The following is a 219,414-nucleotide window of genomic DNA, read 5'->3' on the forward strand; positions in this document are numbered from 1 at the left end:
GGGGGGGGGGGGGGGGGGGGGGGGGGGGCGGGGAGGAGGGACAAATTTCAATAAAGCCTGAAACAAAGGTCCAACCAAACCTAATACAAAGAGCTGAATGGCAAAGAAACAGAAAACAAAACAAAACAAAACAAAAAGCCACTTATTCAGTCTTTGGAAGATGAATTACACCCGAGTTCCAAATTCCTGGCACCCTTTGAGAGGAATCTGCTTGGGGACATTTCTTTGCGTGGGTAGCATCGTGAGCTGGGGATTTCAGGCTTTGGCCACGGGGCTAGAGTCACGAGCTGTGGAGCAGGGGACAGGCCGACTAGGTTTTACCTGCCGGTGCTGAAGCCGATGAGGTGGCCTTTCTGTCAGGTGGAGCATGACTACTACACACCAACAGGGATTTAAAAGAGTCCTCCCCAGCTCCACCCCTGTAGGCCAGGAGAAGATGACCGCCACCCCCACCCCTCCACGGCCAACAACATTCTCCAGCCCGAGTCCCTGATTCCCCTCCCATTTGTGAGGACTGTCCTTGGCCTGTGGCCTGAAACAGAAACACTTTGGAGCCTGCTCCTTCTGTGGAAATCTGCTCCAAGCCTTCAACACCTTTCAGCGTTTGTTGGATTTTATCTCCTTATTGAGATGGGAGCAGGGATTAGGAACCATGTTTTGTAGACGGGGAAAGTGAGGTGCTGGGACCACAAATGCCCTCCCCGGGGCGCAGAGTATCAGCGCCACGCTGGAGCGTGAAGATCTCCTCCGCCAACCCGGTGCGCCAAGGTTACCTCCGGAATGAATGGATGCGCCCGTGTGTTTCCCACCCTTGGTCCTGCTCCCTCCCCCTGCAGATCCACTGAGTCACCTTGGGGCCTGGAAGCTTCCACTGGGGAGTGGAAACTTTGGCTCTTCTCTGGCAACTCTCCTGGATGGGGTGGGGGCAGGGATGTGGGTGAGGTGGAAACCACCACCGGTGAGGGTTAGGTTTAGGAATTCCTTCTAACTCCTCTTACACAGTTTCCCCCTCAGCCTTCACTGCTGAGTGTAACTGGGACAGACCATCATATTTTATAAGCTGTGAAGGGAACGGCAGTGATCCAGAGAAACACAGCATCCGGATGGCCCGTGAAAAGCTCTACTGCATTGGACCAATCCCCAATGTCCTATTTCTTTTTTTCCCCAATCCTTTGGCCACAGTTCCTAGCATTCTTACTGTGGGCAGGGAGAGGGGAGAGAGGCAGCGGGAAGCCATCTGGCTGCTCTTTGGGTGAAGCTTCGTCAAGTCAGTTTGCTGTAGCTAGTAAGGGGTGGCAGGGAACTAACTGGAAACACCTTAGGTAACCTGTTTGGTCCATTAACACTTGAACCCATCTGGCCAGCTCCTCATATTCCTCCTTTCACTTTCCCATTAGAGGGAAGATGGGAGGAGACCCCAAGCTGAAATGCATTGGTTGAATCCCTAATTTCAAACCTTGTGTATTCCAGAAGTCTCTATAAACGTAACTCTGGTTCTGATAGTAGCCAAGAAGCTTACATTCAGGCGGGGTGGGGCGGGGCCCGGGGCACTTGTGGCAGCCAGGAGGCGGCGGGTACCAACAGTCCTGCCAGCTACCCAGGGGCTTCTTTCCCGGCAGCCCACATCCCTTTGGGTCAGTCCTTGGCTGCCAAAGAGTGATCTGGTCATCTTCCCCCTCCCCAACCCCGACGCAGCCCCAGTCACGGCTCTCTCACCAGCATGATAAATCTTTGATGAGGTACCTCCAGAAGGACTCCCCTCTCTGGGTTTCCATCACATTCCTAGTGGGGCACATCTTTCCATGGCCTTCTCTGCTCATTCACTAAGCTTCTTGTCCCAGAGACGGGCCCCAGACTCCCTTCGGTAACCTGTCTGGGAGAGACTATGAACACTTAGATGGCCACGGTCAAGATGTTCCTTGCTGCGGAAACTCAGCCGCCCTCCGGACCAGCAGATGCATCTGCGCTCTTTCTTCAAGTTGAGTTCTTACCCTACTAGAGCACTTTCTAGTATGTGAAGCAGCAGAAATGCCTTTGGCCTCCAGTTTGATCATTTCAGTTTATTCGAGAACTATCTGTCTGGAGCTGATAGCCCCGAGTCTGCCTTCACTCTCCCTGAGGGCCTGCAACATCTTTATCATGCACACACAAGTCCCCAATGCCTGCCACCGAAATCAAACCCTGATTTGTCAGGATTCCAGGACAGGGTATAGAAGGGGTTTCATTCTGAGACCTACACCATTAATCATCTGTTTGGAACTGAGAAAGAATTTCTCATGGAAACAATGGGTCAATGGGCGGTTCAGGTTTCTCTCCAAATAGCAAGAGCCCAGGAAATCCAAACCATGGCTCAGCTGTAGAGCGAACGGTACTGGGCTTGGTTCCGTGTTTGGACAATAGAATTCACACAATCAGGAGGGAGGAGAATACAGAAAAAAAAGAAAAGAAAAATGTCTTTCTGCTTTTGTGGGTACAGGACTGGTCCTGGGAAAGTTCCTAAAACAAACCAGGCACATTTTGCCTTTGGCTTCCTGCCACTTCCCCCTTGGACCCCTTCCTCAGCACCTAACAACCTGGCCTCAAGCATTCCAGGACTCCTGCTGTTTGAAATGCCTCAGCTTGGCACCCTGCCCAGGCCTGGCCTCATCCTCGGCAGGCCGAAGGCCCCAGCAGTAGACCTGCAGCCCCAAGCCCACAGGCCCCACTGCATAGATCTGCCATCTTGCTGAGTCATACAAGGGAACTGGCAAACTCGATTTACACTAGAGTGGGAGGGCTGAGCGAGCATAGCAGCCCCGTGAGCCCACACAAGAACCCCTGGAAGATGGTCCGATCAGGAAGCAGCATCCCCAGGAGAGTCACAGCAGCTGCGATGCTCTGCTCACTGGCCATGCTGCAGGCCCCGGGCTAAGTGGCTTGCCTCCTTCATTTGGCCGGCAAATATTTGAGCGCCTGAGGACGCGGGTGATAGCACAATTGAAACAAATGTCCTGTCCTTGTGGAGCTTACAGTCTCATCCATTATTTCATGTAGTTTTCATAATAACCTAGAAGCCTGATACTGTCATAGCCCCCATGTTATTCAGTTAAAAAAAACCCTGAGGTGCCTGGAGATTCAATTTGCACAAGAACATGCTGGTTTAGGCAATGCAACTAGGCCTCCAAGCCAGGCTCTGTGACGCCTGCATCTAGGTCTTCACCGCTGGGCCAGCCATCTGGAAGCCTGAGCTCCCAACTCCTGGGCCCCCACCACAGACAGGGCCAAGAACCTGGGTTCAAGGGCCCCAGGCCATTGCTTCTGTCAGCCTCTTCCTTTCCTTGTCTTCTGAACCCACAGACTTCCAAGAGGCTACACATTTCCCCCAAGCTGAGGGGAGGGGACAGGGGACAGGAAGGCTGGGAGCCATGGGTCATATGTGAACTGGGGGCTGTCTTTATGACGATGGCCTCCCTGGATCTAATTAGAGGTTTTCTCAAGCCTCCTTGAAGCCTCAAGAACAGGTCATTGTCAAAGGAGTGAGTCATTGTACAGAGAGTTCCATCTTGAAATAAAACATAAAAAATACCAGGTTCATTCAAAAACTGTTACCTGGGATCTAAAGGATTGGTGTATTTTATCACCAAAAAAAATTTTAGAAATATAAACTCTGTTTGTAATCCAGTGTGAGACATGCATGCTCACTCGTCAGTGAGTTAAAGAAGCAAATAAAGGTCCCTAGAGGGACCAGGGTTCCCGTGAGGTCTGAGAGTAGGTACATTAAGTCAAGGCCAGCACAGTCTTGACCACCCCTGACTTTTCTAAAATTGAATATCTGTTTAGTGCTTTAGGGTGACTCAGTGACTCAGTGTTCTTCAGAAACAAACAGAACAAAACCCTGGGACACACTTCCTCTGCTAACATTTGATCTCCAAGAAATGCCCTTCACATCTTTAAGCTCTGAATACCTTTCTTGTGCAATACAGAACTTTTGGTTCACCTAGCTCAGTTTTAGCTGCATATTCTCAGAAAACTGTTAGCCATCTCCTTCCATTTAGAACAGCTATGACATGTGTAGTTCTGGCCAGCAAAAGGATTCTAACCCAGAAAGAGGGCTTCCACTCCCATCCCTTCACCCCTGCCACGCTCCACCCCCCCGCCCCCATTTCCACATGGAGGTGAGGCCCTTCCTTGCCCATCCCCTAAGCCTTCTTCTCCAAGGCAAGGCCAAGAGGACCAACTTCATGCCCCTCAAAGGCTGCCTCTGTCAGCTTAGCTGGAAAATAAAGGGAAGAGAGAAGAGGGAAAGGGGAAGCAAATAGGGGAGGAGAGAGGAGGGTTAGGAACCTTCCTCTAGTACTTACTTGGGATGGTCACTCTGTCCAGAAATCTGGCAAGTGAAAGGCCAGGACATTTTTGTATTTGGGTTGATTCATCTTTTGCTAAATGCCACACAGTCCTGGGTGAGCAAATTTTTCTGTTCCATTCCATTCTGGTAATCAAGTATGCTATGGTATGGTGACAGCATCAGATGGAAGTTAAAGACTTACCGGGTACACCTTCCAGATCCTTCTTTGAGGCCTATGTACCCATCCCCCAGCTGCTAAGTTCTCATAGCCATGCCCTTTGATGGACTTGACCTCAGTTAGCATGCTGCTTCACCCAAGGTTATGGGGTGTGATATAGAATGAATGTTTGTGTTCCCTGAGATGTATGTGTGGAAACCTAATCCCCAATGTAATGGTATTTGGAGGTGTGGTCTTCGGGAGGTAATCTTGTCACGAGTGTGGAGCCTTCATGAATGAGATTAATGCCCTTCTCATAGAGGCCCCAGAGAACTTCCTTATCCCTTCTGCCATATGAAGACACAGCAAGAAGACAGCCAACTGTCTGAGAAACAGGAAGTAGGTTTTCACCAAACACTGACACTCCAAGCACCTTGATCTTGGACTTCCAAGCCTCCAGAACTGTGAGAAATAAATTTCTATTGGTTATAAACCACCCTATGATGTGGTATGGTCTCTCGTATTCTGTTACAGCAGCCCGAACAGACTAGCACAGGAGGTTGGTGGCCAATGCCTGGCTAATCAAAGGCTTGGTCCCAGACTCAATTAGGGACAACTTAGCAGGACCATTCCCAGCTCCAGAGCATCCTGTAGGGTTGACTGAGGCCTTCATGACAACTGTATCGGAGTTCATCTTCTCCCTTTGCCCCATCCTGCCTTTGTCCCACCCATCCTTACAGCTGCATGAATAGCTTTCCAGAACATTCTTGAGGTCTCATGTTAATATTTAGTTTCATAAAGGGATGGATCCAAGTATCTTTCATGGATGTATAGATAGATGAAGAGAGTCTTTTCTTCAACTCCTTCAACCTGCCCATTAACTGAGTAGAAGGGGTAGAGGTTTGCCATCAACTGGGATCTTTAGAGAAGTTCTGCTACCACAGAAGTGTCTCCCTCATGAATACAGGTCTGCTATGTGACCTGGCCTTGAGGGTTTGGAGCTGGTGGTACCAGAGATAAATTAGCAAATGAATTGCTGGCCCACACAGAAGTTTACATTCTGGAGGGAGAGGGAGACAAAACTAGGAAACAGACTTAGTACATAAAATATGGTGGCTGGGACTAAGAAACAAAAATAGCTGGTGACGTGACAGAAAAACAGAGGGTAGAAGCTAGGTAAAGTGGGACGGTTGGGACCTCGCTGAAACTGATAACTCTGATGTGACTTAATTAATTAAAACTAGAACACAACGTAATTGTTAGTAAAATATAATTCTTTTGATAAGTGATACTTTTCAAAGAATGAGTCTCATGGAATTAATAAAAGAGGGTCTTCCTTTATGAAAGATTTTATTTTTTTAATTTTTTAAAAGATTTTATTTATTTATTTGTCAGAGAGAGAGAGAGCACAAGCAGAGGGAGAAGCAGGCTCCCCGCTGAGCAGAGAGCCCGATGCAGGGCTCCATCCCAGGACCCTGGGACCATGACCTGAGCCGAAGGCAGACACTGAACCGACTGAGCCACCCAGGTGCCCTTATGAAAGATTTTTAAAAACTGATCTTCAATCCCCCCATTTAAGGAATACAAAAAAACAGGCAACTTGATCACATTACTAATTTCTGGCCAACCTGACCAAGACCTAAGTCTTCTCCTGCCTAGAACAGAGATCTTTCCATTACATCATGTCTCAAATCACAGATCGGGCCAGAAACCGGTGCTGACCGTGGTTAGAGATGTGGCTCTGGACTGAAGCCTCCTGGTTCAAAGCCTGGCTCTGCTACTTATTCGTTGTGTAGTTTTGAGCAGCCCCTTTTTTTTTTTTTTTGAGCAGCCTATTTTAATTCTATTTTCCTCCTCCAGAAAATGAGGATGTTAGTAATAGTACCTCCCTCAGGTTGTTAGACTCTTTAAATGGGATACTATGTATAAAAACTATGTACAGAAGAGCATAGGCTAACTGCTCCTCGGCACCAGCTATGGACCCAAGTTCCTACCAAGCCTGGTCTCAAAAGTCCAGAGACCCAGGGCGGTTTCAGGTGTGGTCCTCTACATCCTGCTCTGTCGGACGGAGAGCATTGTCAAGTTTTCAGGATCAAGTGACGCGGGGGGGCGGAGCTTCTTTCCCTACATCAGCTGAACTTGTAGTAACAGCCTGTTTCCTCTCAGTAATCCGCCTGCCAGCGCAGGAGGTGAACTCCTCAGATGTCTTTAAACAACATTTGACCTTTATCGGGAGATGAGAAGAAAAAAAGCCAAGATTTAAATTTAAATGGCCCCTTAGAGTGACCTCACAAGCATTAACTCCTCTGAAGCAGCCTGTGAGGTAGGCGGGATAAATATGCACCCGTGAGATCATTCATCTTTCACTGGGGGTGCAGCATTCAGCAGATTTCTTTGTTGCCTTAGCCTTTAACTTTTTTCATTTATTTACTTAGCTGACATTTATTGAGTACCTATTAAGTGCCAGGTTCAATGTGAGGGGCTATGGATGGAGTGAAAGCTAGCCGTCGTCCCTAAGACATTCACACGGGGTAGGAGCGAGATGCTGAAAGGACTGATTATAATAAATTATATTGTAGTCTTACTGCAGCAAGACCAGAATGGAGGCAAGCCGGGAAGGTCCGTGAGAGTTCAGGAACGGACTGTGCATCCCACTTGATTAGAGAGAGACCCACCAGGAAATTTCAGATAGAATTTTTAGTCTAGGGTTAGGCGTCTGAGCTGTTTGACTCCGCCATACATTTGGAGGCAGAGCTCAGAAAAATCACTGCAGCTGCCTTTCACATTTTCCTGTGTCTTTGTTTCCCGGGAACAACCACCTTGCATGGTGGGACACAGAAGAAGTCACCCCACGAATATTCAGCCTGTCCTCCACAGAATAAACCAAGGCATTGGTTCATTACATATTTAAACGCTAATGACTTGCAGGAGGAAAGGGTTAATGCTGGTTGGCACAGCTAGTCAGGGCTGGCCTGGCCCTTCATAGGGAGAGAAGTCCACAGCCAACTGGGGAAGGAGCACCCCAAGAGACGGTCCAGCACAGGAGTTCCCTCACGTGACCGAAGCCCTCTCTTCCAAGGGCTCTTATTAAATCACATTAGTGCTAACTGAAGGCAAGATAGTAACGCACAGGGGCCAGACCTGATTTCTCTGCCCTCAGTAGAATCCAAGTCCCTGAAGGCTTCCTTGGGACAGTTTGGCTAGGAGCTAGGGAACTGGCCAGCTGTTAGTAAGGGAAACAGAGATGGAGAGGAATCAGGTCTAAGTGGGTTAGGATGGGATATTTCCTTGCCAACCTATGCTAGAACTCAGTGAGGCAAACGGTGCAGAGTGCAGACCGAGGGGCCAGACTGATCTAGTGTCCTGGGTCCAACACTTAGTAGCTGTAGGACCTCGTGCACGTTATTTAATCCTTTCTGACTTTACTTTCCTCATCTATAAAATGGGGACGACAATGATAATCTACTTCATGGTGTCATTGGGAGGATTGAATGAGCTCATGCTTGGAAAGTGCATGAACGTAGAAGTCTTGGCACATAGAAAACCTGCTGTTACCGCTGTTGTTGCTAGACGGTGTAGGCCACAAGAATCCACACAATTCCAATAGGGGAAGTAAAGGAATATTTTTCCTGGGTCATGGGCTTGTGCCAAAGCATGCTGTATCATGGTCTCATCTACAAAGCATCTTTCCATCTGTTATCTCCGTTTTCTGATCCGTAAGATGGTAACCATCGTAGGCCCATATAAGGCTCTCAGGAGAATTAAATGAGATACTTCACATAAAGCGCTCAGTGAATGTGAGCTGCTACTATTTGATACCATGCCCCGGAACCTAGTAGATGCTCATTCAATATTTGTTGAGTGAATGGTCAATATTAGCCTCATGAGAGTCCTGTGGAGTTTATCATCTCCACGGTTTTTGTTTGTTTGTTTGTTTTAGGTAAGAAACTGAAGTTTAGTAAAGCTTAACAGCTTGCACAAGCTAGTTAGGGAAGGAGTCATGGCTCCAACTCTACTTTTTTTTTTTTTTAAGATTTTATTTATTTATTTGACACAGAGAGAGAGACAGTGAAAGAGGGAACACAAGCAGGGGGAGTGGGAGAGGGAGAATCAGACTCCCCGCTGAGCAGGGAGCCCGATGCCTGGACTTGATCCCAGGACCCCGGGATCATGACCTGAGCCGAAGGCAGATGCTTAACGACTGAGCCACCCAGGCACCCCTCCAACTCTACTTTCCGAGATGCCAAAGCTGACTCCTACACTGCAGCTTGGTGGCCATTTGCCTAAGTTATTAACATTGGTGGCTTTATACTCTAAACACCATAGCTCAACCCAGCCTGAGAGGTAACCCACGTGGCCATCATAGCTGACTAGAGCATTTCCTCCTGGGCTGAACTGGGCTGAGCCCCGTCTCTTTTCATGGGTTCTGACACAGAATTGTAGAAGGAAGTGTCATGACGCAGTGATTTTCAGACATTACAGACAGCCTTCTAAGGCCATCTTGGAAAACAAAAACAAGGCCCCAGATACCAGGTTGATGATTACAAATTCAAGTTTAAAATTTTGTCGTGTGTATTTTACCACAATTAAAAAATAAATTCAAGTTTGACTTTCAAAGAACGAAAACCACATGATTAATTTATTTTATTCCTAGGTTCATCTGTTCTTTAATCCAGAGACCACCCACAGGCCCCGAATCTCCTCAGAAGGCAGCAGGATACTATTGGTGCTTCACAGGTGCCTGCCTGCTCCACCAGCACCCTCACTCTGGCTAGGGTCCCTTCACGTGCCTTAAGAAACTCGGCATGGGCCCCGGGGTCTCATGAAAGACCCCTGCAGCTTTGGATGCATAAACGATCACAGGAGTTTCCTGCAGAAAGGAACCCCTCATGGCAACTTCCAGCTCTGAAATTGACAGGCAGGCTTTCAGATACTGAAAAAAAAAAAAAAAAAAAAAAAGGATTCCACAATGAATCTCTTTGGTAGCTCACCTAGAGAGAGACAGGATTTGAGGGTAAAAATTAAGACGCTATTATTGAATCTGCTTCTTTGAAGTTGCTGTAACAAGCTTAGAACTTACTGGAACAGCTACAGTGAGTTTGAAATGAACCCAACTCCACATGAAGGCTCAAGGACAGATAAATCATTGAAACCATGGCACTTGAAAGCTAGAGGAGAACTTAGAGAACTGTGTCCAACCCCTCCACTTTCCAGAGAAAGCTACCAATCAGCTGGAAGGTGAAAAGACTTACCCACGGTCACATGGCCAATTCGAGCTTCGGTCCCTCCAGTGTGCCTGAGGTCTGTGTCAGCTGTATACGTGAGGCCCTTGACAAGGGTCAAAGACAGATAAACTGACAACCCCCCCCCCCCCCGGCCACATACACAAAGCCCAAGTGCTATCTTCATAATGTGAATTTCTGTTGCAAATAAAGTCTCCACTGCCCTCCACCGAATGCGTTTGGTTGCTTTAAAATTCATAAAATGGCAGCAAAGCTCTGTGCCAAGAACTCGAGTTCGCTTACCTTAAAAAAACTGCAGTATCGCTCTGAAATGCTTTATTCTTAGAAGTTGCCCAAAAATAAGCGCCTGGGTGGCTCAGTCGTTAAGCGTCTGCCTTCGGCATGATCCCAGGGTTCTGGGATCGAGTCCCGCATCGGGCTCCCTGCTCGGCAGGAAGCCTGCTTCTCCCTCTCCCACTCCCCCTGCTTGTGTTCCCTCTATCACTGTCTCTGTCAAATAAATAGGTAAAAATCTTTAAAAAAAAAAAGAAGTTGCCCAAAAATAAAACCATGGAAACCTAGAAGCAGTAAATACACAATCGCACTCTTGGAAATAGACCATGTCCTACCTGACTTGCGGTAGAAGTGTCGTTCCTGTCAAGAAGGATCAGGACTTTTCTGAAGTGTCCTGTTCCCTGGTCCCTAAGAGGCCTCCTGAGGAAATCACAGCCACAGTAGGGCTGAGGAAAACTAACGAATAGAACATAATAAAAGAAAAGTCCCTTGGAGGGGCTCCTGGGTGGCTCAGGTCATGATCCCAGGGTCCTGGGATCAAGCCCCGCATTGGGCTCCCTGCTGGAGCCTGCTTCTCCCTCTCCCGCTCCCCCTGCTGCTCCCCCTGCTTGTGCTCTCTGTCAAATAAAATGTTTTTTTAAAAAATAGAGTCTGTTTATTATTTTTTTAATATTTTATTCATTTATTTGACAGAGAGAGACACAGCGAGAGCAGGAACACAAGCAGGGGGAGTGAGAGAGGGAGAAGCAGATGCGGGGCTTGATCCCAGGACCCTGGGATCATGACCCGAGCCGAAGGCAGACGCCTAATGACTAAGCCACCCAGGCTATTTAAAAAAAAGAAAGAAAGAAAGAAAAAGTCTCTTGGAGCTAAGTCTGGAAACATGGAAAGGGATAAAAGAGTAACTTTCTACATCAACTTGTTCTTCCATCCAGTGAAGGTCTGGGTGCTAGACACTGGGAATTTTGTGGAAGGCCCTACCCCTGTCTTGCTGGAAGAAGAAATGTGGTTCTGAACGTTGGACCTGAATATGCACTTTAACTTTCTCAGTCTTGGTTTTCCCATCTTTCATGCCCAGGGGTATTAATTGCCTTCTTATTACACCTAAATAACAATAAAATGAGACCCCAATTTTATCATCTCCACTCCAGCCTCATTACAGACAAGATATGTGAATTCTTCCAAAGGCTCAGATAAAATCTTAAACACCCCGTAACATCTTTATTAAAAAAGAAAATTAGGGGCACCTGGGTGGCTCAGTCGGTTAAGCGTCCAACCGTTGATTTCGGCTCAGGTCATGGTCTCAGGGTTTTGAGATTGAGCCCCTTGTGAGGCTCTGCACTCAGAGCGGGGAGTCGGCTTGAGATTTTCTCTCTCTCTCTCTCTCTCTCTCTCTCTCTGCCCCTCCCCCTGCTTACTCACTAACTATCTTTTAAAATTAAAAAAAAAAAAGGGCGCCTGGGTGGCTCAGTTGGTTAGGCAACTGCCTTCGGCTCAGGTCATGATCCTGGAGTCCCGGGATCGAGTCCCGCATCGGGCTCCCTGCTCGGCAGGGAGTCTGCTTCTCCCTCTGACCCTCCTCCCTCTCATGCTCTCTGTCTCTCATTCTCTCTCTCTCAAATAAATAAAATAAAATGAAATAAAAATTTAAAAATTAAAGATCAGCCACTTCTATTTAGATCGGTTGTTCTAATGCTGGCTGCACATTAAAATCACCCATTTGAGCTTTTAAAAATTTATTTCCTTTTTAAGAAAAACCTCTTCCCCTCTCATCCACTCAGTGAACAACCGTAAGCATGGCTACTGTGGATGGAGGGCTCACTCTGTGCCAGGCAGTGGGCTGACTACCTTCTTTACACACGTTACACGTTGGACTCCCAGTTTTCTAGAAGCAGCCTCTGGGGCTGAGATTGACAGCAGGATGGCCCAGCCCCTGTGACGAAAGCGTTGGTTGGGAAATCGTCCTCCTGGCAAACAGTTACCACTAGGGGACACTGGTTACCAAAGGAACAGCAGTCAGTGCCCCTTGTCTCTCCAGTCAGCATAAGCGGGGACGGCACTCAGTGACTGGCAATATTGTCATCTAAGTGGGACTCGATGACATCTGGTAGTTTCTAGAGACCTGTTTGTTTCTCATCACTGATTCCAGAATATCATGGACACAGCATGAACACAGATGCCTGAGAAATGTGGCCACAGCAGCGTCTTGAAGAACACAAGCTCTAGAGCCCGAGCTGCGTTTGAATTCTAGCCCTGCCACTTATTGGCTGTGTGACTTTGGGAAAGGTGTTCAACCACTCTGTGCCTCAACTGAAAAATGGGCATAATAGTATCTACCTCATAGGATTGTTATGAGGATGAAATGAGATAAAACATAAAATACTCAGAGCCCAACCTGCCACATCGATGTTCCACAAGTTATTAGTATTCACATCCCTGGTGCCTAGAACACCGTGTACTATGGTGACAATTCGTGAATGTGTATTATTTGGAGAGGACAGCAAGTACAGCTGAAGGATCTGAGTTCCTAGCTCATTCGGGAAAGTTTGAGACATACACAGGAATAGAGAGGACAGTGTGATAAACCTCATGGACCCAGTGCCAAGGTTCAACAAGTACAAATATTGTCCCACAGCCAATCTCTCTGTATCTCCATCCTGTTTCTCCCTCTCTCCGCAGCACGCATGCTGGTTTATTTCAAAGCAAAACGCAGATGTGAAGAAAGCAATTTTATGCTTTCTGCTCTTAAGGGTACTTTCCAAGAGGAAATACATGGTTATATAGTACTCCATCAGGACGTATGGCTTGTGACCACGATGTGTGCAGTGGGGAGGAACAGAGGATGACGGGCCAAGGGCAGCCAAGGGCTCCAGGCTGCAGCCCAGGGCTCTTTCCAGGATGCCTGGGAAAGCTGTGCATCTCCAACCGGCCTCCTCAGAACCCTCCCTCACCCCAGAGCCTACCTAGTTCTTCACAGTCTTTGAGCCACCCTGAGATATGCCGCCTCAAAAGTCAAATAAATAAGTGAGAAAAAACAACTTAATGGATAGAGTTCTCAATTTAAAGGTCTCCTCTCACGTATTTTCCTGAAACCCACCGTCTCTGCATCAACCTTTGTCTGCAACTGAGTGCTGATAGAACATAGGGTGAGTGAGTGAGCGAGCGAATAGTAAAAAACTTACAGGGAAACCCTAAAAATGGGTGACCAGTATGATCTGACAGTTTTCTGTGGACACACCTGCTGTGGTTGCGATCTTGTACTATGCAGTGTAATGCATGCCTGCTAATAAAATGGCCCCTGCTTCATGTGATGAAATGAGCAACATCAACTTGAGTCCCGTAAATAGTGCCTGCCCCCCGGGGGCTCCCGCACCACCTAGCTTTCGAACAGCTGCCTGGGCTGGAGAGGGAGGCAGGGTCAGAACTGGGTACCGGGAGAGCCTACCAGGAGGGGCGACGGGAGGGCCAAAGTACGCAGACTTCCCCGAGACACTAGCAGGCTTTCTCATTCCTTTCTGGGGTACACCCAGAAATGAAGCTGAGCAGAAAACCAATTCTCAAATTCCCAAGACCCATTTCATATTGAGCTTAATGCCCAAGACAAATACCAAAGCTGGAAATTACAAGCAAATCCAAGCGCAGGTTCTCTTGGCTTCCTTTTACGCTTGTATTCACACTTTCTGTTGGCTGATGCCACCATCCCAGAGTTAATGCATCCAAATACACCCCCACTGAAGCTGGAATTCCAGTTTGGAACAAAACCCTCTCCAGCTGCTACCATCCTCACTGCTCTTCCGTCCGGCTCAGCATGAGGAGCTCTGAGATCCCTCGGCAGGGGTACTCTCACTGAGCTCTGGAACACAATTAGATCTGAAAAGGGAGACCTGGCTCAGGGCCTAGAATATAAGGAGGGAAAAGAGGAGGTGGAAACTGACTTTGAAAGGCAATTAAGGGGGCTGTCCACCCAGGGTTCAGGTGGGAACCTACGGAGCTTACTCCTGAGATTCATTACCCCACCAGGCCTGTCAGGGCTGGATGTGCTGTGGATTCCTCCCCCCTCAAACCCTGGGCACCCTAGTTCTCAGGTGGCCTAGCATTCAAAGCCCCAAGCTCTCTGTGTAGTGAAATACAACTGACTCATGAGCTGGTCTTAAGAAGCACACCAAAGAAGTCTGATAAAATACACATTTATTAGAAATTTCTCAGCAGCATCATTTCCATTTGCTTTTCTAATCAAAGTACATTTCAAAAAAATTATAATAAGCTCCCAAAATATGAGCCACAAATACTTTGAGAACTCAGTAATAAAATAATCAGTAGTACATGTTTCATCCATCCATCCATCCATCCATTCATTCATGGTTTTAAAAATGTGCAATATTAGCACAGAGAAACAGAAATGCTACGTAGTATGGAAATTGTATATTCCTGCCATGGTTCCCATTGTGGACACTATACCCACTATTCAAGAGAAAAATCTAGGCTCTACAGTACATTCCAGTACAAATGTACGATTTAGCCAAAAGGACCTAAAAAAAAAGAAAAAAAGGGCTCAACAAGAACGGTTTCCCTTTCTATTCATGTTCAGCTGAGGAAATAAATAGTCATTATAATGATATTTTCACACACAGAAACGAAAACCCAGCTGAGGCTTTTCTTAACTGGTATTTGTTTTGCCACCATACTTGATGAAGACACAGATTTGGTTTTAGTGATTCAGCGGCCGAGCTCCAGTGTCCGGGGTAGGTAACCACCTGAGAGGCCAGGAAGGACGGAAATCACCCTAGGGTCCATCAGGCAAAAGAGTTCATGCGACTAGATAGCAAACTCTTTGCAGGACACTTGTACTTCATGACACATGACTTTCTCACCAACGTCGTAAATAAAAATGTCGACTTGGCGGCTAGTGAGGTAACACATACGAGATTGTTCTGGCTAGACAGCACATACATGCAGAAGGGTGCCACTGAATTGGTTTTCTACCTTCCACATTACCTGAGGCAGCTACAGTCAGATCCAGATGTCCATACAACACACAGCACCCTCTAGCAATAATATGCCTGCTACTCAGGTTACAGGTAATGTTGAACAAATGTTGAACATTAAGTGCCAAGGCATAGAAAAAAAAAAATGGACCCAAGAGTGGGGCCTGGATTTCTTTCCTGGATAACCCTATAGGGAATAGGAGTGGTAATCCTTCTTTAGACATGGCTAAAGGCCCCAAGTCAATTCCTTTCCTTGTTGGATCATTTTCTATAATGATTACCAACCAATTCAGCAGTATGTTTATCAGCAAATTTAATGATGTGATAATCTTTCCAAAATTTACAAATGTACAATATATTTATAGAATCACCTTCAGATAGCTTCAGTGCAAAGATATACATATAGTACATTGTGATAATTATTTGTAAAAATAGGAGACGGCGTAAGTAAAAAAAAAAAAAAAAGACACACAAGGCAGAGTTTCCATGGACATTTCGAACTATAGGCGAACCGGGAAAAAAATATATATATTTTTTTAATAAAGTACTGAATGTTAATTTTCTCTTCATCTGTTTGTAAAAAATATATGTGCAAAAATGTTGTTTCTAATTATTCCCTACCTAGCTGGCATAGCTATACCTCAGAGTCTTCTCGAACAAGGGTTGCGGTGTCTATGAAAGTGTCTTCTGTCGCAGTGTAGGTTTGCACTGGGCCTCTCGGAGAACTTTTAGTGGGAGGAGAAGGTGCTGGAGTTGGAGTCACAGCCTCGCTCTCCTTCTGTTCATTCTCCATCTAAGGCCACAATGAAACACGGATCAGCCATTTATTCCCCCAACATGACTAGAAACAGTTTTGTGCGAAGAAAACCAATCTTTGCCGGTTTCCTTAGGATCATCTGAGTGCATATCCCATTTAGCCAAGCAAGAGATTGCTAAGGAAGAATGCCAAATGCTTGTCCTAAGACAAATGGTCAACAATTACCTCCGCGTAGATTGGATTTTCAAAGTTGGTGGTTGGTTTCGGTTTTCGTTTGAAGATATTCCATATTGTTGCCTAAATGAAAAAGGGGAAACAGAAAACCTTCAGTAATGGAAATTTTTTGGCATGGATTTGATACCCCCTCCCCCTGCATAAGTTTTTTAAATGTCTTCTTCGTAAAGGACAAAGCAAATTTGGACCTGGGACCATGTGACCTGCCCCTGCAGTAAATTGTTCAGTTCTTCCTCAGATGGTCCCCAAACTGAAACAAACTGAAACTGAAAAGTCTTTGGGCTCTTTTCATCTAATAAATTTCAAAACATTTCCTTGATTTGACATGTAGAGTTGACAGAATCTGTGCCTCTACAATCTAGAAGCTCTGACAGAGGCAAGATTTCTTTGGGGGCTACCGAAAATGTAAAAAAAGCCAGCTTGGAACTCCCATTTCCTAAAATGGTGTCTTGATCCTTGGTCAAAACAAGCATATCCCTTGATCCTTGATCCCTTGATCCTTGGTCAAAACAAGCATATCCCTTGATCCTTGGTCAAAACAAGCATATCCCTTCTCCTTTCATCATTTCCTCCTGTAATCAAAATACCATAGTGATAACAAAAATAAGCATTTTTGAGAGTTTATTAGACATCAGGGGTTAGTCTACAAGTTTCCCAGTTTACCTTCCTGGCAGCTCTGTGAGGTAGGTGCTCTTATGTTACAGATGAGGAAACAAGAGTCACAGCAAGCTCATATAACTGAATTGTAGGTGGAAGAGTAGGCAATGGTTATAGGACTCTGAGGCCCATCAGACTGAAGAAGCCAAAGAGAAATCACTGTAGACGATGGTGAGTAGCCTGGGTCTTGCTGAAAAGCTGCCCGTGGTGCCCATGCTGGACACAGCTCTGGCTGCCCAATGGAAGGAGACAAGGGAAGAGAAAGCAAGGGAACAGACACCCTACTCCAGCAGGTAGCTAAGGTAGCCCATATGTTTTAGGGGTATCTCTTGGCTCTGCCAAAGTAGGGGTTAACATGTGAAGGAGTGGAGGGCACATGACCACAGAAGACCATTCACTGTAACTCACATGTAAGTGAGCACCTACTCCATACATGACCGCCACCAAGAGAAAGATGAACACATTCAGGTCAAGGGCCTGGCCTCGGGAAGCTTACACTTATGCAAGCAATTACTAACAAGAGGAACTGTGGTGATTTTCATTGCTCTCTCCTTGGGAAATATCAACAGGACTTCTGGAAAATGATAGAACTGAGTCACAGGAATTCATGTTCCTAGATTTGAGTCCTTTGAGCTCATTTACTGACGAAAGATTTGTGAGCCTCTTTGGTACATTAACGTTAACCTAGGGAGATCCTAACCAAGTGCCTCCATGGCTATAAGCTGCTTTCTCAGTGCCCAGGAGACAACTGACACAGGGAGATCACTGGATATTCCATGCAGAACAGATCTTAGAGGGTCTCAGCCTCAAATGATAAAAAGAAAAAAAAGTAAGAGGAAGAGCTGACACACTGCAAAGATGAAGATGAGAAAGAAAGGGACTACAATGGGTGAAGATCCACTCTCATTTGAAAGTCTTTCAGTGTTCATTTAGCTTCTGATGATAGATGAGCAGGTGAGAGGCTGCAGCACCCCCCCACATTCCCCTTCCTGCTCAGGCAGGGACAGAGCTCTGTCCAGTGAAGAGGATCACGAGACTGGAAAAGGACTGGGAAAAAAATTAACCAGAGAATATAAAATAAATCTGGCATTGCCTTGGGGTTGAGTCAGGCTCAGGGTACATTCAAGAAACACGACATTGTGACATTCAAGACTTGTGACATTCAAGTATTTTGGGGTCTGTGATAAATTTATCTCCAAAATCCAGTTTTAAATGTGGCCTAAAGAAAAAAAATTCAGTCCCTTGAAAAATATGAAGCTGAAAATTCCTTTCTAAGACAACATTTGTATGTGTCTGGTTATGTGTGTGTGAGAAGGAATTAGTACATAAAATATAAAAAGGTAGACAGAGATCTCTGTTACAAGCTCTTCATTAGCATCAATTTTTTTTGAGAGAGAGAGAGAGGGAGGGGTGAAGGGAGGAGGGGAGAGGATCTTAAGCAGGCTCCATGCCCAGCACAGAGCCTGACGCTGGAGTCCGACGCAGGGCTTGATCTCAAGAACCTGAGGTCATGGCCTGAGCCAAAAACAAGAGTGGGAGGCTTAACCGACTGAGCCACCCAGGCGCCCCTCATTAGCAGAATCAGATAGCTAGATCTTATTTAGCTTCATATGTATCTATTAAAACTAGTGATAGATTATACATTAACACAGAATTTTATATCAAATATATTTATTGACTTTCTGTAGACCACATAGTCTGAAAATTTCAAAGTGCCTGAAGGCATGATAGAGAAGTTCCATTAGTGGTCTTTTTTTCTTTTAATCTCCAGTGTTAAACCCTGTGCCTGGCACACTGAGGGCAAAAATATTGGTTGGTTGGATGGATAGATGGATGGCTAGATGGCTAGATGAAGAGTATAAATTAGTGCCATCTCGTGGTGAATATAGGTAACAGCAGTAGAGCTAGGAACACAGGACATTATTCAGGGAACAAAGATGTACACTACAGAAAAATTGCATTACTTTATAAAAAAGGAAACGGTCTTCTACATGTATCCTTGACACAGTGAGCCCTTTCTTCTAAGTCATTCTCTAAAATCAAGCACCTCTGGTTTTCTGTATGATCTCCCACGTCACAAGGAATATCATTCCTGTTCAATCAACATTAGAAATGTGAAAGTTTTTCAATTTATTATTTTTTAAAAATTATCTTTATTAACTGCCTACATATCTTGGGTCCATGAGCCTATTAGGGTCTCCCTAGTCTCCCCTGGTATTAGTAAACCCAGCAATTCCTAAGCCCTTTGCAAATCCCGTTATCATTTCCGTAGCCAGCCACCGTTACCTGAGTTCCATCAGCACTAGGGGAAGTTGGCTTTGTGTCCGGAGCTATTTCAGAAGGGTTTATGGGACTTCCATAGTTCTGGTTATCCACATTTCCAGATACAGTCACCTGTGTGCATATTAAAGGACATTCTCCAGTTTTGAAAGAATCTTGGCTGTGAAGTTGCTGATCAATTCTTTGGTTCTCTTTACTGCCTTGCTTTCCTACAAACATAGCCAGGCACTATTTTTCTTTTATGAGACTAATCCCATGGCCCAGTACTAAACACCATTCCTATCTCCCCAAAATCAGGAGCACCAATCACTAGGTCATCTATGTCATGCCTTAATCCTGGGAGGCAAAAACACGCATCACAGTTACACTCGCACTTACTAATGACAATTTTATTGTGTTCTCTGTGCTCCCTTATTCCCACTGTTGACCATATTTTTAGATAAACAACTCTGGTTGTATATTGGCAACCAAATCCTAAAGGAACAGCATGAATTATTCCCTAACTCAGAGAACTGAGAATCTTAATTTTATCCTAAAATTAATAATCTGAGAGGACTGCTTATAAGAGGTTGAATGTTTGAAGCAAGAGGCATAATGGAATTAATACCCCTCTAGACATTTTTCTGTAACATTCATGTGACTCCAAGGTTCCCTCTTAATTATTACTATGAATATATAATTAAATTACAAGGCAAAAAATTCACTCTTTTTTCCTATATTTTTACATTCACTCTTTCATTTCTTCTCAAATGTGGATATGTTTGTCAACATGGCCTCATTTTATTTCAAGTGAAAATGCCAAATAAGATGCCACATCTATTATATCGTGTGATTAGATTTTTGCTATCTGGATATCAAAGGATCAGACAAAACACTTTCAAGATGCAACTATTTCTGATCTTAGGAAAGCTATTCATAAAATAAACACTTCAATATTTAAAAGGTACTGCATCTTATGATTTCAAAAGAAGTTTAGGCATTAACAATGAAACCGTATCTCACAAAGGCTCTAGTTGTTTAGACAAAGGAAGGACAGACTAATAGTTGACAGGCAGTAGAAGTGGTGTGGGAGCTACTGATCCAGATCCCATGAAAAGTTCTTTTCCTTTATCTATACACCTATGTCATCTCCCTGCTCCTCTTAATAGGGCTGCACCGAAGTAAACAGAGATCTGCCTATCAATTCTAGAGACTTTTGTACTTTTCAGAAAAGTATGGGGAAGGCAAGCATAGGGAGGTCACCTCAAATAACACCCTTGTGATACCAGTAAGAACCCAGAGTGTATATCCAGTCCCAAAAATCTCTACATAATGACCTGACAATCATTCACTTGTTCATTTCACAAATATTTACAGAGAGCTGTGCGTGCCAGGCACTGATTGCCAAGCCCCTGAATGGACTCCTAATTCTTGCTTTGACCACTCAGAATGAAAAGGCTCTTGGTCAGCACCCCAAGAAGGGTTGCTAAACCCTGGCAACTATGCAACAAGTTGGTGTCATATCCTTGGGTCAGTCCTGTGACTGCATATAGCCAAGCTGAAGAATGGAACACGGTGATTCCTTCCACTCGAGGGTAAGTTGGGAGAACCCTAAGAGGGTATTATTCAATAGAACAAGATCCAACAGCAGCAGCACCTAAAAGAAAGGGCTGATTTCTCACCTGGGCTGGCTGAACCACTTTGACATCACTGTCCCTCGATGCATACATCGGGTTTTCAAATATTATGGGCTGCTTCCCCATCTCCATAGCAAAGTTTTCACTCTGATGGAGAAAAATATATATATATCTGGTTTATACACAAAGGAAGGTGCCCTCCTCATACCTGGAGAAATACCAGGTACTATGCCAAATTTACCCAAAAAGAACTTACCAAAAAAAAAAGGAAGGAGAGGCAACCCATTACACAAAGTTAACAAATGCACTCATTTAGCAGATCAAGAAAACAGAAACACTCTCCCTATATCCACGTTGTCGTTGGCTCCTTAACAAATAATTCACTTGGGGATTGGGTTTGCACAACAGAGAAAAGAGTGGGTGATGGAAGAAGAGCAAAGAGGAGAAGAGGGAGATGGGAAAGAGGAAAGAATGGATAATATTGTACTTTTATGCAGGGGCAAACGTGAAAGATTCGGGGGAAAGGCAGAACACTGAAAATGATTTTCCAGTACTGATTACAGAGACTGTACTAGTCCACTCATAAAGTAGCCATTTGGTCCTCACAAGAGGTATTACTGTACCCATTTTACAGATGGGGACAGTGAGGGTCAGAGTGATCAAGCTCGTGCCTACCATTACATCCTTAGAAGGCAGCAGAACTGTGATTTGAACCAACCACTGACTCTAAAATCACTGCTTATTCTGTCAATATTTTACATTGGTGGGGAAATATATGAGACTAGGAAACATATTTCCCTACCCCTTCCTTTCACATACAAAGAGTCACCAAATAAAAACATACTCTCTTTCTCCCCTCTCCCAAAAAACTTAAGACGTTTAAGATTCCCATTAAACTTAACCCCGTTTAGGATTCAACTGTGACTTAGAGCAGGGGTAGAGTTCAATTTTATTACTAATATTTTTAGAGACCTTTCTGCAACAAACTTAATGTTTCCTAATTTTGTAAAGATTATTTTGAGAGGCATACTGTTTCATTTTTTTTTTCTAGGTTAAAAAAAAAGTGTTTCTTTTATAAAACAGTAAAAATGGCAACCTTCAAACCATCATTTACAACCCCACTCACCATCACCATTGAGCGGTCAATAACAGACTCGGGCCCAAAACCAGATACTCCAATATCCATGTTAACATCCGCTCCCGATCTGAAGGTCACCCCATTTCCATTTTCAGAGGATTTAACTAGACTGCTTAAGCTGAAAAGTAATTGAAACAATGTGCAATTTTTTAAACAACCTTTTGCAATCGTACCCTCTCCTCCATATTGTGAACTCTTCCTTAAATGAAGGGCTGGATTCCCACTCTGAATTTACACCTCAAATATGGTAGGAAGTTGCCTCACCAAATGGAAGTGTTAAAGCACATTCCTGAATGCTGGAGCTCTAAGAGAGAGCCAACTTGGCACTTGCAGGGATAGAGTCTGGTCCATCCCACAGACTGTGCTCCAGTCGGACCTGAAGGCCCACCAGTGGGCACAACCATTTAAACTATAAAATGTGCTCTGCACCCAGGCTTCAAAGAAGCATTTGATTAAGAAGTGTGATTTGAAATGACAGCTTTAAGTTCACTACTTTCTGTTTCTGAAGAAAAGGAAAGCCACATGCTGTGCTTTTTTAACTTAAAAAACAACACCTAAATTATTCACATGGTCCCATCACCCAGGCTTCTAAAATCACTATTCCCCATAATGAAGCTGACCTTGGTAGCTTGGGCAGAGAAGGCAAAAGGGAGCCAGTTCTCCTGTAGTGGAAAAATCCTAACGCTGCCAAAGCTCCAACGATGATGATCAGGATGACTGTCAAGAGCACAGCTACTGCTGCCATCAAAGAGGAAAGAAGAAGGGGCCGTATGAGCAGACGGAAAGGGAAAGGAACCGGAAGACTTCAGGGTGGAAGCTGGGGGCAGAACCAATCATTCTTCGGAGACTGAGTTAAACAGAATATAAACAGCATTCAACGTAGGAGCTGTGCGGCCTTTCCGGGTTGCTTGTGGTCTTAAAACTTACTTGTTCCTGGAGGGACGCCTTTTGAAAGCCCTATTTCACAGTATTTTCCCATGTAGCCACTGGGACACCTGGAAGTAAAAGAAGAACTGCTCACAAGCTGTGGCCTCCCTAGGCTTCCATAGCTCTTTACAAGCACATCTTCAGGTAGAGAGAGGTTTGACTGAGCAAATTACGTGTAGAACAGTCAATGTGTCCTGCATGACTTTTGTTTACTCTGCCAAGGGGTGATGAGCAGAAAAATGGCAATCTGACTTTGAAGTTCACTTTCGGTGGTGTGGCCATGACACCTACAGGTCATCAAATAAACCTCGTGGTGTCTCCATGACTCTACGGAATTCTCCCTTCAAGAATAAAACTGGGGGGCGCCTGGGTGGCTCAGTCATTAAGCGTCTGCCTTCGGCTCAGGTCATGTGGGATCAAGCCCCGCATCAGGCTCCCTGCTCCGCGGGAAGCCGGCTTCTCCCTCTGCCATTCCCCCCCGCTTGTGTTCCCTGTCTTGCTCTCTGTCAAATAAATAAATATTAAAAAAAAAGAAGAAGAAGAAGAAACCTGGAAGCCATGATTGTGTTCTTTCCTCTGACATGTATTCATTAAGTACTTTCAGAGACCTCCATTTATCTTGCTCCATGTTAGAGCTTTCTCCATAATTCCCTTTATTCCCAATCTTTGGCCCAGTCTCTGCTCATCACAAGTGCTTGGGCTGAAGCAGTAGCACTGCTAAGAGCTGGTCTCCCACAATCATAGCATCATTAACACCACTAGGTGAGTAGAAAAATGGGGTTGTCACTTCTCTAACCCCTTGTTAGTTAGAGTTGGCCCACAATCCTGTGGTATCTCCTGGGGTGGGGGGGTGTTGGAAATGCAGAATCCCTGTGAAGGAGATGGGCATTTGATCCAGATGATTCTTACGCACAGTACAGTTGGAGAAGCTGGTTAAGATGTGAAAATTAGCGAACTGGCAAGGTTCCTGTACTTGTTTTTCTGGCTACTTTGTCTCAAATTCCCCCAGAAGAGATAGGCCTACAGCTTGGACCTCAACATTCAGACTTACTTGCATTTGGGGAGGTCATTCTCATCAAAATAGCAATTTCCTCCGTACATACACCTGCATGGGGGGGGCATGTTGATAGGACTTTCGATGGCTGCAGAAAGGGAAAGCCATGCATGTGTTAGTCAGCCACACTCAGCAGAGCACCCAAACCATGCAAATCTTGCTTCAGGCCCAGGGTCAGAGTGGGGACCGGATGGGGGAGGGGCAGCTAATTAGTCTCCCTATCAAAAGGTTACCTTCCACTCAAGTCAGATGAATTTCCTTCTCGATAATAAGGTTTGGGGAAGTAACATACATTTGGTGGAAGGAAAGAGGCCGTTTATAGCATTTTTCTCCCCAAACAGTGGAGAGATGCTACACTCCAGAACATACAATAACGTTTAAAAGAAACTTATGGTAAAGGAATCTCTTAGGACATTCTCATTCTCATTTGAAGTTTTCAGAATTCTCCTCTGCAAGCGCAGTTAAACACAAGAGTTCAATCTGGGCACACCTCTAAACTTCAGCTGAAGGCTCCAAAGCATCAGGGACCCATCGATCAACTGACAGGCACATAATGCAGATGCATAGATGCCTGATAGACAGCTGGTTAGAGATACCCTATTTTTTAAGTCCTCCAAAACTGCCCTTGCTCTGGGCCCCCCCCCCCCAGCTCAGCCCCCACGTACTCCCTAGATGTGCCTGATGGGGTTGTTAGTGTTCCCATGTCTCATACCTAGAAGATGCTCAGTGAGTATTTATCACATGTGTGCTTATTTAAGCAGTTCAGATGCCGTCCTGGCTCAGTCCCTCCATCTGAATCTCTACTCAGAGTTCCCTTTATCAGAGAGGCCTTCCCGGAACTCTAGCTAAAGGCAACCCAACTCCCACCCCACCCTCATCCCTCTTACCCTGCTTTAGTTTTCTCCTTTTGCTTTTACCACCGGACATTATATATTGGTGGGGGGAGCTCTATTTACTGTCCTATTAGAATATAAACTCAACAAGAGCAAAGGATCTGTTTTGTTCATTTCCGTTATCTGCAGCACAGTAGGTACTCAATTGTATCAAATTAACTAATTAATATACCAAACCAAGACCTCATATGGAATGACTACCATCACTAGTGCACTTGGTTTAAGTTCCTTTAAAGAAGAATCTTACTCTAATGCACTTGGAAAAAAATGTAAATGAGGAAAGTAGCAGACGAGGTGACAACTTGGACAACACTATTCCTGAGTGTGAAATTGTAATAAATGGCACAACCATCCGTCTACAGTACAGAACAGATGTCAAAAGCCTGAAATCGTTGTTTGGTTCAAAATATTGCTAAATATTGTAATCTTGCCAGTATTTCTCCAGTAGCCTTGGGAAGAGAATGGGGATAGGGGAAGGGAAGCAGGGGAAGCAGTTTTCTCTCCCTGAGTTCATTCTCTAAACCTGCCAACTTTTCAGCTTGGCTGGGAAGTGTCAAAAGTGGTGCCTTGTTTAACCACTTACCCCCCCTGGTGGCCAAAGGTGGTTAAGCATATCCCCATCAGCTAAAACTGAGGGATGGGAACCATAAAATGGGTCCTTAAAACATAAGAACAAGGATGTGAGCCACAAAATGGGTCACTAGTGAACTGCAGGATGATTTTTTAAATGTGCATATTAAGAACTGGACACTAGTTAGGGTCACTAGTGGACACCCATGGTTTATACCCTCCTTAAATTAAGAGTCACTGAAGAAAGGTCTTGCCAGGCATAGATCATCCACAGCATTTGGGATGAGAACTAAACCACTGCTTCCTTATTCTGGCCTCCATCTCCCAACAATGTAAGGTACTTTTAAAATGTGGCCCATTTTCACTTGTCAAAACTTTTAAATGAGCATGTGAGGAAAACAGTGAGCCTCCTCTTGCCCTCCCATCTGTACTGGATTAAGGCCCCCCACTTCAGGAACCTAGTTCCCCACTGGAGAAACTGCAGTTAAGGCCGAATGGGTTCTGGAGCAACAGACATCCAGTATGGGGTAGAGAAAGGATACGGTAGAGGCCTTCTAGAAAACCCACTCTTCCAGGTATCTTTACAAAACAACACAGCCATAGATTTGGGGGTACTGGATCTATATAGATCCTAGCAAATCATTCTCAGCAATCATTGGAACACCAGTTCTGTTTGGCTCCCTAAGTCCCACTCAGCTCTGTTCATATTGCCCGATCTCTCATCCCTCCTTCGAGCCACCCCCACTCTATCCTGCAAAGGACACAGCACATGGGGATTTTTCAGGCTCCTGTAGAAGGTGAAACGCTGGTAGGGAGTATGCCCAGGCCCCCGGGGCTGCCCAGGCGGTGGCCCTACCTGCGTTACAATCGGTGCTGCTCCCTGCGATGAAGGTGGAGCCTTGGGGGCAGGCACAGCTGTATCCCCCCGGTCTCAGGAGGCAGAGGTGACTGCAGACATCTTTACAGCGATTGGGCACTGGAAAGCACATGACAACAGCAGTTAGGGTCTGAGGAGGAAATGAGACCGCCAACCACAGATACTGAGTTGTGGCCCTACCAGGTGACAGCAGAGCCCAGGCAGCGTCCCAGCACCGCTAGGCCACATGCCACCTGGCGACTCACCTCATTTACACTACATCTCCCGTGCCGCCCCACCAAAGTGGCACAGTCCCTCCATTCTACTCCTGTACCACTCACATATCCTACTGGCGTTACTTAGCTCCTCCCCTGCCCTGGCAGGTGTGGAAGGGAGGTGTCTAGTCCACTGCGTGACCTCAAAAACTAATCAACGGAGGGCGCCTGGGTGGCTCAGTTGGTTAAGCGACTGCCTTCGGCTCAGGTCATGATCCTGGAGTCCCGGGATCGAGTCCCGTATCGGGCTCCCTGCTCAGCGGGGGGGTCTGCTTCTCCCTCTGCCCTCTTCCCTCTCGTGCTCTCTGTCTCTCATTCTCTCTCAAATAAATAAATAAAATCTTAAAAAAAAAAACTAATCAATGGAAAGCAATCTGAGATTGTTCAGAAGACCAGTAAGACCCTATCATGTCAAGATTTGTCATTACCATAGATCATAATGTGTCCAGATCATACATTAGATAGGATTTCCACCCCACCCTCATAGGAAGACTCTCTTCTGGACTTCGGTTTTCCTACTTGCAAGACAAGGAAATTTAAAGCTGTGAGTATCAGAATCACCTGGGAGCTATTCCCAACTATTGATGCCCCGTCACAGAAATTGGTCTAGGATCCAACACAAGTGTTACCGTTAAAAGGTTCTCAAGTAATTCTGGAGTCTTCTGACCTCTACCTTAACCTATATTATGATTTCTCCAAGGCATAGATGACCTCTAAATTCCTTCTCAGACTAACCTTCTGTGATCCTGATTCTCTATCATCCAATATGTAACCACAGACATGGCATGGTTATAAAATAATAAACCGTATTCCAAAGTCTCACTCAAAATCTGCCCGTTTCTTCAGCTCTCTAGAGCAGAACTCTTCAAAGTTGAATGTAATACAAATCACCTAGGGAATCTGATTCAGAAAGGTTGGGTGAGGCCTGAGAGTCTTGCATTTCTCACCAACTCTGATAAGATACAAGCGCTACTGGTCCACACCCACACTTGAGTAGGGCCAGGAGCAGGACTTCTAAAATGTGGTTCCTTAACCAGCAACATCACCATCAGCTGGGAACTTACTACAAATGCAAATTTTTAGGCCACCTCAGGCATATTAAATCAGAAACCCCTCAGGTGGGGCCCAACAAGCTCTCTAGATGATTCTGATACATGCTCAAATGTGAGCACTATTGGTCCAGAGTAAATGCAAATCTGGCACAGCTGGACTAGGTCTCTGGCCTACACAGTAATCAGCACTCTCTTAAGGGGGACCAGCTGACTCCAGATTTTCCTCTAACTCCTAGGTAGCCTTCTCTACAAACGCCAGAGACGGGGCTCACCACGTGTACTGTGCTCTCCCCTCCTGTCTTTAAAACTGCCCAGCACGAGGAACATGGAGGACATAAGAGCTATTGTATCAGTGGGGTTCCTTATATGTGAGATGAAAATAAAACCTCTTTACACAGTTTTGGAGATTAATTGAAGTAACCATCTATCAGAGTTAACACTTGAAGAGAGAACCTGACGTATAGAGCTTAATAAAAGTCGATTTCCTTTCCTCACTTCAAGAATTTTCCTTCCAGGGTGCCTGGGTGGCTCAGTCGGTTAAATGTCTGCCTTCAGCTTGGGTCATGATCCCAGAGTCCCGGGATCAAGCCTGGAGTGGGGCTCCCTGCTCAGCAGGGAGTCTGCTTCTCCCTCTGACTCTCCCCTGTCTCGTGCTCTCTCTCTCTCTCCACTGTCTCTCAAATAAATAAATCTTAAAAAAAAAAAAAAAAAAGAATTTCCCTTCCCTTTCACCTTATCCATTCAATGGTGAAGGTGAATTAGAACACAGCTAACCTGATGAAGCAGGACCCACAACAAAGAAAATGGGAAAGAGGGGTGGGGGTAGAAATGCATATGACTGACAATTTTAAACTGAGGCTCACATAGCTCAGGATAAGCTGACTAGCCTAGCCTTGGAATTGCAAGAGGGTGTGACACTGACCATATCCAGGAAACCCGTTGTAACCCACCTGACACCTAGCAGGGGTTTGATGCCTGCCAGATTCTGTGGCCTAGAAGTATATACCTGTAACTCCAATGAGGACTGAAATATTTTTACTTCATATCTGCTGGTGATGTACCTAATTACATTTGACCTCCAATTTTATCTTTCTTTGGTCAAAATGGTTAAAACACACACACACACACACACACACACACCTTTCATGTACCAAGAGATCAGACTATAATAATCCACTACCACTTTCCAACAATATAGCCATTAATTTGAAATAAGTTTTCCAGATAATAAGGAACATTTTATTCCAAGGCTGGTGTTACCTGACCGATCATATCTATGTTGATGGAAGATTCGAACTTGAGTGAGCCATGGGTTCACCATCAGCATTTTCTCTTTCTCGTCTCGCCCAAATTTATCTTGCTTCCATACTTCTCCCTTATCCTTAGATATCCAGTAAAACTGGCCTTCAAAGATGTCCAGACTATACGGGTTCATTGCTGCTTACCCACAGAGGAAAACCAAAACAAAACAAGGTTATGAATAGAAAATACCCTACCCCTCTTTTATATCAGATGTCACTATGCTTGAATTAATCCCTAATACAACATCAGGCAGACGTTCTGTACACGTGACCACAGAAGTGTGCTATGTTGGGAGATCAAGATGACAGACATTAAACTAGATTAATGTCTACTGGTTGATGGCAATTACAGAGAACCTCCTCACTTTCAAGTTGCTGATTTAATTTCAGTTTTGGACAATTTGGATGGCAGAGATTCTATTTTTTTTTCTTTGAACTTAAGACACCACTTATCACATAAAGCTAGTAGGTACTGGATTGTTGCAATTCTGCAGAAATCTGGATAAGAAAACAAAGTGTTTCTCTCCTTCTAGACGTTTCCAGTTGTACACAATAAACAACTGAGCATAATAAAAACAAATGGGCCTAGAAGCGGTTAGACATGGATTTCCACTGGTACACATGAAATGCCCCTCTATCAGGCCAACTTAACAGGAAACTCAGTTATTTCAGTATCTGTTGCTAAGAGCCCCTTTTAAAAATTATGTTAAAAGGGAAAAAAACCCTTAATTATTGCTAATGGATTCATTTGCGTTTAAATCAGCAGTTGGGGATTGGAGGGAGTGGTATCTAAGAAACGGTATCAACCTAAGACCAGGTTCCTCCTGGAGAAAATGGGCAGACACTAGAAGTGTATTTCTTGATTGTATAACATATTAAAATCTAACCCATTTCTAACCTGCATTTGCAACGATTCTCCTATCAGTCCCATCATGTTTTATAGTTTCAATATTGTTCTCCTTGAAGTCACTCCAGTAGACCCGGTCATCGTTCAAATAATCAATAGCAAGGCCTGTTGGCCAACCAAGGTCCTCTTGAACCAGGGTTTCCCGATGCTGTCCATCCATCCAGGCAGACTCGATTTTAGGTTCTCTGCCCCAGTCAGTCCAGTACATAAGCCTGTAACAGAAGGTTTTCTTTTTAACGTATCATCTAGTGAGGCTTCTCCACCGAAGCAGAGCATGAACTCCCAGCAGGGAAATCAATTGTTTGTCATGGAGGTCTGGGTGCTAAGTGAGCCTGTTTTTACACTTCACTTTAGAAGACAGGGTGAGAAAAGGAAGAGCCAGTGCATCTGTGGTCTATCCTTCCTGAAAACTTCCTCCATAGAAATTGCCCAGCCCTGTTCGGGTATATATATTCAGACACTTTAGCAGCACTGTCCTGTGTTTGAGATGTATCAGAGAATAAAATAAGGATTCCAATTTTAAAATGGATTATTTTGCATCCAATTAATAATTACAGAAGAATTGCACAGACCACGGATGGCAATACCTGGAAAGGACCTGGCAGGCAAGATAAATGAGTGGAGCACAGCAGTTACCAACATCAAGTGATGGTGAGAGCAAAGCCCTGTCTAGAAGTTCCAAGCAGCACTGCATCAAGAAAGGCATCCCTACTGGGACACCCGGGTGGCTCAGTCGGTTACAAGTCCCACTACAGACTTTGGCTCAGGTCATGGTCTCCGGGGTTGTGAGACTGAGTCCCACATCAGGCTCCACGCTGGGCATGAAACCTCTCCCTCTCCTTATCCCTCTCCCATACTCTCTCCAAAAAAAGAAAAGAAAGGCATACCTACCTAGTGTTATCAGTTGTTCTGATTTTTCAAGCCAAAAATATAGCTTAAATTTTTTTTTAATGTTAGTAACTAAGTTTTAAAAACCTTAAAGCTCTGTTTAGTTCAAGTCCAGTATGTCTGTAGGCCATATTGAGCCGACCAGCCACCACTTTGCAGCCTCTAGTCTAAACCACTCATCAGGTAGAGACCAACCCTTAATGTGTGGATTTTAGACAAACTGGGCTATGGAAAAAATGTGGCCAGAGGCCTTCGCCTTATGCAGTATCGGTATGAAGCTTGGATGGTCCTAAATGATCTTTAGGGCATACTATAATTCTTTAAATTAGTCACAGATGTCACTACAAATAGTCCAAGGACAATTTCAATACAATTAGGAAAAAACAATTAAGATATAAATTTTTGACAATCCACTGGAAAATATCTAGAACGTGAAAGACTCCTTCAAGTACTCACCCTAGTTTGGGATTCACAACCACTGCAGCTGGTTGATCCAGGCCAGTGGAAATCAGCCACTTTCTGTACCTCCCATCAAGTTTAGCCACTTGGATCCGTTTACTCTTGGCATCTGACCAGTAAATATGCCTGAATTTAAAGGGACACGGTTAAACATCTAAAAAACCTCCACTGGTCACTTCGGGGGAACGGGTTTGAAGATGAGAGCCTTCAGTTTGGCAGCTGGGGCCAACAAGACAACTACTTAGATGCCAGGGATCAGAGCAGAGTCTCCCTCTCTCAGGAATGCCCCGATCTCTTCCACCAAGGGTCTTTGGAAAGTTACGAGGGAAAGAGTAAGGAGTAGAGGGGGACTCCTGCCTGATCAGCCAGGATCAGTGAGGATGGTGGACCTCACAGCTGGCATTGCCACGAGACATGCGCTTCCAGGTAAGTCCTAAGGCACTGTTTAGCTGGCCCTTTAATTCCGAATGCCCTGCAAGTCTGCTTCTGCTCAGCCAAGAGCGCTGCTGGTATCAACAGCAATCCAGCATCAGCTCCAAGGATGAGTGGAAATAGCCTTTCCAAAGTAACAAATCCAGCAAGGCCATCCTGCCCTATTCCACTATCCGGCAGGTCTCTGTCCCTTATGAGCAGAAATTTCCATCAGATTCTTCTTGTTTGTGAAGGCTGAGAAAGAAGTAAAACTTCCAACATGAATCGCCTGGTGGGTTTTCAGAAGGAAGTGCTAGTCTAGAGTTTCAAGTCACTGACTCTCCAAGGCCTTGATTCCTGACAGAAATTGCTGACGTGAGTGTCCCGATAGCCTGTGGGCACAGCGGGGACCTAATTAACTTCTTCGGAGATGTTCAAGTCTTCCAGGAGTGCCAGACAAGTTTGTTAAAAGGTGAAAACTGATTTATGCTGCAAATGACTCTCCATTCTTCCAGAGGGCAACAAGCCCCCAAGCCTTCCCTCTCTAACATTTTTTCATTATTCATTCATTTTCAAGGACATGGGGAATTCGATGAATGTTTGAGCTCTGAGCCTAACGTAATCACTTTCCCATAAATGTCACTCCCAATGCAAGGCTCTTCCTTGAAGAAGGAGCTTATAAATTTTCCACATCGGTTTGCATCTCATACATCTCCCTGATAATAAACCTACTTAAGGTTCATATTTAGGGATCACACAAAATGTCTGGCTCTGGTCCCTGGGGTTCTAGAAAATCTAAAAGAGCAGAACAAAGCTGACACCACTATTAACTCACACCAAAGACTACACAGGAAAGTCAAATTTCCAATCTGTTCAGACAATACAGCCTGCTGAAAACACAAGATGTGGATTGCTGCTCCTCAAAGTAATCACCAGAGAGAAAAATGTTTCATCTCAACTGCCTTGCTGGTAGGATGGGGAGGCTGTTCCATTTCTTCACAAAATGAATAGTGCTGCCATACTGAAAGTTCTAATTTGGGAATCCAAAACTCTGTTGGCAAGAATGCTCTCCTAGATATAATATAAAATCTTGACCTCGGTGCTTTCCCAAACTTTTTCATGGCATACATAAGACTATAGGAAATGATAATGTTTATATGACATCTCGGGATAAGCAGAGGTGGTTGTGGGGGCTAGACAGGGCAAGCCCAGGCATCACCCAGCTGCACCAGTGCTGAGTGCTACCCTTATCTGGACCAGCTTAACTCATGCGCCATGGCAAGCAGTAGGGAGGTCTGGCCAGGAAAAAAGAATAGACAAGAGAGGAATGTAGCTAAACTTACCTTCCAACCCAGTCCACTGCTAATCCATCTGGTTGCATTATGTATTTCAGGTTCAGGTTAACTTTTGACACGAGATTATTAGTACTAGATTCAAAGTTGGGGATGTAGGCACGTTTGATAGCACCAAAATCAGAGCCATGCCCTAGCACAGTATAATATACGACACCTGCAAGGCAAGACACACAGTTGAGTTTCATGTGAAGAACATCAGGTAAGGGAGGAACTTGGGTCTAATCAGGTGAACTACTGTTCATTTATTGACATGTCTACTTCCTCATTGTTCCTATAAGACTAATAATTCAATTACACTGATCTGATCAAACCTCAAGACATCATACTTGAGCTACTAGCTACAAATACTTCAGCTGATAGCTTATTGATACTGACTTGGTTGTCTCTATTTCAAGGTAACTTACTAAAATATATTTCAGCCAAGAACCTATTTACTCTCATTAGGATCAAGTTCTAGTTTCCAAAATGAAGTGTATAGATAAACCAGGGGCAGGCTATTCAATAACTTGCAGTAAAGGAGCTATGTAGATGAGAAGTCCTATTTTGTGTATAGACTGAAGGACAGTGGACAGCAAGCATCTTAAAAAGCATAGGAAGACTGCAACTTTCAAGGCATATTCTTTCCTAGGTGTTTGCAATTCTTGAAAAGTTTATTGTGTCACCTAAGTGTGAAAACACAGCCATAATAAATCTTACATAGCATAGTGATTGATAGTTTGCAAAGCATTTTCATATCTGTTATCTCATCTTATCTTCAAAGAACTCTCAGAGGGAGCCAGGCAGACAAGATTACCATTCTTATTTTACAGATAAGAAATGGAGAACCAGAGAATTGTTACAATGATTTAAAGTTATAAAGCTTAAGAGATGAGCGAAGCAGGCATAGAAGAAGATGAGTTTTCAGATTCCTGCCCCATTACCATCTCCCACACACCGCCAGAGCCATGAGAGACTCAACAATAAACATTTTTCATATTTTCATTCATTGAGCTAAATTTCTAAAGCAACCATCACATACACTGTTGGGTCAGATGCTGGGTCAGATGTTGGGTCAGATGGTAGGCATGCGGAGTTGAATTAGATTCAATCCTGTCTCCGAAGAGTTCATGGTTAAGGTGCAGGGAGAAAATTATGTGGATAGCTATAACTCAGTGTTAACAAGTGCTTTAGTAAAAGCATGTATAAAACCCTACAGGCTCACGAGTGAGTAACTGTGGAACTGTGCCCAAGAAGGATGACAGAAAACGTCAGAGGAGGTGACATTTGAACTGGGCCTTCGATGTTTGAGTAGAAAGCTTGAAGGGTACAGAGAGAGGGAAGAACAATCCCTGCATGAGCAGAGACAAAGAGATATTAAACAAAGGAATATGAGGTGGTCCTAAAAGGATAATCCCCAGAGATGGGTGAAGGTTTGCCTAAAAGGAAGTTTTGCTGGGACACATGGCCAGGCTAAGGTGTCCAGAGCATGCTGGATAGGAGGAGCTCTATCCTCCACTCATGCAACAAAATTCACTCATTAAAAAACAGATTCCCCAAAGTTTAACACCTTTTAATTCCATTAATTCAATTAATATTAATGACAGATGCCAAAGTTCATACTCACTGAGACCTAAGCCTTCGGGATCCCAATCATAATCAAGAGCCTGAATACGTTCCTCGCCTTCAAGATAATCTGAGAACTTCTCAGATGAGAGATTGTATTTTCGAATTCGCACGTTTTCAGGCAGTAGCAACAAAGGAGGGCTACCTGTAAAAAAGACAAGGCCTGCTTTATCTGTTTGAATTCTATCTGAACTCTTTTTTAAATAAAGTAGATAGAAAATAGCAAGTATCCTCCCACCTTAAAAAAAACCTAAGTTTTTATAGGAATCTGACTACCTCTGCTAATCAATAGAACTAACTACTATCCAACTAGTGGAAAGCTAGTATTTCTGTTAGGGATGTTATCAGCTCTTTATTCTTTGTCCTCTGTGGGTAATGGTTGAGAACAAGACAAGACTGAGACCCCAAGATAGTGTCCTCTTTTCCACTGATTTTTTTCCTTATTCACTGACAATAAAACAGACAAGATTGCAGACAATCTCACAGAAGAAATACAGTATGTATAGTGCTAATAAAGTTTACCAGGATGTCTTCATTCCTTACTCTTTACTGACAGATTTTATGATTCTTTTAGCAGGTAATCAGCTCCATGACTCAATTTATCTTCTAGCTAATGACAAAAACAGCTTGTTCTTGTTCTTACCCAAAGCAGCTATTTCTATGGTGACTCATCCTGAGATGCACTGTCTAAAATTTTTAAAATTTAATTTACTTGCATAATGTCAATCGAATCTCATTTAAGTAACTTTCGAAAGTTCACGTTATATATTTCCTCTGTCTTGACATTGTGTTTTATATGACTATGAGCATTTATTTGTCATCTCCTTAGTTAAAAGACTTAAATAGTTTTTAATTTGCTGCCTAATTACCAGACCAACTGCTCAAATGCCTTTACCCTAGTTTTCACTGTCAAAAATTTTTGGGGGGTAAAAATATTTAAGTATGCTAGTCAGATGTATACTTTAAAAGCCCAATTTGGGGCGCCTGGGTGGCTCAGTTGGTTGAGCGACTGCCTTCGGCTCAGGTCATGATCCTGGAGTCCCAGGATCGAGTCCCACATCGGGCTCCCTGCTCGGCAGGGAGTCTGCTTCTCCCTCTGACCCTCCCCCCTCTCATGTGCTCTCTCTCTCATTCTGTCTCTCAAATAAATAAATAAAAAAATCTTAAAAAACAAAACCTTTAAAAGCCCAATTTGTATGAAGAAATTGAACAGCCATCTTACCCTTAATTTGCAAAGTAAAATGTTATTTCTTTATCAAGTTCTTTAAACTCTAGTACAAACTTCAAATCTGTAAGACTGGTAAAGACCTATACCCCTTGACAGGGATATGCCTATTTAGATCAGACCGCTGGAAATTTAGACTATATAATACTTCTGCCACATAGTTTTTCTCTTTTGTCATTTCTATCTAGTACTTATTACTGCTTTCTATCAGGTCCGACTCTCAGATACCGACATTAACCTAAAATGTAGAACTAATGACTGAAGTTATAAATGAGCCAGACTCTATCTGTGATCAGCAGCCCATGAGCAATAAAAAAGATTTATCAACACAATGTCCTTGATTTGCCCCGACTGAATGTGACTCTTTTTTGTGATCCATCTTGATTCATAGGGCCTCAGACCTTGATCTTGGAGTGGGAGCTGGAGGGCTTCATTTATTTCCTTCTGTTGACCACCACCCTATAGGCAAGCTTTTGCTGTCTGAATATTCTGGAAGGCGACATCTTGTCCACTTTTTCAAGTTTTATCAAGGTGGACAAGAGGCTAAGCCCAGAATAATAAATAATACTGACTCCTATTTTAATTCCTGCATATTTGTTGTGGGATTGTAGTTACTGTTTTAATCTGGCAGGAGAGGAGACAGAAGAGCCTGGATGGGTGTTGGAAGAGAAGTAGCTGGTGAATTAAAAATAAGACTCTGAGAGTCTAAGGTTTACTTTCTGGTATACTGTACTCATTAGCATTTATTTCTCTGAAAGTCAACTGATTAATCCCAACATGAACCCATCATACCATCAGCTGCACATCGTTTTCCATACTGGTCACTCACAGACCTGAAGCCTTCAGCACAGGAACACTCATAACTTCCTTTGGTATTCTGGCAGTTCTGGGGACAAACCCCAAATTCTTCACATTCATTGATGTCTGCAGATAAAATAAAAGCAAATATCCAATATCTGCTCCCAACCATTCCTTCGAGGCCCTGTTTCTGTTTAAATCCATAGTCATAAGCAATGAAGCCTGAGAAGGCTGCAGACGAAGATAGGCAGTGATGCCATCATTCGTGGAGCACTTCCTAAGCTTCAGACATTGTTTCACATGCTTTTCATGTTCATGCCTCATTTAATTCTCCAAAATGACTCTGCAATATGGACTATTACTAAACCCAAAGTCCCAAAGCTAGTAAGCAATGAAGACAGGATTCAACTGCAACAGAGTGACTCTGTGCAATAGCAGAACAAAATTTTCACTTTTGGAAAGCAGCTGTGTGTTGGTGTTGTTTGGTAGCACTTCCCTTGGCCTAACTAGCTTCAGGAAAGGGACTTATTCATTTGGTTACTTCATTGAGTTCTTAAGCTTCAGCTTCCAAAAGAACTGTCTCAATCATCTGAGTATGACACATCATGAGTTAGAAACAGCAAATTCAAATAAATGAAGGACACTGAAAATCATACTCAATCCTTACCATCTTGATAAGCTACCTTCCAACTCCATACCTTAGCTCTCACTTATGCCTGGCGTAAGTAAGTGTGTAATAAATACATGTTGTTTGACTTTAATGAAGAAAGTAAAACTTTCTTAAAGTTAAACTTAAAAATTTCATCTCCCACACTGATACAATAAACAGTCATCATTCCTGAAGAATTCATAAATCTTATCAATTCCGCAGACATTACTAAGGATGAACTACCTGCTTACCCATCTCCTAGGGACTGGCAAGAGAGCATGGAAAAAAGGTAATTGGCACCCCCAAGTGTTGTTTGTTTGTTTGTTTCATGACCCAAGAAATTAACAAGCAAAATCTTAACATTTGTTATCATTGGTTATATACATCTTGAAAGTAGAGCTTACTCTCTCATTCAGAACTGATCATCACCCTCTCACAATATAATTATTGGTGCACTTAAGTATTTTAATGAGCTAGAATCAAGAGTTTAGCCCCATTAAGGGAATTAAACAGTGGTTTAATAAAAGGGAATGAGTGGAGAACCTAAAAAGTATGAGGATCACCTAATGGGAATTGGAGGAAATATACTTTACCGTCACAGGAGTTTCTGTCCAAAATACTGGCTTTGAACCCAGGTCTACAGGAACAGATAAAGCCTCCTTCACTTAACTGGGTACAATTTTGTTCACATAGATTCTCCGCACATGATCTTTCTTTTCCTGTATCTGGAAAAACAATCTTAGCATTACAAATGAAAGGTATAAACCTATCTTTAGCCTATTAATAGGACACCTCAAGATAACCCCTTTCCGTAAGTGTAGAGGATTGAAGGCCTCTGTATTCAGATAGCTGGTAATGGGGTGAATGCCATTTATACAATTGTATATAATGTTAGATCCTTGAGTTAATCTTCCTGTTATACTCAGCACTGCCAGGCTTCCCAGGGCATCCATTTCCGGAGTCCAGAACTATAAGTCAGGGGCTCTTTACAAATGGAACCATCTGCTTCATATATATATATATGTATATATATATATATATATATATATATATATATATATATACATATATATATATGTAGCATATATATATATGAATTAAGATATATAATATATGTAATATATTATATGTAATATATGTAATATACATCCTATTATATGTGTAATAAAGAACACTGATACATTTTAGAGCAACATAACAAATAGGAGAAAATTATAAAGTTGTAAGAAGACCAGTTGAGATATATGTACACATATGTATCAAGTGTTGGCCAGAGCACAGTAAAATGCATATAGTTATTAGTCATACAACTGCTATAAGAACCATAAAGTGGCACACATGGAAAGGAATTTTGCAACAACATGTATGAGCCAATGACTTTAAAAATACTCATACTCTGTTATCCAGTTATTCCACGTTAATACATTTTTCCTCAAAAAATAATAAAAAACGTGCACTATGATTTATGTTTAAGGATTATAAGCTGTTGAAAATAAAATTTTGAAAACAACTTGAACAATTACGGTTTACTGTGTTTTATCAAATCTAAGAAAGACACCATTGATGCACCATTTTATGTAATGCTAAAATAGAAAAACTCTGGGACTTACACTATGGCATGTTATCAATTGAAGAATTATCCTTGTTTCAGAGATGTTTAAATGTGAAAATAAACATGCACCTTACAATCAGTAAGTTATGATTATCTACGTGATGGATTGCTAGGCAATCATTCAAATTCATGATTTCAAATGATACTTTGACATGGAAAATATAACAAAAATGGAGGAAAAGACAGGAATGCTAAATATAGAATATGTCTTTAGATTTTTTAATATTAAGAAATTATTTTTGCACATATGTGTAAAAAAAAGACAATGACGTACACCAAACTTAAGATTAGTTCTCTTTTAGTTATGGGATTCAAGTGATTTTTACTTTTGATTGTTAATATATTTTCTGGGTTTTATAGCTTCATAATGCAAAAAAAAAAAAAATTCAACAATAGTTCATTTTTATAGGGCTCATTTGAATGACCCTTGTTATTCCTGCTGTTCTGGAGACCAGATACTCCCAGGCAGACTTAACAGCTCAGACTCCATCCTCACACTTCATTGCTTATCAATGCCCTGAGTTCTTCTCTCTGCCAATATCTTTCAAAGCCATCTGGCTTTCATTTTTGTTGTTATTGCAAGTTTGCTTCTTTTATCCTGAGTCTCCATCTACCCTCAAACCTAGATCTTACAAGGAAGCTGACAAAAGATGAACATACCTAATGAGTGATAATGGAGGCCAAGGCGTGGGAAGGGTGGTGATTATCTCCATAAAGCATTTAAGTTTTATCTGCGTTTCAAATGAAATGTCTCTTGGTCACAGGCTTCTGAATATTTTAGCCAAAGAGACTGTAGTATCTCCTGGCTCAATTCTTCCAAAGGAAAACAGATTTATATCTATCTGTCTCCTATAGTAGTAAATGAGGGTCCCTTAAAAATATGATGACTAAGTATCTGTGGTTTGAATAGACTAAAAACATTGAGTTTCAAAAAAGAAAAATAATTACAAAATAAAGCACAGTAGCATTCAATGGAATGCTGCCCTTAGAGTTCATACTTCAAAGCTATATACATGAAAGCCTCAGTTTAGCTCTTAAGAACTACACATTGCTAAATAAGTTCATTCAGATTTTTTATTTCTTCTAGAGTCAGTTTCATTGTTTTCTATCTTTCTAAGAATTTGGCCATTTCACGTAAGTTGTCTAATTTGTTGACATAAAGTTTCTCATAGTATTCCCTTACTATCTTTTATATTTCTGTAAGGTTGGTAGTGATGTCTCCTCTATAATATTAATAAATGTGACCTGTTTTTATTAATTGGATAGCCTTAAGCCAATCACATAACCTCTTTGGGTCTCATGTGTATAATTAGACTCTGTAATCTCCTCTCAGCTCTAAAATCTGTAACATAACTAAAGGTCCCAGGAGGTAAACATTTCTGGACCAAGTGCTCCCCTGAGTGAGTTATACTCTTATGAAGCAAGAGTCCTTCAAACAAGAGCAGAAACATTGTAAGATTCTTCCACAAATATGAGGAACTTACAACTTCTTGGTAACAATCACCATCTTAATCCACAAAAAACAGATATATTCCAACCCAAACATCTAACACTCTAAAAATACTAATGTCTTTCCTTCCCTGATTTTAAAATATAAAAAGCAAACATATAGGGGCGCCTGAGTGGCTCAGTCATTAAGTGTCTAGGTCATGATCCCAGGGTCCTGGAATTGAGCCCCGCATCAGGCTCCCCGCTCAGCATGAAGTCTGCTTCCCCCTCCCCCACTGCCCCTACTTGTGTTCCTCTCTCACTGTCTCTTTCTCTGTCAAATAAATAAATAAAATCTTTAAAAATAAATAAATAAAAAGGAAACATATGCCCTGAACACCTCAGAGATCCTGTTTAAAATAAATAGGAGGAGAAGAGAAAGGGAAAAGAAAAGAAAGGCAAGTAGATCAGTAGCACCCAAGAACTGGTATTTTAAATAAGAATTCTATAATAATAATAAAAAAGGAATCCACAAACCAAATAAATAAATAAGAATTCTATGTCTCAGATTATTGACCCACAGCAGTAAGACTGATTCGCTATCATATATTCACTTAATACCTTAAAAGAAATGCTGCTTCTGTACCTAAATTACTATCTATGCTACTTATTTTCTTTAAATAAACCCTGCTTTTAATCAAATGTCATTTGAATTAAAAGAACTGTGGCCAATTGTAAGCTTTTTAAATGTCAACTAAAAGAGGAACTAAGGTTTGACCCAAGCCCAACTAGAAAATACTCCCAACTCCTGGAACAGTTCACTTACCAGTCTCAGCACCAGACTCAGAAAATCTAACACCCAGTTTTGCAAATCCTGTCATGTTCATGCTTTTTAAAATATGTAATTAAGTCACATTGTTATGTCAAAAATTCCAAGCCGCACTAGGAAAGTGTATGAAATAAAGGGCAAATCAATTCATTTATGACCAATTATTTACCCTCCTTTCTAACTCACACAGGAGAAAAGTTGCCAGGAAATCCTTGGGATGCCTCAGGAAAAAAGTGATTAAAGCCCAAGAAGTTGAAAATGTGTGGAGCTAACTAAAATGACTAAGTCATGGGCTCCTAGAATTTGAATAATTTTTTTTTCCTATGAAGAAACTGAGGCTTGGAGAGGTCAGTTGGAGAGGTCAGCTGTGCCCCAAAGGGGCACAGCTAGGGGATGAGGAAACTAGAGGCCAGCTCTCCTCATCTGGAGTCACAGGACTATTCAAATTCTGCCTCTGCCATTCTGTATGACCTTAAGCTCTCTGAGATTTATTATACAGATAGACATATAACAGCAACCCAATGGGGTTTGCTTGAGTGACAAATTAGATAATGTATGTTCAAGGATTTCATAAGAGCTCTAAAGGACTAAAAAGGTGTGAATTATTATTAACATGTCATTCCAATATTTCCATCACAATATTGAACAAGAACCACCCCTTGATTGTGTTCATCATCCCTTTCCTACACAAAGTCCTCCTTCTACTTTAAAAATGTTCCTTCCGAGGTCCCCTGTGACATCCCCATCTTTATCAACTCCCCTTAGAAGTTTTTCCCCCACGTACCAAAGGATACTGCATTTGGCTTAAGGTGAAAAAATATGCAGACTAATCAAACAAAATACATAGCTTTAAGGTGATGGGAAGCACCTAGTTAACTGGGAGGAGGTGCTCTGGAGTTAGGTAGATCAGAGTTCAAATCCTTACTCAGGTTCTTGATGGCAAAAAGACATGCAGTTTTTTCACACTAGTAAGCCCGTTTCCTCATTAAAAAATATTTGAGGGGCACCTGGGTGGCACAGTCAGTCGGCTAAGCGTCCAACTCTTGGTTTCAGTTCAGGTCATGATCTCGGGGTCATAAGGTGGAGCCCCACGTCCTAGAGCACCTAGCATAAGAGTTTGATTGGGTTTCTCTCTTCCTCTCCCTCTGCCCCTCCCCACCCCCATTCTCTCTCTTTCATATAAATAAATATTTTTTAAAAATTGAGACAGATGGGGCCCCTGGGTGGCTCAGTCGTTAAGCACCTGCCTTTGGCTCAGGTCATGATCCCAGGGTCCTGTGATTGAGCCCCACATCGGGCTCCCTGATCAGCGGGAAGCCTGCTTCTCCCTCTCCTGCTCCCCCTGCTTGTGTTCCCTCTCACTGTGTCTCTCTCTGTTAAATAAATAAATAAATAAAATCCTAAAAAAAAATAAAAAAATAAAAAAATTGAGAGAAAGAATAATACCCAGCTCATAGGATTGTTACAAGGATAAAATGAGATAATCCATGTAGTGTTTAGCACAGTATCTGATACAGAGTAAATGCTCAATAATGGGTAGCTATAGGCTTGACTGCAGTTCAGAGCACAAAATAAATTAAAGAGAAATATGTGGTTATCATCTACTTGATGTTACTGCATGCTTTCATTAGATAAACCTGAGTTACTACATGAACTACAGTAATACATATTTACTTACTGCAACCCGTTTCATCAAAATGGTCACCACAGTCATCGACATCATCGCATACAAGATACTGTGAAATGCAATGTCCATTGCTACACTTAAATTCATTTTCTGTACAAGGTCTAGAGGTCGAAGCTAAACCTGTAATTTAAGAACAAAAGTTAAAGTCAAAGTCAAAACTTTCTCTTCTGTGGAACAAGATGCTTCCCTCTGTGGTGGATAGTTATTGCTCACAAATAAGCCTGTGCTTCCCTACATTTCCCAGTCTCCCTTGCAGTTACGTTGGGACCATGTGACTAGTTCTGGCCAATGGGCTATGAGTAGGAAGTGATGTGTGTCACTTCTGGACTGAAGCAGTTAAAGCTCATGTGTCTCCCTGTTTTGGCAACCTTGGAAGCCATGTGTTTCAGGTGGCCTAGCTACAAGATGGAGGGGCTGGGCAACCTACACTGGCCTTTACTTGGGTGAGAAGTAAGTCTTCATTAGATACCACCACTGAGAGTTTGAAATTTGTTGGGTGCAGAGGTAGTATGAGTTACCCTGAATAGTATATATATATAAGGTACTTCCATAACAAAAACCTAAATTATGTGGCACTGCCTTCACAGTCAGGAGGCAAGCAATGAGGAAAGGGATATTGGAGGCAGGAAAGATGGAGACTCATATTATGCAAAGGCAAAGTATTCCCTATATTGGGCTCTGTGCATTTGGTAAAAGTGTCAACTTTGGAAAAACTGGAAGGCTGACCACCTGCTTATTGAACCTGTCAATCTAGGGAGAGAGGTGAGAAAACAGAATGTTAGTAGTGTGCATTGTTTGCCATTACCTGAGTTTGGCAAGGGAATAAAAATCAGAGAAAAGTTCAGGGAAGAGCCGATTGATTTATAAGCAGAAATGAAATAAAGTCCAGAAATTTGATGTGTGGGAGAAGCTGACTGCATTTAGATCCCAAACAGTAAGATTCTGAAATTTAGAAGGCTTTGAGACACAAATAACCAGTAAAACCTCTGAGTTGGATGAAATGACTGCCCATCTATTTTTCTAGATGGCCTGAATGTAACCAATGATCAGTTGAGACAAAGGTGCATGGGGAAAACAAAGCAAAGAAATAAAGCCGATTCAAAAACTGTATCTCAAGAAACACCCAAGCCCATTGGTACTCCAGAACTGCTATAGACTGGTGAATGTGATGAGTCTCTCATTCTTCCTTGCCCAATGGGAATCTTTATTTCTATTATGCTTCCTCGGATCCACCACTATCTATTAGGGGGAGAGGGGCATAAATAAAACTTGTTTATTAATGTTTCTTCAAACCAAGAGGAACCATATCTCAATTGACAGGACTGCAGCCTATCATCCAGAACTCCTGGATTTCAGTTACTGAATGGAACTATGAGTCATGTCCACTGGGGACAGGTTCAGGGTGTTCTATGCACGGGAAGGAAAGTGTAAACGGATTTTTAGTGACGTAAGAGTAAATTGTGGTAGAAACCACTGGTATTCACTAAACATCCATGCACTTCCCCAAAGTTAGATTGGGGCCTTGTGACCAGTTTCAACCAAAGGACCACAAGCACAAGCAAGATCTATCACTTCCATGCCCAGGAAATTAAGAACCTGTGTGCCTCTTTCATTTCTCTCTTCTCCTGCCTTGGCAACCTTGAAGACTATGTGTTGCAGGTGGCATACTTACAGGACAGAGGAGAACTGCATGACCTTCATCAGACTTTAAATCAACCTCTGTTACTGGGGCACCTGGGTGGTGCAGACAGTTGGGCATCCAACTATTGGTTTCAACTCAGGTCATGATCTCAGGGTTGTGGGATCTAGCCCTGTATTGGGCTCTGTGCTGAGCGCAGAGTCTGCTGGGGTTTCTCTGCCCTCTGCCCCTCTCTGCCTCCTGCTCTCTCTCAAATAAATAAATAAAACTTTTTTATAATTCAACCTCTGTTACTTTGTTGACATGTTGCAGTTTGTCTATTGTGATGGCAAGCAGTGATTCCTTTGACTAACATCCTATTTTTGGGGGAGAGTAAGTTTACTGCCCCTTTTATCCACTCTCAGATTTGACCACATGCTACAATTGTCTTGCTCCATAAAAAAATGGCAATAGTAGTAAGGGAAATGGAAAGAGAAGGGGAGAAGGGGAAACCTGCTCAAAATTTTTAAAAATGTCTTATTTCCTTAAGTCAATCAGAGAAAGACATGTATCACATGACCTCACTGATATGAGGAATTCTTTTTTTTTTTAAGTTTTTTTTTTTTTTAAGATTTTATTTATTTATTCATGAGAGACGCAGAGAGAGAGGCAGAGGCAGAGGGAGAAGCAGGCTCCCCAAGGAGCAGGGAGCCTGATGTGGGACTTGATCCCAGGACCCCGGGATCATGTCCTGAGCCAAAGGCAGATGCCTAACCATCTGAGCCACCCGGGCGCCCTGATATGAGGAATTCTTAATCTCAGGAAACAAACTGAGGGTTGCTGGAGTGGTGGCGGGTGGGAGGGATGGGGCGGCTGGGTGATAGACATTGGGGAGGGTATGTGCTATGGTGAGCGCTGTGAATTGTGCAAGACTGTTGAATCACAGGTCTGTACCTCTGAAACAAATAATCATTATATGTTAAAAAAAAAAGAAGAAGAAGAAGAAGAAGATAGCAGGAGAGGAAGAATGAAGGGGGGGAAATCGGAGGGGGAGACGAACCATGAGAGACTATGGACTCTGAGAAACAAACTGAGGGCTTTAGAGGGGAGGGGGTGGGGGGATGTGTTAGCCTGGTGATGGGTATTAAAGAGGGCACGTATTGAATGGACCACTGGATGTTATACGTAAACAATGAATCATGGAACACTACATCAAAAACTAATGATGTAATGTATGGTGATTAACATAATTTAAAAAATGTCTTATTTCTTGGTTTTCATCCTTTTGTGCCACGCCTCAAATGAACATAGGAACAATGTTATAACCGTAGGTTCACCTCTACCAAAAAACCAAAAAACCATAAAACAAGTACAAGCCTGAGCACTGCCATAGTGTCCTAGTCCTCTCTGACACACAGTCCCCCCGGTCTGAGAGCTGGCGATGAGCATTCTAAGGCCACATCAATACAAGGGATGGGAAATAGAAAAATGAGCCATTTATCTAAATTTTCCCAAAGAGTATCCTTTTAGGAAAAAAAGCAATTGGAATCAGGGGAAATCATTTTTCTCACTGACTTTTCTCCAGGTAAATTACCCCCCAAATTAATCAACTCTCCCCTTCAATGGAAAGAGTTTAGAACACTCTCACAAGGGGAAAGCACAGATTTTTTTTCACTATCTAAAACATTCAATGCCACCAGTTTGAAACTTCTTTCTTAAAATAATCCATTATTTTTTCTCTTCTGGGAAATGAATTTCCATTTTAAAGATGCATGTAAGACCAGCTCTGTTAACACTGGTGCTGCCTTTTTGAACGTGATCGTTTCAACTGAGCATTCAGAAGTTCACATGCCTACATTAACAATTAGTGACTCAATGCTGAAGAATGACCAAACCTCATTTTTGGAAACAAATAAACCATTAATTTGTGAAGCGTGAGTCAACTAGTAGTCTTTGTTCTCATTTTCTCGAAAAAAAGCTTATTGAATATTTAAACGAAGACTAAAAAATTAGAGGACTTGCTCCAATAAGATGGGAATAAGCAGGGAAGGGATGCATCTGAGTAATGTGTGTGTGTATATGGTCTGTAAACAATTGTCAACAGAGATCTGCAGTTGTAGGTCCAGCTCAAGCCTCTGCGGAACAAACTGAAATCCCAGAGGTACATTTTGCCAACTGCAGACAACTTGGGGCCCTTAAGTTTTTCCTTCTTCTTTTTCACTTTTGCTTACACTGCTCCTCTTTCTCATCACTCCCATCTCCACAGTCATCCACGTGGTTGCACAGCTCATGCTTATAAATACAGCGATTGTTGTCACATCGGAACCGGTACGGTGACTCACAGGAAACATCCACTGAAAGGAAAGATGGAGAAACAAAAGCACAAGTTGAGAGTAGAACGTAAGCGTCAATATCTAAAATGCTCCCGTGCCAGCACTAGGCTTGCCCCATTCATCCATTCTTCTGCTCATTCAATGAACCAATCCACAAATACATCTTGAGTTTCTAGCACAGCCCACGGCACCGTGCTAGGAGCCTGATACAATGCAGAACAAGAAAGTACATAGTCCTTGTCCTCACAGAACTTTCATTCTAACAGAGAAACAGACTTTGCCAACTAACCATTCCATTACAACTGTGAGAAGAGCCACAAACTAGACCTGCTATGATGGCATCTACTGGGGAGACCTGATATAGATCAGGGGGAGGAGGGATCAGAAGAGGCTGGGGAAGGTTCAGAGTCCGGAAGGAGCATAGCAGGTGTTTGGACCTGAATCAAAGTCTCTGTAGCCAGAGCAGGGAATGAGGGTGACTATGACAAGCCATGACGCTGGAGACGCTGGTAGGACCATACATGAACTCTTATCCTAATAGTAAGGAGTACACTCTTTGTCTCTCTGACTGCAGTTGTCATTGACTCTCCAGAGCATGAAATTTCATACCATGACAGATTTTCCTTCCTGAACGTCCTCACCTCTTATATTTAAAGTTGCTATTTCACAAGTGAACTCTGACTCATTTTGTTGTCCAGAGTCAGACTTCTAGCTGATGCTTATGCACCTGTGAGGAACCCAAAGGTAGAACCCAGGTCCCTTACTTGTTTGGTAAAGAAGGCATGGCCCTCAGAAATTGGGTAAACTCAACACATGTGTGTTCTTCTTCCACATGGAAGGCTTTGGCTGTTTGATTTTCCTTCTGCCTTTGTATCACACACAGGAGCAAAAGGAGAAACTTGTAATAAGGTCGGTCGGGGGTAGAAAAGTCAGATCCAAGAGCTGATTCTTAGAAGTACTGCTAACAGAACTGTTGCAGGAATTCTTTGCTGTGAAAGATGTGCAACATTATAAAATAGTGCTGGTCACTTTTTAATGTGGTTGTGTCTCTGCCTCTCCACTTCTTAATGGGGCTGTGGGCACTTTATCTCATAGAGGGAGCAACTTCCTAAGGACTTCTTTGAAAGTTACACATGCTTAAAGTATTTTTCAAGACCCATCAAGTTAAAAGCAAAACAAAACATGGTTCGTTCCTAAGAAGAAAAGAAGTGGCAAGAAAAATGTGGAGATGCCACTGTGAAAATATAACGTAGCCTAATTGAAGTGCTCTGAAGGGAAGGAGATACTGACACGGCATTTTTGTCAAATCTTTGGGCTAAGAGGGAACAGGGATGAATGTTTGTCTAACATTCCCATGTTCCAAATAGGGAACTGGGAAAGAAGACCAAGTAAAACCACAGTGATGCTGCTCATGCATCCAGTACTCAAACACTCTCCAACTGCCCTCTGGCATCACATGCTCCATGGAAAAAGCGTTGAGATTTTGCCAGAAGACCCCACTCCCATACCCGCCCTCGATCTCCCTCTTACGGCACAGGTGAAGCTCTTCATCAGAACCATCACCACAGTCATCATCACCATCACACTTCCAAGATGACCTGATACACACGTGATTTTTACATTCGAACATAGTAGCCGAGCAATATGCACCATTGGGGAAGCGAGTGGCTGTTGGTGGAGAGGAGACATATTCCAATTATTAGAAAAAGTTACTAGTTTTGAAAAGGTAGCCTGCCGTATTTGTCCTTTAGCTCTTTCCATGCTAGCCTGCTCTTCCTTATTCAAGACATACTGTCGCCTTCTACTGTCTGAAATTATGATGGAATACTTCATAACAACTGTTGTCCAATCCCAGTTTTCAAAGACATGAGTCATTCTGTGGATGGTACTGGACTCTCTCTTTATAGACAAGGGAAAATCCTCAGCTGCATCAGCACTGGCCTTACCCATCATCCATTTATATCATTTCTCTGAAACCAGGTTTTAAGATGTGGCAACCACATCATTAATAATACCCATCATGGATAATCAACAACTGTTCATATTTATTCAGTGATTCATAAAGACCAAAATGTGACTGATCATGTTGACCTTCACTTTTAAGTTTTTTGTATGCCATAATGCAATTTAGAAAAATGTTAATGCTGTAAATTCAGTATGTTCTAATACCCAATCCAAGTTCTTTATACCCATCTATTCATTGCTCGAATATTCTTGTTTGCCTGCGGTTTTTTTTTCCAGTTAATGATTTGTATCAGAGGTGATAATATGTAAGCATGTTTGTTAGCACAGATATTTAATATATTCTCTATTTAAAATATTGTTAGTGAAATGCACTTGAATGAATACTAGAAACTATTTGGGTATGGTGACTCAGACCCCAAGTGAGCTGATAATTACCAATGAACGCTGAATAGAAAATCCCTATAACCTATTCATGTTAAGAAGTGGTGGCTGACGGAGAGGTGGGGTCTACAAGGCCATATGCGTACATTTTAAGACAAACAGTGCCATGGGGGACCCAACACTTACGACAGGTGGCTTCATCAGAGGCATCCAGACAGTCAGCGATTCCATCACATGTCGACTGCTCAGGCACACAGTGTCCACTCTGACACTGAAAATATCCAGGTTGGCATGTCTTCATCTCTGAAGAGAAAAGACTGTCATTCCAGTAGGCCTTGTTCTCAGACAGGTACGTGGAATAAAGTACTTCATCACATTCCTATCCACACCGTGTGACTAGCGCATGGCAAACGCACAGCTGTGGTTAGCGAGTGAATAAATCCTCCAAAAATACACTTTCACATCCAACATATGGAGATGAAAGTACCTATCTCTCCCCTATCATAGAGTCTCCAGCATTTTCTCAGAAATCTGAATTCCCAGACCCAACCTTTAATGAGTAAAGAGCTATCAAAATCATTTGGGGTTTATGATTCCTAGTCTAATGCCCTGACCTTTACACCAGAGAGCTACAGAAATATATCCCTCAGGGCCACTTTCTGGGGAACAGTAGGAAAAATGAATGCTTTTGTTGTTGTTGCTTATAAGGACAATGCAGATTAAAGTCTGCTCCTATGAAATATTTAAGTTGAAATGAGATTTTCAAAAATCTCTTGCCATTTTCCCCTATTACTAATCAAGACTGCTGTAAGTTAAGAATAAAGCATAGAAAATACAGAGCAGAAGGTACTGTGTTATGCTAAGGCTTATATATTACATAAATTATACAAAAATTGTTTTACTCTAAAAAAAAATCATCCAAACTCTCACTTGAAGTCCCTTCTTCTGTCCAACATGCTGACTCTAGTACTCCACCCCATGGTAAGCCTCTAAAAGAACACTTGACAGTTACCACAGTCCCGCTCATCTGAGTTGTCGCCACAGTCATTGGTATGGTCACAGACCCATCGCGAAGGAATGCAGCTGTGATCATCACATCGAAACTCACTTTCCGAACACTCCCGGGGGACTGCAAAGGAAAGCCACCCAGCCATTAGTGGGAACCAGGAATCATACACAGAAGACAGATTTGTGAGTTGGCCTGAGTACCCTCAGCGTGCCCGGCACTCCTGTGTCCCAAGTCCTAGCCATCTGCTTGGGCGGGCAGACTGTCTGTCCCCCAAAACTAGACCTTCTATCTTAATTTTAAGAATGTAAAGAATGGCCTTTATTAAGAGTTTTCTCTAAAGGTGATTTAATCTTAAGATAATTGTTGCTCTCATGACAGTCTAGGTAACCTCCTGTAGGATTAAACATGAACTTTCTCAAATTTAAAATTTTATTGGATCACACTTTTGTCTTAAGTTTTAGCCAACTGATATCTGGAGGTGCAATCAGCATCCTGATTCTCTCAATGCCTATGTAAAATGGCAATCACTTCTTACTTCCAAAAAGTGACTAAAGTTAGAATGTATTCCGTATTACAGGGCACCTGGCTGGTTCAGTTGATAGAGCACGCGACTCTTAGGCTTGTGAGTTCAAGCCTCACATTGGGGAGCCGACTTAAAAAAAAAGAAGAATGGGGCGCCTGGGTGGCTCAGTCGTTAAGCGTCTGCCTTCGGCTCAGGTCATGATCCCAGGGTCCTGGGATCGAGTTCCACATCGGGCTCCCTGCTCAGCGGGAAGCCTGCTTCTCCCTTTCCCACTCCCCCTGCTTGTGTTCCTGTTCTCGCTGTCTCTCTCTGTCATATAAATAAATAAAATCTTAAAAAAATAATAATAATAAAATAGAAAATCTATTAAAAAAAAAAAGAAGAATGTATTCTGTGTTAGTCTATCTGAAATTGACATATACATGGATCAATGACATATGTTCAGGGCAGGGTCTCATTAAAGTTATTTTCAAAATACATCCAGTTACTCAGGACTATCTAGTTTGATGTGATCCAAACCTTTGGCTTCTTTTCCTTGAACTCCCTATCCAATTCCTTATAGTCAGCATCTTCACTGGGAGAGAGGAACTAAAACCTGACCTGTCATTTAACCATTAGCCCTCCTAAAAATAGTCAGCTATTCCAGGGGTGATCACAATCCTAAATACAAGATCTCTTCCCTCTGCTATTAAGACCATCTTGAGGCAAGCACTTAAGAAGCAAGGTCTTTGGGTTAGCATCTTTCTTTCCTGAACTTCTCTTGGTCCTGACTTTTTCTTCCTATTCTTTATCTTATTATATTTGACCTCTATTACAAGTCACCTAGAAAAAAAGTTAGATACAAAAAATTCAACAAACCAAACATATACTTGGGTAAAAAATCCTTCTCCCCAAACTTCATTATAAGCATCTTTTTTTTTTTTTTAAAGATTTTATTTATTTATTTGAGAGAGAGAATGAGATAGAGAGAGCATGAGAGGGGGGAGGGTCAGAGGGAGAAGCAGACTCCCCGCTGAGCAGGGAGCCCGATGCGGGACTCGATCCCGGGACTCCAGGATCATGACCTGAGCCGAAGGCAGTCGCTTAACCGACTGAGCCACCCAGGCGCCCCATTATAAGCATCTTAAAGGGAGATGCTTCTGTCTTTAGTCAAAGAAAAAGTAGAAACGTACCAGTCAGCAGAATGCAAGAGATCAGGTAATTGTCATCCTACCCATTGAGGATGAATGGCATAAACAACTGAATTATGGACAAAGAACAGACAGCACAACGCTGGTGGCACATAAAGATGGTAGAACCCTGAACACTCACCACAGTTTTCCTCATCTGAGTGATCTCCACAGTCATTGTGCCCATCACACCTCCAACGAAGAGGGATGCAGTGGTGATTATTACAGCGAAATTCCCCGGAAGGTTTGCACGTCCTTTCCTCTACAAAGCACAGTCATTGCAAAGACTTCAGAAGCTGGAGGTAGCACTGGCTTTCTTGTGAGACAATTTGAGAATTATGCTACCATATTCTCAAAGCTCCCAGAGAGAGGAAAGCTAGCAGCATTCACTGTCAATATTCCTCTTTTGGCTAACCTAAATCTATCCTACTTAAACTTTAAACTAGATTCATTTTTTGTAGAAACTGCTCAAAAAACGAATTGGCATCTGGCTTCTAATTTGCAACAAAGACCTGGAAAGATAAGTGATGCCAACAGCAAATAAAACATTTCCATCTCATTCCTTTAGTTGATTAAATTCAGTGTTATTAAATACAGCGTTAAAATAACCCATTCTCTTCCTTACTCTCTTCCAACTAAACCGAACACGTGCACTCACAGACATTCAGGTTTCAAGTTCAAGTATATGGCTAATCTTGACAGATTTCTATTAATTCATTTGGCCTTTTGTCCCTAAGTTCTTTCCATGTTGCCAAAGTGACTTACAGCTTTCTAATAGATGATATGGACAGAGAGAAATTCAGAATATGAAAATCTCCAAAGAAGAAATATTCTGATTTTGAATTATTCTTTTTAGAGATAGGTATCAAATCTTTTCTCTGCCCCCTTCCATCACTTTCAGTCAATCTCTAAAATTTCCAAGTATGAATAAGGATTCTACATTTAGGAGAAATTATGTAAGTTCCTAGTATCTTAATAACATCTTCCCCAATTACAACATCCTTTGGGGTGGGATTTCATTTAAGATGATATAAATTAAACTCCCCCAACAGCCCACTAAATGCTAAAAAAATGTAGCATGGTACTAGAAAAATCAATAGATGATGCTTTTTCAGAGGTAAACGGAGGAACAAGGACGTGGGAAAGGCACTCTCATCACCCAGACGGCACTTGACACTTCTGTGTTCTTGCCCCTCCCCCACACCCCTGCAGCCCCTCCTACCACAGCCTTGCTCATCACTGTTGTCCCTGCAGTCGTCGAAACCATTGCACACAGCCCACTGTGGGATGCAGCGGTAATTCGTTCTACAGCTGAATTCTGTATGGTTGTCACAGCGATAGCTCACTGAAGAGGGAGGAAAGAGCAAAGTCAGAACTGAATTCCTAGTCCAAAAGACACCTTCCCATTGTCATGTGAAGGACATGGTGCTAGGGAGTAACAATTACCATCTTATCAGCTGGACTGATTCTGGCAACATGTGCCTGTTTTAGGTGTGATCTATTTACCAAGAGCAGAAAGCCATCTTCAGTTTCCTCCCAAAGTCAGTATCATTCATTTGTGTTACAGGATTAACTACGGGGGAGTGGGGGAGGGGAAGAACTGGGCTTGAAGTAAAAAATACCTGGGTGTCAGCTCTACCACTAAATAGAAATGTGACCAACTACTTAAGGTGAGCCTCAGTTTCCTCATCTGGAAAATGGGAATTGGTAACATGCACATTCCCTACCGCACAGTATTTCCCTGAGGCTCAAATGAGAAAATGCTAGACATACACAAATATAAGTTCTTGTGATCCTATTTTGGAGGGTTAGATATCCAGGGTATGGAGAGGAAGAATCAGCCCCTTTCGCAAGAGGGTCTGGTTCAACCTGCAAACCACACAGCTAGGCTTTGCTTTGTAGTGCCAGAGTCAGCAGGGCGAGCCAAGAGGGAGTGTGCCATGGGGCTGAAGCAGGGCCTTCCCTGTGCTCTCTCAATCCCCGCAGGTTCTCCTGCTTTCCCGCTCTGCTCACACAGGTCCCTCCCGCAGGAACTCACTGCATTCGGGCATGGGCTCATCCGAGTAGTCTCCACAGTCATTGTCCACATCACACTTCCAGTCCTGAGGGATGCAGTGGCTATTGGCACACTTGAAATAGCCTGGCTGGCAGATCCTGCTGGCACAGTTGTAAATGTCTTCGTCTGAGTTATCCCCGCAGTCGTTCTCCGAGTCACACCGCCAGGCTTCAGGGATGCAACGTTTGTTGGCACACTGCCATTCATTGGACTCGCAGCGGTGATGCTCTGCAAGCAGGGGCATTGGTTGCAAGGTGTTAGGGATAGAAGCTCCTAATTTACACTGAGGGATCTTGGAGAGCCTGATCATAATTTCTTTTTAGAGAACTTCCGCCCCAGTGCCCTTATTATCTGCCAGTACCACGACACGGTCAGTTATCCTCTTGACGATCACTGTCTCCTAAATTCTTAAATATCTTTCTTTTGCATGCAGAATTAGGGAGTAAAGACTGAGTCACTGATGGCCTATGAAATTCACCTTCTCCTGTCCCTGTTCTCCTAATGGACTTTGCGTTTGCTGCTGTTGTTAATGTGTTGTTTTGTTTTCAGTTTGGAGGGTTTTTTGTTTTTTGGTTTTTGTTTTTAGTTTGGAGGGTTTTTTCCTTGGCTTTTTAAAAATGAAAACACAAATAAATATCACACAATATTAAAATGAGAGTGGGAAACCCTCCTTTTGCCCTCAGTGTTAGCTCTCGAGGAGGATTCTATGCATAGCACACGGTAACAAACCGCCGATACAGACAACACACCATCTACCTCAACCATTCGCCTTGTAGAGACCTTAGTCTACCTCAAGAACTTTATAAAAATATAGGATGGGCTTCTTGACTTTTCTCCTCGGACTCTGGACTGGTTTTGGGGTTATGACTTGCAGAACATCCCCACAGAATCATGGCTGTACACAATCTACTAAGAAGTGGGCCAAAGGTGGTCTCGAGCCATCAAACACACCGCAGAGAATCTGGTCCTCGTCAGAGCCATCGGGGCAATCTTGGTGAGCATTGCACAGGAAGTGGGGGCTGGTGCAATTGCCGTCCATGCACTGGAACTGGCCGAGCCGGCAGAAGCGCTGTGGGCAAAGGGCCGGTTCGTCAGAGCCATCCGAGCAGTCTCTCTGCCCGTCGCATTTCCACCAGATGGGAATACACCTGCACAGAGAAAAGACAGCACTTCTCTGAGCAAAGCACAGGGTGGTAGAGGCTACCTGGAGAGAAGGCGTCAAAACTGAACCCCACGTAGTAACACGCTTGAGTTCCTTTACCATGGTGTGTTTTCGGAGAAAACGTAACTAGATGAGATGGACCAGGTTTGTTAAGACCCAAATTCATGCTGGAAAAATGCTTTGACCTAATGATTAAATTCCTGCCACAGAAAACAGTGGACTGTGTGTTTAGGGCTACAGTTCTGGTAGCAGGAACTGGTTGGGACTATCTGCTGGGGTGACGTAACAGACAAGTGGGTATTGGTTGGGAAGGTAGAGGGCACTTACACTTATTGAAAGCCTAGGTCAAGATGGATACATGCTAGATTCTTAATCTAAGATATTTTATTTAATCATCAAAACAATCTGCCACTGGATCTTAAATGCTGTGGTTTGCACTGATGTCTCCTCCTGACTTCGCTCTCTGACTCAGTCCCCCTAGTCATCAATGGTCTGTGGCCATGGTTAGGGAAATCATCTGTGGCCATGTTTTGTAACAGATACAAATAATCAAAAGTGGATTTAAATGTGTAATCCTGGATCCTCTGGCATAGTAACTAAGAAGCTAGGCTAGTATATGAGTGGGGAAGACAGAGAAATTCTATCACTTTTTTTTCAAATTTTTATTTAAATTCTACTTAATGGGTGCCTGGGGGGCTCAGTCAGTTAACCATCTGCCTTCCCCTCAGGTCAGGATCCCGGGGTCCTGGGATCGAGTCCGGCATTTGGCTCCCTGCTCCACAGGGAGCCTGCTTCTCCCTCTGCCCCTCCCTCTCTCTCTCTCTCATGAATAAATAAATTTTTAAAAATCTTAAAAAAAAAAAAAATTCTACTTAGTTAACATATAATGTAATATAGGCTTCAGGAGTAGAATTTAGTGATTCATCATTTACATATAACACGCAGTGCTCAGCACAATTGACTTCCTTAATCCCCATCATCCATTTAGACCATCCCCCACCCACCACCCCTCCAGCAACCTTCAGTTTGTTGTCTACAGTTAAAAGTCTTTTTTTTTAATTCAATTAATTAACATACAGTGCATTATTAGTTTCAGAGGTAGAGTTCAGTGATTCACCAGTTGTATATAACACCCAGTGCTCATTTTATCACGTGCCCTCCTTAATGCCCATCACCCAGTTACCCCAGCCTCCTAACCCGCACCTCCCCCAAGAAACCCTCAAGTTGTTTCCTATGATTAAGTCTCTTATGGGGTTTGTCTCCCTCTCTGATTTCATCTTGTTTTATTTTTCCCCTCCCTTCCCCTATGATCCTCTGTTTCTTAAGTGGTTTGCTTTCCTTTCTTTTTTTCCCCTTCCCCTATGTTCACCTGTTTTGTTTCTTAAATTCCATATATGAGTGAGATCATATGGTATTTGTCTTTCTCTGACTTACTTTGCTTAGCATAATATAGTCTAGCTCCATCCACATCACTGCAAATGACAACATTTCATTCTTGCTGATGGCTGAGTAATACTCTATTGTATATATACCACATCTTCCTCATCCATTCATCAGTCAATAATTTGGCTATTGTTGATAAGGCTGCTATAAACATCAGGGTGCATGTGTCCCTTCAAATCAGTATTTTTGTATCTTTTGAGTAAATACCTAGTAGAGCAATTGCTGGGTCATAGGGTAGTTCTATTTTTAACTTTTTGAGAAACCTCCATACTGTTTTCCACAGTGGCTGCACCAGTTTGCATTCCCACCAACATTGTAAGAGGGCTCCCCTTTCTCTGCATCCTCACCAACACCTGTTATTTCCTGTGTTGTTTTTTAGCTATTCTGACAGGTGGGAGGTGGTATCTCATCATGGTTTTGGTATGAATTTCCCTGATGATGAGTGATGTTGGGCATCTTTTCATATGTCTATTGGCCATTTGGATGTCTTTGGAAAAAATGTCTATTCGTGTCTTCTGCCCATTTCTTAACTGGATTATTTGTTTTTTGGGTGTTGAGTTTTGTAAGTTAATAGATTTTCGATACTGACCCTTTGTCAGAGAAATTCTACCACTCTTGAGGGCTGTTTTTCAATGTACAAATATACAGTCTTGGCCCTGACACCTAGGACAATTTATTAGAAATAAAAAACACACAGTTTCTAGCTTCCTCTCTACAGAAAAATACCTGCATCATTTTGGTTAACAAATTGCTTCTATTCATGGAAGAAATTATTTGAGTTTGGAGACTGAGATTCTTGGTGCATTCCAAATGAACCATATTAATTACCCAAAATCTTAATTCATTAGGAAACTCCCATCCCCTGGATCCTCAAAGTTCAATGTGTGTCCATCCAAGGGGATGGAGAGGCAGTAGGGTGAGGGAAGAGAGAGCCTTACTTTTCATTGTTGGCACACAGGAATTGGGTGCTGGAGCACCTGGGCAGGCAGAGGTTGATGTTACCCAAACGGAGGGTTTGGAAGTCATCTGGACACTCACAGGTGAATCCATTTCCTCCTGCCTTGATGAGGCAGAGATGAGAACAGCCACCATTGTTGGTACCACAGGGATTGTTCACTAGTAAAAGAAGGAAAATACAGTTAGTTCACTTAGAATATCAAACACAGGTGAGCTGATTGCCCATCTCATCAAACTAGTCACCGCTCAGTAAGAAAAATCGTATCCAAGTTTCATGCTTTTTCCAAAAATTCATAAATAGGACAGATGGTAGAACTGTAAGCAATGCTGTGCTTTGAGAAAACTGATCTATGAGCTACCAGAAGTGAGGCATACCCACTGGTGTTTTGGGCTAGAAAAGATGTGTTTCTCAAAGTCTTTGGACAGCAGGTGGGAAACTTAGCTTATATTCATGTGCCCAGAACCAGCAGTTTTAATTTCTAGCAGATGCCGTATTCTCTCATTCTTAAGAATACAGGCAACAGAAGTATGGCCAAGAATGAGATGGACAGGTGAACTGTGTAGCATCTTTACTAATTTTCTGGGTCACCACTTGGAGGTGAAGATTAATTTGAACTTTTTATAGATAGATAGATAGATACACATATATATGTGTGCATATATATTTCTTTTTAATTAAGTTAACTCTACGCCCAACATGGGGCTCAAACTCAGGACCCTGAAATCAAGAGTCACATGTTCTACCAACTGAACCAGCCAGGTGCCCCTAATTTGAACTTTTGCTAAAATAATATCAAGAATATTAACTTCCAGGGGGGGAAAAAAGCCCTGAATATCTTTATTTTGCCAATTCTCATTTTTCCTTACTTCTAAGTTTATCATGTTTTAACAAAACACCACAACAAAGCAGGCCCACAAAATCCATTCTATTCCCAAAGTAAATTCCAGACCTTTGCTAGATTATCTATAAATCATGAAATGGCTTTAACTACATGAGGAGGAATATTAAGTTCACAAAAAAAAAAAAATTATAATGAGACACTGTGTTGCTCTTAACATTATTACCTTCCTGATGACAAGCATAACATATGTTTAACACACAAAATGTCATATGCAAATAGGAATTTAATAAAGTATGTTTGATAATTATTGTAATTTTCTTTTAAACATTTCTATTTAATCAATCATTTTAATGGATTGATCTTGGTATTAGGGAATGATTGTTAATCTCTTAAGTGTTATAATTTATTGTGGTTACATAGGAAATGTCCTTATTTTTCAAAGGTGTTGTTATCTTAAGTATTTAGGGGTGAAATGTCATGACATTTTTAACCCATTTAATTTTTTTTATTTTTTATTTAAATTCAATTTAACATAGAGTGTATTATTAGTTTCAGCGGTAGAATTTAGTAATTCATCAGTTGTATATAACACCCAGCGCTTATTACATCAAGTGCCCTCCTTAACGCCCACCACTTAGTTACCTTTTCCCCCCAGCCCCCTCCCCTCCAGCAACCCTCAGTTTGTTTCCTAGGGTTCAGTGTCTCTTATGGTTTGTCTCCCTGATTCCAGCTTATTTTATTTTTCCATCCCTTCCCCTTTGTTCATCTGTATCTTAAATTCCACATGAGTGAAATCATATGGTTTTTGTCTTTCTCTAACTTATTTTGCTTAGCATAATAGCCTCCAGTTCTATCCACATCTTTGCAAATGCAAAGTTTCATTCTTTTTGATGGCTAAGTAACATTCCATTGTATTTATATACCACATCTTCTTCAACCATTCATCTGTCAGTGGACATCTGGGCTCTTTCCATAGTTTGGCTACTGTGGACATTGCTGCTATAAACATTGGGGTGCAGGTGTCCCTTCGAATCACTACGTTTGTAACCTTTGGATAAATACCTAGTGGTGCAATTGCTGGGTTGTAGGGTAGTTCTATTTTTCACTTTTTGAGGAACCTCCATCCTGTTTTTCACAAGGCTACAACCAGTTTGCATTCTCACTAACAGTGCAAGAGGGTTCCCCTTTCTTCACATCCTAGCCAACACTTGTTTCTAGTGTTTCTGCTTTTAGCCATTCTGACTGGTTCAGCCCACTTTAAAATATTTCAGTCTTCCCACCAAATACTTTAGCTCAGTAAATATCGCAACATAACAAGTGTTAATTCTTTTTTTTTTTAAGATTTTATTTATTCGAGACACAGAGATACAGAGAGAGAGAGAGCATGAGCAGGGGGAGAGGCAGAGGGTGAGGGAGAAGCAGGCTCCCCGCTGAGCCAGGAGCCCGATGTGGGGCTCAACCCCAGGACCCTGGGATCATGACCTGAGCCGAAGGCAGACGCTTAACCATCTGAGCCACCCAGGCGCCCCAACAAGTGTTAATTCTTATCAAAAACAAAAACCCAGATTGATCTTTAAGAATAAACCAGGTGTTAAGAAAAAAGTTATAAGCAGGTTTTCCCATATGTTTTGTAGAAAACATTACCAAGTAACACCATTCTCTTTATAAATGATGTTTAAAGAAATAAGAATGGCATGCAGAGAACCTAAAGCAACTGGGCCAAACTTCCGAAATCACATACTCACCAATTGGCTGCCTGTATGGATGATACACATGGATGTCAAATGGTTTATGTGTTGTGTTCACCAGCACAACCCTATCTGATCCATCATATTTGTTTCCCTTTTCAACTGTCCTTGTATTCCAATCCGTCCAATAAATAGTGTCTTCAAAAATGGTAATAGCAAAGGGGTGAGGCAGCGTCCTGTCGTATACCGTGTGCCGATGGTGGCCCTCCAAATCAGAGTACCTGGGGTAGAAGGAAGAGTCACTCAGTCAAATCAAGCTAACTCCTTTCTTCCAATGGCTTTAAGGACAGATGCACTGACAAATCAATTAATAAAATTCTACCTTCTAGGGGTAACTAAAGTCCAGATCCTCCCCCAAACTCCTAGACTCTAATTAAAACAAAAACTAAACTTAAAAACATATTTTGACTGAACAAAAGATGTAAAAATTGAAAAAGCCATGCTTAAAAAATAGGAAAAGCCACAGAGAGTTCAATAATCTCTCATTCCTAACCATGGCTGCTTTCCTGCAGATAGAGCTGGTTCAGCTCTTATTATATTGTATTAATACATATATTATAATATACTAACTCAGATACAGTATAGGCCTGCAGGCTTTACTCTGCTTACCGTGGCAGCACATTTATTATTAATCATGCCCTAGGCACTATTGATCAATACTTTTCCAGACAAATAAAATTCCAGAAGAGGTTTTCTGATTTCAAGGTATCACAGCGCATCCACAGCCAGATTTCTAGTCCTTCCAATTCCAATGTCTCCCTCGTTACTATGAGTCTACATCAAAATACTGGTATTTTTATATTTTACAATTTTAGAGTAGACCCTAAAACTCAAACAGGAGGTGGAGTGAGTTAGCTGCTTAGAATTCTGATGTTAGCCATACAATATTAAAAATACTCTCCAAAATATGACAATTTATGGTAACTTACGGAAACCATAGGAAAACTTCAAGACCTTCTTGGCCAATGTTACAGGTTAATTACATCTCAGTTTTAGAAACAAAAAGTTTAAAAAGGGGATACGGAAATTAAGATGAGTTGAGCACTAAGCTGTCTACAATAGGAGAGAGATTACTACCTCCATTTTCTAGGCGAAAAAAATAAAAAGAAGTGAAAGTACCAGGACAAAAACCTGATGAATCCAGCTTCAACATTTCACACTCTTTCTACTATACCATAACCACAGAGCTCAGTGAATTGCCTATAGGCAGTTTTAGTTAGAAATGACTTCAGAGTGACTTCTAACACACATGCCAGTTAGAAGCTACGTAGGAATAACACACTAGCAACACAAGCCCTAGTGTTTGGAATAAACGGTTGCTTGGTTTACTTTATCCTTTTCTGTGTACATACTCAATGTAACCCAGGTGGGCATCTGCCCAGTAGAGTAGATCATTGGTGTAATCAATGGTGATGCCATTGGGCCACTCTATCTTGGTAGAGATAATCACAGACTTATTCGTTCCATCCATGCCTACTCTCCCAATGTATGCTTGGTAAGCCCAGTCTGCCCAGTAGACATGCCTATTGGAAGAAACACAAAGGGTCAGTCCCTGAAGCCAAAAGAAGTCAGCAGCCAAAAGACATAGCTCTTCTCCAATTAGAGAAATAGAATTTATATTCTACAGAGTCTCTCAGAAAGGGAAAAAAAAAAAACAGAAAATAATCTAAAAAGGAATGATGTATAGGAAATGCTCAAGAATGAACATGATTAACTGGGCATTTCAGTGGATTTGACATGTAGAGTCCAGGAAAGGTGGGTTTTTTGTTTTGTTTTGTTTTTTTTAACCATAATTTTCTCTGCATGCAACCAAAATAGGTGACTTGAAAAGTGAAATGGTGTGTCATGGCAAAGAAAACAGAACAGCTGATGAATATCATTTGAGTACACCATGCTTCTACCCATTATAACTAAACCATTTACCAGTTAGGAAAAGCAGAAGTCAAATCCCAGCAAGATATTGGCCTTGAGATAACTACGTGAACAGCCTTTTTGGTGACAGAGGCAGAATATGGGCATGAGAGAAGAGCCCAAGATTACAGGGAGACAATACCCATATTGCGGGTGAAGGGCAATTCCTCTGGGATGATCAAAGCAGAAGGTATTGTTGTCATCCACGCAGTGCTCGGCCAACTTGCGGCGGTATCGACCATCAAGGTCAGAGACAGAGAGGCAATTCAGGTAGGCATCCACCCAATACAGCTTTCTGAAATGGAGAGCCAGGAGTTACGAATACAGACGTTTTGCTTGTGAAACGGTATACAGTCAGCCACCGAATTTCCTATCCAAGCTATGGTGGAATCACAAAGATAGCTGTTAGAAGGCACTTTCCCCCACGAAAACAGGGGCATGCGGAAACAGGAAATTGACTTTCCTGCAAAGAAGCAACAGAAGATTCAAGAGTGAGCTACAATTCCCACTTTAAAGGGGTTGTCACATAGGGAATTCTGGGGCCACACCTCACACAAGGATTCTGACTTTACTTTCTTAATGCAGCATAAGCATGCCGCCCAGGCAATGTAAAGGCTTAGAGGAGTAAGGGTATGGAAGGGAGAGCAATTAGCAATTTAAATGGTAGAGCCAAGGAAACAGACTTGTCTAAGTGAATTATTGAGACTGCACGAAGGAACTCTGACTTATGTCCACAAGCTTAGATTCAATTCTCTATTAAGATAAAAACATGGTTACAATATATTTTTTAAAACCATTTTAACTTTTAAAAGCTCCTCAGTATTTTCTTACCTGGCGACCCAGTCTACAGCCAGACTTTCTGCAGCTGGTAGTTTGTGGTTTATGACTGTCTCCCTGTTTGTCTTATTCAGAAACATTCTCTCAATGACTTTATTCTCTGTATCAATCCAATACAATCTCTTTTCTACTCGGTCAAAATCCAGGGCCACAGCATTGCCCAGCCCTTGCAAAATGAGGGAGTAAAAATGGCCATCTGTAGTGAGATTTCTCAAATAGTAACGGTTGCTAAAGATGAGATAGGGCTCGATGTTACTGTTCTGCCGGCAGCTCTTTCCATCTGGTTCTCGGATGTAGCCTGGGGCACACTTACAGATGTAGGAGCCCATTACATTCTCACACTTCTGACTACAGACAAAGGGCGTCTCCTTGCATTCATCAATATCATCACAACTCCGTTTGTCAGACATAAGCTTATAACCAGGACGACAAGAACAGTAGAAACTGGTGAGGGTGTTGGTGCAGTTTTGGTCACAGCCACTGAGCCAAGGGTCATTGCACTCGTTAATGCCTGTAAGTAAAAGACAGGTATTAGAGAAGCTAAAATGTCCAAAACAGACCTACCAGAATGGTCTGAAGTCAAGCTTCCCACTGGACAGCCCACTTCTAATGAATCATGCTAAAAGAAGACAGACAATAGGGTCTTCTAAAGGCCACAGATATTCAAAAGTCCCTATTTTTCAACTTCCTCCCCAACTTAATCCTTCACCAGTGGTTTTAACGACTAATATAATGAACAAGCTTATGTTTGACTTCTAATCCTACACCCGCCCATCTCCTTGTAACCAATAATTTAAAAAGTAACGTGGCAGGGGAGCGGAGAAAGAAGAGCAAAAGAAAAGAGCCTGGCCAGTGGTGTGCTGGTAAAACAGATCTCAGGGGTGGGGGGATGCTGTGATTTGTAGCATCTTCCATTTCGGCAGTGCGACTCTCATACCAGGGCCAATTTCAGGTTGCCAGGGTAACCTCACTGGACATGTTGCTGGGAAGAGATGCATATATTTGGCTCTCACAAGATAGGATGAGCCGCCCAGCAGTCCACTGGGTGTCCTCCTGGCTGGTCCTGTGACACATGGCCAAGCTTACCCAGAAACTATCTACACAGGGAAGAGAACATGTTCCTATTAATTCCCTATTTTATAAATGCTCAACTGGTTTACCCACAGAGGTTGACTCTCCCCTTCAATCACCTGAAGATGAAAATGAACAAGCAAAGGAATCCTAGCAGAAGGAGAGCTCAGACAAGTCATTTCAAGGGTTCACACTGTTTGTCCTTTTTAACAGTGGTGTTAACTCCTAATGGTATGAATTTGCTCATCCTTTATTTTCAAATCACTGCCTAACTGATGAATTAGCCTAAAAATGTTTGTGTACTAACCTCATATACTAAGAAACACTTGCCTTTTGATAGACAAACAACAGTACTTTTCTGGGAATATTCTATTTAGAGGACAGACTAGAAAGTCCCAGTGAGTCACAAAGGGTTGAGAATCCACGTTCGGTTTCCCTGTTTTCCTTTTCCCAAATCTTCTGTTATACTCACCACATCCTTTCTCATCACTGTTATCTAAACAGTCATCTAGGTGGTTGCAGACTTCCACCATATCGATGCAGTTCCCATTGTCACACTTGAACTGATGAGGGGGACACGTGGTCTCTGGAGTGTGGCACAGGTGCTCCAGCTCATCAGACCCATCTCTACAATCGTTTTCCCCATCACACATGTACTGCTTATAAATGCACAGCCCGTTCTGACAGGTAAACTGGTTCTCGCTGCAGGTGGGGTAGGAGCAGTTCCTCTCATCACTGTAGTCCCCACAGTCATTGCGCCGGTCACACCTGTGTAATGAGACCCGGGACCACTCTTGGAGAGGCAGACAAGTCTCAACTATCACCCACTTAGGGCTTTCTACCTCCTCCACCTACCTGAATGTCAAGCCAACCATTTCAGTAACAAGATCACCCATGTCCTTAGTTCCCTCTCTCCCAGAATCGCTATCCACCCCACCAACCTCCAGCTCTAGAAGAATCTAATATTTAGCATTCCATATGATTTCCCCAGGTGCTGGTTGCTGCCATTAGAAATGTTGACCTAGAGATATTAAAAATCACTGCATTCATTTCTAAGCAGTTGACAAATTAATTAAACACAAATTTAGAGTTTTGGTGTTTATCAGATCTATTCATCAGACAATGAGATGACTTATGGGCACAGGCAATATCCTCAGCAGCCAGATGATAGAAGTGCCCATACCCAAGTGAACATATATTATACATGATAAGATCATTATGTGTCCTTGGGCGCCTGGGTGGCTCAGTCGGTTGAGCGACTGCCTTCGGCTCAGGTCATGATCCTGGAGTCCCTGGATCGAGTCCCGCATCGGGCTCCCTGCTCGGCAGGGAGTCTGCTTCTCCCTCTGACCCTCCCCCCTCTCCTGCTCTCTCTATCTCATTCTCTCTCTCTCAAAAGAAATAAAAAAAAAAAAAAAAGATCATTATGTGTCCTCTAAGAATGCATACCTTCCGATCGGAGTAATGTTTGCATTGTCCTGTTCCTTCCACCTTTAATCACAATACCCTGCCACCTACCATGAGATGTGAGTAGTCATGGTGCTGGGAAAGCAGGAAAACTAGTAGGACAGCATGGGCTGTTGACCAAGGAACAAGGCATTTCCTAGTCCTATTTGGGGACCTAACACTCCCAGGCATCACAAGGACAATATAGTTTCCCTGAAATTCTGTAAGCCTGACTGCTCTTTCTTCTCTACATTATTCCAAAATCCCCTGAAAATTATGATTACTGAATGGGTTCCTGCTGACAGTAACAAAACATAAGCATAAAGGAATCATAGAATTCACAATATAGGAATTAAGTATAAAGGAATCTTGGATAAGGATTGGCAAAGCTCATGTTTGACAATTAATAAAGGGATTTACCATGGAAGGCACAGGTGCTGGAGGCAGAGCATTAAAAGATGTCAAGGTACCAAAGCTGAATGTGGTCAATTTTACGACTGATCTATGGTCAGGTCACTAAGCAGCAATGCCATCCACAAACCTAGGATGCTGGCAAAGTGACTTATAACAAAATGTGTGCATGTAACTGTAAAGAAAGTTGCGATCAGAGCAAGCTGGTTCAGCCCCATTTGGTCTCCTGGGAGCTGTTTAACTCATTTCCAAATGATTTGAAACATCAATGCTTTCTTTCCTCTAGTTTAGATCCAACTCAAAAGGAAAAAAAAAAAAGTCAGTTAGAAAAGCAAATCAGAAAGTTTTTGGACATAATTAACATCAATATTCCAGCAAGCTGCTCACAACTCAGTCTTATCCAGGTTCTTCAGCAGCTTCAGTAATGAGCCAAGAGGAGAAAAGTCAGTAGGAAAAATGATCCCCTGTACCACCTACCAAATAGGGAAACATACATTCTGCCAAGCAAGCAAAAGTGCACATTAACAGGGCTCTAAGTAGCAGCTACTGGCACCCCAAGCAAACAGAATCTGTAGTTATTTTAGACCCTATAGCTCAGGTTTCCAGAGAAACAGTATTTTTTCTGTTCTGCCATAGCCCTTGGCTAAAGCAATTCAGAAAGCTCAGCCAAAACAAAACAAACAAACAAAAAACGGGGTGAGAGAAAGGGAGAAGGTAGGAGGAATGGAGGGAGGGAGGATGGAAGGGAAAAAGAAGGAACAAAGAAAGGAAAAGATGAAATCAGTAAAAGTCTGGTAGGATGGGCTAAGTCAGCTGCAAGTTCACAGTAATCATGGAATAATGAAGAAAGAGCTCAGAAAGTTCAGAAAGGAAGTAGAGAGAACCTAGAATCTGATAAAAATTAAGACCTGATACAGATCTCTTCCGTAGCTCCTAAGGCTAGGTTTCCAGAACGTATTTCAAACTGATGGTACTAAATATCTACTGAATTCAGCAGAACAAATAGCAGTAGAGCATACTAGAACCCTTGAGCAAGTAGGGAGAAAATACAGATAAGGATTTATGCGCTTTCCCTTACAAAAACTTACGATCTACAGGACACATCCCTATCAGTTAAATACAGACAAAGCAGAGTGAAATACGGTTTCACTACAAAAGGAGACAGCTGTGTCTCCAGACTGTCTCCAGAGTGTCAATACTACCACCAACAGCAGTGTCTGCTTGAGCTTCATCACTACCATTTTTTGGTCATAATGCCAAGCCCCTGTGCCTTCTGTAGTACTCACAGAACATGACGTAACCTTCTCTGCCTTCCTCAGGACTACCATCATGAACACACAGCTCTGCACCACACTGGATTCCAGCAGCACCACAGGGCCTGTGGAGGGGCTGCCTGCCCCTCAGCCAATGGTCCCAGAAGCTCTGCTGCTTCATATAGCTTCTCCATGTCTTTCCTTAGCAGGCGATAAGCTGACAGGTCTTGTTGCTGTCGGTACACATGTACGTCCTTTCACAGTCCTTGGCATGTGCACTATCTCTTCTTAGCTCCAGTTCTATGTGTCCAAGTGCCTAATACGTATTTCCACCGCAGGAAGTCCCACTACATCAAACTCACTGTCTGCCTGGAGCAAACTCCCTCCTGGGCTCCCCTACTTTTGTTAATGTTCTTGCTATGCCCCTAGTCCATCAGGATTGAAACCTCACATCATTTTTCTTCCCAACTTCCCTATATATCCAAATTTTTGCCAAGTGGGGATAGTGAGAAGTTAGGGCACCAAAAAAAGGGGATAAACCTTTGGAATGGCCCATTTGGAGAAAATGATAAGAAATCAAGCAACAGAATATTACAGGAGAGGTCCCCAAAACTGGCAGGCTGTGCACTAGATCTATTTGACCTGCAGTGTTCTTAGAATTTTAAATTTTGTTGCCAGCATTTAAAATCAGAATATTTAGGGGCACCTGGGTGGCTCAGTTGATTAAGCATCTGACTCTTGATTTCAGCTCAGGTCATGATCTCAGTTGTGAGATTTAGTCCCGCATCGGGCTCCATGCTGAGCATGGAGCCTGCTTAAGATTCTCTCCCTCTCCATCTGTCCCTCCACTCCTCCTCCCCTCCCCCGTCTCCCTCAAAAAAATAAAAAATAAATAATAAATAAAATCAGAGTATTTAATATGAAAATCCAGATTTCCATTTCTCTCAAAATAGAACAGCACTCCTGTGCAATGTTGAACGGCATGCACATCTCTTAGCTAGAACATGCTCTCTCAGTTCACCTCACCTGCTTCTCCCCATTGTCTCACTGGCTCTAAGCCTAAGCGCCAAGCTCCATTTATGATCATGCTTGTACTGTTATTTTTCTTATAGCAAAGAGAAAAAAATGAAGTATATCTTGTACCCATGCCTCTACTCCAAGTGGAAAACCAAGAGTGTCACCTGCTTCAAGAAATAATTTTCTTATATCAAGCACACCTCATTCATCTCGGTGGCCCTCTGTGCAAGGTTACATTATGCCTTGCATGAGCCATAAGCCCTTTTACCATCATGGGCCCTCTCCTCCACGAACATATTAAAAATTGTATTTAATGATCACATTGATATAAAGGCAGATATATTAATATTATATATTAAAATACTCTCTTTGATCTAAACTTTCTCATTTCCATAGGCCACTAAAAGTACAATGGATCCTAGGCATTGTGGCCACCATGCCTAATGGATAAGTTAGCCCTGCCCCTGTGGATATTTGAGGTTACTGGGAAATTTTTTAAGCCTCAATTCACCTGTATGAGTGTGGGACACACAATCCATTACTACAGGTGAAATCATTTCCAGAGCAAGATCTCCTGGTGCAATTCTGATGCTCATCATAGCCATCGGTACAATCCGCATCACCATCACAGACCCAGGATTGGGGAATGCACTTCCTGGATGGAGGCACATTATTTGCACAGAGAAACTCAGAACTTGAGCAGTTGTGACTGTCTGAAACCCAAAGCACACAAGAAACAGAAACCACATGAAAACTCAGGCTAGTAGTCAAATTCATTCTGAACCATTTCCCTTGCTTTACATTACTTAATAGTCTGAGGGATGAAAGGAAATTAGAGTACAACAGGTAGACAAATTGCATTATTATCATAATAACAGATTATAATAAAAAATACCTTCAAAATTCCATTTTAATTGCTCTGGACCTTGGAAGTAAGAAATAAACATAATAGAACACCTCACTTAGGGGCGCCTGGGTGGCTCAGTCCTTAAGCGGGAAGCCTGCTTCTCCCTCTCCTGCTCACCCTGCTTGTGTTCCCTCTCTCGCTGTCTCTCTGTCAAATAAATAAATAAAATCTTAAAAAAAAAAAAAACCCTCACATAGTTTTCCATAAAATTAATGTAAAATCATATTTTTCCCTTAGAGCTTCAGAAAACAACTCCCGTTTTGTTACTTGTATACCAAAAATGCCTTATACTTGGTAAAAATTTTTGGTTAACAAAGTGTAATCACAAAAACACAATGTGAGATAGGTATTTTTATGCCAATTCTACAGATAAAAACTGAAGCTCAAACTAGGTGGCTCCAAGTCACAGAACTTTCTAAAGACCTAGGGCTTCAAACGTAGGTCTTTTTTCTCCAAATTTAGGCTTTTTCAACTACATTACAGCTACCACTCAAGTACAATTAGGACATATAGGAGGGGAATATGGCAACAAGACTTGTCAGAAACCATGACAGTGTTAGGAAAGAGATGAGATGCTAACATATAATCATTAATGCCTGCAGAATAAAAGAACTGGCATTTTATCCAATCTCATTGTGGATGAATGGGAGACAAGAGAGGGGGTGTCTTGGTGAGGGGAGGTGGGAGAAGTACAGTCTGTGTTTGTGCAGCTGCCAACTACCCATTTCAATTTGGAGTACATGTGGAGCTACAGACAGCCACCAAAGTCAATGACATATGGGGCTACAGTGAAATGCAAACATCAGGGAGCCATTGTTTTTATTGCTGACCTTGGAAAGACACTCTTCTAAGACATCTTAGCTAAGAGTTCCATGCTCTGTTGGTAATGGAAAATGGTGTTCCATGGTCTGGTCCACAAACCACTCAAAAGGAAGAGCCCACCCTCTACCTATTCCTCAAAATAACAGCAATAAGGCAAGAGATGAAACTGGAGGCACAGTTAATTGCTACACTGTTTAAAGGGGCTATTAAGCTTGGCCAATTGAGTTCTCTTCATCTGCTCCAGAAGTGTAGGACATTATCTGTTAGCTATATGCAAGAGAAAGACAATAAACATCAAAATCATTTTTTATCAGATTTTAAAGTGTTTAAGTGGATGCTATCAAACAATTTTGGAGTGGAAAAATAAAGGTAACATTTTATCAGCATGCAATCAATTAAAGAGGAATCTGCCTGACAGTCATACTCTCCAAAGGCACAAAAATCATCTCCCGAGTTTCCTTGGAATGTCACTCTGCAGAGGAATGAATGGTTTCTCTTACCACAGTGGTGCCTTTCATCCTCATCACTCATGTCCCCGCAGTCATTATCCCCATCACAGATCCATTCCCTTCGAATGCACCTCCCACTGTCACACTTGAACTCGTTACTTAAGCATGTTGCTTCAAGGTACTCTGAGAAAAGGTAAAAAACAAGTCTCAGGGAAAAAAGTGGTTTGCAGTCCAAAAAATCTTAGGAGAAGCCTGTTATTGCATGGGCTGTCTAAAAAACCTGACTCAGAGCATTAGCTAGCTATGTACAGCTATGCTGGGTCCTCCAAGGAGGCTGGTCCCAGTGACCAGCGCTCCGAGACTGAAGTAGTTGATTGATGGTGCAAAGCCCTTATTATTTTTTGTTACTAGGATGTGATTTGGTATTTCTTTATAGGTATGATAGAGAAATAATAGTCTTTTCCCAAGAGGGTATAAATTACCATTTCATTTTTAAGTCTACTTTTCATCCCAAAACATTTTGTTTGATGCAAACTATCCCCCCAGTATGCCTGATCCCCATTTCCCTGCTCTCTTTTTGCTTTTTTCCATAGCACTTACCACATTTCAACATGCTATACAATTTACTATCTGTTTGGTTGCCTGTGTCCCCTCACTAGAATATAAGCCCCATATAGACAGGGATCTTTGACTTATTCACTGATATAGCCCCAAAGTGCCTAGAATATAAGTGCTCAATATATATTTGTTGAATTAAACTGATAAGACACCCTTATGCTTTAAATTAGTCATCACTGACTCAAATTCTTTCCTCATAACCCCACATGTCCTTATCAACTATTTGTCATAGGCCCATACACACAGGGTTCCCTCAAAATTAACCTCAGGCAAAAGTAAATTAAATTTTAACCATTAAAAATACAACACAGTAATATCAGGAAGGAGAAACATTTCTCCTTTCACAAGCTGCTAAGAAAGGAGTGTGTATCACCACAACCTTTTTTAAGAGACATAGCCCTTCTGACATAAAAACACCACTTCTAGAAATCTAGCCTAGAACAATCTTCCCACATATGCACAAAGAGGTTTCTAAAAGGAAGTTTGTTTAAATAAATAAATAAATAGGTGTTCATTCCAGCATAATTTTTCATAGTGAAAAAATGAAAACAACCTAAACATCCATCAGTTAGGAAAAGGAAAAGACACTTGGGCCGTCCATACGTCAGAGTAATATTCAGCAGTGCAAAGGAATATGTAGATCTGTGTTCGCTAACACGCGGACAAGTGTTGTTAAGCTGAAAGGGGCAAAATTGCAGAAAAATACGTATAGTAAGGTAGCTATTTGTGTTTTAAAATCTACATATTAGGATATACAGAAAAAGGTAAGGAAAACTCACACTCATCCCTCACATTGATCATCTCTGGGGAGTGAGATTAGAGAAGGCTGAGAAAATGGAAATTTTGCTTTTTTGTATACATTTTATGACTTCTTTAAAATAATACTCCTGCATATTATGAGAATGTACTCATAAATATGACAGGCAGTTGGTACCACTTACTGACTTTGGTTCCCATGGAGGAGTTTAGAAACTGTACTTACTCTTCACATATTTGAACCAATCATTCATATGTTGAAACCGAGCTCTAACACTATTCGACTCACTTAACAGTTATGTATTTCCATTACAGATCCTCAAAACTCTACATGTCCTTTGCTGTCTACAAAACTTTCAGTATTGGGGAAAAATAACTTGGCAAAGAGCTTCAAATACCACTCTCCTGAGAGAGACTAGGGATAGAAAATAGTCTAAATTCAGCTGTAAAACTATAAAAATGGTACTAAGAAAATACCCCCCAAATAAAAAGTTTTTTATATAATGATTGTTTTGCAGATGATTATATTACAGTGGAGGAAAAATAAAAGCCATCTAAATGCTTAAAATGGAGTCAGTTAACTCAAAGATAATACAACCACTCAATGGAATATTATACTGCCATTAAAAAGGAGTATGAAGACTGCATAACAAGGGTCAGCAAACTTTCTCTTAACCAGACGGCAAGTGTTTTGGGCTCATAGGATATACGTTCTCTGTCGCTCCTACCTCACACTGCCACGGTAGCACAAAAGTAGTCATAGACGGTATGCTGCTGCATTTTAACAAAACTTTATAAAGACAAGCAGCTGGCCATGGCCATAGTTTGCAGACTGATTTATTAACATAAAAAAGCAGTGACAGTTATGTTTAAAAAAAAAAAGTGCATGGATATAGATTAGAACTTGTAAAGGTTAACAGCAGCCTCCAAATACAAACAGGTACTAGTGCCTCCAGGAATACAACCAGAGGGTCCCTGCAACTTCTTGAGAAACTCAGATGGCCACGGGACCTTCCCTCATAAGCTGGTACACAGACCAGGCGGAGGATGTGTGCCCATAAAATGCCCCGTCCCCATATATACGATCATTCCAATCACTTTTGAATCCTCCAAAAGCCTTGTGGGCCAGAACTCAACCTAATTCAGAAATTCCAATTCACAGTCAATTAAAATTAACTGAGTTCTACAAGCCAGGCACAGTATTAGGTGCATCACCAACATAATCTCATTTCATGGGCATCGGTCGGCAGCCTCCATACGCTGATCCCTCCCCACACCAACAGGTTTTCAATGGCTGTCTGCTGAGTGGTTTCATCCTCTTAGCTGACAACAGGAGCAGGAGCACAAAGAGTGGGCAGGCGTGATCCCAGTCTGTATTTGGAAGTAGTGGAACAGTTTCTCTAGTTGCACTGTAACGCTTGTCATGTTTGCTTACTCTCTTACCGCAACTGGCAGGTTCATCAGAGCCATCAGGACAATCTCCTTCCTCATCACAGTACCAGTGTCTAGGGATACAACGTCCAGATGTGCAGGGAAACTCGTCACTGCTGCACGTGTGAGAAGCTGAGGATGGAGGTAAAACCCAGGAGTAAAACACAAGCTTGTTCCCATCAGTCTTAACCATCTGCCCATCTCTCTGAAGTAGGTAACCGGTGCCAGGGAAGGAAGACTGAGGCCTGGGAAAAGGGCTTTATATAAGCTTTCCATGGGGACGAAGGGGTGGGTGGGGGAGAGAAGGAAGACAATACTGTTCCAGTTTTCCAGAATTTTTCTTTCTAGATTCTAGAAGCCCAACAATAAGTTGTATTTGTTAGAAATATCAAAGAAATATCTTTTTGAGGGGCGCCTGGGTGGCTCAGTCGTTAAACGTCTGCCTTCGGCTCAGGTCATGATCCCAGGGTCCTGGGATCGAGCCCCGCATCAGGCTCCCTGCTCAGCAGGAAGCCTGCTTCTCCCTCTCCCACTTCTCTGCTTGTGTTCCCTCTCTCGCTGTCTCTCTGTCAAATAAATAAATAAAATCTTAAAAAAAAAAAAAAGAAATATCTTTTTGATACATGAAACCACAAGTTATGGATAAGAAGACTTGGCTCTATGTTGTCTGCTATAACCTAAAAATAATAAATAAATTCTATGGAAATATTAAAAACAACATACAGCCATATCTGAGCTCAGCCCACATGGTTCTAAAAAGATAGTTGTGCTCTTATTCATCCTTGTGATACGGGATTCTTCTTTGAGTAAATGACACTACCTATGTTTGAATACTGATTCTTGTCTCACGTAATCTTAGGTAGCTCTGGGTCAGATGTATTTTCTAAATTGTTATGTGGGTACAAACTAGAATCAAGTCTTATACTTCTTCTGGTCTATAAGGCCCCTTGCTTTGGCCCAAGATATCTGACGATTTTCCAGGGGTAAAACTGATAAGGAAGCAGAGGTCCCTGAAAGGTCAGTGCTGTCTCTAATCTCTATGTCCCTATCTGATGGCTGCATCCTGAATTCTGCTTCTTCCTGCTGCTGCTGTTACAAGTGATGCCTGTTCTTGGCCTATACCCTGCTCTGGTGATAATTACAAAATTCTTAAATTATGCACCTATTATACTAATAGCCTCAAAGTTATCGAGCTTAAGAAAGGCCTTTTGGGTGCTTTTAATTCGATCTATAAATATAAGAAAATGCCTGACTGAACCAAATTGCTAAATATGAAATAAAAGTTTCTGAAATTCAAGCATACTAAAAAAATAGAAGAGTTCTTTCAGTTCCTAATGGTAACTATAATCATATTAAGAGTAAATATAAGGGCTTGACAAGCAAATTCTGCCTGGGGTTCCTGAAGACAAAAGGCCCGCGACTTTGGGCAAAATGACTTTGCAGTTATAAAAGGCCAGGTATCAGAGCAGGTCTCTGGAAGAAATATTTGGAGTGGGGGATCCATCCAGAGAACAGAGAGAGGGGCTGCTTATGCTCCTCTAATCACATCCTAAAGTAACTGCCTACTGCATCTACTTATCCAGCCAACTTGAGGTGACAAGCAGCCCAAACACCTGGGCCATCTATCTGTGTATTAGCTCCAGACATGCATCCCTGGAGCCACAGAAAGAACAGCATGTTTCTCTTACCACAGAAAACAGGGCTTTCATCACTCATGTCTCCACAGTCGTTGTCTTCATCACACAAGTAAAAATGAGGAATGCAAATGTTTGTCGTCTGACATTTTACATATCCGGGCTGGCAGGTGCGATCAGCTTGGAAAAGACAGCAGATAAACATTTGGAACAGATCCACCACATATACAGCGCACTACAAATGTCCATGCTAACAAAGCTACTGGACTCAAAACATGTTTAAAGCTCTCACAGAGGCATCATCCACGACAGCTATTTTTCACCATCACTTCTAAAGTAAAAAGAGCTATTTCCAGCTGACGGGGAGGCGGAGGGGAGAGCATGCTTACTTTGTAGTTTAAGTCATCTATTTTAATTATTTAATAGCACCACCAAGAGTCCCAACTCTTGGTTAAATAAACTATGGTATATCCACATAATGGAGTAATATGTAGCTATAAAAAGGAATGAAGAAGATCTCTATACATTGATAAGGAATGACGGTATGATCTCTAGCATATATCGTTAACAGAAAGAAAGCAAGATTCAAAACCACAGGCTATCTTTTGTGTGAGAAAAACAATATGAATGTGAGTGTGTGTGTGTGTGTGTCAAGAGAGAGAGATGCTTATATTAAAAAACAATAATGAATCTCTCCTCCAGCCATCCAAGATGTTAAAAAGAAAGAAGGCTAAGGGGAAGAAGGTGGTCCCGGCCCCTTCTGTGAAAAAGCAGGAGGCCAAGAAGGTAGTCATTCCCCTGTCTAAGAAAAGGCCCAAGATTTTGGCATCGGACGGGACATCCAGCCCCAAAGAGACCTCACTAACTTTGTCAAATGGCCCGGCTACATCCGGCTACAGCGGCAAAGGGCTAGTCTCCATAAACGTCTGAAAGTGCCTCCCTCAACTACCCGCTTCATGCGGGCCTTGGACTGCAAAGCAGCTTCTCAACTGCTTAAGCTGCCCCATAAATACAGACCAGAGACAAAGCAAGGGAAGAAGCAGAGAATGTTGGCCCAGGCTGAGAGAAAGCTGCTGGCGAAGGGGATGTCCCCACTAGCCACTAGGAGGCCGCCTGTCCTAGGAGCTGGGGTTAATACTGTCACCACCTTGGTGGAAAACAAGAAGCCTCAGCTGGTAGTGACTGCACATGCTCTGGACCCAGCTGAGCTGGTTGTCTTCCTGCCCGCCCTGTATTGTAACATGAGGGCTCCCTACTGCATTATCAAGGGCAAGGCCAGGCTGGGACATCTGGGGCACAGGAAGACCTGCTCCACTGTCACCTTCACACAGGTCAACTCGGAAGACAAAGGAGCTCTGACTAAGCTAGTGGAAGCTATCAGGACCAATTACAATGACAGATATGAGGACATCCACGGTCACTGGGGAAGCAATGACCTGGGTCCAAAGTCGGTGGCTCCCACTGTCAAGTTGGAAAAGGCAAAGGCCAAGGGACTGGCCACCAAAGTGGGCTAAAGTGAACGCTGTTGAATTTTCTGCACATAAAAGTAATAAAAAGTTCTCTTTCAGCTAGTGTCAAAGAAATAATGAAAAAATAATGACAGTTGTCATACCTATGGATAGATTAAGAATAGTTCGGAGTGAGTGGGATGGAGAAGACAGGGAGAAAAGACTGCTGTGAATATACCTCATTATGTAATTTTGACTATGGAACCATGTACATTATTTTGTATAAATAAAAATGATGAAATAAAAATGGAAAAAGGAAAGCAATTCCTAATATTTGGAAATAGTAACAGAAGCAAATACTACATCAGGTTAATAGCATAACCATTCAGAGAAAAAAAAAAAATCAAGTGACTTTAAAACCAGTATTTTGACTACATAGCAGGACATAATCTAAGAACAAGAGGGACCTAAAAATCTTAAATTATGATTAGTAGATTTATTGGTAGTACTATTACTTGTGCAGTTATTCTTAAATAGGCATTTTGAAATTATGGTAAAATAAAGCAAATAAGTAAATATGTAAATGTCATCAGAAACCAATATTTTAAGCATAAGAGAGACAGGATTATATAATCTATGTAAAAAAATCATAATCTTAAATTAAAATGGGAAAAACCAATATAAACTTTTTCCTTAAAAATTGTATTTCCTAGCTCTATACGTTAAAAAGCCCTGGAAGCAATAAGAGCCAAATAGAAATGGGAAACTTGACACTGTGGTAATCTCTAAATCCACAAAAGGAATGAGCTCTCTTTCCAGGTCTGAGACAGGAAATGGACCGAATGGGCCGTGTCAAAATAACAGAGGAGCCAACTTAACAGAGCTCCCACTGGCCTAAGATAAGGAAGTTGAGCGCCAAAAACATTAAATGACTTTACTGCGCTAAAATTCATCAAATATGTAAAAATCCATCAGTCTAATACTAAAAGCAAACAAAACAAAAAATTAGTGTTCACTGGTCACCAACTCATTACTATGGAAACTAACAAAGGGAAAGAATCAAGCATTTATCCTACAGACTTATACTTCAGGTTAACAAAATAGTTGATAAGGAAAATTTCTTCTTTATGGAACTTTACCTAATGTATGTAGAATAAATAATAGAATTTTTAAATGCTTATTTTGTAACCCTTAAAGAAATAATGGATTTATAGAACAACCATCCATGTATGCTAAAACCACTGGGTAGTAGGTTGATGGGAAGTGCTTAAGGGAAGATTCAGGCTGACTTCTAAATCCACTAATTAATTTTATCATGACTTAAACTGGAACAACCAAGTATTACTTGCTTCATGAGGTGATGCAACAGGAAATACACAGTTCCACCTATGGAAAATTCTTACTCAAAGAATTGAACCTAATGTAATCATACCTCTAGGTACAAATTCCAGTTAATAGGATATAAGAGGGACAAAATAAACGGCTCAATTGAGCAATTAGTCAAACAAATCAATGGCATGAAGAAAATGGGCACTGCTGAGGCATAAAAGAGATTAAAGAGTTATAATAATCAAAATCCATGTGTAGACCTTGTCAGAATGCTAATTTGAACAGAGCAACTGCATAAAGACATTTTGGGAATAATAATAAAATTTGCATACGGATTGAGTATTCAAGTATTGTCAGTTTTGCCAGGCGTCATTATGGTATGGTAGTTAGTTTTCAAAATGTCTTCACAAATGACATGCATGTCTGAGAGTTGCCTTATAATATTCAAGGCGGGGAAAGGTCAGGGGAAATGGATGAAACAGACGGACCACTTGTTGATAAAATACTGAAGTTGGGTAATGGATAGATACATTTTACTATTCTTTCTACTTTGGTTTGTGTTTGAAATTTTCCATAAGAAAGAGTTCTTTTTTTAAAAGGCATATCCAAATAAATGTTGTATGTAACTCCACCTACAAAAGCAGCAGAGCATGTAGATATATCCAAACTGAAAATATATTTGAATTTACACACTGCTCTTTTCTTTTCCCTCGATGCTAAAGAGCAAATCCCAGAAATTTTGGAAAAATCAATAAAAACAATTTACTAGAAAAATGAAAGAAATAAATCATTTCAGTCAACAGCACACTGTATAGCTTTGTGCATAACAAACATTAACCACAACACATCTAGGCAATAGTTTGTCAGTAAAGTTTTAAAACAATCAAAAGTTTTATGAAGTGAATTTTTCGTCTGACAGATAATGTAAACCAAGTTTACATTGGTAAAGTTTTAAAACAATCAAAAGTTTTATGAAGTGAATTTTTCGTCTGACAGATAATGTAAACCAAGGATAAAATATTTGAGGTTAAAATATTCAATGGTCGTGTGGGTCCATACATTTAGGTGAATGATTCAAATACATTAGATTTGTTTTTAAAAACCATTTAGCAGAATATATTAAAATGAAATTCATGTTCTAGATGAATACTTAGGGTTTTTTTTTTTTTTCAGAAAGCCTTTGTTTCTACATAAGAATTATCTCCCATGAGGTAAAGGAGACTCCAAAAAACAGAACATAAAAAACAAAAAACAAACAAAAAAAGATTTCAGCACAGTAAGTACTTGGTTTAAGCACAATAAGTACTTGATGAACTTACAGCAATTTTTCTCATCTGAGGTATCATTATCATGGCAGTTGTTAATGCCATTGCAGACAAACTGAAGAGGAATGCACCTTCTGTTAGTGCAGGTGAACTCCACAGTGGCGTTACAGTCCCTGAACAGGCACCCTGCCTCATCGCTGTTATCACCACAGTCGTTGTAGTGGTCACAGCGGTAATGATACTGGACGCATCGCCCATTGGCGCAGGTGAAGGCTGTCGGGTGGCAGGTGTGAAACGCTAAGAGGAAGAAGACACATGGAAGAGACTTCGTGATTAAAGCATCCTCCTAGTTTCTAAAAAAGTACAATCAAATAAAATGGGTACTTTGAGTTTACCTTCTAAAGCAAAAATGGCTGCAAAACGGACTGCGTGCAAATGAGATAAACTTTAAATTAGATTAAACAAAATACGTTTACTTTTCTTAAGTAAATTAAGTATTTTAGGCAAATGTCAGAGTCGCTTCACTTCTTTACCATCTCAATTTAGAATTTTATCCCAATCCCAGAAAAGCATGCAAATACAATTTCTTTGGGGAAAATAAAGCTCTTAGCCCCTACACAGTCTATTGGAAAAATGTCGCTAACTGCTAGTGTTTTCCTCACCCCATCCAGATGGAAGCTGAATACTGAATGATTTCAATAAATTACGAATGATCCTTCTGCTATGAAAATTAATAAAACGGTAACAATCACCTATTAGAGCTCCTAGTTCCATGCTAAGTCATGCTGGACATGCACCAAGCCCCATGCTGTGCTTTTTTATATATTGTTTCCCTCACTCCTCACAAAAATCCTAGTAACAGCTCCACCTAACAGATGAGGTATCTGAGGCTCAGATAGGTTAGGTCACTTTCCCATGGCTGCACAGACTGAAACGGCATAGCTAGGATTTTAGTCCTGTACCTTTGCTCTTAACCACTACAGAGGTGCTTTCTAATAAAGCATCATACACTACTCCCTGGCATGTATATCAGCTTATACGTGATTTAACACTCTGCGTTCTCGGACTAAATGTTTTCAGTTCTAACAGGACACATAGGCACAAAATTCACACCGATTCACACACAGCAGGATTCTGTACCAAACACTTGGCGTGAAGACAGGTTTACCGCCTGACGAAAGCTCCAAGAGTCCAACTCACCACAGACACTTTCCAGCTCATCACTGCCATCACCACAGTCATTATCATTGTCACATTTCCATTGCTCCGAGATGCAGTGCCCATTGAGGCAGGTGAACTTGGAACTGTCACACCGTGTACCATTGTCCACGATGCAATGCTTTTTGTTGTTGGCCAGATACCAGTGGCCCTCATGTGGGCACTGGCACTCAGCACCATTTGGACCTGAAAAAAAAGTTGGCCCAAAAAGCAAAAGATCTGTGGAGCAACCATTCATAGTCTCTCTTCCAGAACAGCAGTGGCAGTATTTCTCTATTAAAGGTACTCTAAGACAAGCCATAGAAACTCTTCCCATCAGCCTCTCAACTATACTCTGTGTCATTTTTCCATGAAGACCAACCACCAACTCTAATAAATGTGGCTAATTCACCCTAAATTAACAACTAGCTCTTGCCTACACTGAAACAATAGAAATGATTCTCCCTTCTTAGCAGCATCTGTAAAGCAATGCAATACTATCAAAAGATACATCTTCCTGGGACTCTGTTGCTATCTATAAAGCACTCTATGAAATACATAGTATCACACTGAAAATAAGAGAAATATTTCAAGCTATAAATAGTACCTCCCAGGTGGAAGAACTAGATCCTTTCGTATGGGAGGTAAGCTCATTGATGGAATTTCTATTCAGGTCATGAAGTTTGGCAGCCAAAGACCCCATCTTTCTTTCTACTTCCACCAAGCTTGAGTTAAAATTGCCTTCATAAGAGGGCTCCATAGCAAATAGAAAAGAAACCTGTCAAAGTCTTCCTCTAAACCTACAAACTCCCAAATCTATTTTATGAATTACCCTAAAATCAAAGAGAATTTGGATTTTTTTTTCCTGTTAGAGCTGAATATCCCTCAGCCTTCCCTACCAATCATCATCATTATTACTCTACATGATTCAATCCTCATGGGCAATGACTTACCTGGTGCACAAATATGGCTGCAGCCTCCATTAAACTCGCTGCAAGGATTGCTACACTGTTGCTGATGGTTCTCCACGACAACGCGAATACCATTAGGCCGGAAGGGAAAACTCATGGTCATTGCCATCTGACCTGACCCATCATATTTGTTAGCTCGGTAAATTTTTTTCGTGTTCCAGTCAGTCCAATAAATATACTGGCCATAGAGAGTCAAGCTAAAAGGATGAAAGACTGTGTTGACAATGACCTCACGCTGTGTGCCCGTTAGAGTGCTGCGTTCAATCTTCTGCCTAAAGTGAAGTAAAAAAGAAAATGTTGGAATCCAGAAAGAGTTAAGTGCCTCAAATGGCAGCCCAATGCCTGGGCCTAACCGTTCCTTTATACAAACCCCCAACTTTCTTTTCAAAAGCAGCATATGGCTGATGATGGGAGGTCTTCATTTGCTTATGAAACAATGGCCTGCAAAAATCATTGATTTCCGAATATTAATAGAACCTATAAGTAATCCTACAAAGGGTACCAGACCAAAATTAGAAAATGGAGAGTGTTATGAAATAATACACACAATGCATGGAACTCAGTGTTTGGCACACAGTAGTCAATAAAATGTGAATTACTTTTTCCTTCCCACTCCCCTAATGACCTTCTTGATTTGTCATTTACCCAGTACCTCGAGGTATTTACCTATAATGACCCAAATTTAGACACTAAACACCATTGCTTGCTTCAAATGAGAAGATAAAGATGAGATTGTTAGGTGCTAGTGTCACAAGCAGAAGACGAAAATCTTAAGAAAATAAGCCAAGTAAGTTAAGATTCCTGACATGTAGACACCAGCAATAATAAATGAAATCATCTCGTCTTTTCAACTATTCCATTAGGATGACTGGAATGTGAGTAACTTCGGGGCTACTTGAAGAAGTTACGTGTAAAATTAGAGTTGACAAAAGTTTATAAGGAAAACACTATGAAATTGGCTGAGAAAAATCTATTTGAGAAGATGACCAATAGGCAAAGACTAAAGGAAAATGTTTTTAACTGAAGGCTAAAGCCCAGAGGAAACTTAGTATCAATGTGCATTTAAAAGTTATCCACATTTTATGTTAGTTACATGGGGCCTAGAGATTATAAATTGAGTGATTACATTTGTAATTATAATTGAAATTAACTCATCTAGTAATGTATCTTTAGATGCCTTCTAGTTCATAATTACTCAATCTCATGATAGATCAATTTTGACAGGTACATTTACCAAGCTAGAATATAGTTCATAAAACTACGATCCTACATTTTTGGCCCTATCTATTTGGCATATTTATATTTTCATCACGTTATGCAAATCCCTCCTCTGAAAGTGAAAGCAGGAACTCTCCTTATCAACACCCACAAAAAATAATGAAAGAACGTACAGACTGGCATCCGCCCAGTAGAGAAGGTCATTCTCATGGTCCAGAGTGAGCCCATTGGGCCAGACCAGGCTGCTGTTCACAATAGGTACCCGGAAATTTCCTCCCAGTGTGGCTCTCTCAATTTTGGCATTAGTACCCCAGTCAGTCCAGTACATGTACCTAGTCATCCAAAAGGAGTCATAATTAATGCACCACAAGGAACATCATAATACCTTTTTGTTAAAAAATGGCAGCCTTCTTTAACTGCAAATCTCATATTAATATGGCAAATGAAACCCACTCCATTCTCACCTACACCCACTTGCCCAAAAGGGCTTTACTGAGTGAGAGTATTAATTCCTAGTATACAGCCAACCTTTCTAACAACAATAGGAGTTACTTCCCCTTCAAAATTACTCATATTTTTTCACTCTTGAATATATGGCTACAGAGTTTCAAGCCCATGAAATGTTGGCTGTCTATGAACATAACCTAATTTCAGGCCGCAATCCTTCCAGAAATAAGCATATAGAAATATGATAAATAAGACCATGGCATACCCTCGGCAAGGATCTAATACAATTGCTCTTGGCTTTGAAACATGGGCTATCACAGTGCGCTGAGACCCATCCTCAGCCATGGAGTTAATTGTCTGGTTGCTGTAGTCACTGTAATATATTCTTCTGTTGATCCAGTCAAAGGCAATGCCATCAGGATTCCCTCTACCTGGATATATACCAACACACACACACAAAGGCATTAGAGTCTCAAAAGGCATTTTAGAACCACTGGGCCATCCACATGTGTCGATTATGTTGTGTCAACTTCCAAGATAAGCTGCTCCTGGAGTGCCCTTACCTGAAATAATGGCAGTGGGAGACCTGGTCCCTGAATTTAGATTGACATACGAAATCTGACCATTTCCAGATGCTAAAGATTGTGTGAAGTAGATTCTGTTAGTTATGCCATCATAGGCCAGGTCTACAGCAACTCTGTCCACACTTATTGCTTCAAAAGGTGGGCTATGATCCTCAGGGTCCAAGTGTAAGCTTCTCAAGGTATTCTCCAAGGCAAAGATGAGGAAATTTTCTGTTGGAATGGCACAACTCTTGCCATCACCTTCTAGGGTTCCAAAGGCACAGCCACATTTTGGGGTGTCCAATCCAGGCAGAGCAAAGCAGAAATGGGTGCACCCACCATTATTTTCCAAGCAAGGGTTGTTGTTGACCTCAGCTGGTGACCGGGGCTGAACACTCTGGTCGAAGACAGTCACATCTCTTAGCCAATTGAGATTGTCCCTTATCACTGTTGGTGGCTCACTGCTGTCTGGTTCCTTGCTAGCTTGGAAGATTTTTTTTAAATTCCTGTCTACCCATATGATAGAATTTCCAAAAACAGTGATGGCATAAGGAGTTGGGTAACGACTGCCATAACGAATGACTTCAGATTCTTCTCCCTCAATGCCAATCCTTGCAATTATATCTAAAGAATCATCAACCCAATAAACGTAGCCATTGCTATGGTCTACTGCCAAGCCCCGTGGTGTGACAATGCCTTCTGATACAAGCACAGTTCGATTGGTACAATCAAGAAAAGAACGTTCAATCTTTGGGCTTTGCCCATAGTCCGCCCAGAAGAGATACCTATTCTTGGGGTCTACAACAATATCCCTGGGCCTATCTGCAGTGGCTTTAAGGAGAATACGGCGGTAAGTGGTATTGATCCGCAGAACTTCTATCAGTGTTTCAGACACGAAAGCATTGGTGAAATAAAGATTTCCTGCAAGAAAATGAAAGAACATGCTCACAAATGCAAAACCAAGAAGGAAAAAGAGGGAACCTTTTCAAATTCAGAACAAAATATATAAGGCTGAGGTTTGGGTCAGTAAAGGCTATCTTTTACAAGATAATAAATGTCTCAGTTTAGACTTAGAAAAATATTTACTCTTAGGAACCAAAGAAATTGTTTTGGGGTGCCTGGGGGGCATCCAACTCCTGGTTTCAGCTCAGGTCATGGTCTCAGGGTTGGGAGATTCAGCCCTGTGATGAGTCCCACATCAGGCCCCGCATGAGGCTCCACACTCAGTGCAGAGTCTGCTTGAGAGTCTCTCCCTCTCCCTCTGCCCCTCGCCAACCCTCACACGCTCTCTTCCTCTCTCTCAAATAAATGAATAAATCTTTAAAAAAAATTGTTTCTTCAAATTTAAAGAAAAAGTGCCTATCCTCAGCTTCTAAAGCAGATTAGAATTCATAGCAAACGTCATAACCCACTTGCTACTGAAAAAATTTTTTTCAGAATGTCCTTCCTCTTTCACCTGAATGTTTAACATCTAAATCTCCAAACACTCTAATACACATTATCATGGCATAACTTCTATTCCCAACATGATGAAAGGAGCAAAGAGGGAAAGCCAGCAGCTTCTCAGCTTATTATCGATGTCATCAAGCACTCCTTATGCTTAGTATTAACAGTCTAGTCCGACTAGTGTAGCTGTTTTCATCACATGGACCTTCTAAAGCCACAAAACAAAAACCCATTCTTCTTTGGACATTACAGAATGATGTAAACGCTAGAATAAAAACACAATGGTGTGAAGACCGTAGAATGAGTAGAGAGTGATCCCATATTGATTCCACGTAGCCAAAAGCCTATTGTTGAATGGTCAATTCTGCTACCAAGGTACATCTATTTTGTTCCTAGATCTGAGTCAAAATTGCTCTGGAGAAATCAGGCCAATATGCAGTATGTTACTGATCTACCCTTCATATATTCAAATCCTTTCATCCAGGTTTGGCAAACCTTTTCCCTAAAAGGCCAGAGAGTAAATATTTTAGGCTTTGTAGAGCATATGGTTTCTTTCACAAGTGCTCAGGTCTGCCACTATAAACATGAAAAGCAGCCATGGACAAATGGGCACAGCTGTGTTCCAGTAAAACCGTATTTACAAAAACAGGCATGGTCCAAAGGTACAATTTCCAGTTATAAAAAAATAAGTACTGAGGATGCACAACATAATGACTATAGTTAACACTAATGTATGGTATATATGAAAGTGGTTAAGAGACTTAATCCTAAGAGTTCTCATTACAAGGAGAATTTTTTTTTCTTTTCTTCTTTCTTCCCTTTTTATTGTATCTATATGAGATGATGGATGTTAGCTGCGTCTACTGAGATAACCATTTCACAATATATGTAAATCAAACTATGATGCCGTATGCCTTAAACTTATACAGTGATGTGTGTCAATTATTTCTCAATAAAACTGTGGGTGAAGAAACAGCCAGTGAGCTGCATTTGGTCCGTAGGCCACAGACTGCTGACCCCTGCTTTAGCTATATTCTCAGAAGTAATATAGTAATTTGTAATAAGAAATGGGATTTAGGAATCCAATTAAAGCCTTATCTATGATATTTAATATTTACAATAAACTCTTATTATAGTACCTAGATTTTCATAAAAATTTAATTCTAAGTGATGTCTACTTACCAAACTTGATTAACACACAATGATACCTATTTTTATAGAATAGGATCATATTCTCAAAATTATAATACACTTAATACCTTTGTTTCTCAGTGTATCATTAAATAAAAACAAATGGTAATTTAAAATTAAGTACATGACACCTAAAACTAATATTACACTGTATTTTAACTGGAATTTAAATAAAAACTTTAAAAAATAATAAAAATAAAAATAAAAAAACACCAGGTGATTTTGCTATGCAAGAGTGGGAACATGTCAAGTCATATGTGAGGATAATTACCAATTCAATGTCTTAGCACATCAAAGGAGAGACAGGGGTCACGAAGAGGCAGGGTTCATGGGAGCTTCAACAATGGTTAATGAGGGAGTAAGTCAGTGATGAGGGGTTCTGTTACTACCTGGAGATTTTATTTGTATTCCTAGAGTTGTTTACAATATTAATATATGCATGCTGTGTATGTCATTATTAAAAAAAAAAGAAATAAAATTATATAATTAAGTACATGAATCAATACAACTAAGTTAATGTAATACTGGGTCAAGCATTTCAATATAATTACAATAAAGGAAGTGCCTAATGATCAAAGGATTTTTATATATTAACAAGATAAAGCGATTAATAATTTGTCAACTAAAATTGCTCAGCTTTAAAATAAATGATTGTCATTTCACAGTTCACTTATTTTAATAACCCTTCCTCTTTGAAAATTTAGACATTTCTAATTTAGATATTAGGTGCTAATCTAAGTGTGAAAAAAATCAACAATTTTTCTAGCCATTTTGCCTACAGTTTTGACTATGTTAATAATACAAGAAAATGAATTAATTGTTATGACTCTATCCACTGAAACACCTTATCATTAACTTAATAGGCATATAGCTCAGTCTAAAAGCATAATTCAATTTATCTTAAATAATACCAATAATTGTCTAGGAAAATAGATTTGTAGCACATACAGTGTTAGATTAAACTTTCAAGCATAAAATAGAATGCAAAAACACAAAAGGACTTCTCAATAAAATTACTATACAGCTTACCTACCTGCTACCCAATCCACTGCAATACCCCGAACTCCATTTTCTCCTATCCCATGTGTAACGATGTTTGTAAAACCAGACCCATTGGGTTTGATTCTACGGATTGCATTATGAGATGTCACAGAGCTGCTAAAATCACACCAATAAATAAAGCCAGAAGATACGTCAACATCCACATGCAGTGCATTTCGTCCTGAAACATTTTAAGAAAAGATCAGTAAACAATGCTCTGAGAGCTTTTACATTCCTGCCCTTCCTCTCAAACCATCATTCCTAAACCCCTGCTCTGACCATGTCTCCGTTACAAGATAAAACTGCTTTCCAGTTGCAATGAGCACACCCAGCACTCAGATCTTGGTTTCTAAAAGCCATTTCCCACTGGGGCACCTGGGTGGCTCAGTCGTTAAGCGTCTGCCTTCGGCTCAGGTCATGATCTCAGGGTCCTGGGATCGAGCCCCGCATCCAGCCCTGCATCGGGCTCCCTGCTCAGAGGGAAGCCTGCTTCTCCCTCTCCCACTACCTCTGCCTGTGTTCCCTCTCTCGCTGTATTTCTCTCTGTCAAATAAATAAATAAAATCTTAAAAAAAAAAAGCTTTAAAAGCCATTTCCCACAATAAGGAGAACTGTCTCCTGAGAAAAACAGTTGATTATGAATTTGGGAAGGGAAGGTACAAGGTGAGCCTAGAAGATCTTATACCCAGAAGCAAGGAAGCACTCAAATACTAATGGGATCACGTCAAAAGAATACAGGTAGTCGTTGAATCCAATAGGGCATCTACTTGGCCAAAATGAATCCAACAGAACATCAAGAGTAATTGTGGTAAATGTTTGTAACACACTGAATTAAAAAAGGAATAAAAACTTGAATCCATGATTACAATGCACACCTGAAACTAGTAACACTAAATGTATGTATGTATGTGCGCACACACACACACACACACACACAGATGGAGAGTTCAAATGTATTGAAATATTAACAATATTTGTATCTAGGTGAACAGCATAAGGATGTTTACTGTACCTTTCAACTTTTGATTTGAAATTTTTCAAAATGAAAAGTTGGAGAAAAAATCATTGATTTTATAGTATCTTTACAAGATGGTAACTTAGATAGGGGAAAACCAAGAGGAGTCCTGAGTACTTGTGAATATAATTATCAGTCAGGAGCATGTGTGGTGCCAGACTCTCCCTGACTCCTTTCACTCTATGTATTGTCATCTCTCCTGACCATCTCTTACCCCTCCCATTCCCTTCACCCTTTTTCTTCCCTTTCTATCTTTTATTTCTATCATTATCCTGTGACATACTCCTTGTAATGCTAGTTAACACCTGGTTCCTCCTGTGGTAACATACATCTAGAAATCTCTTGGTCATCTAAGAAGCAAGTGATCGTTTTCTATGTTACAGTATACAGACATAAAATACTCCAAAAAAGGCGCCTGGGTGGCTCAGATGGTTAGGCGTCTGCCTTCGGCTCAGGTCGTGATCCCAGGGTCCTGGGATCGAGTCCCGCATCGGGCTCCCGGCTCAGCGGGGAGCCTGCTTCTCCCTCTGACCCTCTCCCCTCTCATGCTGTTTCCCTCTCGCTCACTCTCTAAAAAATAAATAAAATCTTTAAAAAAAAAAAAATACTCCAAAAATAGTTACTAAGGAGATTCTAATACTCTCAACTCATTTATTTCAACTCATCAAATACATATTAATAAACCAGATGATGGACTACTTCATTACTATTCTAAATAATAGTCTAACCCTGATCCCAGATCTCCATTAACTGTGCTTCTAAACACCAACTCTGTATACTTCTTGCAATCTCATGCTACATTCCATCTTGCCCTAGGCCCGTCATTCTCAGTGTGGTCCATGGACCAGTGACATCACCATGCCCTGGGAACTTGTTAGGAATGCAAACTGAGGGTTGCAGGAGGGAGGAGGGTGGGGGGGATGGTGTAACTGGGTGATTGGCATTAAGGAGGGCACATGATCTAATGAGCACTGGGTGTTATATGCAACTAATGAATCACTGAACACTACATCAAAAACTAATGATGTACTATACGCTGGCTAGTTGAATTTAATTAAAAAAAAAAAAAAAAAGTAATGCAGATTCTCTAGCCCTACCCCAGACTTACTAAATGGGAAAATCTGGAGATAGGGCCAAGATCTGGGTTTTAACAAGCTCTGCAATTCTGATGCGCACTAACGTTTGAGAACAATTCAAGGCAGAGCCAGTTTATCTCAAGGGAAAGACAAGCTTCATTACATGCCGAATCCAAACATGGAGAAATGCTTTATGGCACCAAGAACTCAACATGGCACGAGACAGAGTGAAATCTTACTTCTACTGGAGCTGGCATACCTTGGCCCGCCACTGGCACCATGGCTTCTGAGTGATCTGAAAATTCCAAGCTAAAGCCTCTGATTATAGACAGCATTGAAACAACAAGAAAAGAGCTGTACGGAGAACAGGTCCGCTTATCAGGACTGAGTTTCAAGCCACTGGCACAGGAACATGAGAACAATCCTCCTGGTACAGGCAGGCAAATCTGCTGACAGGCATTCGCATTGTTGCTACAGCCGTTGGAGGAGGCACCTAAATGAAATCGAAATCAGTTTGTAACTTCTGACCTCACACACTTGACACTCCATCTCAAACACCTGGTATCGGGTTGCCAAATAATTCACCATAAAAATCAATAACAAAATACAGTACCTGGGTTAACAACATAAAATCATCATTGAAGCGACTACAGCTTATACAACTAACACATAAAAGGTACCACAACTATTATATAATAGAGAATGGAACATCAATTTTTTTTTTCTTCCACAGATCATACAGGAATTAGAAGAACTAGGCAGGTCAGTATGCAAATTCTAATTTTTTTCATCCTTTTGACCTATGTACTGGTATTTAAGATTACATTAGTTTACTTATATGATCAACAATGTGATGGCCATTTGATTTAGAATATATTAAATAAGAACATTTAAAGGTTTTTTTCCACGTGCAATAAAAACAAATGGCCAAGTGACAAACCTAGGTTATAGACAGCAAACAAACTGTTTAATAAACTTTGGTTAGACACTAAAAGCTGTAAAATATGTCAAAACATTAAAAAATAATCTCTAGATCATAATGCTAATTTAAGGGGCAAATCAAAAGTTATATTATCTATGAAAAAAATGTTGAAAACAGTAAGTATTCCTTTGAAGATTAAAAATTCTATCCTGTTAACACTTTCCCAGCAGGTACCCCACCAATGTTTACTGACCACCGATGTGCCAGGAACTCATCTAGTTACTGGATATAGAGCAAGAAACAAGACAGGCAAAATGCCTGTCTGTATGGAGGTTACATTCTAATAAGAAACAACAGACAACAAACTGATAGATAATATGTCAGGGACTGCTATGAAGAAAAGCAAAGTAAGGAATTTAAAATGATGGGGAAAGAACGGGAATAAGCTTACTCTGAAGTCAACCTGGCCTTTCAGATGCCAGACTAGTCTTTGACAATTACCCAACCTTATGACAGGGTTATCATTTTAAAAATGATATTTGAATATCATTCAAATGATATTTGAATTTGAATTTGGGTAATTTCAATTTGCATGCAGGTGTATGTACACGGGTCTGTGTGTGGGCATGTATTTATACATGTAAATGTGTAGATGTGTGAATATACATCGTACATTCAAGAATGCTTATGTTTCAGTGACAAATACTTACCATGTCTGTGGTAAACTCGAAGACCCCTCAAATTTGGAATATTCTCTCTCAAGACTACTTTGTTGTCCCCAGTGGCCTTGTCAACTCTTTCAATGACCTCATAGTGTTCATCAGTATAATAAAGGAAGGAACCATAGACAGCAATTCCCCAGGGGTGGGAAAGATGGTTTACCAGGATCATTCGATTTGTACCATCCACGTTTCCTCTTTCGATCTAAAAGATCAGAATTGTCATTATTGACTGATTCATGGTGAAATAAGAGAAACATTTAAAACATTCTCTCTCTCTCTTAATTTGAATTATCCAACATATACTGCATCATTAGTTTCGGATGTAGAGTTCAGTAATTCATCAGGGGGACATAACACCCAGTGCTTATCACATCACGGACCCTCCTTAATGCCCATCACCCAGTTACCCCATCCCCCCACCCACCTCCCCTCCAGCAAACTAACATTCTCTTAATAATAATCTGTTTTCTGATTTGATAGTCACAATTACATGGAGCAGTAGATCAGGCAAATGTCATTATGCCCATTTCACTGATAATGAAGTTGCAGCTCAAGTAAGTAACCAACTTTCTCAGATGGCATGGTGAAGAAAAGGGAACTAAACCTCTTTAGTCCCTGCATGTGATATTCTGGACAGGAACACATATTTAGTGTCTAACTGTAGACCATTACCCAGGAGTTGACTGACCCTGCATTAACATCTTCACCAACAATTTCTGCAATGGGACTAGGAAATATGTTTCATTCAATAACAAGACAGCAAGACTGAATGGGGCAAAGGGTGGTGCCGTTTTATTAGAATAGGTAACAAGTCTTAGTCAAAATGACTCTGATTGACTGGAAAAGAACTCACAAAAATGAAGTTCCTAATGGGAAATGACAAGTCTGCTTCTGGAAGAAAAATAAACTGTAGACATAGCTGGTTTGATTTCACTCCAGAAACCTGTCTCAAATGCCTCCTCTGTGCCCGGATCTGAGCTGAGTACTAGAGAGAGAGACAAATGAGGTTTGGCTCACTACCTCACTGGACAAGGAAACCCAGCAGTTACAAGAGCAGGTTTTGCCCTAGAAACTGACAGAAGTTCCAGAAAGCTAGAGCAGAGGGAAGATAAGCTTGGAGGAGAGCTTTAAGGAGTGACCAGGACCAGATTAGCTGGCCAACCTCAACTTAAGTGTCTGGAGCTACTCCCCTAGGCTGAGCAGTGATCGAACCTATTTGTTGTGCATTTTGAAGACAACATGTCTCCATCATGAAAGCAAGGTTTATCAATGACAGCCATCATCCGATCAATGCTCAGCATGGTGGAGGTGGCAGAGAAAGGCTGGACCTGAGAAAAGAGGAAGAAGACAAACTGCCAGGATTCTGTGATGATTAAATAAGGACATGCTTATTAGAGTGAGGGGAAACATGAGCATTTTAACCTGGGAGAAAAGATGGAGAGTCACACCACCAACAAGCCCACACATTCAGGAGGGCAGAGCAGATGCAAAATTAGTAAGGGAGAAAGGTGGTGGGCACTGTCTGGGACATGCTAAGTTGTGTACAGAAATCATACCATGTGGCAAGAGCTCCCTCATCATTGCACGCAGACATCAAAGTCCACAAAGTGGTTTCCCACATCATTCCTTCTTTTTAACCCTCTAAGTTTATCACCATTATAAGTACATATCAGGAGTGAAATTGGCACTGTCGAACTGAAAACAAACTGAACATCAAACCTACTGCACAGTATTATGGAGACCATCAATGTCGAAAACAGATCTGAAATCACTACTATTTAAAAAGCAGGGAAGAAAAGATACAGATGTAGTAAAAAGAAGGGGCACATGCACCCCAATGTTCATAGCAGCAATGACCACAATGGCCAAACTGGAGGGAGCCGAGATGTCCTTCAACAGATGAATGGATAAAGAAGATGTGGTCCATATATACAATGGAATATTACTCAGCCATCAGAAAGGATGAATACCCACCATTAGCATTGACATGGATGGAACTGGAAGGGGATTATACTAAGTGAAGTAAGTCAAACAGAGGAAGACAATTATCATATGGTTTCACTCATATGTGGAATGTAAGGAACAGAACAGAGGACCACAGGGGAAGGGAGGGAAAACTGAATGGGAAGAAATCAGAGGGGGAGACAAAACATGAGAGACTCTGGACTCTGGGAAACAAACTGAGGGTTACAGAAGGGAGTGGGTGGGGGAGTTGGGGTAACCAGATGATGGGTATTAAGGAGGGGATGTGTTGGGATGAGCACTGAGTGTTATATGCAACTAATGAATTGCTGAACACTACATCAAAAACTTATGATGTACATATGCTGGCTAACAACATAATAAAAAATAATAATAATAATAATTTACAGGGATTCATTTACCACCAAACATTGAAAGGTCAATTGACCAATGCAAAGACTGGATCACAGCATGCTCTTCAGAAAAAACAGATATATACTAATGATGAAAAGGTGATTTTAAATTAGAAAAAAAATTAAATAAAAATAATAAAAAGCAGGGAAGAGACTGGCACACATTCAATACAACATCCATAGCAATATTTTAATTGATCAATATTACTGAACACCTTCTCTGTGCCTTGTCCCAGCTCAATTGCATAAGCACAAGAGTGATGATCAAACATTATTTCTGTGAATGGATGTAATTATATAGTTTCTGCTTCTTATTGCAGAAAATAATGAACTCAACCTTGGAGTTTAAAATTACCACTAAAGGGAATTTTCCCATATGCATCAACTACATTAAGACCTTAGAGAATAGCATGCAGCTAGGAGGGGATGCCGTGCTCAAAAGCTTGGTATTTACATATTTTTTTTTTCTTAGTCTCTACAACTGGAGAGCCTGGAGAACTTTCAAAGAAAAGCATTGAAATCACTAAAACATGAAAGAAATGGCTCTTAAAGGACAAATAAGAAATGAGAAATGAAAATATTTTATCTTGAAGAAAAGCAAAGGATGAGGGAAAAGGAAATGAACATTATTCTATAAGGAACTATACTATGCACATACTAGGAAAAAAATGGACTTCAACCAGGGCAATATTTGCTGTAGGGAAAAAAGTTATTAGGAAGGAAGGGCAATAAAACACTGGTCCAAGTGGCCAAGTGAGATTGTTCAGGAACCATAGCCAGACAAGGAACAATCAGTATCAGCTACACAAGCTCAGCAATAAAGACCAACAGGGTGCGCATACCACTCCCGTGCTGGTGACAGCCCAGTAGAGTTTCTGCTCCTCAATATCAAGGGTGATAAACTCCAGGTGTTCAAGGTTTCCGGTGAAGAGAACTTTTGGAAATGTGCCATCCATGTTAGCACTTGCAATCTTGGCAGGAACACCATTGTCTGTTCCTTGGTCTGACCAGTACAGTTTCCTACAACAAGGAAAACACACCAGAATTTCAAAAAACAAGACAGTTTCATTAAATATTTAAATGAAAAAATGTGTATTTATTGTCCGCAAGATATACATAATTCAGTGGAGGAAGTCTGAACCATTAATATCTTGTCATGTACAAGGTGGAGGAGTACTTAGCCGGCATTCTATCAATGTCTGTATATTTCCTAGTTATTATTGGGGTAGAGGCCATTTAAAATGTTTACCTTGGTCAGACAGGTTGGAAGCTTATGACTAAGAAAGAGCCTACATCAACGGTCAATCCCTTTCCAAGAATCACGCCATGTGTAGTGCACTGGGAAAGACAAAGCTGATGTAAACGCTGTCCAGTACCTCCCTGCTCACCTCTCAGACCTCAGCTACTTTCTTTTCTGATTTCTGTGATGAAAAATGCAGTATTACACACAAACCTAATCCCCACACAGAACTGCCAAATCCAGAATATATAAAATTTCATTAAAATATATGAAGGGTTGCTTTCCATGTCCATTGTGGACATACCTTCTAGATTCGAATACAACTTTCCATTCCTTTCCATCTCATCTGCTGCCATGGCCTCAGGAGAAAATCCTCTTACACTCTTTGCCCATAAGTCTTCAAACCCCTTCATTCCGATCTTTATTTGCAAACCTCTTGCGCCGCCGATATGCCCATCCCATGAACCTCATCTTCAAATCTAAATGTCCCTACTTCTAAGTTCTCAAACTCTCATATCCTCTTCTTTGACCAAACTCTCCCATCTCTTCACTGCTCCTATTTTATCTCTTCTATTGAGCCTATTCTTCACCCTTGAAACTTGACTGAGCTTCCAAACCTTTGGTCCCTCTCTGCCTGGACCTTATACATAACCATTTTAGCAACATCCTTACTTATTCTCTTGATCTCCCATTGTGCTTACCTTGCTAATCATTGGCCCTGAGTTCCTGTCATAATTTTCTTTCTCCTCTCAAATTCCAGGCTACCAAAAGTTTGCTGGACAAAGTCACAAAACTTGTGAATTCTGAGTTCACTAAAAATTTAACCACCTAACCTTAACTGAGAACTCTCCTCCTTAGCTGAACACTTTCCTCTAACTGGTCTGAGAACTCTCCTCCTTAGCTGAACACTTTCCCCTAACTGGTCTCCCTGCCTCTGGTCTCTTCCACTCTGATCCTGACCTATCTTCCTGAACTGTGATTCTATCATAATTCCCTTCCTCCAAATTCCCAGCTGACTCCTTATTTCTCAAAAGAATGAAGTGCAACTCCTTAGCTTGATGATATTAAAGTCCTTCCAGGATTTGTCCCCAAATACCTTTAACTCCCATCTTGCCAACCATCCCTAACTCGAAACCTCTGGTTCCAGCCCTCCACATGATCATGCTAAACCCTGCAATGCTTCTGCGCCTTCACTGCTCGCTTGACCTCAAGAACCACTCCCCAGTTCCAACCCATTCTCTACCTATGGGAAGCCTTCAAATCCTTCAAGTCCTATTTCAAGTGTTATCCAGTCTAGTGTTGCTAACTTAAAGAACACAGAACAAAACACAAATTATATCCTTCACGTTAAATATAACTCAGAGCTATTTCTCTTTCTCACTGAGATCTGTACTTTTCAAAATGTTGGCCTATGAAATCAGAAAAGGTCCTAACTTCGAAATCTTCCATTTTATCAGGCCATAACATTACCAAGAACGGCGCTCCATAGAGGATACCTGTCATTTATGAACACTCACCCATTAACAGGATCAACAGTTATGCCAACTGGACTACCAACTCCAAGAGCTGTCCCATCATTGGTAATCAGTGTTTTTCTGTATCTGACATCTCCCTGGAGTTTCAAAACCTATAGCACAAAATCACTTATTAGAACTGAGCTTCATAAGGGGAAACAAAGAAAGCTGAGATGAAGGAGAACTTACATACAGAACAAATTCCAGAGCCTGATTAGAGATGAATAGGAGGGTTTGTGTGAGATTCAGATAATCCCTAATTGCATTTCAGGGCTATGAGGAAATCAGCTCAATAGAAAGTGAGTAAGAAAAGCAAAATCACCCCTCAAATTCCTATTTCAATTTGCCTCAAGTTTCAGGAGAGAAAATTTATATGGATAAAAGAAGGATTCAAATGGGTAAACACACAGACTCATTGACAGAGAGAAACTACAAAAAAATGTCTTCATTAAAAGACACAGGAGAAAACTCTGGAAGACAAACAGGAGCCCCATAGCTCTCCAGCATCCCAGTGACTTGGCCATGGCAGCCAGTGGCCCATCACTGAAAACACAGTTGACCAAACAGTCCAAATTTACTCAGAGTTGAAGTGAATTCTGTGCCAGGTTAACAGCCAGAGTTAAAATGCAAGAGTTCAAATCCCTGACCTTCTAGATCTGACCAAGGCAAGTAAATTCACCTCTTTGAACTTAGTTTCTTTATTAGTAAAATGTGGACAATACTGGGACATTCCGCACAGAGCTATGAGATAATACATGTAAAGTGCTTAACACAGCACCCAGTATAAGTGTGTTTCCTATTTTTTTAATGGTCCATTTATTGGACACTTATTATGTAGTAGGCATTATACTAAGCATTGTTGGATTGAATCCTCACAATAATTCTGTGAGATAGATACCCATATTATGGATGCCCATATTACACATGATGAAAGAGGCCTAGGGACCTTTAGTGGCTTTCTCAGTGTTATCTATTTTTAATTATTATCGCTGTAATTATGAAAACTAATGTTAACAGAATCCTAAAACATCACAGAAAAGTATGGGTTACTACACTAGAAGCAGTTTCTTATAGGAACGAGGCTATTCTAATATGCACTTGAGACAGTCTGACAGGAGAAGCAGCTAGTAAGAAATTAGAAGATGATTGCTGATTTGCATGAAAGTTTTTCTATAAAGTTGCTTTTTAATGCAAATAGATTATTTGTATATCAGTGTTTATGTTTCTATCTCTGCCTTCTTTCTGTCTCTATATGTATTTTTTTCCTCCCTCCTCTTCTACACACACACACACACACCCCTCTCTTTAATCCCTCACTCTTCTAAATTTTTCTCTCTCCTGTGGAGTATCTTTCTCTCTTTTTAATTTGCCTCTTTCTGTCAAAATTTCTCTCCTTTTCCTGGGCCTAAGGATCTCTTTAATTCAAAGGAAAGCTCTTTTTCCTTGCTTTTCAGCATATTATCAAGTTCTCTCTCACACAACCATTCTGTATGCTTCACTCTTCAGTGACAATATTGCATTTAGTGAATGCGCACACAGCTACCCCTAGTGGAAAACAACTTATTCAGTATTTCTCTTATTTTCAAATTTGAATTAAATGTGAGTTACTCTTATGCTGGAAGGGACATTGTTCATGTAAACAGTAAGCAAACACTATTTCTGTGCCCTTACTGCAATCTAATATTCCCCTGACAGAGTCACCATTGACATCAACAAAGGAGAAAAACAATAAAAAACACTAAAAGGGCAATTTACCTTTGGATCATTATTCTCATAGGTCTGCTGTGGCTATTCTAAATATACTGGTAGTTTGAGGGAAACAGGACTCTGTATTCACTAAGATACCTTAGTGTCAAGAAGTACTTTTAGTTACTGAGCTGTAATCCCATTTTACAGCTATGGAAGCAGAGGCCAGAGAAGTAATTTGTCCAAGGTCAAATACCCTGTGAGTGGAGGAAATACAGTACTGTCCCCAGTCTATCAAGTGCTTTTCTCTGCCTGCGATGACTTTTCCTTACTTACTCATTTGGCAGAAATTAAGTACGGGTCATCTTTCAGGATGCAGCTCACAGGTAACTGGTTCTCCTGCCATTCTACCTCCCCACACATTTACCTCTGCCCACGTTTACCTCTGCCCCTAGTCACAGAACACTTCATAGTCACTGCTCATATCACACTTAGCACTCTGGAACAAAGCTATTTGTTTGCATGTCTAACTCTCAGAACTACTTAAAAGCAGGGAAAAAAAAATACTTTACTCATCTTTGAAGATCCAGGACTAACAATGGGACGGATGTGTTTACTAGTATGTGTTCAGTAAGTAAGCCAGACTCAAAGCAGGTCTTTGGACTCCAAAGCAAATTATCTTTCCTCTGTGCCTCACTGCATTCGGGCACAATTACGAACTTTAGGTTTTATGTGATTAGAGTGGCCTTACCAATAAAACATTTGCATGCGCACACACACACATTCATTCACTCACTCGCACGGTATTTATCAGCTGGTGCCTTTTCATTTTACCTAATACTGATGGAGGAAACATGTTCCCTGCTTTTGGAAAACTATCAGTTTAAAAGGGAAGACCCCCATTTACAAAGCAAGAGACCAAAAAACAGAGTAGGAACATATTGTCATTCAGAATGAAGCACTGAGCAGATGTGAGTTTGGAATTAAGCGTTTTAGGCAGTCCATTGTGCCAATGTTTTGATGGGAGAGTGGTATTTTTAGTTGAGATAATGAAAAGACACCTTTTGTCGTGGTCAAAAGGGGTTACAGCGGGCTGGATTGCTGGAGTTGTCATTTTTAACAAGGCAAAGTCAGAACACTGCCTGGGCATCAGGGCAGTGAAGCTGTTTAAACCAGTTTCTTAAATTATATAAAATTCAGGTTCTTATTTAAACAACAAAGGGCTTGAACCCAATGAGCCTCCAAGATTCCCCTCATGTTAAGAGCTGACAATTCTACCTGACTTGAGATAGTTCAGAGGTTAGCATTTGTACATATTGCAAATGTCCCTCTGATTGTGAATGTGTACTACCGTCGCCTGCGCTCGGGAATGCTGTGAGAATTTAATGAGATCCTGTTTGTAGAAGACCTCTGTAAACTGTAAGCAAGCACTTCCCCTTTCCAATCCGCTCTAACTTAGCCACTTGACTGCTATGAGCCTTCCTCCCCTTCATTCAGCATCTGTCTTTCTGAATGCTCCACAGAGAACCAGCTGACTAGCTGGTGCCTCACCCTGAGCCGTGAGCTGTCACTCTACACAGCCTTGCTAACTGCCCCGCTTACAAGACCCTCCCTTTGTTTTAGAAATTTTCACTTTCAAAATTATTATGAATTAATAATCCCTTACAGGGACGCCTGGGAGGCTCAGTCGGTTAAGCATCTGCCTTCAGCTCAGGTCGTGATCTCAGGGTCCTGGGATGGAGTCCTGCGTCGGGCTCCTTGCTCGGCGGGGAGCCTGCTTCTCCCTCTGCCTGCCACTCCCCCCTGCTTGTGCTCTGACCAATAAATAAATAAAAATCTTTAATAATCCCTTACACGTTTTAACTTTGTCCCAGAATGGAGTAACCAATACTAGTTGAGTCAACTCTGATTTACTTCATGTGATTGCATACCGGTACCCCATCTAAAATTTCTTCTGGAAATTAAAGTAAAAAGAACACTTATCGCAACGAGGAAAGTATCAAAGGAATTAGAATCAAGTTTCTACTTTCTGTTTCACTGTTAGGAAAACTGTATGGAGCCATAGAAAGATTTCCATCTTGGAACAAAAGTAACCTATAAACTTGGTTTGGACTGAAATAGCGTCAGACTTGATGAGAAAAGACAGGGAAAATTTCCTACCTACTATATTCTTCCATACTTAATGCTGAGTTCCTTATGTAATTTTTCATTTATCTTTTTATATATTTTTATAGATTGCCTAAAATCCTTTTATATGAACCAGTTAGTATTGATGCTTAGGAGGAAAATAAAATAGGGCAGTAGAAAGTTCCAGTAATTTATTTCTAAGGTGGTTTTACTCCTTCACTTCTAAGACTGATAGTTCATACTGATAGTTCCTCCCTTTGGCTTCCTGATGAAAAATAATTTCAAAATCTAGGAGAGCATTTCCTGAGAACAGATTTTACATGCATCAAAAACCAGTGTTCGTGTAAACAGTATTATGGGATCATTACCTCAATTGATGGAGTTCCAGGATTGGTGTAATACAAGTTTCTTGAAAGCCAATCTAAGGCCAGGCTCATGGAAGACCCCAACCTAGATAGAGAAACCAATACTGCCCTGTTGGTGCCATCTGTCTTCACTCTGTGAATTTCACCCTGGAAAGAAAGGAGGAGAAGTGAGCTGTTCCAAGGCCACAGTTTCTCTACGGAAGCACTTTCTTCACTGCAGCTACCGCCGCCTGCTACGTTTCTTGAACACGCCTCGCATTTGGAGACAAGGCAAAGGTGCGGCGCCACTGGGTGGGCTCACCGTGTATAATGCTAACACCAGCAATACTTTGAAAATAATGATTTTTTAAGTGTGTCCGAGGCTCATCATTCGAGTTGCCTCTGAGATTGGCTACAGAGATTCTTTCTTAACTACCACAGGCCACAGTCATAAAAATAACCCAAGTCACAGGTGAAAATCAGGAGGCCAATATAGCCATAAAATCCTATTTTATTTACATAGAGGTGACAAGCATTAAACACAAAGATCTTCCCTCTCTTCCTCATTTGCAATCTTGCTGCCCCTTCCCCATCCTCACAGCTTTCTCCTCTAAAGGGTGGGCTCCCATACAAAGAGAACTGAAGGAGTACTCTTTTTATCCTGGAGGCAAAGATGCTGATGAGGACCCCAGCAGCCACATCAAATGCTTTCCTGGAATTTCCTCAGGGGATCTACTGCTTTTTGTCGAGTTATGATCATTTTTATATTCATCTAATATCTTCTACTAGCTTAAAACTCCTTAAGGGCAAGCTTTGTTACTGCTTCTTCTTGGTGTGTATTCTACAGCAGAAGGTCATTAGTTCAGTGCAGAGCAAATAGTAGGCACTTAATAAATACTTGCTGGATGAACAAATAAATAATACCCAATAGCTTACATGGGCTTATTATCTGGTCTTTGCTCCAGGCCAGCCTCCTATGTACATCCTTCACTGAATAAAAAAAACTTAGTGGTACTATATGGTAATTAAATGAATTTAAATAAAATAAAAATTTTTTTAAACTTAGTGGTAAATTAATTTATCCTGGACCATGTCTCTTTTATCCACCCAGCAAAAGTTTGCTTATAAGAAGGCATTGGTGCAGTTCGACTCTTCGAGAACAAGTTATACACTTTGAATGTTATTCAAAACTTACTGGATTCTCAACCCAATAGATGAACTGCTCTGAGTCATCAAACTCAACATCGTAACCGTTCATCACCCCTGCTATGGGGACCATAGCATCGTTGCTCTTCACCTCAGGATTAAGGGAGATTCCAAAAATTATACTGTATCTTACAGTTATTAAGAAAGGTTGATCATCTGTGAAAATAGCAGAATATCAATCAAAATTATATCCCACTATTCCCAGACATGTAGAGTAATGGAAGGCAGTGGACTGTTATCATCTCCTAGGATAAAATGCCCTTGCAGCTTTGCAGCAATAAATATCATACACATTACATATTTCATCAGGCAACCCAGGGCCTTGGATCGGGTTTCAGCGGGTTGCCCGGGCACCACCTTACTCTTCGTGAATCCCTTGCTTACATGAATAAAGCATCTGTGTTTGTTAAGCATCACAGTGTGCGCATAGACAAACCTCACTAATACCCAGTAACTCAAGAAAAGGAGAGTTGGATTTTGAAAAAAAAAATTTGAAGAAAACATATGGACTATTCTTGGTGAGTTTTAATATTACCAAGTGTAGCCTAGTGTTTATTAGAGACTTTAATTACTAAGTAAATCCAATGTACAATCTCTACAATTATTGTTTGATCAACAGCTGTCTTCTGCACTTGATTTTAACTCCCAAAAGGCAGTGACTATGTCTGATTTACTCACTATTATGTCCCCAAACCTGGCATGTAATAGTTGCCAAATAAGTATTTGCTAACTAAATGAATGACCACATAAATGAATAAATAGATGGATGCATAAGCTGGTACAGCCACTCTGGAAAACAGTATGGTGTTTCCTCAAAACGTTGAAAATAGAGCTACCCTACGTCCCAATTGCACTACTGGGTATTTACCCTAAAGATACAAATGTAGTGATCCAAAGGGGTACGTGCACCCTAATGTTTATAGCAGCAATGTCCACAGTAGCCAAACTCTGGAAAGAGCCTAGATGTCCATCAACAGATGAATGGATAAAGAAGATGTGGTGTGTATATATATATATATGTATGTATATATATATATATACAATGGAATATTATGCAGCCATCAAAAAAATGACACCTAAGTCAATCAGAGAAATAATTATCGTATGATCTCACTGATATGAGGAATTTGAGAAACAAAACAGAGAATCATAGGGGAAGGGAGGGAAAAAAGAAACAAGACGAAACCAGGTAGGGTTTATGTCTCTTATGGAAGAGACTCTTAATCTCTGGAAACAAACTGAGGGTTGCTGGAGTGGAGGGGGGTGGGAGGGTTGGGGTGGTTGGGTGATGGACACTGGGGAGGATATGTACTATGGTGACCGCTGTGAATTGTGTAAGACTGATGAATCACAGAACTGTACCCCTGAAACAAATAATACATTATATGTTAACTTAAAAAATTTTTTAAAATAAGATACATAAATGAATATGTAAATAGGATTTTCTAAAGTTCTCAAAAGTATCTGTATACTGCAACTTAAACTCGTAATATCTTATTCAAACTATCAGTTCACTTAATCTCCTTAACGGGAAACAAGAGGTCCTTTTTCGAAGACAATCTTTACCCTAGCTATAGTCCTTTTAGCAAAAAAATCTAAAGTGATGAAATTCAAGAATGGGGTTTTATTTATAATTATCTCAGAAAAGGAAAACTGAACTATGGGTTTTGTGGTATGAAGACATCTACATAAGATATATCACATAGTAAGCAAAATTAAAATGATTATCACTGCATAATTTTCATCTGCTAAAAATGATGTTTTCATTCTTCTAATAATCTGGAAAGCTTTAGATCTTCAAAGGGATTATTTTGTGTGGTTTTTTTTTAAGATTTTATTTATTTGACAGAGACACAGGGAGAGAGGGAACACGAGCAGGGGGAGTGGGGGAGAGAGCAGCAGACTCTCCGCTGAGCAGGGAGCCCGATGTGGGGCTCGATGCGGGGCTCGATCCCAGGACCCTGGGATCAGGACCCGAGCTGAAGGCAGACGCTTAACGGCTGAGCTACCCAGGCGCCCCTTCCAAGGGATTATTCTGGCTCTTTACTGATTTTAACACCTCATTAGCTTTTCCTTGTTCCTGGCATTTCTATTACTAAAAATAACTTAGCATTTATTAATGTAGTAAACATTTAAAGTAATATTGCAACTATTAATGCTGTATTTTTACAAAGCCCTACAATATACAGCTTTAGTCTTTCCCAATAAACCTGCAAAGTTGTTTTCAACTGAGGCCAATACAACTTGCAGGGGCTAATGTGAGAGTTTAACTCACCAGCCTGTCCTCTCTCACCTGCCCCACATTGCCTCTCTTCTGAATATAATAGCCATAAATAATCGCCCCTCTTTATTGGGAATGTGTGCCACATAGTATGCACCAAATATTATTTCATTACTTTATCTCCCTAAAGCCTCATAACCCTGTTAGGTCATTACCCCTCCCCAACCCCCAACTTTCAAATGAGGCACAGAGAAATTAAGCAATTTAACCAAGGTCACACAGCCAGATCCTCAGACTCCAAAACTTAGGTTCTTAATCACTACTCTGCAAAAAGTGCAGGCCGGGTACTAAATTATTGAGTATCAAATTACCACTTAACTTCATTTAACTGCAGTAATATACTGTGAAAGCTATATTATGAGTTCAGATGTACCTTGAAATTATACTGAGATATTTAATTATTTATTCATTATGTAAGTGCTCATTTGTTCAGTAAAAACAAGAAATGTTCCCCAATTTCACAAGGAAATTTTAAATTTTACTTACTCAGAACCTAATACTGCTCTTTTACATGTATAATTTTCCTTTTGTTTAATTGGAGGAACTTTCAACCAAAGCAACGTTTAGGGCCTAAAAAACTGCATTTCTCATCCATCAAACATGGGCCTTTTTGATTCTTCTAAGAAGCTCCTCCTCTCTAGCCCTACCCAGATCTACTCCTTTGGTCACTATTCCCTCACAGGGCTGTGTCTCAGGCCCTTGATCTGATGGTTCCTGCTGGATTTGAGAAGGCTGATCACTCAGGAATATTTATGGGCAATCCACCAGAGGGTGGGGTGTCATTCAGTGCTGCACTGGTGAAGGTGTGAGAGCCAAGGTGAAGGATGATGCCAGGGACGCGCTAGACAGGACTGACCATTGAGACAAGTGGCATAGGGGAGTGTATGAAAAGTGCTCTGTGGGACAGAAAAAAGGAGTGATTTTATGACACTATACAGCTATAAAGGAGCAAATGGGTGAAAAACACAGGACTGAAGAAGGAGCAAAAAGGGTTACTGGAGGGCTTGTCATTCACTCAGCATTTACTGAGTGCTACTGTCTGCCACAGGCAATGAGCATCTATCAGGTGGAGGCTTAATCCTCAAGGAACTTAGAGTCTACAGAACAAGGGCAAGTACGTGGACCCTTTAGATTTCCAATGATAATGGCCATCAAGGAATATGCACAGAAGTACCTGGGGTTGTATGGGAAGGACTTCAGGAGGAAGTGACATTCAAGCCATACTAGGACAGCATATCTCAGTCTTTTTTTTTCTTTTTTTAAGATTTCATTTATTTATTTGAGAGAGAGAGAGCAAGAGAGGGGGAGGGAGAAGTGGGCTCCCTGCTTAGTGGGGGAGCCAGGCACAGGGCTTGATCCTGGAACTCTGGGAGCATTTCCTGAGCCAAAGGCTGATGCTCAACTGACTGAGCCACCCAGGTACACCTGTCTCGGTCTTTTGAAATAAAAAAATCATTTCTTCATTTTTATTCTTTATGTCATGATCCCATTACAATTAGTTTTAGCACAGCAGAGAAGTAAAGAGAGAGCAGTCAGAAATGGGAAACTGATGATGTAATTGAAGAGCAACATTTATTACTCCCTAACAAGGTCCTCCTTAACTCAGACCTTGCACTAATTGATCAGCGCTGCAAACTTTCCAACAGTGTGTGCAAGCAGTGTTTTCTTCTTATGTTGCACATAATCACTGAAACAATTTCTTTGTGTCCCTCAGTTTGAGCCAGAAACCTATTTTGGGTCTCAGGTTGTTTATTGTAGAGGATGGTGGGGAGATGTTTTGGTTTGCTTTTTGTTTATTTATTTGTTTTTGGCATTGTGGAGAACATGTTTTTCTAAAGAATAAAAAGCTATTTCATGCAGAGAAAGTTCTCAGTTTTAAATTCTATAATATAAAATTAGGAAAAAATAGAAATAGCTCATAATTCCCTTACCCAACTGTAACACTATTGGTGCTCATGTGTGCGTCTTCCAGACCTTTTTATTATTTTTTTAAGAATTTATTTTATTTTATTTAGAGAGAAAGAGAGAGCACGTGGGGGAGGGAGGAGCAGAGGGAAAGAGAGAGAGAGAATCTCAAGCAGACTCCATGCTGAGTGCAGAGCCCAACACAGGGCTCGATCTCACAACCTTGAAACCTGGACTGGAGTCAAAATCAAGAGTCGGACGCCAAACCGACTGAGCCACCCAGGCGCCCCTTCCAGACCTTTTTAATGCATATTTTTCTATGGCCAATACTGAACAGTATCTGCTTTTTCACTTAACCTTATCACATAAGCACTTCCAAAGATATTCCAGATACTTAGTAAACAATATTTTTAAAGCTATTTAACCTGTAAATCAAGTAAAATATTTTCATCTATAAATGTTAACAAGTCTTCTAAGCTTCTTACTGAAAAAAAATTGTGGAATTCTTTTTTATAGTTAACATATATTGGCATTAAGTTACCCAATTGCTGCTCAGAGATCAATTGAGAAATACTAAAAAAATTCCACCTCAGTAAAGTCAAACTATGGAAAATCACTAGTGGAATTATTCTAGAAACAACAAAAGGTACTATTTAGATATCAATCACCATCAGATAGTAATATTGATTACACCAATCCCAATGCACAGTTCAACAATCTTTGTGTGGTGAAAGAATGCTTTGTATCCAAAATGTCTATAGCCCAATTTAATCTTCCGCTGAAAGACTCAGAGGACACACTAAATTAAACAATGTCAACAAGGATTAGGTGCATAATAAGTCTCTGAAGAAAAACAGCAAATGCCAATCCCTTTGTAAGCATTACCAATAATTAAAATCTTTCATCATGAAAATATCATTGCAAAATATTATATCTTGATGGAATTCAATTTTCAGTAAGCCTACATCTGCAGAATCTGTAAACACCATTAATTTCCTGGATTCAGCATAAATTTTCCACTTGAAAACTAACTTTCCCTCTAGAGTAGGATTCTATTTTCTCTTAGTTTAAGAATTTTTTATCATTAAATATTTAATTTAACTTCTCTGCAACCATTTTTGTCAGTACCAAAACACATTCACTCCACTGAGAAATGAAAAGAACTGGAATTTAGAGTAACTCTCTATAGATTTTTAAGCGAAAGGTGAGTGATTTTTTTAAAAAGACTTTATTATATCTAGTACATACGCCAGCAGAAATCTCTTTGGTGGACTGACTCTCTCTTTCCTTTTTGTTCTTACTCCCTAAAGTACTTTAGTATAATTCTCCACAAACATTTCCAAAACTATCTAGGGTGAGATGAAGATTAAATTGCTCAGTCACTTATGATCTATCACACAAAGAAAACTTTCATTTTTAAAATAACCAGATATTAATTACTGAAATTGGTGTCAGAAGACCTATGCTGGGACATGCATCATTGACTATTATAATAACAACAAGATAAGGAGCCTGAAAAATAAAGCCATACACAAGTGTCAAGAATTCTTAAGTGCAGAATTTGGAACTTCCTATTATCATAGCTTGCCTAACTGTGTCCAGGTAAGAGAAAATATAAGGTTAAGAATTGTTGAATCACATGCACACATCATACGAGCTTCACACACAGAAATTATATTACAGCTGAGGTGCTCATGTCAATTACCCCAGACAGCACGTACTCCAGGTACTCACTAAATCGAAGGGTGAACACAACCCACCTTCCATTAGCAAGTGGCTTAGAGCTGACATTCCTTTGCTAAACTATGGCAAGTTCCACTTTCAGGGCACACTTAAAGGGCATACTGTACCTTTCAAGCAAGTCACAGAATCATGAGAAAGACTCCATCCCGAAGGACAAGCACAGGAATAAAGGTGTGGCCTCTGGGAGGAAAGCAAGCATAGATGACTGCAGGAGGAAGAAGCGCATGAATTTTCACCTGTAATAGAAAAAGAAAAGAAAACATTGGTGAATGGAAGACCTCCCACATTAAAGTGCACAGAATGAACTGATAGAGTGATACACACACACACACACACAATTAATATCATTCAGCCATGAAAAAGAAGAAAATCTTGCTGTTTGCAACAACATGGATGGACCTTGAAAGCATACACTAAGTGAAATAAGTCAGAGAGAGAAAGACAAATACTACATGATCTCACTCGTATGCGAAATCTAAGAAAAACCAAACTCATAGAACAGATTGGCGGTTGCCAAATGCACAGAGTAGGCGGTGGGCAAAATGGGTGAAGGTGGTCAAAAGGTGAAAACTTCCAACTACAAGATAAGTAAGTCCTAGGATATAATGTACAGTATGATGACTACAGTTAACAATGCTGTATCATATATTTTAAAGTCGTTAAGACAGTAGATCTTAAAAATTCTCATCACACACATACACAAAAATTTTGTTAACTTCATATAATGGGGGATATTCACTGAACTTATTGTCATGATCATTTCATAATATGTACATATATCAAATCATGTTGTACACCTAAAAATATAATGTTATATGTCAAATTTCTCTCAATTTAAATAAATAAATTTTAAAATGTACACACAGTCATGCTGTTACTATCCTCCCAGAGACGCCCAGTAGAGACACAGTACATTAGGTTACCTCTGTCAGTTTGGCTTTTTTTTCCCCCTAAACTACATTACTCTTCCCTAGCATTATGCTTTCAACACAAAATTCGAAAGAGAAACAAGGGGGTAATGACTTCCCCAAGGTCACAGAACAATTCTGTCTATAACCAGACTATGAACAAATAGCCACTGAGTAACCCCGAGCTTAGTAATAGAAATATGATGCCAAACAATACGTGTCTCCTTGCCCGAGCTAAAAGAGATCTTTTTACATTAAATGAAACCAACGTGCACGTTCCCTTTGTGACCTTGACACTTACCCACTATTGTCCAAGTTTTGGTTAGATAGTAATCTTTTATTTTTCTATTGATGACATCTTTGTGTGTCTCTGCTTTTTAAAATAAATAAGGGATCCTGTGTGCATCCCAAACTGACAGGATGTTCTCCAGATCTTTAATGTTCTTATTACATATACTGCATTGGATTCATTCACTCAAAAAATGTTCACCATGTTCCAAACACCATTTTAAGCACTGAGAATACTGTAAACATGGGGCAGATATTCTAACAAAGGGAGACAGACTTAAACTCATAAATTATGTGATTTCAAGATATGTAGGTAAAGAGCAAAAGAATTACGAGAGGGGTAAGCTATTTTAGATAGGGTAGTCAAGGGCCACCAAGGAGCATTTGAGAGAATCCTAAATGACACTGAAGGAGCAACTCAAGCAGAAATCTGGAGAAGGGGTGTTCCAGGCAGTAGAAAGAACTGGTACCAAAGTTCAGAGTAGGAGGTAGCCTGGTATGCTTCTGGAGCAAAATGAAGTCCAGCGTGGCAAGAGTAAATGGAAGAGGAGACAAGGAAGAAAAAGGGCCAGATTCTGAGGCATAGTGAGAAAGCACTACAGGTTTTGTTTGTGTGAAGATTAAGCGACTTATCCCTCTTCCCACCAGAAAGAACACCACCAATGCCAAATGTTGAAATCCCCTAGCCATGCACACCAAACATCTAGGACGACTTGGGGTGGCTGTAGCACACCTACAGGGCGCCGTGCCATAATAAACGAGTCCTAAGAATAAGCTGCTCTAAGCCACAGAGTGGCAGCAATGAAAGGATCTAAGGGACTGTCTGGTCTATGCCCCACTTGTCAGCCAAAGAAATCGGGATTCCGAGACTGTCACAGAAACAGTAGCCAACTGCTGAATAAAATGACACAATTTAGATCTGCTGTTACACACAAGATTTTCGTCTACCGTGGTAAATAAAAGTAATGGAAAGGTTAGGACTGGGGTGGTTGGTAAAGAGGAAAGGAAAATGTACTGCCCAAACAAATAGGTCTGCAACACTGTATGCTCAGTGTTCCCAGAACAAGTGGTTTCCAAGCTATTCCCAGGCAGATGTCTCTGTATCACTCACCATCTGGTTGTTTCACAGGATGAACTGCAACAACCCCAAGAGGCTGCTGAACATTACGAATTATGACTGACTGGTTCCCACCATGCCACTTATTGGCTTGAACAACCTGATAAGTAGAGCGGTCAGTCCAGTACACGGAATCTTCAAAGAGAGTTAGGGCATAGGGATGTCGCAGAATCTGTGAAGCCAAAGAGAACAATGAGACTTTGCCCAGAAATAAAAAAGGTGAATAATATAGAAAAGGAAAAGGATAACTGCCCAAGAACATGGTTTCCTTTAGCATTTAATTATTTAATAAAGACATGTCTCTTTATTAAGAGACATCTGTCTCTTAATAAAGAGACAGATACAAAAATGCACTGCTGACCTATACATATCCCATTATACCACCCCAAATTCTTTCACCTATGTGTGTCATTTAGTCTTCCTTTTTACTCTGGTAATTACTCTGGGCATCCATTTTACGAACGAAAGCAACACTGAAGTGCAGAAAGTAAGATGACTTATCGGGATCCCCTACCCCCAAGCCTTAGCCCCCAGCCCATTATCGCCACTCTTTACCCAGTTCTATCTCTGCCACTCACAGATTCACGTAAATCTGGTAAGAGCCTAGATGCCTATTCCCTGAAGGTAGGGAGGCCCTGCCAGGGTCCCTTAAAGCCACAGAACCATCAACAATGACAACTGTAGTATTTTTTTATTATTTTTTAGACTTACTTATTTTAGAGGCAGAGAGAGCAGGGGGAGGGGCAGAGGGAAAGGGGGAGAGAGAAACCCAAGCAGACTCGTGCTGAGCACGGATCCTGACATGGGGCTTGATCTCAGGAGCTGACCTGAGCTGAAATCAAGAGTCAGACCTTAACCGACTGAGCCACCCAGGTGCCCCAACAATGACAATTTTAAATAGAAGTCAGTAACAGCTCTTTGGTGAAATACGTATTTTCTGTATCTTCCCATTTAACTTGTGAGAACAAATTCAGAATTTTCTGAATAAAAATTGATTAACATATAGAATTGTCTAATTAATATGTTGTACACCTGAAACCAATATAGCGTTATATATCAATTATACTCCAATAAAAGATACGAAATATGTAACAGGCTGTGATTTAATTGAGAAATCTAAATATAAATTATTAATTTTTGCTTAAAACTTTTTTAAAATTTGGGGTTTTTTTAATTTTATTGTTATGTTAATCACCATACATTACACCATTAGTTTTTGATGCAGTGTTCCATGATTCATTGCTTGCGTATAACACCCAGTGCTCCATTCAATACGTACTCTCTTTAATACCCATCACCAGGCTAACCCATCCCCCCTCCCTCCTCTCCTCTAGAACCCTCAGTTTGTTTCTCAGAGTCCATAGTCTCTCATGGTTCGTCTCCCCCTCCGATTTCCCCCCCCTTCATTTTTCCCTTCCTGCTATCTTCTTCTTTTTTTAACATGTAATATATTATTTGTTTCAGAGGTACAGGTCTGTGATTCATAGAAGAAACAGATTAGCATCTACAGATCAACTAAATCACACAAACTATTAATCCTTCCTGGACATGGCACAATCTGATCATGAACTGGAATAAAAATATTTTCTGTTAGAAAAGATGGATTGACCCTCACTCCTGTTGCCACTTTCCGGATTGACCTTGTAATGTCTAAGACACAATAATCAATTTCTTAGTTTTCTTGTTACTGTATGTGCTTTCGACTAAGCCACTCTTGTGGGTTCAGTTTAGTTTTCCTCAATACCAACTTACCAAATCACTGGCTATCACCTGCCTCCGATGCTGTCCATTATAATCACAATAGTCTATGTAATCAAGATAGGAATCTATAAAGTAGAGCAGTCTGTTGGGGTAGTCAATAGTTATGCCACTGGGCCAGAAAATCTTCTCCCGGACAATGACAATGCGCAGACTGCCATCCATGCTGGCTCGCTCAATACGAGGGTGATGGCCCCAGTCAGACCAGAACATCACATGGTCACTGTGAAAAGAAATTCATCACCAATTGGAAAGGATATAGTTCAATCTGAAAATAACTGCCATTTTAAGATGACATCATCTTTATGTTCTACTTAAAATAAATCATCTCCAGTTCAGAATGTCTGTACAGAGCTTATTATTTCCTCTGAGTGTCCCAAAGTAAAACTGTAATCATAATGCAGTCATAAGCCATCTGGGTGTTTCTAAAATGTTCATAAAACATACAGAACATTATGACAATGAAATGTCCCAATGCCTACTCATGTTTCTGTACAATCCACAAATAGTTCATCTAGAAAAATCCATCTGGCCTTGTTTATCTACCCTGTCATTTTTTAAGATAAAAGAGTCACTTGTTCATCATTAGAGATCCATCATAAATTTCACTGGTGTGTAATACTTTACAGTATCTAGGAAGTCTTCATTGCCATTAAGCATAATTTGCCTAACTCATGATCCTACAGAAAAAAATCTAAGTTAGAGAATTTTAAGTAAACTCAAGGAAAGAAGCCATCCAAGGTTTCAAAGCATCTGGGAGAATTTCTCCTTCCCTTCAGGACCAGCAGGCAAACATTTTCTTCCCTACATGACATAAAAGGGAACACTAATAAACAACATGAAACTAAAGCAGGAAAATCTTGCTTTTTTTGTTGTTGTATAACCATGAGATATCAAAGTTACAAACTGGCCCATCTATGGAATACTATTGTGTACATTCGTTAGATACCTAATTATATAATTCTATAACAATCAGTTCAATAATTATATTACCAAGCTAATGAATCAATGAGTTGCAAACTGGCCCATCTATGGAATACTATTGTGTACATTCATTAGAGACCTAATTATGTAATTCTGTAACAATCAGTTCAATAATTGTGTTACCAAGCTAATGAATCAATGAATCGTAACGAACCAACGTGTTCTTAAAGTGAACAACCAATTGCTCTCATGCACTATATGAAGAAGACTAAAAAGATAAAGGATGGATACCAATAACACCTGGTTGGTTACCATTTCTATAGAGATGTTTAAACAAAGTTTCATTTCAAATTTTGAGACATGCGTATCAGCCACATCAGGTTACTACTGTTTTTCCCTCATAACCATGTCACAGCAGTATCATTAAAAAAAAAAAGTCTTACCTAATTCTGGGATCTAATGCTAGTCCCCTTGGATTTGATACATTCTTACTAATCAGCACAGTCCTGTGGCTACCATCCAGTTTAGATACTTCAATTGTTTCCAGGGCATAGTCTGTCCAGTAAAGATTGCGACCTACCCAATCTACCACAATACTTTCAGTCATAGTCACACCACTGTTAAGTATCTAAAGACAAAAGTGAATAAAAAGTGAATTCTAAAGACAATAAATGCAAACACTGAAATTATATGAAAATCTAGAATAAAACAACTAAACCTGTCCTATGATTGCTTGTGAGGATGAGAAAATTTTGTCTTCCGCGTAGCTAACCACCAAATCAACAGTAGGGCTTTCCAGGAAAAATATACTACATTTCGTAGAACTGAATACTCTAGGATACCTCTACTGTTTAAAGTTTTTGCATTTAAACAAAAGCTCCATCCATTCGCTAAACTGGCAACCCTACGAAACTATAAAATGTTCACATGCCAAAATAATATCTTTACTGATTAAATGCCAACAATTACAAAATAAAGTCCTAAGGGGCAGAGGAAACATAACCACTAAGGGTCAAGAAACTGAAACTGTGGGAGATGGGACTGAGAAACCTAACTAGATTAAAGCTAAGGAAAAACAACCCCTAACTCCCCTGTATTTTCCTCTGCTCTCATCCACTAGGAAAAAGAAAATTGTGAAGTCTTGGCATCATGTGACCTGGAATTCAGAATCACAGATCTGCCTTCAGAGGCCACATTCTTATCTAAAACACCCATGTATTGGGAGTTACGAACTTCCAGGCCTCTTGGGTGCAATGTGGCCCAGAGGGGAATATGAGAGCTACCCAGGATGAGGTAGGACCTGTTCTCCCTGGTGAATAAGAGTATTAGACCCAAGACAGGGGGACTAGTCAGGCCAAGTATCAACAGAAATGTACTTACTACTCTTCTGTCTGTTCCATTTTGAAACGCACTCCAGATTTTACCCTGACTTCCATCAGACCAAAAGACACGACCACTGATTGAATCAAAATCAAGAGCTACAATGTGAGAACCATTCCGGACAACTGAATAGATATTGTGAACCTGGGAGGTGATATTGTCAGCAACAATCTGGTTCTGACTTGCCACAAGTAGCAACAGACTTTCAGATCCTGTCCAAGAAGAAAATACAAAAATGTCAATGAACATGGGAGAAACCACAATTAAAACATCTCTTAAATATTTGATGCAATACTTTTTTTAAAAAAAAGATTTTATTTATTTATTTGACAGAGGGAGACACAGCGAGAGAGGGAACACAAGCAGGGGGAGTGGGAGAGGGAGAAGCAGGCTTCCCGTTGAGCAGGGAGCCCGATGCGGGGCTCGATCCCAGGACCCTGGGACCATGACCTGAGCCGAAGGCAGACGCTTAATGACTGAGCCACCCAGCCGCCCCTTGATGCAATACTTTTGATAACAGAAGGAAGATTTAACTCCAAATTATAGTACTAGGGAAAACAAACAAAAGTCCCTATAAAAAGAATTTATTCATTTCATGTTCATCTTAATAGTTAGCTGATTTTGAGTATTTATTAATATAAGCTTTTTCCAAAATAGCTTTCTTCCTTTAATTATACTCCAGTGTTCATCTCACTATCAATCTGGAGCGAACTATACTTGCATTTTTCCAGTTACTATTTGTTATTTTTGTACTTACTTTTGAATATTGCTTATCTTCCTTCCTACAATGTAGGCTTCCTAATAATGGGAATTAATTCTTTTTGTTTTGCAGCTGTGGCAGAGACTTTTAATTACCTCTCAATATCCCCTCTCCACTTCCTTTTTAGTAATAAATGATGCCAAGTTTTAGCATGGCACACAGCCTTCACCCCCAACTTTATCCCCTGGACTGTCTACCATGCACACTCCTACTTGAGAAAGAAAGGAACTGTCTATTTTGTGTTACCCACCTTTATTTGGTCACTTTTGAAGCAGTCAAATCAGTATCTTAATACATAGTATAATCACCTTCACATTATAGAAACTGAATTAATATTGGTTGAATTGAGTCAATTAAGCATTGTATGAAGATGCTTAAATGTGATACAGAAATCATTTTTAAATAATACAAAAACCATTGCTATTATTTTAAATAGAAAATCATCTATTTATGCTTAAACCTCTATTTTCCAAAATAATAGGTTTCCAAAATTTTGTCAGGATCTTTATGAGTATTCACTTATTTAATCCTCATAACAAACTCAGGTTTAAGGAGGTTACATAACCCATCCAGGATTCAAGTCCATTTGACTCCAATGTTGTCAAATGCCTGCATGCAACATTTGATCTTAAACTCTGGAGTGTACTGTTATACTGGCTGGAGTTAGTTCACTTTCAAGTTCAGTCATTACCTGTAACTTTGCAAGTCCTTCTGTCAGTGTCTAACGTGTATTCGTCATCACACCAGCACCGGAAAGAACCTCTTGTATTGAAACAATGCTGGCTACAAAAGCCTGGGACATCACATTCGTCTATGTCTTCACAGGTCTTAGAATCATTGGCAAGCAGGTATCCTGATGGACACAGGCATTGAGCCCCAAAGGGCCCCTGAACACACTGGTGAGTACAACCACCATTGGAATCTAAGCAGCTATCCTGGTCTAGAATAAAGAAAGAGAATCACAAAGGGGAAAAGTCAGGAATCTTTGCTTTTTTGGTTCACTCTATTGTAATATTTGTCATACAATCTGATGCTACCTTAAATGTAATACCCAGGTAAGAACTAAGAGCAGCATTCACTTGGATGAGCTCCATAGGCTCATCAGTGTCTGCTCTAATTTGCTCAAGGACTTACTGTCCTTCACAATCACTGGACTGAAACCACTTTCTTCACTATAACCCTCTACTATAACTCCATTTAGTGCTGTGAGAGAAACTGAGGAGATATTGCTGGCATCAAGAAACACAACTGTCATTGATAAAGCATGCAAAGAGACTTAAATGACTTCCCACTTGCTTCCTGACATTCTTCTACCTATAGAGAAATGGAAGACAAGACTTTGACATTCAACAGCAAGGGCTAGAAGATCTATGCAAGTGAATAAATGGAAAGGGAAAGGCAACTGGAACACTAGAGGGCACAGATCCACCAGCATGCCACCATTCCTTCCTTTCAGGGCCAAAACAGCAATGCCTGAAGCCACCCAAAGTCACTTCATATGCCTGGGATGCAAATGCCCTCTAGTGCCATGTATACTCTAACTTGTTTTTCAGAGTCATGATATGAAACATGCTCCAGAGGGGGAAGTCAGTCAAAATGATTAGAATATTTTCAGCACAAACATAACCCATTTAAAATCATAAGAATCTAAAATATTTTGCAATCATACCTGGCCGGGGTTCATCTGAGAGTGAGCATTGATTAAAGAGGAAAGAAAGAAAGGACAGCGATTAGGATTACATGCCAATCAAAGGATTTTAATCACAGCAAACACAAATCCCCAGGCTTCATTTGTTTTGTGGCAAGTTCTGATTGAAATTAGAAAATACTGAAGTTAGAAAACCTTAGGACCACAGTCCCCCCCAAAAAATTGACAATCTAATGGCCTCATTTTGTCTCATTTTTCTAAAAAATAAGTAAAAACACAGAACCAAGTGCAAAGGATTTAATGAGAAATATCATCCAGTGGTGATTTATTTGAATTCCAGGATGCTTATCCCTACACAGACTTGAACTCATAGAGGAACCAAAATCCCTTCCTTAAAGCTACATGGTGACTGAGACAATGGTGATGCACACAGCAGGCCACTGTGTGCTCAGAATGAATTTAAGGCCATTAAACTGTGGTCAGGAAACTTACTGCAAAGTGGGGATTCATCTGTCCCATTGGGGCAGTCAAAGATGCCATCACACACTGCACTCAGATTGACACAGATGCTATGGCCAGGGCAATGCCACTGCCAACTGGGACAGTGAAAGGCCTGCGTGGGGCAGTCCTTCTCATCACTCAGATCCCTGCAGTCATTGTCCCCATCACAGAGCCAATCTCTGAGGATGCAGTTTCCATTTTCACACAGGAAATGAGATGGAGGGCAGGTCCTGGGGGCACAGCCATGGTGCTCATCAGATCCAAAGATGCAGTCTTGATGACCATCACACTCCCAGCTCTTCGGGATGCAGACACCATCTGCTTGGCACTGAAATTCATCTGGATGGCACATACCGGGAGGCCTCGTTGCTAAGAGAAATGCATGGGGGAGATGGGCTTGTGAATGCAATTCATAATCCTTCTTATGTAACTCCTAGATTCACAGGAAATGATTTTGGATCAAGGGTACGTTTAAGAGAATGACTATGACAAATTTAATATTAAAATCTAAAATAACATGTGGTAAAGAAAAATCTTTATATGTGTCTGACAAGTCCCTGGGTCAAAAGAAAATTCTGTTTCCTATGTTTTTAATGTTCATTCAATTACAGATTAAATAAAATTTATCTGCCTCTTTATTAAATAATCACCAGTGCATTTCAACAGAGCTTAAACAGCCATTAATTTGTTACTTTGAATTCATGTGTTTAATATCATATATTTGGGTGTTATTAATTTTCCCTCAATCAAACTATACCCAATGAAACCAGCATACATTACGTAAACAAAAGGTGACAGTAAATCCTTACTTCTTCGTAAACTTTCCACTATTCATTGAGCAATCCTGGATAGATAAGAGTTGCTTCCCTATCTCACAGGGGTAAACCCAAGCTTCCTCCCAGGGGCCTTGTAAGGCAACAGCAAGTCAGTGGCAATTGGCAGTTTAACCACAAACTATCACAGAAGAATTCCATACTTTCAACACGAACCAGGAAAATCAATGATTAAGAATTTCGGGGTGTTGTAAACATCTATAAAGTATTAAGCATTTTATTTGACTTTTCTTTTTATCCATAGATTTAAATACTTTTTTTCTGATTAGGGAGGAAAATTAATAAAAACCTACTTTTTATGATCCAAAACACCATTAATTCTAACAAATGATCACCTTACTAACAATCTTTTAAAGTCTAAAATCCATTTAACACAAAAAGTGAGCAAGAAGAGATCCCATCTACCATAGATGGGATCCCATCTACCAGCCCATGGAGATTATAGATCCATCAGATTTATATTCCATGAAGTGCTCCTTGAATCCTATGACTAGAAAGAATTTCTTTTCTGTGAAACTCAATTGAATTTTATCTGTACCATTTCTAAGGCCCTTATAACTGTGTACTTTGCTTCAGTTATCTCTTAGGTTATATAATTTTTCTTACTTTAAGGAACATCTTAGCAGATATTCAACAAATAATAGTTGAAGTGAATTCATTCAAGTCAATATCAAATACCACTTCACACTGTATCTATACCATGATTTGATCTCTCTATTGAGATTTAAAAGAAACCATTAAGACATCTTTATGTATAAGAAGCCTCAAAAACTTGAAACCCACTAATTTGGGATATCCTAGGAAAAATTAATAGTAAAAACAAAAATATCTAAGAATATTTAACCTACCTAAGGGACCATTGGAAAGTGCCCATTTATACAATCACTGGATTCACAAATTATAAGTCATTATTTGGAAATACCTAGTCAACTTTACTGTATGTTCAATACCGCATTCCCTTGATAATAGTTTGTAATTCAGGCTGTCTTCCCTCCAAGGTTTATCCAAATTAGAGAAAACCTGCAGTAATATCAATGCTGGTAAAACTGAAACATGCAGGGGCGCCTGGGTGGCTCAGTCAGTTAAGCGTTCAACTCTTGATTTCAGCTCAGGTCAAGATCTCAGGGTCCTGAGACCCAGCCCCTGTGCCGGGCTCCGCCCTCAGCATGGAGTCTGCCTGAGATTCTCTCTCTCCCTCTCCCTCTGCCTCTGCCACTCCCCTTGCTTGCACTCTCCCCCCCCCCCAAAATGAATAAAATCTTTTAAGGAAAATGAAACATGCAGATATATGGTACTTACAACAGTCTATCTCATCAGAGTGATCACTGCAGTCAAAAACACCATCACAATGATATATGTTACTAATACACCGACCCTCACTGGCACATTTGAATTGAGAAGCAGTGCAATTAATTACTAAGAATGAAAAAAAAAAAGCATTAGAAATTAGCTCAAGGAGAAAACCACTAAACACTGAGATTATTTTTAAACATCATGAATAAAAATAAAGCAATCTACTTACCACAACCAGCTTCATCAGATCCATCAACACAGTCCTTGTCCCCATCACAGACAAAAGATAGGTCAATACATCGATGATCAGGACAACGAAACTGACTAGGTAGGCATGTCTCTGTAAGTTCTAATGTCATTCAAAAACAAAACCAAGTAACAGTTTATTTCTTGTTCAGTGTGTACCAGAGCCAAACTGCAAAACGCTAAGGAGATACACAAGTCATCTCATTTGTACGTGTGTTCAAAATTCCTTCAAATCGGTCACACTGACAAAGTCAGCCCAGCAAGAACACGCAAAGCCAGGACAGTTTTTGGAAAGAGGAATAAAAAGATTGTATGTGAGAGTCAGAATCTGTGACTATACTTTGAAAAACAGACTATGCTTTCATAGTGAGCATCATGAACTTGGACTGGACTACACCTCAGGATTATTATTGAAGTCTGTGACTCTAAAGCTAAGCAATGGAACCCAACTAGGCATCATGGTCGGCATGAGTCACATGCCTAGCAGCAACAGTATACAGACAGATCACAACTGCATTTAATCCAAAGTCTAAGCAGAACAATTAATTCTAGAAACCAGGGTCCCACCCTGCTGAAGAGACATAGCCTTAGAGTCAGATGTGCTGGCCGCCCCATCCACAACATGAAGCTGTATTAAATATAGACTCACAGAATGTGAAAGCTAGAAGAGGTCTTAAAGTCCAAATGCTACGGAGGAAAGTGACTTGCCTAGTCATGCAACCAGGACTAGGCCTTCATCCAGGGAACTCCACCCTAAACCATTATTACAGACACAAAAACAAACAATAACCTAAAGGAAATCAGAACTAGCAAGATGAAAAGCAGGCAGATAGTACTAATGGAAATTTAATTTTCCAGGCCTCTGTATTTTATCCCCTCTTTGCTTCTATGAAACGAAAAGAAAAACCAGTAGCCAAATGTCCGGAACATTTATATGATTCAGAAAAAAACAAATTTGCCTTAAATATATGAAAAGTCAGTGGAGGAATTTTTTTCCCAGTTTGTGTCTGGATGTTAGACATCAGAGACAGTCCTCGTTTTGCATCCATAGGATTAACTCAGTGCTCAGGAGGAGTCTATGCTTCTTGTGTCTTTGCTCTTATAAGCCTATGGATATGGGAATTGACAGATGGAACAGATGTGACTACGATACGATGAAAATTCTCTGAGCCTTAGAGGAAAGTGTGAGAGGCCCACTGATTGTTCAAATCTATTCACTAGGCTGACCAACCACAAGACTTACGGCAGTTCTTTTCATCAGATCCATCTGCACAATCATTATCTGTGTCGCAGAGCCAGCTCCTTGGGATACACAGATGATTACCACAGGTGAAGAAGGAAGCAGGGCAGGAAGTGGGTGCTTGCGAGGGACAGTTCTGCTCATCACTGCCATCCACACAGTCATACTGCTTGTCACACCTCCAGTGTGCAGGGATGCACTCTCCGTGGCCACAGGTGAACGCTGAAGGTGCACAGGAATTATCTACAACGAAAACAAACTGGTCACGAAGACATTTGTTTTTACAGCCTGTTAAGTGAGTTCTTACCTTGTAAAGGCCCAGTTCTTATTTTTCAATGGGAGCAATGTATAAAATAAGAAGAGTATGCTGGCTAACTGAACTTAATAAAAAAAAAAAAGAAGAAATGTGCAAGTCATTCTCATCATCATCATCATCACTAGCGGACATTTCTTTAGCAATTATCATATACCAGGTAGTTTTCTAAATGCTTCATATATTTTTTTTCTCTCTTAATCCTCACAAGAATGCTGTGAAGTATATAGAATTATCTGCATTTTACAGATGAGGAAACTGAGGCTTTGAGAGATTTAGGAATCTGCCCCATATTCAATCTCTAGTTGGTATGATCTGAGGCCCATCCCTTACTTCTAAGCTAGTTCCTCTAGTCACAATTTCACACTTAGAGAAACCTTTAAAATGTGCCATTTGAAAAATGCAAATTGATAAAATATTTGGGTAAAAATGTGTACTTTTAGAAACAGAAAGATAATAGAGCAAAGAGAAAATTTTAGAAATTTCAGAAAAGTACAAGTGGGCACTTTTATTTTCAAATCTGACCCTCTTCTTTCTCTCCAAAAAGACAGGTTATTATTACTATTGATCTCACCTTGGTAGAGATTTCTTAGATTTCAATTGTTCTTTACCTATTTTTTTTTTAATTTTAATGGAATGCTTTTGTTTTCTGCAATAGCATTCATTAGGTCCCAGACTTTACAGACTGGATTACCATTGAAAGAAAAATATAAATGTTAAGACCACCATTTCACCCCTATTTTACTCCAAAGTGGGGGAAAGGGAATACAGCACATGGATTTTCAAATGCAATTATTCCAAGTACCTATTCTGAAATACTATTCTCTCAGATACTAAAGGTTATATAACCTATTTATTTTGATATGACTTTTTGAGGTCCTTGCCAATATGTCATGACTGTATTGGTGATCCAAACAGCCAATGTCAGAGAAAAAATACTGTTAGTGAATATAGTCCAGATCAATAGTAGAAATCATTGGTAACATTATCTATTAATGATATTTATTATCTAGCTTCCTAAAGCCTTGGGGTACATATTAAAAATCTGAAATTCTAAAAGATTTTTTCACAAAGAGATAACCCAACCTTTAAAAAAAAAAAAAAAAAAAGGCCCACCTCTCTCTGTTCTACTCATCACAAAAGTATCTTCTGTGTGTAAGTTACTTACTGAATTGGCCACACAGGAGCTCATCACTGTTATCATGACAGTCATCTACTCCATCACAGTGGTAGTTACTGGGCACACATCTGCCATTGCTACAGGGAAAGGAAAAGGAGCCACACTGTTCCATGGGTGGTTCACGGGACGGGTCTTCCTGGCATGTCAAGTGATTAGAAGTCAAACTCATTCCATACGGGCAACCACACACGCGCTGGAAATTCGGCACTGGGAAGCAGAAGTGGCTGCAATCGCCATTTGGATGTGTGGGTCGATTACAGTAGTTAGAACCTGAAAAAGCAATGCCTGAGGTGAGTTATGGTCATTTCCACTGGGTTGATCATAGGTTTAGTTTGTGAAGGAAAACAAATAGGAAAAGAACATTCAGACCGAACACTACAAAGTAGCTTCTTTCTGGAAATCAACATGCCAAATACAACATTCAGTTTAAGCACAGAAAAAGTCCTTAAAATGTGTTTTTCCCAACAATACTTTTAGGATTAACAGAATTGAACAGATTGTAAGTCTTACATTATTTAACTATCTGGGTGACAGGAATGTATAACAATCAGGAGCTATACTAAATCATTAAGTACTAAAGAGAAAAGAAGCCACCATGTTAAATAAATACAAACATATGAAAGAACGTGGCAATCTCACCAATCTGAGTGTTGGCATCGTATGACTTCACATGCATTATATTAGTGATACCACTTCGGATAACCCTCATGTCTCCACCATCCGTTTTCCTGACTCGAACGATAGCACCCAGTCTCCAGTCAGTAAAAAATACATGGTCTAAGAAGAAACACCAGTGATTAGCATTTTCATCACAACTCACTTATAAATCATTTTGGAAAATGCAATAGGCTTGAAACACTTCTTGCAAATGTGAGAAGATTTTCCCATAAATATCTGTAATATGTTTCTGTAATCATTTTCTGCAACTTGTTACTCTCTAGGAATGACTCTTCACAAGGCGAAAGCAATATATTTAATGATACCAGGGTTCCGGTTCAGGCAGGCGTGTATGGAGTATTGCGATGGCATTTAATAGCCATTAGGTTTAGACTTCCATAGGTAAAATAAAATTTTGGATTATTTGACAGAGCATTAGATGTGCCTCATATGACTGAGTTCTTAGCCCAGCTAAAGCACTAAACTTCTGAGTGCTTACAAGGCAAATTCTTAACTGTGTGAGGGTTCTTTTTTTTTTTTTTTTTAGTAAAATTAAGGAAATAGACTAAATCTCTAAGCTCCCTTTCAGATCAACCATTCTATATATCCCATGTCTTAACTGAAGACACTAATTTTTTTTTTTTACACTCAACTTTACTAGGAAGCTGTTGAGAAGGAAAAGTACAGATCTAGTGCAAAAAGGAACTTTTGCTGTAGCTCTGGAGATCAATAAAATTATCCACACATGTGTGTCTACCCCTACAGCTGTAGTCATATTCCATGAAGTACAAAATAGTAAGACAGAGGCATCATAAGATTCTGAACTTCAAAAATCTAGTCTTGTTCACTTTACACTAGCTACCGAAGCAGGGAAGTGAACGTATACGTTTTTAATAGAATCAGTGGATTTTTCTCTTTAACAATACTTTAACTAAAATTCCCAGCTAACCAAAAAATGCCTAAAATGCCACAAATTTTATCATTAGACCAGTTTTCCTTATCTGTGGCCTAATCAATGGCTAATCAGTCACTGACTTACTAAATCTTATCTAGACTGAGTCCCACCACTCATGAAGGTATCTTACTATACTTAAAGAATAGATAAGAAGTTGAATAAACCTTTCACTCCTATGTGGTGCACAGATAGTCAAGCAGATCTAGCCTTTCATTAAAAAGAATGATGATTTCTATGGTGTGCAATCAAAGAATTTTCTGTAAGAAATTCACAATGAGGGCACTGTTGAGAGAAACTTATTATTATTATTTAGGGAACACTGTGTTGTTTTCAGAAGTATGCACTAAAATTTTTTTCATACTGATAAAACCAAAAGGTATTGAAACTGCATTTTTGTTCAAGCCCAAAGCATTTCATCAAGAGCAGAGAAAATTTAACATTCTTACAATGTTCGGATGTAACAGCAAATGGCTGTCTGACATCATTAATGAAAAGAGAGTGAATAAATGGGAAGGCATAAAGAGGAAGGGATGAGTATTTATAATTGACTCATCTCATCAAAAATACTACTCTTTAAAGAGCATTTTTAAAATATTTCTAAATACCATGCCCTCCTGCACAGATAAACAGACAGCAGGATGGAACTTGCAATATATTTACTAGCTATTCATTCCACACTATATGTGTGGGAGAAAGTCTTTGATTTACAGTCAGTGTCTAGTCTTTTAAAGCACCTGGCTGATTAATGTTCAGAGTAAGAAGTTTCAACCAGGGACACAACTAGCATCTTGGGAGGGCCTTTGGTGGATCACAAAATGGCATTTCTCTAACTGGACTAATTATGGTTTGTCAAACAGAACCAGGGTAGATTTTAGTCTCTCCTCACCCTTTTGGCCTGGCACTTTTGTGCAGTGCACAAGCTATACAATCATTCACAGAAACCTTATTTTCAAGACTAGACAAACCACCTGTTTCACAAGTACCAAACTACATTCTTATTCCCAGCAACTCAACCCACACCACAACACCTCCACTCAAGAGGGAAACTGATACATCAGTGTGAGATCCCTAAGGCTGTAGTTTCCCAGAATTCCATGTCCCCAGCAATCCTTACTAGCAGCAGTAAATTGTTGGAAAGGTTGATGAAGAAACAAGTACATCTTGCTATTTTTCACAAGCCATACTCTAACATTTGTATATAACAATGATGTCAGTTACGTATGTCTAAAAAGCTTCAGAGCCATTCAGTGACTATGCAGTTGATAAATATTTGTAATAATTTTTCCACAAGGATTCTGAGGACATTCTTACAGAAAACAACAAAACACTACGAGTTACTACAAACGCTCTTGCTGTTTTATTCTTGAAAATGATGAAAGCAGTAGTTTATTATTTCCTTGCGGGATATTTACGTAATAGAGCACCTGGGAAGTTAAATTTTATAATACATGTAATCTACAAAATGCTATACCTATATAAGTTGTCAATTATTATCTAAAAGCATCTAAAAGAAAAAAATACACTTCTAAAAGTGAAATGTTCCATCAAAAAAAACAAATGTTTTGTCTATACAAAATAGCACCATTTTCATCTTTTGTACTCTAAAGTAACCAACTTTTCTATAAGTGTGAGATTGTCAAATGAGGATGAGTCTACTGTTAACAATTAGCAGAGTATAGAAACAACACACACACACTTCCACTGCTTCAAAGCATACCTTCAAAGACAGTAAGTCCAAATGGATGAGTCATCTGCTGTATATGGCCCAGGTTTCTTCTGTCTAAACCATCAAAGGTGCTGTGCTCGATTTTATCAAAAAAGGCATCTACCCAGTACAACCGTAAAGCACTAAAATGATAAAATACTTAGTTATCTGTTATGCAGAAACTAGTAATGCACCCTTTACACTGAGGGCATTCATAAATGGTATGTTCAGTTGAAACATTAAACAAAGTTCTTTAAAAATTAAATTATACTCATTAAAAATGTAATAGTTTTATGCCCCCCCAAAGATACAGTACTTTGATAAGTGAGTTTTAATTATTTATCTTAGAAAACTTAAAATGGGGGCGCCTGAGTGGCTCAGTTGGTTAAGCATCTGCCTTTGGCTCAGGTCATGATCTCAGGGTCCTGGGATCGAGCCCCACATGGGTCTCCCTGCTCAGTGGGGAGTCTGCTTCTCCCTCTCACACTGCCCCTCCCCCCTGCTCATGCTCTCTCTCTCTCTCTCTAATAAATAAATAAAATCTTTAAAGAAAAAGAAAACTTAAAATGTTGTTCTCTTCAAGTCAGGTATTTTATTTTTCTCCTGGTTAAGTCCACAAGTTAAGAAAGCCATGTTTAAAAGGCTAAATACATTTCTTTCATCTCTCCTATAAACTGTTTTGGCACTTCATGTCTGTAAACTTTTTTACCCTGTTACCTTTTCCTATATTCCTAGATACATCATTAATTTCCTGAGAATTCTTATACTTCAAAATTCTCCCAGAGTGTGTGTGTGTGTGTGTATGCAAATATGCATTTGTTGATTGACACCAAAGATTTACTATCCTCAAGATGCCCTCTATGAAAATTACACATGACCTGAACTTCATCAAATCCCTATCCTGCTTCTAATGGGATGTGGTTCTTGCCTCCTCTATACTTAGCTTCCAAAGGTCCTATCCTTCTGCCTCCTCTATCGATTTCCTCAGAATATTCACGAATGCATTAGTTTGCATCCCAGCAGAAGTTGGCAACTATGTTTGTGTTCTTTGTGTCCTTGTATCATTCTATAGCCTTCTCCCAGCACCAATCGATGTAAAAATATCTGAGTGCAAGTAGTACCTGTTTCCTTACTCCATCACATTGTTTCATAATTATTTCACAGTAAGTGGGGAATGCAGTAATTTGGGATGATTCCTACTTACCCCCAATCAATGGCCAACCCATTGGGCCATCCAAGAGTAGTGTTTACTATCGGCAAAAGGTTAGATCCATCACACCATGCTCTCATAATTTTAGCAGGACGGAACCAATCAGTGAAGAATATGTACCTAAAAAAAAAGAGGTAATAAATCAAACATGTTAACACTGGAACAGTATACATGACTTGGAGAGATTTAGCGCAAACTCAGATTTCCCAGAGACTTGGTACAACTAATTTCATTTTCTGTATATGCTATCAGGCTTATACAGAAAAAGTAAAATCTCCTTAATAAGCAGATTCAGATTGAGTATACAACTGATCTAACTCTTATTTTTTTGATCTCTTAATTAAAAGTTTGGTTTTATATATAACCAAAGTCACAAATACAAATGGCATTAAAATGGGCATCCAGAGGAGAGAACCACTGCGCTAGACCTAGGACCTAAAACTGTTGTCACCAAGTAGAGTCTTTAAAAAGACATAATTCGGGTTAGTTTTATGATTCTATTTTTTAAGGAATCCCTATAGCCAACATGGAGCTCGAACCTACAACCCCAACACTAAGTCACACGCTCCACCAACTCAGCCAGCCAGGCACCCCTGGGTTACATTTTAAATACTCCAAAGTTGTTCAAATGAAATGATATACTATGAGCAAGAAAACTGATTTTAATCTCTCTTTCCTCTCTGGATTAAACATCTAGGACACACTAGATAGCTCTTTAGTCATCTTCCATAAGGAATTGATCAATTTGCAGGAAAGCATTTCATCTCTGATGAAGAATGCACCCAAATCAACATAACTCTTGTACAATCTCTACCCAAGGCATGTTTTTTTATTCTGAGGAGTGACAAAAAGAAAAATCTAGGGGAGGGGCGCCTGGGTGGCTCAGTTGGTTGAGCGACTGCCTTCGGCTCAGGTCATGATCCTGGAGTCCCGGGATCGAGTCCCGCATGGGGCTCCCTGCTCGGCGGGGAGCCTGCTTCTCCCTCTGACCCTCCCCCCTCTCATGTGCTCTCTCTCTCTCATTCTCTCTGTCTCAAATAAATAAATAAAACCTTAAAAAAAAAAAAAAGAAAAGAAAAATCTAGGGGAAAAAAAAATTCTCTTTCACGTGAGCCTTAGAAACTAAAATTAGTCTTTTCCAAAACTAACTTTCTGAAATGTTACTTAATATTCTTTTAAATGAAGGAGTCAGTAGGAAAGGAATTTAACAGCTTTTCAAAACCAAATGCCAAAGACTTAGTTTAACATAAATTGATTAGAAAATCAACTCTCTACAGGGCAATAAAATTTCTTGTTAATAGTATCACCAGTCCAGTATCACCAGTTTTTAAATGTTTCTTACAATTATTTCACAGCAGAAAATTTAAATACAAAATAAGCATTTTAGAGGCCTCATACAGAGTTCTTTGACACAAAGGCTTTTGTAGTCAAGTAGGCCTGGAATTTGAATCCTAACTGTTGCTTAACAGGTAGTCTATCTACCTGGCTCACAAACCAGCTTTTGAATTAGACAAGATTATGTAAAGTGCTTACTATGTGCCCTCCATGAATTAGGCTTCAGTGAAGTCCCACTCATTTTCTTTCTTTTTTTTTTTTTATTCCACTCAAGTACAACTACCCAGCTCAGACTTGTTCCAAAGAAACATATTAGCTATTAACCATATTTAAATTAGAAAGGTAAGAACCTAAAAAGAATAGTATAAACTGTTCTTTCTTGTCTGACACTACCAATCATGGAATGGTTAAACATGAAACTTATTCTGTAGTCTGAAAGGCTTTTTATTCTGAAAACTACTGAATGATTAAGCAAGTTTTGCTAAGCTTTATATCAATACATTAAAGCAGGGAAAGAATTTGAGCCTTTCCTGATAATTCCACTGCACATTCAATCCTTCTCTACTGAATCTGTATCACATTGTTGGTCCTCTTCAATTGTGAAAAAAAACCCCACACTTCAGTGAAAAAAACCCACACTTCAGTGAAGACTGGGAAAGCCGAAACTAAGGAGAAAGTGTTTTCAAGGAGATGAAGTGATTACTTAAGCTTATGCTAAAGGGATAAAATTTAAGGTGATTTCAATTTATATAGTTCAATCTTACATTTGCTGAACTTGCCAAGTAACTGTGGCATCACTTTTCCATAACTTTAAAAGACATACAGTTGCAAGCTCTTCAGGAAACCATGAACACACTTACCCAGCAATAGGATGAACTACAATTGATCGTGGGTTGTTTAAATTCTGGATTATTGCACGTCTCAATTTATCAGCTAGCCTCATGACACTGATACTCCTGTAAGAAGCGTCTGTCCAATAGAGATTCTTTGAAATCCAGTCAAAAGTCAAACTTTCAACACTTTCCACCCTGTTGGCAGTGAGAATTTCTCTTCCTGTAAGTTGAAATATGGACAAGGTTTACACTACGCATACTTCATGACATACATTTTCCTACTACTGCATATTTAAATTGTGTCAGAGTTACAGCATATTTCAGTAACCCATATGGAATTCTTTAAAAAAAAAAAAAAAAACTAAACTGCCAAGCAACAACATGAGATAAACCTAGAATCTATCCATTCCCAAAAGTTTGGATCTCAAAGAACAGATATGATTCTGATAAACAGAACCAGAAGTGGTATGCCCTACATTTACTCCCTTGTTCAACCTTCCAGGAAAAAAAAAAAAAAAAGAAATTCTCATTGCAGAACATCTGAAGAGAAGATACCTGAGTTCACATATTCACAAACACCACCCACAGACAGCTTTGATAAGCTGACACCACCAGGTACGACTGGCGGGGAGATCTCTGAGGTGTGATGACCCAACCTTCTCATCAACAGCCTTTCAAAAACCTCAACATTGCCACATTTTAAAAAGACCAGTGAAGATACCAAAAGAAAATCAGAGCTGGGTACAGGAGAAAAGAAGACCTCGTTCCTCTTTGTGAAATTTTTATGTCTTTTCCTCTCTATTTCCTAGTTTTTGCTAAAGAAAATCTGAGTCACAGTAAAAGATAACACTTTTTTTGAAGTAGGAAAACCAATCTTAGTGCTTTTTCCATTCATCTACTTAGTGATTTATAAAAAGAAAGTCCTTTCTGTGCTAGACACCATACTAGAAACTTAGGAAACATAATATTGCTAATAGTATTAATAATAATAGCTTATATTGAATACTAATTATAAGCCAGGAACTGGTCCAAGAATTTTACATGGATTCATTAACCCTTACAATAGTTCAATCAATGTATTATTAGGGGGCACCTGGGTGGCTCAGTCAGTTAAGCATCTGCCTTCGGCTCAGGTCATGATCCCAAGGTTCTGGGATCAAGTCCTGCATCGGACTCCTTGCTCGGTGGGGAGCTTGCTTCTAACTCTGCCTGCAGTTCCCTCTGCTTATGCACTCTCGCTCTCTCTCAAGTAAATAAATAAAATCTTTTAAAAAAAAAAAAAAGGTATTGGGCGCCTGGGTGGCTCAGTTGGTTAAGCGACTGCCTTCGGCTCAGGTCATGATCCTGGAGTCCCGGGATCGAGTCCCGCATCGGGCTCCCTGCTCAGCGGGGGGTCTGCTTCTCCCTCTGACCCTCTTCCCTCTCGTGCTCTCTGTCTCTCATTCTCTCTCTCAAATAAATAAATAAAATCTTTAAAAAAAAAAAAAAAGGTATTATCAGTATCCCTATTTTGCAGATGAGGAAACTGAGTCCTAGAAAAGTGAAGCATCTTGCAAGAAGTGTGGACACTGCCTTCAAGGGATTTATAATGAAGTGAGAGACAGAAGAGGAGGCAATTAGGCCAAGGGGCAAAATCAAAGAGTAATGGGTCTTATGAGAGAGGTATGCACAGAATGATATGAAACACAGAGTCCAAATGAATCAAATGGTAAGGTGAAGGTGAGGAAAAGTTTCCCAAAGGAAGCGCTGAATTGGGTGCTACAGGAAAGCAAAGGCTTGGAAGTGAGAGGGAGACAGACTGAGAACTCCACGTTTCAGAGGTTAATGAGTTAACGATAGAGGCTAAAAGAAAGGGAGAAGTTTAGGTAACCACCAGATCCTGGGAGGAATGGGGGCATAAGAGGGGAAGGGAGAGTGGTCATGCTCTATGCTAAGGCAGGAGGTCTGTGAAAAATGGGGTACAGATGCCCACTTAGACTTACTGGTTTTGAGGTGGTGGTGGGATATATGGTGAGATATCCAAAAGGCAGCTGGCATTATGGGACTGAACCTTAGAGAGCTGAGAAGGAGATTAAGCCTTCCCTGATCTTTCCCTCATTCCCCAGATTAGGAGGAAAATCATTCAGTACATGCCCTATCATAAGTCTCCCCACAGTGATTTGTAAATCACTATCTAAATAGTTAATCAAAGACACGGAAGGCACAAAGTTATGCAGAAGATGAAGAAGAAGAGAACCAGTGTTGAACATTAGGGAACACAGTTGTTTAGGAAACAAGCAAAAAAGGAAAGACCTGTTAAAGAACACCAGAAAGAATGGCCAAGAAAGAGAAGGAAATGAGACTGGAGGTGACCGCGATGAGAAGGGTTTCAAGTGACATAGTTGGCGAACTGGGATGGAATGAGAAATAAGTGAGAAGTACAAACGTAGAAGTGAGAATAGGAACATGTAGTCCAACCATGAAATGAAGGAGAGAGCAAGCTGTAACTAGAGAGACACATGGACTGGCAGGTGGGTTGAATTTTTAGAATGAGAGATTTGAGCATATCTGAGTTCCCTGAGCGCTTCATTCAGCTGATCTTGACTTTAATCCGATTTCTGACAACTCATTTTCTACACATGTGCTCACCGACACTTCTTCCTCTCCCTGGAAAACAGCAATGTAATACCTCCCTCATCAAAGCATAGAAGTTTAACCACTGACTATAGAATATTTTAAAAGGTAACTTGCTCAATATGTAGACTTGACATTGACAAAAAGCATGATGAGCATTCCAGTTTAACAAAGCAGAAGGGAGCTGACCTGTGAGACGCCGGTAGGAGACTGAGCCTATGTGGGGCTCGGAGGCCCAAGACTGCCTTTTGGTGAGAACTATGACTGGAGTTCTCCAAGCTCTGGGGACCTAACTCTGGTCCCCAGAAAAGATGCATTCTGGTTCAAAGTAGAAGACTGACCACACATGTTTTCTCCTCTTCCTTCCAAACTCTTAAAGTGACAGTCCAGGGACAGCAGAAAAGAGATTTCCATGGTTTAGAAAACAAAGTGATTGGAGGGGTAGAGGGGGGAGAGAGCTGCAAACTCAGTGCCAGCAGAAGGAAGACCCCCCCCCGAACACACACACATACACACACACACACAGAAGCCTCAGTATATTGGCTCTCAGAGGTACCAGGAGAAACTCAAGGGTGAGGAACTAAGGGGCTTAGCTAAAAGTTGGTATCCAGAGCAATTAGACCACCAGGTCCCTCTCAGATCCTGAGCATCTATGCCACTCCCCTCCATCTACCTCTAATAGATCAGAGATCATCTTCTCTGAAGGAACTGATGCAGAGATGCTGTGGGCTCAAGGATACCACAATGCACATGGGAATACTGGGATGGAACAGAACTGAATACAGGGGGATTGTGTGACTCATTAACTGAAGGGTCCTTGGCCCACTGTCCTCTTGTACTTCTCCTAGAACACAGACAGCAAGCTACCCTGACCACGTCTTACTCCCCACACCAAGGAGAATGGAGACCTCTACTAATAACAAATGACTAACTCTAGAAACAATTTACTAGTATCAATGTTTGGGAGCTCCCCAACAGAAAAGCTGCTTAAGTTCACCAGACGATGAGGCTCATACATACAGAAAGAACTTCTGGTAGCTTTTTTAAAGACTTGCCCTTAAAATTAAATAAGAATCACAGAAATTTGAAAAAAGCTTCCATCATGAAAAGAAGGATTGAAATAAAAAAAAAAAAGAACCCAAAGAAAAAGGTAACAGAGGAAGACGAATTTTTTTAATTCCAGTATACTTGACAGACACTGTTGTATTTCACACGTACAATATAGTGATTCAATAATTTTGTGTATTACTTAGTGCTCATCTAGGTAAGTGTACTCTTAATCCCCTTCACTTATTTTATGCATCCCTCCACCCATCTCTGATAACCATCAATTTGTTCTCTATAGTTAAGAGTCTATTTTTTACTTAGTCTGTTTTTCTCCTTTGTTCATCTGTTTCTTAAATTCCACATATGAGTGAATCACATGGTATTTGTCTTTCTCTGACCGGCTTATTTCACCTAACAGTATACTCTCTAGCTCTATCCATGTTGTTGCAAATTGCACAAGGTCATTCTTTTTATAGCTCAGGATTATTCCATTGTGTGTGTGTGTATATATATATAAATATATGTAACATATATATATATCACATCTTCTTTATCCATTCATCTATTGATGGACACTTGGGCTGTTTCCATAATTTGGCTATTGTAAATAAGGCTGCAACAAATAGGGGTGCATGTATCTTTTCAAATTATTTTTCATTTTTTCATTTTCTTTAGGCAAATATTAGTAGTGGAATTACTGGATCATATGGTATTTCTCTTTTTAATTTTTTGAGGAAACTTCATACTATTTTCCACAGCAGCTGCACCAATTTACATTCCTACCAATAATGCATCAGAGTTCCCTTTTCTCCACATCTTCACCAACATTTGTTATTTCTTGTTTTTTTTTATATTAGCCATTCTGACTGGTATCAGGTGATATCTCATTATAGTTTTGATTTGCATTTACCTAATGATTATTGATGTTGCGCATCTTTTCATGTATCTATAGGTCATTTTGATGTCCCATTTGAGAAAATGTCTATTTGGTTCTTCTGTCCACTTTTTAATTAGATTTTTGTTGTTTTTTGTTTTTATTGAGCTAGACTGAGTTCTTTATGTATTTTGGATATTGACCCCCTTATCTAATATATAGTTTGCAACTATCTTCTCCCATTCTGTAGGTTGTCTTCTCATTTTGTTTTTTCGCTGTGCAGAAAAGCGTTTGATGCAGTCTCATTTGTTGGTTGTTATTGTTGTTGTTGTTTGTGCTTGACATCATGTGCAAAAAGTTATTGCCAAGACCAGTATTGATGAACTTCTTCCCTACATTTTCTTCTGGGAGTTTTATGGTATCAGGTATCAGTTTTTTAAGCCTTTGATCTATTTTGGTTAATTTTTTTGTGACTTATGTGAAATAGGGGTCCAATTTCATTGTATTACATGTATTTCTCCAGTTTTCCCAGCACCATTTGTTGAAGAGACTATCCTTTTCCCATTGGTTATTTTTTAATCTCCTCTCAAATATTAGTTGACTATATATGCTGGGGTCTATTTCTGGGCTATTTTCCACTACTTCTGGCCACTCTTCTACGATGTATCTATTTTTGTGCCCATATCATACCGTTTTTATTACTATGGCTTTGTAGTAATAGTTTTTTTTTTTAATTTGTAGTATAGTTTTAAATCTGGAAGTATGATACCTCCCGCCTTGTTCTGTTTCCTCAGGATTGGTCTGGCTATTAAGGGTCTTTTATGGTTCCATACAAATTTTAGGATTGTTTCTTCTATTTCCGTGAGGAATGCCTTTGGTAATTTGATGGGGATTGCACTGAATTTGTAAATGACTTTGGGTAGTATGACCATTTTAACAATATTAATTCTTCCAGTCCATGAACATGGGATATTTTTCCATTTGTTTGTGTCGTCTTCAATTTCCTTCATCTAAGTTTTGTGGTTTTCATTGTACAGATCTTCCACTGTTGGTTAAATTTATTTCTAAATATTTTATTGTTTTTGATGCTATTGTGAATGGAATGGTTTTCTTTATGTCTTTTTTGGATGATTCATCATTTAGTGTAAAAGAAATGCAACTGATTTCTGTAGTTGTGTCCTGCCACTTTATGGAAATTATTAATTCCAAAAGCTCTTGACTGATCCTTTGGGATTTTCTATATATATATGGGATCATATCATCAGCAAATAACTACTTTTTTATTTCTTCCTTTCTGATTTGGATGCTTTTTACTTCTTTGTCTTGCTTAATTGCTCTAGCTAGGACTTCCAGTACTATATTGAATAGGAGTGGTGACAGAGGGCATCCTTGCCTTGTTCTTGATCTTAGGGGAAATGCCTTCAATTGCTCTCCATTAAGTATAATGTTAGCTGTGTGTATGTTGTACATGGCCTTTATTATACTGAGGTATGTTTCTTTTATACCCACTCTGTTAAGAGTTTTTTTATCATGAAAGTATGTTTTATTTTGTCAAATGTTTTTTCTGCATCTATTGAGATGATTATGTGATTTTATCTTTCATTTTACTGATGTGATATGTTACATTTATTGATTTGCATATATTGAACCATCCTTACATCCAGGGATGAATCCCACTTGGTCATAGTCTATAATCCTTTTAATGTGTTCTTGAATTCTGTTTGCAATATCTTGTTGAGAATTCTTGCATCGATATTTATCAGAGGTATTGGTCTATGGTTTTCTTTTCTTACGGTATCCTAATCTGGTTTTGATATCAAAGTAATGCTGGCTTCATAGAATGACTTTGGAAGTATTCCCCCCGTCTGAAAAGAACCAGTATTAATTCCTCTTTCAATGTAAAATTCTCCAGTAGGTTATAAAATCAAAATACTGAGTTGTGCCATCATTCAGTAAAGTATCCAGTATAAAGTGTGACCATAATTTATCTTTCTGTGATGATTATGAAGATATTAACAGAATCCCAATCAACTGAAAACATAGTAAATCCATATTTCCATATAATTCATGGGGTTTTTTTTTTAATTATTATTATTTCAAGCCCCACATCCCTCAAGAGGTGTCATCTGGCTGTTTGAACATGAGGAACACCCTCTAGTCAATTAACCGATTACTGACTTTCATACACTTGACTCTCCTTTTACGTAATGTCAGCTTCTTCAATGTTAATATTTCTCATTGTTAAAAATACACTTTTAAAGGAAGTGTTTGTTTTAACTAAAGTCATGAGAAAAGCAATGGATTTCTTTTCCTGAACTGTAAGTATTTAGCAAGCAAAGTAAGTTCTAGCGAGCAAATTATTAGTATTATTACTAAAAAATGGACAAACCGTGCAAAAAACTTTCTTAATGTATTCTCACCTGTGCCATTGATATTTTGTTTATAAATCATGTCTTTTGATGTATCTGAAAAGAAGATAGTGTTCTCCTGGGCATCAAAATCAATCCCAACAAAGAAAGAAGGATTTCCTGTCACTGGAACTATGACATCTTCCTGGGCAGACAGGTTGAATGGGATGCCACGAACAGCCACTTCAGATGAGAACATCAGGAACTGCTTAACAGCTGTAGGAAGAAGAACACAATACAACTGGCCACAGCCTGGTTCTTGTCCTCCCTTAATTCCAGAGAAATTATTTAAACATCCATAAAGCACATTTTACAATTCTGAAATAAACATAAAAAACAAATCTGTGGAAAACATTGTTGGAAATAATGGGAAGAGAGGGAAAAAAGCAGCTATGAAGGTGATACAACTATTACAATCTTACTTCTTCTTGGGAAATTTATCCTTCAGATTTATTTGTATAAAACACGGTCCCCTATGATGAATTCTAAAGCAGTATTAACTGAACTGCATAGTAATTCCATCAAAATTCTTGATTGGGATTAACTTTTGTATAGAGATCTATACCAAGAATCCTACTGCAGTTTTTAAGGTATTAAGACTAGTTAAAGAAAAGAATTAAAAGGGGAGCCTGGGTGGCTCAGTCAGTTAAGCAGCTGCCTTCAGCTCAGGTCATGATCCCAGGGTCCTGGGATCGAGCCCCACATCGGGCTCCCTGCTCAGCGGGGAACCTGCTTCTCCCTCTCCCCCTGCCTGCTGCTCTGCCTACTTGTGCTCTCTCTCTCTCTCTCTCTCTCTCTGTCAAATAAATAAATAAATAAAATCTTTTTAAAAAATTAACAGCAACCAGGTAAGTTATTTAGAAATAAATAAAGGAGGGAAAAATAGAGGAAATAGGGAAAAAGGAGCGATTTTAAAATCAAAGAAGGAGACAGAACAGTATGTCAGAAAAATCAAAAAGAGAAATGAAGAAGGTATATCCAAGACAAAGATAAAAATTGCAGGAGTTTAGGGCGCCTGGGTGGCTCAGTCGTTAAGCGTCTGCCTTCGGCTCAGGTCGTGATCCCAGAGTCCTGGGATCGAGCCCCACATCGGGCTCCCTGCTCCGTGGGGAAGCCTGCTTCTCCTTCTCCTACTCCCCCTGCTTATGTTCCCTCTCTCACTGTGTCTCTCTCTGTCAAATAAATAAATAAAATCTTTAAAAAAAAATTGCAGGAGTTTAAGAGCAAAATTATTACACAGTGTAGTGTCAATATAATAGTCAGACACACATGGCTTTTTGAATGAGGGTGTTTTTTATCTGAATCTAGGATCACCTACAAAGTGAACAAATTTGTCTCAGTTAGAATTACAAAATTTACATACCAAGCCCAAAGCAGTACCATCTGGGAAGACAGAATTTGTCAAAGGCATTAAAAAGGAGAGTTTTCAAGGGAAGAGAAGAAAATCAAATATTGCAGGATGTGCATTTCATCACCAGCAGAGGTGCGGCAACAGCCTACTTCTAAGTAGTTGTGTAGAAAACCAAAGAGGAAGAAAAGAAGTGTTTGAGGGAGCTGAATCCCAGAGCACAGAGGCAGATATAAAGAGAAACTCTGAACTGAGAAGTGAAGACCTAGATGAGGAAATGAGCCGCCCCAATACTTAGTCTGCTTTGGGGACACAGCAATAAAGCCAAGTGGGATTGAGGCGCAACCACCCCCCTTGAGGGGCAGAAGCAGTGGTCTAGGAGAGGGCAATGAAGGGGACAGGAGGTACTCCTGCATAAAGTGAAGGCTAACATCTAAAGTGGGAAAGGTATACATAGCAGAGAAAACTCAAAATTGTATGGCATTTCAAAAGCATAATTTTAAAAGGAGACAACGATTTCAGGGAGGAGAAAAGGGGAAAGGGAGCCCACGGAAACCCTAGATGTGCAATTAAAGGCAAGGCCCGAAGAACAGAAATTTACATCTTCGAACCCTGTGTGTAAGGGGAGCAGTGCCTACTGAGGAAGGTGCTCTGTCAGCTACCAAATGCTTATTCACCAGGGAGTATGACAGGAAGCTGACCCAGTCCAAAGGCAGCAGCATGTACCGCTATGCTGCCAACCAGAAAGACAGCCCAGAAGTGATTTCTTACCAACGCAGTGGCGGTTATCCACATCCAGGCTGAAGCCGAGGGTGCACCTGCAGCGGTACCCCAAACCATCATTATCTGTTCTGTGGCTGAGGACACAGACATGTCCACAGCCCCCATTGTTATCTCTGCATGGATTGCTAACTAGAGGAAAAAATACACAGGGTTAAATCTCAGTTAGAGATGGATGATTACCCGAGACATGTGAAACCACTTTGAGCCAGGTACGTGCAACAAAATAATGGGCTCGGAACACAAACACCACTGCTGTTTGCTGCTGTATACGCCCCCATGTAAGCTCTCCCACCTATCCTCAAACTGGTAGTGGCAACACACAGATTTCCCACAGCTGCATAACTCTGGGAGTTCTCCCCAAGGTAATTACGTCTGCTAGCCTCAGTGATTAAAAAGTAACTGCCTCGGGGCACCTGGGTGGCTCAGTTGGTTAGGCGACTGCCTTTGGCCCAGGTCATGATCCTGGAGTCCCGGGATCGAGTCCCGCATCGGGCTCCCGGCTCAGCGGGGAGCCTGCTTCTCCCTCTGACCCTCCCCCCTCTCATGTACTCTTTCTCTCTCTCTCATTCTCGCTCTCTCAAATAAATAAATAAATAAATAAATCTTTAAAAAAGAAAAAAAAGAAGAAAGAATAAAAAGAAAAGTAACTGCCTCCCGGGTGCCTGGGTGGCTCAGTTGGTTAAGCGACTGCCTTCGGCTCAGGTCATGATCCTGGAGTCCCTGGATCGAGTCCCGCATCGGGCTCCCTGCTCGGCGGGGAGTCTGCTTCTCCCTCTGACCCTCCCCACTCTCATGTGCTCTCTCTCATTCTCTCTCTCTCAGATAAATAAATAAAATCTTTTAAAAAAAAAAAGTAACTGCCTCCCCCCACAAAAAAGCTTGAGTGTTATTTTGACCATTCGTAAGATATAATACATTAACTGTAACTCACTGGATGCATGCTTTTTAAGCAAGCCAACTTAAAATCAATGACTCTAAGAGCTAAGTATTAGGGGCGCCTGGGTGGCTCAGTTGGTTAAGCGACTGCCTTCGGCTCAGGTCATGATCCTGGAGTCCCGGGATCGAGTCCTGCATCGGGCTCCCTGCTCGGCAGGGAGTCTGCTTCTCCCTCTGACCTTCCTCCCTCTCATGCTCTCTGTCTCTCATTCTCTCTCTCGCAAATAAATAAAATCTTAAAAAAAAAAAAAATTTAAAAAAAAAGAGCTAAGTATTATTATCCCAATTTTATAAAAGAGGAAGCCGAAGCTCCAGAAGGTAACACAACTTGCCCAAGATTATTCAGCAACTAAACTAGAAGTCAAATCCAGATCTGATTCCAAAACCCTACAAGCCTGCAATACAAACCAGTTTATACTTCTAAAACCCATTCTCAAAGCTGTGATTCAAAAAGCTTATTGTATACAAGCCTGTCATAGCCAAAAAGGTCACATCTGCTTTGAAAATTGTCTTCTTAGCCTTTGACTTAGTCTTTAAAATTGTCTCTTTACAAAAAATAATAATAAAATAAAATAAAATAAAACTGTCTCTTTACCTTCTCAGGTGGATTGGTTTGGGGAAACAACAAACAAATTGGATGATAAAATTGGGTAAATTTTTGGTCAAAAGCAAATAGGAATTTAGTAGCTCATGAACTGACCATTCCAAATAGAGACTTCCAAAATGTTTTCAGATATAATACGTATTTTCAGCTAAAGTTTGTTATCCCAGGATGACTACATTGAGATGAATATCCTTCAATGTATCAGTTCTAGCAGTTGGTTTTTTGTTTAAAAAAAAAAAAATCAACCTAATTACTTTATGGTCTTTCTCCATCCTAAAATCAGACCCACCACTCGATGTGCAAGTTTTAAAGTAAAATCTGTCTTTCCCTAAATTACTGTTCACTGATACTAAACTTTCTATCCACACAGTTTATCGTATTTCTTTTTTTTCTGATGCACAAGCAAATACAGAAAAGAGCCATATACAGTCACAATAGTTCTGTCAACTTAAAACCTTGAAACACAAACAAGACTTACTATAAAATAACAGAAGACTAAATGGTTTCTGAATCAAAATATTTCTTTTCTTTGATAAGTGACCAGCCTATGAGACACCAAACACCAGTGGCCTATGACAGACCCAACACAAACCAAGTAACAGGTGTCACACATACTCAATGGAGAAGAAAAAAAATCAGCTCTGACACTACCTCAAATGAACACTTAGGCATGTTAGTTTCTTCTGCTAGGCCTCAGTTTCCTCAACTTTAATATTAATGGATTGAACACAAGATTTCTCCCAGTAAAATGAGGATATGTATTTTGGTTTGGTTTGGTTCATTTGCTGTCTATCCCCAGAAGTTACTGCAGGTGCCAATAAAAATCTGTAAAATACATCTCTAAGTTTCCTGTTGATTTGGCATTTTAACTCTGAAATACATCAGTTTTTTCAGAAGCCCCCATGATATACAGAGCCAATTTCAGAGAGTTTTAACTCTCTAGATAACCCATCATATATTTGAAAATGTCACCCAAATCTCATGAGATCACTCATCATTAATTTCCAGACCACTGAGAAAACCTTTCTACCAAGACCAGTATTAAGCAGGGTTTCCATTGTTCTGGGGCATACCGTAGGGCTGCCTGAGGGAATGGTAAACAGTCACTCCAAAGGGCTTCAGAGAAGTCTGGTGGTACTCTTGTGGACTGCTCTCTGTGAACTTGTTTGCCTTCATTACAGCCATCTTTGTCCAATCAGTAAAGAATACGTGATCTTCAAACAAGCTTATTCCAAAGGGATGAGGAATGAGTGAGCCTCCTTGGACTACTGTCTTCCTGTTACAAAAGATGTGTATCACAATTTTTTTGTTTACCTTCATTTCGATTAAAGGTGGAATTAGTTCAAGTAAATGCCTAAAAAGCTAAGTAATTTCTTGTTACAAACATAGGCTATATAGAAAAATACATTTTAAGATGTGGGTATATTTTGACCTACATTTGATAGAATTCCGGATTTTCATGTGGTCTCTTGGGAAAGACCCTCGAAAATAAAATTCCAGTCCTAGTCCTAGTTTGTTCTAGATTTTTTGAAAAATTACTCGTTTTTTACATGCTTCTGATTCTATTAAGGTTGTGCCACAAAAAAAGGGGGGGCCCTACGATGTGAAATATCATTTTGTAATCCACAGGTGAAAGAGTGTAAAAGGGAATGTAAATGTGGTAGCAGACACCTTCAATGGACTTCACACTGTACCATTAACCATTTCTTAGCATCAGGGAGCAGCATAGTGAGCAGAACAGTTCAACCCAGAGCAAACATGCAGACCTATTCCTGATGTCACTTTGGGAAATCAAAAAGTAGTGCTACCACTTCCCCGCCTCTGCTTGATAAACTGTCTGCTCATCATACTTGCAGAGGCGGCATAGGGTGGCCAGAGCTGCTTCAGTAGAAGAAAAAGAAGTTAAAGGTGCCAAGCAAGGGAAAGAAAATCAACAGTGTCTGTCATAACTACTTCTGCATAGAAGATAATTCACTTAGGTCACATAAAGACAGTGAGGTAGAGGATGGTTCGTGAGGGAAAACTCATTTTTTTTTCCTCTTTGCAAAATAGAAAGACCTTAAAGAAAAATCTTTTAACACTGCTGAAAACTAAAAAGCACAACAGGACTCTAAGAAAAGAACTGAAGATACTAAGGCTTGGAAACACACCAAAAACATGGGTTGCGGGGTGGGGGGGTTGAAACCAAAGGTGGCAAGTTAGCGTGCACTTTAAAACACTCAATAATGACATGGTACATTAAGATTAGAGAATGGTTTTTCCTTTGCAGTTAGCAAATTCCAGAACCCTGAATGCCACCTGCTGGCAAAGCAACGGGCAGTGACTTTATGATTTCAGCTGTACTCATGAGCTTTAATAGCTCTTTGATGTTTCTTCACAGCCAGCAAAGCCCTCAAATATTTCTGAAACTCCATTGATTGTTATGTTTTTATATTTTACTTTAACCTTAGCATAAAAATATCTAGACTATCTAATAATGTCAAAACACCTGTGAAAGAGAAAAAAAATAGGCAATTTCTCAATTGTTTTTATATGACTTATTGGGTTGGTTGATACTTTTTCATTAAATTGATTCACATTCTCATTATGGGAACCAGTTTTAATGATGAAAAGTCATAGTATCAATACCCAATCACTTTATTTAACCAAGTAGAGTTTGTTCTAAGAATATGAAATCCAGTGGCAGACTGTGATACCATCCTTACAAAATAGAGATAAAGAGAAAACAAAACTATAATATTCCTTCCATTGAGAAAACAATACAATAAAATCAAGTAATTTGGAAAAATTAAATTGGCCAGCTTATTTTCTGAATCCACAAAGAGTAGTTTTGACAAATTTAAAAACCGTGTTTTAACCAGTTTTTGAAAATACCAAAAGCAGAGAAACTAGTTAACAATTTAATTTATAGTTAACTCTCATCAGACTAAGAAGATGAAATAAAAAGTATGCCGTATTATGTTCAAATATTCTAAGTATCTTTGAAGTATATCAGGTAAAAATACAAGCCAGAATTTCTCTTTGAAATTTGAAATACATAAGGGCAGAGTAAAGTCCAATTAATTCCCACCAGCTAATGTTAAATAAATAATAAAACTTATTTATTCACTGGGAGAAAATTAGTAAGCTAAAAGATAAAGTGATCTTCGGAGACAAACCATAAGGGACCCAGAGAAATAAATGGACTCAGGAGTGAATGAAAATAATGTGCTTCATCTGGGAGTTGGGGAGAAGTTGGGGAGGAGAAATCAAAGAACAACTGCTCTAAGTAACATTTAATGAATGCTATCATGGAACACGAGGAAAGTTAACAACAAACCACCCCCCCCCCGCAAAAATGTCACTTCACACAAATGTCAACACAAAAGTCATTCAAGATGTAATTCTGGTCCCTCTGTATCCCTCTCCATAAATTTTATGTACTTTCCCCCAAACTTATGAAGCTATAAAAAAATACTTCTTACCTTTGAATTCCATCGTAAGTTACAGTCTCAATGTAATCAAAACGGCAGTCGACCCAGTAAACACGCTTTGATACTATATCCAGAGTTATCCCAGCAGGCCATCCCAGCTTTGTTTTTACCAAGTCTTTACGGTTGGTGCCATCCATGAAAGCCCTTTCCACCTTAGGTTCCCCAGAAAGGCTCTCCCAATCGGAGAAAAATAAGTAACTACAAAAGACAAATAAAAGATGAAAGTCCGTTATTTTACAAGTTTATCTGGAAAATACTGTTTTTGGTTGCATGTTTGGATCAATGGAAATTTCCTCTAGCTGATTAGAGAACATGGGAGTATAGAACGATAACAAAAAAAAAAAAATCAGAAACTATGGGGGCCAATCAGGAGAGTCAACAACTCCAAATAGCAACTATGAAAATGCACTAATACGGCAGCCTCAAAATTCATATCCATCTTCTTAACTTTCTGCCCTGACTCCTGGCTCTGCCTTTTACTTCTCTTTTTTACACCCAGGAAAACTTACATTTTAAAATAAGCTATCAAATCATTTCCCTCCCTAATTCCCCATTGTAAGACATAGTCTAGAGAACATATCCATTATTTTCAAGGAAAGATAGCAAGATATCATCAAGTAGGAATGAATAATCACCATTCACCAACGTTTCAGTAGCCTGAAGCTCATGCAAGCATTCTAAGAACCAACTCTGAAAATCTAGGAGAAATTGAAGTCTCCTATAACTGCACTCAAACATGGACATTAGGAAAATTTGAATTTACACCTGGAGACGAGTGAGCATTTGTTTTGATGTGGTGATTCACACTGAACAACTTGTAATGAGGTATTAGCATTGTCATCTCAATCCCAGTTTGTAACAAGTAAGTGCTAAAGGGATAGCCCCAATCTTCTTTCCCCTCTTTAAAATAATTTGCAGCTAAATCATGTTAGAATGATCATCTGGTAATGGTGAATCACAAGTTAACATTTAGGTTTAACAATATTATTAGGTTGAGTCAGAACACAGAGTCCCATCTCTCTGCCAGGCAAATGTGGCAAACACTAAAAATAAAATTCATACCCCAAAAAATCATATATTCTTAGTACACCAATGGTACACTCATTTAAAGCTTATATGAATGGAGATATAAAATAAACATGGGTTCTAGAGTACAGACCCTATAAGAAATCAGAACTAACTAATCCAGGGGATCTTTTACCTATAGGGAGAGATAAAGCTTCAAAAATACTAAAATCAGTATGTTTTCACATCACTTACCCAACAGTTGGGTCCACGGCAATTCCTCTAGGATGCCCCAAGTTTCCAGTTATAAGGATAATCCGATGGCTTCCATCCAAATTTACCATATCTATGCGGTTGACCTTGACCTCTACCAAATAAAGTTTATTATTAATCCAGTCCACAGCTAGATTCTCTGGATCATCAAGAGAAACAACTTCTTGGATGTTTAAGCCATCAATGTCAACTGAAAAAACCTGAAAGAACACCCAAAATTACACTTCTTAAAACTGTGGGCACTGTTTTTCGTATATTCATTCAGTATATCTATGTTGTACCAATCAGTCATTCAGACTTAAAAAAAAAAAAAAATCACTGATACTTGTTAAAATATTTTATATACTGGGCTACTGGGGAGAAAAAAAGTTTCTTTAAAAGTATATGTAAGGCAAACATAAGAAGTTGGATTTTTTTTTTAATCCCGCATTTCTAATTCTTGGTAGCTATTGAAAGTTTAAGGAATGTGGAGGTGGTGGTGATGGTTTGTTTTGATTTTTAGCTGTAATCGAGTCAGAATTGTTAATAATCCAAATTTGCAATTTTTAGAAATTTTATGCAAGTTACCACTTATTTGAATTAAAATTTTATTAATAGTACAAGGAAATGTAAGAGGAAGAAATAAAATGTCATAACTCTTAGAGGTCTCTAAAATTTATGTTTTAAAAATCTCTGTTGCCATCACTCAAAGTTGCAATTAAATCTATCACACTTTCCAAGTAAGACAGCATAATGAAATTTTGGCTGTTAAACAAAATGCTGTCAATATTTGTTACCCAATCTTCAATTACAGTTCCATTTAGAAGATGCAGGTAAAATCTGATTTTTATCATCCAAGGAAGCAGAGTCCTTTTTACATTTTAAATGATCAAGTTTCAAAAATTACTACCAAATATCTATCCAGTTTTGAAAGAATGTCTACTATTTCTTTTAATTAGGCTTTTGGACTCCATTTCGAATAAAATTAAAAGTTGCTCAAGGCTAATCCATATAATAGACTGCTTTGTTTAATAGGTCACATGTAATAGTATAGCATGGAAAAGGTGCTGATTAACATAAAATATCTCAAGGCCCTTTTTTGTTAGAAAACAAAAGAACTTTCCCTTCCACTCCCCCAAAAATGAAAAGCTATCAACACTCTGTGTTTGGAGTTCTATCAGCTCCCAAGCTATACTCCTGAAATTTCTATTTACCTTATCTTGCACAGTGTCAGTCCAAAAGACTCTGTGTAGGTGATAGTGAAAATCCACACCCACAGCCACTCCGTGATTCTGAGACTGTACCAACATCGCAAAGGTCCTTCCATGAATATCACCAATCAGCAAATCCCGACCATTGGAGAAGATAATGGAGGCTTGCTCAGCTAAATGTGAAGAAGGAAGGCATTATCACTCCTTCAAGTGAACAAACCTACGCATCTCACCCTTTCAGGCAAACTTAACAACTGATATGCTTCCTGCCTTTTCAAATACTTCTTCTATGTTACCTTATTTGATTTTAAAATAAATTTCTGAGGCAGGCATATAGGTGTCATTCTATCCAGTTTACAGATAAGCAAACTGAGGCGCAAAAATGCTTGATGAAGTGTCCAAAATCACGGTAAGTCTGGAGCAGAGTCTACCAAGAACTCGAGTGTTCGGACTGCTAGTTCCATGCACTTTCAGTGACACAGAGGGGACTACTTCAGGTATTTTCAAGAATCCTCTATGATACTGGCATCTAACCCAGCAACTTCAGATTGTGTAAAGCACAGAACATATTTTATGGATTACTAGGAAATCACTCTGTGAAAAACATGCCAATGATGGATCCAAATCTCCTTTACCTACATACACACAAGCATGCAAAATGACAAATGAATATCAAGGTTTTCACTGCAGTCTTGTTTGCAATAGCAAAGGATAAAAAAAAAAGATATAAAAGCCCATCAGTAGGGGATGAGTTAATAATGCACATCAAAAAAATGGAATATTACGCCACTAGAAAAAAAAAAAAAGAATGAGGAAGAAGTCTCTGTGTTGATACACTGCATGTATAGTTTACTACCATAATCCATAAAAATAGAATTAGATACCTGTATTTGTACATTCTTATTTATGTATTTGACAGTCTCTAGAATTAAAATAAACAATGATCAATTATGGGAGAAGGGAAGTGGAGACTGGTCAGAGAGGAACAGAGATTTGGAGAAAGACATTTTTATAATTTAGAATTTCTGAACATATGAATTTATTATCCTTTCAAAGTAAATACATTTTAATTGTTAAAAATCAGCTGTACCAAAAAGTTAGTAAACAGCAAATCAGATATTTATACACAAAAATAACCTGGAAACGGGCCATTTATCATTTCTAGGAGTAGATGTATTTCAGAAGGCCACCAAAGGAACTTCAAGATCATGTGTGAAAAAAACAATTGGAAAAAAGGAACAAAGATCTTCTTATCCAGAAATGCATGGTGACAAAATGGTGGGGGGGGGGAGGGGGGAGTAGGTATCATTTTTTAACAGATTTTCCCCATGACTTTTCAGTACTACAGTACTTAGATTAATTCCAACAAAACACCTAGAATGAGTGCATTCCCCAAAATTCCAATCCAAATTTCAGAGGTCCACTTTCAATCACTCCTAAATTTTTCATAAATAATGCCAAAATTATTTCTATAGATACTTGTCACCCATGTTTGTGGTAAATTAATTAAAATTTAAATGTCCAAGTAATCCAAAATAGGCAAAAAGTGTATTCCACAATCAAATGTGGTAGCTGACACAAAAGCTCTGACACAAAGTGTACAAGCAACCAATTAAAAAAACAAAAAACAGTGACTAATGGTCATGATTAATCCGTAAATTGGTCCTAATACTCAAAATACAAAATTAATGTGGACCCATTCTTCTGGCAGCAAGGCCCACTCCTAATTTGAGATGATAAAACCCTGCTATCCACATAAATGCTGGTACTTCTTTTGTCATCTGCTATGGAAGGAGGATATTCGTCGTAAGTTTCCTGTTCAGAGATATGGCAAGTGTCCTTAATTTACTTACAGGAAGTATTAGCTTTGCAATGCCGTTGATGCTCCAAGACATACCCTTCTGCACAGTGGCACTGGTGATGGCCAACTCGGTCTTCACACATCTGGTCACAAACTCCCCATATCTGGCAATCATTAAAATCTGCCACATGGGAAATAAGCATTTGTAATCTTGTTTACCAGCATTTTTTGAGCACACCCTGACAAAAATCTTGGACCAGCTATACAAGAATATGGTGAGGCCCATATCTAAATAAGCACCCTCTGGAGGTAGCACAGATTCTAGGCATACAATAAAAAATAGGAATTCAGAACAGGCATCTTCATACTACAGAAAATCCAAAAGCATTTAAACAGTTTTTTTTTTTTAATCTACACAAAGGATACTTTTACAGAAGATGCACAGCACTGCTTAGATTCACTGCCCCGTGGTATTGCATTTAATTTACTAATGTTGGTTTACCACCTGAATTTTGGTGTAAATTCTTCCCTTCAAAACTGTGCTTTCCAGTATAGTAGGCACTAGCCCGCTATGGCTTCTTAAATTTATTTAGATTAATTAAAATGAAATAAAATTAGTAATTCAGCTTCTTAGTCCTGCCACATTCCAAGTGATTAATAGCTACATGGGCTCAGTGGTTACCATACTGGAAATGTAGATATAGCACATTTCCACCACTGCAGAAAGTTCTACTGGACAGTGCTATAGCAGAATAAAGTAAGACCTGCCTTATAACCATCCCCTCAAAAAGACACAAAATACTGAATAAAGTATTTGGAAAGATCCATTTACCCAGCTGCCTTTCCTCTGATGTCAAAAATTATAACCAAAATTAAATTTAAATTAGTCTTAAGACATGAACAGTATCTTCTCCTTATTCATTAACTTAGTATTCATTCACTTAATAAGTGTTCATCACATGACAGAGCTTTTTATTGTCACCATAGTCCTAGTTCTACTGTGTAAAAAGAGATTCAATGAAATTGACATATAAACAATACAACAAAGGAGGAAGGGAGTGAGTTGAACAACACAAGATATAAAGGGTCTTTCTCAAAGACTGTACAGTTTAAGGGGCACAAAAATTGTCCTATCTTGGTAGATTGGTGCCAAATATTTCATTGACCCTCCAAGTTCACATCCACACTTCACCCTCCTTCACCCTGTGCGCTGCTTCCCTGGGAGGAAAACCATCACAGCCCATACCAACAGGTTCTCAGTAAATTATAATTTCTGAAAGCACTGGACCCTCAGGTCTAGAATTCTCCACATTACTTGGATCTGATTACACTTGCAGCAAATATCAGAGTTGGGACTCGGGTTCTACCATAACATTGCACAACTCCCCAGTTACAAAGCTCGAGAATTTCCTGGGATCAAGCTAATGTTTCCAATTTTCCCTCAAGACCAAATATAACAACATGGGCCTGCAGATCTTTCTTTCCAAGAACTGTGACTAACCAAAGGAAAAAATTAATCCAATTTGGACATGACAAGGTGAAAGGCATGTGGGTATGAATAAAAGGCCCTTCATGATTTATCTCTTCTGTGTCCTTGCCTCAGCCCTGAGACAGCACCACCTGAGGCTTCGCCTCAGTAGAAATGAAAAGTACAGGATATTCGCCCTCAAATTCCCAGAATGTCATGACCTCATTTTGAATGCCAAGACTGATGAAAATACGTTTAAGGGTCTGGAGTCATCCCGGGAGCAGGAGTTCTGATGTCAAACAGTAGAAAACCAAAGGTGAAGAAGTCATAACTAGGAATTCGTGGGTGTGAATGCCCTTCCTATCACCTGGGCTACAAACACTTTAACGTTTGAATGAGTGTATAAAATCACTGTCACTTTTAATGACTGAATAAGATTATAGTCTCCATGACGGAGGAAAATGAAAGCTAATTAATATCCATCATTAACCAAAGTGAAAACCAGAAAAATGAAAGTAGACTTGAGGCTTTTCATGAGAATAGGAAAGTAGTGGAAACTGTATAAATCCCTAAAACACTACTTTATAATACCACCTCCCACCACATTACCTTTATCTATTTTTCTTGCCTTTTCATTCTTTGTTGCCTCGTACCAACAGATCCTGCTTTGAAAATAGTTCAAAAACTCCTTTTTAGCTTAGACCTCCTTGGACACCCTCTGATCCCTCTGGCTGCCTGAAATCCCACCATGCTGAATGACCTCCCTGCCCTAACTCTGCACCACGATGTCATTCTGTCGCCAAACAGCATGTCCCGTCAATCAGAAACAATAACCCTGGGTAAACTGCTTCAACACGCCTCAGAGGCTCCAGAGCCAGGTCAAGACTACCAGAGGCAGATGAATGGTGGAAGGACACAAGATTTCGTGTCGGGATTACTCAATTTTATTCTTGATTACCACCGAGGCATTCACTGGGGAGCCATGTCTAAGATGATAAATGTTGCATAGGTTTCCAACACCTGAAGCCATGCAGAGTATTACAGCCGTACAAAGAGTATTTGTTGAATTGAAATGCTTGAAAGAACAAACAAAAACAATTTCCCTAAAAGCTCAGCTGAAACAAGTGTAACCGGTTTTATAATGTAACGTATTAAAATTAACGAGTTCTCTTTACAAAGAACAAAGTATCTTCTGTGAAATAAATTTTAACAGATCTTCAAAACTCAGGGGCAAAGAACACATCCTTGAAAAACAGGGAAGATCACAGAAAAGATCTCTATAGGTGGCAGAGGGCCTAACACAAAAGCCCTCCACCGCAGACTTTTGAGCTCATCTCCAAATGAAGTTATCTGTACTAACATCCCAGGCACATACTTCAGGGATTAAAAATGTTCATCATGGAATTTAAAACTAGTGACACAGTTATCAGCCCACACCACTTCTAGTGTGAATTGGGTGTGTTCTATAAATCCTGAAATTATCTTGTGCCACAGCATAATACTGGAATTTTCTATATTACATTTATTAATAGGCTCAATGTAAAAAACCTTATAATGACAGCTTTTCATTTATTTCAGACTGCAAAACAAAGTGGCCCAGACCTCTGACATACAAGTAGCCTTAGACACTTGGAAATATAACCCAAAGCTCATCACAGACTTAGATATTGGGGGAAAAAAGTGTTGGAAAATGTGCTAACTAGATGCTAGAGTGCCCCAAAAAAGGCGGGGGGGAGCCTAAGAACAGGTTGTCAGGCATCACAAGACTAAACTAGGGATTCTGAAAGAGCAATCACTTTTACTGAAAAGACTTCACGGCCTATCAAGTTCCAAATGCAAGGCAGCCCAGCCCCATCTCCTCTTTGGGGGTTGAGCGAGGAAAAAAAGAGAAGCTGATGAAATACTGAGAATGTGGCTTCTGGTATTTCTATTGGAATTCCTTTTCTACTAAGAGAAAGGAGAAATGCCTAGAGAACTAAAAGACTGGAAATCGAATTGGCAGCTGGGTGGCAATAAGGGGGGGCGGGGGGGGGGAATGGTGGAGGAGCCTGACATTTGCCAAAGACAAAGGAGCAGGCTCACACCCACGATGAGCACCACTCTGAAGAAAAGGGCACGCTGCCTTCGCAGCAATGCCAGGCAGCACTGCCAGGGGTTCCAAAGTCAGAAAACCACCTAACAATTGAGAATGGTCATGTGAAAAGTATTTTAAAATCACTTGAATGCATCCCCAATGTGACGATGGTGATGATAATGATAACGTTGGCAATAATAAAACACGAAAAGTGTCCTGATTTCATTTAATGCCTGTTGCAGATCACACTCTTTTATTTAGAGAAGCTTTCAAATGATTAGAAATTTGGGGGCTTAAGTAATTCAGAATTGTCTCTGAGGTTTCAGAATCTCTTGGGGTGACTTGCATAAAGCACAGGCCGTGTCTCATATTCATGTCTTGTCGTGTGACACGTCTTCTATCCAACAAGCAACTATACTGTTACTTAAGAGGAGCAATCAGATAGTGGGCAAACTTTGGGGCATGGTCCCGATACCAGAAACCTAAAATTACCTCCTAAAATTACCAAGGACAACCTCACTTGGATTGCTTTACTAGATCTAAAAATCTTGTTTTTCTTGACATATGACACATAAATGAGCCCCATTATTATGGTTCTCAATAACACTGAGGAATAGATTTTCTCAAAAGTTCCAAATTTGTAAACCAAATTTGTGGCATTAAATTTAAGATCAACCATGTTTGATAATCAAGTTAGTTGGAAGCCGCAAGCTGAGACTAAAGACTGAATAACATTTATCCAAATTCAATACTGTTGACCAAATTATATTAATATTTTGGAAATTACTTCAGAAGAAGCACTTTTGTAAAAAGTATTATGTATGCCATGTCTGTTTTTTTTCAGAAAGCCCTGAAGAATCCCATATTTCTAAGGAATATCAAAAGAACACAAATATCCTGGGAAAAATCTGAATCATCTATATTTTGGAGATCTAGATGATTACCAAACTTAATTTTTTTTAAAGGATTTATTTATCTATCTATCTATCTATCTTAGAGAGAGAGCATGGGGGGGCGGGGGAGAGAGAGGGAGAGAAAATCTCAATCAGACTCCGCACTGAGCGCAGAGCCCTGATGCTCAGGCTTGATCCCATGACCCCAAGACCTGAGTTGAGACCAAGAGTCCACCACTTAACCAACTATACCACCCAGGTACCCCTACCAAATTTAATTTTAATGAATCATTACAGTTGCCTTCCAGATGCCTTTTTGCCAACACCAGTAAAAACAAAGTTGTTGTTTTGTTTTGTTTTTTAAAACCCCTTTGGACACTTTCTGCTAATAGGTTTATTGTTTATGTATCAAAAATCAGAAAGAAGGAGGGGCACCTGGGTGGCTCAGTCAGTCAAAGTCTGACTCTTGATTTCAGCTCAGTCATGATCTCAGGGTCGTGAGATCAAGCCCCACGTCCAGCTCGCACTGGGCGTGGAGCCTGCTTAAGATTCTCTCTCTCCCTCTTCCTCTGCCCCTCCCCCCACCTCTTAAAAAAATCAGAAAGAAGGAAAAAGAAAGAGCATTAAAAATTCATCTTTCAAATCCTAAAAAACTGAAAATTGATACTTGGCCATAGTAGTCTCCCATCATAAGATCCCATCCTAATCACAGAAGGATGCAAAGCCAGCTCACATCAGAATCAAAAATTTCCTAATGGGAGAAATCATTCTTATAATTCAGGTAAGAGAGATGTGAGAAATATTTGGTGAACCAGCATCTAGTTCAATGCCAGCCAAATGAAGGAAAATGATAGTGTTTGTCCTTGAACAAAGCTTCAAGAAGCTTCAAGTAGAGGTGAAAATAAATGGAATTAACAACCAGCCTGACATGGGCACTGACTGGCCACTGTGGTCAGCGGGGCAGTGAGCTGATGATCCTCTGCTGTTCGGTGACCACTCTTTAGTTGCTGGATCCTGAAGAGGTTTGAGATCCTTGAGAAGAGGCCAGGGGGGGTCAGAGTAGGGTAGTTGATGGGTTCAGACAGCGGTTATTTACCAACCACATGGATGTATTCCAGTATTGAACGACCAGTATGGCCACACCAACCCTGCTTCCGAATACTTGAGAAGAAAACACAAAAGACTTCGTCCTTCATCTGGGTGGAGATAGGTATCCATGGAGCTAGTCAACTCACTCAAAAGAACTACTCTTTTGCCTTGTGCACCTCACAAAAGTTACTCTGAGTTACACTTCATATTGCCCAGGTTTTCTATGGCGACTGTGTTACTCTTTGTTATAAAGACTGCCACTCCCATCCACAAGCACAAACACCTTGATGTCGGAGATCACAGAAGCCATAGTGCTGCAGCACTGTGACAAAACACTAGACACTCCCACTTGTCACTTACCGACACAGTTGCGGGTATTATTTTGGTCAATGATAAAACCTGGGGGACAGTAACACATCCCTCCATTTGGTGACATGTGGCATTGGTACTCACAGCTCAGTAGAGAACACAAATTCACATCTAAACAGAGAAAAACACTTTGTTAAGTGAATGGTGACCTCTGGACAAGACTGATGTACCTATAACAGAAGAGCGTCTTTTATCAAACCTAAAAGCTAAGTAACCATGTAGTAGAGGCACAGAAATTATTAGCCTTCAAGCCTTATTGCTTTATTATGCAAGAAAAGCTCAACTCGTATTTTTAATAACTCCCTTTTAAAATTATAACTGTGGGGCGCCTGGGGCTCAGTCGTTAAGCGTCTGCCTTCGGCTCAGGTCATGATCCCAGGGTCCTGGGATCGAGCTCCACATCGGGCTCCCTGCTCAGTGGGAAGCCTGCTTCTCCCTCTCCCACTCCCCCTGCTTGTGTTCCTGTTCTCGCTGTCTCTCTCTGTCATAGAAATAAATAAAATCTTTAAAATTAAATTAAATTAAATTAAATTAAAAATAAAAAAATAAAATTATAACTGTGCAAGTATAAGTCATCTTAAGTGCTGTTTACAGAAAAATCAGGTCATAAGTCTATCTTTTTGTCTACATAATAGAGAAAGTCAAGAATTCTCAAGTGACTGGAATGAGAATAACATTAGGGGTGCCTGGGTGGCTCAGTCAGTTGAGCATCTGCCTTCGGCTCGGGTCATGGTCCCAGGGTCCTGGGATCGAGTCCCGCATCGGGCTCCCTGCTCTGCCGGAAGCCGGCTTCTCCCTCTCCCTCTGCCTGCCACTCTGCCTATCTGTGCTCTCTCTCTATCTCTCTGTCAAATAAATAAATAAAATCTTTAAAAAAAAAAAAAATGTTAACCGTGGCAACTTTTAAACAACTACTAGATAATTTATAGAGCACACTACTGATGAAGTCAAGGTCATAAATTGTATTCCCTTACAGGACAGTCAATTGTCCACATAGTTGAGAGAGTAATGGTGGAGGGATATTCTACAGTCACAGAAAAAGAAAAAAGAAAAACTAATTCAAGGTACATGTCCCAGAAACCAGAAGCTTCTTTTTTGAGTATAGCCAGGTTTTTTCTTAAGTATAAGCCAGGAAATAAAATCTCCAGAACATCTTTAAATGAAAATTGCCATTAAAACCATTCTGCCTGGGGGAAGGAAAAAAACACCACAGATATTTTGTAGCTCCTCCCATCAAGAAATGGGAGTCTGTTTCATCAATCCATTGAATCTGGACTTGGCCAAATGATTTGCTTTGGCCAATCACACATTTAGCAAACGTGACCTAAGAAGAGATTTAGAAGAGCTTGCACACTAGGGTTCACCTTTTCTACTATCATGTGGAAAAATAGTAGCCTGAGCTTTTACTGCAACAGCCTCAACACATGAGTGAGCTGGTCTAGGCCGCAAGAACTTCCTAGCCAACCCACAGCACTATGAGAAATAATAAATATTTGTTTGTGTAAGCCAGTACGCCTTGGGATAGTTGTGCAAACACTGATATTCTCTGTATTTGGGAATCTATTATAGAAAAACAGAAACATCTTTATTTGAAAGCTACCCAGATAAATTTCCATACGCACCACAATATCGCCCTTTGGTGCTATTGTTTTCGTCTTCTCCTCCTGGACAATCTAAAGTCCCATCACAAACATTTACAATTGGGATGCATTTTCCAGACTCTGGACAAGCCCATTCTCCTGGGTAGCATTCACGAACATGGTGACTACTGCTTTCTGCAGGGGAGGAGTAAAAGAATTATAGGCCACGTGAAAGGTGGAGCCAGGTAGAGCCTTTTAAAATCAATGGATAAGAGGAAATACAGATCAGGTGGACAAGAGAAGTCTACAAATGACCTAAACTGGTAATTTTTTTAAATTTAATTTAATTTTATTATTTTATGTTAGTCACCAACAGTACATCATTAGTTTTAGATGAAGTGTTCCATGATTCATTGTTTGCGTATAACACCCAGTGCTCCATGCAATACGTGCCCTCCTTAATACTCATCACCAGGCTAGCCCACCCCCCTACCCCCCTCCCCTCTAAAACCCTCAGATTGTTTCTCAGAGTCCATGGTTCATCTCCCCCTCTGATTTCCCCCCCTTCATTTTTCCCTTCCTTCTTCTAATGTCCTCCATGCTATTCCTTATGTTCCACAAATAAGTGAAACCATATAACTGACTTTCTCTGCTTGACTTATTTCACTTAGCATAATCTCCTCCAGTCCCATCCAAGTTGATGTAAAAGTTGGGTATTCATCCTTTCTGATGGCTGAGTAATATTCCATTGTATATATGGACCACGTCGTCTTTATCCATTCATCTGTTGAAGGGCATCTCGGCTCCTTCCACAGTCTGGCTATTGCGGACATCGCTGCTCTGAACATTGGGGTGCATAGGGCCCTTCTTTTCACTACATCTGTGTCTTTGGGGTAAATACCCAGTAGTGCAATTGCTGGGTCATAGGGTAGCTCTATTTTTAAATTTTTGAGGAACCTCCACACTGTTTTCCAAAGTGGCTGTACCAACTTGCATTCCCACCAACAACTGGTAATGTCTAACACTACTACTGGTCTTTTCTTGGGATTCTAAGAAGTGACAAATTAAGTTCCATTCTTTCTAAGGTAGGCAGTCCTCAGCCTGGTTTTAAGAGTAAGAAGAGACATAGGCCTGAATTATCAAACAAACTAGATTAATAACCCCTAGAAGAAAATTCTGTTATTTAAATCATGAATTACAGAACTAGATAATACCAAGAGTCCTGAGTTTTTATTCTGTTTTTGTTTTTGTCTTTTTTTGGGTGGGGGGGGAGCTATTTGATTTTTTTTTCCTTTAGTGCAATGTCAACAATGTAAGAAAACCTATGACTGAACTGTAGGGAGAATACTTCTTGGAATACCAAAACCAATGGCTCTTCCCCAAGCATCACTCTTACTATACTTGCTTAACAGTGTGGGTGTTAGGAACTTCTCAACTGTTGGGACTACTACTGGTGAGGGAGGTGCTATCACTGGAATTTCCTTCTCAGAGACTCCTGAAACAATTCCCTGGGTAGAAGCCCTTCCTGCAACTACAAATCCCTACTTCTTTCTCACATGTTCCCCAGGTGGCCTCCCTTCTACCACTGGATGTCAGTGACCCATGTGGTTGAAAATCTGAATGTGAAAACAAAAAACTGAACTCTTACCAAGGTGCAAAGTCATTTTTAAAGGTTATAAGGTCAAGGCAAATCACATTTCCCCCTACTTTCCTTCCTTCCCCACCCTACTTCTTCTATACAAATAAACCTAGTTAAAATAAGCAGTCTCCAAAGGAAAAAGTCAGCATGTGTTACAGAAGGGGGACAGACTGCCCCACCTATTTTACTTTAATGATAAGAGGGAAGAGATTATAATTTATACTGTCTTTGAGTTCAGTGTCTTTTTTAAGAAAAGCTAGTGAAGTCACCTCCTCTTCCCCACCAAGTTACTTAACACGCAGCCAATCCCGAGACTTGCTCGTCACACAGATAATTTCTAACAAGGGAAGTAGGAATACAAGTTCTGGAAAACACTTTAAGAAAATGCTTTCCAGGGACGCCTGGGTGGCTCAGTCGGTTAAGCGTCTGCCTCCGGCTCAGGTCATGCTCCCAGGGTCCTGGGATCGAGCCCCGCATCGGGCTCCCTGCTCGGCGGGGAGCCTGCTTCTCCCTCTCCCACTCCCCCTGCTTGTGCGCTCTCTCTCTCTCTCTGACAAATGAATAAATAAATACATTTTTAAAAAAGAAAAGAAAATGCTTTTCATTCAGAATCTCTTCTCCTCCTTACCGCATCCATTTTCATCGCTGTTATCCTTACAGTCATTCTCTCCGTCACAAACCGAGTTTTGACTAATGCAGTAGCCGCTGTGGCAAGTGAACTGGTTGCCTCTGCAGGTCTCATAGGCTGGAAGGAAACAACAGCTGCACTCCAAAGACACAAATCACTTGGGAAAAATTAAAGAGTTCACCTCACCGCCTAAACTTCTGTCAAGTATCTTGACAGAAAAAAAAAAATATAGGAAAGAAAATGGGGAAGAGAAGGAAAAAAGGGGAGAAAAGGAAGAAAACATAGCAGCAGCTTTGGGTCGAGGAAATGAAGTCAGATGCCAGTCTATGTTTCTCAAGATTACAAACAAGGCAGTTTGCTGTAGGTTGATGCAGAGCAAAGAATGCAGACCGATAAAGGTGCTCCAGGCATGGCAGTGTCCAACATGCCCTTACTTTATCACAAGCACTGAAACTGCCATCCAGGACCAAATGAGTCACCCGTTCCATGTTGTCACATTCTCTTTAATCCAGTCACTGAAATAAGCCCAGGGGCCAGCAGGGAAATCAGGCATGGCTCATAAAAAGTTAGGGTGATACCCAAAATACTTAACAAGACATAGGTGCCAACCAATCAAAACGGGGTGTGGTAACAAATCGTAACATTCGAGTAAATAAATGACCACAAAAAGGTGCCAACTAATTTTGTGAAATTAGTTAAAACTCTCTCACAGAGACGTCAAACTACATATTCCAATAAAATGAGTCCAGGGTTGGCAACAATGAGAGACGGGTTACATTGCAGGCAACGACTTGGGGGGGGGGGGGGGGGGAAGGAGGGTCAGAGTTAAAAAGCGGAGGCAACGAAAGCCATTGGCACCACACTGACTTTCCTATCCCCCCAATTTCAATGTAAGAAATTTCCAAGTAAAGAGGAGAGCTGGGACCACTACTATTAGGGAACTTCCCCTCCCTTCAAAGTCCTTCTCTCAGTCTCCTATCAAGGTTATCAGACCCATTCCTGAAGGATGGGTAATTTGAGAGCCGAGTGACACAATTCACCCTGTCCCCTTGTAGCCTAAGAGAAAACAAATACACACTGTCCATCAGCAATCCTTCAGCTCTACACAGATCCTTGGATGATAAAAGAGGCGAGGTCTAGCTTCACTACTGAAGCTCATGCCGTGGGCCCTAAATGATCTTCTGGCTCCATCTGCCATGAGACATAGTGACCCTTTTGTTTGAAAAGAGTGGTACATTTGTCAGAAAATAACTACAACACCACTCGTAGCAACTTGACCCAGCATAAGGAAATCACCGTACTGCAAGAATGTTCATCGCTGCCATCTTCACAATCAGGGTAATGGTCGCAGACGTAAGCATGAGGGAGGCACAGCCCATTGTCACACTGGAACTCGTGGTGTGAACATACCTTAGCTGCGACACAAGGGTAGCAAGGGAAAGCAGAAAGAGAAGTTCAGTTCCACTGTAGCCATTTAATTTCACAGGAAGATTCTGTCTCAAGTTTGAAAAGAGATTTTTATTATGAAGCAGCATACTGGTAAATGTTTAACAACCAATTCTCTGGGAACAAAAAGGCCCTGACTTGAAGTGTTTGCCAATTTCCATGGTGCAAATACTCCCACCGTGGCTGACTTCAAGCTACCAACATGAATTCACTGAACACAAATTCAGGAAGAGATTGCGTAATCGGCCAGTATACCTGAGCCTCAGCACACCACCGCACATCTTGTACACATTACTTACTGCAATTGTTTTCATCAGAGAAGTCTCTGCAGTCAACTTTCCCATCACATTTCTGACTGCCGTTATAGCAGGCTCCATTGGCGCAAGTGAGCTGTTCACACACTGGGTATTCTAAAATAATGGACATAGCACACAAATCTTAAGTCAAGACATTCCTTCTGCAGACACTGCTTAAGTGACTGCTACATGCTAGACACTAAACGCCGAGCATATACTGACCACGTCTCTTTTGCAAATAACAGACTGGGTGGTATGCTAATGTGGGGAGCATAGCGTTCTAGGAGAATGCACAGTAGGGGGAGTTTGGAGCCCAGGGAAGTCTCACTGAAGAAGTGACCTATGAGCTCAGAGCTGAAGAATGAGAAGGAATTTAACTTATTTCAAAATGGAACCTTCTTTTACATAATGCAGATAACATCCCAGGAAGCCAGTGTACCACCACACGTGCTGTGAGAAATGAAGCACTGTTTCTTTTGCTAGAGGGCTGTAGAAAGAAAACAGGCTTGTAAGTCAGGAGCACTGGGACCTGGGGCACCACTCAGTAGCTATTTACTCTTACTCAAACCGCTTATCCTCTGTTACTTCTTTAACCGTACATTTGGGTAATTCACTTCACAGGGCAGAGGGATCTCAAAAGACCATGTCTACTAAAGCACTCTGAAAAGCACAATGTTCTCTACGAGCATAAATAACTATTACCACATTATACACATATGCTACCAACCAGATGCTTAACTCTGGTTTTCTAGGTCGCAGTGGAAAAATCAGGATGCCCCTTTCAAGTCCCTCCCCTCTGCGTCCCCAGACTTGAAATGCATATCTTTCATGATCCCAAAAGAAGGCTTCATTCTGTTGGTTGTTTATCTGTTTCCCCCACCACACAATGACACCCTCTAAGATCTAGGATCCTGCCTTACCCACTTTAGAGTCCCCAACCCTTAGTGCAGGGACTGGATCATTACTCAGGGTACTCAGGAAATGCTAGATATTGCTATTGACTTATCACAGATGAACTTTTTAGTTAAGAAGCTTTCAAAAATATTTTGAACTTCTGCCTTTTATGGTGTTTAACATCCTCCTCCTCTCAAATTGATACTTTCTTGGCCCGATTTCTTTTTCACTGAAGATTGTTCTCATAATGATTCTCATATTATCTTCAAATTCCTCTTTAACTGGGGCGCCTGGGTGGCTCAGTTGGTTAAGCGACTGCCTTCGGTTCAGGTCATGATCCTGGAGTCCCGGGATCGAGTTCCGCATCGGGCTCCCTGCTCAGCAGGGAGTCTGCTTCTCCCTCTGGCCTTCCTCCCTCTCATGCTCTCTGTCTCTCATTCTCTCTCTCTCAAATAAATAAAATAAAATCTTTAAAAAAAAAAATTCCTCTTTAACTAAGGAAAAGGTATGTCTTTTTTTTTTTTTTTTAAGATTTTATTTATTTGACAGAGAAACACAGTAAGAGAGGGAATACAAGCAGGGGGAGTGGGAGAGGGAGAAGCAGGCTTCCCACGGAGCAGGGAGCCCGATGTGGGACTCGATCCCAGGACCCCGGGATCATGACCTGGGCCGAAGGCAGACGCTTAACGACTGAGCCACCCAGGCGCCCAGGAAAATGTATGTCTTAACATAAGGTCTCAAAAACTAGACAGTAGAGTCCCACTCTGAGGCTCAATTTTGCATTGAAGAACCTACTTTTTGAGGTTTCACAGACATGGATGGGTAATTCCTTGGATAGTCCCAAAGACTCCTTCACACAGGAGCAGTGCATAAAATTCTGTGCTGAAAATATATTAAACTTGTACTATGTTAACTCACACTGTAATAAAAGATGGACTCTCAAATGATACTTTTCCATTTTTTGTAGTGAAAGAAGAAGCCCAATTATTCTCATCTCCAGAAGTCCAAAACTGGACTATAAGTGTCTTTAAATACATAAATTGCCAGTTATATTTAATCAATCATATACTGAATCTGAATTGTCCTCCTTGATTATCTAAACAGAACTATGGCATGGAACTTTCTTGCTCCAAATAAAGTCATTAGCAGAGAAAAAAAGTCTTAAAAATCTTTAAGCACTCGTATGTATATTTGGGGGAGCAAACATGTACATTTGGAATGTGGAGAAAGTAAGGAAAGGAGAGGGAAGAGGTGGTGTTATCAAGTGTGTTCTTGCTTTTTGTGCCAGATAAACTTTAGAGGTCTAGGGCTAATAATAGTTACTTGTCAATCTTTCCATTAAGACAAAACTGATTCAGATTTTAAATTTTTTCTGAATTTTATTTTTTAAAAGTCCAAGAACCAGCTAGTGCTGAGGGTGGTTGCTGTCTTTTCATCAATGAGATGGTATGCATTACAAATGTGCTTCAAAGGGTCACACAACTCTGTTTATGAATTCTCACTTCAAGAGATCCAAGAGGCCAGTTGAGTCTGGCCAGCAGTTCCCCTCCCCCATGAGCCAGATAGCTCCTAGAGTCAGTATGTTGTCTAGCCTTTAAAGTGCAGCAGCAAGCAGGAAAGAGATCTTAGAAAACCCTGTCTTTGCAGTAGATAAGGTATCTGTGTGGAGGAAAATTTATTTGAGTGTAGATGGTGACTACCTCACTTGGAGTGATTACGGTAGATATGAAGGATCTGGGACAAATATACAAAGCGGATCACTTGTTCTCCCCATTCTGCTTTTCGAAAGCCAGTGCCATAAAACTGAGAAGAGAAGAACTACAACAGTTTCCACTGACAGGACTAAAAGTTTACTGACACGCCTCATTCCCCCCCGCAACAAACAACAAGGCCAGCTTCTTGTCGTCAGGGAGAGTATTGTTATGGTCAGAGGTCAGCAGTTAAGACACCCGGAATGAGGAATGAACAGCTTTCTTGTCTCCATCCATGCTGATAATGAATCTCTTCTCAATCAGCCAAGGACCTGCCTCAACTCCCACAAGCCTTCTGGTCTCTTCTCTGCGTAGTTAACTGAGGTATATGCCCACAGGAAATGCTGCATGGAGCTACCTGACTCCACTGAATACTGAAAATATTTGGAAATCTCCAAAGGGTTCACAGAGGAAATGGTTCACCCACACAGAGGAAATGGTTCCAAATCATTCACACTGAGCAAAATAAGAAATGACAGATTCTATTTCCCTTAAAGATTTCGATTACCAAAAAGGTTAATGAGTTTTGATCTACCCCAGGAAACAAGAAGTCACAATACTCTGGGACTGGGAGATACCTAAAATCTTTTTTGGTTTATTTGCTGAGCGGGTCAGAGTCTAACCTTGTAAACTTTTTCCCATGGAGCAAATCCATCATGTAGGTGAAATGTCCTGTAAGATTTTAAGTAAAGAGAAAGTATAACGGAAGAGATAATACACACACACGCACGCACACCAGAGGAACTTGCCCTTCCTTCTAAGTTTTGTCTTAATGGCAAGATTGACAATTAACTATTAACTGGCCCCAGACCTCTAAGTTTATCTGACACAAAATACAAGAACACACTTGATCACACACACCACCTCTTCCCTCTCCTTTCCTTACTTTCTCCACATTCCAAAAGTACATGTTTGCTCCCCCACAATTGGGAACTTCCCCCAAATATACATATGAGTGCTTAAAGACTTTTAAAATTTTTTCTCTGCTAATGACTTTATTTGGAGCAAGAAAGTTCCATGCCATAGTTCTGTTTAGATAATCAAGGAGGACGAAGTGACTTGAAGACCTCGTGGACCTCCCAGAATGGAAATCATTCACAGCAGAGCAAGATATAAATATTAACACTACTCTTTATTATCTTGACAGGAAGGCTATCTCTTTATTATCTTGACAGGAAGGCTATAAATACATTCTATTCTCAGAATTTGGCAAAATGGCCAAAAAGCACATAGAAAAGAAGACAAATTGATTACAAAGAAAGGGGAGGCATCTAGAAGGTAGATTATGAAACTTAAGCTAAGACTTAAAGGAAAACAAAAAATAACTGATAAAAGTCCTGCTCAAGATACCTGAGACCTTTCAAGGTCCTAGCATCATCCTTTTAAGTTATTCTGGGTCTAAGGAGCGCTAATCCTGTCAAAGAATGATTTGTCAGAAAAAAGTTTGCCAGTTTGGCGACCAGCACTTAGCTGCATGTACTACCCACAAAAATAAGCAATGACAATAATAGTCATCAATAATATATATTGAAAACTATGTGCCAGAAACTTGCCTAAGTACTGTGTGTATGAACTCATTTCATCCTTATAACAACCCTATGAGGTAGGCACTATTACTCTCATTTTATAGATTTTACATATGTGTCTTTCTGAGGTTAAGTAATTTTAAAGAAGGTCTTACGACCAGTAAATTGGAGAGGCAGAATTCAAATTCAGGCAATCTGGTTCCACAGTGCATGTCCCCAACACTAGAGTAGATATAACTATAGGGCTATAGGGCTTACAGGGCTTCAGAGTAAGTAGTGGGAAGAGGCAAAAGATTACAGAAACAAAATGAAATTGAATGAAAGGAAACAGAAACTCTTAAAAATACAGTTTAAAAAGGAAGAGAAATAACCCAAGAGAAAAAACAAAGTTTCCTTTCTTCCATTTAGTTTCCCATTCCACTTTCAGGAGTCTGAAGAGGTGAGGCCAACTCTGGATTTATGGTATATTCCACTAAGGACTTCAATCCAGTATGATCTAGGAATGAGAAACCCTATGCTGGGAAACAGAGCTTTCCGGGAGTACCAGAACAAACAAGGGAGTCAGTACCAAAAAAAAAAACAGACCACAAAATAGCAGAGGACCCACTCTACCCGCTTCCCAGTCAAATTCAAGTCCCTGAAGTAAGTGCCATCACAGACTAGCACCTAGGAACTACAGTAATATACAAGAAGAGAAAAGCATTTTTCAAGAGAAAAGCCTCTTTTCAAAAATAATTTCAAATGGCTTTCAATAAAAGGCATATACATAATAAGATTTATAAAATGGAAATAGCAATTGAGCACCTGAGGAAGAAAAAGCAAACAGAGTCATCCCAAGAGCTAGTAGAATTGCACTAACAGCAAGTGTAGGCTAAGCAGCCTTCAGGAAACTGAAGCCAAAGAAGAAAACACATTAAGTTACCTAGTTTTCCTTACCCTGCTCTCTTTGAACTGCTGGACCTTAAGTCCCAAATCCCTATCTGGTCTCTATCCACGGTGACCTGATCTACACCTAAATTAGAAATGTGCCTGAGAGGCCCCCTGCAAAGATTTTGGATCTACAGCACCTCTTTCTTCCCATGCACAGAACTACCACCAAAATCTGAAAAGGAAGTAAAGACTGATGTAGTTCTAAATTCTTAAAAAAATAGTAAAAATCTCACTTCAGCCCTAATGTAGGAGTAACTGAGCAACAAGACAGAAAATTGTGCACCAAATGCTCCAAGGAATAGTGCAAAGAAGTAAGGTGTCTTCTCATGGGTAAGCGAACGTTTATAATGTGCACCAGATTTAGTGGTACTGGTTCTACAAAGGAGCTATGGAGCTATGGGTTTTCATTTGGGGTACATAGCACCTATCTCTTCCTTATAGTTATTCCCCATGACACATCTGGGCAGAACAAACAGGCAAATTTTAATGCCTGCCCCATAGAATTAGGAGAGTGGCCACTTTCAAACCATAACCAGAAACGGTGTGGCTCAGTTGAGGACTCACTGGCAAACCACTGCTGGATGAATGTCATTATGCTCAAAGCCAGTTATCCTACAGAGTGCTACCTTCCTTTTCAGTAGGATTTCATTCTATCCAACATACATTTATTGAAGTCCACCTTCCTCGATACTTTACTAAGAACTGGATAAAGAGATAAACAAGATTACAAGTGAAATAGAAATTCCCACAGCTTTTTAAAAAAATGTTTTATTCGACAAATAATTAGTGCACACCTATAGGAGTATGAGGTCCTAGAGAAGTGACAAACTTCATAAAATCCCTGCTCTCATGGAACTGACATCTTCCTTGGGAGAGTGGAAGGACAGACATCAAAATAAATGTCCCGCAGAGAAAAATGTTATGGAAACACAGCAGGGTGGAATGATAAGAGTGACAGGGGGAGTCACTCTCTGGGTTGAACAGGAGCCATTAGGTTTAGTAAAACGAAGGTCACTGGCGGCACTGACAGGAATGCTTTCAGGAGACTGGTGGGCAAGGGCTGTTTTCAGTGAGTTCAAGAAAGAAAAAGGAGAGGAAGTGGAGGCAGGGATATTAAAGACAACTCTATGTAACTTCATTATACAAGGGGGCAAAGAAGTTGGGAAACAGCTGAGAGGGGCCTAGGGTCTTTGAATAAATATAATGTGCTTGTACGATGGCGATCTAAACAAGAAATTTTTATTTCCTGAAGGTTTCAGGGCTCCGACTTCTATCTCAACTGTAAGAACACTAAAAAGGTACATGTGGGACGTGATATGATAGCTAAGATGGGGCCAGTCTCTCTGCTTCTGCTTTCTCACCTGGAGTACAGAGAGAACACTGGGAGCAAGGCTTACTGGGCAGCATAAATGTGCAACTGAGTTTGAGGAAAAGCATGTTCTTCACAAGCCATCATAGTCCACAGAATGACTCTTTATTCCTCTGTTTCCCTGGCTGGAGTTTCAGCAATTAGATATATAAAGGCAAATGTTTGAATTCTAAAGAACAGAAAGTCAATAGAAATAAAACTTCATGGACAAAGCAGCCCCAGTTGCAGGCAGACCAAATACTGCTGATTACCAGCAAGAAAGCCTTCATTGTAACAGGGATTTTATTTACCCTTTCTTTGGCATTCCTAAGTATCAAAAGAGAAGTACTGCAAACCAATGATAATTAGCTATAGTTTTACTCACACCAAAATCACTCTAATATGGCACTTAACAAAAGCAAAATAATCGCTTCATTTAACTGGAAAAATCTGTACGATTTTTGAGCAACCGAAAGCCACTGCAATATATTAACTGAATGACCCATAATTGCTGCATTGTTCTGATGTTTATCTTGGACCCTGCATGAGTGGTTTTTCCTTGATGCTAATCCCATTAGAAGTAAAATGGACTGCAGTTTTGAATTTCCTGCTCCTTGGGGGGAAAAAATTAATAGACAAGCTATTTAATAGTAGGTGCATTTTATAGATGGCCGGACTGAAAAATAAAATAACTTGGGGAAAATGAACTTTTACCTGTTACACAGCTTTTTGTAATATATACGTACACACACACACACGCATATACATATTCAGAAATAGTTCTCAAACAGGAGAATAATCAAAAATACCTTATGCATATAGGAACACAGCAGACAAAAAGACCAAACATAATAAGAAGCTTTCATACAACACAAAATATATCTCAAGGATAATCTTTTTAGTGGCATCTTACTATGCTTGCCCTCCCTACCATCTCACCCATTCTCTTCCTTCCCTTCCCCCTGCCTCCCTGAGAGAACTCTTCCACACTTTTCTTTGTTCTATAAAAGGAATGCCTGCAATAGACACAAGGTGCTCTATGTTGGAGCGCAATGTCTTGATCTTAGAAGCTTGAAAGGGTAGGGACCATAACCTAGGGATCTGATCTGACAGGCAGGACTATGATAGGGTCAAGCTTCCTGATCCTTTCAAATATTTGGGGGAAAGAATTAAGTCCTTCTTTGGAGCTTTTCCAACATCATTACTACATTTAAGTGGTTTCTAGGTGTCTAATACATTTAGACCCCTTCCTATAGACAAGCTTCTTTTTTTTTTTTTAATTTCTGAGAAATAGAAAATGAAAGTCACACTCACAGGCTGATCCTGCATTTGCCCACAAGTAGGGTTCCCATGCATCATGACTACAGAAACAATCAAGTGTTGCTTAATCCACCATATTGTAACATTCCAATTTAAAACAACTAATGAACAGCTACTATGTATCTGAAGGGACATTTAAAATAGCTAAGTATCTCTATGACTAAATGGATCTTAGCAACAATCATCAATGACTGAGTTAGACATTACGTGCCTCCTAATGGAAATACATACTTTTATATTCAAAGTATTGTTGCCCCTCCATACAGAGAGAGAGAGAGAGAGAGAAATGCTTGCATCTTTCAAGCCTCTAGACTAATGTTATTCTCAACTAGAGCAGAGGAGGAAGATTTGGCTCCCAGAGGACACTTAAGTCTTGTCTAGAGACATTTCTGGTTGTCATAAATGGGAGTGCTGCTGGTTTCTAGTGGACAGAGGCCAGGGATATGGTTAGACATTATACAATGCATAAGACAGCTCCCTGCAATAATTATCTGGCCCCTAAAGTCATCTGTACCAAGGTTGAGAAACCTTGCTCTAGATCTAGCTACCAATTTCCAAAAAATATAAGAGACAGACAAACATGTTAAAGGACAGTAGGGGATGCGATGAGCAAAACTCAGACTGTGGGAAACTCAGGACAAGTAGTTTGGTTTTTTTCAACAAATACATTGCAAGGGGTAAAAAACAGAAATGGAAGGCAAACTTACAAATTGAAAGACAGCAACTAACTCCAATGTATAAATTTTATTTGGACTTTGATTTAAATGATACTGTAAAAAATAATAAGCCACTGGGGAAATTTTAAGAACTGATTATTTTAAAGAACAGTTGTTAACATTTAGGTATGGTCATGATATTGTTATGTTATGCTAGGTTTTAGTCCTTATTTTTTGGAGATAAATACTGAATCATTTAAAGATAAAATTACGTGATTTGTGAGAACTGCTTCAAAATAATGGGGAGAAGAATAAAGAGCTCTAGGTTAAGACAAAATTAGCCAAGAGTTGGTAATTCATATAACTTGAGTGATGAGTACAAAGGAGCTGAGCATACAATTCACCTTGCTTTCGATTTTGTTTAAAATCTTCCATAGTAAAAAGCCTTAAACAATAATTTTTAAATGATAAAATAGCTAAGTAACCTTCAGGTATAAATACTCTGTAAACTCCCATTACCAAAGAAAAGTATTCCAAGAGCATGGCCATAGGGTTAGACCTAGGTTAAAAGCTTGGCTCCTCCACACTCCATTCCTGACAATCTTTATAGCCCTTTTAAAGAGGAGATGGTCATCACACCGACCTTGTGGTATTAACGTAAAAATTGCACAAAATAGTGACTGGTGCCCAGTTTATGGCAGTTCCCTTTCCCATTTTCCACAAGTGTTCCAAACAAAGAGGGAAAACAAAAGGAGGCCAATCTGTCTCTCTATATTAGCACTTTCTAAAGACTTTGATCCAGGCCCTTCATCTCTTTCTTGTACAAATCTGGCTGTCGGCAGGGGATCACAGCACAAAGAAGTATGAAGATTCTTTTCTTAATTTCCTGATTTGTTATTTTTTTTAATACTCCTCCATAAATAACACATAGTAACAAATAAACAAGGCATAGAGAAACAGGAAAGCATACGTCATTATCAAACCCATTTACATGTGTCAGACTCATCTCAGGGCTACGAGCCCTGAAGAATCCATGACTTGTGTGATTCCAGGAGCAATTAACTGTATCATCTAAATCTGGCTCTCTTTCCTCAACAAATCCTGTTTCACCTATTCCTTGTACTTAAAAAAAAAAAACAAAAATAAACTTGATTAAAAATCCCTGCTCAGATATTTTATAAAACTCACTCACTTCCTTTCCTTCATTCCTTTCTGTACCAACTGCTGGTATGCTCGAATGCTGCCAGCTTTTTTCCGGAAGATCTACTGGCTAAGTCTTGGGGCAGTTGAACGGGTGACTTCAGACTTGGCTGCAGGGTGTTCACATGGAATAAATCCAAGCAGTCTGTTTCAGCTGCCTTTTATTTTCCCCAAAGTAGCATTTCCTTCATTCCCATTGCATTTCCAATAAAGCACTCATTTTCATCCACTTGTAAATTAGGGATAAAGACACAGACGGTTGGCGGGTGGCACAGCCTCTGGTTCTCCCTTAAACTTGCACAAGCTAGAACTTTCTCCTTCTGTAAATAAAGTCCTTCATGAAAAGCAATCACCAGACTTGGAACCAGAAGATGGATTTAGCCACAGCACTGCCACACATTGTACAACCTTGAACAAGCCATTCTACTCTTTGCAGTCTCAGTTTCTTTATTTATGAGAGTATACTAACACCTGCCCTATTGTCCTCATTGAGGAACCTAATTCAGAATAACAACCAAAATTTATATAACACTTAGCAGTTTACAAAACACTGTAAAATATATGATCCATCACTAGTATGAATCAAAAATATTTTCTTCACTTGCCACAATGAAGAACCTATTGTTTGCTTTACAAAGTACTGAGAGTCCCTGACTCAGACTTGCTATTTTGTGACATCAGACAGACACTACCATCTCTATAAATGCCAGTACTAAGTCTCAATTTTCTAACTGAAAAGAGACCCAAATGAGAGGTAACATAATCTCTTTCCAAGAGAACATTTAAGTTGGAAATTACACCACAACACAACTGTACCAGCAATTCTGGAGATACAAAGACAAATAGCACAGCGTCTTCCCAAAGAAAAACAGTCCCAAGGAAAGAAAGCACTGAAGGAGAAGAGGCGTTTCTTAAAATGCACCATGTGTTGGGGCGCCTGGGTGGCTCAGTCGGTTAAGTCTGCCTTCGACTCAGGTCATAATCCCTGCTCAGCAGGGAGTCTGCATCTCCCTGTCCCTCTGCCTCTCTCCACCCCCGCTAGTTCTCGCTCACTCGCTCACTCTCTCTCTCTCTCAAATAAATAAATAAAATCTTTTAAAAAAATAAAATAAAATGCACTCTGTGATAATGATACGGATGCAACATGAATCTGGACCTGTTTGGACCCAGATCTTTCCTTTTCACATATGCTAGTATTTCTTCCATAAAGAGTACAGTTTGAACAATGTAGTGAAATAGGAATGATTTGCTCATAACCAGTTTATGTTAGCTCCCACCCAAGGGCATAGCACCTTATTGGGAAATGTACCAAAATATACAGAAGATGGTCTTCTCATCAAGAAACATAAAATAAACCATTTGGACCAAAGGAAGAAATTTAGCAACAGTCCAGAAAACTAAATTAAATCAAAATGATCAAACAGTAGAGGAGGTGTCCCACAAGAATGGACTAAAACTTAAATCTCAGTTGGAGACATAATAACTAAGAAGTTTATGATCAAGTTTTCTAAGGTACACAAAATCTATCCACTGATTATTGGAATACCAGAATATTAAAACAAACCCCTGAAGTTTGGAGCATAAATTTAAGAGCAAAAGAAAGAAACTTTACTCAGCTCATAGTACACTTATGAAATGCAGCCTATCAAAAGAAATTCAGGAAAAAAATACATAAAAACTCAAGGAAGTTCTGGATAAACTCATAAATGAATATGCTTACAAGGGCTTTTAAGCGGAACTGGATACATCTGAAGCTGAAGTCACAGTTAGGTGGACCACAGGACGGACACAGTAGAATATTTCCTATATTCTTGTAATCTAACAATTCCACATAAACCTCAAGAGAGACAGATTACTCCTTACTTATTTGTAAGATGTACACGATGCACCATGATTGCACTCTCTTATTTTGATTATGATAATATCTCAACATTACACATAGAATACTGTGATTTCTATGTTTATCATGTGGTGATTACTTACAAACTGATATAATAGGCTGCCATTGGGGAAAGCCATTTTCAAAATGTAACTCTTTTCCAAACTGGAAAATACTGAGTCCATAAGAGCAGAAAAATTAATGACATTTGACCCAGAAATATACCATCTTAATCTAATAAAACCCGTAATTGACCAAACCAGATTTTATATTCAATGTATTCAATGACCCTTCAGGATTCTACGTTAATGTTAAAAAATACAGAAATCTGATGTGCTAAGGCAGGACACACTTGGAATGTCTTGCTAAAAATAGTCTCATATCAGAATATCACCTCTAATCCACAAAAGAATCTGCCCAAGAGATTTCAATAACAAGAGGCATATTGTAAGCATTTCTGTCCATCAACAAATCTAACAAATTGATTAAAATGCCAAAGGGACAAAGGTGAAAGCAAAAACAGTGCAAAGACTGCAAGGGACTCACGGCAGTCTTTCTCGTCCGTTCCATCTGAGCAGTCTCTGACGTGGTCGCACCTGTATTCGTTTGGGATACATTCACCATTGGAGCATGTAATTTGATGGCTTGAGCATGTTCTCCCAGCTGTGAAGGGGAAAAGATATTACTTTATAATTACTGCCAAAGACAGACCAATCCATTGACATTTACCAAAGATGAATGAGGCAATTTGAAAGCAAAGGCAAGAGAGTATATTGAACATAAAGTTCATAGGCTCAGAAAGCAGTTACCCAGCTACACCAAGGTAGACAGCTCACAATGCAAAAGCAAAGGTATTATCATCAGGATATTATCAAAATGCTCACAGAATCGGGGCACCTGGGTGGCTCAGTCAGTCGAGCATCCCCTAACTCTTGATTTCAGCTCATATCATGATCTCAGACTCCTGAGACTGAGCCCCAAAGCAGGGGCTCCACACTCAGCAGAGAGTCGCTTCTCTCCCTCTCCCTCTGCCTCTCCCCCCCCACCCCCCACTCCCACTCACCCACGCATGCATGTGCTCTCTCTCTAAAATAAATAAATAAAATCCTTTAAAAATGCTCACGGGATCACATCAACACTCAAGCATGTTAGTGTAGACAATTATCAACATGTGTGGAGAATACAATATAGACTGAAACCTACATGGTAAAAGGGATGAATGAAATAAGAATTTTGCAGATATAGGCAGTAGCCAGGGATCGGTAAGGTTCCGCCTCATTGAAATACTTGTTTAAACAAGAAGGATATATGCCAAAGGGTTGTAACAGTGGATATTTCTGAGTGATCAAAATATGGGTGATTTTTTTCTTTAGAGTTTTCTCTATTATATGACTCTCTACATTGAATGTTTATCAGTTTTATAAACAATTTAAACTAGCTTGTTTTTATCCTCTGTTGATTACAGTAGGTAAAAGCAAGGCATCGGTAGTTTATCAAATTTGCCTCTAGATAAAACAGATCAAATCTAAGGAATTGATGCTGCAAGCATCATGTGAATGCTATTCTGTAAGCCTGGAGCAGAAATTATCATGGGATTTTTCAACTGTCCACATAAAAAGAAAACATTTGGGGAATGGGGAAAATGTGATAGACTGAAAATAATCATAATCATCAAATGGAAGAAAAAAATTTTCCCCTGAATTTTTACAGAGTTTCCTATACTTCTATATAGTAAAGATACTTAGGTTCAGCAAAATTTGGTTTTCTGATGAAATTATGTATCTGTTAAGCGGTGTGCCATCATCTAAACATAAGAAAAACCTTTCTAAAAGACAAGTGGATAATTAATCACAGCTTTATAGAGTTGACACTTGAAGATTCAAACATATAAAGGTTACCATGTGATAAGACATTAAAAACTATCCATAATTACCACCCTTTTCCATGCTTAATTGATTATACCTTTCACGTCATCTTGTTCCTTCTTTCTGTTTAATAAAATGATCTCATTATGACTGTGTTATGTAATTCTTGAACAGCAAACAAGATTTTTCCAATCGGTCAATTTCTGACACTCTGACAGTATAATTTCATATTTTCTCCCAGTACCTTATATTAATAAAATTAGAATGAAACAACTTTTCTAGAAGTTACTTAAATGTCTGAGTTCTGCCCAAAGCTGACCCAATTTTATCTAAATTAAGGCTAAAAAGATTAATACTTCCTCATTAAATTCCCCTATAATTTACTTAAGTATATATTGCCAATTTCCACATAAAATTAAAGAACTTTTTTATTTCCAAAAAAGGCAAGTCATGAGTATTTTCAAACAAAATATGAAGAAAAACTAAATCAAGTGCCAATATTATTTTAAGTATCTTGGCTTTCTTCTTAAACTGAAGCCCAAAGCAATTCTCTATTTTGAGCTTAAGATTTCAAAGGGGTTTATGAGGGAGCAATTAAAAGCTCATTCAAACATAGAGAAATGATAAATTAAAATTATATGGATCCATCAACCAGTCTGATGCCAGAATTCACTTATTCACTCATTACATAAACATCTACTGAGGGCCTATTACATGCCACAAAGTACACCAACAATGGGAATACAATGATGAATGAGGCACACTCCCTACCCTCAAGGAGCTCATAGTTTTCTATGAAACATTTCAAGAATTAATTAGAAAACAATATAGGCACGCAAGGAACTAATTATAGAAGGACCAGGGAGGAACGCCTAATTCACTCTGAGGTAAGAGTGTGAACAGGGACAGCTTCCTTTAGGAGGTAACATCTCACTGGGTCTTACAGGAGAAGCGGCTAGGTAAGCTAGGTCAAAAAAAGGACTCTAGCAACAAGCATTCAGGCAGCATGCACAGAGGTCAAAGAGGGGCACAGCATATGCCCAAGGGAATTACAAGCACTGATGTGACCCCACATGGCAATTTCAAGGCATGAATGGCCAAGTAGTAGACATGGAAAAATAAGCACCAGCCATATCTTCGAAGCCACTGTAAACCATGTTAAGGAGTTGGAGCTTTCTTCTTGGGGTGATATACACCAAAGAGTTTCAGGGTTTTAGTCAAATCTTTCTAGTATCAATGTCAGGGAGAACCTAAGGAGGCATAGGACTAGAGGCAGGGAGGCCACTCCAGAGGCTGCTGCAGTCACCCAGATAAGAGATTGCTGGCAGTAACGACATAAATGGGAAAGAGGTGAACTTTAGAGATGTTAGGCCAGAGTTGCTGACTAAATATGGACAGAAGAATCAAGAATAATTCCAAATTTCTAGCTCTAGTGCCTAAGAGATTGTGATTTCCTTTCCTTGCTAATTGATTACATCTTTAATGTCACTGATAGCCATCTTTATATTTCCTCTAATAAAATGCCTTCATTATAGAATATGTTTCTTAACATTCTAGATTAACAAGGAAAATGGCCTTGATCTGCCTATTTCTAATAGTTTGAGATTGATGTTATATTTTCTGCTAGTGTCTTATATATAAGTGAGTTAATTTTATTTCTAAAGATAATTCACATGGACCAGCAAATATAGAAGAAAAAACCTGGTCAGGGGAGAAGATTATTAACTCCACTTGGGACACCTTGAATTTGAAGCATCCTGGAGATCTCCAACAGGCAGCTGAATATACAAGACTGAAGTGTGGGCAAGAAATCTGGGTCATAAGCATAGATTTGGGTATCATCAGCCTATCCAGGGTTATTGAAGTCATAAGATTGGTTGAAATTATCCTGGAAAAGTGTAGAGTAAGAGGAGTTGCTAAGTGCAGGGCTCTGAGCTCACGGGCTAGGGAGAAGAGGAAAACAAAATGGAACGATCAAAGCAGTTCAGAAAAGAACCAGGAGAGTGAGGAGTCATGGCAGCCAAGGTAGTAGTGTCAAGAAGGAGAGAGTGATTGTCAGAGTCAAGTGCAACAGAAAAGTCCATCCAAGGATGAAAAGGGTAAAGTGTCCACTCTACTTGACAATCAGGAGTTCTCTGGTGACCTTAGTGAACATAGTGGTGGCAGTCTGTAGCTAAAGGATGTCTAATAAAGAATTTTATATCATTAAAAATCCAAGAATTAGGGGCACCTGGGTGGCTCAGTTGGTTAAGCGTCTGCCTTCAGCCCAGGTTGTGATCCCAGGGTCCTGGAATCAAGCCCCACGATAGGCTCCCTGCTGGGCAGGGAGTCTGCTTCTCCTTCTCCCTCTACCCCTTCCCACACTCATTCTCATTCTCTCTCTCTCAAATAAATACAAAATCTTTTTTAGAAAATGCAAGATTTACCTTATGAAATCCATTGTCACTGAAAATGGTATGTAACATTGCTTATAAATTACTGTGATAAAGTTTTCTCCAGTCTCTTTTCCCAAGCAGTTCTCCTTAGGAGTTTGTATCCCCTCTGCAAAGTATTATTATTAGCAAGGGGTCATCCACTACACTGTATCACAATCTACCGCTCAGCTTTCTTCCTACTTTGTGTGGGAAGCAAGAGAAAATGGAACCAAAAATGGCCTATCTAGCCAGAAGATAAATAACCCATCATTCATTAATTCATTCAGTACCCATTTATCAAGAACCTACTATCTGCTAGACAAAATAACAAGTCTTAGGGATTAAGCCAAATAAAGCCTAGACACTGCTCTCCAGAGATTCACAATCTAGCCCCATCCTGTTCCCACTGAGTACTCACTATCCGCAGGTCATCCCTTCTTTCCCCTAGGACCTTTAAGGGGCTAGAGAGAAAATAGTATTGGCCAGATTTCCTACAAACAAAGGTTTTTTCCTGTGCCCTACTATGCCTGACAGTTTTAATTCCACCGTTCAGTACTTCTGAGATACCATCCCCCATCTCCCTCTTTCAGATCTGGTCTCCCCTTTTGCCATTCCACCTCACATCCTGACACATAACTGGACCTCATCTGGACATGCCATGCTCCTGGTTGGCCTTGATGAGCTCCCATCCACACCTCCCTCGGGATTTCATTTGTCACCACCACCACCTTCCACAGCCCTACATAGTTTGCTAGTTTCCCCCTAATCACTTTGTCCCAAATATCACCATCCCTTTGCTGGAAGACCAAAGACCATGACCAACACTGACAAGCCCTAACAGGCTGTTTAAGTATACAGTCTTCATTTTAAGTTTAAACTAAAGTCGAACTCATGGATATTTTGAGAATTCTCTTTCTCAAAAGACCCTTGGCCTGACTGAAAAGAGTTCACACTCAATGCTGGACTCACAAGTCCTGGGCTAAATTCCAAGCTTTTATAAATGTATCCAGGACCTACTGAAGGCCACGGAATCTCCACTGCTAGTCATATAGTGACTAAACAAGTTCTCACATGAAGTAGTCATCAAAAACATCTGTTTCTTCTTTGATCTTTGTGGGCAATGACTGTAAAAATGCCAACAGGATCTTGGCTGACATCTTAAAACTCAACACAAAGTGGTGATAGATGTCCATGATTTGTGGGATGTGCATTTAATGAAACAGAATTGCGGGAGGCTCAAAGTTAATTGCCACGCAATGATCGGAGCTAGCCTCTTTTCACAGGACAACTGGGGTCAGGAGCCTGAGGTGGTTCCTTATAGTCTGATATCTTCTCTCCAATTTCCATCTCAGTCCAACCTAGACTTCTAAAAGGTCTTTGGTTTTTTATTTGGGGGTTTTTTGTTGGGGGGGGTATCATTTAAAAAAAAAAACCACAGGGAAAGGATATCATGTTCTCTCTTCTAGATCTTCAGATTAGGATTATAGGGATGTGAAATCCAGGACTTCTACAGCCTTCATGCAATCACAAAAAGCCAGCAGGCTGAAGACGGCAGAGCAGAAAAGTGGGAGAAAACTGGCTGATGTTATTGAACTGGGAATTAATCAACCCTGGAACAACACTACATTTAGGCTTCTTATTGTGTAAGATAATAAATTCCCCTTTTGCTTAACTTTTTGGAGTTGTGTTCTTCATTCTTTGCAGCCAAATACATCCTCATTGATACAGGAATAATTTTAAATTATATAAATATCCTTAACAGAGAAAGCAAAAGAATGATACACATGGCATATTTCTCATATGCTGCCATCTTACATTTCCCCAAGATGACTCTCTCGTCCAAATTATTTAAGCCCATTTCAAACTCTTTTTCCAGTTTGAGCCCAAAGAAATTAGAATTTAAGAGTTTCTTCCAGTTTACTGTCCTGAACCCCCTCAATGTCCAGGAATGCAGCAGCTGCCAAGGTCCTCCTGATTGCTGCCATCTTCCTTGTTGCAGCTCATCCCATGCAGGCTGTACCCACAGTCACTGAGGCAGCAACCAACACTGCCTCCAACAGACCTAGCTATGAGGTCCATTTCCACTTAATCAAAAAGAAGATAGTTTAATACTGAGGCTGAAGAGATAGAAGGTTTCGATGCAGAGTGCACTGCAGGTGCAAAAGGAGCCATCCCGCTGCCAACCACACAAATGAAGACCCCACCTATAGATATAAATAAATGTATCCTAGACATAGGATCCCCTGTCATTTAAGTTCCAACTCAGCATTTATAAATCATCCCATTGTTATTGCATCTGTAACAGGTTAGATTTTAGGTTTCCAGGAGGCCAAAACAAAATCCCTCTATAAACACTTACGACAATGCTGATGTTCATCTGAGCCATCCTCACAGTCCTGGTCACCGTCACACTCCCAGAAGTTAGGGATGCATAGACTTTCACCCTGACATAGGAATTGGTCCGACTTGCAAGAAGGCGGAGCTACAACAAACCAGAAAAGGACTCATTATGTCAAACATCCACCCTACTATACCAACAAACAATGCTTATTTCAAAAGAATCTATGTCAACTCCTGCTTAATATATTTGATGGCAAACAGTAATTCTATACAACAGTCTGTGGACTCTAATCAGCATTCAATGCCAAATAATCTCAGCAATGGCCTCACGACAAACTGATGATCCAAAGCAACACAAAAATACAAATAAAACAAACAGCCAAAACACATCCATAGAAAGCCATGACAAAAAAATATTGAATTTTAAATTTAGATAAAAATTAACCATGAGTTATTGTTAAATTATTTGAAATGTTTTGTAATAACCAATTGCAAAGCATCATGATGAATTGAAATTAAAAAACATGAGACTTGGAAAAGAAGACCCAGAATCGAATAATTATTTTTTCTACAATTTTCTTGCCTTATGATCTTTGGCAGGTTCTCTGAGCTTCCATGTATGCACCATAAAATGGGGACTGTAGTTATCTCATAGTTTGCTAAAAAAATCAGTTAAATAATGTATGTGCAAGTACAGTATAATGTTAGTTGCTATCTCTATTGTCATTGTTCTGGAACACTGTTATTACATTTTATATTAACAATTTCTAAAGAGATGTTGGTGTAACTATTCATTTATCCCTCTATCCCAGAACACCCATTTCTTGCTTTTCTGCTCCTAGTGTTTAACCTAAAATGAACTTGGGAAGGCCAGAGGAAGTGAATGGATAGCACATAACCGTGTCTCTACAAATAGAGCTATTTCCTTGCTCAAAACGTGATTCACAGACTGGCAGCATTAGCATCACGTGGGAGCGTGTAGAAATGCAGAATCTCAGGTCCCACTCCAGACATGGATGCAAAACCTGCACTTTCAAGCTCCCCAGGTGCTCCATTTATGCGTGCATGGAAGTTTGAGAAGTACTGTATAGACCCATTCCCCATCCTTCTCTCATTTTCAAATGCATCGTGATCCAAACGACACATCAAAGTTTGTTCCGTTGTGCCACCAGATGGCCAACAATTCAAAACAAATTAATTTTTCACCGGATTTCTTGGGTTTTGGATGATAACCCTTGTCTTTCACAAATCAGAATGAATGAAACTGCAGGAGGGCAACTGATCACATACAGCCAGCTAAGAAAGCAATAGATGTTAAGGGTTGGGATTTGTGCAGGAAGGAGGCCTTTAATGGATGATTTAACTTCACTATGCCTCTGTTTCCTAATCTGAAACCTGCCTCAGAATACTGAGAGAACTAAATGAAGAAATACATGTAAAAGTGATTTTATAATTAGTTAAACTTTGGGTTTACAATACTATTGTGCTTTTAACTATAATTTTTTGAGGTTCTGAAAAGTCCGATGGATTTCATTCTTTTTTTAATTTTATTTTATTTACATTCAGTTAATTAACATATAATGTGTTATTAATTTCAGAGGTAGAGTTCAGTAATTCATCTGTTGTATGTAACACCCAGTATCATTACATCACGTGCTCTCCTTAATGCCCATCACCCAGTTATTCCATCCCCTCACCCCCCTCCCCTCTAGCAACCCTCAGTCTGTTTCCTATGGGTATGAGAACTGTAATGTTTTTTAAATATGAAACCACCCTAGCCTCTTCTGTGATCTTTTTGTGTAATTCGCCTAACTTACACTACATCCTTTATACAAAAACAGACTCCTCCTTGAATTACAAATCACAGTTGGTGCACAAAATTTCCAGAGTGAATAATCTGAAATAGGCTTATAGGCTTCAGAAAACTACTCACAAATTTGTTTCAATATCAAAGTCATGGGCTAAGGGTTAAGACAGAAACTGATGTGAACCGAACCCCTTCCTCAAAAGGGACTAACAGAATGATTAATGCCATCAGTTCTCTTCAACCACAGAGATCTCAGAAGTGAGCCCAGTCCCGAATCTATCACTAAAGGCACAACTCCTTGTCTTTGGTACAGCTGGATTCACCCAGAAGCACTTCTGTTACTTGAAATAGAGCTTAGCCCAGCCCCTCCTCACTTACGGCAGCCAATTTCATCCGAATCATCCAAGCAGTCTCTGGTCCCATCACATCTCCAGGATGCAGAGATACAATGCCCATCCTCACAGCGGAAATGCTCACTTCCACATTCTGCAACTCAACAAGCAAAAGAAAACCGGTTGAAAAACTTACCCAAACAGATATTTAACCAAAGAAATACAAATGTTTTATAAAAATGAAAAATTATGCAATGAATTAGCCATCAAAGGAATGTGGATTATTTAAAAAATTAGGAAAACATTTTTATAATGAATATTGTATTATCCATTTCAGTGTCTGCAGGAAGAGGTCATTTCTGTACAAGGTTGACTAGAGTGTACCTTACTGTAACCAATCTAGAAAGAAATTTGACAGCATGTATCTTGCTTTTTAAGAGTGCTTTTCCTTAGTTCTTTTATTTTTAAAGATTTTATTTATTTGTCAGAGAGAGAGAGAGTGCACAAGCAGGGGGAGCGGCAGGCAGAGGGAGAAGTAGGCTCCCCGCTGAGCAAAGAGCCCGATGCAGGACTCGATCCCAGGACCCTGAGATCATGACCTGAGCCAAAGGCAGATGCTTAATCGACTGAGCCACCCAGGCATCCCTTAGTTCTTTTATTTTTAGGTATTTTTCCCCCTAAGGAACTAATCAGAGAATTAGACAAAGATTTATGTATGGAGATTTTAATCACAACATCACAATAAATTGCAAACTTTCTAGATGTTCAATAATAAGGATAAAATTTTCTTATATCTTTATTTTGACATATTAAGAACTCATTAAGATGGTTATGTAGAACTTCTAAGTGATTTAGATAAATTTATAATATGAGGATGTATAATTCTACCTATAACAGAGTTACGTATGGAGAAAAAAAGTGTAGAAAAAGACCAGAATGTTAATGGTGGTTATCTCTGATAACATCATGAGTAATTTTCATTTGCTTGACTGTGCTTTTTCATTTTTTTCAGTTCCCTGCCCTTTATTTTTTTAAGTGCCCTCTTATTACTAAGTCATATATAGCAATTTATAGTTCTTCATTCTTAGATTCAGACCAATATTTTGGCTTTTTGTTTAACTACTCCGTAAGATACCAGATCTGTCAGCTCATCTCTGCAAACAAACAAACAAAAAAATTTTAAGCCAAAAAAACAAACAAAAAAATCTCTGCACCCAACCGGAGTGCACAAATTTAGCCCCCAAAGTTACTACATTCCCAAGTAGCAGTGATATCTCCTAGTGATACCAGAAAGAGAACATAACTTAAATACGTTTATTTCATTCAATCAATATATCCAGCAATTTTCCTAGGTCTCCCCAGGGGACTAATTTGGCAGTTGGAAATCCTCCAAGTTTCCCCAAATATTTGACCAGTGACTTCCCCATGTATTATGTGCCAAGTAGGAAATTTTTTTAAAGAGAGCAGCCAACCATCAGCCCAACTTGGAGAAGACTCAAAATTATTCTTTCACAAGCCCAACGTGGTAGAGGAGTAATCTGGGGGGTTGGAAGAATACACTTATTTTCCCCATGTATTTAAGCAATCATGCTAAATTACCTATTTCAGTTATTGGCTAATTAACCCAAAATTAGGTAAATATACAGATCGATTATCTACTCCTAAAATAAATAAACAATGTGCTATCCTGACTTGTGTAAATGCAGGCATATCAACACCATGACATAAACATAGTTAAGTGATCTATTCCTAGGGGATATAGGCTACTTTGTTCATGGAATGTTCAAATCTGATTGTCTGGTAGTGACATCCTGATTTATAATGTATGCTGCAAATGGTCAGAAACTTCCCTTGGCTAAATGGTGGTACCGAGTGGTACAGGAATACGTACACCCAAATACCTTCTATAGACTAATGCACGATGGTGGTTGGTGGTGCAGGTCTGGGGTTGGTGGTGCAGGTCTCTTATCAACTACCTTTAAAACACAACAACCTCCCTTGCAAAAATGCCCCTAAGGAATGTACAAATTCACTCTGGAATCCCAGAACTTCTCATTGGATTTTGTTCTACAAAGCAATATTTCCATGGGAGATTAGGGGCTTTGGAGGTTTAGCTATTAACACAACATATATTAAATCACTTTTATCAATTAGGTCTATTGTTAGTAATCCACATAATACATTTGTAAGTTCAGTACCTTTGTCTCCCTTAGTATCGAATAATTTCTGGTTGAAAAATTATAACAATCTACAGGTCAGTCTACTTACAAAGAGTTTCATATTGCTATGAAAAAAAGAAAAGCATAAACTTAGAAACTGAGTAGAGAGAAGAAAATAAATTCTCAAAACAACTTATTGCCAGTTATAACATGTTCAATTCTTAAGCAACTTTTATTACAAGTCAAATTTTCTTTTTTATTTTTGCTAAAATATGAAGTTAAACACATCATAAAAAGAACACAAAATAGATATCCAAAAGTCATTTTTTTAATTATTTCAAAGCAAATTACATAAAACACATAAAAAATGAAACTGATAGGGGAAATTTTTCAATTAACTCTTCCTAGTTAGTGTTTTTTCACATTTGATCTCCCAAATATTCAATTATCTATAGTAATATATCAAACTCGATTTATTCAATGTATCAACATATCCATGATAATTCATCTGTCAAATTCACCTTTTCAATATTCCCTTCCATGCCTGTTATAACTCCCAAATGACTATTGTTTGGAAATACCTCTCCAGAAAAAACAAACTGATTGCTGGGTGGCCTCCCAGCAATCAAGCAAAATGCTCCACTGGTGTCAGAAGCCTGTCATTCATTTTATTATAAAGGGAGTATGTGCTATTTAAAAGCAAACTACTAGTAAAAAGCTCTGGGTCACATCTAATAACAATTGCAGGTGCCCCTGATTTCAATTGAGCTGTATGCACTGTATTTGTTTTGTTTTGTTTTAAATAAGTAGCCTTTACTCTCAACCCCACCAAAGGTATCTACACCTTATTGTTTAATAATTTGAAGTCCAAAAAAGCAGGGAGAGGGATTTCATACACTGGAGCTAAACAGTTTGTGGAGAAAAAAAAAAAATCTAAATAGAGCAAAATTAAAATTTTTTTCAACAAATGGTCTCTAAACATATCCATATCCAATCAATCCAGTTTTAACCTAGAGATAATTTTGCAAACAATAACTTTCAGAACTTAAAATACTTTCCCTCTAATAAGAGCCAAGGAAGAAAACATCATAATCCATACTGAAATAAAAATCTTTTGTTAAGGGGTGCCTGGGCGGCTCAGTTAAGTGTCCAACTCTTGATTTCAGCTCGGGTCATGATCTCAGGGTTGTGAGATCGAGCCCTGCATCAGGCTCCATGCTGGGAGTGGAGCCTGCTTAAGATTCTCTCTCTCCCTCTGCCCCTCCTCCCTCTCTCTCCCTCTCTCTCTGTCTCTCTCCCCCACCACCCTAAAAAAAAAAAAAAAACTTTTGTTAAGAACCAGGCAGCCATTGACAAGAAACCATTAAGACCAAATGAACACCCTACTTCCTCCACATTAGCCCTGGCCTTTTCCAAGAATCAAAACAGATGGTGCAAAGATGAAAAATACTCATGTGGCACATAAATGGCATGCACCATTCCAAGCATTTTGCCAACTTCAAGTCATTTAACTTCCATAACAACCCTATGAGATAGATGTCTTATTATGAACATTTCACAAAGAACTTGAGACACAGAGGAGTTTAGTAACTTGCCCAAGATCAAACAGCAAACGTGCAAAGCAAAGATTTGGACCTAACAGTTCTAGTTCTGGACCTGTGCTATGACCACTGCTCAGGTTTCCCTTACACCAAAGAAACAAAAAAGAGAAAGCAAAAAGGAAAAGAAAAAAATTATTTCACGAAGCTCAAGAATGAATGTAAAAATCTGACTTTTTTCCGAAGTTGCTATCCACATTAACTGAATTGGTGAACTGGGCTCTTATGGAATCCATACCACCCCATATGCTCATATAATTCACATAAAAATTCTTGGGCTTGGGGCGCCTGGGTGGCTCAGTTGTTAAGCATCTGCCTTCAGCTCAGGTCATGGTCCCAGCGTCCTGGGATCGAGCCCCATATCGGGCTCCCTGCTCAGCAGGAAGCCTGCTTCTCCTTCTCCCTCTGCCCCTGCTTGTGCTCCTTCTCTCGCTGTCTCTCTCTCTCTCTCTCTGTCAAATAAATAAATAAAATCTTTAAAAAAAAAAAATTCTTGGGCTTAGGAAAATTTGTTACAATCCAAAGCAACCCAGGGACATCAAAAAAAGAGGTTCAATCTCTTCAAGAAAAATTATATTAGACATAGGAATAAACTTGTTTTCCAACCTTTTAAAGCCCCAAACTGGAGAAAAACAAGAGTAATCTTTTCTTCATAAAGAGCCATATCCCAAGCTTCCTGGTCTAAGTGTTGGACTAAGAATGTGTTAAGATATCAGAGAAACAGTTAATGCCTACAGGAAGGAAGAAGTCATTTGTTTTTCCAGTACAGGGAACAGTACTGAATTAAGTACACTACTTCTGTATTCTTTACAGCCTCTAGCACAGTGCTAGGCACATGTGGGATAGTCAATGCATATTCATCAGGTAATGAAAATTCCTCTTCCTAAAATTCAGCCTCTTGGTATCATTATATATATAAAACCATTACATACATAAAACCATCAAGGCAAACTATAACACTTTATTAAGACTTTGTTTGCTATCTCAAATCCACAGAAAGGAAAATGAAATCTGGAATAATTTGAAATTACTTGAAAGAGGAATGCCCAGAAGTTTAAAAAAGAAGAAAAATACTGAGTCACATTAAAAGGTTTGGTTCTTTTACCCTTTTCTAGTGAGAGTTTCTTTTCTCTCTCATAAATTCTTTTCTCAAAAGAGAAAGGCAAGTCGTAGTCAATGGAACATTGTCCAAAGTTAACAGAGTAAGGTAATTTCGATGGCAAATCCTATTTTCCTGTTAGATCCTCTTAACATGTGCTGGTCCTCCCAGACACTTGGTCTACCTGAGGGGGTGCATGTGCTCTTTTTAAAGATATGTCATATTAAATTACCTAACATTTTAATAGTCCTGCCTTCACTGAGCTCAAAGAAGCAAATGTAACATGAGGCAATTCCTTAATTCATCCATAATTCTTACTTCACTTTTTCTGTACTTGATTTTTATTCCCTTGACACACTTTTGATGTTTATAAGTTGGGTGACGATTCCCTACAATTCTCACACCTTATCCACACCAACAAGGCCTGTTACCTTCAAAGACTGAGAGTCACTTGCTTATTTCCAAAACTTTACACTGCAGTCATGACAGCCAAGCGTGACAAATTGTGTGGAACCCTGCTCTGCCTAATACCAACTGGTGGAATAGTCAAGGGCTCGATTGATGGAACTGAAACAAGATATACGCAGCAAACCAACCTACTATTCTCTTTCTGTGCAACATTCTAGCTGCCTGGTTTTCCTAACAGGTTGTCAAATAGGAGGCCAGAATTCTTTTTTTATTTTTCTTTAACCCAGTTTACAAACCACTGAGCTGACTGTTTTTTCCAAATTACTGTTTCAGAGCCCTGATGTCTGATTAAAGCAAACCCACATTAAGAAGACGTTTCAGGAATTTAAGGACTTTGAAGCAAAACTCACAAAGCCACTTGATGAGTGATCATGTACACACATCATTTAAGTGCAGTAAAAAAAAAAAAAAAAAAGAACCAAAAGAATATGATGTCAGATTCACTGACTCACTAATGCCACAAAAAAAATTTATACCTACTATGTGCAAAACATGGTTCTAGGTCTTGTGGAAGAAACAAAGAAAGTTAAGATACGGTCCTTTTTTAATAGAGCTTACTAATTTATTGGGAATAAAAGTTATTTATATAATATAAATTAGCCATGTATTTTAAGTGTTTTCCATAGATTACCTCACTTATCATCACAACAACTCTGTGAAATAGTATTAATAGCCCCATTTCATAGGTGAGGAGACTGAGGCTTGACCAAATCTCACAACTACCTAGTAAGCAGAGAAACAGGGATTCAGACCTAGGTAGTCTGGCCCCAAAGCTTTGCCATATGACTGTAGATGATTTGGTTCCAAATATGCAGCACAGACAGTAAAAATCAACTCATCTCAAGGAGAAAAATACTAACACCACAAACTGGAGTAATTAGAGAAGGCTTCATGATGGAGAGTAAGACTGCACTGGGCCATTGTGGATGAGCAGGATAAGCAAGGAGGAGGGACCAAACAATTTGAGGAAAGCCCAACACAGGTGAGGGCTTCATGGGCAGGCCTCCGCAGGACAAGTGCAAGGTGCCTCTTGTGAGTGGAGTACAAGGTTGGGGAGATGGAGAATAAAGTACCATAAATGTCAAGCAAAAAAGTGAGGTGATCAAATGAGTTGACTGTAGGAAAGCTTAGAGCTCACCAGTGCCAGTACCTGTGTTAAAACTAAAGGTGGCTCTGGGTAGATGTAAGCCTGGACGAGGATACAGACTTTGGTCATGAGAAGGGTTTGGGGCTCCACTTCATTCCCCAGAAACTGAGCCACAGCATGAATGAGCTCAGTGAGTAAGCTGGTCAGGGGTTCACCAAGAGGCTGCTAGCAGATGGGGCACCAGGTGGCTCAGTTGGTTAAGCCTCCGACTCTTGACTTTGGACCTGATCTCAGGGTCATCAGATCGAACCCCGCGTCAAAAGCCCCCATCTCCCGTCACGCTCAGCGGGGAGTTGGCTTGAGATTCTCTCCCTCTCCTTCTACCCCTCCTCCTGCTCATATGCTCTCTCTCTCTCTCAAATCAATAAATCTTAGAGAGAAAAAAAAGAAGCTGCTAGCAAAGATGGGTCTCATCTTGCAGCCCCTCCAGCTGCCCAGGCCTGGTCCACTTGCATGACAAATGACCAGCAGGTTCTACAGGTGTGCCAAAGGTAGCCTAGCGTCCTTTCCCCACCAAGCTGAAAGTTTCTGAGCATGCAACCTACAGAATTTAGAAATATTTGCTTCGTAATTTTTTAAAAGTTCCTTTTCAATGACCGAAAGCCAGCAGAATAATGCAATGCACCATCAGAGTAGCCTCTCAATCTGAGAAGTGGGAAATTGTTTCCACCTGTTCTAACTGAGCAATTCCCCATTTTCATGTAAACATGAGCTACCTGCCTTCCTCCCCTTCCCCCTAGTCTCTCACGTTCCACTTCGTTTTCACTGAGCCTCTTCTGTCCTGACAACCAGACTATCCATCAGCACTGCAGAGCATTACAAATAAAATCACACTTCTCAGGGGTTCTGGAGAGGACACAGTTGGCATTTAGAGTGGGACAAGTATTTAACTGTCCTGGGCAAAGCAGGATGTATAGCATCTCTGGCCCCCTTATGTAAAATGCCAGCAGTGCCCTTCCCTGGGGTTACTGTGACAATAAAGAACAGCCCCACACATGTCCAAACATCCCTTGAGAGTGGCGGTACCACTCCCAGTTGAGAACAACTTAGAACCTGTAAGCAGCTTGGAGATTCAGAGCTCAAAACATCTTAACCCACATGAAAGAGATCTTCTAAGAAAACTCCTATAATAAATTCTTTCCTTCTAAAGATAATAAAATTTCTTAAACAGCAATCCCACTCCCTCCCAGCCAGCAATAAGACAGCCTGGGATTGGGCAATAGCATGCTGCAGCTCCTAGTACCAGCAACTTGAAATGAACTCCCCTGGGAGTGTGATAAAGAATCTAAGTTCCAGGGAGGCCTGCTTCACCCTGGAATGTTCCACGGTGGGCCCACAGGCTTATCCATTCAGGGGTGGGGGGAGTCCCACAGAAAAAAAATAAGCCGAAAATCTGAAAGCCTCAAGCAGTTCTTCATTAATGTAAAAGGATCGCTGTCATGAAAAACAAAAGTCATAGACCCACGTGCTTTATGGGGCAAACTTTCCCCACCGGTATAATTTTCGTAACAAAAAATAATTTCTTCAAATGTCCTCTCCCAATCCCTGCCACATGCACTTAAAATTTTTTAAATAAAATATAAACTGGCAATCACATGAGTGCCTAAAACATTCAAAAGAATCTCCAAGCTTTTACCAAGAACACTCAGCAATGAAAACTTGTTGTCAGCCAGTACTAAAACCCAGACCCTGTGTTGGTGTTAGACTTTTCTGTACTTCCCCACATCATTCATGTAGTACTTTCTCTATCAGCTAAGTCACTGAGGTTCCTGTGGATGGACTCCTCCTCCACCTGGAAGAAAACTAAGCCCAAGACCTTCAGCCCCACTCCCTCCCAAGGGACTGACTGGTTATCTACCTCTTTATTGGCCAAAGAGCAACACTTACAGGATGCTATAAAGAACACTATCCAAACAGAAGAAAATTTAAAATAGTCGTCTGCTCGGGTAAGTAAGGAACTAATGAATCAAACTATACATAAGAAAAGAGTAAAACACACTTCAGCACTTAATAATTTAACAGGTCTTGTACAAAACCTATAAATCACCCTGATTTAAGTGCTGACTTCCAACCCCAACTGCCCAAAGTATTCCTATATGGCTTCATGACTAGCAAATGTAAATTACTGGAAAATGGCTGAATGGAATCAAACACTAAAAAAGAAAATAAGCACTTGTGAGAAATAAGGGACTACACACATCTGCAGGCAGGCAGCTTTCCTGCCTAAGGCTTATAAACGGTGTGACAGACACGCTCTCAACCCAAACACCACGTTTATAGACAGCATCACACCAGGAAACCAGGGTTTTTCTGACTCATTAGGCCCAAGTGTTGAACCATAAACCAAATTGATAGAGATGTGTTAAAGCTGCAAGCAAGCATCAATGCTAATTTCATCTTTTTTTTTTAAGATTTTATTTATTTATTTGAGAGAGAGTGAGAGAGAGCATGAGAGGGGAGAGGGTCAGAGGGAGAAGCAGACTCCCCACTGAGTGGGGAGCCCGATGTGGGACTCGATCCTGGGACTCCAGGATCACGACCCGAGCCGAAGGCAGCCGCCTAACCAACTGAGCCACCCAGGCGCCCCTAATTTCATCATTTTAACAAGCAGATGAGATCACCAGGTTATCAAATGGACAATGGCTTGTTACTGGAAATTATGACAATAGCAGCAGAAGGAGAAACTGATTCCCAGTTGGTGGATTTAGTGATTCTCCAAGTCACAGACTGAATTGGTTCTAACTGCTACATAGATCTTCTTGACTGAATCATACAAACATTTTGCTGTATTCCTTCTCCCTTATTCCATGTTATTTAGGAACACTGAGGAGGGGTGTTAAGGTTAACAATCAGCATCCAGACAGTGAATTTAATGAGACCTAGCATCCTGCACCCTAATCTCAATTTGGTACAAAATGGAACTCATTATTATTTAGCTATGGCCCAAATCCAGACTGGACTAGTACATAATTGCTAAGTGGGTTTATAGGTCACAAATTTCATGCTAGGAACTAAATAACCTCTCATTCTAAATGTGTACATTTTCAGAAAGTACAGATCACTTTATATAAAGTTTACGCTGAAGCAACCAATGCTTCCAGGTCAATAAGCAAGTGTGTTGACAACTCTGATCAGGAACGTTGATGCTTACTGTAGGGCTCATTACATTGTTATTTACACAAGCACTGACTTTTATCATAGTTCACATGTTAGGAGACCACCTGGGGTACACACAGGTATAACTCAACCTTGATGACTTAGCTATGGGCATGTCTGGTTTCTGCCAAGAAGAATTTTCTTAAACTCTTAAATACTGTGCAGCAAGAATGTGAAAATAATTCTACCAATAAGTTTAAAAGCCTGTTCTTAGGCAATAAGTACTGATAATTAATCATCTGGTAAACTGAAGACAACATTTTTAATAAAAATGTATCTTTTTTTTAAAAAATTGGTTTTGTTGATGTTTTATACAGTATTTTTGTATTTCTGCCCTTTTAGTGACAAGTTACAGCTTAGAAAGAAATTTATAAGCAGAAGTTCAAAATTCTCCCACCATGACCTGATATATGAAAACTAAAGAACAGAAGAAGTAGATGAGATTAAGTGACCGAAAGAAGAGTGATGGCAACGTGGCAGGATTAGATTAAGATTCTACCATGAACAGAGCCCTTATTCTAAACTCTGAGTTCCTAATGGAAGGAAAAAATGCCTTTAATCCTAGTGCCCAGTACCGTACCTGCTAGTACCCAGTTGATGCTCAATGAATTAACAGTATGTGATGCATTAGAATATATGGGTAAAGCCAAGATGATTTCCAAAAAATGATAAAAGCTTGAAATCTTGATGATTTGTGGCCTTTGATAATGGATCCTGCTGTTTGGAGTCACTGTTTCTTCTGGGCTAGTTAACAATTCAACAATCCTCTCCCATACTGACCTGGCATGAGAGACCAGAAAGACTCGAAGTTAACCCCAAATCCTTGGGAGCCTATGCATATGTTTGGGTCATTCTCTGCTTATTCAGTAAAGGATGGGACCCTGCGTTATACAAAACATACATTTATATCCAGCACTACTCTGGAGTGGAAAAAGTACTCTGCAACCCCCCCCCCCAAAAAAGGCTGTAAGAACATCTGATTCCACAAATCAAAATTTGTAATTTTTCTTATAAGATTTGCTAACACAACAGAGTCATGATTTTAGTCTCCCTACACAGAACCAAAGGTAGGGCTGACTTTGTTAACTTGGGAATCTATAAAATAGGATCTATTATATTTGCAAAGACTTTCACATTTGAATTAACTAAATTTCCTGTCTCCTCTGCTATATTGATCTTAAAGACTGAGCAAAAAGAATTTCAGGATATGCCTCACCAGCAGATTATCTGTTATACCAGCAGTCCTCTGGCCCTGGTTTGTTATGCCTGGGCTCAAGGAGCATTTATAGATCTCCAAATCACTTCCAGGCTCTATAAATGTCATCACTTTGTGTTATTATGTGATTACAATGACTTGAAACAACTCAATAGCTTATTGACACAGAACCAACATTATTATATTGTCTCCAACTGATACTTGTGTGTAATAAAATTGTGTCCGGGTTTCTGACTACATATAGTGAATTTATAATCTCCTAATATTAAGAGCAGCTTAAGTAAAATTATAAGTCCATCTGCAGTGATTGTCAGAAGCAGGAAAAACAATGAGGAGTGTATTTCCTAAAATTTACCTAATCTGTATGATAAATATCATAAGTAATGACAGTAAAAAACCTACTGTCATTATAAATTTTTAACTATGCATTAAAATAAAATCTTAGAATTTTAATCCTGGAAAAAAGTAATGGTTCCAGTAATAAACTATACTAGAAAGTACGTAAAATAAAACCTTTACTGATATATAAATAATTAAAACCATCATTTATTGGATTTTTGTCTATATTACACTTTTTTAAAAGGCAATCACAAAAAAATAAAACCGGTATTAGGGATTTGGTCAAAAAACAGTTTTTAGTTGACTGTCTCAATTCTAGAAAATGGGTATCTATGGTTACAGTCCTGAGACAATGAATGAGCTGATATTCATAATAACTCCTTAGATATTGCAATAATTAAAGAATATTTCATTAAATTTAATAAGAAATTCAGATTTTACCAAAAAGAGCTAAAATAAGGTATTAATGGAGAAAACACTAGGTTAAGACACACATGGGTTTCAACCCTTGCAATAGTACTGACTGTCCCCACATCATTTTAAGTTCCGTGAGGGCAGGAACTATTTGTCTTACTATTGACTCTTCACTCAATAAATATTTGTTGCTTAACTGGCTTAGCTTGGTGGACTTGGATTTAAACTCTCTGATACACAGTTTCCTTACCTGCAAAATTTCTGACCTGCAAATCAGGTTCTGGTGAGGACTAAAGAGGTCCTGTAAACCACCAGCATAATGCTAGAGGTGCAGCCGTCCTTCCATGAAGTCTGGTTCCCTCCTGGGTACTCCCACCCGTCATCCAACTCGAACAGTCTAAGCAATAGAATACTCAGGGATCAATACCTCCACCGGATAAGAGATCTTTGTTCTGATCGAGAGAAACCTTCCAAACCCTGACCCACCTTGCTTGTAGGAAGCTCAGCATTGAAAGCAAGGGTGGATGGTGGCTGCCTTGCCTCCTGCCCAAGAACAAATTATCCACTGGCCCAGTCTGGAGTCAAGGGCAAGACTGAAAATCAAGATTTATTCTAGGAAACAAAGGTCAAGGTAGACCCCAAACCAAGCCTGCCACTGTTTTTCTTTATGCATCTTTGTTTTCCTACAATGAGCATTTTTTAAATTATTTCTTCTATTTTAAAATCACTCGGAGGTTGGGCGCCTGGGTGGCTCAGTCATTAAGCGTCTGCCTTCAGCTCAGGTCATGGTCCCAGGGTCGTGGGATCGAACCCTGCATCGGGCTCCCTGCTCGGCAGGAAGCCTGCTTCTCCCTCTCCCACTCTCCCTGCTTGTGTTTCCTCTCTCGCTGTGTCTCTGTCAAATAAATAAAATCTTTAAAAAATAATAAAAAAAGGGGCACCTGGGTGGCTCAGTCGTTACAGCGTCTGCCTTCGGCTCAGGTCATGGTCCCAGGGTCCTGGGATCGAGCCCCGCATCGGGCTCCCTGCTCTGCGGGAAGCCTGCTTCTCCCTCTCCCACTCCCCCTGCTTGTGTTCCCTCTTTCGCTGTGTCTCTCTGTGTCAAATAAATAAATAAAATCTTAAAAAAAAAAAAATAAAAAAAAAAATAAAAATAAAAAAAATAAAATCACTCGGAGGGCACGTTGTGCATGGAGCACTGGGTGTTATACGTAAACAATGAATCATGGAACACTACATCAAAAACTAATGATGTACTATATGGTGACTAACATAACATAATAAAAAAAAAATCACTCTGTTTCAGGTGATCCTCTGGAGTTTGTATGTGGAATACTATTAAGTGCATAATTTACACACACAGACACATACACTTGATGATAAATATAAAGGCTTTCCCAGGGGGCGCCTGGGTGGCTCAGTCGTTAATCATCTGCCTTCAGCTCAGGTCGTGGTTCCAGGGTCCTGGGATTGAGCCCGCATCGGGCTCCCTGCTCAGCAGGGAGCCTGCTTCTCCCTCTCCACCTGTTTGTGTTCCCTCTCTCACTGTGTCTCTCTGTCAAATAAATATATAAAATCTTTATTTATAAATAAATGAATGAATGAATGAATGAATGAATAAAATAAAGGCTTTCCCAGAGTGGACCTTGAATCATTGTACTACACATTGACCTACCTTTTTAGAGTCATACAAGCTTTCCTATTGACCTCATTTATGCCTCTATATATGGACATAAAGAAATTGAAGACGTAAAGAAATTCAGGATTTTAATCAACTGAAACTAAGCTAAAAAGCTTTCCATTTAAAAGTTCAGAAATTCAAATGGGTGCCTGGGTGGCTCAGTTGGTTAAGCGACTGCCTTCGGCTCAGGTCATGATCCTGGAGTCCCGGGATTGAGTCCCGCGTCGGGCTCCCTGCTCAGCAGGGAGTCTGCTTCTCCCTCTGACCCTCCTCCCTCTCATGCTCTCTGTCTCTCATTGTCTCTCTCGCAAATAAATAAAATCTTAAAAAAAAAAAAAAAAAAAAAAAAATTTAAAAAAAAAAAAAAAAGTTCAGAAATTCTCCAGGTCCTAGGTTCAAAAGAAGGATCTTTCAAATTCTTCCTAAAAGTATTAAAATATTCAATATCCTAGTTCTCTAAACTTTCTCCTGTATAATAGAAAATGCTACAAAATGCAAACATACTCTTTGACTAAAATAATTTGTGATCATTCCTTTACACTACATTCAAAGGAAAACTTAAGATGATAAAGTTGTTACCTTCCAGTTGAATGAGAAAGGCTTTAGATAAAGCTGGATATCTGACCCTTCCAAAAAAAAGAATAAAATATCCCCGTGTCATGACCCCATCCTTAGGCTTCCCTGAGACCTTACCACCTTCTGAAGTATTCTCCACCTCACAGAGCAGAGGCTCCAAACTCAACTCAATCCAACAAACGTGTATTGAAGCTCTGGTAGACCATTAATCTGTGTGCTCTTAAGGAGGCAGCATAACTGTCCGGACACCACCATAAAGACAACAAGCCCACAACAATTTGGCTCTCTTCGAGCGAACCAACACAACCATCCCATCTCCTGCCAGAAACTAAGTGAAGCCAGTTCTTCCCTGAGCAGCGTTATGTTCACTGTTTACTAAGAGCACTCAACACTTCACTAAGTTCGGTGGGTAAAGTTACAAAGGGGGAAAAGCAACTTAAACTTGAAAGGCTCTTCTGATAGTCCAGGAATGAGGCAATTAGGGCCTTATCGAGTTCAATGGTCCTGCCTCTGCTTCATTTCCCGCACTCTTGTCTAAAAATCCTTTCCTTCTCTGTCCCTTGGATCCTCATGATGTGGCTAGAGTTTTCATGGTTCTCGACCCTGACCGCCCAGATCTGCTCCCAGTGACTTATTAACAGCAAAGTTTAAGTGATTTTTAAAGCCCTTCCGTGGGTATTTGCACTCTCGGCAGAAAGTAGGAAGCCCTGAAGGAATGAATTTTCTAACTGTGGCATTTTAAGTATTCTCTAATGGTGCAAATACCTGCCTCTCCAGCTTGGTGGTGCAGATTTTTGGAGGATAAAATATCTTATCAGGGCTCCTAACATGGTACCACACAGGTGGTGACATGTGTACACGGCCATCTTTACTGGTGCCAAAAATCTCAGTAGTGAGACAGCATTTTTCCATAAACACACAGGCCAGTTAACATACAGTCAAAGGGCTTCCCAGGAGAATTTGGGGACATCTCTGCATCAGTGAATTTGTCTTAGATTACTCCGGGCTGAAGAAAAGGTCCTAAAGAAATATTACAAAAGCAATGATTCCAAAGGCCTAGAGAGACTCAAATAACAAATGAGCATGATTTATTGAAATACTGTTGTTTGGGGCGCCTGGGTGGCTCAGTCGGTTAAGCGACTGCCTTCGGCTCAGGTCATGATCCTGGAGTCCCGAGATCAAGTCCCGCATCGGGCTCCCTGCTCAGCGGGAAGCCTGCTTCTCCCTCTCCCACTCCCCCTGCTTGTGTTCCCTCTCTCTCTGTGTTCCCTCTCTCTCTCTGTGTCTCTCTATGTCAAATAAATAAATAAAATCTTAAAAAAAAATAAAATAAAATAGGCTTATCCTTCGTCCACATGATGGTCCTTCAAATATTTGGAGAGAGGGCGCCTGGGTGGCTCAGTTGGTTGGGCGACTGCCTTCGGCTCAGGTCATGATCCTGGAGTCCCGGGATCGAGTCCCACATCGGGCTCCCTGCTCAGCAGGGAGTCTGCTTCTCCCTCTGACCCTGCCCCTTCTCATGCTCTCTCTCTCTCTCATTCTCTCTCAAATAAATAAATAAAATCTTTAAAAAAAAAAAAAAAAAAAAAAAAATATTTGGAGAGAGCTAGCCATTGTTCCCTTGATTCTTCTCCTCTCCAAAAGAAACAGCCCCAGTTTTTCCATCATTCCTCCTATAACGTAGCTCCCGGTTCTCTCATCATCCTTGTTTCTCTCCTCCAAATTCAGTTCAAATTGTCTGTCCCTCCCAAAATGTGATCTGCAAAGCTGAACAAATGCCAGTGTCCCCTGACCATCTACGGCTAGGACCAAAGTAGCCTATCCCAGGATTCATTCCCCCTTCCTCTTCAGGAACAGAGTATCAATTTTATTCAGGTGAACAGGCCTTTAGCTGAAAGGCTACATTTCCCAGACCTCAGCGAAGTGTGGTCATGGGACTGAGTCTTAATCAATGAGGTAAAAATGCAAGCAGTAGTATTGTCCAGGACTTCTAGGAAGTCTCTTTTAAAGACCGAAAACACACCCTTCCTTCTGCTCCTCCATCTCCACTACCTAGCATGGCGCTAGGAGGGTTGTGGCCACAGCAGCTGTTTTGGACAATGAGGTGACCTTAGGGATGGGTGCCACCACCACGGGATGGTGCAGCAGGAAGATGGGTACCACAGGAGTACCAAACCAGCCTTCTACGGCTAGTTAGGTAAGACAGAAACAAATGTTTATCTTGTTCAAGCCAAACAAAATCTTCTCTACAACAACAGTCCTATCACCTCCCCTAGGTGATGGAGTTGCTTTATTACGCTCATGGTGGTTCTTTTAACTTTCCACTAAAACAAAGATTTCTCGAGTTCCTGCTTCCATATGGCTTTGTGCCAGACACAGGATACCAGAGGAGGCAGGCACAACTCAGCATTAGTGGTCCTATTCTAGAAGAAGCGATAAAATACATACATAAATAATTATAATTCATGGTACGATGATAAGTGCTCTAAGAGAGGTTCAGATAACATTCAGTGGAGATAGAGAAAGGCCCTGTGGAGGAAGGAGCATAGAAGCTACAATACGTGGGTCCAAGGGGAGGGAATGCCTGGCAGATGAAACAAGCTGGAACAGCCACAGAGGCCGGAAAGGGTAAGGCATGTCCAAGAAAGAGACGCATTCTTCATTCTGTATCACTGACACATGCCTTCAAATTACAAAGATCTTGAGTGCTTGAGGTCTTTTATGTGAAGTAAAAAACAAATTTGCAAGATCATAGCACCCTGTAAAGCCATTTAGTGCCTCCATGGAATCAATTCAATTCACAAGACATCTATAGAGCACCAACTGTTTTGCCGTCAAGTAAGAGTTTCTCATAAAGAGTCTTCTCCTAATCCGTAAATGTGATCAAACATTTTCCACATTTTAAAAAACACTTGGAGGTGATACTTTGCCAGTATTCTACTAAACTAGATGAAATGTTTCCAAGAGATGTATTCTGAGATTTAATAAACTATAAGCACACATGGTGGTGCCTGGGTGGCTCAGTTGTTAAGCGTCTGCCTTCGGCTCAGGTCGTGGTCCCAGTGTCCTGGGATCGAGCCCGCATCGAGCCCCGCATCGGGCTCCCTGCTCTGCAGGAAGCCTGCTTCTCCCTCTCCCACTCCCCCTGCTTGTGTTCTCTCTCTCGCTGTGTATCTCTCTCTGTCAAATAAATTTTAAAAAAATCTTTAAAAAAAAAATAAACTATAAGCACACAATACAAATGTTATTTCTCCTTTTCCTCTTATAATTGATTGATTTATTGTATTAAACTGAGTATGTATTCAATAAAAGTTACAGAATCAAGAGAGTAAAGCATGTGGAAATAATAGAGTATTAGAGTTAAGCATGCAAGATCCAGAGCCTCAGTTTGCTCATTTGTAAAATGGGGCTAGAACCTCCCTGGACTGACCTGAGGATTTAACCCTAGACCTATGATGACTACAACACAGGGATATAGTAAGTTTCAGTAAATGCCCTTAGTAGTAGTAGTATTCGTTCCTTCACTCCCTGTCAACCAAGATGGACCCTCAATAGAGAGACTACTGGCACTTGGGGCTAGACAGCTCCTTGTAGCATGGAACTGTCCTTTATATAACAGCTGGTTTAGCATCCCTGTCCTCTATCCTCTAAATGCTAGCAGTGACACTCAGGCATTATGACAACCAAGCCTACACATTCCCAGATGCTCCCTAAGGGAGCTGTACCAACCAGGAATCAATGAGCTAAACCAACGACATACAAATGTGTCATGCCCAGATGGCCAATAAGCTAGAACTGCTTAAGACATGGGGATTCAAGAAAATACTATCAAGTAGTTATGAATGTATATAATATGCATGTACATTGAAAAGACATGTCTACATGGATCATATGACCTCACAGATAGGAGGAATTCTTAATCTCAGGAAACAAACTGAGGGTTGCTGGAGTGGTGGGGGGTGGGAGGGATGGGGTGGCTGGGTGACAGACATTGGGGAGGGTATGGGCTATGGTGAGCGCTGTGAATTGTGCAAGACTGTTGAATCACAGATCTGTACCTCTGAAACAAATAATGCAATATATGTCAAGAAAAAAAAAAAGAAGATAGTAGGAAGGGAAAAATGAAGGGGGGGAAATCGGAGGGGGAGACGAACCGTGGGAGACTATGGACTCTGAAAAACAAACTGAGGGTTCTAGAGGGGAGGGGGGTGGGAGGATGGGTTAGCCTGGTGGTGGGTATTGAGGAGGGCACGTTCTGCATGGAGCACTGGGTGTTATACACAAACAATGAATCATGGAACACTACATCAAAAACTAATGATGTGATGTATGGTGATTAACATAATAATAAAGAACTATCTTAAAAAAAAGACATGTCTAATATTCCCATAGATAAAGCATCTCAACTTATAAAACAAATAATAGGAATTATCAAAAAGAGCCACAAATAAAAGCTTTCTCTATATTCCATGGTGGCTCTCTACCCTTCTCATCACCTCCTGGTCCACAAGTTTAGTTCCACCCTCATCATCTGTCCTCTAACTTAGCTGGTTGATCTGCTTTCCCTCACTGCAGCGAGCATTATCTCTACAGAACAAAAGTCAGATCATTGCACTTCCCACCTAACATTTCTTCAAAGGTACCAAACTTCTTGACATAGGAAGTCCTCCACAGTCTTACAAGACTCCACTCTTCCAATTCCATCTCCTGCTGACCCAGCCTCCTCAAGACTCAGTTCAAAGAGCAATCTTTGTGATCTTCCTTGGCTCCTGGCCCCCTCAGGCCTACTTGACTTCATCACTCCTTTCCTGTGCTCCCAAACCTCTATTATAGCACCTGTGGCTGCCATGTAGCGCAATTGTTTATTTACATGTTTTCTCCATCTGTGTCTCCACTTATAGGCACAATAGGACCTCAGTTAAATGTCTGTGGAATAAATATATTAACGACAATATTCACCAGTTATCAATCAAATCTAGATAGACTAATAGCTTTCTCACTCCCTTGAACTTCTCACTGACCTTGCTCTAGTTTCATGCAATAAAAAGAAAACTATTATAAAAGAAAAAACACATCATTAATTGTGATTCTTACACATTCTGCCTAAAACCCCTCACAAAGACAAGTGTTCACCTTAAAATATACTCTTCCCCCTTGAAATTCTTCTCTTTGCCCAGAGGACACACCTGACTCTACTTAGCCTCCTGGTTCCATCATTCTATCCTCAAAATTATAAGACCTTATCAGTAAACTCTGCATGGGACCAGGTTTGCAGGAAGCATATACAGAACACATGAAATGGAAATATTGGATCCATTCAGAAGTTTGAAATTTTCTGTAACATGACACTTTCAATCTGTGCTTTGAAGACCTGAGAAGTGAAGAACCAAATATTTTGGGGGTAGAAAGTCAGATTATAAGGCCTATCTTCTAATGCTTCCTTGCCTGATAGTTTCACCTCCTTTAAAAAAAAAAAAAAAAAAAAAAAGCAAGTTGTATGGATAGAGTATTTGACAAGTGGTTCCTTTATTTCAAAAGACCACAGCATGGTGGCTGTTCCGCTGCACTGACCTAACCAAGAGCTGGTCAACTATGAATGATTTCACACCAGGCTCCCTCTGGGGCCAAATGTTTACTGAATGCTCACCAAGTGCCAAGACCTTACATGTTCACAATGTCCTTTAAATACTCTCAGGAGCCTGCAGGAGAGAAATTATTAACACCTATTGTAGAGTCCAAGGAAACTGAAGCTCAGAGCCATCAAGTGGCCCAGGGTTACACATCTGGAAAGTGACCAAGCTAAATCTCCAAAATCCAACACCAGGCAGTGTCCCAGCACCAGAAAGGATTTGGCCACAGGTAACCATGTCCAGGGTAGGCCCTTGAGATTACGGATCCTAGGGTAGGCGGAGAACGGGCAGTGGGGGCATGGTCAGAGAGCTTCTATAGTGGTAAGAAGAGCCCAAAGTTTTACTTAACAGCCAGAGATTTAAGTTTGTATCACTGGCTTCAGTTCATTCCCACAATTTAGGCTACCTTCTTTACCTTCAAGGAAACTGTAAGAATTTTCTCTTTATAAAATGTGGGTTATTTTAGCATAGAATTTTTGCAAATATGTCCTAGTTCCTCAGAACTTATTCAAGATGCTAAATATTCCTTTTTGAAGCGATCCTAAGCAACCCTAAATCATCTGTCCTACAGTGCAAATCCCCAGAATATTCAACGCCTTTCAGAAAATGTAATGGCCTATTTAAAGGCACGGGGGGGGGGGGGGGGGATCATTTTTTAATGTTCCAGCTCATTTGTTTCACTGGAGACCAGACAACAAAATCATGAAAGCGGGGAAGAAAATTTTCAATTATAAAGATTCTAACATTTAGTTGTATATTGCTATATTTTAAAACTGCAATCAAGTTTTACAGATCATACAATCGATAAATCCCAATATTTATATAAATTCCCTTTAAATAGAGCACCTAAGATATCCATTAACGGTTACTTCTAGCTAAAAGCCAAATTGTTTCATCTTGTTATACCTATCATTCAGTTTTAACTTAGAAAAAGGAATGAAAATAAAACATTGAAGAACTTAAAAGCAAGAGCTTATCCTAAAGTGAGTTCGATCATTTGCTATCACATTCTCCCTTAATGTTATTATGTACACATTTACTTATTAAATTTCCCTAAATGATTATTTCAAAATCTGCTAAGATGAAGGAGCAAAGGTGTCATTCAGTCTGACTTTTCTTTAAAGCCATATATTAAAAGTTACCCTGGTATGTGCCTCTCAAAATATAGCTACCTTGAGAGTTCTCATTTGTAAAAGTAAGGTTGGCAGGGAGAAAATGAGATGAGAAGTAGAACATCTCTAATTTGTCATCAATAAAATAAATCAGGAAATAGCCTTTAATCTCAAGAGTACAATTTACTGATTTAGTAATTTATTTACAAAACTGATGGAAATTGTTAACAAGGAGTTAATTGATTTGAGTCACCTGATTACCACAGTTAATTAACCACACTGACTTAATCTTCTTTGAAAACATCAACTAATCATTTCCCAGGTGTCAAGGGTAAATCGTTAAATAAAAAATAAACTTCTTTCCCCCTCTTCAAGGGAGATTTCTTGAGCATATTTTCTTTGCAGATTCCAATCTAGCAACAAGCCAAGTTTGGGTTTTTTGGTTGTTGTTGTTTTTTTTTTTTTTTAATATAGCTATACTGAGAGAGCTGCCATCTTTCCAGAGTTTTTTCCTTTTATGAAAGGATAATAAAGAAAAAGCAGCCTCGCAACCTTACCATCAGTGTCATTTTGAATTACTTCAAAAAATGAGCTAAGAACACTTTTTGAATAAAAATGAACAAATCAAAGCCAATTGAAACTTTCTTATAAGAAAATGAGTTTTCAAAAAATTAACTTCAAAACGTATTTGGAGGGTGTGATCACAAAGAAACAGTGTGAGGGAATGGGGGGGGCACGGTATTACTGAGCTGTTCTCATCTTAATTGTGGTGGTGCTTACACAAATATATTCATGTATCAAAATTGATAGAACTGTATACTACACAAAGTCCATTTTAGTCTATGTTAATTTTTTAAATAAAATAAAACAAAGCACTTCATAATGCCAATATACAAGCCCACTTCTGTGAAAATTGTGAAACCTTATTCCCTTTTTTACAGATAGAAAAGTTAAGGCCAACCACTCACCCCACACACCTCAATATAAAAGGGGGCCGGGAGGAGTCTAAGAAAACCAACATTGTCAGAGAAGATCAGAAAGAATACATCCCATGTTTCTTGTGGCTATCCAGTTCTCAATTAGTAGATCCACTGCTTCTCTCAGGGCTGGGGGGGGGGGGGGGGGGAATTGTTTTTGATCTGCCAATGCACTCTTAGTGCAAGAGGGCTCTGGAGGGAACCAAGTCCCAGGTCACCATGACAAATCACGCTTAGTCTTGCTAAAGGGAAACAGAGCAAAACACCCTTCCCCTTCCCTCACTTTTTCATTCCTTCCATCATAGTGAAGTGTTTGAAAAATAAATCTGGATTACAGTAGGATTTTGTTGCACATATTCACAATCAGCAACAACTATTAAAGAGCTCTTTGATTTCCCTTACAGGGAAATAAAAGCATTCAATACAAGATGCACCCTGCTTAGCTCAAGTCCCACATTTTCTCTTGTCTGCACTGCTGGGTTTAATTATTTACAGCGAGAATCATCTAACTTTCACTGTCTTCCAGTTAGTACGTTCAATTTTTAAACCATGCATTTTGTTTTTCTCCAGAATCTCTGCTTCCAATGATTACTTTGCAAATTCTTTCAACACCTCACTGCACCAAATATTAGGGAAGAGGTAAATTTTTATGGCAGAAGTGAACTGAAAAAAGAAATTCAGAGTTTTGGTACATAAAAATTAACCATTTAGCAATTTGACTTGAGAAAATATGTGTATGTACCTCACTCATTTGCAAATTCTTTTTATCAATTACATACTGAGAACAAAACCAGAATTTCCTATCAATACTCATCATTATGGCCTAGAAAAAGTTTAACTACCATGTACATTAAACCCAAAAGCCTCCTCTCCATCTTACCCGGCACTGATGAATCCCTAAGGAATGACTGATAAGAGTCTTACAGGTTTGTTGCTTTTAGGGTCAACCTCTTCTTTTTTCCTAACAATCCTATTTCAACTAGAGCTAACTTGAGGAAGGAGAGCCATACTAGAAGGTGAGAATTTCTATCTTTGAAATCCATTTGACAGTTTCACAGCAGAAATTCCCCATAAAGTCATCCTAAGAAAAGGCACAAGCAATAATACATTTTTTTCTAGAAAAGCTGATTTAGGCAACCCAATTAAGAGATGAAGTTGACTCCTGAATTTCAAGACTCTCTCTCACCTTCTGGCAGCTTCTTCCTTTCTTTCTCCCCCATCAAAACATACAAGCTCTGGGTCTCGTTCTCACTGAACCTTGCTCTAGCAAACTTTTACTGTGCATTGCTATCTCAACTTAAGTCCTTTACCCTACAGGAATACACATTAGTTTCAGGGGGGAAACAATGTCTTATTCCAAAGCACTGGTTGTAATGGTGACCGAGCAAACATCTTTGGCCAGGGTGAGAGATGCTTGGGGGCCAAGAGACCTTTCAGCACCTCCAGAGCCCGTAGGCAAATGCCTTCCACATCTCTACAAGAGCTGCCTCCTCAGATATATAGAGACTCCATTCTCACTTGGTTGTTCATTACTTTGTTCTAGGATGTTGAATAAGAGACCTTAGTAAGAATTTTTTCCATTGATATTAAAAAACAGCAACCTTTAAATCTGTACTTCACTGCCATCCCTAAAAGGAAGTTAGAATAGAACTCTCTAATTGGGTGTCATCTTTTGAGTTAAAAGATAAGTAATTAAAGAGAAGAGAATATTGCCAGATAAGCGAATGGTAGCAGAGGAGGAAGCCAGCAGGCAAGAATCAATGGGTACCTACAGAGTATAGAGGGAAAAGTAGGTTAAAATAGAAATGCACTCTTCTGAACAGTAAGCTCTTTTGGACAGACCTATGTCACAGGAATCTCTCCATTCCTTTTTTTTTTTTTTTTTTAAGAAAGAAAGTGAGCAGGAGGTGGGGACAGAGGAAGAGAGAAAGAGAGAATCCTAAGCAGGCTCCATGCCTAGCACAGACCCTGAGATCATGACCTGAGCCAAAATCAGATACTTAAGTGACTGAGCCACCCAGGCACCCCTCTATATCCTCCGATATAACTAGTTACATCATGCCTGAAGCAAAAGGCTTGATCAACACGTATTGAATGAATGACTGCAAAGTAACAGAGAAATGTCCACTTTTGGGTTGCAAAGGTACCAGCTTCCGAAATGAGGTCATCTTAGCATAACATGAATCATTAAAAGAGGCTTTGTTTGCTTGTGTACAGAGGCACTATCTTCCACTTGCTCCTACTTATCCACAGTCACAATATGTAAGAATAAGGGCTTTGGGTTCGAATCTTGGTTCCACCACTTAGTAATTGGATGGCTTTAGGCAAATTATCATACCTGTCTTTGCCTTGGCCCTTTGTCCATAAATTCAGATTGTTAATGAAGAGGTGGGTAAATTAATACCTATAAAACCCTTAGGATAGTGTCAGACATGTAAGCACTCCAAAATATTTATCCATAATTGTTTTAGCTCATTTCTACAACATCACTACCCATTTATGCATGTAACTGAGCCATTCCTCTGCCTCTAACTTATTTGGTCATGGTGGCATATGGAGTCCTCAAAAGAATGGGATCTGGAATGAGAAATGTGCCCACAGGACAAGCAGCCATGGGCATTTTTCAGCAGTCTGGGCCTTCTTTGGTTGAGCCCATTTTTCCTTCATTCATCAGGAACAAGACCCATGAATGTCCTGGCTTGACATGTGATGTTCTTTCCACCATAGTCCATGCCGCCTCCCTGAGTTGGGAAACCACTCCCCTCTTCAAAGAGGCCCTTTTGTCTGATCAAGGCTGTTTTCACTGTGCTGTGGTCTCAGACAGCTTTCTTTTGTGTTGTTTAAACACAGAATGACAGTCCACTAACATAATGTCTAAAAACTTTGCCTTATGTTTGTGTAAAAGCTACTGTATCAAATCTGTCCTAAAACTAGCAGAATGACCCATTCTGTATGTACAGGGGATTCTCACAGGGTAACCAAGTGTCTCAGTTAAAGTTAGAAAAGTTAGAGAGACTGATGCAGAATCAGCTACTCTCAAATGCATTGGGAATCATCAGTAGTTGGGGGTCAGCGAGACGGAGGAAAGGGGAGAGTCAAATGGAGAGAAACAGCGTTGCTAAGCCACTTGTTTTGATAGAGATAGCAATTTTTTTCTCTACTGGGTCTTCGATGGGGCCCCCAGGAGCCTGGGGGAATTAAGAGCTGGCAATACCAGGGACATGGCCGGGAGCTAACAATGCCCCTTCTTAACTTGAGAGTCCATGATGACATTTATCCATTTGTTCAACTTATATTTATTTATTTAGCCCGATTCTGGATACTAGGAATAAAGCCATAAACAAAAGAGATTTAAAAAAAAAAAATCCCTGCCCTCATGAAATTGAGGTATTAGAGAAGGAAAGACAGAAGGAAATAAATAAGTCACATACATTATGTCAGATGATGCTAAGCACAATGAAGAGAGTTAATCAGGAAAGAATTGGAGAAGACCACAATGAGAAGGTGACCTAGGAGCAAAGACCTGTAGGAGGCAAGGAGCAAGTCATGCACAATCTGAGGCAAGAATGTTCAGAAAAAGAGAAAACTAGTACAGAAGCTGTAAGGTACTATGTTGGAGGGGGGAGAAGGCAAAAATTATCACCATGCCTAGAGCACTGTGAGTGGGGGAGAGGAGAAGGATGTGAGGTCAGGGAAGTGATGTGAAGGCCAAATGGTTAGGGAATTGTGGGCCACTATAAGGATTTGGACTCTGACTCTGAGATGGGAAGAGATGGTAGACCCACAGCTAGGTCATCAAAAGTCCCCTTCAAGGACTTTCTACATTCACTCAGCTCCTTTGGGGTCCACCTCAGTTATAGAAGGGCACCTTGCCCAAGGTCATGCCCTTACTGGGGCAGGCCACATCTAGTAACCACAGAAGACCATTTCAGCCAGACTCAGAACACTCATAGCCAACTCTTGCTCCAGAGATTCCCCACTAGGTTGACTGAGGCCTTCTCACAGTTTAACTTCTTCCTCTGCCATTCCTGCTTCCTCCTTTCTCTTCAAAGGTAATGATCTTAATGAACATCAGTGTCTGTTTCTGGACAACCAAACTTGTGTGTAACAGAAGCCATTGGGGCTTTTGAACAGAGGAGTAACATGATCTGACTGATGTTCTAAACAGGTGTTGAGAGTAGACAGAAGATGGACAGAAGGGAAGCAGAGGGAAGCAGGATGACCAGTAAGGAAGTTATTGCAATAATCTAAGAGTTGACTATGACTTGGATCAGTGTGGTAGCAAAAAACATGGTGAAAGGTGACTGGATTCCAGACACATTTTGAAGATTGAAACAATGGGATTTTCTGATGGATTGGATGTGAGGTATAAAAGAAAAAGAGGAGTCAAAGCAGAGTCCAAGGTTTGGAATCTGAGCAAGGATGGACCAGCCATTTACTAAGATTGAAAAGTCTATGTAGAAAGCAGGTTTAGGGCATTAGTGAAGATCTGGAGTTCAGTTTTGGACGTAGTCTAAGATGACCATTAGACAGCCAGGTGGATATGTCAAATAAGCAGTTGGAATTGTGGGTCTGGAGTTTAGGGTATTGGTCTGGATTAGATTCATAAATTTAGAAGTTGTCAACATACAGATGGTAAAGCCATGAGACAGGATGAGTCTCCAAAGAAGTAGTGTACATAGAAATGAAAAGCAGTCAGGGAGATGAACAGGAACAAGCATGAGATACCAAAAAGATAGCAAGCAGAGGCCAGCAAGGGAAGATGGAAACCAGGAGAATGTGGTTTCTTAAAAGCCAAATAATGTGTTTCGTGGAGGAAGGCAGGATACACTGGGTCCGATGCTGTTACCAGTTAAATAAAACAAGAACTGAGAATGGATTATTGGATTTAACAGCATGGAGATCATTATTGACCATGGCAAAAGACATAACTATCAAAAGTGGGAGCAAAAACTTGAATGGTGTGGATTTGAGAAATATTGGAGAGAAACTGCAGTGGATACGGACAAATCTGGAAAGGAATTTTGCCGTAAAGAGGAACAGAGAAAATAGGGTGATAGAAAGGAATGTGGGGAAAAGAGAGGAGACAATTAGTGAGAGGTGAGACAGAATTCAATCTAAAACATGAATGAACTGCTTGAACTTCAGAGCATGGAAACTTCATCCACAGTAACAGGAGGGAAGATAGAATATATGGACAGAATGCATGCAGGTGATGATGGCTGAGTTATGGGAGCTTGTGGAGTTCTCTTCTGATGGCTTCTATTTTCACATTTATAAGAAGCAATGTCATCTGAGCAGGTGGTGTTGGAAGTTTGAAGAAAGAGGAGACGTAAGGAAGTAGGAAAGCAAATGGCCTAGCCAGGAAGCAAGTCTGAGGTTGAGATTAGTTTCGATTTATGGTGAGACCAGTCAACATAGTTGTGTTTTTCTCCTGCCACATTCAGCTACAGCAATGCAGATGTGGCCTATAAGATTAACCAGGACTGGGCTTTTGCAGAACACAGGAGAGCAAGACAAAGGGGCCAGACTGCTGGCAGTATAGGCAAGGAAGTGATGTTAATGATGAGTCATAAAAAATATAAGCTGAGGAAATAAATAAATGCAGGATTTAAGGGACAGTGTAAAGGTGGTAGGATCACGGACTCTAAGTCCCAGTGGGGTCAACAAAGAATTGGGCTTAGGATGTGAAAGAAATGAGCTGCAAGTTTTTCCAATACTCACATTCCAACCATGGAATAGATGCCTGCTTTAGATGCCAGCGGGCTCTGTCAGGATACTCTGGGATAAATTGGAGGAGAGAGATTACAGTGGTTATAGAGAAATCTGTCTGATTTGGGTAAGAAAGGATTAGAAGACCTCCAATAGCTCTTCAGTTCAAAGAATCTAAGGTTCTTCAGGTCAAAGAATCTAAGGTTCTTAGAATGGGAGGAAGGACTTCAAGGGTGTCCAGGGAAAGAGCAAAGAACACAATTAAGACACAAACAGTGGCTCTAGGGAGAGACTGCCATGTCGGCCAGGAAAGGAGATGGCCAGGAATGGGGGCAGTACTAGATGTGAAAGACTAGTTTTCCTTTTTACTACCTTGTAACATCCCCATCCAAAAGAAAGTACGGATTTAACAGAGTGTACTTTAACTACCACTGGAAGAAATTTACAGTGGCAGTTAGTATACCTTTAGTTACAAAACTAAAAAAATGAGAGGCTACCTAGATCAGTTGTTCCCAAATTGTCTGGCCCTTCAGAATCAACTGGAAACTCTTGAAAAACAGATGCCCCTACTCCTGATTGAGTAAGTACGGGTTCTGGTCGAAGAATCTACTTTTTAAAGCTCCCTAGGTATTCTGATGATATACCAAGTTGGGTGAGCTGGTTGACTTCTATCTAGGGTCTCTAGAAATTAAGTTGTAATGAAATAATGCTTTTGAGAACATAACCAAATTTCTCACAGGTGAACTGCCCCTAGATATGATCAAGGAAACATGTAGCCCCATTTGCTCTGGCAGCTATAATGTAACAATAGGGGAAGCCAGACTAAAAACAAAGCTGAAACCTAGAAGAGAGTAGAGTCAAGAAAAACACAAAGAAAGAGAACTGAAGCCCTGACTGCACCTCACCTGAACCCCACTCTGCCTCAGAATTTTCTATTTAACATGAGCCAATAAATACCCCTTATTGTTTAAGCTGGTTTGAGGTAGGTTTTCGGTTTCTGGTTTCTCACAACAAAAAGTATCCTCCACACCCTTCCCCACATCAAAATTAAACCAGTGTGGAAGCACATGCTGACATTTTCTCCTCTCCTTTAATGAGATTATAATGTGGGTAAGATTGACATATTTCAGATTTTTAAAAAAAAACTTCCATTCTTAAATTCAACTTTATTTGAGGATTTTCCTATTAAATAATTGATTTTGATTTTTCAGCCTTTACTCAGCAAAGCTCTCCTTGTTAATGAGATAAAAACCAAAAATTGGGCCCAAAGTGACAAGCAAATCTCTGACACAACAGGACATGATGTTTTTATATGGGAATTCAAGAAAGTCTAGCATAACCTAATTGTAGCTACTGTCTTCTTCCCCTTCCCCTTTTGCACATTTCCTTAACACCTGTTGGACCTTCAAAAGTAGGTTATGTTGTTACTTAATGTCAATCAGTAGATCAGTGAGTAAAGGCTTATTGTCAAAGTTACTAAGAAAGAATCTTCATGTGTTATTGACTGAGAGTACATAAACTTAAAGGAGACCTCTGGTATTGCTTACAAACTTGGATCTCAAGATCTGGACAATAAACAAGCCATTGTATCCATGGTAACAGTGGCTTAACTTTTCAATGCACAGAATGGTAATTACATTTCCTCCTTTCATTCATTTCTCCCTGTTCCCAATAACCTTGGGGGTCAGGCATGACCTGAGGGCTAATGACTAAAAGCATAGAGCTTTCAACATGAAACTTCACATTGTCTAACCTGTCACTTTTCTTGGAGAGACTTATTATTTCCTTGCATTGTGTTTTGGCACTGTCCTAAGTCAGAAGTACCCATCTTACTTTTGGAATGACAATGTTTCTAGTTTCTCAGCACATGCTATTAGAATAAGACTTATAGGCCAGCAAAATAACCATTGGCAGAGTGCGCATATATTTGGCATTTCTGAATTAATCCAGGGAGGTGTGAAAGAACCTGCTCTACCACTTACAGAAGCAGTCCTCAGGTTAAATGCTAAAGACCCTTGGATTTGCACCAAGATGTAGTCTGTCTCCATAGAAGCATTTTAATATGTCTCCAAACCTTCCTCTCTTCTTTCTTTCCACCCCATTCTCATAGCCAAGGCCTCCTGCCTGGAAAAGGGACAAAGTCTTAAGAATATAAACAAGAGGGCGCCTGGGTGGCTCAGTTGGTTAAGCAACTGCCTTCGGCTCAGGTCATGATTCTGGAGTCCCGGGATCAAGTCCCACATCGGGCTCCCTGCTCAGCAGGGGGTCTGCTTCTCCCTCTGACCCTTCCCCTCTCATGCTCTCTGTCTCCCATTCTCTCAGATAAATAAATAAAATCTTTAAAAAAAAAAAAAAAAGAATATAAACAAGAGAGCAGAGTTAGTTGGGAAAGGAAAAAGGGCCTAGGATTTGCTAAAAAATGAAATCATACAATGTACTCAAGAGCTCCTGTACTCTGTTCTTTTAGCTCATTTTCCAGAACCTTCTTGTCCATCACAAGTCTGGTCTAAATAAGAATCCTTTAGGCTACAAGTAAACCTTCTAGAGAAGTCCTTCTTTCTCCTGTTCTCCTAAACTTAAAGTTGCAACATGATCACATGAACACAGAGCATCATGTCTTTTGCCTTAATATTTTCAATATTTTTCCCCCCTTCAATTCATTGAGTTATCCCAGGACTGCATGCTCTTGAGAAATTTCTATAGCCCTGTAAGTCTGTCATCATGTATAAAATAAAAATAACATCAGTTGGTTTTACCTGATAAGGTGTCCTAGACCCATGTTGCTTTTGCAACCCAGCCTCTGTTCACTGGTAGCCCTCCCCAATTTCCCTCTGCAGTCCAACCTTAGTCCATGACTTCAGGGACCAAGCATATGACCCAAGCCTAAGCCATGGACACACTTCATGCCATGGATACAATGATTGGTTCTCCAGTGAAGTCTGTGACCTAAGCAGAGCCCCAGATGCAACTGAGACTTTTGCTAGGAAAAATTAAGACAAAAACTCTTGCTCTTTCCCAATGGACATGACATGAAAGGATGTAGCTCCAGGAGCCACTGACAGCCATCTTAGAACATTAAAGAACACATCTGAGAACAGAGTCATCTCAGAGTCAGGAGATAGAGAAACCAGATCAGCCTGACATAGTCTGAGCCCCCATTTTATACTAGGTTGAGCCAAAAGAAACTGCCAATATTTGGCTGTCTAGAGAAACAGCAATCCCATATGGTCCAACCTAATAGCAGTATCTTTTCAATTATGTATCTCAATAAACTTCCTTTTTGGCTCCAGGCAGTTTAGTTTAGATTTCTGTCATTTACAAACATAAGTGTCTAGACTAATATGTAAAGTTGTAGCCACGAATACGTTATACCAGCATGCACAGACGCATCAAAGAACCACTAGTGTTTAGAAAAAAAAAGATACTATATAGTATCCTCTCAAGTTTGAAAAGAAGTTAAATTCTTGAAGAGGTTAATAAAGATGGATAGAAGTATGTATGTAAGACCTCACAATCCATAAAACATTTCACACTCATCTCATTTAACTGGCATAACTACCCTATAAGGTAGATATGTGCCCATTTTATAGATAAGAAAACTGACCTGAAGAGTTGAGTACATTGTCCTGAATTTCCCACATAGTAAATGGCAGTAAACCCAGATCCTCTTAATTCTAAAATCTCACACTCTTCCCACTTCATTTCACCATGCTGAGATTGTGAAAAAATTGCTTAGGAAACATCTGCATGGACCCCAACAGAACACATGGAGCATCAAAGAAATGCCTCTGATTTTCAAAACAACAACCAATCTGATCATGTTAAAGAAACAGCCCAAAACTCAGGCTGAAACATGTCAAATCTTTCTAACATTGGTGAGATCCTGGCCAGCGTTCCAGTTTCTAAGTTTTTTAATTAAATATTTTCATTTAATAAAATAAAACCTGTCAGTGTTTCTTAGAGTGCCTGCTTAGAGAACATGGACAATGATTAACAATGACCTAACAATTACCTTGAATTAAGACTAAAAACCTATTCATGTAGCAGTCTGTACTATGAAACCCGGAGACCTTAGGAATGTGATTTGATGGCCCAAGATTTTGAAAAATAGATCCGGAGGTACAGTCTTTGAAAGCTGGGGCACTGACGAAAGTTCTGGACCAAGCTGAAAGCATGGCTGTAATTAACCTATCCTCTTAGACTTGAGATTCCTCTTAGACCTGAGACATGTGACCCATCCAATTTTTTTTTAAGAGGATTGACCAAGGTGATCTTTTCATCATACTTGTTCTCATATGACAGGTCAGGATCAACAGAAAAGCAATCTAGAGGCCTCCTCAACCAACTAGGCTGAGGACATTCCAAGTAACATGTATCTAAAAATGATCAATTAGAAAGACACAAAGAGGAGCTGGGGTTTACTCTAACATAGTTTCGGAGTTTCGATCTTAGCTCTGACCTCGGCCACATGCCCTCAGGCAAAGGGCTTCACCACCTCCCTTTCACTCCTTTCAGGCCCCTCTCCTTGCCTCCAGGGTTTAGTTGCTTATCTATAAAATAATGCAAGTAGACCAGCTGATAGCTAAGATTTCCTCCATCTGTAAAAGTCTACGTTTCTATTAGAACAGGACAGGCACAAGATTGAATAAGGGAGTTTGAGCAAAAGCCCTATAAAAACTGGCTAGGAAGAATTTCAAGCGGAGAAAAAGAAGCCAACTGTTAGGAAATAAAAGCAGCAGCGGTATCAGAGATGCGATAGAACCAAAATGTTGCTTGCTTGTTACCAGCCCCAGAATCCTTTTAAATATATGACTTTACCTGAAGATCTAATTGTCATAAAGCTGATACTAACTATAAAAGGCATTACCAAGCTTCTACTGGAGGAAAGAATATTAACTGTTTAAGATCAATACCACTTTCTCAAAAAAAACTTCCAGTCATATCCTGAGATCTGGGAATTCTTCAAAGAAATGTTAGGGGAAAATGCCTAAGACTTCCTTATGTGCACTTAGAAATTAGAAATATGAATAGTAAGCCAAAAAAATGTTACCTTTAGTATTGGTCAACATAGTAATACCTGCTAGTTATGATCATTGTCTATAGGATACGTTAAGCACTTTTATCTCTTTATGTTAATAAAATGCCATGGAACAGATTCCTCCTGTTATCACATCAATTTGGCAGATAAGCAATCTGAGCCATGAAAGTTTCATGACTTCCCTGAGGTCACACAGACAGAAAGTGGTAAAGCCATTGCTGAAACCCAGACAGCTTGACTCCAGAGTTCAGGCTCTCCCAATTTTTCTTAAAAGCATAATACAAAATATGAAGAAAATACAAATAATTTTAGCTATAGATACGCTATAATTTTTTTAAAGACTAACCATAAAATACTCAGAGTTCTTTTCCAATGTCTAATGATGCAAACCTGCAAGAAGATCTTACCTAAAATGTGTGCTAAAACAAGGACATTTACAATGTCATCACACTTTACCTGAAAGGTCAATACAACAGAAATCTATAAATCTCCTTAACCTTCCAGGCTGAGGATATTCAGAGGGCAAGTAGGAAGACTGGAAGTAAGGATACCTGGGGTCAGGTGATAGAAACCTGAAAGGAATCTCTAAAAAAATATCCAGAGTTATGGCACAGCAGGTAGATTTTACCTTCTGTGGGAAAGACTTGTAAAATGCCACTCAGCTTCTTTAGTAACTTCACACATGGGTAGCAACCTAGGGAGCATGACACTGGGAGTAACGATACCTGGGGTCAGTTGACAGAAACCTGAAAGGAATCTCTGAAAAAATATCCAGAGTTATGGCACAGCAGGTAGATTTTTACCTTCTGTGGCAAAGACTTGTAAAATGCCACTCAGCTTCTTTAGTAACCTCACACATGGGTAGTAACCTAGGGAGCATGACATTTTTAGTACAAAAGAAAAGAGACAGGGAAATAGAGGAGAAAGTCACATACTATAGCAGTTAAATTATAGCCTCCGGACTCGGAATCTCTTGGACTGGCCTCACAACTGCCATTTTCCAGCAGTATGATCTGGGGCAAATTACTTCATTGCCCAGTGCCTCCATTTCCCATCAGTAGGGACAGTAAGAATACTTACATCAAAGGGGTATTATAAAGACTAAATATCAGTAAGTATAAAGCACTAAGAACAGGGTCTGCCACATATATAAGTGTATGATATGCAACTCTTACCGTACATAATATTACTATATATTCTTATAGAAGATGGATGGATGTAAACTACCAAGAGTTAAGTACAGTTTATTTGGTGACTAAACCATCAATCCAGGGGAGAGAATATCTGTTTTGATTGTATGGGGACAATCCAGATGTATCCCAGATGAATCCGGACTAGATTTCCTTTTGCCTGGCACTGCCAGGAACATATATTAAATCCTATGGCTGCATTTAGGACATAAGATGTGTATCACCCTAAGCGCTGTGGCAAACCCTTCACAATAATAATAAATCCTCTTTCTGTGTTACCAACTGAGAAAAAGTGTTCAAAGCAAGAATTATTAGCGGTCTCCCCCGCCTCCCCTCCCTCTCCAAAGATTTTTACAAGACCAGTGGGGTTTGTTGGCGTTTCCAAACTTCTTCTCAGGAAGTCTGAAATGGGTACTGCTAGGAGTTGCTGTATAATTACTTAGTTGATTCCCTCTAAGGAGCTTACGCTAAGAATTGAGGAAAGAAAGCAGATTAACCATTTGAATACATGCTACGGCCCATCCACAAGCTTTTCCGTCTCTCCGCCATAAATGGGGGTTTCTACAGTCCCCACCCGTCAACCCCAATATGTGATCCAGGGAAATCAATGTATTGCTTTGGCTAATCCTACAACAATAGGGGTTTCATTTTCATTGTAGGGCAATTAAGTTGTCCGACGGGAAGGAAGGAGCAGGAGGGGAAAAGGGTGGGGGGAGAACTCTCCCATCCCCACAGACAGATTAGTCCCTGTGGAGGCAGCAGCGTCCGTTCTGTCTGTCTGGTGGTCGGTCACACGCAGCTCTGGGCTGCTACCTAGCAACGCAAAGCCTGGAGAGAGCTCGCCGGTTCCCCTGCCTCCTCCTCGCCCTTCCCATTCATCCCTGGTCAGTCTCCCCACCCCACCCCACCCCCCACCCCACTCCGCGCGCTACTCTCTGTCTTCAAGTTCCCTCTCTCCCTTCCTTCTCTCCCTTTTCATTCCTACTTGTCTTCTCTCTCCTCTTCCCCCTTACTGTTTTTATCCCCTCCACTTCTTCCTTTCTTTCTGTTTCTGTAAAAATGTAAACTCTAGCAACTTGAGAGAATTTTTAAGTGCTTCATCGCAGAAACTTTCTCCATTCGAGCCCTCAAAACTCTGGCCGCGCAGACGGGGCCTCATTCATCAACACAAAAGCCCCCACCTCCCTGTTGAAAAGGAAAACCCTTCAAAGAAAATGCCCCGGTATATCTGCTGCTCTCTCGTCCAATCCCGCTTCCCGGCCTTATCTCGGCTCGTAAATGATCTGTATCGAGATGCGGTCTCTAGAGGGTCAACGCGGGACCAAGTTTCGCTGAAGAGGAGAAGGGGGGGTACTCTAGCCCGCGAAGGGATCTCCCCCGCTAAGCGCTGCAGGTGGAAAACTGCGCACGGAGAAGCGCGGCGAATCTCTCAGCCCCCCAGAGAACGAATCAGTGTGGGGAGCAGACTGCGCACTGGCTGGAAGAACCTCTGTCTCCGGGTTCCAACCGCAGAGTGCTTTCGAGAGGCTCGGGAGAAAGTCCCGTGGGAACAAAGGCGGGGTCCCCGTGGGGTGCGCTGTCACCGAAACCGGCGGAGCTACTTTCTCAAGTTTGCTGCTGCTCAGTTGCCGGGCGGGCGAAGGAGGGGTGCTCCCGCTCGCCCCTCGCTGAGCAACCTGAGCGCCCCGGCGGGAGCCGCCCCAGTGCCGCCGCCCTGCCCTGCCCCCCCACCCCGACCGTGGTCCCCTCAGTGCGCTCACGGACTCGACCCCTGCCACTGCCGGGTAAGTCCGGAGCTCTGCGCGGAATTCCGGCCAGCGGGCGCTTACCTTGGCCACTGGCCGGCGCCAGGCAGGCGGCAAAAGCCAGCAGCACCGTGCACGCCACGGCCGCCGCCCCGCGCTCCATCCCCGCGGCCGTCCGAGGCCCCGGCCTCGCCGTTCCTTCCCCGGGAGGTGGGCGCGCGTAGCACACAGCACCCGCCGCGCCTCTGCTCGCGAGCGCTCCGGTAGGCCTGCACCTCGGCAGGGTCCTAGAGACGGAAAGCCGGCCCGAGAGCCCGAGGCATCCCGTTTTCTACCCGCGCCAGTCCCCACCCTCCAGACGGTGCATAAAGCCCTGGAGACCCGACCGCCCCGGAACTAGCATGCGGGAATCCAGCGGGGCAGGCCCCCTGCCGCCCGGCCCGCCCCCTGCACTTTGCAGCGCTGGGAGGAGTAGGGACTCGAACACACGTGCGCTCACACATGCACACTCCACACGCGCGCGCACACTCACACACGTCCTCATACAGTCTCACACACACAGTCGCACACACTCCTCACTGTCACACAAACTGACAGTCTCACACGCTCACGCGCGCGCCGGCACACACATTCCTAGGTCACACACGCGTGCGCGTAGTTCACAGTCACACAAACACCGACACGTGCACGCACACTTCGCAGTTACACATTCTACGTTTACACACTCCTCGCAGTCTCACACTGCCTGACACATGCACGGGAGTGATCCGCTCTAGCCTCTCCGCAGGCTTTGCCTCCCCACAGAAGTTTGCGAGGCAGTCCGCGGGAAAATCTGCCACTGATACAGTCTTTTAAAAGGAAGAAAAATAAGAGAAGGAAGGGAAGGGGAAAGGAAATGAAAGGAGTAAGAGCGTGCTGGAGAGATCTGTGACCATTCTCTAGTCTGAAATCCCTAGGCTTCTCGGACACCCTGGTTTCTCCCACAGAGTTGAGACGCTGAGATGGGATGCTCTGTGTTTTTACAAAAGCAGGGGGGTAGATCCATGTGGGGGTGGGGGGTTGGATCCTTGCTTAGCTTTTCTTAAGCAGAACATACACACGTGTCACCGCCAGATCGCGTTTCTTACAAATCTCTTCAATTTGAAGCAAAGTTGAAAAGAATGAACGTCTTCTATTTCGTACTGGTGCCCCTTTATAGGAGGGAGACACGTAAGGGGTTCAGAAAGCCCTGCAGCTCCCTCCTATAAGGCAACGTTAGACAGACTGCCAGGGGCTCCGGCCTCAAAGAGCCGTTCTAATGAACCTACACTCATCCTCAGAGCATCGTCCTCGGGCGGTACGCGACACTAAAGCCAACAGGAGGAAAAGAAAGAAAGAAGTGATGCACCTAGCAACTTATTTCCTGGCCCTGGGATCCCTGTGAGCAGGGGCCGTTCCCGGGCCGAGGTCACCCCCAAATCTCCGGTCCTGGGCTCTGGATTAACTCGGCAGCAGGACCCCAGGGGCCCTTTCCCCCAGCCAGAGGGGCCACGACAGTGGAGGCGGCAGCCCTGGGCGCACTTAGACCTGGGCAGGGTCCTGCCGCCTCGCCCTTCCCAGGGGCGAGAACCTGCCAGTGACTGCCACCCCTTGTCCCGGAGCACCGACTGTCTGGGGCTCTGCTGACCGACCCCTGGCAGTACGGATCGCGTACCTTCCGTGGGCTTTGGTGGTTGGTGAAGCTTTGCGGGGAAGAGGATGGGGGAAGATAGGTATTATTTTAGAAAGACAAAAAAAGAAACAGAAATAGACACAGAGAAAACTTAGACTTAAAAAGACCAGGGCTGTGAGAAAGGGCGACAGTCACTTCGTGGCTTTCTTTTCGAGATTTCTGGATTTGGAAATCCAGAGTTCTCTGCTCTGACCGAAGTCACTGGAACGTTATTTGCCTCCCCTGCACTGCACTGGCGCTGTCCGGCGCCGAGGAGGAGGTAGGATTGGGGACCGGAGGGGCAGGGGGGTCTGGGAAGTGAAGAGGATGAGGCGGGTGGGAGGAGGGAAGCGGCGAGGGATCGAGAAGCTGCACTTCAGTCTCCGCGGGTGATTTATGCCGGTTCCGGGCGGCCGGGGCGATGGTACGAGACCGCGCCGGGGTCAGGCGGCTCTGACGCCCGCCCAGGCCGCGCTGCATAGTCAATGAGCGTCCCCGCACCGCGGGTTACAAAGAGCTGCGGCGGGCGCTGCGGAGGCTTGCGCGGGAGGGGCTGGGGGGCTCCCAGTGCGCGCGTGGGCGCGTGGGGGTGCAAGAGGGTGAGCGCCGGCGCGCGGGCGGGCGTGGGTGTGCGTGTGTGTGTGTGCGCGCGCGCGTCCTTTCACTGTAGCGGCCAGGGTTCCAAACATTCCTTTCTGCACTGAAGGGTTTTCCTCATTGTTGTTGTCTTTGTGCTCCAGTGTTGCCAACTTACTGGAATTCCTGACGTGGTTGCACAGCAGGGCTCAGGCTGACCGTAGGAGCCAGCTGCGTTTGTGTATGAGGCCGACCCCGCCGTTAATCCCAGAATAACGCGGGAGAAGGGGGAAAGAATGGAGGGAGAACGCGAGGGAGGGGAGCAGATAAAGGGTGGGGATGGGAATGAGGGACCACTAACGGAGTACGGTCCCTCATTCCCAGCACTGAGGATGTAAACTCACACATCCACACTCTTTTCCACTAGAAAATCTCATTTTCTCAATGCAACCCCAAATTCATGTCGTTCGAAAACAAAGCATCTTTAGCAGCCCGTACCATGCACCTGTTTATCTGCAGTTTCTATACCTGAGAAAACTCGCTGCTAGTTTTAGAGGATTAAATCTAAGGACCAGCATCTGGGAAAACCCAAGTTAACACAGTTGTGACTTAAGCCAGCCTTTTTTCTGTACAGTGTAAAAGTGTAATTTCTTTTTGATATTTCTCTCTACATATATGCATATAAGACTTCACTGTTAACCAGAGACAGAGAGGAAAGTGCTGAAAAGTGAACTTTATCCTAGTAAATGTATGTTAACTGACTTCCTTGATACATTTTTGACTTGTGTATATTTGTTTTACTTATGCGTCAACAACAAACTACTAAAAATATTTTCAGAGCATAATGTTCCTATGTTGAACCAACTTCTGATTCCTGCAGTGGGCATGAAGTTGTAAAATCTCCTTGAGTAAAATTCTTTTTTTTTTTTTAAGATTTTATTTATTTATTTGACAGAGAGAGAGCACAAGTAGGCAGAGCGGCAGGCAGAGGGAGAGGGAGAAGCAGGATCTCCGCTGAGCAGGGAGCCCGATGCGAGACTCGATCCTAGGACCCTGGGATCGTGACCTGAGCCGAAGGCAGACGCTTAAGCGACTGAGCCACCCCGGTGTCCCTCCTTGAGTAAAATTCAACTTCCGTTTGCTATTAATCCAACCCAGATTTGCTTCCTAAGAGCCATAGAGCCAACTGCCCACTGAACAGCTCCAATCCGATGTCCTTAATACCTCAAACTCAACATGGGGGAGCCTGAACTATAAACCTTCCATGTTCCTTATCTCAGAAAGGGGCACCACCATCCAGCCCAGGGGCCAAGGTCTGAATTGTCATTTTGACCCATCCCTCTTCCCCACTCTTATATGTAGTCAATCTGTTAATATGCAACATTCTGTTAACTTAAATCCACTTTCTTCTGTCTCAAACCCACCCATTTCTCTCAAACTCACTGCCAGTAGCCACCTAGACTCTCCCACCTGAATTATGGCAAGAGCCTTCACAAGTTCCTTGTTGTCAGTTTTGCCCCCTACTGTCTGTCCATCTCTTTTCCATTCTGCAATCAGATGATCCAAAGTGATATTTGCATTAGACTAGTGCTTTCAAACAGAGGTCATTACTAATTAGAGGGTAAGAAATCAATTTAGTAGTTCAGACAAGAATTAAATAAAACAGAATAGAAAGTTTCATGTGGAAAGGATATGTATTGTTTCACAAAACTCCTGGTTCTCGTGTGTGTGTGTGTGTGTGTGTGTGTGTGTGTGTGTGTCACCTTACATAGATCTCAGTCAAAAAAGCTTGAAGTATCTCTCCACAAATTACTTCTTAATTAAAAAGAGAAAACAGTAAGACACATGGAGAAACCTGGCAGATATCTTAATAGGTTTTATTACTATTCAGGTATAGTAAGGTCAATAGATCAGGAGATGACTGCCATTGGAAAGATAATTTATTAAACTTACAGGTCCCAAGAGAGGGAATACAGGTCACACCACTGGGGGGCCACAGAGGGAAGCACCAGAGTGAGCACTGCCGGAGGCAGAGGGGGAAATGTGCGCAAGCACCTTTACTGTGGTTTCTGAGGGAAGGAACGGGAAGACAGGGTAAACAGGCTTAGGATTGGCCAGTTTGTATTTGAAAAGCACTCCCTTGGGCCAACTCCCAGAGGAGGGAGGCAACAAAGGGAGGCAGGAAGGAGGTCAAGGCAAGGTGACTGGGTCATATTATCAGGTTGTCCAGAACAAGGTGTATCCAGTATATGCCTGCAGGGCAGATGTTAAAGCATTTTAACATTACAGAAGCTAGAGACATGGTAAATATGGAGGATGCCTCATGATATTACTGACAAAAATGCGCAACCTAGTCATGAGAAAGCATCAGACAAACCCAAACGGAGGGACATCCTATAAAATAACCAACTTGTATTCTTCAAAAATGGCAAGGTCATGAAATATAAAGAAAGACTGAGGAACTTTTTAGAGATATGACAATTAAATGCAACACACAGCCTTGGGTTGGACTTGGACTGGGGAAAAATAGCTCTGAAGGACGTTATTGGGAAAAGCAGAGGCATTTCAATATGGACTATAGATTGGATAATGGTATCCTGTTATGTTAAATTGTCTGACACTGGTTAGGAAAGAGAATGTCCTTGTTCTTAGGAAGTATATCCTATAGTATTGAGGGGTACAGAAACATGATTTTGCAACTTACTCTGAAATAATTCAGAAAAAAATGTGTATGTATGCATATGTGTGTTTGGAAGAGAGAGAGAGTGCAAATGGTCCACAGATATGTGGTAGTTTCCTGCACTATTCTTACAACTTTTGTGTGAATTTGAAATGATATTAAAATCAAGTGACTTTGGGCGCCTGGGTGGCTCAGTCGTTGGGCGGCTGCCCTCGGCTCAGGTCATGATCCCAGAGTCCTGGGATCGAGTCCCACATCGGGCTCCCTGCTCGGCGGGAAGCCTGCTTCTCCCTCTCCCACTCCCCCTGCTTGTGTTCCTGTCTCGCTGTCTCTGTCTCTGTCAAATAAATAAATAAAATCTTTAAAAAAAAAAAATCAGGTGACTTTTTTTTAAGCTTGAGAAACTGAAAAATCGTAAGTTCCACATCAACAGTTCCTCTCGTCTCCCTGTGTTTACTCCTATTATTCCCTATGTCTAGAACATTCTTTCCCTTCATCCCTTCGTCTGGTTAATGCCTATTCAACTTTCCAATCTCATCTAAAATATCTCTTCTTCCAGGAAGCCTTCCAAAACCCCCCATATTGACTTAGGAGTCCCTTCTATATGTCCTCATAGCTCTCTTTATTTCCCTCAGCCCAGCTCTCATCACACTTGTATTCCCATGACTGCCTCAAAGCTTCCCCCTCTGCAACCAGAATAATATGTTGCAGTCATGCAGACTGTATCGATCACTTGGTTATAACATTTCAGTAGTTTTCACATTATTCTGGAATAAAATTCAAAATTTTTAGCATAATCTACAAGCCTTTGCATGATCTGGCCCCTGACAATCTCTTGACTCTCATATGACAGTCTAGACACACTGGCCTCCTCTTGGTTCCTCAAACATATTATCTGCTTTCCCAGCCTCAAGGGTGAGATTAAGAGGCCTAGGAGAGAGATAGGAGAGGTTCGTGGAGCTGCCTAAATTCCTGACTCCACTCCAGTTCTAGCTCCCAACCTACCTTTTGCTTGAGCAACTTGAGTGCATCTCCGCCACATGCAAAACAGAGCCAGACTGAAACCATCAAAAAGCGCCAAAAAGACATCTTAAGGTAGCTCACCTACCAGTATGCTTCTGATGTAAGAACTACAATCCAAAAGGAAAGAACGCTGTATTGATGACCCTCCCCCCACCTTTTTTTCTTTTCTTTTCTTTTCTTTTTTTTTTTTTTTAACAACTTTTGACTTGCCAGCCTTAGGACCAGGTCCTGAGCCATAAGTCTGCCTGTGGGTAGCCAGGGCCAGGAAAGACACAGCAAGATCTAAAGGGACAACAAGTGCAGGAGCCATGGTATCCAAACACAAACATGGAGACACCAGATAGAATACGACAGGAGAATCCTCCTGATTTGCAAATGTAGTCACATGAAAAGTCTTGGCAGAGCTTGAAAGAAACAACACGGAATCTATCTAGTCTCACCCTGCAGGCATATACGGATCTATCAACAACACGGATCTATCAATCAGTCTCACTGATTGAAAAAAAAAAAAAAAAAAAAAGG

The 219,414-nt window shown here is 40.6% G+C and overlaps 1 protein-coding gene and 1 pseudogene across 1 annotated transcript; one reads left to right on the forward strand and one right to left on the reverse strand.

Moving 5' to 3' along the window:
• Positions 1 to 15,558: 15,558 nt before the first annotated feature.
• Positions 15,559 to 213,086, reverse strand: LRP2 (LDL receptor related protein 2). Its single transcript, XM_021702805.1, has 79 exons — positions 213,008 to 213,086; positions 177,713 to 177,820; positions 175,547 to 175,669; positions 169,455 to 169,571; positions 157,408 to 157,518; positions 156,964 to 157,077; positions 155,663 to 155,779; positions 153,438 to 153,590; positions 151,807 to 151,926; positions 145,975 to 146,103; positions 144,125 to 144,294; positions 142,914 to 143,131; positions 141,645 to 141,851; positions 139,254 to 139,456; positions 136,629 to 136,769; positions 134,522 to 134,725; positions 127,595 to 127,787; positions 125,394 to 125,519; positions 124,202 to 124,332; positions 121,512 to 121,649; positions 120,861 to 121,142; positions 119,383 to 119,622; positions 118,123 to 118,242; positions 117,900 to 118,016; positions 115,759 to 116,136; positions 114,310 to 114,558; positions 112,859 to 113,070; positions 111,922 to 112,106; positions 110,549 to 110,777; positions 108,791 to 108,968; positions 106,591 to 106,719; positions 100,544 to 100,710; positions 99,373 to 99,516; positions 95,195 to 95,304; positions 93,280 to 93,457; positions 90,051 to 90,264; positions 88,678 to 88,911; positions 86,320 to 86,508; positions 82,650 to 83,570; positions 82,352 to 82,517; positions 81,813 to 81,971; positions 80,404 to 80,693; positions 79,454 to 79,657; positions 78,308 to 78,550; positions 74,266 to 74,391; positions 72,590 to 72,709; positions 69,824 to 69,955; positions 68,106 to 68,307; positions 63,940 to 64,235; positions 62,391 to 62,907; positions 61,702 to 61,854; positions 61,001 to 61,171; positions 59,646 to 59,869; positions 57,040 to 57,217; positions 54,448 to 54,644; positions 53,479 to 53,724; positions 52,663 to 52,785; positions 51,583 to 51,702; positions 49,752 to 49,868; positions 48,926 to 49,042; positions 47,924 to 48,061; positions 46,292 to 46,414; positions 42,434 to 42,562; positions 37,480 to 37,611; positions 36,232 to 36,363; positions 34,216 to 34,359; positions 32,601 to 32,766; positions 30,844 to 30,972; positions 29,491 to 29,711; positions 28,552 to 28,728; positions 25,965 to 26,084; positions 23,643 to 23,733; positions 22,592 to 22,659; positions 22,285 to 22,402; positions 21,653 to 21,782; positions 20,572 to 20,673; positions 18,917 to 19,024; positions 15,965 to 16,036; positions 15,559 to 15,775 (listed from the first exon to the last, which is right to left on the reverse strand). The coding sequence occupies exons 1-79, from the start codon at positions 213,084 to 213,086 to the stop codon at positions 15,617 to 15,619; spliced, it is 13,938 nt and encodes a 4,645-aa protein (XP_021558480.1). The 3' UTR covers positions 15,559 to 15,616.
• LOC110591863 lies at positions 74,917 to 75,725 on the forward strand (annotated as a pseudogene).
• Positions 213,087 to 219,414: the final 6,328 nt, after the last annotated feature.

Source organism: Neomonachus schauinslandi, chromosome 3 (genome assembly GCF_002201575.2).
Source record: "Neomonachus schauinslandi chromosome 3, ASM220157v2, whole genome shotgun sequence".
NCBI lineage: Eukaryota > Metazoa > Chordata > Mammalia > Carnivora > Phocidae > Neomonachus > Neomonachus schauinslandi.

Coding starts and splice junctions, on each gene's coding strand:
- LRP2 (XM_021702805.1), bottom strand. CDS start 213,086: ATGGAGCGCGGGGCGGCGGCCGTGGCGTGCACGGTGCTGCTGGCTTTT. Junction 49,869..51,582: donor CTCAGATGAGGAAAACTGTG/GTGAGTGTTCAG, acceptor TTTCCTTTGCAG/TCCCCCGGGAGTGTTCGGAA. Junction 20,674..21,652: donor TTGACCGCTCAATGGTGATG/GTGAGTGGGGTT, acceptor TTTCTCCATCAG/AGTGAAAACTTTGCTATGGA.